This window comes from Zalophus californianus, chromosome 16 (assembly GCF_009762305.2).
Source record: "Zalophus californianus isolate mZalCal1 chromosome 16, mZalCal1.pri.v2, whole genome shotgun sequence".
Lineage (NCBI taxonomy): Eukaryota > Metazoa > Chordata > Mammalia > Carnivora > Otariidae > Zalophus > Zalophus californianus.
In genome coordinates, this window is record NC_045610.1 from 55608148 (window position 1) to 55867463 (window position 259316).

The 259316-nt window shown below is 53.9% G+C and overlaps 6 protein-coding genes across 15 annotated transcripts; 5 read left to right on the forward strand and 1 right to left on the reverse strand.

Moving 5' to 3' along the window:
* Positions 1–96844: 96844 nt before the first annotated feature.
* Positions 96845–101982, forward strand: RPL38 (ribosomal protein L38). 2 transcript variants are annotated; one of them, XM_027568366.1, is made up of 5 exons: positions 96845–96900; positions 97115–97153; positions 97312–97372; positions 100453–100575; positions 101908–101982. In XM_027568366.1, the coding sequence occupies exons 2-5, from the start codon at positions 97151–97153 to the stop codon at positions 101931–101933; spliced, it is 213 nt and encodes a 70-aa protein (XP_027424167.1). In that variant the 5' UTR covers positions 96845–96900; positions 97115–97150; the 3' UTR covers positions 101934–101982. The 2 variants fall into 2 exon arrangements, with proteins under 2 accessions (XP_027424167.1, XP_027424166.1); XM_027568365.1 differs by having other exon boundaries at positions 96858–96960.
* A 5000-nt stretch (positions 101983–106982) lies between these two features.
* Positions 106983–144698, forward strand: TTYH2 (tweety family member 2). Of its 2 annotated transcripts, XM_027568203.2 has the most exons (14): positions 106983–107171; positions 115011–115183; positions 119979–120090; positions 125120–125340; positions 129354–129449; positions 130002–130074; positions 134446–134515; positions 134777–134832; positions 135110–135202; positions 135435–135527; positions 137108–137250; positions 137930–138115; positions 138557–138635; positions 143032–144698. In XM_027568203.2, exons 1-14 carry the CDS (start codon positions 107043–107045, stop codon positions 143110–143112), a joined length of 1605 nt encoding a protein of 534 aa, XP_027424004.1. In that variant the 5' UTR covers positions 106983–107042; the 3' UTR covers positions 143113–144698. The 2 variants fall into 2 exon arrangements, with proteins under 2 accessions (XP_027424004.1, XP_027424005.1); XM_027568204.2 differs by lacking the exons at positions 106983–107171; positions 115011–115183; positions 119979–120090 and adding an exon at positions 124110–124224.
* A 5041-nt stretch (positions 144699–149739) lies between these two features.
* Positions 149740–183549, forward strand: DNAI2 (dynein axonemal intermediate chain 2). Of its 3 annotated transcripts, none has more exons than XM_027626281.1 (13): positions 149740–149834; positions 162295–162488; positions 163953–164114; positions 165101–165222; positions 167970–168112; positions 169105–169218; positions 173024–173163; positions 174222–174344; positions 176581–176804; positions 179596–179731; positions 180229–180375; positions 181177–181404; positions 182499–183549. In XM_027626281.1, exons 2-13 carry the CDS (start codon positions 162306–162308, stop codon positions 182583–182585), a joined length of 1809 nt encoding a protein of 602 aa, XP_027482082.1. In that variant the 5' UTR covers positions 149740–149834; positions 162295–162305; the 3' UTR covers positions 182586–183549. The 3 variants fall into 3 exon arrangements, with proteins under 3 accessions (XP_027482082.1, XP_027482084.1, XP_027482083.1); XM_027626282.2 differs by lacking the exon at positions 149740–149834 and adding an exon at positions 161891–161953; XM_027626283.1 differs by lacking the exon at positions 174222–174344.
* Positions 183550–189519: 5970 nt separating this feature from the next.
* Positions 189520–216654, forward strand: KIF19 (kinesin family member 19). Of its 6 annotated transcripts, none has more exons than XM_027568422.1 (20): positions 189520–189904; positions 191772–191852; positions 202698–202808; positions 203456–203543; positions 203872–204008; positions 205033–205158; positions 205558–205752; positions 207093–207239; positions 208981–209103; positions 210587–210752; positions 211394–211568; positions 211685–211883; positions 212500–212770; positions 212864–212985; positions 213348–213481; positions 213740–213845; positions 214039–214135; positions 214685–215082; positions 215277–215436; positions 215715–216654. In XM_027568422.1, the coding sequence occupies exons 1-20, from the start codon at positions 189866–189868 to the stop codon at positions 215801–215803; spliced, it is 2964 nt and encodes a 987-aa protein (XP_027424223.1). In that variant the 5' UTR covers positions 189520–189865; the 3' UTR covers positions 215804–216654. The 6 variants fall into 6 exon arrangements, with proteins under 6 accessions (XP_027424223.1, XP_027424221.1, XP_027424220.1 ...); XM_027568420.2 differs by having other exon boundaries at positions 207099–207239; positions 215673–216650; XM_027568419.2 differs by having other exon boundaries at positions 215673–216648.
* Positions 216655–216781: 127 nt separating this feature from the next.
* Positions 216782–221708, reverse strand: BTBD17 (BTB domain containing 17). The gene is made up of 3 exons (XM_027568425.1): positions 221502–221708; positions 219766–220042; positions 216782–218201 (listed from the first exon to the last, which is right to left on the reverse strand). Exons 1-3 carry the CDS (start codon positions 221584–221586, stop codon positions 217127–217129), a joined length of 1437 nt encoding a protein of 478 aa, XP_027424226.1. The 5' UTR covers positions 221587–221708; the 3' UTR covers positions 216782–217126.
* A 4612-nt stretch (positions 221709–226320) lies between these two features.
* GPR142 (G protein-coupled receptor 142) lies at positions 226321–230017 on the forward strand. The gene is made up of 3 exons (XM_027568426.2): positions 226321–226458; positions 227516–227674; positions 228322–230017. The coding sequence occupies exons 1-3, from the start codon at positions 226434–226436 to the stop codon at positions 229191–229193; spliced, it is 1056 nt and encodes a 351-aa protein (XP_027424227.1). The 5' UTR covers positions 226321–226433; the 3' UTR covers positions 229194–230017.
* Positions 230018–259316: the final 29299 nt, after the last annotated feature.

The window sequence follows — 259316 nt, forward strand, 5'->3', positions numbered from 1 at the left end:
GGTGGCCAGTTCAGTGATGGGAGAAGGGACAGGGGGAGAGCCAGATCAGAGGTCAGACAGGGAAAGGTGTCTGATGGTCAACAGTGGTAAGAACTCAGGTCAGGTGAGCAGACATCATAGAAAGATCCAGACCTAGAAAACAGGGACACTAGCTAAGGCAAGGTTCTTCAGCATGGCACCACTGATATTTGGGGTTTCTTTGTTGTGGAGGCTATTCTGTGCACTGCAAGATGTTTCATAATATCACTGGCCTCTACCTCTAGATGCCAGTAGCATCTCCCAATCATAACAAACAAAAATGTCTCCAGACTTTGTCAGATGTTTGCTGGGAGGGGAGAAAAATCATCCCAGTTGGAAACCACTGAGCTCATTTTAAAAAATAAATCAGCAACTAAACATAACAAAGATTTATTGCTTACTCCTTCCGAGGTGGAATGGGCTCTACTCCTTGCGGGTCTTAGGCTCCTTCTAACTCATGGCCCTCTGACCCCCAGGCTTCAGGTTCCCCGCACTGGATCATTCTCATCCAGCTGCATAATGAGCTAAGGGACAGTGTCTCCATTATTCAAGAGATTTTAGGGGCCGGCCCTGGAAGCGTCTGACACCACTTCTACCCATAGACTACTGGCCCTCCCAAGCAGCAAAGAGCAAATGGGGCCCAGCTGGTGCACCAGGGAGGAGACCCCAGATATGGGCAAACAACAGCTCACCGGGGCCACATCAGGTCCTGGTCCAAGCTCTGACTCGGCCCCAGATGGCTCATGCAGCCTGGGCCCGCGTCTCCTCCACCAGGCCTGTTTTCTCCTCTTCAAAAACTTTTACCACAAACAAAATATGGTTTGTCCACATGATGGAATATTTTTCCACCATAAATAAGAAGGAAGCATTGATGTACACTACAGCATGGAGGAACCTCAAAAACCTGCTAAGTGCAAGAAGTCAGACACAAGCGGTCATACAGTGCGTGGTTCCATTTATATGAAATGTCCAGAATACACAAATCCACAGACAGAAAGCAGATGAGAGGCTGGGGGGAGGGAGGGGGCAGGAGGTGAAACGGGGTGACTGCTAATGGTTATGGGGTTTCCTTCTGGGATGCTGAAAAATGTTTGGGAGCCAGATAGAGGTACTGACTGTCCAACATGGGGAATGAACTAGATGCCATTGGATGGTACCCTTTGAAATGACTACTTTTAACTTTTGAGAATTTTACCTCGATTTAAAAAAAAAAAAATCCCCTACAAACTCTAACCTTCAGCAGTTGATAAAGATCTAGGGAGGATAGGAACCAGGCAAGGGTGCCCAAAAGTAGGAAAATGAGTTCTGTCCTTTCTGAAAACATACTCCAGATAAATTTGTTTTGGAAAGGCCCTGATTCCTACTTTGCCTGTCGAGTGAGTGCAATGTTAGTGAGCTTTGTAAACTAGAAATCTCTATATAAATGTATGAACACATTGTTACTGAGGCACTCTATCTGATCTCCTTGGTATTCTCCTGGATGCAGCTGGGACAGGACTGGACACAGAGTGAGTGAGCTGGATAAATGTGTATACATTAAGGGCGAGCCAGTTCAGTGGTTCTAAACACAGTGGTCCAGAGCAGCCATTATTATTTAGGATGATGTAAATTAATAATGAACCTGCTATTCCCTGGTTCTTGGGTTCTCAGCACTGCAAAACATACCTTACAGGCACCTAATCAGTCAATCCTCTCAGCAACCTTATAAGATAGTAGGATCAGAACTGTTTTGCAGATGAGAAATGAAAAACTGAAAAGTTAAATCATTTGCTGTGTTAGTTATCTTTGCTGGGTAACAATTCATCCCCAAACCTAGCCGCTTAAAACACACAGTTATTATTTCATAGTTTCTGAGAGTCAGGAGTCCATGCCTGGCTCATCTGGGTCCTTCATCTTAGGGCTGCAATCAAGGTGTTGGTCAGAGCTGTGGTCTCATCTGAAGGCTTGAGTGGGGAAGGGTCCAAGTCCAAGCTCACGTGGTTGTTGGCAGGATTCAGTTCCTTGAGGGTTGTTGGACTGAGGGTCTCGGTTGCTAGCTGGCTATTGATGGGAGGTCAGTTCCTTGCCACAAGAGCCTCTCCAACATGCCAGTTTGCTGGATCAACGCATGTCAGCCAGAAAGTGATGGAATCTGCTAACAACAGAGATTGCAATCTTATAAAGCCCAATCACAGAAGTGACATTCCATCACCTTTGCTGTATTCTATTGGTTAGAAGCCTATGCTCAAGAGGTTATAGGGGTGAGGATTATACAAGCACATGATTATTAGGAAGTAGGGATCATGGTGTGTGTGTGTTGGGGAGGGGGACACTTGCCAAAGGTCCACAGGTAGTAGAACTGAGCCACGTATGCCCTGGGTTTTTTGAACAAGTTCATGTTCTTACCTGGACTGCATGTTTTCCATGATCTTCAAGGGTGGGCAGGAGGTGGGAGGAAGCAAGGAGTGAGACAGACAGACAGACAGAGATCTTTTTACAGAAAAAAGGCTTGTGCTGAGCTCTTTTTGGCCAGGCCTCACTGATGAGGCTGGTCCTACAGGATGCAGCCCAGAACTAGGACTGCCCCCGATATTAATGGCGTCCTCATTAGAGCCGTGTGCAGTGCTGCATTTTAATTGCCTGGCAGAGCCCTGAGCACCTGAAGAGAAGGCTTTCCACATCCTTCTCATCATGACTATTAATAGGCTGGGAACATTCGGGGCTCCTAAAGCACTGTGTTGGCAGCCCCTCTCAACACTGGCAGTTCAGGTCTTCTTTATACCGGCCCCACAGTTCTGCTCTGACCAAAGGCAGCACCCGATCTGTCCCTGAGGCTAGTGCCCAACACTTTGATCTTCTGAGCACCTGGGAGGTGGGGGTGAAGGTGTCAACCATCAGATATGCTTAAGGAAGAACTTCATTTTACCCTTATATTCCTGGAAGCAAGCACAGTGCCTGGAAGGTGGATTGAAATGAATTAACGGGTCATCTGTGCAGATGCAGTGTGACACCTGTGAAGGCAGGTGTGAGCAACGAAACCCAATCTCCAGTCACTTCCTCACTTCTTGTTTCCCTTCAATTCTTGAGTGAATATTGAAGGACTATTGACCTTCTTGTGCTCCAGAGATGTCACTGTACAAAATATGACCCTCTCAATAAGCCCCCAGCTCAGTGGCAGAACTGCTGTGCCTCTGTGTACCTCCAGCCCTGGCAGCCAGGAGAGAAGTGAGTGTCTGTGCCCTTTCTCTCCCGGTCCTTTCTCTTGCAATTGCCAGTCCTTAACACATAAAAGCCTTTGTGCCACCCACTTCCAGCCATAAAGTGGGGTCATTGCTCTTCAACCTCACTTCTAAATAAAACTCTTAGGTGAGCCTGGGGTCCGCTGCATTCCCTCTCCATTCTGAGGGATGGTTACATTGCTGGGTCCACAGTGAGTTCTCTGACTTCTTTCTCACTAACACAGAGATGAAAACAAATTTAATATGAGGCAGGGGATCCCCTACTACACTTGTATTGGTGACTGTCACCCGCTATGGACCTGCAAAAGCACCCAGTAACAACTTGTATAAATAGGCAACAGGACAGTTGATGCCAAATGAGTGATCTAGAAGCTTCCCCTTTACTTTCACAGTCTCCCTAGGTTAGACTGCCTGGTAAATATAATATTCTCATTTGCAAGATTGGATTAAATCTTGGAGGACATGTTATCCAAAGGCCATGGAGATCTCTTGACTCTTACAACAGGAACGGGTGCTGGCCACGAGAGCCTTGACCTCAGTGCTAGGAGCAGCCCCACCCACTCTTTGCCCTCCCTACCCCATCACATGCCTCCCTTTCCTTCCTTCTCTCCCCAGCTGCCTCCTCCTGCCTCCTTAGGCCAGGCTTTCCTGTGCTGGGAGCAAAAGCTTTATTGAATTTTTGCAAGTACTTTACATGGCGTCTGATTTACAATTCATAACCCGGATTATACTGCAAGTTCTGCCTTCCGGGGTCGGTGTAATTTAGATCTCGGAAATATTTGCCATGCTTTCAATTCCCCTGACATCTGAGGGATTGGAAATGGATTCCACCCTGGAGCTTTACAATTTGGAAGGGGAGATGGAAGGGGAAAAGGATGAAGCCAGCACACAAAACTGGGTGGTGGGGGGGAGTAGCAAAGAGTGAATACTGAGGGATGGGGAAAAGAGAAAGTTGAACATGAAAAGGAGGGGATGATAATATGCATGAGAAAGAGGGAACAGGGAAGGTGTGACCATCTCCTGAACACATTGCCTCCTTATGACACCACTCTGACCAGGGACATGGGGCACAGATGTCAAGTGTCAGTGGATACAAATACAAATACAAATTGGCGGCATGGAAAAGTCCACGGCTAAGACACAAAACTGTCCATCTTCTGGTCTGCTTCTGCCCCTGCCTTGCTGGAAGAGGGGCAAACCCCCCAACCACTTTATTTTTAACAGTTTTATTGAGATATGATTCACATATCATATAATCCACCCATTTAAAGTGTACAACTCAATGACTCTTAGTTTATACACAGGGTTGTGTAGTCACCACCGCAATCAGTTCTAGAGTATTTTCGTTACCCCAAAAAGAAGCCCTGTACCCCTTAGCCACCACCCAAGGAATTAGTTTTGTGGGGCTGCTGTAACACTCAGTGGTTTAAAACAACAGAAATTTATTCTCTCACAGTTATGGAAGCCAGAGTCTGAAATCAAGGTGCTGGCATGGCCACGTTCCATACGAAAGTTCTAGAGGAGGATCTTTCCTTGACCCTTCCACCTTCTAGAGGCTCCAGGTGTTCCTTGGTTTGTGGCCCCATCCCTCCGGTCTGGGCCCCCATCTTCACGTGATCTCCACTATGTGTCTGGGTTTCAGATCTCCCTCTGCCTTTCTCTTATAAGGACACATGTCACTGGATTTAGGGCTCACCCTAAATCTAGGACGAGCTCATCTTGAGATCCTTAATTACATCTGCAAAGACCCCTTCTTCCTAATAAGGTCACATTCACAGGTTCTGGGGTTAGAACATGGACATATCTTTTAAGAGCCACCATTCAGGGGCACCTGGGTGGCTCAGTTGGTTAAGTATCTGACTTTTGATTTTGGCTCAGGTCATGATCTCAGCATCGTGAGATCAAGCCCCAAGTTGGGCTCCATGCTGGGCCTGCTTAAGATTCTCTCTCTCCCTCTCCCTCTGTCCCTCCCCCCATTCCCTCTCTCTCTCTCTGTAAAACAAAACAAACAAACTAAAGAACAAAAAAAGAGCCACCATTCAACCCACTATATTCCCCCAGTGCCCCCATCTCTCCCAGCCCTGGAAACCACTAATCTACTTTCTATCTCTATGGATTTGCCTATTCTGAACATTTCATATAAATGGAATCATACAATATGTGGCCCTTTATGATAGGCTTCTTTCACTTGGTATGTTTTCGAAGTACATCCATATTCTGGTATATATCAGTACTTCATCTCTTTTAATTGTCAAATAATATTCTATCGTATGGATATACCACATCTTATTCATCCATTCATCCACTGATGGACATATGGGTTGTTCCTATGTTTTGGTTATTCTGAATAATGCTGTTATGAAAATTCATGTCCAACATCTAACTACTTTTGTTATCGGCAAAACTGAGAATCTCACATCTGCCTCCCCAAAATCCCATGGCCATGGTGATTGTGGTAGGCAGCTTCTAAAATGGCTCCCAGTGATCCCCATCTCTTGGTATTCATGACCTGTGTAAACCCCTTACCTTGAATGTGGGCTGCACTCAGTGGCCTGTGTCTAAGGAATGGAAAATGGCAAAGATGTCATTTACAAGATTAGGCTACAAAACTCTGACTTCCATCTTGCTCTCACTTTCTGCTTGCTCACTTTCTCATTGTAACAAGGCAAGCCACCAATTGAGAGTTGTCCTATGTAGAGGTCCACATGACAAAGAACTGAGGGAGGCGTCCAGCCAAGATACAGTGAAAGACTGAGTTCTGCCAACAACCATGAGTGAGCTTGGAAGTGAATCCTTCCCCAGCTAAGACTTCAGATGAGACCACAGCCCCAGCCAACAGCTTGACTGCAGCCTTGTGAGAGTTCTGAGCCTAAGGCCCAGCTAAGCTGCACCAGGAATCCTGACCCAGAGGCTGTGAGATAATAATATATGTGTGTTATTTGTTTCTACCCACTAAGTTTTAGGGTAATGTGTTACATAGCAAGAGACAATCAATACAGTGAAGACAGAAGAGAAGATAAGTTTGGGAGACTCTGGGCCTCTGAGATGACAGTGGGCCAGGGATGAGTTTATTGGGAATGAGTTCTTGAACCAGAGGAGCTGGTGTTTGGAGGATTGTGGCCGTGGATATCCCAGTCCCAATCCCATAAAATGAATTTGATCTTCTTCTGGATAAAGAAGTGCTGAGCTAACCAGAGTGGAAAACTCAGTTATAATATACCATCCTCCTCCTCCTTCTGAAGCTCCATAGTTCTGAAGGCATGGAAATAGAGAAGGAGCAGTAGATAGCTCCAGACTGGCTCAGAAGCACCACACAGAGTTGGGTCAAGGAACCAGAGTCTGGGCTTCTAGGACACTGCTCTTTCTAATGCACTAAATTTCCCAAAGGCCAGGGAAAAGATATCACCTAACCCAGTAAGTATCACCAAGGGGGCTAAGGGTGAATACGCGAGGACAAGAAAATATCAAGGTCTACTGAAGGCATCAAACTGTGGAAGATTATATTCCAAAAATGGCTACAACAATATCTCCCTCCTACATAGTCTTCTCATGATGTGACTTTGCCTTTCCCCCATCCAGATGAAATGTCCCTTTCCCTTGAACCTAAGCAGACCTTAGTGACTCCCTCAATCAGTACGGTATGGCAGGAGTGACCCTATGTGACTTCCAAAGCTAGGTAAAAAAAAAGGCAACAGACCTTCCTCTTGGTTACCTGTCTCTTGGGATGCTTACTCTTGGAAACCAGCTGCAAAGCTGTGAGGAAGCCCAGGCCACATGGAGAGGTCATGCATAGGTGTCCTAGTAGGCAGCTCCAGCTGAGATCTCAACCAAAAGCCCAGCATCACCCACCCACCAGACATGAGAGTGAGGAGGTCTTCAAGATGACTCCGGCCACCTTCTGACAGAAACTGCATGGAAGAAACTGAGTGATAACTGACGGGCTAACCCCCAAACCATAAGAGATAGCAAGAATAAATAATTATTGCTTAAATCACTAAGTTTGAGGAGGTTTGTAACACACCTCTGGATAACCTGAACAAGACAAAAATGCTATAATCATGAAGATGATCCCTAGACACAAAGATAGATGATAGACAGACATCCAATGGGCATTTATGGTGCCAGACACTAGACCAAGTGATTTGCTAACATTTCTCATCACAATCTTATGAAGTTGGTATTCTTTTTCTTTTAATTAATTAATTTATTTATTTGAGAGAGAAAGAGCACAAGCAGGGAGAAGGGCAAAGTGAGAGGGACAAGCAGACTCCCCACTCAGAGCCCAATGCTGGGTTCAATCCCAGGACCCTGAGATCATGACCTGAACTCAAGTCAGACACTTAAGTGACTGAGACTCCCAGGTGCCCCTGAAGTTGGTGTTCTTATCCTCATTTATAGATACAGAAACTTGGGTTCGGAGAGTTTCAACAATTTGCCTGAGGTCACATAGCTAGTATGGAGCAGGTTCTCCTGACCCCAAGCCCATGCCCAGGGCAAGGCAGGGAGCACAGGTGAGGTAAGGAGGGCAGGGAAGTTGAGGATGAAAAGTGCTTAGAAACTCAAGCGGACCTTAACCACTCACTGAACCAGCCTGACCTTTTCTCTGAATGCCTCACTCTGAGATTTTTGTCTGGAGCACACATTGCCCCTTATTCTCCTCCTGGGGACTGGAGGAGAACCTACTTCTTGACCTAAAACTGAAGAACCTAAGAGAGAAGGCTGCCAAGGATCCTGTTGTGCCATCTTCTGTCCTGGAAAAAAGATGGCCAAAATAGGAAAAGCTATTTGCTGTTGTTGTGATGGTGGTGTTGGCGGTGGTTAAAATTCATAGACTTTTTTTGTAGGAAAAAGAGGCCACTGGCCAGAATCATGTCAAGCCCTCTTTTCGAAAGCCAAGTCCAACAAAAGGAGATGGGTGTGGCACGTAACATGTGTAGAACACAGCTGGTTATAGAAGTCCCTCCCAAACTCATCCAAGCAGCCATGAAACCTAGAGTCACTGACACTTGTCTTCTGTCCTCTGTGGGTATTCTAAACCTGGTTCTTGGGGCTCCGGGGCCATTTCTGATCCTAACTGAATACCCCAAGGCAGAAGGAAAGTCTTTGTAAGTTTAATGCAAGATCCCCAAGGCTCAGCCCAGTGCCTGGCTTATGTTAGGCCCTTGATACACATTTATGAATAAGCAAACCTTCAGCAAACCACAGTCTTACTGGAGACCACGGATATCTGTGGCTGGATTCCCAAGACCTCACTGGAGCTCTCAGGGAGGCATGGTTGAGGAAGGGAATTGGGCAGCAGTGGCCTCCCCTAAGACAGAGATGGCCTCATGGTCCTTCTAACCACAGAAGAAATTGTGTCACAATCACATTATTCAAAGGCAGAGGGAGGCTGATTACTGACTAGGCCTTTTGTGTGACCTGGAAGAAGATGTGTTTCGGGACAACGTATCACCATAAAAAGGAGCAGCTCGTGTTTCTGGTGGTTTGCGATGCGCCATTTTAAAACTTTACATGAATTTACTTATGTGGTCCTCACGACAACCCCATGATGTATGTAACACCATCATCACCGTCATTTTTGGAGGCACACTGAAGCTGCAGAGGGCATCATCAGCTGTCTGCGGTTCCACGGCTGGTTACTGAGGGGTAGAGCTGGGACCAGTCCCCATATGGTCTAGTTCTAACCTCGCTCCCCGAGTTGTGGCATTCACCACCACCACCCCCAGTCCCCTGCAGCAGGTGGACCGTCAGGTTCCTGGCCAGAAGCCGGGGGTACACCCAAAGCACTGATGGAGGAGAGTCAAATGAAAGGACCATTGACAAAGGTGGAGCAAGGCCCAGGGAATGGGGGTGTGGGGGACACCCAGGACCCAGCAAGGGAAGGAAGCCATTGCACACGCAGGGCTAAGGACACAAGGGGAGAACATGGAGGCAGAGGTGACCACGGACAGCCACTGCCAAGCCACTCCCTGGCAGGAAGAACCAGGGAGCCAAAGTCCTACCTGCTCTGGCCCGCCCTTGGAGCTCCTGGTGGTGCCACACTCTAGCAAGCCAGAGGCCGGCCTCCTAGGCCAGGCACAGAGCAGTGGGGAAAAAAGGTGGGGAGCGGTCTGGAGGGCAAACAGAAAGAAGGTTTCTGGCACCAGCGAGCTTAAGTTGAACCAGGTTCGGCCACTTGCCCAAGGTCACAAGCCCGGAAGGCACAGGCAGCCCAGCCAGATTGACTTGACTCCAGAATTCTTTCCACGGCTGCCTGTGTGGCCTGAGTCACAGCGAGGAAGGTTTCGGTGTGTGCACATCGGTGTAAATGATCATCAACAAGGCTGCCAGCAGCCTCTGCAGTGTTTTTATAATGGGCTTTTAATTCGCTCCCCCATCACCCCGCTGAGCTGTTTGTCTAATTCTTGTTAGGCTGCTGCTGAAAAGAAGAAACAGGAGGCAACCCCTCTGGTCTGCTTACCTCTGGGGGGCCATTGGCACTCTCTGGGCCAAACCTCTTCCTCAGGTACCCCAGCAGCTCTGCAAATGCCGCCAAGCTCCCTGCAATTGGAGAGGAGAGACAGCACCAAATCACCTGCGGATCGGGCAAGAGAGCCAGTCACAGCCTTGACACGTGGCCCACAGGCCTGGGAGGTGGTTGTCTCCCCTGAGCAGGGCTTTGGAGTCCACTAGAACCTGATTCCCCATCAGTCCCCTGGCCAGAGGCACCACTGCTGTCCCCTGATTATCAGGCCAAAAGCCTAAATGTTCACTCCCGAGTCCTGTGTCCCTCACCTCCCCCACCCAATCTTCAGCAAGTCCTGGAGACGCCAACCCATCCTCCCCAAGGAACCAGTCTCATCTCAGGACACGCCAGGGAGTTCTTCTCTTCCTCTGACTATTTATAAGTGGAATTCCCTTTACACAATGGAAGTGCTTCTGCAAATTTGTGCTTAAACTGCATTTTTGTAAGTTGAATCCCAGCACGCCATTGGCTCACTGAAGCTCTTTCTGAGATTCCCTCCCCAGTGAATCCATTTTAACCCTAGCTCGACCACTAGAAAAGAGTCTGGACTTTCCCAAAAGGCATTTTGTACCAATCCACTCATGTTTATGATGTGGGCTGTCCTGTGGGGTTTCTTTAACCAGTGTTCTATGTGTTGAGTGCCTGGGAGCAATTCCCAGGGGTACCCCCTGGGAGGCTTCCCTTTGGTGCTGATAAGGAAAATGTCCTGGCTACTCTTGGTTCCATTCCCCACCTACCCCTCCTGCCACTCCACTAAAGCCGTTCCTTCTCCTCCCCTCTGTTCTGCACCTCGGAAGGGCCACCTCTACAGGCTGATCAACTGGGCCCTCTTGTCCCTGGCTTCTAGGAGCGTTTGGCCCAATTGAAGTCACTGGCACAAGGCTGAAGGCAGGAGGAGAGAGAGAGAGGATAGGGTGTTTATTCTACCCCTGCTCCTGTTCTGGAGCACCACCCCTTCTCCATGAATCCAGGCTCTGCAGGCTGCCGTAAAAACACTCCTCTCCTTCACCCCCTTGGACCTCCAGGTGGTAAAGCCTCCCCACCGGGGCTGGTCCCCGGATCCTACATCTTCAGGTTGGCTTCCTTAGCTCTGCTCATACGTACGGACGGACAGCCTCTTCATTAGACTGTCTTGTCTAGAACCCCTAGCTGGTGCCATCTCTTTCCTGCTGAGACCCTGCCTGGTATGATGACAGTCACGGTGATGATGTTGCCACGCTCCAAAAGTCAAAACCTGACTCCCAGCTCCCACCCAGGGCCCCTGGTACCTCATTTTTAGCCCATGGGTGGGTGGGGAAGAAAACCAATGCCTCCCTGGTAAAGCAGAGACACCAATGTAAGTGGTCAGTTTGGGCATTAGTGACATTTTGGGCCAGATCATTCTTTGCCGTTGGGGGAGAGGGGCTGCCCTGTATGTTATAGGAAGTTTAGCAGCATACGTGACCTCCACCCACTAAAGGCCAGTAGCATCTTCTTCCATTGTGACAATCAAAAACATCTCCAGACATTGCCAAATGTCCCCTGCGGGGAGGGAGTGCAAAATCATCCCAATTAAGAACAACTGCCCTCCAGGAGGATGAAGCAGAGGGCGAACTGGGCTGGTTTGCTTCTTAGGAGAAGGGGAAGGATGGAGCAGGCAGCTCAGGATGCCCTGGAGGTTCTTCTGAGAACTCAAGAAAGAGATCTTCATCAAGGTTGCACGGCGGCTCCCGAACTTGCCCCTCCAGCCCGGACAACCGGCCGGAGTCCAGGCTCTGTGAACCCCACTCCTCGAATGCAGCCCTGATGCCTGAGCAGAAGGACCTGAAATGACCAGCCGCTCTTGTGCCCCTTCCCGGCTGTCCCCCACACTCCCCTCCTTCCCTCCCCTTAACCGCCTTGAAATGATTTTGGGAGGGAGTTGGCAGCAGGGGAGTACAGCTGCCGCTAAGTTATCCAAACGATTTATCTTAAGATTCATGCAGAATTCATTGTGTGGGGACCAGGGTGGGTTGCGCTTTAATATTCATGCAGATTTGGAAGAAATGTTAATCATGGGTTTGGGTAATTTGCACTTCTGCTTAATTCTCCTCCCGCCAGGCGTTGGCCGGCCCCCTAGCCCTCTCCTCTTCTCCAGCCCCCTGGGCTTCCTCCAGCCCAGCGGCAGCTGGGGCTGGGCTCAGAGGCAGGATGGGGGGTGACCACTGTCTCCCCTGTGGAGCCAGCCCGCAGCCCCTCCAAGCAGCAGGGGTAGGTTGGGTGGGCAGAGCTGGGGAAGAGCTGCAAGAGCTTCTGGGCCATCTTGACGGGAAATAGATAACCTGCTATAGCAGCCAGATATGTGCAAATTAGCATTGATTATTCTCAAATTAACAGCTTGGGCATTTCAAACCTAAAACAAGGCCTCGGCTCTGCTCTGATCTCCTCCCTCCCTCCCTCCCTCCCTCCCTCCCTCCCTCCCTCCCTCCTGCTCCCCTCTCCCTGTAGCTTCCCCTGCCCCACAGTGTCTGCTCTCTAGGGGACCCCCACCCCACCCCACCCCCGCACAGGTAAGAGGCAGGCTCCCGGGGAAGGGGCCCCAGGGGTCTCCACCCAGATCTCAACATTGTACTCTTGCCCCTTACTTTCCTCCACCCGTGGAGAAGAGACCCTTCTGGAAAATGTCCATGGTTCTGACTGTTCCCATCCTAGTCTGAGCCCTGCATATATGGGGAAGTGGGCTTTAGGAATTAAGGCCAAGCCACATGAGAGGGTCTCTGCCATCTCTCACACCTTCCCAGATGAGGTAGACAGCTTTAGAGGATCACAGGGGCACTACTGGGGGATCAGAGGGTCTGAGGATCCTCTAGAAGAACATCTAGAAAAGCCCTGAATCCCCCAGCAGAGGGTCCAGGAATCATCAGGGAGCTGTTGTCTGGGCTCTTCCTCTCCCTTTTACAGATAGGAAAAGAAAAGTCCAGAGAAAGATAGCACCTAGCCCAAGCTCACACAGCTTGCTGTGGACAGAAGGGAAGTTTGAGTCCAAGTTTGCCTGAGGCCCCACCAGATGGCTGTAGCATCAGGCTCCAAGCAGTAAGCAGATGCCACTCCGAGGGTCTAAAGGGGAACCATGTACATAGGGACTTGGTTACACGGGTGACGGACAACTGAGAACCCAGATAGGGGATGGTGAGGGGACTCGGGACCAGCACAGCACACAGCTGCTGACACCCCAGGTGGGACCAACAGGAGAAGTGGGGTCCCTCGTGCGAGCTGGTGGTGGGCCTACCTCAAAAGAACAGGACAACAAGCAAACACAGCAGTGCTGGAGAGTGGGAGAAGAAATACCCCCCATCTCCTCCTTCCTGCCCTCAGCTCTCCCTGCCGGGGCCTCACTGGCGGCCTGAGTCTGGGCAGGCTGCTCTCACAAAAACCCCGGAGACTGGGGACTTAAACCACAGACATCTCATTCTCACAGAACTGGAAGCTGGACACCAAGATCAAGGTGTCTGGTGGAGGCCCACGTCCTGGTTCCTAGACGGCCGTCTCCTCTCTGTCCTCACCTGGTGGAACCGGTGAGGGGCAATCTGGGGTCTCTGTAAGGGCACGAATCCCATTCATGAAGGCCATACCCTCATGGCCTGATCACCTCCTGAAGGCCCCATCCCCAAATACCATCACACTGGGGGTTAGTTTTCAACATAGGAATCTGGGGGAACACAAACACTGAGCCTATAGCATTGGCTAAAACCAGCCAGGAGCCGGCTGTCATGATCAGCCCCATGTGACGCTAAGCCGAGCGGGAGGAGCATGAAGATGGACCTGGGAGCAGCAAACAGGTAAAGGACCAGTAAAAGGGCTTTCACCCCAGACACTGCCCCTCCCTCCCTTTGGCCTCAGTGGGGGCTGGCGGGGCGCCAGAGAGGAAGGTGCAGGAGGGCATCGGAGGACTGTCCCAGGCACCAGAGACAATGAAGACAGCAGAGCTGGGTTTGACAGAAGGAAGACCCAGCAGCTGGTGTCACCTGTCACTGGCTGTCAGCTTCCCCTACCACCACACAGCTGCCTCTGTCTGCGCCCAGAATAATAATCAGGGAGCTGCGGACGCCAGAGGACAAGGGCCCAGAGACATGGCAGTGGTCCCAAAGACCATCCTCTCACCGTACCTCTCCCTTGTCTGTTAAGCCTGAGAGTCCCAAACCCCTGACACCCACCACCCTTACAACACACACTCACGCTCATGCTCACACACACATTCACACACCGGGGTGTCCCAGAATTCTGGTGCCCGGGTGCCAAGCTGCCTCAGAATGCCAGCTAAAGCACAGAGTGAACAATATGCCCATTTGGGGAGCATCTTAGAGCCACCCCAGCCTCCCCCATGTCTAGCGGAGGAGGCCTTAGAGCACCAAGCAAGCACAGACCTTCTTTCCAAACAGAGTCCCTTGAAAGCAAGGTACAAGGCAAGGATGGCTTCACCTGTCCCAGGTAAAGCATATAAACTGTGACGCTCCCTAAGTCATCTGGAATAGATGTCTCGAGGAGCCCCTCAGCACAGGGCCTGGTACATGGTGGGCATTTAGGAAAACATTCTTGTCTGCCTAACGTGCTCCTCCATCTAAGGGCTCTTTTGGGGAACCCATGATGTGCTACATGTGATTCTGGGGGACTTCGCACATGGTAGCCCGAGTGACCCCTCCTCCTGGTTACAGGTGTGATCATGTGACATCACACGTGTGATAACGGGGTTGAGCTGTGGTTGACCCCTCTGTGGTCAGAGTGATTGGTTCAGAGATGGTCACATCGTTCAAGCTAGCCAATCACAGTCTTGCTTGAGACAAGTCTATTGATTCTGTTAGAGTGGATCCAGTCAAGACTCCCCCTCACCACACAAAAGCCCCTCCCTGGGGCCAGAGGAAGAAGCCCAGGACGCCAGGCCTGGGGGAGAGCATGCTTCAGAGGTGAAAAATGATGAAAAAGTGGGGTGCTATATTTGAAGGTGGGTCTTACCCTGGCCATTCAGGACAACCTCCTGCAAAGCAGACCTCACTGTCTCCATTCCACCCCCTGGAGGCCAGGACACAGCCCTGACACCCAGTTCAAGCCCTCTGCTGCCCTCACCCCATAGCCACCTTCCTGAAGAATATGCAAGCAGGAGAGGGCCATGCACGGACCCCCGGATGCTGGACTATCACATGCTGGGAAGAGAATCCTAGCCAACAGGCCAGCAGGTCCAAGCTAGAGGGAATCTCTGGAATGTTCTCTAAGTGGCCCAGGTTACAGACAAAGAAACTAAGGCCCAGCTGGGGAATTGAGTCAAGCAAGCCTCCCAGGGGAATCAGCAGTGGAGTCCAGCTATCCCGGCTCCTAAGCCAGTATCTCTCCTCCACATCTCCCTCCTCCCCATGCCTTCTTGGATGGTGCTCTAGGACTCTTGGCAAGGCCTGGCTCACTGGTAGCTGCAGAGCAAGGTAGTGGGTGTCAGGGGCCAGTGGCTTCTCCACCCATCCCACCGCCACCTTTCTGCCCAGGGCTATGAGGTTCCGAGCCCAAGTAATCTATCCCCTGAGCTTCCGAAGGCCATGAAGCTGCTCAATCTCCATCCCCAAGAGTGCGGACTAACGCGGATTTGGGTTAAGCAGGCAGGAAGAGAGCAGAGGAGCTAAGGCAAGTTCAAGGGGGATTGGCTGGGGAGACAGAGAACACTGTGTGTCAAAGCTGGCTTCGGGCTCATACATAAACCCCTTCCTCTCCTCGGAGGGAAAACATACAAGCTGCCTTCAACCACGGCTTTAAATGGAACGTGTCCAGGCTTGTCAATGTTCTCTTCCCAGATGGCCCCTCGATTCCATCATCTCTGAGCTGGCAGCAAAGGGGCTTGAACTGGGAGCTTGCCTGGAAATGAGAAGGCTGGCCCTCGCAATTGCTCTGAGAGAGATGGTGTAGTTCGGAGGACAGGTGGGAGACACCGGCTTAGCTTCTGGGGTCAGACTGCCTCAGACTGTGGCTCTGCCACTTGCGGGCTGGGTGAGCCTGAGCCGAGCACTTTGTGTCTCTGAGCTCCAACTTCTTCACCTGTAAAATGGCAAAATAGCATTACCTTCTGCATTCTTTTTCTGTCGCTGCTGTAACAAATTATCACAAATGCAGTGGCTTAAAACAGCACAAATTTATGGACATACACTTCCACGGGTTAGAAGTCCAACATGGATCTCACTGGGCTAAAATCAAAATGGCAGCAGGGCTGTGTTCCTCCTGGAGGCTCTAAGGAAGAAGGCTTTTCCTCGTTTTTTCAGCCTCTGGAGGCCATGCTCGTCCCTTGGCTCGGGGTCCTTTTCCTCCATCTTCAAAGCCAATGACATAGAATATGTCTGATCATTCCTTTGCTATCACATCTCCTTCTCCAACCACCCTCTTCCACTTTGAAGGACCGTTGTGATGACCCTGGGCCCGCCCAAGTAATCCGGGATAAGCTCCCCATCTCAAAATCCTTAACTTCATTGTATCTGCAAAGTCCCTTAAGCCATGGAGGGTGACATCTTCACAGGTTCCAGGGATTGGGGTGTGGGCATCCTTGTGGGATGGCCTTATCTTGCGATATCTTAAAAGGGCAGCTCTGTCCACCTGGTGACTAGCCGGGCTCATCCCCGAGCTGGTGGTGTCCAGGCTCGTATGACAAGCCGCCTGCCGGTTCTCCCTGTGCCTCTGGCACAACACTCCAGATGCTGCTGGGCGTTTTACTTCTGCCCAGACTGTTGCCTCTTCCGGCCGTGATACAGATGTTTGCACAGATGTTCACACGCCATCATGCATGTGTGCACATACATGATCTGCTGCTCGGGCTCAGTGAAATGCGCGCATGCACACATGCACATGGGCATATCCACACCTCCACCAGACCCCTGCTCATCCACCCGTGAGCAGCTCTTCCTGTCCCTGAGCAGCCCCAGCTGCCTCCATGCCCCGGGGTGACAGTCAGGTGGTCAGGGGACACCCACAGCTTACTCTCCACAGCCACCCACTACAGTCCGGTCCTGAGGGTCACCACCTCCCCGCTTCCTGCTCCCAGAGCGCCGGCCGCATTGATTGGCCTTGCAGCTCAGCAGCCGGAGATGTGCCCCAGCTGGAGGAAAGCACTTGTAATTTATGGAGTGTCTGATTTTTAATCAGTTTTTTGTTCCTCTGCTGTAATTGTCCTAATTAGATATACATATTTTGATGAAGGTTTTTTGAAAATAAAAATTGTAATCGAATCTTGCTTGACATTCTTTACACCCACTCGCTCTGATCCAAACTTCCACTGCAGTGGGATCTAGAAATGATGCATACAGTTTAGGTATCGGCACACCCCTCCTCTGGGCCACCGCAGGCTGGAAGAGGGCAGGGCAGTTTCCTTTGGCCCCGGGGGCCTTCAAGTGCCCCATCAGGGTGGGCGAGCCTTCCCCCTGTGGTCTCCGCAGTGGGACTTCCAAGGCCTCCCTGGAACTGGGGACGGCCCAGGAGCCTCAGGCACCCGTGTGCCCTCTCTCTGCCTGCACTTCTGCTCCCTGGGGCCACTCCACCCCCATAAAGTGAGGCCACCCCACTAGCCTCCAGGTCAAAGACAGACTCCTGCCATCCCCCATTCCTACGAATAATCACAGTTCCTGCCGCTCATGTATCTACCGTGTGCCGGGCACCGTGCTCTATATGCACTACCCCAATCCGCATGACAGCCCTCGGAGGAGATTGTACAGAGGAAGAAATCAAGACTTGGGGAAGGTAGTTCGCTTGTTCAAGGTCACACGGCAGTAAGAGAAAGTGTTGCCATCCTGAGTTCTCCATCTTAGCCAAATCACTGAAAGGCCACAGCGGCCTTCCGCGGGGCTGCGGCTCTTGGGGGCCTCTTCTGGGTGGGGGACCCACACCGCTCATCTCGCTTCTGCACCCCAGCACCTGGAGCGGCATGCACTCCCAGACCACGTGTACTCTCCCCGGAGCCCGTCTTCCTGAGTCTCCCTAGGACCTGGAGCCCGGGGCCAGGTGGGTCACGAAGATGTCAGCTCTCACACTGGCTGGGAGGCTGTGGGCATGGACTGACTCCTGGGGCACTAGACCCCAGAGAGCGCCCCTCCACGGCAAAACAACCAGATGGGAGGATTCAAGCTAGACACTGTGCTGGCTCTTTAGCTGTTGCCCCTCAGCTCCAAACCCATGGGTCAGTCGGCGCTGTGAAGCGCTGGGCTGGGACCCCATTTCTGCTTTGTGGGGGGTGGCGCCCAGCTAGCTGCCACTGGCAGGGGGCACTTGAGGGACCTTCAGACAGGAGGGAGAGGCTCTGTTTTTTCCTCTTTGCTCCTTGTTCCTCTCAAGGTCACCCTGGCAGTGGAGCTGGCTGGGGTCGCTGGCAGGTTCCAGTTTGCATGCAGTCCTCTCTCTCTGCACCTCCTGAGCCAGCCGCTGGTGTGTGTCCTCTCCGGGATCCAGCACTAACCAGCCAGCGCCTGTCCCCACCCCGCAGAGCTCAGAGTCCCGGCTCCAGGGGGGCTCGCCTCCAAGCTCCTACATTCTAATGACCCCAACCTCTTGCCTCGTACCCCCAGCACGAAGGGTGGTGCCTGCTCCCTGTAGCTGCTCCCCCAGCCAGCTCTCGGTGTCACGGAGACACTGTGTTCTCCCCCGTATTCGCTTTACCCGTCCTTCCAGTAAAATGTCTCTGCTAAAGTGATGGGTGTGGTTTCTGATTTTTGACTACGCCACAACCCACGTGGTGTCCAACTTTAAACTGGGAAATGCACCATTCCAGACCCAGCCACAGCACCCCCCCCCCACCGCCATGCCCAGTTCTTATGGAGCTTAGTAGGGTAATCAGAGTAATTAATGTTAGCAGTTGGCTCCAAAATCTTAGTGGTTTAACACAAATAAAGGCGTTATTTTACAGTCACACAGAATTAAATGTGGATGTTGCTAATCAATTAGCACTTTTGAGAGACTCTCCTCCAGGGGGTGACTTGGGGACCTAGGTCCCTTCCATCTTGAGGCTCAGCTGTCCCCAGGACATCCTGGAGGCCCTCTGTTGGATTCTTTGCATCCAGCTAACAGAGGAAACAAGAAAGCATGGAAATCTTACACACAATGCTTCACCAGCCACCTTGGCCCAGAAGTGACAGGCAGCATTTCCATTCATATTCCATTGGTGAGAGCAAGCCGTGTGGTATCACGTAGATGCAAGAGGGCCTGGGAAGCATGGTGCCTGGCCAGACAGCTATTTTCTAGGAAGGGTTCTACACCCTGGTGGCACATATTTTTATTGGTCAGCTAGCCATTTCTGCCACCCCAAGTCACGGTGTTGAGTTTATGCTATGATATCAGAAACATGCTAGACATAGACCCTGCTTTTGAGGGACACAAACTAGAGAAAGTAGACAGACACAAAGCAATGAAACGTGACAAGACAAGGTTCATGCTAGTGAAACAAGGAGAGACCAGTCTGAAATAGATGGGACCCACCGATGTCTGCAGGATGAATCAAGGTTTGTGAGTGATTGGACTAGCCATTTGTGGTTGCCCCGATATCCCTTCCTATTTTCATCTCAGTAGGTGATCATAACAAGGTCCTTAAAAGATCCTGTTATTTCTAGAAGAATGCTGCCTCCATCCGAAAGTTGCAGTAGACCTTTCTTTTCCTAAGAAAACCCTAGGAGGCTTTCCTGCAGGTCGGCTGTGGTGGACGTGTGGCCAGCAAACCCTTTCCTGAGAACTCTCTCTCCCTCACCTGGTGTCCTGAGCCTTCTCCAGCACAGAGCAGGGATAGGGTCACAATCCAATCATCATAGCCCATCTCTGGCCAACAGTGATCACTGAAAGGGGATCCAAGTCGGACCAATAAAAGTCCTTCCCTAGAATTAATTTAAAGATACTGGCAGGGTTGTGAGGGGGAGCAGAATACCTTTTCCCTCTGAGGCTGGTGAGCTGCGAGAATATGAATTTGGACTACTTGTGGCCACGTTCATCAACACAGAAAGATCCTTTCCGAGAATGAAGCCAAGCAGAAGATGAGAGGCAGAAGGACTGAGAGCTTTGAGTCCTCAATCTCATTCCCAAAGACCAGGCTTCTGCTGTCCCAGAATCCCTTGCAGCTCCTGGACCAATACATCCCCTGTTTACATTGGCTGGTTTTGCTGGGTTTCTATGTCTTGCAAACAGATGAGTCCTGCGGAATACACCGGCTTCACCCCCATCCCATCCCACTTACACACCTCTATTTTCCTACAGAAAAAATGGCTTGTTGACAGAATTGGCTGTGCAGCTCTTCCTAAAAGTTATTTCCGAGACTAATCCCAGACTTACTGATCCAGAATCTCAGGGGATGGGCCCAGGAATCTGCTGGAGGTTCCGATGCACACACAGTGTGGACTCTGCAGCATGGGACCACCGTGTCCCCTTGGCTGGTTCCTGGGGTCAAGCCCCGCTGGAGAATTTTGCTCTCACTGGGTATGAGACTCCAGGAGGAGCATGGAGGGCATGAAAACCAGGTTGGCGAGGGCTCTGAAGCTGTTCCCCCTTTGATGTGCTTCTCAGAGATCAGGGTGTTTGACCAGAGACAGAAAGAATCCACGAGGGACATGCTAACTGTCTTCCATGGTGTGAAAGCTGTCATGTGGAAGAAGAACAGATTGACTTTGCAGTGCTCCAGAGGGCAGGCCTTCAACCAAGGGCATCTTGGTGCCAGATTTTAGCTAAACAAAGGAAAGAACTTTCCAGCAATTAGAGCAGTGGAAGGGCCGCCCCAGAAGGTAGTGCGCTGCCCATCTCGGCAGCAAGCATGCATCAGTAACTTACCATATGTCATTTGCTGTGGCCAAGCTTCTTAAGTTGGGCAGAAGGTTGGATGAGCTGTCCTCTCCTTGCCAGGACTGTATAATTCGAGAATGTGGTCTGGGGACAGAAGAGGCCATGTGTACGGGAGGGGCTGAGTGGCCAGAAGGGGAGAGATGAGCACACAGTTGCTGGGGAGACTGGTGTGAGAAACCAAACTCATGATGGACCAGAGAGGGGCTGCCGAGTAACCAGTTCATTCCCCAGTGTGGGCTCTCACCAAAGGCAGGGGATTTTCTACTTTATGTACCGTGGTTTTATTTTACTATATTGCCATGACCGTGAATTACTTTTATAAAGGGAAAAAAAATTGCAGATTGTTCCGTGTTGAAAAAGTAATAAAAATAGTAAACTGGCTGACACGTACTAGGCACAAACGTAAGGAGTGAGAAGAGGAGGGTGCTGTGGATGAAGGGGGCTTTCACACTAGGAAAAGCAGAGTCCAGAGGTCCAGAATGCCACACTCCTGTTTCCCTCTCGGCCCTGCCCCCTTGACCCTAAATGCCAGAGTGACCAAGATAACCTGAGTCATGTCTTCACCCAGGGCTTCTCAAGCGCAGTCATGCCTGGTCATCTAGAAACTCCTCTCTGCATATGCTACTTTTTTTCTGTAGCAGGGAGAAAGGCAAGGGCCGTGTGCCATATCAGCAAGTAGCATAGGAAAGGGGAGAGGAGCAGAGATGCTGGAAAAACAGACATTTGACTCTAATCAGAAGGAGGAGAGAAGGACAATACGGGGGAATGTATAACGCAGCCCCAGCTGCTCGAGAGCATGCAGACCCGTGGGAGGGCTGGGACATGGCCTGCGAAGGCCAGTACATCACTCAGAACTCTCTAACCTGCGAGTGACGGAGACGAAACTCGGCTAGCTCTCACTCTAGGCAAGGGGGTTTTATCAGCTCTTGCGGCTGGGAGGCTTCTGGGATGGCTCACGGAATGAGAGGAGAGACGGCGGGAGCCAGGACTTCGGGACCCATATGCTGGCCCTGTCTGCACCTTTATCTTCATCTCCGCCCGGCTTGTCTCCTCGCCCACCCTCCACCCCCGCCGGTTTGCACGTTTGCTCATCTTGGTCGCAGACAGGCTGCTTCTCACACGGTGGTGAGGAGGGCCACGAGACACCCCACATTCGCAGCTCCCCACTACAGCATCTGAGCAACAGACGGACTGACTCCAAGGAAGGATGTTGGCCCTGCTCTCCCGCCTCATGTGGCAGAGGGGATGGGGTCCTGTGACTGGTCAGCGTGAGTGGGGCTCAGCGGGATTCTTGATGCTGGAGCAGGAGGTCTCAAGATCCAGCCCCCATCCACACAGGTACACACACTGACACCTATCTCACACGCTCTCACACACAGCCACGCGCGTGCACACACACACACTCACCCACACTCACACCCTTCTATCCACAGTCCTTTCAAAGGCCCAGATCATAGTCATCAAACCGCCTGCAGCACCAGCCTTTCTGGAAGCACCCCAGGTTCCATGGGGGCAGGTGGGGGGGGGACAGGGGAGCCATCTGAATGGAGACTCCTCCTGGGAAGGTCTCAGAGCGGTCACTCCAGTCTCCTGCAGACTGGATCACCTTATCCTGACCCTCCCCTATGTCCAAGCTCTGGAGAGAATTTCCATTCCCAGGGAAGGAAAGAAGAGGAGAGAGAAACCACACCAGCGGTCAGGAGCAGCATCTGGTGGCGAGCAAGAGCAGGCTGGTGTCTGTGTCACACTGGCGGCCTCCAGATCCCGGGGCTGCTGCATGAGGCCACCTCCTTTTCTAAATCATCTCTCCGGGAAGCCCCATGCAAACCCTGGTCCTCAGCCCCAGCCCCGCGGGACACCCTCCTCTGCCCCTTATTCCCTGGCTGGGTTCGAGGTCACTGCCTGCCCAGCGAGACCCAGATCCTCCAGGGCACAGACTGCGTGCGGTGGATGTTGCAGCCCAGGACCGCCTCGGTGGCAGCACATCGGGATCTCGGGACGACGCGCTTGGATTGCACTGTAGAGGCCAATTATGGGAACTGTTCCCTCTTCTCCCCCACCCCGGGAACATGTCAGCTCTTGGTTTCCACCCAAAACATCCACTCCTCCCAGAGGCCACCCCTTTTCTGTTAGTTGATATTTATGGGTAATAAGCTAAGCACATCAAAACCCGAGGTGCAATGCCTCTTAAAATAAATACTCTCTCCTACAAGTCAATCCATCCAGGCAGCCGGGGCTCTGCTGGCAAGTGCCAGCAGGGCTGTGGGTGGGGGAGGGAGGGGTGCCCACGGCTTCCCAGGACACTGAGGGATGGGGGCAGGGGTGGGAGAGCCAACAGAATTGGAAATGGAGCGCAGCGCTTCTCGGGCTCCAACCGCAGCCTCGGCCGAAGCAGGTCATTTGGAAGGCTGGCTCTGGAGCGGCAGAGATGACTGAGCAGTGCAGATGCTTCTCCATCCAAGTGGGCAGGGGGACGAGTCAAGGTCACTGGAAATCAGCAAAGCCTCCTGCTGGGATGGTGCTGGGAGATGGGAGGAGCCTTGCCGCACAGGGGCCCCCAGGACATAGTCTAGGGCTATCCTGGCTACCCCAGCCAGGGCTCATTAGGTCATCAGGCCCAGCCCCCTGTCTCTTAGCGGACCACCTCACTAAACCCATCCTCCACGTCTCCAGAGGATGCCCCATGCTGCATCAGCTTCCCATCCTTGGAGCATCTGCTACCTGGACACACACCGCATTGGCTGCCTCCCGTTCGGGCTGGGACAGCTGGGGGCCAGGATCTGGGTCTTCGTCTCTTTTCCGAAGACAAGGTTCTTGGCTGAGCCAGTAGCGTGAGAGTCCCCGTCTCAGTCACAGGCTGCCCTGGGGATCCCCTCTGCTTCTTCAGAACACCCGAAGGCAGGAAGGCCAAGGTTCCTCAGTTTCCTTTATTCTAGCCAGGTAGCAGCTCGAATGTGTTGAGCTGGTAAGACCTCCTCTGCCCGCAAGCTTCAAGCTGCTAAGATGGTCTGGAAGCCACTCCTCTCCTCCCCCAGAGAGTGGACTCATCTGCGCAGGAAAGGACTAACCAGATTCCAGCCTGTCTGGGAATAGGTGTTCAGTGAGAAGTGTGGAGCTCATGAATGAGTGAATAAACACACAGTCCTTAAGGAGAACGCTCTTCTTGCTCATCTCCTTTATTTTCCTCTTTCTCTCCCCACCTAAAGGTTAGATCTCCTCTCTTTGGCCCACCCGCTCAGGTGCTGCATTCTACCTGTTCATTAAACTCCTCTCTCCAGAGCAGGCCCTCGCTGCTCTGGAGAACGTGCTCCAGAACTCCATCTTCCTTTCCACAAATCCAGTCTGGGGAGTAGCTGAGATGAAGATTGGTGGAAAGGCCTGCTAATCTTCCTCTACCTCTCCCGGAGCTCCCCACCAGCACCCCAAACTAGACAGAAGAGAGCCTCTGGCCCGCCTTGTAATCTCCCACTGTCATCTATGGGGGCCCCAGGACTGCCCCCCATCCAGGACCCCAGACCCCTGCACTGAGGGTCTCCACCCCCACCTCCACCAACCTCGCTGAAGCTAAGACCTGGCTGCAGTGGGAGGCATGATAGAAGAGGAAAGACCCTTCCCCAAATTGTCACACAGCCCCAGCCCCAGGTACAGTGTTGAACCTGGAGAACTTTGCCCTTGGCCCCTCTCGGCCAAACCTCCCTTGCAGGGGAGGTGAGAGGAACACGAGAAGAAGGGACCCTCCTCTCCCCAAAAGCCCCATGCTGAATTTGGTGTTCCAGAACTGCCTCCCATTCTCCAGACCTCTCTCCCTGCTACTGCCCGCCCTCCCACTTGGAAACCTGCTCCAGGTTCACCCTGGAAAGGAGCCGATGAGTAAGTCACACTTACTACCAATAACCTGATACTTGCCCCCCAGAAGAGGGGGCAGATGCTTTCAATCCTGGAAAGGTCAACGGCTTCCAATGCCATGCCAAGTTTGGCTGGTCCTGGCGGCTGGAGGGCTGTAGAGACAAGCCACCTCTGGGCTCAGTGAGAACGAGTGCTCTGATTGATTAGTGATGTCTGCCACGGACCTGGCAATGGGAGAGTGATACCAGGTTGGCTCGGGATTTGACACTGCAAAGAACTTTAGCTGAATTTCAGAAGCATGGAAAGTGGGCCCTTGTGGGTGCTGCTCTAATTATACCCATAGAGTAAACAAAGCCTGGCTTGGACAATTCTGGCTGCTTCTGCTACTTCTCCCACTCTCCATCCAGTCGGCTCAACTGAAATGAGAGAAGGATGCATTGCAGTAGCCTACAGGAGCATGCCCGAAAGATGGACAACCCTGGGCCAGGCGAAGCTGAGTTCTCTCTGGGCCGGAAAAGTGGGCATGGGTGAGCGGCCATGGAGGAAAGAAGCATGACTGTTCCAGTCTCCTTCAAGGTGAACCAGGAACCACGGTTCTCAGATGTGGCCATGCCCTGCAATCACAGGGGAGCTTTTAAAAAACATAGATGCCTCAGCCCCATCCCCCAGAGATGCTGGCTTAATTGGCCTAGGTCACCGCCTGGGTTTAGGGATGTTTTAAAAGCTCCCCAGGAGATTTAATACACAGTCAAGATCGAGGCCACTGCGCTGAAAAGAACCTGGGCCACTGCTTCTCAGACTGCAATACGCATCCAGATCACCTGGGGTTTGTTAAAATGCAAACCTCGATTACACCTGGGGTGGGGCCCAAGCGGCAGCATCTCTAAGAAGCTCTCAGGTGATGCTGAAGATGCTGGTCCCAGGACCACACTTTGAGTAGCAAGGATTTAGGCCAGTGGTTCCCAAAGTGCGGTCCCCGGGACCGCAGCATCAATATCACCTGGGAATTTGTTAGAGAGGCAACTTCTGGGTCCTATCCCAGACCTCCTGAATCAGAAACTCTGGGAGTGGGGCCCGGGACAGGCTTGAGTATAGGAACCAGTGATCACTGATAAGGGCCAGTCCCCTGCCTCCAGGACATACCTATCCCCTGGTCTGCAGGATTCCTGCAGAAGAGCCTGCTGGGACACAGCTCCCCTCCTGGTCCAGCCAGGTTAGTGTCTGGGGGTGAGCACAATCGTGGAGGAATTAATGAGTCTATATGTCAACTTCTGGCAGGGAATAAATGCACACAGTAAATGCACAAATGTCTAGTTTTCAGACCCCAAGGGAGAAGGGGGCACGGCGGGGGGGCGGCACGTGAAACACACCAGAAAAGCAGAAATGAGTTTCAATTCCAAACTAAAAGTACACATATTTATCATTATCTAGAAGGAGATTGGGAGAAGGCCATTAGCAAGTATTTTCTGGCTGGTGCTGTTTTCAATAGCATGAGCAGTGAGCCAGAAGGGTTGCTGTCCTACATTTGCTCTTGCTGCAATGAGTCTGCTGCACAGAAGGCCCTGCTCCACTTCCTTCCACCAGAAATGATCTCCCGTTATCTGGCAACCAGTGGGGAGGGCATCGGGGCTCAGGAGGTGCCAGCTTCCTGGGGGCAAGGGCCATCACCACTTCCCAAGAGAATAACAAAAACCAGCAGTGCCATCCAAGATAGACATCCCCAGGGGCTGGGGTCTTGGGGGTGGGGTGGGGATACATTCCTGGTATTTTTCCTGAGAAGCCCAGCATCCTGGATGTACCCAGTCAGCTCTAGGGGCTTGGGCTTGGCAGGGAGAAGAAGGGGTCTCCAGGGTAATTGGCAGTGGCTGCCCCTGCCTATCCCCTTCCTGGGATGCAGGGAGGCTTTGCAGAAGAATCTGGGCAAGTTGCTTTGGACCCCGGGTGGCCAGGAACATCTGAATCTGAACTGACCTTAGAAAGCAGGGGAAGGACCCAGAGAGGAGGTGGCCAGTTTTATGTGCAAAAGAGTAAGTCTGAGATGTCACAGGGCAGCACCGAGAGAGGAGAGGAAGGGAAGAGGGGCTGATTCTGCCTCCAAAGGAGCCCAAACAGAGCCGTGATCCGGGGACAGTCCATTTGGGGAGAGAAAGTGTGTGTATTTCCCTACAGACTCTAAGTGGGATGCCAGTGACTGAAGTCTCCCATCCCTGGGCCCACCAAGCTGAAGGTCAGAAGTAATCCCTTGTGTCCCCACCAGAGAATAAAGTAGTGGGTTTTGAGTAGGAACCTTTGGTCAGACAGACATGGGTTCAAATCAGACTCCCCCGTTCATCAGCTGTGTGCTTTTGGACAGGTCACATCACCACTCTGTGCCCCATCAGTTTCTTACCCATAAAGTGGCAGAAACAACTACCTTCCACACGGGGTTTTAAAGCACTTAGTGGGGTGCCTGGCGTAGATCGGGCACCTAATAAATGAGGCTCAACTATGTGCAAGTCCCCCTTGATCCAACAGCCGCTCCCTCTCAGCCCCATCTCCATGCTTCCAGTAGGAGGGGCCTCCTCCTTCCTTTAGGAGTCAGTGTGGAGGGAGTTTGGGGGGGCCGGAAGGCAAGGGGAGAGGAGACCCAGGCTAGGAGGAAGGAGAAGGGGCAGAGCAGAGAGAGATGGTAGCAAGCATCAGGCCCCGGAAAGGCTGGGCACAGCCCCCCAAGGTCACGCCACCAGACGTGAGGCTCAGCCCACTGCCGGCCACCACCCTTCCTTCCCTCGTTCCTTGCAAGAGTGTAAATGACACACTGGGTGGTGGGCCAACAGAGAAGGGCAGCCCTGGCTATGTTCCTGCAGATCTGTGGGGCAGGGGGGCCATCTGCTGTGAGAGAGCGCCGGGCCTGCTATGGGGGGCTCTGGGGCCGCAATAAGAATGAGAGAGGGGCCCTGCTCTTGTGTGCATCTTGTGGAGCTGCCGTAGATGGGCACGTCCCATCTTTATTGGGACCAGGAACATCCCAGCTACTGGAGCTGCCGTGACCCGGAACGACCCCCATCCCAGCCTCCACGACGCAGACTGTACATCTCCTGCACTCACACGGCCTCTGACAGACTGGCTGCTCCTGGGCCACCCTGGGGTTTCTGCCTTCCCATTGCATCGTTCGTCCATAAACCCCATTATATGAAATAGCCCAAGTGAGCCTCTGGGCCTGACCACCTCAAGAACCTCTCATGGGCTGCAGGTCAGTTCCTTAAAACGCCATGATGAAGACAAAATGAAAACCAGTCAACAAAGACTGAAGAGTCGAAGGCAACAAGTGAACTCAGCAAATGGACCATTTGGCTTCCTGGCGGGGTGAATGGGATTTGGAGGAGTCGGGCTGCCCTGCCCCTCAGGTCCCTCCTGAGCCCCAGTTTGGCTCTGGGATGCCCCAGACAAAGCTGGGAGCTGGCAAGCCTTACCCAGCAGCCTCACAGGGGCCAGGGGTGTCCGGGCACACCCCCACAGCCCACTGGTTCCCAGTAGGGCCTTAACACTGGCTTCCCAGCAACCTCTTCATTCCAGCCATAGACCGCACCCCACACTCAGGCCACTGAGGAAGCTCAGGGGAGACCCCGGGGGAGTGTAGGGGGGCGGGGGGGGGCTTCGCAGAGTGGAGAGGGGAAGGAAGGGGCTCAGGAGCAGCCCATGGCTACTGACTGTTTCCCCTCCCCCCCACACACGCCTCTGCCCAGTCAAGCAACTGCCCGTGACCGTCACCAACTCTGCCTGCCCACCTGGGCGGGGTGACAGTCATTGTTCTGTGGGTTATGTTGGTTTTCTAAAATAGCACTTTGGGGGGCACCTGGGTGGCTCAGTCAGTGGGCGTCTGCCTTCGGCTCAGGTCATGATCCCAGGGTCCTGGGATCGAGCCCCGCATCAGGCTCCCTGCTCAGCGGGGAGCCTGCTTCTCCCTCTCCCTCTGCCGCTCCCCCTGCTTGTGCTCTCTCTGTCAAATAAATAAATTAAAGCACAAATAAAAAATAAAACAGCACTTTGGTACGTACTACTGTTCTTCACTGTTAGTCCTGAGGATCCCCTACTCCAGCCAGCTAGTGTTCCTCATAATTGGTAAATTATTAGACACCAATAATTCACTTTCCTGAGCTCCAACTTCAAGGGGCGGGAGGGTGCAGAGGTCTAGAAATGTACCAGAAGACTCCATCCACCCCCAACCTACGTGGCCGGGTTCCTGCTCCTACCTCGCCGTTGGACCTGCTTTTACCAGGGGTGGAGGGCGCTGCCTTGCTGCCAAGTATAATGGAAACTTTGCCGCCCCTCAGACCTTGTTCAGCGTCTCTTAAGAAGGGTGGATGCTGTCAGATCTCTCGATATTCTCTCTGTGATGGTTAATTTCATGTGTCAACTTGACCGCGCTAAGGGATGCCCAGACAGCTGGGGAAGCATTACTTCTGGGTGTGTCCATCAGGGTGTTTCTGGAAGAGACTGAGGGTTTGATTCAGCAGACTGGGTGAAGAGATCTGCCCTCATCCGCGTGGGCAGGCACCATCCGGTCCGTGGAGGATCCGAATGGAACGAAAGGGGGAGAGGGAGAGGTGAGTTCCTTCTCTCTTCTGGAGTGGGGACGTCCATCTTCTCCTGCCCTTGGCCACTGGAGCTCCTGGTTCCAGGCCTTTGGTCCAGGACTGAACCACACCTCCATCTGGAGACCCAGCTGGCAGGTGGCAGACTGTGGGACCCATCTTCCTTCATCATAGAAACCAATTCCCATCAGTCTCCTCATAGAGATATACGAATATCCCCTTGGTTCCGTTCCTCTGGAGAACCCTAATCCATCCTTCTTTGCTGTTTCTTGTCACGCCATGTACTCCTGTTTTTCAACCCCTGGCTGCTCCTTCCTAGTTACCTTTAAAAAAAGTTGTTTCTCAAGGTATCATTTAAATATCAGAAAAGCCTCCAGATGACTTGCTTGGCCTAGACCCTTCACCTGAGCTCCAGGATGATGTCTCTAGTTCTGCTCATCCAACTGGCTTCTCTTCTACATCCCCTACCTGAGTGATGACACCACCGCCCCCCAGTGCCCAAGCCAGGCATCGCCAAGCCATGGCTTGCCGCGCTTAACAGGCCTGAAATCCAAGCCCAGGGCTCCTGCTACAGGGGCCTAAGGCCACCACCATCACTCCCAGCTTCCTGCATGCCTCCACTGGTCTTCTATCCTGCGCTCCTGGCCACCCACCCTGACCCCCAAGGGACCACTAATGGCAGCTAAGACACACATCTGATCTGATTAAAATCCTTCAGTGGCCCCCACAGACCTGGAATAACGCCAGTCCCCTTGTTGGGGCTTCACAAGGCTCTGCACCCACGTGCTTTGCTGACGTCCCTCGGGACCTTTATTTTTTTTTTTAAGATTTTATTTATTTATTTGACAGAGAGAGACACAGCAAGAGAGGGAACACAAGCAGGGGGAGTGGGAGAGGGAGAAGCAGGCTTCCCGCGGAGCAGGGAGCCCCATGCGGGGCTCGATCCCAGGACCCTGGGATCATGACCTGAGCCGAAGGCAGACGCTTAACGACTGGACCCAGGCGCCCCCTTGGGGCCTTTAAATGCAATGGTGACAGGTGGTCCCAGCCTCATCCCGACCCTTGGTGAGAAAAGGAAAGGCTCAGGGAGGATTCAGGGGGGCCACGGGTTCCCCTGTCTGCTTCATATTGTCCCAACTGGTCAGTCTCTTTCCGAACTGAATGAACTAACTGCAGATTTGGGCACTGACGGCGCCAAGCTTCAGAGACAAACAGCCTCTGGGACCAACCCCTCCCTGCACTTCCCTTACTGCATCTGGACGTTGAGACAAATAGGCAGCTTACCTTCTCATTTTGTCGGTTGTCTTGAGAGAGACAAAGGGAGAGAGAGAGACAGCCACTGGCTTTGCATCTCCAATGGGTTAAAAAAAAAAAAAAAAGGCAATTCCATCTATTTACAAAATAGGATTACAGTTTTGCAGAATCCTGCTGGGGCCTGGGGGAAACTTTGAAAACACATTCATTTTGTTTCATCCTTATCAGAGCTGCCTGCTCTCCCTTCCCCCACACTGGCCACCTGGGAGTGAGCAGCAGATCTTTCCCCATCCCTTGGGAGGTGCTGCTGACCGTCCCTTCCGGGACTTCTGGCCAGGGGGCCCATCTCCTTGGTCCTGAAAGTGCCCCTCTGGAGAGACAGAAGCATCAGCCTTCCCAGGAGGGCAGGCCTGCCCCGAGACCTTAGCAGTGCGCCCAACCTTATAACCTGTGAAGAATCCATCGCCCTCCCAGACCCTGTTTGCACAAGAAAGGGAAACAAGCCAAAGCAAAGCAAGGACAAGGGACTCGAGCTGTTGTGAATGGTGTTTGGGCTCCCCGAATGACAAACGTGTTGGGCAAATTGCAGCCTTACTGTGTGGAACAACTAATCTTGATGCAAAGCCTCTCCTCCCTGCACCAGAGGGGGGAGAAACCACAGTAAACAGGAGCAGGGAGGAAACCTAATGCACTTTGTTCATTGAATGAGAGAATCTCGATCCGCGTCTGTCCTTTCCTGTCTTCTATTAACTTTGCCGATTTCCCACCTCCCGGTCCCTCCAGTGAGGGGCTGGCTCGGCGTGCATTGGGTGGGGTCGGGGTTTGGAAGGTGAGCGGGAGGAGGCAGACAGCCCCTCGGGCTCGGCCGTGACCCCTTAACTCTGTTTATGGTGGGGAGGGGGGTGTGCCAGGTCCAAGTGGGCCAAAAGATCCCACAGCTTTGTGAGAGGCTTTAGGAAGCATCTGTTTCCACCACCTGATTTTACACATTAGGAAAATGCATTTCAGGGAGATTGAGGTCTCGACCAAGGTCGGCAGCTTATGGGACGGCAGAGCCAGCCTATAAAGGAGCTAAATGATTAGGGAGGCCGGGTCCCCCGCACAGGTCCCGGGCAGGCGCCCCCCCCCTCCCCCGGACCACAAGGAAGTCGCTCCTGCAGCTCCTTAGATTTTGTTGCCTGAGGTTGAGTGAAGAGCTTTCTGAGGGATAATGGCTCGTAACTCAGGCGCTAAAGTAATGGAAGCGAGAAGGAAGATCACCTCCTAGCTCTAAATCTCTGGGGGACGGCTGGTGGTGGAAGGGGAGAGAAGTAATAGGGGCCTCCGATGTCCCTGAAACAAATCCACAGGAAAGTACTTCAGAACTAACCACCTTTTCAAGGGGGGAGGGGCTGCCCTTCAGATGGTAAATCTCTCTATTACCAAGGACGTTTCCTTTACTGCCAATCTGCAGGCTCATCCAGCCTACAGCCCGGCCCCCCAGCGCTGGGCTTCTCCCTGGCTTCGGAGCCCAGCCAGTCCCGCCCTGTCGGTGGGGGGGCAGTGGCGAGACCAGAAGGAAGGGGGTCCCAGGCACTGTGGAGGGGAGCCGGGAGGGCCTGAGGACCCCAACCCAAGCCACCTCCTACCTAGGGAAGTCACCAATCCCTAGAGTTGCCATATTTAGCAAATAAAAATACAGAATGTCAGGGCGCATGGGTGGCTCAGTACATTGAGCATCTGCCTTCGGCTCAGGTTATGATCCTGGGGTCCTGGAATCAAGTCCCACATCGGGGGGCTGGGAGGGGAGCCCCTGCTCAGCTAGGAGCCTGTTTCTCCCTCTCCCTCTGCCCCTCCCCTGCTTGTGCTCTCTCCCTCTCACTCTCTCTCTCTCAAATAAATGAATGAAATCTTTAAAAAAAGAAAAATACAGAATGCCCAGGTAAGTTTGAAAAATAGCTCTAACTGCGTAACTTTGGTCATGTTTAGGGGGAAAACCTGGATATAGGACATTTAGGGGGTTCTGACGGGGTGAATATGGGTCATAGGATAAAATCATCATTAACACAGAACACGTCATGTATGCACGGGACGCCTAGCCATGCGCCCAGTCCCTTAGTCCCAAGCAGGCATGTGGGAAAGTGTCCTGACCCAACACGGAGGTCTGTCCACGTCTTCCAGGCTGAGCTCCATCTCAGTGTCAATCTGCAAGTCTCAGTGTTTCCTCAGTCTCCCGAAGTCCCTGGGATGGGACGCCCCGAAAAAAAGGTTCTCAAGACTGAGCTGAGGACGCCTGGGTGGCTCAGTTGGTTAAGCGACTGCCTTTGGCTCAGGTCATGATCCTGGGGTCCCGGGATCGAGGCCCACATCGGGCTCCCCGCTCAGCGGGGAGTCTGCTTCTCCCTCTGACCCTCTTCCCTCTCGTGCTCTCTGTCTCTCATTCTCTCTCTCTCAAATAAATAAATAAAACCTTAAAAAAAAAAAAAAAGACTGAGCTGATAACTTCATCCCAGGAGGGCTTCCTGGTGGAAGCAGGCTTTGAGGAATGGGGAAGAGGGCAGATTTACAGAACACCCCATAGTTTCAGCATCTCCTACATTTGAAAGTTTGGGGACATTCTCAAATAATTCAACAACTAGCATTGGAATTAAAGTAATAACTCGTTTATTAAACAGGGCACAGGGCGTGGGGGTCCAGGCCCTGGGGCAGCCTGCTGTGCAAACTAAGGCAAATCTTTTTGAAGATTTCTGAAGCTTTCTGATCTTTCTGAAACTCGACTTCCTTATTTGTTTTTTTTTTTTTTTTTTTTTTTTTTTTTTTTTTTAAAGATTTTATTTATTTATTTGAGAGAGAGAATGAGAGATAGAAAGCACGAGAGGGAAGAGGGTCAGAGGGAGAAGCAGACTCCCCGCTGAGCAGGGAGCCCGATGTGGGACTCGATCCCAGGACTCCAGGATCATGACCTGAGCCGAAGGCAGTCGCTTAACCAACTGAGCCACCCAGGCGCCCTCGACTTCCTTATTTGTGAAATAGGGGCTGGAAACGGGCGTGCGCAGGCCACTGGTTATTTTGTTCCATCGCCTGGGATAATGGAAATCCAAACACGTTTAAATCGTAAACTACTACTCACTGAAATATCAGCCATCAATAACATGGGGCATGTGTGGCATCGAGCACCACGCTCGACATTTTCTGCACTTTAGCCCCATGTCTGTGGATTAACCTCACCTTCACAAGCCTGTGGGCAAATCTATTAGTTCACCAGTTGGAACTGAAGCTCAGAGGTCCAACAACTGCCCAGCCCCGCAGCTGGTAAACAAAGATGCCCTGATTCCAAACCCAGTGCTCATTCGTTCCTTGTTGCAATAACTATTTGGGGGAGTGCTCACTGTGTTTGAGCAGAGTGTGGAGCCTCAGGGATGAAGCCCAAAACCTCGTTTACAAAGCATTTCCTAGGTGTCAGGTGCTGGACACGGCGTAGGAGCTAATATCCTTCCCATTTTACCAACAAGAAAACCGGGGCTCAGAGAGGTTAAATGGTAAGCCCAGGGTCACACAGATAATCCATGGTGTAGATGGTGGAGGCTGGATTTGAACCCAGGGCATCCAACCCCATTACACTATACAAACAAAAAGCTGCCATTATCATTATTATCTTGTTACCATCAGAAGCTTCACCTGAACTCTAGTGATCAACGTCTAATAAAAGACTATGTCAGCCCTTGGAGTCCAGTTTGTGAAGTTTAAAAGAAGAGAATTGCAGGGTGCAGACTCCAGAAACTTCGGTGCGGGAAGGATCTAACGATTTCCTTGCAGGAGGAGATGAGGAGTGCAAATCTGAGGCTTCGGCTCAAAGACAGAGAGGGAGAGAAACGAGGCTTCACATCACACTCTGCAACATTTCCACGACAGCAGGGCTGCGTCTCATCTCCCCAGATCCCCTCAGAGGAATTAGTTCTCAGTTAGAGCGAACGAGCAGCCATTTATCAGCCGGACCCGCGGTGCTCTGGGCTCAGAGCTCCCGGAGTCGAGGAGAGGAGGACAGCAGCCCATGGTGTCCCGGCTCCCACCCACCCAGAACACTCCCGCCCCGCTGTGGCTTCACCGGGGGAAGGAAAAATGCCTCAGAAAGCCTGTGCATTAAGAAGCGTATAATTATGCATAATAAAAAGACGCCGGCCCTTGTGTATATAAACACAGCTTTGACTGAGTACCCTTTCCCAAACAGCCATTCTGGCTCACAACAGCAACAATCAAGCATCCTAAACATATGGTTGCCCCCCAGGCCTCCAGGCGGCTCTGGCCTGGGGTGGGGGTGGGAGGAGCCAGGGCTGGGGCGGGGGAGGGAGGGAGGAGCAGAAGGTGGCTGTTTGTTTGGGGAAGGGGGCTGCACCGAGAGCCGAGAGCCGGTGGGCCAGGGGTAAGGACACTTGCAACCAGGACAAGATCTGGGACAAGAATCAAAGCCCCCACCCTATGATGGGCTGTCATTCTCCCAGCCCCTCCTCCCTATCTGTCAACTACCTCCCAGGACAGCAGGGTGCAGGGCGCTCTCCAGAGAGAGGGAGGGGGCAGCCGCTGAGCAACCGGGGCCTGTCCATCAGGATTGTTTTCTGATTTTGATTTTGGGGGTTTTGCCCCCTTTCAAGCCATGCTGATTTGAGCACTTGTCACCTGTAGAGCACTGTAGGAGGCACACAGGCAGATAAGCTGTCTGGTCAGTCAGTCCAGCAGGCAGGGAGGCCCCCACCTTGCTCAAGCCCCCAGGGGTCCAGCCCTCCCCCGCCCCCCTCTCGCCCAGGGAAATAGTCCCTGTGCTACCAGCTGCTCCTGCTCGGAGCGGTGCCCCCTGAGCTGGTGCTCTGCAACTCCACCAACTCAGTCTGTACAGTGTTCTCACATGCACACACACACACACCCAGCCCCTGCTGACCCCACACTGCACCCAGGGAGGGCCTGCTCTCCTGAGCAGCAGGCTCTGTTCCTGCCCTTCCCCACGGTCACTCCCACCTCCCCAGGCAACCTGCCACTTTCCCACTCTGCAGGGAGCTGGTCCGGATGGAGAGACTGGGGAGCCCCTGGAGCTGGTCTCCTGCTCTGTCCTCACCGGCCGGCCATCTCTCGCAGGCCCATGGCCCCGTGCGCTCTGTCCGCCATAGGTGGGGGCGGCAGTGAAGGTGAAGCGGGTGCCAGATGAACACGGCGTTCCATCCCCCCACTTGCAGCAGATGCTGGGTCCTCTCTCGCCACATCCCGGACTGGCCGTAGGTGTTGGCCTCAGTCTGAGTCCCCTTGGAGGCAGAGTCGGGGATGAGGACTCCCGTGCACCCAGGAAGCAGGAGTGAGGGGCCAGGGAGAGTGGGGCAGGAAGGGAGAGGGGTAATGAAGCATGCGTCCTTGGGCTTGCTAACCCCACGGACACCGGGGTCCCTGTGCCTTACAACTGCCCTGCGGAAGGACCACGGACTAAAGCCTTCAGCCCACCTACTCCTTCCCCACTGTGGGAGGTTGGGCATTAACCCTCCTGTACCCCCAGCTGCACCTGTCAGGACACTCCTCCTACTGTGGAGAAAGCCTGGGCAGAGACTGGGAGGGACCGCAGAGCACAAATCGAGGATGAATGAATGAATGAACGAATGAATGAGTAGTCTTAAGAAGGTTCCAGAGCATAGGCCCAGGGCCGGGAAGAGCCACCGGCTCTCTGCCCGAGCATAACCTCTCTGGGAGTCTCAGCTTTGCCTCTGAAAGGGGGCCACACCAGGCCCCAGCAGAAGGCCCACACATGCCTGATGGCACAAGAGGATGATGGCCATGGCCACAGTGAGACGTGACAGGCAAAGGGGCACCAGAGCACTGCCTCTGTGAGCCAGGGACAGTGAAGCTGGCGTGTGGCTCGGCCTAGGAGAGCAGAGCAAAGGGCTCAGGCAGGGGAGCAACTCTCCCCGTGGGTGCCATGCTAAGGAGTTAGGACTTGGCCAGGGAAGGTGATGCCATGTCCCCGCCTGTCCCCCACCCCACTCCCCAGTGCAGACACATCCTGAGCAGTGACAATGGGACAGAGAATCACGGCCCTGGGAGTCAGCAAGGATTTCTAAGGAAAGGGTCCATCAGCGCTTGTTTCAGGAAACCCAGAGTTGAGCAGAGAGTGGCTGAGCCCGGTGTCGTGGGGGACAGTGCATCTCCACTAGGGAGGCACGTACCCCTGAGGCACGGGGCTCATTGGGCATTTTTCCTTCTGGCATTGACTGGGAGGGCACTGCATCAAGGGGGCAGGAGCGAAACACCCTGCAAGGCACAAGGCAGCCCCCCAACGAGAAAGAGCGTGTTCCACCCAAATGCTGCAGCGTCCAGGTGGAGAAGGTAGCCGCCCAGGTGCGTGAGCCCAAGGGGCGAAAGAACGTACCCAAATCTTTCGAAGAAAGGGGGCGGCCACATCCACAAAGTTTCTGGTTTGCCTGCCCAGCTGGCTGGATGTTTAGGGACATGACGGGGACACCAGGTTAGGGGGCCCGGAGAGGAGGGGAGGCCAGGGATGGAGGGAAACAGTCTTGCTGTTTCACTGTCCCGGGGACCACGCGTGGTGGGGCTGGCCAGCGTGAACACCGCCGGGCTGGGCCGGGTCTCTGCAGATGCAGAAAGGGAAAACCGGCCAAGAGAACCCATTGCTCCTCACGGGTCCCTCTGCAGCACAGCCACCACCTGCCCTGTGGCTCGGTGGCTCCTGAAGGGCAGGCAGGTGGGCGGCACCGAACCAGGGCCTGGGAGAGAAGGGGGGCACCCCCTCGCAATTCTGACTTCCCTCTTCCACTCCCCACCGCAAAGCTGCCTTCATGTAACCCGCAGCCAGAGGGGGACTGGAGATGCTAATTTCATTTCATTAGATCCCAGCGGCCTTGGATTACAGCAGGCAGAGGGGAGGAAACAGAGCCGATGTGTTTTAAAAACCGCAGTTTTGCGCTGTTTTTAATTTAAAGCTGCAGGTAGAAGATGCCGCCTTGGAGTCGCTAATGATCGTCGTGAATTATTTGGGTTGATTTATACACCCCTCCAACTTTAACGAGGGAGAGAGGAGAGCCGGGTCCCCCCTGGAGCTACGAACCTACAGCTGGAATATGAGACTGCAGAGACTCAGGGGGGCATTTTTCTCCGAATTGTGTTTCCTCGGGGTGGGGCACCTCGGGAATCCCCTCCCGCACCCCCCCACCACCGTCACTGGGCATTTATAAACAGGGCACAGACTTGAGAGACCATTCCCACCACGCCCTCCCCTCCCTGAGCCTTGTCACTCCTACAGTCACCAGCTAGGTAATAGTAGCCCTTAGTATATTTGGGTCTGAATCGTTTAGCGCATCGCGGCCAGGCGCGTTATCTGTGCCAACTCTGAGGCTCACGTCTCCACCGAAAATCAGTGTGACTTTCTCCGTGCCTCTAGAAGTTCCATGAAGCCCTGAGAGGTTGGAGAGCATGTTCAAGGTCACCCAGCTGAGAAGTGGTAAGACAAGCCTCAAGCTTACTCCGGGAAAGGCAGAACCTTCTGGTTTGACTCAGGATTGTACCTGCAGGGCTGCAAGAAATGAATGAGCAAATGCACCTACTTATCTGCTGACAGAGTCGGTGTCCCTCCCCTTTACCTCCCAAAGTCCACTGGGCTCCAAATTATTAGCCAGAAAGGCCAGGACCAAAGGCAGAGAGGAAACATGAAACCCTCCTTCCAGAGCCCCTGTATCTGATCAGTGGAGGCGCCGAGGGTCCCACAATTTGCCCCAGCACCCCAGGCATGGATTTGTCTGCCAAGAAAACAGAGTTTGGGGGTGTGAACAAGTATTCGAAAAGAGCCTCCATTTATCTTGATTCACTGCTCATCCCCATCAGGGGAAATGTCTCCCAATCTTCTGGTGCCCCCTTTCTTTCTCCTTCCCTTCAAAATAAAATTAGAGGCAGCCGGCAAGAGCTTCGAGCCCCTTCCAAATTTCCGTTCCTCATCTGTCATGTCAGGACCACAGCTTCTCGGCTGCAGCCCAGGAGTGAGGTTCTCTCAGCTGGGAGCAGCAGGTGGTGGGCAGGGGCTGGGAAGGAACCCTGTTCAGGAACCGTGGGGGAGGGAGGCAGCCCCTCCATCACCGGGAGGTCAGGATAGTCACATTAGCGATTCAGCGCAGCTGGGAGGCTCTGAACCGGGCTGGGCCAAGACAATCAGGAGAAATAGAGGCCCCAGGAAGCCTTGTCACTTTCCCATCAAAGGAGAGGCAATCAGTGTAGATGCAAAATACTGCCAGTTTCCATTGCGGGCATATCCCTGGGCTCCTCAAACTGGAAAGAACATGGGCTATGAGGCCGAGGTCCTGCGTTCAAATCCCAGCCTGCCACTGAGTAGTGGGTGGCCTCATGTCGGTTATTGAGTTTCCTTCGAATGCCGTTTGCCTGTTGGAAAGCGGGCCCCGCAGGAAGGGGATGGCACCCGGCAGCCGAACAGCAAAGTTGCGCGAAGGCACCAGGAGTGGCCCTTTGTGGATCCGGCACAAAATGAAGTTGCAGGCTCCTAGTTCAAAAGGTATTAAGAATTCCAAGATGGGGGGGGATTAAATCCCTGGTGTGGGGGAGGGAGGGGTTCTGTGAAGGGTGACTGCACAGGACACCTGTCAGTGAAGCTGGCCCTGGAAGGGACCTGTTACATAGACTGAGACAAGTTTGCAGACACCCCAGGGGCAGCGAAACTGCTGGAGCTGCAGCAGGTGTGAGCAGCCTGGGGGCAGCCAGAGACGGCGGTGCCCGCTGTAGAGAAAGCCTTGGAACAGGAACCTTTGACGGAGGACCCAGCTGTGACCTGGGAGGGGGAGTAGGCGTCGCCCGGGACCCCCCCCCTTCCAGTCCTTCCAGCTGCTGCTCTCGGCAGCCCCCAGCCAGCAGCGTGAGTCAGGAGAGCCTAGTGGATGCCGTCTGCATAGATGTGGCTCCCAGGCTCAGAGCAGTGGAGAAAGGAGGAGCATGAACCTGGGGGTTGATCCTCCCTCCCTCCGCGTTGGTAGGAGGACTTAGTGAATTTATGTGTAGGAAAGCATCTAGCACAGAGGAGGCCCTTGAAGGGGTTATTCACTTCCGTCTGGGGTATGGATTACTTTCTCGTGTCCTTGTTCTTCTTTGTTTTTTGTTTTTTTAGATGTGAATGTACCTTTATTTAATTTTTTAAGATTTTATTTATTTATTTGACAGAGACAGAGACAGCGAGAGCAGGAACACAAGCAGGGGGAGTGGGAGAGAGGGAAGCAGGCTTCCTGCCGAGCAGGGAGCCCGATGTGGGGCTCGATCCCAGGACCCTGTGATCGTGACCTGAGCCGAAGGCAGACGCTTAAAGACAGAGCCACTCGGCGCCCCACGTATCCTTGTTCTTGATGCTACGCCTGACTTCCTCTCTCCACTGTACATTCCTTGAGAGGGGGGAGCCCACCCACTTGGGGGCATCTTTATGCTCCCAGCGGCATCTGCCAGCCCGGGGGACAGTGGGCGCTCAGCAGTTCCGGGTGTGGAAAGAATCTGGCTGCACATCTGGGGGCTGCTTCTGGTGAGCCAGGACGGGAGCGGGAGCAAGGTACCGAGCAGGCCTCCCAGGCTCTGGGCCCCCAGGCCAGGCCAGGCTAGCAAGAGCTTACAGCCCTCAGGACACAGCCGCCAGACACACGGAGGTGATCAAAGGGCCTGGGAGCAAAGCAGTAGAATTAGAGGCCCGGAGCTGAAGAGGCCTGGGCAGAGGCGGAGGCTGGGTGGAAATCAGGACACCACAGGAACCAGGCACCAGCCACAACGTGGAGGCTTCTGCTGTCTCTCCCCACCTGCCGCCTCTCCAGGAAAGCCGCCTGGAGGAGAGCAGATGCTCTCAGCTCTAGGTCAGTGCGCAGTCACACCCACCAAGGCAACAGCAAAGTGCCATCCTGCCCCAGAAGAGCATCCTCCAGTGCAGAGAGCTTTCTGGGCCTCCGGGTGGAGCCAGCTGCAGGCTGCGTGCTGGGGCAGCCAGCCACTGTCCCTTTCAAGGAAGAAAGAGACCCTGCCTAGTCAGAGCTGCAGGCCAAGGGCAGAACTCCCCGAACACAGGTCACACCACCTGGTATGGCCCAGGAATGCTCCTCCAAAACCGGGGCCAGCATTGGAAAGCCCATAGTCCTCTCTGCTGATGGGTCAAGGTCACAGTCTTGGGAACGTGGCTCCAGAATGCCCTGTGTGCACTGCCTAGCCCTCCCTCAGGGCCGCTCCCTGGCTTGGGAAAGCTTCACCCCTCCATCTCGCCCAATCCTGCTTCTCCACAGTCATGGTCTGGTTCCCCAAGAAGCAGGTCCTCGGAGAAGATTGTGAGCAGTACTGGGGACCTGGCAGGAAAGCAGGGAGATGATCCAGAGAAGGGAGGGCAGCCAGGAAAGGACTGTTAATAAACTGGCGACCAAAGAGGGTGACTGGGCTTGACCCCAAGGGGACACTCTAAGAAACAATACAAAACACACAATCTAGAATGATCCACCCCCCCCCACACACACACACACTCCGTAAAAGGTAAGCGTCCTTGATTAAGGGCTCCGGGAGAACACTGATCCAGGCTCTTTCTGGCTGAACATGAGCGTAACGGGGCCTTCCGAGGCAAGGAGTGACCCTGCCCCCCCCCCCGCCAGGCTCTGAGAGGCCAAAGCTGGCAAGTGTATGTTACCCCGAAGGGGGTTCCATCAGAACACTCACCGCGTCTGCTTCTCCTTCCAAGGTCCCTCGTGCGTTTGTACTTTCCAAAAGCATTTATTGAGTACCTACAGTTTATGCCACGCTCAGAAGCAGATACAGAGAAAACAGAGTTATTTTGTAACCTAATGAGGGACGAGGCATAAAACAGTCATCACAGCACAATATGGCACGGCAAAGGCCAGGCCAGCGTCTGACGCAGCACGGAAGGGGAAAAGTTGGAAAAGCTTCCTCAGAAGGAATAATCTGCTCTGGGTGGCTTTTGATATCATCTCTATATTGACTCCCAAATGTATATCCCAGCCTGAACGGCTTCCCTGAATTCCAGATTTGTAGCCCCAACTGCCTACTTGACATTTCCACTTGGACGTTTAATACAGATCGGTACTGATGACCTACAAATGACTTCAAAACTTGGCAGCTTAAAACATCCAACGCTTAAGATCCCACACGGCTTCTGAGGTTCAAGAGTCCAGGAGAGGCTTAGCTGGGTGGCTGTGCCTCAGGGCCCTTCATGAGGCTGCAGTCCACCTGTTGGCTGGAGGATCGACCTCCACATTCTCTCACATGGCTGCTGGCTGGAGGCTTCACAAACTAATCTCCACAGTGGCACAGGATCACTTCCGCCATATTGTATTGGTCACTCAGAGCAACCATGGCACGGTGCGGGAGGGGACCAGACAAGCTTGGGTACAAAAATGGGGACACTGGGGTCATCGTGGAGGCTGTTGACCACAGGATCTCAAACTGAACTTGCCCCAAATGGAACTTCTGAAACCTCTCCCTTCACACACAACCCTTCTTCCACCATCTTACATAATAGTAAATGGCGAACCCATCTCTCCATTTGGCTCAGGCCAAACCCTTGGAGACATCTTTGGCTCCACTCCTGCCACCCCACTCATGTCCCATCCTTCAGCAGATCCTGGTAGCTGTACCTTCAAAATACACCAAGAGTCCGACCACTGTTCACCACTTCCATCACTACTATCCGGGCTGAAGTCACTGGGGTTAGCACCTTGTACCTGGATTATTGCAGTGGCCTCCTAAGGGGCCCCCTTAGAGTAAAAAGTACCCCCACAAGAGTAAAAAGTCCTGGGAGGGATCCACAGGCCTACACGATCTGACCATCCGAGTCCCACAGTCTATTATTGCCCTGCACACACTCCATCCAGCTGCATTGGCTGCTCCTCACACGCTCCAGACACACCACTGCCACAGGGCCTTTGCACCTATTGTTCCCTCTGCCTGGGGACCCACATGGCTGATTCTCTCATTTCTTTCAAGTCTTTTTGCAATGCCACCTGTGTGGTGAGGTCTTCCCTGGTGCCTGACACCTCCTGTTCCCTTCTAGGCTTCTTTTTTCTCTACCACCATTTGCTTTTTTTTTTTTTTTTTTGCTCATTGTCACCCTTGCTAGAACATAATCTCCAAGAGGGTAAGGATACTTGTTCATTTTCTCACTGTTCTAGTTACAGCATCTAGACTTGTGGCTGACACCTGTCAGGTGCTAAAAGATGTTTGTTGAATGACTAGAAGGAAAAAACATGACGGGCATGTTTCAGTCATTGATTGCTACGTAACAAACCACCCCAAACTGAGAGGCTTAAAACAACAATCATTTCTTGGGCTCCCGAATCTGCACTTTGGGCACGTGGCTTAAAAGTGGGCTGACTTGACAGCCGGGGCTGGAACCACCTGAAAGCTCGCTCCCTGAGCTCTGGCGGCTGTCACGGCTGCAGTCTGCAACCTGAGCAGTGGGCCTGAATGCCACACTGGCCTTTCCATACGGCTCTTGCTTCCTCACAACATGGCGACTGAGGTCTCAGAGTGACCGTCCCAGGAGGCAGGAAGTGGAAGCCGCCTGCTTCTCAAGGACCAGGCCCAGAAACAGATGTAGCATATTTCTACGGTCATCTGTAAGCCAACTAGTGACAGAGCCCAGATGCAAAGGCGAGGAGATATAGACCCCACATTTGGTGGGAGAAGCAGCATAAAAATTTCAGGGCCATGTTTTCAGACTTCCAACAGGAAGGGAAAGGAAGGTAACACGGCCAGGTACCTACTTTGTGCCAGGCTCAGGGCAGGATGTTTCCACTTGTCAGCATGTGGGGAGGAGGTTGCCCCCACGGGACGCCACCTGGGGGCAGCATAAAAGTGGTCACCTGTGTGGGTGCTGGCCTCAGTGATCTAGCTTTTCCATTCTAAGATTCAAGGAATCTAAAGCAATATTCCACAGAGAAGGGAGAATCTCAGGCCAGGGAATTTTGAGTCTTTTCCAAGAGGGCTTAGTTACAAAAGAGCCAAAATGATTTGCCTTTAAGGCAGTGCTTTGTCGCCAGCCCAAAGAAAGGGCTGGACCAGAGTTTCTCAACCAGGCACTGTTGACGTTTTGGGTCATGTCTTCCTTTGTTTGGAGGCCATCCTGTGCATTCACTGTAGGACATTTACAGCATCCCTGGCCTTGGCTCTCTAGATGCAAGTAGCAAGCCTTCTTCCTCCCCAGCTGTGATAACCAAATGTCTCCAGACATTACCAGTCTTCCCCTTGGAGACAAAATTGCCCCCAAGGATTGGATTAGAGGGATGTTTAAAGCAGCCTTATTTGCAATATTGTCTCAGTTCCAGATCAGATGTTTTCTCCTCCAGCTCAGTTATAACTCCCAGTCCTTTTCATCTTCTGGACCCTGTGAACATGAATATGACCCTGCAGCTCCTTATGCTCTGATTATTGGAAAACTTTGAAGCAAACCCAGTTCAACGTCGAGCCCACCAGGGCATGCCTTTTTGGTCTATTTCTGCTCCATCCTGCATCCTTTCTTCTTTCCTTCAAACTTTTTAATTACGTTGGTCTTCTTATATTTTATGCATTCGCGTTGTCTGCTTTAAATCTTTTCTGGTAGCAGGGAGGACACAATGAGCAAAATAAACAAGTACTCTCCAGGTAAATATCCAAAGAGATGATATCACAGAGAAAGCAGACACTTGCTCGGAGGGAGACAGGACAACCAGTATTAAGCAATGCAGAACCCAGCCGGTCCGAGCTACTCTCGGGGCAAGACGGAATGCGGAAAGCAGAGTGGGGGGTCACCCAGGCTGGACTTCAGGACAGACAAATTAGAGACAAAAGCTGGGATGGCCAAAACCTCTCTGGTAGGAGAACCATGTTACGTCTGCTTTCTGCTCACAGGGAGGTTTTATTGATGATGTTGGCCAATGACCAGCCCCAACTTGCTATGTGAATGAATTATCTTGCTATTCTATGTGAATGAATTACCTCAAAAGTGGATCCTCCAACCCCATCCAGTCTCCCAAATGGACGCTCATGGAGCAAAAACAGGCTGTCCCCCATCTCCCCACCAAGTCCCACCCAAAGTGCAGGGTCAGGAGAGAAATAAATGCTATTTTTTTTTTCTTGATGTAGTGTTCCGTGATTCACTGTTTGTGCATAACACCCAGTGCTCCACGCAGAATGTGCCCTCTTTAATACCCATCACCAGGCTAACCCATCCGCCCACCCTCCTCCCCTCTAGAACCCTCAGTTTGTTTTTCAGAGTCCATCGTCTCTCATGGTTCGTCTCCCCCTCTGACTTACTCCCCTTCATTCTTCCCCTCCTGCTATCTTCTTCTTTTTCTTTTTTCTTAACATATGTTGCATTACTTGTTTCAGATGTACAGATCTGTGATTCAACAGTCTTGCACAATTCACAGCGCTCACCGTAGCACATACCCTCCCCAGTGTCTATCACCCAGCCACCCCATCCCTCCCACCCCCAACCACTCCAGTAACACTCAGTTTGTTCCTGAGATTAAGAATTCCTCATATCAGTGAGGTCATATGATACATGTCTTTCTCTGATTGACTTATTTCACTAAGCATAACACCCTCCAGTTCCATCCATGTCGTTGCAAATGGCAAGATCCCATTCCTTTTGATGGCTGCATAATATTCCATTGTGTATATATACCACATCTTCTTTATCCATTCATCTGTCGATGGACATCTTGGCTCTTTCCACAGTTTGGCTATTGTGGACATTGCTGCTATAAACATGGGGGTGCACGTACCCCTTTGGATCCCTACATTTGTATCTTTGGGGTAAATACCCAGTAGTGCAATTGCTGGATCGTATGGTAGCTCTATTTTCAACTGTTTGAGGAACGTCCATACTGTTTTCCAGAGCAGCTGCACCAGGTTTAAATGCTATTTTGAGACCTGAAATCTTAGAGTGGTTTGTTACACAACCATAGGAAAGTAGAGAGCTTGGTCGTGTCACTTAACCATTCCAAGGCTATTTCCTTATCTGGGTGATGAGTCTTGAGGGGACCACTGATTGAGTGCCTGGCATGGAGAAGGGACCCCACTGTCATCAGTACTATTAGGGTTACTGCAAAGGAAGGCAGGTGCAAAGCCAAGACACAGCCCTGCCTTCAGTACAGCTGGTGGGTGAACCAGATAGAAGCCATGGACCATACACTTATTCACTCAGAGCCGCCTTCGGGGGCGCCTACAGTGTGCCTGGAGAAGGACTGGAAGGAGCGCAGAACTGCAGGCAGTGCAGAGGAGGGGGCGTCTCCAGCGCCTGGTGCTGGCCCTCTTTTCTCTCCTGTCTTCTTTCTTTCCAGGGCTCTTACCTCTGCCACCCTTGTCTTTATACGATCTCTGCCTGTCCCCAGGCAAAGTCTCTTTTCTGCGTCCCCGCCTGTGCATCCAACATTGCCACCTGGGTGCTTCAAAGACCCTGACCTCAGTCCGTCCAAGTCCAGGCTTATGCCCCACCCACCCACCACCATCAACTTGACCTTCTGCTCTCCCTGGCTAGCAAGTGGCTCTATCTAGGATCATGAGTCATAAACTGGCCACCTTGACTCCTCCTCCATCCCCACATCCCAAATGTCACTGAGCCACTGATGGCTTTGCTTACTAAATACCATTCAAACCGGTCCACTACTCTCCATCCTCACTAACATCCCCCTGCCATCATCCCCTAATGGCCTTCCCACCACCCGCCTTGTTCCCTCCGCACCTATTGTCCGCACAAGAGCGAGTTTTCAAAATGCAAATCAAATCATGTTGCCTCTCTACTTAAAACTTTCTGCTGTTTCCTTGTGTTCTTAAGAAAAAGAACCATACCCTGACACCACCTATAACAGCCCCTGCAAGGTCTCGCCACTGCCCAACCCGCCCGTTCCACCTCAGTGCACTCCCACCCCCTGCCCTGCTTGCTGTGATTCAGCCACACTGGCTTCTTTCAGTTTCCCAAATGCTCCATGCTCCCTCCTACCACAGGGCCTTTGCACCTGTTGTTCCTCAGCCTGAGATGCTCTCTCACTCACCTGCCTCCAACACCCACTTTTAAGAAGATTTCTCTGCTCTCCCTGACCAGACCAACCCCTCTCTAACCAACCCTACTGGTACCAAGTGGTATCTCTCCTTCATGGGACTAGCCTTTACCTAATTTTGCATTCCTTTGTGCAATATTTAATGGATATCTTCCTTCTGCACTAGACTTCAAGCTCTTAAAGATTGTGACTAGTTTTTGTTACCATTATGACCCAAGAGGCTAGGCCAGTGCTCTGGCAAATAGAAAGCACTTGGCAAATATTTGCTGAAAGGACAACAGAATGGAGAAGAGAGTGGTGTGAGGTAAAGTAGTTAATGGTCACCTGAAAAGTTGGGCGGCATTTCATGTAGTAGGTGGGACTTGAGCTGACCTTGAAACATGAATAGATTGTGTATTGATGGAGACATCTGGAAGGGTGTTCTGGGTGTGTGGAACAGAATAAATGGGGTGTGTGTATGTGTGTTGGGATGAAGGGTGAGGCTAGTGGAGGTATAGGTTGGGGAAATGGGACACCAGGTCGGCTGGTGGGTAGATTACTGAGGGTGTGGAAGCAGACTGAGGTTGTATGTAGAAAGAACAGGAGATTTCAGAGCAGAGTGGTGATTCTTCCAGATGGGCGATCAGCAGGAAGGTAGGAAGTCAAGTATCCTAGCAGGGGGAAGGGGCGGGCAGGGATGGCTGGAAGGCCAGTTAGGAGGCTGGTCAGTGCTCAGGCGTGAGCTGCTGAGGCCCTGGGTGAGGACGGCAGTGAGCATGGAGAGGCCAAGGTGGATAAGAAAGCGTTAAGAAGAAAGCCATCCACCAGCCTGGTGACCACTCTCTGCAGGGGACCTCAACACAGGAAGGGTCCTCCTCCACCTCAGAGTGTAAGAAGGAGCCAGACTCTCAGACGGAGGGCGGGGCAGTAGTGCAAAAGGCACCAGGGTGATTTCCAGACTCTCTGTCCCCGAAGGTTCTGTGCTGTGCTCTGTGTTCCCCCCGTTAGCAAGCAGATCGATACCAGCCATCTGGACTGGTGCAAGGGACAGAGGACACGGTTCATGGTCTGCATGGAACACATTGAAAAGCCAGCAGAGCAGGGCTGCCTGGGTGACTTACTGGTTATTAATAACATAAATATGTAAATGTGAGAGGCCATATTGATCCTGACATGTGAGCCATCCATCATGAAGGCGAGGAACGGGGTGGTATAAACATCAAATACTAAGTCTGCAGCCTAAGACTTATCAGTAGAGATGGGCTAAGGCTCGGACGGGCCTGGAAGCAATTTTACTGATGAGAACAATTCCCAGCAGCCCCACCCAGTGTGGAACATTGTGTGGGGAAGGAGGAATGGAGGTTCCCCCAGAAGGAAAGGAGATGGACCTGTGCAGGGATTCTAGAGAAAAATCCTCCCCTTTTCCCCTTTTCCGTGGGCAGGAAGAACAATCATCAGAAATGCCCCAATCTCTTACTCAGGGGTCTACCAGCTTGGAAAAGCACCCACCCACGTGTGAAGAGAGTGCCCATCTCCACTTATCCAGAGACAGCAGACCTTAGAGGTGAGGCATGGGGCCAACATGGGGTCAAATCCTGCCCCCGCCCCATTCACTAGCTTTGCAAACTTCACGGGTTTAACTGCGGTAAGCCTCAGTTTACTCATCTGTAAAATGGGAATGTTGATACCAACCTGCAAGGTTGTCGTAGAGATTAAATGGGACAATGCCTATAAAGGAGATGTCCATGGTGGTTGGTGTTACCCCAGCAGAGTGGCCAGGGACTCTCAGCTGCATCAGACCCTCCCCACTTAGGGACATATCACGGAATAGCTTAGTCCCAGGTGGCCCAACGCCACCCCAGAAGGTGTGTCCAGCTTCACAAAGATGGTTCTGGTATTGAGGAGGGAGCAGCCTGACCCTGGCCACACCGCTCACTCCCCAGCTCAGTTCATGGACGCACAGGGCACGGGACTGGGGAAATGGGCTATTCTTCCATGGTCTCTGCCTTTGGGAATTTCAAGCCAGAGATGGGGAAGATGAATGAGCACCTAACAAGTGCCATGGAAGAGGGACTCAGTGCCCTGGGGACTTTAAGGACAGCAAGGTCACGTCCAGCTGAAGGAGAGTCCCGAAGGGCTTCCTGGAAATGAGCCGAGGGTGGGCAGCCGGAAGGGGAAGTGGGTATGAGCTTGCCAGCCTGGGCCCCGTGCAAAACAGCAGCTCCGTGGCTGTGAGTGAGCACCTTGCCTCCACCGTGGGGAGCCAGACCCCTGCTAGAGGACGGTGACCCCCCAAGAAAGGCCCAGCCTGGAACCCACATCCACCTCTGTCCACAGAGCACTTGCTGCGAGTGTGCAAATCCCTGGGCGGGGAGCCGGTCCCCAGATCAGGCCCTTTGGGGGACACTCAGCATGTGCAGAAAAGGGTTAGCTCTCAGGGCCGGGATCGGGGTGAGGGCCAGAGAAATGAGTTACATAAGTGCAGGCTCCAATCACATCTTTATTTAAATTTTGATATTTTGTTGGTCATCGATTTGGGGGGGCATTAATTTTGGCTCTTTAAAAAATATGACAGTAAAGTAGTATTTATTGTGATTACTGTTTTTGGCACACACTCACCTTTTGTGCCCAGGCGATGCCTCCCCCGCCTCACCCTCATCCCTGCCCTGCCAGTGGCCACATTTTCCCAGATCAGCTTTGCTCCTCACCCTCTGGCATCCATTCCGTTTCTACCTGGCTCCAACTTGCCACAGCTGCCTGCCCAGTTTTCTGTCTTGGGTTTCAGGGCTCCAAGACCCTCTGGATCATTAAGAGCCGTCGTATCTCGTGATGTAGGAAGTGCGGGTGGGTGGGCATCGCTGAGAGAGAAGGCCTCTGCCAGGCCCTGTCTGGCCCCAATGCCAGCCCCAGGCTGACCTCATTCCCATCCAGCATCACCTCCGTCTCACCAGACCGGCCGGGGGCAGCATTCGTCCCATTTGACAGGTGGGGGACCCAGGGCCCAGAGAGGTTATGGAACGTACCCGAGGTCACACAGCTGGTCGATCAGTGGTCAACCTGGGATGTGACTGCAGTTCGAAGACTGAAGGAAAGTGCTTTTCCACCAGAACCCAAAGTGTCATCCCTGAAAGCCACATTCCATGAGCCTCACGGTCAGCAAAGTTTACTCTGCTGGAAGGCAAGGAGACTAGGCCATCAGCAAGTTCAAGGCTTATGCGAGTGCTGCATTTAGAAAACAAAAATTATTTTGTTTAATTTAGCCTTTTCCGAAATTATTCGCTCTAAAATTCTTTTTTCATGGAGCACTTCCCTGGGTCGGTGTGCTGCCTCATGCTCTCCAGGAAACCCTGACCCGTGTTTAGCCTGAGAGTTTCAGAGCAGGTTCAGATGAATCCTGCCAGGATCTGTGCCTGAGCCTTCACCTCCACGCTTCACCTCTGTTCCCAGCTCAGTCTACCCAGCAGACAACGGGGAAGGAAAAGGCGGGAGGGACTTCAGGAGAAGCCAAGGGTGGGCTTTCAAGTTTTGCATTCAATTTTTCGATGTTGTTTGGCCATCTCATAGTGGGCATGAATACTTGGGTGAGGAGGGAGGGAGGGAAGCAGAGAGGCAAAAGGGGCAGAGAGAGGGAAGGCTTCCAGCACCGGCTGCCCACCCTCTTGAGCTAACGCTAACCGGCCAAGGCCAGTGTCAGGAAGAAAGGGAGATCCTACAGGCAGATGCCTCCGCTCCCGCCTTCTCCCACCTTGACCCACAGCCTGGCCGGCCCAGCCCCGGGGCCACAGCCCCCAGCACACACTACCTCCCACCGGAGGTACAGGCTAATTAAAAGCCCTTCCCTGACAGAGGCTGTGCCCCGGCCCTGTGCCTCCATCACACCGACTTCCACAAGCAACAATCTCCCCTCTCTTCCCAGAAGGAGGAGGGGGCACATCAGGGTCCTGGGAGCCCCGGCCCCCACCCCAGGCCCAGGTACCATTAGTATTCAGCATCTTCATGGCAACGGGCCCTCTTCATGCCGGTTTGATTTTATTATTATGCCAACACACTTGCTTAATTCTCTGCTGTCTTTCTTCCGCACTGTTGATTTACACTGTTAGTGTTTTAATTATACAATTCAGCACTCCTTAAAACATGAAAAACTGCTCAACTTTTCAAGCAATTAAATGGCAGCAGAGTATATCAGCAGATCTCAGATGAGATAAGTAAATCAAGCAATTAAAAAACTCATTTGGTGAAAATGCAGCAAGCCACCCAAAACGGGTGAGGTTTCCGGGGGCCTCCTGACAAGAACTTCCAAAAGAGGCCCCTCCTCCATCTCACCTTGCTTTTCAGGGCCTCCGACCCGCTCCTGCTCACCTGCCACCTCCCCTCTGCTCCGGGGACCCCCACCTGCCAAGGAGCCTGAGCTGAATGCGGCTCAGTGCCAAGAGCCAGGACTGGGGCAGCCGAAGACGGGGTTCTGACCTGACTCTGGGGCAGCTCGTAAACTTGGCGGTGTCGTCCCCCTCTGGGCCTTAGTTTCCCATCTTCAAATGGGGGCTGCATCGCTGATGTGGTGTTCTGTCTTTGTTTTTATTTTGGTAAAATACACATAACATAAAACTTACCATCTTAAGCATTTTTAAGTGTACAGGTGGGTGATATTAGGCATCTTGTTACCGTGCAGCCATGGCCCCCACCTCCAGAACTCTTTCCATCTTGCAGAACTGGAACTCCATGCCCATTAAACAGGAACTCCCCATTGCCAGCTTCCTGCATCACTAGGTTTTGAACTGGCCTCTAAGACCTAGGGGTGCATCCCAACCTCTGGAGGCTGCCTGGGAAGGGAGCAGGTCAAGGACAAGATGAGTAAGCCGGGCTCTGTTCTAATGTAAGTAGGCAGCCAGCTCTATTTTCATCCATTTACTCTACTGGGTTTCTGGGTTAGGTTTCATTGGCGTAAAAGACTGCAGGTGATTTTGTGAAGTCTGGAGACAATTGACCTCGAAGGTCTTCTGGGTTGGAAGGAACCCGACTAAGGGGCTTGAGATTCTTTAAAAGGAAGCTCTATCCACTGGCAAGGAAGATCGGAGACCTGCTTCTCGGAGTCCAGAGCAGACCAGAACAAGTCCCCCAGAATGGGCTGGCCACACCCGGGTCTTCATCTATTCCTTTCCCCACTCGCACTTGGCTTCGGGACTTCAGGCTCCGTGGGACCTGTACAACCCCCGACCGTCCGCTGCACTTGGAGAGTGAGGGTGGGGCGAGGCAGGAGCAGGGACAGGAGGTGCACAGCCCACTCATCCATCACCCTGGAGCCGGAAAGGCCGAGGGGCCCTGGGAGGCTGCCTGCTGGCCAGGTTGTCTGGGAGGACATTGGCCAGGGCGAGAAGGGTGGGGAGGTGGGGTGTGCCCTGGGACTGGTACTGGAGGAGATGGAGAGGTGGGGAGGCTGCCTCAGTCAGCAGCATCTGGTGTAAGGCAGAGCCGCCCTGGGTGGACATGCTTTCCCCATCCCTCATCCTCCACTGACAGGATTATAAATGCCCGGTGGCAGTGCCCAGAATCTCAACCATGTTGGTCTCCACAGGAAGAGACAAAGCCAGCGACCCAAGCATTTGGCTCTGCAGCCGGGGTTCAGGACTCCTACAAGAGACACGCACGCCCCAGAGAAGAGCCTAGATCCAGCCCTCCCCCAGATTGTCCCTGTGAAGAGGAAGATAGATGAGACATCCTGATTTCTCTCCTTCGGCGAAAGAGCTTTGCCACCACTCTCTTTTCAACTTGGGTCACTTCCCTTTCACAACACCCAAGGGGCCAGCCAATCAAGCTCAGCAAACAGTGCCCTTCGGACGTGGTGATTTGCTGCCGGTGTCTCTCCCTGCCGGGTCTTTTCCAGGAGAACGAGATCCCCTGGGCACTGAGTCAGGCCTTGCTGCGTAAGGTGGGAAGTAGGCACGGGGCATGACCAGACGCAGATGAGGGGGGACAGGTGCACACAGAGGTCCGGCTTTTCTGACCCCTCGCAGCCCCTCTGGCCCCAACCACATCCAAGCCCTGAGCCACACCTGGGCTCACTGCCCAGTGCTGTCCCAGGCCACATCTTTCCTCATCTTCTCTCACAGCCACTCAGTGGGTCCACAAAATGTCCCCAGCCTGGGCCCACACTCTCCTCAAGGTTATTCCCCCTGAATTGTTTCTGTTCCAACAGTATCTACCGGTTGTTCTTGGTAATTCCAGAACCTCCATTAATCATTCTTAAGCTCTTTGAATGCACTATTTTCTCTAAGAACGGAAATTCCTTCACAACTCTGCACCATCCCGCCATCTCCAATTGCCCGCTCTCATCAGTCATTAACATAAAGCATCAGCCTATCTATGACTTCTAGCCACCTTGATTAATCTGGCTTCCCCGTTTTCTCCCAGTGAGCCCTGACTGAGGAGTGACCAGGTTTGGAGGGGAGGTGTGGGGGAGGGTTAAAATATTAGGGCACAGAGTCCTGAGGTTATTAAAACCAATTCTTGGGCACCTGGGTGGCTCAGTCGTTAAGCGTCTGCCTTCGGCTCAGGTCATGATCCCGGGGTCCTGGGATCGAGCCCCGCATCGGGCTCCCTGCTCGGCGGGAAGCCTGCTTCTCCCTCTCCCCCTCCCCCTGCTTGTGTTCCTGCTCTCACTGTCTCTCTCTCTCTCTTTCTGTCAAATAAATAAATAAAATCTTAAAAAAAAAACTAAACTATTTAAAAAAAATAAAATAAAAAAAAAAATAAAACCAATTCTTTCTTTTTGCAGACAAGGAAACTGAGGCCCGAAGAGACAAAGTAGCATCCCTCCCCCTCCTTCTCCTCCCCCTCCTCAAGTGTGTTTCCCACAAACTAGTTGCCAGAGATGCTCTGCAAAGAAGAAAAAGTGGGAGGAGGCAAGAGAGTTCATAGAGCCCAGAGGATCAAATAAATTCTGGAAAACCTAAATATTATGTCATCCTCTTGGATATTCATGATATGTGGTGGCATAATAAATGCTTTTGAGAAGTCTCACGGTAAAGAAATCTAACTTTGTTTAATCCTAAACTCCTTTAAACACCATCGATCTACCTATGAATATATATAAATTCAAATATAGTTATCTACGGCTGTGTAAAAAAAGTATCCCCCAAACTAAGTAGCCTAAAACAACAAACATGTATTATCTCACATAACAATGTAAGCATCAGGAATCTGTGGATGGCTTAGATGGGTGGTTCTAGCTGAATCTGGTAGGGCCTCTGGGAGCTGACTGGGTCATGAGGGTGGAGTCCTCATGAAGGGAATTAGTGCCCTTATGAAAGTCACCAGAGAGCTCCCTTCCCCCAACTGCCCTGTGAGGACACAAGGGGAAAATGGCTGTCTGTGACCCAGGAAGCATGTGCCACCAGACACCAAATCTGCCGGTGCCTTCATGGTGGATTTCCTAGCCTCCAGAACTACAAGAAATAAATTTCAGTTGTTCATAAGATACCCAGGCTGTGATATTTGGTTTTAACAGCCCAAACGGACCAAGACAACCCTCTTGTATAATTTACATGAAACTCTAGAAAAGGCAAAATGATGTGATAGAAAGCAAATCACTAGTGGTCATAGAAGTGGGAAGATAATTGACTAAAAGAGACACAGGGAACTTTTGAGGGGGTGATGGGAATGTTTTATATTTTGGATGTGGTGGTAGTCACATGGGTAATTACATCAGTCAAAACTCAGTAAACCGTACACTTAAAATTGGTGAATTACATTTTGTACAATTTATTCTTCAATAAACTCACTTTTAAAATCTGTGGGATGCCACTAAAACAGTGCTTATAGGGAGATTTATTCCTTTAAATGCCTTTATTAGAAGAAGAAAGGTTTAAAATCAAATATCTAAGATTCTACTTTAGGAAGCTAGAAAAAGAAAAGGAAATTAAAACCAAAGTAAGCAGAAGGAAGGAAATAAAAAAAATGAAATATATAATGCAGTAGCAGGAATCCATGAAATAGAAAACATTTAACAAGGTTCAAAATTTACTTCTTCTAAAAGATTGATACAATTGATATTCCCCTACCAAAGTTGATCAAGGAAAAAAGAGAAAACACAATTTACCAATATAATGAGTGAAAGAGAGGACATCTCTACATAACCTACAAACACTCAAACAGTAATCATAAGCAACATTATGAAAAATATGTATCGTTATATGAAAATGACCAAGTCTTTGAAAAACACAAATTATCAAAATTAACTCAAGAAATAGAAATGAAAATAGTTATATACCTCTTTAAAAGATGAAAATCCTACTTAAAAAAAAAATCTTCCGACAAAGAAAACTCTAGGCCCAGATGACTTCACTGGTAAAGGTACCAAACACATAAAAAAGAAATAATACCAGGGCGCCTGGGTGGTTCAGTCAGTTAAGCACCTGCCTTTGGCTCTGGTCATGATCCCAGGGTCCTGGGATAGAGCCCCGCATTGGGCTCTCTGCTCAGCAAGGGAGGCTGTTTCTCCCTCTCCCTCTGCCTGCTGCCGCCCCTGCTTGTGTTCTCTCTCTGTGTGTCAAATAAATAAATAAAAATCTTTAAAAAAAAAAAAAAGAAAGAAACAAAGAATACCAATCTTACTTAAAATTCTAGAATATAGAAAATAAGGCAACATACTTTAACTCTTCTTTTTTTAATTTTCTTTACTTTTTATTGTTATGTTAATCACCATACATTACATCATTAGTTTTTGATGTACTGTTCCATGATTCATTGTTTGTGCATAACACCCAGTGCTCCACGCAGAACGTGTCCTCTTTAATACCCATCACCAGGCTAACCCATCCCCCCAATCTAGAACCCTCAGTTTGTTTTTCAGAGTCCATCATCTATCATGGTTCATCTCCCCCTCCGATTTCCCCCCCTTCATTCTTCCCCTACTGCTATCTCCTTCTTTTTTTTCTCTTGACATATATTGCATTATTTGTTTCAGAGGTACAGATCTGTGATTCAACAGTCTTGCACAATTCACAGTGCTCACCATAGCATATACCCTCCCCAATGTCTATCACCCAGCCACCCCATCCCTCCCACCCCCAACTGCTCCAGCAACCCTCAGTTTGTTTCCTGAGATTAAGAATTCCTCATATCAGTAAGGTCCTATGATACATGTCTTTCTCTGACTGACTTACGTTGCTCATCATAACACCCTCCAGTTCCATCCACATCATTGCAAATGGCAAGATCTCATTCCTTTTGATGGCTGCATAATATTCCATTGTATATATATACCACTTCTTCTTTATCCATTCATCTGTCGATGGACATCTTGGCTCTTTCCACAGTTTGGCTATTGTGGACATTGCTGCTATAAACATGGGGGTGCACATACCCCTTCGGATCCCTACATTTGTATCTTTGGGGTAAATACCCAGTAGTGCAATTGCTGGATCGTAGGGTAGCTCTATTTTCAACTTTTTGAGGAACCTCCATACTGTTTTCCAGAGTGGTTGCACCAGCTTGCATTCCCACCAACAGTGTAGGAGGGTTCCCCATTCTCCACATCCCTGCCAACATCTGTCATTTCCTGGCTTATTAATTTTAGCCATTCTGACGGGTGTGAGGTGGAATCTCATTGAGGTTTTGATTCGGATTTCCCTGATGCCGAGCGATGTTGAGCACTTTTTCATGTTTCTGTTGGCCATTTGGATGTCTTCTTTGGAAAAATGTCTGTTCATGGCTTCTGCCCATTTCTCGATTGGATTATTTGTTCTTTGGGTGTTGAGTTTGATAAGTTCTTTACAGATTTTGGATACTAGCCTGTTATCTGATATGTCATTTGCAAATATTTTCTCCCATTCTGTTGGTTGTCTTTTGGTTTTGTGGACTGTTTCTTTTACTGTGCAAAAGCTTTTTATCTTGATGAAATCCCAATAGTTCATTTTTGCCCTGGCTTCCCTTGCCTTTGGCGATGTTTCTAGGAAGAAGTTGCTGCGGCTGAGGTCGAAGAGGTTACTGCCTGTGTTCTCCTTTAGGATTTTGATGGACTCCTCTCTCACGTTTAGGTCTTTCAACCATTTGGAGTCTATTTTTGTGTGCGGTGTGTGTAAGGAAATGGTCCAGTTTCCTTCTTCTGAATGTGGCTGTCCAATTTTCCCAACACCATTTGTTGAAGAGACTGTCTTTTTTCCATTGGACATTCTTTCCTTCTTTGTCAAAGATAAATTGACCATAGAGTTGTGGGTCCATTTCTGGGCTCTCTATGCGGTTCCATTGATCTATGTGTCTGTTTTTGTGCCAGTACCATACTGTCTTGATGATGACAGCTTTGTAATAGAGCTGGAAGTCCGGAACTGTGATGCCGCCAGCTTTGCTTTTCTTTTTCAACATTCCTCTGGCTATTCGGGGTCTCTTCTGGGTCCATACAAATTTTAGGATTATTTGCTCCATTTCTTTGAAAAAGGTGGATGGTATTTTGATGGGGATTGCATTGAATGTGTAGATTGCTCTAGGTAGCATTGACATCTTCACAATGTTGGTTCTCCCAATCCATGAGCATGGAACGTTTTTCCATTTCTTTGTGTCTTCCTCAATTTCTTTCCTGAGTATTTTATAGTTTTCTGAGTACAGATCCTTTGCCTCTTTGGTTAAATGTATTCCTAGGTATCTTATGGTTTTGGGTGCAATTGTGAATGGGATCGACTCCTTGATTTGTCTCTCTTCTGTCTTGTTGTTGGTGTATAGGAATGCCACTGATTTCTGTGCATTGATTTTATAGCCTGCTACTTGACTTAATTCCTGTATGAGTTCTAGCAGTTTTGGGGTGGAGTCTTTTGGGTTTTCCACATAAAGTATCATATCATCTGCAGAGAGTGAGAGTTTGACTTCCTCTTGGCCGATTTGGATGCCTTTGATTTCTTTTTGTTGTCTGATTGCTGTGGCTAGGACTTCTAATACTATGTTGAATAGCAGTGGTGAGAGTGGACATCCCTGCCGCGTTCCTGACCTTAGGGGAAAAGCTCTCAGTTTTCCCCATTGAGAATGATATTCGCTGTAGGTTTTTCGTAGATGGCTTTTATGATATTGAGGTATGTACCCTCTATCCCTATACTCTGAAGATTTTGATCAAGAAAGGATGCTGTACTTTGTCAAATGCTTTTTCTGCATCTATTGAGAGGATCATATGATTCTTGTTCTTTCTTTCGTTAATGTATTGTATCACGTTGATTGATTTGCAGATGTTGAACCAGGCTTGCAGCCCAGGGATAAGTCCCACTTGGTCGTGGTGAATAATCCTTTTAATCTACTGTTGGATCCTATTGGCTAGTATTTTGGTGAGAATTTTTGCATCCATGTTCATCAAGGATATTGGTCTGTAATTCTCCTTTTTGATGGGGTCTTTGTCTGGTTTTGGGATCAAGGTAATGGTGGCCTCATAAAATGAATTTGGAAGTTTTCCTTCCATTTCTATTTTTTGGAACAGTTTCAGGAGAATAGGTATTAATTCTTCTTGAAATGTCTGATAGAATTCCCCTAGGAAGTCATATGGCCCTGGGCTTTTGTTTCTTGGGAGATTTTTGATGACTGTTTCAATTTCCTTAGTGGTTATAGGTCTGTTCAGGTTTTCTATTTCTTCCTGGTTCAGTTTTGGTAGTTGATACATCTCTAGGAATGCACCCATTTCTTCCAGGTTATCTAATTTGCTGGCATAGAGTGGCTCATAATATGTTCTTAGAATTGTTTGTATTTCTTTGGTGTTGGTTGTGATCTCTCCTCTTTCATTCATGACTTTGTTGATTTGGGTCATTTCTCTTTTCTTTTTGATCAGTCTGGCCAGGGGTTTATCGATCTTGTTAATTCTTTCAAAGAACCAGCTCCTAGTTTCGTTGATCTGTTCTACTGTTCTTTTGGTTTCTATTTCATTGATTTCTGCCCTGATCTTTATTATATCTCTTCTCCTGCTGGGTTTAGGCTTTATTTGCTGTTCTTTCTCCAGCTCCTTTAGGTGTAGGGTTAGGTTATTTGAGACCTTTCTTGTTTCTTAAGAAAGGCTTGTATTGCTATATACTTTCCTCTCAGGACTGCCTTTGCTGTATCCCAAACATTTTGGACAGTTGTGTTTTCATTTTCATTGGTTTCCATGAATTTTTTAAATTCCTCTTTAATTTCCTGGTTGACCCATTCATTCTTCAGTAGGATGCTCTTTAGCCTCCATGTATTTGAGTTCTTTCCAAATTTCCTCTTGTGATTGAGTTCTAGTTCCAAAGCACTGTGGTCTGAAAATATGCAGGGAATGATCCCAATCTTTTGGTACCGTTTGAGACCTGATTTGTGACCTAGGATGTGATCTATTCTGGAGAATGTTCCATGGGCACTAGAGAAGAATGTGTATTCCGTTGCTTTGGGATGGAATGTTCTGAATATGTCTGTGAAGTCCATTTGGTCCAGTGTGTCATTTAAAGTCTTTATTTCCTTGTTGATCTTTTGCTTAGATGATCTGTCCATTTCAGTGAGGGGGGTGTTAAAGTCCCCCACTATTATTGTATTGTTGTCAATGTGTTTCTTTGCTTTTGTTATTAATTGCCTTATATAACTGGCTGCTTCCATGTTAGGGGCATAGATATTTACAATTGTTAGATCTTCTTGTTGGAGAGACCCTTTAAGTAGGATATAGTGTCCTTCCTCATCTCTTATTACTGTCTTTGGTTTAAAATCTAATTTGTCTGATATAAGGATTGCCACCCCAGCTTTCTTTTGGTGTCCATTAGCATGGTAAATGGTTTTCCACACCCTCACTTTCAATCTGGGGTTGTCTTGGGGTCTAAAATGAGTCTCTTGCAGACAGCATATTGATGGGTCTTGTTTTTTAATCCAATCTGATAGCCTGTGTCTTTTGATTGGGGCATTGAGCCCATTTACATTCAGGGTAACTATTGAAAGGTATGAATTAGTGCCATTGTATTGCCTGTAAGGTGACTGTTACTGTATATTGTCTGTGCTCCTTTCTGATCTATGCTGTTTTTAGGCTCTCTCTTTGCTTAGAGGACCCCTTTCAATATTTCTTGGAGGGCTGGTTTCGTGTTTGCAAATTCCTTTAGTTTTTGTTTGTCCTGGAAGCTTTTTATCTCTCCTTCTATTTTCAAAGACAGCCTAGCTGGATATAGTATTCTTGGCTGCATATTTTTCTCGTTTAGTGTTCTGAATATATCATGCCAGTCCTTTCTGGCCTGCCAGGTCTCTGTGGATAGGTCTGTTGCCAATCTAATGGTTCTACCACTATAGGTTACATATCTCTTCTCTTGAGCTGCTTTCAGGATTTTCTCTTTGTCTCTGAGACTCGTAAGTTTTACTATTAGATGTCGGGTGTTGACCTATTTTTAATGATTTTGAGAGGGGTTCTCTGTGCCTCCTGGATTTTGATGCCTGTTTCCTTCCCCACATTAGGGAAGTTCTCTGTTATAATTTGCTCCAATATACCTTCTGCCCCTCTCTCTCTTTCTTCTTCTTCTGGGATCCCAATTATTCTAATGTTGTTTCGTCTTATCGTATCGCTTATCTCTCGAATTCTGCCCTTGTGTTCCAGTAGTTTTTTCTCTCTCTTTTTCTCAGCCTCTTTATTTTCCATCATTTGGTCTTCTATATCACTGATTCTCTCTTCTGCCTCATTTATCCTAGCAGTTAGTGCCCCCATTTTTTATTGCACGTCATTAATAGCCTTTTTGATTTCGACTTGGTTAGATTTTAGTTCTTTTATTTCTCCAGAAAGGGTTTCTCTAATAACTTCCACGCTTTTTTCAAGCCCAGCTAGTATCTTTAAAGTCATGATTCTGAACTCTAGGTCCGACATAGTACTAATGTCAGTATTGAGTAGGTCCCTGGCAGACGGTACTACCTCTTGTTCTTTTTGCTGAGGTGATTTTTTTCGTCTTGTCATTTTGTCCAGAGGAGAATAGATGAATGAGACAACAGAATGCTAACAGGTTAACAACGTCTCCAGCAAATATACTCTATACAAATCAGAAAAGACCTGAAACCAGGGGACAAGAAAGGGAAAGAAAGAAGAGGAAAAAAAGGGAAAAGAAAAAGATAAAAACAAACAAAAACAGAACAAAACAAAAAAACAGAATATGATCAAATATGATTAGGCTGGTGCATAGATCAGTGCCACACACTAGATTTTGGTGTATTTTGGTCTGTTAGAAGAAAGTCCTCCCAAAATTTTAAAGAAAGAAAACCTTACATATGTACAAAAATAAGGGTTGATACGATGAAGGGATGGAATTAGACTGTAAAGATGAAAATTATAAAAAATTTTATAAAAGGAATTGATAAGATAAGAAGTCGTTTGAAAAAAGAAAGAAGAGGATTTGAAAAGAAAAAGGGAGAGAGAATGTGATCAGGCAGGAGACTAGAACAAAGCCATACACTAGTGATTTAGGGTATATTTTGATCTGTTAGAAGAAACTGTATCTCAAAATTTTAAAGAGGGAACAACTTATATATATATATATGCCAAAAATAATGTTAACTACTATGAAGGGATAGAATATGACTCTAAAAATGAAAAATAAAAATGTTTTTTTTTAAAAAGAGATTGATAAGATGTTGGTTGAAAAGGGGAAAAAGAAATATTAAAAAAAAAGACAGTTAAAAAAATTAACTTTGAAAGACTAAAGAATCATGGTAAAAAAGCCATAGATTCTATGTGTTCCCCTAGCGCTGGAGTTCTGCCGTTCTCATTGATCGGTAAACTTGGTCTTGGCTGGCTGTTCTTGATGATCTTCTGGGGGAGGGGCCTGTTGCCGTGGTTCCAGAATGTCTTTGCCGGAGGCGGAATTGGCCCGCCCTTGCTGGTCAGGGCTAAGCAATCTGCTCGGGTTTGCTCTCAGGAGCTTTAGTTTCCTGCAAACTCTCTGTACGGCTTTGGAGGACGAGAGTGAAAATGGTGGCCTCCCAATCTCCACCCCGGAGGACCCGAGAACTCGGGACCCCACTCCTCAGTGCACCCCCAGAGAAAAGCAGTCAATCACTCCCGTCTCCCCGAACTCCGGCCGCACTCTGTGCTCACCCGGCCTGTGACCAAGCGTTTCTATCTCTGGCACCTGACTCGGTGTGAAGTCTCCAAACCCAGCAGATCCCTGCGGTGTGCTCCCGCGCCACTCCTCCCAGGGGAGGAAGGGGAGTCTCCCCGGATCTGCTGCTTGTTGGGTCCCTGCTGGAGGAGCGGTGGCCCAACTGTGTCGCCGATCACAGTTTATGGCAACCCCAAGCTGAAAGCCCGTGCCTTGGCTCCGTCTCTGCAGCTGGCTTCCCCGCTCCGATACCCGAGAGCTTTGCCGCACTCAGGCACCCGCCGGTCTTTCTGTGACTCTGAGTGTCCTGAGGCCACACTGTCCTGTGAGGATTCCACCCCCCGCTTAGCCACTGGAGCGACGTCCCTCAGCGGAGCCGACTTCTAAAAGTTCCGATTTTGTGCTCCGCGGCTCTATCACTTGCCAGAAGTGGCCGATGGAGGCCCCCTCCCCCGCCGTCTATCCTCCCGAATATCGCCTCGGATTCACTTCTCCGCCATGTCCTACCTTCCAGAAAGTGGTCGCTTTTCTGTTCAGAGTATTGTTACTCTTCTTATCTTCGATCTCCTGTTGAGTTCGTAGGTGTTCAGAATGGCTTGATCCCTATTCAGCTGAATTCCTGAGACCAGACAAAATCTAGGTCTCCTACTCCTCCACCATCTTGCTCCACCCCTACCCCTTTAACTCTTATGAAATAAGCATAACCTTGTACCCCAAACCCATAAAAGACAATATGAGAAGGGAAATTACAGATCAATATACCTTATGAACATAGTTTAAAAAATTAAAGCCTATTAATAAATGTTAGCAAATTAGGGGTGCCTGGGTGGCTCAGTCAGTTGAGCGTCTGCCTTCAGCTCAGGTCATGATCTCAGGGTCCTGGTATCAAGCCCCGCATCGGGCTCCCTGCTCTGTGGGGAGCCTACTTCTCCCTCTCCCTCTGCCACTCCCCCTCCTTGTGCTCTCTTGCCCTCTCTCTTTCAAACACATAAATAAATAAATTTTTTTAAAAAGTTAGCAAATTAAATACAGCAATATATAAAAATGTATAACACATTTTATGTATATAAATGTACAAACTCAACCAAATTTAATTTATCCTGGGAATGCAGGATTGGTTCAACATTTCAGTATCAAGCACTGTAATTCAGTATATTAATAATCAAAGAAGAGAATGCACAAGATCTCAAAAGATTTAGAAATCTAACACCCACTCCTGACATAGAACCCTCAGCAAACTAAGAACTGAGGATAAATACTTCAATCAGATAAAAGGCATGTACAACAAAGCTACTCCTACAATGATACTTAATGGTAAAATACTGAATACTTTCCTCCTAAGGTAGGGGGAAACACAAAGATTTCTGCTCTCAGCACTTTGACTTAACATTGTACTGGAAATCCTAGCCAGAGCAATATGGCAAGAAAAATAAATAAATAAAGTATGTACTTCTTAGAAAAGAAGAAAACTCTTTTTCACACTTGAGATAATTGTTTACATTTTTAAAAACTAAAGAATCTACTAAAAAAAATACTAGAACTAAAAAATTAATTTAGCAAAATTGCAGAAAACAAACCAATATACCAAAAATTTGGTTTTTCTACATACATCTAATAACCATTGGAAAATGAAATAACAAACCCCATTAACAATGACATCCAAATATGTAAAATACTTAGGAATAAATCTAGCAAAGGTTTGCAAGACTTTTATATTGAAAACTACAAAACTCTGCTAAAAAAAATTTAAAAGACCTAAATAAATGGAGTAATATACTATATTCGTGGATTGAGGACTCTGTATTTTAAGATGTAACTTCTCCTCAAATTGATCTATAGATTCAAGAGAATCCCTATCAAAATCCCAGCAGGCTTTTCTGTAGAAAATGACAAGGTAAGTCTAAAATTTATATGAAAATGCAATGGAGTTAGACTACCCAAAAAAATTTTTTTAAAGGGATAAAGTTGGAAGACTCACATTACCTGATTTTAAGACTTGCTATAAAGCTACAAGACATTATGTTATTGGTATAGGGGCAGACAAATAAATCAATGAACTAGAATAAAGAGTCCAGGAATAGACTCACACATACATAGTCAATTGATTTTTGAAAGACACCAAGGTAATTCAATAGGAAAAAAATTTTTTCAACAAATATGCTGGAATAACTGGGCATCTATATAGAAAAAAAAAAAAAACTTGACCCCCTACCTCACACCATACACAAAATTATTTGAGCAGGTTTATTGAAACATGAAAGTTAAAGTACAGATCTTAGGGGAAAAAAATCTCCTGTGAACTTAAGATAGGCAAAGATTTCTTAGAAAAGACACAAAAAGCACTAACTTTTTTTAAATGATCAAATTAACTTTAACAAAATCAAAAAAATACTGCTCATCAAAAGACACCATTAAGAAAATGGAAAAACAGTCATCACAAAAAAAAAAACTGTAACTACATGTGGTGATGGATGTTAACTAAACTTATTGTGGTAATCATTTCACAATACATTTATCAAATCATTATGCCATACACCTAAAACTAATATAATGTTATATGTCAGTTATATCTCAATTTAAAAAAGAAAATGAAAAGCCTAATCATTCCTCTCCCTCTGCCCCTCCCCCACTCACACACTTGCTTGCTCTCTCTAAAAATAAATAAATAAATCTTTAAAAGAAAAGAATTGCAAAATAAGCATAGAAGATTATCAATATCATGAGTCATCAGAAAAATGCAAATTAAGACCACAATGAGATGTTACTACACATTCACTAGGATGACTAAAATCAAAAGGACAATAACCAGTGTTGACAAGAACGTGGAGCAACTGAGACTCTGACACACTGGTGGTGGAGTTTTATAATGCCGTCCGATCACTTAAGAAAACTGTCAAGCATTTACCTATCCAATGGGCCATCATTCCGGCATTTACCCAGGACAAATGATGACATACGTCCACAAAAATACTTGTACCAGAAAATGCATAGCAGCATTGTAGTGGCCACAAAGAGGAAACAACCCAAATGTCCGTTAACAAGAGATGAATCAACAAAGCACAGTGTATTCGTGGAGTACTACTCAGCAGTATAAAGGATCAAACTACTGAAACCTGCAAAGTATGCATGAGTCTCACAGGTAACATGCTGACGAAGAGAAGACAGTTGCAAAGGAGTACTTAGAGTAAGATCCCATTTATATGAAGTTCAAGAACAGGCAAAACTAATCAGTGATGATAGAAGTCAGAGCTGTGATCACCTCTGGAGGGGGTAAGATTAACTGAAACGGGAATTTTTATATTCTGATTGGAAAGGCGTTCAGATACACCAGTGTTTTCATTGGTCAAAACTCCTCAAACTGTACACTTAAGATGTGTGCATTTCCCCTTTATGTAAATTTTACCTTTAACATTTCTTTTTAAAAAAATCACAAGTTAAAGAACAAATGGAAAATCATAATCTCTGCCTGGCCTGCCTGACCCTACATGATCAGGCCATAACTAGACACAGGCCCTGTTTTGCATAACTCACTCCTTTACTCACCTTGCTTTCATCCAACCAGCCTTCCTTTCTTCTGGTTTCACACACACACAGAGCTCCTACCCCCTTAGGGCCTTTGCATTTGTGTAGCCCCCCAATCCCAGAATTCTGCCCCAGACCTTTGCATGACTGTGTTCATAAGAGAGGTACCATCAGTCAGATTCCTGACAGAAAAGAGATGGCACAGTCAAACTGGGTAATTGGAAGCCAGTTCAATAAGAGGACCATTTCCAAACCTAAGGGTGTAGGAAGACCGCCAGGTATAATGCAGTGCTTGGCGTTAGTGCCACCCCTGGGCCTGACGTGGGGGGCAAGGAGATGGAACCCTTTCCAGGACATGTTGATCTGCCAGGGTAAGAGCCAGGGAATAAACCCAGATTTACCCCCCTCCCTTCCTCATCCTTGCAGGTGCTCCCCACGGAAGAACTCAGCCCCCTGGACAAGGAGGGGAGAGAGAATTTGGGGGAGCAAACAGAGACCATCCAGCACGGACACTGTTCCTGGCTTCTGACCTGAACAGCTTTCTGTCCATTCCCTGTTTATTTTCTCCATAGAACATTCCGCTGTCTGAACTCCTTATTTACTTAATTGGTTACTTGGTTGTTGCCAAACTCCCCTCCCTGAGTGTAAGCTCCAGAAGCGCAAGGACTGTGTCATATTTATTACTGTCTCCCCAGAGCCTAGAACAGAGTTTCCCATTTAAAACCGATGTGGAGCACTCCCACAAATTCTTGAGAGAAAACCAGTGGGCAGGTACGCCGCGCCCACCAGGCTGGGATACTCTTGTAGGCTCCCACATTCTCTCCCTCATTTTTTTGGAAACTAACAGACTTTCTTTATTTTGAAACAGTTTGCAGAAAAATTGATCAGAATGTGCAAAAAGTTCCCAAATACCCTCTCCATCCACCGCCATCAATATTATGTATTGTAACATATACATAATTGTAACAAGTACTTGTTACAATTGATGAACCGATACTGATACATTATTATTAACTAATGTCCACACTTTACATTGAGGTTGACGCTTTATGACAAATGTACAATGACATGTACAGAATCGTTTCACTGTCCTAAAATCCTCTATGCCTCACCCTTTCATCCTTCTCTGTCTCCCCCAAGCCCTTGGCAACCACTGATTTTTTTACTGTCTTCATCTTCTTGCCTTCTGCAGAATGTCATAGAGTTAGAATCCTGCAACATCTCCAGTGTTTTTAATCTCTGTGACCAGGCACCACACCTGGCCCACAAGTATTCTCCAAATACACAAATGAATGGATGATATTCTCCAAATACACAAATGAATGGATGAAAGGACTCAGGGATGCCTGCATTCTCCGGGGTGCTCCGAGTGCGTCAGGAAGGAGTGAGCCCAGGCTCCGTCCCTCTTTGGGGTGAGAAGCCTTCATTCGCATTTCCTTTTGCCCCGACCCTCCCCCAGCCTCACTCTTATTCCCCATCTCCTTTAAATTATACAGAAATTTCCTCGTATGAAAGCTAATTTAGGCGCCATAACAGAGACTATATTTAATGTAAATGGAAGAAGTAGAAGCAGAAGGATTTATGGTAATAATAACCTGCTTGTAATAACACAGAGTGGGTCATCTGCTTAAGATACAGTGGATTAAAGAGAAGGAAATTTACGTCCCCAAAGAACGTGGTGTCACCAGAAAACTGCAGTAGCTCCAAGTCTTGGATGATCTTATTAAATCCCATAGATCTTATTATGCTTTCCAATTGGAGAGGGCTACTTCTTGCCCTCGTTCATGAGAACGGCCGGAGCGAGGCCTGAGTGGAGCTGGGGGCCGGAGGGTAGAGGGCAGTTCCCAGAAAGGCCTGGAGCCAGCGCCTATTGGGCAGAAGCTCCTGTCCGCGAAGAACCCACATGGGACCACATGCTGCTGAGCACAGCACAGTGCTGGGGGTGAAGGGGGACCCCTGGCACAAGGAGAACGGGAGAGCAGAGGAGCGTGCAAGAAGCAAGAAGCTGTCATTTGTGAGGATGGCTCTGACGTCATAGATCCAACCCTGTTGGGGCATGGGTGACCGGGAGGCCATCAGCAATCTTCCAGAAAGCAAATACAACAAATGCCTCACCCCAGAGTGTTTATCCATAGCAGGAGCCTGGCTGATGCCGAGCAAACCCAGGCTTGCTTCATTCATTCCCGGCACTGGGATTCTCAGTCCAGATTCATTCCCCTTTGGACACTGGACCAGCATCGGAGCTGCCCTAGCCAGGAGGCCAAGTTCAGAGCCTGACTGTCTTCCCGGCAACAGTAAGACCAGGAGAAGGCCTTCCTTGCTTCATGAGGGCCCTGGTCCCCAGGAGAGATGCCAGTCCCCCACCCCTTACCTTCTCGCCACACTGGAGAAGCAGGAGAGAATGCAGATCCCCATCTGCTGTTAGCTTGAGTTGTGCAGTTGGTTGCCCCTGCCTCAGCCCCCTCCCTCTTCCTTCCCTCCTCCCCCCGCCACCTCCTTTCTGTGTTAATGGTTTGTTAGGAAATGGGTAATCTGGCGAGGATCATTAATGCAGTGAACAGAGATATTGCACAAAAGGATTACCGCAGCTTCCCTAGTGCACTGCGGCTTTTTTAATGTGTTTGCATGAAATCACCCCATTATGAGGATGTCTCATGGGGGACGATGGGGGGAAGGGGCACCACTCCTGAGAATGAAGGCAAAGCCATGTATGCTGAGGGGAAGGGAGGCTTCCAAGAGGCCCCAAGAACCCAGTCTGAGACCCCTTAAATGACCGTGTGGGCTTTCTGAGGTCTCACACCAAGATGGATGCTATGACATCCCAGACAAGAGACCAGTCATCTTCCTGCGGGGAAAGGACCTGGACCTGAATGGACCTGACTCTGGACCTTCCTTTCCCAGGGGCCTGAGTGAGGATGGTGGGGGCCTGAGGTATCATTTGCCCATATAAACAGAGGACGGGCCACCCCCAGAGCTCCCACGGCAAGCCCCAACTCACCGGCTCCTGCCCACATCTCCCCTTCCCGAGTCCTCCCCTGACGGTTTATTTAATCTGCAGCCCACCCCCCTGCCTCCCTGTCTTCCCTCCTCCCTTGGCTTCTGCTCTTTCTCTTCTTCATTGGCTCTCATGACCTCCTAAGGGACCACAAAAGTTACTCACTTATGACTGTCACGTTCAGCTCCCCAGGAGAAGGCTCCCCATGAGGGCAGCCACTCTTACCTGCTTTGTCCATTGCCATATCTCAAAGGACTACAATTGTTTCTGGAACACAGGAGAAGTTCGATAAATGCTTCTTGAGTGAAGGCATAAATTGGTCCCCTAAGAAAAGAAGTGGGCTGTTGTCCCACCTCATTCGCTCCCATTCTGCATGCTCTCCCAGATATCCCTGGGGCTTCTGTCCAGGTGTGGCGTGACCCAGACCTAAACCACATCTCTGGCCTAAACAGCATTAAGGTCCCTCCTAAACCTGATGAGACACCTTGAGACAAACCCAGAGTTTGCTCAAATTCAAAATTCTGCTGCCAGGGCACCTGGCTGGCTCAACGGGCAGAGCGTGTGACTCTTGATCTTGGGGTCGTGAGTTCCAGCCCCATGCTGGGCAGAGAGATTACTTTAAAAAACGAAACTCTGCTGTCTTCCCTGCCTCACGTTCTGGGGTGGTGCCCCGGCCCACCCCCGACACACCCCCGTGAGAGCCTCACCATCTGTTGGGCACACATTCCTCAGTGACCAGGACGTAATTTGTACTGACCAGGTACTTTCCCTGTCACTTCCCAGCCAGAGGTCCCCACTTTCTCCAAGGAGAATGACCAAAAGGACTGGTTTGCCAGGACCGAGGGGGTTCCAGGATGGGGGTCTTTCCATGCCAAAACCAGGAAAAGCCCAGGCAAACCAGGTTGGTCACCCTATTTCTAAGAAAGCTAAAATGGGGTTCATGAGATACCTTTCCCAAAACAGCTGGAGGCCATCCCAAAGGCCAGGTCACCTATTGCTACATAAGGGATCACCTCCCAGGGGAAGAAGCTGGATCTACATATGACTTATCACTGAAGCCCTACCTACTCCTCTGGGTCTTCCCCATCCCAGTCACGCGCACCACCTTCAACCAATCGCTCAGGCATTAGTCCTGGAAGTAAAGCATCCTGACTCCTCCTTTTCTCTCATTGCTCCCCGCATTCATGCCCTGCTTGTCCCATGCACTTCCTGTGTCTCTCATCTCCTCCCTCCTCCCTGGCCGTCCTGAGCAGCCACCCTATTAGCCCCTAGGCTAGGTGAAGCAAGGGTGACAGGTTGGGTCAGCCCACCCCAGCCCAGGTACCGATGCAGAAGATTGCTACAGGTTAAATTGTGTCCCCCAAAAGATACACTGAAGTCCTAACCCCCAGTATCTGTGAAAGTGACTTTACTTGGAAATAGGGTCTTTGCCGATGTAACCAAGTTAAGATGAAGTCATTAAGGTGGGTCCTAATCCAATATGGCATCGTTCCCTATGCGAGAGGGAAATTCGGATACAAACATACGCACAGGTATAAAATGGTCAGGTAGTGACTGGAGTTATCACTCCAATCCACAAGTCAAAGAAGGCCAAGGAAATCGGGGGGAAACTGGAAAAGAGAGGAGGCAAGAAAGGACCCCTCCCGCAGGTTTAGAGGGAGCGTGGTCAACTTGACGTCAGACTCCCACTCAGCCCCCAGAACCATGAGACAATGCATCTTTGCTGTTTCAAGCCCCCAGTTTGTAGTTTTTGTTCCAGCAGTCCTAGGAAACTAATGCGCTGGGCAAAGGAACAGATCAGACTGAGAAACCACAAGGAGAGTTGAAGCCAAAAGAGAAAGTGGGAGCAAGGAAAGCCATCCTGGCTCAGGGTTCCCCACTGGACCACGACCGTGTGTTCCCACGCTTGTCCAGGCCAGAGTGCGCCTTTCCTCCAGAGCCCTGCCTATCCAATGTCAAGTGGCCAGGCTATGGGCCACCCCCTGACCCTCCTAAGCCCAGGTCCAGAGGCTCTGCTCACCATCAACCTAAATTAGAAGAGCCAGATAAGGTCACTCTGCACCTTTTCATCTCCTGCTTGCTGCATTGCCCCCTGGGAGTATCCCAGCCCAGACTGAGAACTGACCCGGACCTCAAAAACCGTAGCTCCTCTCTATTTTCGTGTACCCCCTAGTGACCCTACGAAAGGTAGGCGTCTTAGCCTGGGTTCCCCCAAAAGCAGAGCCTGAAATGAGGACTTGTGTGCAGGTGTTTTCTTTGGGAGATGGCCCCAAGGAGCAGGAAAGAAAGAGATGAGACAGGGACAGACAAAAGCAATACAAACAAGGCAGGCTATTGACATCACCAGGCCTCACCTCCTCTGGGAGGTCCTAAATATAGTACAGACTGTCCCCTGGGGTTGTGCCCCAGATAGCCCTAGGGGCAGGAGCTTTTCCCCACTGCCCCAGCATGTCCCCTGGCCTCCCCAGCAGGAAACAAGAGGCTATAGAGCTCCGCTGGGCCTGGCATCCTCCACAGCAGAGCAGCCCTGGGGTAGAAATGAGGATCTGTGCCCTTGCTTGAGGCACCACACTGTGAACCAGAGGAAGCCTGCGGGGACTGTCTCCTGGCTGGCCTGGATCAGAGGTGGGGCAGGTGGATGTGGGTTCAGGTACCAGACCGCCTGCTCAGTAGATGAATCATCCTACAGACCTTTGAGGAATGACTCATCACTTCTACCCAGGTGGAAAGTTTGTCTCGGTAAAGAAAGAGAGAGGGTGGTACAAGAGAGCTTCTTTATCTTGTTTCCCTATGTTACAAGCCCAAAGAAACCTCCAGTGGCCCATGGGCCCACACAGGTACAGAGCAGGGGAGCAATCCATCAGGAGACTGAGTTGAACTTCAGGGGCCCCTGGAGCAGGGAACTCAGCAACAGGGTAGCTGGACAGGAGAGGTTGTGTGAAGCCGAAAGCCCTGCTTGCCTGCACATGTCTGTCTTTCTGAGCCCAGAAGCCTGTCTGTCCCCAGCCTGGGAATAGGCACTGGGCTCCAAAACTGCTTCGAAAAATCTGCTGTTTGGAGCTGGAATGCTAGGAGCACATCTTCCCATCAAAATAACACTATGCAAGGATCCATGGACAGGTCAGTGCGTCACAGGGTCCCAGAGGAAAGCCCAGTGGGGACTACAACTGGAGGAACCAGGCAGCAAGGTCAGGGGTTCTCCCCTCCCACCCCCTCAACCATGGGCAGTAGAACCAGGCAGTTTCCAAGCTCCAAATTTCAGATCGTGTGTCCTAGAGCTGGAGCAAGCGGTCCAGAGAACAGGGGCAAGATGAAGCTGGCAGAGATTGAGCCTCCCCTGAGTTTAGCAATAACCCAGAGCTGCGGGCACGGGGGAGAGAAAGGGAAAGGTGACATTGTGACCTCTTTCTGGCTGTGTCCAAGGCTGATGCAGGCAGCCCCTGCCCCAGGGCTAATAATCACCACATAGCCTCCAGCTCCTTGGGGCTACTTCTGACCCCCAGGCCTCCTGGAGTCTTCGCCTTGCTTGCTGACCTTGGCTCCTGAGAGTTCCTTCTTCAAGGTCCTTGTGCTCCACTGGGATTCAGTCTCCACCCACCTTGCCTCCCCAAGCCCCCAGCACAGCCTCCACTTTCCAGATGGGCAAACTGAGGTCCAGAATTATCCAGCAAGTTGGCAGAGTGATCTAGACCAGGACATAGAGCCGGAAACCCCTAGCCAGCCTACCTGTTCACCAAAAAGGGGAAAGGGGACCCCATCATGGGGTAGTAAAGGCTACTCAGCCTCTGTCTCGGGACAGAGTCTCAGGAAGACTGGAGCACATCTTTGGGGAAATTACAGGTATCACTTTATTTTCCAGGGGAAAAATAACCATGGAAAGCGTCTGCAATTACAGCTCATCACTGCTGGCGGTGTGACCTGCAATCTAAGTACCTGGTAATCAGGAGACCGGAGACAATGAGATTTTGGCTTTATTTAGCACCTTTCCACTCCCTCCCTCAGGCCTTCCTGTGTGATGTGACAGAAGGAACTGGGTTTCTCAAACACTCAATGCAGGCTTCCCCCCACCCCCACCCCCGTCTCTCTATACAAAGATCAGACCACTGACCCTTGGCAGTGTTCGGAAATTTCAAATTCTTTTCCTTTTCCAGCGGTCAGGCTGAGTGTCACTGAGCCACCTGGCCCCTCTCCACCCACTGCCATCCATCACTCATAGAGAAAGGGGCAGGTAACAGAGCAATGGTCGCGCCAGGCCAGGCTTGTCCTCATAGAGATGCTGTTCTAGGCCGGGAGACAGACTGCAAACAAGCCAACGTATGAACACAGGAATCGCAGCATGTCAAAAGAACGTGAAGAAACGCAGGGGTGAGGAGCCAAAGAGCAACACCGCAGGGACCTTTAGGTGGCATCGAAGGCACCTCCAAAAAGGTGACATGTAACTGACACAAGAAGGATGGAAAAGAGCCATTTGCAATGGAGCATAATGGAGCAACAGGTGCAGAAGGCAAATTAAAAATAAGTGAACAGACAAGAGCAACAACCATCCGTGTGCACCCCCAGGTCCGCTGCAGCACTATTCACGAGAGCAAAGATGTGGAAACAACCTAAGTGACCATCAGTGGATGAATGGGTAAAGAAGGTGTGGTCTACATGCACACTGGAATACTACTCAGCCATGAAAAAGAGCGAAGCCCTGCCATCTGCAAACATCACTGTGGCATCATCACATGCCTGCAAACACAACAGCGCCAGGCAGCCAATGCCCCATAGTGGGGTCTAAGCCCGGCTCCAGGCAGCCTCTTAAAGCTTCCAGGATCACGAAACCCCAGCCTCCCCTCTTTGTGCTGTCAGCCCTAGAAGTGATGGCATCTCTTTGCAGTGACTATGTCCTTGCCACTTCAATGTTCTTTCTCTTTTCAATCTTCTGATGCATGGGTAGCCAATTCTCCATATTAAATTCTCTCTGCTAAAATAACTGACGTAGTTTGTTTCCCTGACTGGACCTTGACTGATACAAGCAGACAACAGTAACTTTTTATGATAAGCCTCCTATACAATTGGGTTTTTTTGTTTTTTTACCTCTAAACAGGTACTACTTCTTGTTAACCTCTTATAACTCTGTGATATAAGTGTTATGAGAGTGTCGCTTCCATGTAGCAGGAAAACCTTGTTTACCCGGGATGGGTCACAGAAGACTTCCCAGGGGAAGTGACACCTGCTAAATTTGAATAATTAATTGGACCTTTGTAACCTTGGTGAGGGGCTAGGGCATTTCTCTGAGGACTATGGAGATTGCTCAGGAGTTTTCAACAGAGGAGGGGTACAATCATATTTGCTGGCAGCAGACACCCCCAATGTCATTGTGCTGACCTTGAGCGCACTGAGCCTTCACTCTCAGCCAAGTCACATCTGCCCCAGATGTTTGCCCAAATTCCAAACCTCCTTGTTGCCCCAGGTACCTCCTCAAAACATATCAGTGCTGTGTCTCTTCCTCTCAGGAAACTTGTTAGGGCCCTAGTTAGTGGGATAAACTAATTCACAGTGAAGTGTTAGCAAACAAAAATGGTTTCTCTCTCCTCAGGGTACTTTCATTTTAATGGAGACTCAGTTGACAAATATTTACTGACTGGTCTATTACATGCAAGAAACTATGTAAAACTCCTGGGGGTGGTGGGGGGGTGATGGTTTGACCTAAATAAATCAGTATCTAATAATAGAACTTTAGGCTCATAGGGAACATATTGTAGGCAGCAGATAACCTTCTAAACTCTGGTTAAACCACATAAGCATCTGTCGGGTCTGCCCCAAGATGTCTCAGTCACTTCCAATGGAGATGATATTCACCACCTAAGTGGTGTTGAGTCACCGCTGTTGTACTGGGGACTCAGGAGCCAATCTCTGCCTTGTGTTCTAGGATCCTGAAGTCTGCCCCCATGCACTGAGGAGTCCACCTCCCGTTCTTGGCCACCCTCTGCCTGCTCCTGGATCCCTCAGTCTTCAGGACTTCCACCAGGCACACTTAGCAAGGGCCTTCTGGGCACCTGGCACCGTGCCAGGTCTGAAGGACATGGGGGGGCATGGAAGGATGGACCCCCAAGATAAATGAGACCCAGCCTGCTTTTAATTCAGTGTGGGGTGGAGTCTCCCTTGGAAAGTGGAGCCTTCTCAAACTGGCTGGCACTCTTCTCCTTCCTGCTGCCTCCCTAGCCAGTTACACCTCCTCCTGGTCTTCCCACTCCATGGTCAGGCCGCCTCCCTCAGCCCTCCCCAGCTTGGCTCACCAGTACCACGCCTCCCCTCTGGCACCTTCCCACTCACTCACTGCTCCCTTCCTAGACGCCCCTGCGGAGGAAGGTGCTGAAGGAAGAGGCTGAACCTAGAGTCCTTTGACTCGCTGTGTGTTATCCAGAGAAACCCTTACTTATGTCTTGGCTGTGTTCCCTGAACTCACCGTGCCCATCTCTAAAATGGGCATGACTCAGACCCTCATCCCCTAAGACAGTCTAGAACTTCCCTCTCCAGCATCCCTGCTCCAGACTCCCACCCTCCATCCATTAAGAAACACTGCCATCTAGTGGTTCTGTGGGGGACCTGCAATACAGAGGCACCCTCCCAGTAGAGGGACTATAGAAGTATCTAGAAACAGGGAGACCCCCCCCCATCCCACGCTCCCCTCTGAAATTTCCCTCCCCATCTCCCTGAAGTGCCCCCAAGATCCCCGGATAGCGTGGGAGTCAAGAACCACTGTTGAAAAGGCCGTGTGTAAAAAAAAGGCAAAGAAAAGGCCATGTGTGCCTTAAAAGATGGCCCGGAAGCATCCTGCGGGGCAAGGAGAGAGAGACCTTGGATGGAACACGTCCTGGTTAATCCACAAAGTGAATCATAGGAGCTGAGTACAGGCCAGATTCGAGGAGCGGCGCAGGGGCCCCACCCCCTACTGCCGTCTCAGGGAGGACCACGGACGGCAAGACGGATGGAAGCAGCTTTCTGCCAATCACTCATCCGCCAGCCCCTCCATCATGTGGACCACAGATGTTTATTCAGCAGTCCCAGGTGCCCAGAGCACCGGGCAGCTGACAGTGTGTGTGTGTGTGTGTGTGTGTGTGTGTGTGTGTGTGTGTGCGCGCGCGCTTGCGCACGCAGCGGGGCAGGTATGCTTGGGAAGAAGACGCACGCAGTGTGAGTAACTGGTCAACATAAGCAGGTGAGCCACACAATAATCTAAACTCATTTATTCAACAAATGCTTCCCGAGAACCTGCTGTGTGCCAAGCATAGTCACCTCCTGAGCTGCAGAGGGCTCCCACCCCACCACCTGCTAGCTACCTAAGCCTCCCCCCATCCTCTAACTGACCTACTTTACATAAACACAAGACAACCTCACCATTGTCTTTCATCTCTGCATCCCCAGTACCTAGCACACAGGAGGTGGCTAATAAGTGCTTATTGAAACCATGAATCCAGTACAGCCCCCTGCCCAAAGCAGGAATCCCATCTGATAACGTCACAGAAGGCTGCTTACCCAGCCTTCTTGAACACTGCCACCCATGGCTACTGATTATTTCATATACTGTTCGGCCACCAGGGCAAGGGACAGAAATGCAACTCAAATGGATAGAAATGCAACTCACTGGAGCAGAGAAGTGGGGGTCAGTGGCCCCCAGAGCTGTGTAGGGAAATAAACAGTGGAGCTGGGGGGGGCAGGCTGGATTCTGGGAGGATGGTATCAGGTTTTTCCCCATTTCTCTCAATCTCTCAGTCTTTCTTAACCCCAACAATCACATGCCCATCTCCAGTTTCTGCTGCTTTTTGTCACTGGCCTTGCCCTGTAATGCCCCACGATGGAGAGAGATGGCCACGGGCCTCTCCAGGTGGACATGATCCTAACTCAGGGTCCCAGAGGGCTCTCTCTCCCTCTCCCATTGAAGATACCCTGAGGAATATGTCAGGGGTGACTCTGAGGGACCCGGCTCAGATCCCCAGCCCTGGGATCCATTCCCATGACCTGGGAGACAGGTTCAATCGTCCAGGGGTCACACATCTGCTCATGTGGCCAGGCAGATGAGGAAGGACACTAGCAGTGACTGCCCACCAGAATCCTGGGCGATGGGGGAATGGGACAGGTGATCCCCCAAATGAAGGCGGGTGAGTTACCAGGAAGAGGCAGGCAGATGCTATGGAGATACGGTGAATAGAATAGCATCCTCTGTCCAGGAACAAGAATGTCCCATCCTCTTCAAGGTCCTTCTAGGCAGACTAGGAATCAGGTTGACATGAGACAGGTTAACAGGAGAAAATCAAATTTAATAGCATACGTGCGGGGAATCCACACAGACACGGAAATTCCTAAGACAGTCAGGTGCAATGAGGTGCATATGTCATCCTGAACTAAGGAGGAGGGGGTAGGGGTCTGGGACTTCAAGCGGAAGGAATGCACTTCGCAGGAAGATGAAAACCAGGAAATGTTTGCAGCGCCACTCAGAAACAATGGGACAGAGAGGACTTTGATCGACCAGGCTTTGCTAGCTTCCTCCCTGCCTAGCCCCCCTGTTCCCATCCTAACGAGGTTATGCATGGTGACAGCTCTGTTCCTGGAGCAGGTCCTCTACTCGAGTTCTTTTTAGGCAGTTGGAGGGTGGGGAGTGGGGGGAGGTAAAGAGCTTTTCCTGAATCTGCTGGATTTTGATTGCTTTTTAACTCAAGATAGTCTTCATGCCAAAATGGCCCATCTTGGGGGGGGTTGCCCTTGCTCCTACACCCCTAAAAAGTCATGTCCACCTGGAACCCCACAGTGTGACCTTATTTGGAAACAGGGGCCCAGCTCACTTCCCAAAGCCACGCCCACTGACTGTGACTGGATGCAGGACCGCAGGTCAGGTGACCCCTTCCTCCACTGTGTGTCCTGGGCATGCACACGTATGACGCAGCAGAGGCTGAATGGTCCTAGGGGTTTTCTAGTTTAGTGCCGCCCCCAAACACCACCACAATGAGTAAACTGAGGCCCATAGAGGCTAAACAGACTGCCCATGTTCAGATTGCTGAAGAAAGAGAAGAACCCTTGATAAATGATCTATTTCTTTATTTTTATCTGATTAATTAGGAAAAACTGGAGTGTTTGCTAATTGTTGCTGAGAACACTGGAATTGTCAGAAAGCTAAGCGCTTCTCAGTAGCAGGCAAAGCACTGGGGACACAGCTGCCTGCTCTCTGGCCTAAAATTATGACAGGGCCAGCAGGACCTAAATGCCCTAGTGGGTCATCACCCTCCGCGTTTAATTGTTTGGAAGTCAGAGAGGGCAGTCACCTTCTGGTCCCTTCTTCTCCAGCCGAAATTTCCATTCCTCGAAACATTTCTTTCCTTGGTAAGGTTTCCCGACCCTCCACATGCTGGTTGGCAATCTATCTCCCTGGATCTGGCCTCCCTCCCTCCAGCCAGTGGGCCAGGCTCTGCCCCAGTGGGGAGGTTGGAGGGGTGCGGGCCACGGACAGGACAGGCATGGGGAGGGGTGTACTGTGTCTTCCCCATCTGCTCCCCCTCTCCACCGGCTGCAGGAGCAGAGGTGCATTGCTCAGGAGCTCGGTCTCAGCCCTCCCCCATGCCACGCGGGACCCCAGCCTCCCAGCCCCGCCCAGACAGCAATTCAGAACCACTGGCCAGCAGCCCCTTCTCCAAACCAGGCTGTTCTGCCTCCTGATTCAGGACCTCCGATCTGCTCCCTGTCCCCAGTTCCCGGGGCTGTGAGGTGCTGACTCCTTTCCCACCCCAGAAGCTGAGAAGAGGGGAGCCCCGTGGTGCTGTCCTCTCTCCCTGCTCACAGACTTGGGACCCTTCCTGGGAAATGCTTTGAAGCCTCTTCAAAGCCAGTGGCATTGCGTACCGTCACCAAGTGGCAGAAAAGCCCTGCCCCCCTGGGCCACCTCCAGTTAGCAAGCCCCAAGGGCAAACGGCAGCGCCCTGGCTCACTGCACACTAACCCCTCAGATGACAAAGCAGGGCCCGGACCCAGCGATCGGGTCAGTCCCTCGGGGACAAAGCGAGAGCTGAGAGGCCAGGGTTTCAGGAAAGCACATCCATGGGCCCTTCCTCTGTGGCCAAGCTGCCCCTCTCCACCCCCTCCAGCCATCATCCCTCCGGAGGTGGGATGCTGGGAGGTTCTTCCAAATAACAAGCAGCTTCAAAAAGAACTGCTCGGGAGCTTGGGGCCAGAAAACTAGGCGGCGGATCTGAGTTATTAAGCACCGGGGTGACCAAGTGCTGCCTGAGCTTGGCACCAAGGAATACAACCGTGCTCTGTGGCCCGGCTGCTCTCTTCCGTGCTTCCGGCTCCGCCGCTGAGCCCCTCTGCGGGTGGCCTCTAGTTCTGGCAGCCTGGAGAAGGGGCACAGCTCATTGATCCCGCCACAGCCCAGCGACTGTCTCTAGCGCTGGCTCCTCACCCGGCCCCTCCCCTTGCCTCCGCCTCATTCCCCCAGATCCTTAGTTAGGAAGATGCAAATACTCCTTGTCTATTAGCGAGATAATTCCAACAGTTGCCCGCAGGGCGAGGGTCCCAAGCCTCCTCCCGCCCACTCCCCAACCCCAGACAGTGAAGTCCAATGCGTGACTATGTTGGGGGCGGTACCCAAGACAGCAAGGCGCCTGGAACCATCGCTAGCCCACCTGCCCCCTTAAGAACCTGAGCCCCCTCCCCACCCTCCGGCCTTGGCTTCAGACCATGGGGCTGAATTTCATCAACAAGAAATTTGAAGCCATTAAAATACAATAAAAGAGAAATTAAATGTAATCGCTCTGTAAATTATAACTAATTGAAACATCAATTGTAATTTTTATGATCTGCATTCAGAGTGAGTGATGCTATGGAGCCGGGGAAGGAAAGTTAAATGATGGTGGGATGTCCTGAAATGCCCCCCACCCCCAGCCTCCACCCCTCTCCTCCTGCTGGCTTCCTTCCCTTCTCTTCCAGACCCTGCCCTAACACACTCCTCCAGAAGGTTCCCCGATATAGCTGCTACTCATGCCCTCAGAGGCCTCAGCTTGCTCTTGTTTGGAATACTTTCTATGTAGGGCCCCAACCGACCCCCATGTTTCCCTGAAAACCCAGAAAGGACTGGGTCTCCTCTGTCCTTCCTGGTGCCCCATATTTGGACCAAGACCCCAGGTCCCAGCCAGCACACGCCCAGTAACCAGATCCCAAGCACGGCAGTTAGAAGAAAGTACCTGGAAGCCAGAGATCCTCCCAGAACTTCCTTTGTGCCAGCCACACAACAGCAGACTCATGAGTCTGGAGACACTGTAGGGTCATCTGGTCCATCCCCCTGCCTCCCTCCCCGCTGGGTCCTGGTGTTGTTCAGCACCGGCACCAGCTTCCCTCCCATAGGTCTACCCACGAGGGGCTGTGGCAGGGAAAACGTGGGTGACCCTCCACGGGCGTGGGCACCCCACCACACACATTTAGGTGGCTCTTCCTGCCTGTCCCCCTCTGCAGACTTGTCCCTCCCCCCATTGGCTCCCAGTTGTCTGCTCTGTGTGCAGGCACAGGACGGCACACGGTGCAGGGGTGTGGTGAGCAGCCCTGCATGCAAGGCTCGACCACAGGGTAGCTATGGGATGCGCACAAGCCACATAGCTTCCCTCGAAAACTGGGTTTTCTCCGGGGACCCTAGAAACAGTGACACCCACCGAGAGGCTTGGGGTAGCTATGACAGCATTTGTAATGTCCTTAGCACAGAGCCGAGCCCGGAGTGGGCGCCCACAACTCCAGCAATCCTCATTGTGATTGCTGTCATTATTCACCCTGGGTCCAGACTGATTCCGTCCTGCTCACATGCTGAGCAGACAGTAGCCCTGACTGTGGGTCCTGCCCACACCTTCTTGCGCCTGCAAGCTCCTCTGGATTTTGCAGAGCCAATGGAGCCCCCTCGGGGCAGGGAAACAAGCCCCTGGTCTCTGCTTCCGTGAGCAGCCTTCTGCATGATGGAAGGAACCAGGTCTCTGGGGTGGCCAACTCCCAGCTGAAGAGGCAGGAGAGACAAGGCCAGGAAGGCTAGTCCACTCCCACCCTCCCCAGAAAAAGCCTTTTCCTGTAGAGTTTTGTTTTGAGGTGTTTCGGGGGAGGTGTGGAGGACAGACTTCCAGAGTTGCCAGGACACCCTTGGGCCCCATTGCTGATGAGCTGACCGATGCCCAGAACCACCCATCGCAAAGCAGAGTAGACACTGGCTGATGACCCGAATGCTGAGCTCACCGCTGGAAGGCAGGGACTGGGCCCCCATTACTCCCACTGGGCTCAATCCAGGTCTCTCCTCCCCTGGGCTGGAGCTCGGTTTCCTCATCTGAAGGTGAATTAGGTCAGTGCCTCTCAGTCACTGGTAACGCAGGACCAGCTTTTCAGTCGCCAACCAGTGGGAGAGCAATACCTTAAAAGAAAATTTTTAAAGATTTTACTTATTTATTTGAGAGGGAGTCAGAGTGAGAGAACACAAGCAGGGGGAGCGGCAGAGGGAGAGGGAGAAGCAGCTCCTCACTGAGCAGAGAGCCCTAAAAAAATTTTTTTTAAGATATAATTCACCTACCGTGAAGTTTACTCCTTTAAGGTGTGCATTTCAGGGGTCTGTAGTATATTCGCGAGGGTGTGTGACCCTCCCCACTACCTAATTCCAGAACATTTTCATCGCCCCGAAAGAAACCCCGCCATCATTAGCAGCCACTCCCCCACCCCCAGCACCCACTAACCTGCTTTCTGTCTCTAGACATTTGCCAATTCTGAACGTTTCACCAAACTGGAATCCTACACCTTTGGAGTCTGACTTCTCTCACGTAGCAAAGGATGCTCAAGCTTCAGCCGTGTTGTGGCAGGAGTTAGTGCTCTCTTCCTTTGTGGGGCTGGAGAATATTCTGGGGTATGCAGAGACCACATTTTGTTCATCTGTTCCTCAGCTGATGGACATTTTAGGTTGTTTCCCTTTTTTGGCCATTGTGAATGATGCTGCAATGAACATTCGTGTACAATGTATATTTTCGATTCCCTGGGGCACATATAAACCTAGAACTGCCGGATTGTATGGTAGCTTTAAGCAAAGGGGTCATATGTTTAACGTTTTTAGGAACTGCCAAACTATTTTCCAGAGTGGCTGTACCATTCCTACTCTGTACAAATCATATAAAAATGAGTTGCTAGAAAAATAAAATTTATTTATTTTTTCTTAAGATTTTATTTATTTGAGAGAGAGAGAATGAGAGACAGAGAGCATGAGAGGGAGGAGGGTCAGAGGGAGAAGCAGACTCCCCGCTGAGCAGGGAGCCCGATGCGGGACTCGATCCCGGGACTCCAGGATCATGACCTGAGCCGAAGGCAGTCGCTTAACAAACTGAGCCACCCAGGCGCCCCTAGAAAAATAAAATTTAAATAACTCACAAAAAGAAGCCTAATTGTTGTTACTGTTAAGTCAACATGTATAAAATTACCTTGTCGAGGGCTATGGAAATTTCTGGATGCTTCCTCTCAATGTCTGCCCTTCCTTGGTGGAGGACAGGCGAGGAGCAGCTCTGGGACTGGCCACACCCTCCATCACGGCTTCTCCAGCCTTGTCTCGTGTCTGTGCCATCCCCAGGTGTCTTCGTGGGCCCCTCCCTGTGGACCCTAAGATCTAACCAGGACACTGTTTAGAGTGAAAGCGACAGCCACTAGTTCTTATTCCGGCACCCTAGACATAAACCGGAACTGTCTGGGCAAATGAGGACGTGCAGTCCCTCCATCAAGGAACTGAACTTCAGCCGCAGGGAGGGTCTGTGGAAAGGACGAGACAAGAAAACAGAGGACACTGGAGAGGACTAGAGCGACGGGTCCCCTCACTCGGGTCCCAGCTGCTCCTCTGGAGGCCCTCGGCCCAGGTCATGGTCATCCTCCTCCAAACCCCTGCCACGGCCACTTTCTCTGAGTGTGGACTACGTCCCGCCTCCCGAGCAGCGTCACCGAGCCCTACCTCCTGGGCAGATACCCTCCTCCCTGCACAGTTCCAACTGTCACGGCCAAGTCTTGGAGTCATGGAGAGCCCAAGGGAAGCCCATGACTCCAAAGGGACCCCCTGCGGCCCCTCCCTTCCGACGGGGTCTGTGGGGGGATCACGTCCTTGAGCATCTCTCAGAACTGAATATTTCCTCCTTGGGCCCCCGCACCCACGCGAGGGAGCGCTCCCTGAGTGCTGGCCACGTGCCTGAAGGGAAGGAGCCCTGATGCCCCTACGGCGGCCAGTTAGATGTCCTAGAAACCAGAGATGCTCAGGCTTCTCAGGGGCCACAGGGGGTCAGTCAGTCAGCCTGGGAGTTCTCTTGTCCTACTGAAAACTGGAGAAAAGGGCAATGAAAAGCAAAAACGTGAAGGCAGGGGCTCCCCGCATTCCCGGGTTACCGGAGTGGCAGGATGTCCCTGGGGCTGAGATTTGTGGCTCCTGGTTAAATGCCGGGGTTTAATGGGCTTGCTAGGGAAAAATATTTTTAGTGAGCAGGAAATGTCTCCCTGATGCCTGCAGTGGTAATTACCTCAGTGAGACAGTCACTCCTTAACACACTCCTAACCAGCAGGTGGGGGATGGGCTCTGGATGGAGGCACCAGGTCAGGGGGCCGAGGGCTCCCCCACACAGGGACCAAGCAAGGATGACAGTGGCCTGGGGAACCAGGGCGTAGGGCAGCCAGGGTGGGGGGTGTGCTTAAGTGTGTGAATGCTTCCAGTTAGATTATTCAGTCGTTCAACAAACTTTAACTAACCTGCTAATAATAATACAGGTCAAGCCCTTGGGTGCCAGGCACTCTGCTAAGTAAACACTTTATAGGCATTATTTAATTTATCACGGAAAAAATATTTTAAAACCATATGCGGCAAATATCATTATTATTATCACCCCCTTACACAAAAGGAAGAGCCGTCTCAGAGGGATTGAATGTTCCAGATGAAAGATATAGAGGGCATAGAAATAAGTGAGACACAGTCTCTCCCTGGGTGAGGTTAAAATCAAGGTCAGGGTGGGCCAGAATGAACAGAAACCAGATCTTTTTAATCCTTTTATTGAATTATTAAATACACACATACTCTGCATAAGACACGCAGAGCATGGCATATTTTTGCCCAGTGGACAGCTCTGCAAACCAGCCCCCACCGCCCAGGAGCCCAGGAGCCCCCTCTTGACCTTTCCCATCACTACCTTCCCCAAAGGTAACCATTGTCTTGATCTTTGTCATCGTGAGTTAGTATTTCCTGAACAGTTAGATTTTGCAGGGGATGCTAAACGGTGGGGAAACCATACGCATGCGTATTCTGGAGGGATGGGGCACACGGCCCCCGGCATGAAGACTCCGGAGGAGGTGATGTCGGAACCAAGTCTTGAGAATGGGGTGTGTGTGACCATCCAACTTTATTGGCCCCAAATCTCCCACCTCTGGCCGCTGATGTCCTTTCTCGAAAGAGATGAGTTCAAGCAGGATTCTGGTCAGCGCAGGGTTCCTCGACCCCCACACTACCTACTGACACTTGGGGCCAGATCACTCTTGGTGATGGGAGCCATCCCAAGTCCTGCTAGGTTCTTCGCAGCATCCCCGGGTCTACCCACTAGATGCAAGCAGAAACCCTCTTCCCAAGTTTGGGATCCCCAGAAATGTCTGCGGTCACTGCCCACTGCTCTTGGAGGAGGGGGACAGAGCTGGCCACCCCTCGTTGAGAACCCATGGATGAGCTAGGGAGAACTGTCCAGTGGCCAACAAGAGCTGGGAATAAGGGACCTAGTGTACACTCCCAGGAGGACTGTGCCTGGATGCAGGGAGATAAACAAGCTTAGCTTAGCTCAGGGGGTCCCAGCACTGGCCTGCATCTCCCAGCAACCACAGGGCGCTTGGGAACTCACAGGGGGTCAGCCCCAGAAGCAAATGTCCCTGAGCTAAAGGCAGGATTTACTCCCTGCTCCAGGGAGATAAGAGGAAGACCACCACTCAGAGGAGCCTTCCCGCTGCTGGGATCGGATTTCAATTACAATGATTAGCACCGTTTATTTATTTCGAGTCCACACACAATCTACTGTGCATACAATCTACTCTGCTTTATGGTGAGTTTAAAGAAATCAAGGAGGGGTGTGGGGGGGGATGGGAGGCAATTCAGCGCAAATTGAACAAGTCCTTCTGTAATTACGAGATTGGAGAATATCCACTGAGGGGATCAATAACAGGAAATCTAAGTGCCACTGTTTGCCGAGATTACAGTTTGTGAATCGCTCCTTCTTGGATTTTAATTTTCTCTCTCGTTGTCATGTCGCCATGAGCAGTGATTCCAGCCTAGCTTGAGAGAGGCAGGCCATGGGGCTGGAGCAAAGCAGGGTCCAGCCAGGCGTTTCTGACCCTCTATGAATTTTTTATGGCTGTGTAACAAATTGCTACAAACTTAGTAGCTTAGAACAACACACGTGTATTATCTCATGGTTTCCGTGGGTCAGGAGTCTGGTCATGGTTTAGCTGGGGCCTCTGCTCAGGGTCTCACAGGCTGCGCTCAAGGTGTTGGCTGGGACTGGGGTTTCCTCTGAGGCTGAGTCCTCTTTCGGACACATGTAGTTCTTGGCAAAATTCATTTCCTTAACAGCTGTGGAACGCTGACAGCTTGCTTCCTCAAAGCCAGCTGGAGAGAGAGCCTCCGATTTTCAGACTGGCTCTTAAGGAGCTCCCCTGATTAGGTCAGGCCCACCCAAGATATTCTCCATTTTAATAAACTTAAAGTTAGCTGTTTAGAGACCTTAATTACATCCACAAAATGCCTTCACCTTTGCCATATTCTATGGGTTAGCAGCAAGCCATAGGTCCCAGCCACACTCCAGGGAAGAGGATTATACAATAGTGTGGGTCAGTGGAGTCCTTTTGGAATTCTGCCTTGCACATCTACCATCAGAGCTTGCTCTCCAAGCTTTACAGATTCCCAGAACCAGGCCATGGAAAGATGTCTCACCCTGAGCTAGCCTCACATCTACAGGCTTCCCCTGTCCCAGCCTGAGGGACTGCCCCCCAAACAACCCAACTGCCAGCCGTGACTGACTGAGAGTCTTCCCCCATGGGAGAGAAAGTGGAGAAAACACCCAGCAATCTGACACAGTGTGACTCCCTGTCCAGTGCTCTTTGCTGCAGACCAGAGCTACACTCACTCTCTGGTCCTCTCTATATCCCAAACCCCAGAAAGGATTCCTGGATGCTTGACCCAGCAGCCTTGGCCAGCTACCTTCCTTCTTCCCAGGATGCTGAGCACAGGACAAGATGCAAGCAGGTCCTCCAGGATGGAGGAGGGGGGGAGCCCAGGATTTGAAAGCCCAGTCACCATTCTAACAATTGCCACACCATACTACTCATGAGCCTCCGTCCCTCTTCAAGACCTAGCTTAGATGTCACCCCGGGTTAATTTCAGGCAGCCTGCTCAATGCTAGCTTTCACAGTTTGCATTGTGCTGGTTTGCTCTTATTTTTATGTTTGAATCTCTTTCACAGTGGTACGTATATTACTTAGGATTAGATTCAGCTGATCATTGAAACCTAAAAATAACGGGAAAAAGAGTTAGAGGTTAATTTCTCTCTCCCATTGCAATCTGGATGTTAGCAGGCCAGGACTGGTCTAGAAGGTCTGTTCGGCACAGTCCTCAAAAGACTTACCCTTCTTCTGACATGTTGCTCCAAGCTGGCTGGCTTCCAAGTCCAAAAAGGCTGCTCCAGCTCCAGCCATCACCCCCATAGTTCGACGAACAGGAAGGAGGAACAGAAGGAGAAGGGCAGGAGAAGGGCATCCTCCCTCCCTTTATGCCATTTCTCCTTATGCCCCATTGGCTACAACATAGTCACATGGGCACAGGTAACTGCAAAGAATGCTGGAATATGTAGTTTTTATTCTGGATAGCCCTATATGATGGAAGAATGGGGGAGTGGATGTGGGGATTTCTGGAAATCTCTGTTCTAATTTCCCTATCTGTCTTGTGTGTGCAACCTAAGGGATGGGACATTTCTTTTGCATCCAAATCCTTACCCACCCCTTCAATAGCCTGGCCACAATTCTATATCCATTGATTGATTCATCAAACACTTTATTCATGCATTCTTTCCCTTGCTCCACCTCCATCTACTCATTTATTCACTGGTCCATCCATTCATTCATTTCTCAAGAAACTCTCTCACGGCTTGCACAGTGCTGGGCATGTGGTCAGTATTCAGGATGTGGAGAGGATAACACATACCCTGCACTCAAGTTGCTTACAAACCGGTAGGGAAAACAGCCAAGGAAATGTAGCATTTTAGCATCTTGATGTAGGTGCTATGAGAATGTGCAAAGGTTGCCATGCAGACACCATGGGCCCTAACCCCAACCCACGTGGGATGGCATGCAAGGTGTCCAGGGGGGAGGTGACCTCTCATCTGAGTCTTGGAAAAACAGGGAGCCAAAGGAGCATAAAGGACATTCCAGAGTGTAGCCTAGAACAAAGCTGTCCCCTGTCCGAGGTGCTGATCCACCGGCCCAGCCAGGAGCCGGGTCTGGAGGTGAGGTCAAGCCAGTCCTTGCTTCCCACCTCTCCCCCAGCCTGGGCCAGCACTACAAGTGGGCAGGTGGGATGGCAGAGGGGTGGCACTTAGCTACACGCTAATTTTCGGAACGACCTTCCCGTCTCCCCTCTCTGTCTCGCCTGTCAGTCTGTGACCATTAAATCTCTCATTAGCAAATGAGATTTGGATGGTCTCATTAAGATGAGGGATGGCCCCCAAAGTGCAGCTGGCTGGGGGTGAGTTAGAGCTCCTCTTCTCCCTCTTTATCAGAACATAACACACCTCACATTCTGTGCACCCCTTCCCAGGCCTCCTACCAGGCTCAGACCACCACTTGGGGGCTGTTCAGGGGACCAGTTTAAAGAAAGGTCAGGTCAGACAACAATAAACAGCATCCAGCTGCTTATTCCCACATACCCACAGTCACCCAATCAGAGCCTGGGCTTCTGTCACCTCATATGGAAGCTCAAACTCCTGAATGGGACATTCCAAACCCTTCCCGGTCACGTCTGTCCTCCACCCCTTCCTCCCCTCCCATCCTCCCACATGTCCCCCCCCCCAAATTTGGGCAATGGCACCTGACCTGACGTATGTTACACCAGCTCGTGAAAGCTGCTTGCTGCTCATTCAAAAGTCCACGACACACAGACAGCTTGAAATCGGCCATGGTGAGAGTATTTACACCATAGGAATTGGCACATGGTACAAATGAAGAATATTTTTTATCAGAAAGCCAGATTTTAAACATCTGCTAGCACACCCCTGTCAGAAGGTCTGGGCATGTCTTGAGTCTCTCCCCATCTTTGTATGCCCTGTTCCTTCTGTTGGGTTCTCCTTCCACTCCCTAAAAAGCCTTCTGTCTCTCTTCTCTGCCTGCTGAGATCCTAGTCACTTGCAGAAGCCCTCCAGGCAGGCGCCCAGTCCCAGTCTTCTGTGTTCCTGTGGTACAGGAATCACAGGCCCCAACCAGGACTTCTACCTTAAGGATCATTCCATATCCAAAAGTGGGAACCAATTCAAACCAGCTGCAGGAAAATGTAGAAATGTGGGGAGGGGACCTCACAGGACCTGGAATAGAAATTTCCATGGCTTCCCCCCAAAGAAGAGCCTTTTGCCTGCTCATTTGCACAAAATCCCAGACCAATCCACCACACACTAGAGCTTCTAGGTTTCAGTTCCAAACCCAGGATTGTCTCCGGGTTAGTCCGATTATCTGAGGCCACGGGGTGCAGTCACATAGTCATGGGGAGCAGGGCATAGCCACCCCCACCTCCTCAGCAGGAGCTGCGGGACTGGTTCTGAGAAGGGCAAAGGGCAGAAAAGCCATCTCCCAGGCTGGAGGGCAAAAAACGTGTCTGTGCATCTCTAGAACCCCAGTCCCTGTGCTGATGGGGACCTCAATAAATATTTGCAGATTACATTTGGAATGTCCCATGTGTCTCAGTTTTGGCCCTTCTTCAGCAACCTGTGACCCACATGGTCCGTGAAGAGAGAGGCAAAAGGCTCTCCACAAGGGAACCCTCCATGCCCAAGCAATGAGGCATCCTTTGGTCCTCGAATGACTAGCTGTGTGACCTTGGGCGAGTAGCTTAACCTCTCTGTGCTTTGGAGGCCTCATCAGTAAAATGGGGATTGGAATCTTGCCTCACAGAGGGTTGTTGCAAGGATGACAGGAGATGATCTTCCTGGACCTGACACGTAGTAGGTAGTCAACCCAGTGGTAGCTTTTGTTGCCTGGTCCACCTGAAGCCACAGTGAGAGTGTCTTTCCAGTCAGCCACACACACCCAGGCTCTTCCAGGCCCCTGTTCTTGGAAGGCTAAATCCAAGTGTTGGGCCACGTTGACCACGCACTGCGGGCACTCGGACCCTCTCCTGGGAGGTCTGGGCTGAAGACGGCGGCCGCTGTAATTAACAAGCCAACTGCACCTGTCCTGCTCCATTAATAGATCAGCCTGTCGCGCAAGGGCCCAGAGGGAAATTCTGAACAGGAAGGTAGGAAAGAAGTAGACAGGAGCCGGAACATGACCAGCCAGCATCCAACCTGCCCTCCACCTCTGCCCCACCTTCTATCACCTCCCACCCCTCAGCCCCTGAGCCCGCCTCTTTCCAGAAACCGCGGGCTACATCTAAGGGGAGGAATGGCAGAGCGAAGGAGCAACCATGTCCCCTCTGCAGGTGCTTGGAGAGCAGTGGGGTTGGGAAGGAGAGAGGAAGCAGTCACCACAGAATATGGACAGCAGCCCCTGTGGAGAGCCCCCTTCCCAGAGACTCAGTCAGACAGCAGGTAGGTCGAGGCCCCTTCTGCCTCTATCCTTCCTTCTCCAAAGATGCTGGGATCCAGGAACAGGGAATGGTGTGGTTGCCGGGAACCTCAGGGGAGAAGGCAGTAGCAGAGTTTTCTCACTATGGGGACCCCTGCCAGTTGGCTCCTCCTTGCTCACAAGCTGACGGGCCACTTCCCCGAACCCTTGAAATCAAGTCTGGCTTTGTATAGACTGGTTTTCCCTGCTCACACAGCCCAGAGAAGGATCCAGGAAGGACACGGGAATAGTGACCCAGTTCCCACCCTAACCATGGGGCTGCTGGCCTCCATGGGTGAAATCCTGGCGTCTCCTTCCCCTGACTCTGGCTTCCTCTGGGGGACTCTCGCCCTCGCTAAGAGCGCACGTGCTCCGAGGCAGGCACCACGCACACATGCACGTGGTGCCTCAGACACAGGCAGCCCACAGACCCCTGGAGCCCCTGCTTCCAGCTGCGCTGCAGCCTTGAGTGCTGTCTCTAATCTCCTCACCTTGGGAGGCATTGCAGTACTCTGGTAATTGCTTTTGGAAACACGGTCACCAGTTTAATTGGTAGCACTTGTCCTGGGTGATGTAACGCCATGAAGCTTCGGGCCCGTTTCTATGGAAGCGCAGGCGGCTGAGTGGCTGTGCGTGCAGGGGGCTCACCTGTGCGCAGGATGCACACACGCGGGCTCACCTGTGCGTGGGATGCACGCACGCGGGCTCACCTGTGTGCGGGATGAGCAGCAGCCAGAGCATGTCTGCACCTGTTGACGGGCACATTAACCTGGAGATCTGGAGATCTGACCTGGGTTTGGGGGATCAGGGAATGTGGGGACTGTTTGGGTGATGGACAGGATCGGAGAGAGCCTTCTGAGCCCTGGGGGCCATCTCTGCCTTGGGACCATGAAAAAGACGGATGGTGACAAGGCCACATCGGGTCATAAGGCCACCCCAGGATGCAGGTTGACCCTCTCCGGGGAGGAGTCCTGGATGGGGTATCTTCCACTGTCTCCGAGTCAACACCTCCACCCTGCTCCATGCCCCAAGGGAGACCACCATGACCCTGTTGGGTTCAGCCAATGGGGTGCCCTGGCAGGAGACTGGAGAGAGAGAGGGAAGGAGGACCAGGGGGAGGACAGACAGTGAGCTCAAGAGATTCATTCTCCAGCTCTCCCTGAGCCGTTGCTGCAGGCTGAGCTCGTCCTTTGGCTGAAGCTTCACTGAAGGTCTGAGCCCATCAGTCATGCAGCCCCTCCCTCCACAGAGCCCCATCTCTGATAAGGTGACACCCCCTCCTGTCCATCTCCCGCCTGGTTTCATGCACCTGCCCATACCTTCAAAACCAGTTCCTTTATTAAAATTATCCTCCAATCACCCAGTTCAGCTGCACCTGTTTCCCGTCAGGACCTGGAAGGATGCAAAGGGTGGGGGTACAGGGTGGGAAGTGGCTCTCTCCTGGAACCGGCAACCTTCTGCTTCCCGTGCCCCCTGTGGGGCTGGCTCTGGGTTTCCTTTCGGTCAGCCCTCCCTGAGCAGGTGGGTCTTGGGGGGGGGGTGGCTGGGGAGCAGGGGTGGGTGGGGACAGACAGGGGTGGCAGGCACCTCGCCCAACAGCTCATGGCCTTCCAGGAGTCTCCAGAGCAGCTGGTCTGCTAGAAGGACTTGTGGACATCCTCAGGATCCCCCCACAAGCTTCCCAACCAAGGGCTGGAAGGAGGGGCTGAAGCAGCCCCCAGGCCACTGATGAGCGGAGGGCAGACAGCAACCATCTCTGGGGCTGAGGGGAAAGCAGGCCCCACGGGGCAGGACACAGACGGCGAGAGCCAGAGAACCAGAGAGGAGCAGGCAGACAGACAGACAGGGACAGAGAGGGGAGGTTGGTACCGGCTAGGGGTGCTGAGGGGGAGGCCAGAGCTTCATGGGAAGAAGCAGTTAGGGAGCAAAGCGCTGCCCCCTGTCTCTGTGCAGCTCCTGCAATCCACAGGCCCGCCCCCGACTCAAAAGACCCCCCTACCTCCCCTACCCCAAGGATGAGGGTATCATCCATATCACTCTGCCTCCCCCACCCCCCTCCCCCCTTCCCCGGCTCCTTTAACACCGCTAATACAAGAGGCCTGCCCACACTCCCCTCCCTCTCTGGGACCCCCACCTGGCAGAGGGGACCCCAGACCCAGGCCACCACAAGGTAAGGGTCTCCTGTCACTCACACCCGGGACGCTCCCCGGGCCTCAGGATTTATGGACTTTAATTTTCCCAGATCCTCAGTTGCGTCCCTTCCTTCCCTCTGGTCTGTCAGGGTGTTTATTTCCCACCCCTTCAGCCCCTCTCCCCCTCCCCTGGTTTTTAATTTGGAGCATCCGTCTGGAGCATCCTGAGATGGGGACGTCTGCAGTGGGAATGCATTGAACCACTGGCAGCTCTATTGATTTTCTCTCTCCTGCTGCGTTATGCAAGATACATACAAGCCGATAGGCTGGCCCCTGTCCCTTACTTTGAAGGGACTGTGCCCTTTCTCTTTCTTCCTCTAACGTCCCCTCACCCTGGCACACGTTGATATATAGGAGGGGTGCTTGTCCTTTACGCTCAAGATGGATTCCCCTCCGCCCGAGATTATTTTCCTCACTGGAGGACAGCGTCTAATCTATACTTTTTACGGTAGCAGATTGAACACCGTGGAAGCAGCTCGCGGACTGCGAGGGGCCAGTGGAAGGGAGCAGGGGAGGTGAGGAGGTGTCATCGGTCGGGGCCCCCGCTGGAGAAGCCCAGGCGGGGTGCCCTCCCTCTGCCAGCCTCACCCAGCTCTGGGGAGGGAGGACGCCTGCCTCTCTTCCCCAGGTTGTGGCTCTGCAAACTCACTGGCCACTCCTGCCCGGGACTCACATTCAATTAACAGTTACAGAGCCAGCTTCTGGGTGAAGCACTTTCTCTTCCTCGCATCTTCTGGTTTCTCAGAAGCAGGGCAACCGCAGACAGTTGGGCAGGCTACGCACAACTGGAACAGTGGCCCAGCAGGCTTGGAAGGAGAGAATAATACCCCTCCTCAACAGAGACTGAGGCTCAATGTCTCCCAGCCAGACATAGGATCTGAGCCTGAGACTGCCTGTCTCCAGAAACATTTTTTTTTTTTTCTTAAGTAGGCTCCAGGCCCAGTGTGGAGCCCAACACCGGGCTGGAACTCACGACCCTGAGATCAAAACCTGAGCTGATATCAAGAGTTGGACGCTTAACCGACTGAGCCACCCAGGCACCCTGAAACAGTTTTCTTCCTATCCTCTATCCCAATGCCTCCTCCAGGAAGACTTCTTGGATTGATGCACCCCAGTCTGATTGCTTCTTCCTTCCAGCCCCCCTGGAACACATCTGTCTTGAGGGTTTGCACATTCCTACAGGCTTCTCAGAGGGTGCTGGGTAGGTACTTTCCCCCATGGATCAGCATCATGGTTACTTCCTCCCAGAGGATTTCCCCAGGCCCGCCCCATCCCCAGCCCGGATCAGTCCCCCACGGCTCTCACCTGGTCCCACCTACTGCACGCACAGCCCTGACTTACCACTGCCCGCCCCCCGCCAGGCTGGTAGTTCCTTGAGATGGGGACAGAGATAGACAGGATCTGGGTTCTGTGCTGTCCCGTGTGCCCAGGGCCTGGCACAAAGCTGGAGCTCCACAAAGTTGTGCTGAAAGGATGTTGACTGGAAAGGACCCAGCACAGTGCCTGGCTGACAGTGGCCTTGCTAAAAATGGTTGGAATCCATGCAATCAATGAGCTCTCTGGGCAGGGGGCCATTTGCCCCTTAAGGGGTGTGTGTGGGGCGGCGCCTTTTCTCCGACCCCACCAACCCCCCTACAGCGGGCCTCCAACCCACCGAAGAGGAGAATTAGGTTCCCAAGCTTCTGAGCATCTGGCCCACGGGGCTGCCCTGTGTTCCCAGTGACCACCTGCCCACACCCCACCCTGCCAGCCGGCCAGAGCCCCAAGCAGAAGCAGCAGCGGGGGAGACCGATCCTTGGAGCAGCCCAGACAGAGGGCTGGCCTCAAAAGTGAGAAATGACGGCGGGGTGCAAAGACAGTGGCCTGTGCCCAGAAGTCACCTGGCCACAGGCATAGACGGACCAGAAGCCCATTAGAATAAAGAATATTCTCCTGGGCTTGTCCTTCTCAGCCAGCCACCCTCAACAAGAAGCGAGGGGACATTTGGCTATGTCTGGAGATGTGATTGTTCGTCAGGATTGTGGGGGTCTGGCAGCTGGTGGGTGGGGGCCAGGGACTGCTAACCATCCTAAAACATTCAGAGTTGCCCCCAAAGGTCGGTAGTGCCCAGTTTGAGAAACCCCTGTTCCAGTCTGACCGGTCACGCTTTGTGGCTTTTAGGTCAGGGGGGCCCTGAGGTTGTCTCTGCAGAGGGTGTCTGGAAGAGGGGAGTCCCCCACATTAATTTAGTCTCGCCATCCTGGATCCCCCAAAAAAGCACCAGCCCCAATGCCTACCCTGGGTTCCTTCCCTCCCTCCCCAGCCTTTAACCAGGTAACAGCATTCAGCCAGAGGGACTGCAGACTGTGCCCCTGCTGAAAACCCACAGGGTTTAATACAACTCTCCCACCCACCCCGCCCCCCGCGCGCCAGGTGGCTTGAAGGCCAGTCCTGCCAGCTGCCAAAGTCACGGGGCTCTTGGGGGCCTCTTGGAGATTATTAAATGAGATAGTAGGTATGAAAGCACCCCATCAGGTATGAAATACCATGCAAATATTACTTGTCACTTATATAAGCCCTCGCAGCCTGGGGTTTCAGAAGGCAGAAAGCAAGGGCCTGCGCCTTTACTTTCCATTGCCAGTCAGGGCCTTGGCGCCCCCTTCTGGCCACTCTTGGACACTACACCCAGGGCAAGTAGATGCTTCCAGGCCTCCTGGAGCAAGTCCGGATAGCAGGCAAGGCCTTTAGCTTTTTCATTTATCCCATGGAGGCTTCGAAGCAGCCCCATGAGGAAAGAGAGAGGTAGTATAACCCCACACACATCGCGTTAGAACAAGTAAGTGAAGGAGGCAAGACTGGAACCAGCCAGGGGCCATTGCGCCCTGATGCCTACAGTGGGCAAGCCCAGGGAGCCAGGCAGACCCACAGGGCAGCTTGGGGTGCTACTCCTCTACCCCTGCCCCCCATTCTCATGCAGACCATGAGCTCCCCCACCAGAGCCCCCACAAGGACCACCGTGGAGCTTGCTCACCATCTTACCACTTGGTACCACCCTGGGTTCTCTGGATGTGTGTTGGATGGAACACCAAACCCTGCCAGCCTTTCACTGCTGACATGCTGACTTCCGCTCCAAGTGGGTCCGGCTCACCGATTTCTTCCAGGTCTGAAAGGACCAGGAGCCCAAGGTGTGCTTCTGGAATGGGAGGATGTCTGGCTCCCCAAGGGTGCAGGTGAGACTGGAATGAGACCACCAGAGGGCTTGACCCTCCCCCTTCCATGCCCTCTCCAGCCTCTTCTCCCCACCCCCACCCACAGATCCTACTTGCCACAATGGTCTATTCCCAGAAACCATGTTATTATGCTGGACCATGGAAGCCTGGCTCTCAAGTCTGGGGGCCTTCATCTCCTACAGGGTCCACCCCGAGCCCCTTTTAGAGTTTCCTGTGTTGTGTGTGTATCAGCACCATCCGGGAAGCTTCTCTCAAGTGCAGCATCCAGCCTCCCCTCAGAGATGCAGGCTTCGGCCACACCACCATATCTGGGGCTCATCTGCCCATGAAGCATAGCGGACGTCCCTCTGGGTTCCTTGCTTCACCTTTCAGGGGCTGCCGTTTATTCTACTATTTGTGCCCCTTGGGGAGTTGGAGAGAATTTTTCGTACTTGAGCAGATTTGCCTTTGTGTTTTGTTACTACACATCTAGTTCCCTTATTATACAACTTAAAAGGGTGAACATCTGTCTCTCTGGGATTGCTGCCAAAAGGGAGGTGCAGCCCCTCCCCTGTCCTCTGTCCCTGTCCCGTAGGTCTTGTAGTGGGGAGAAGCACCAGGTATTCACTCCACAAATATTTTGTGGACCTATTATGTGCTTTGTCCTAATTAATTCCTCCATCCCTTCCTTCATCCATCCTTCCCTCTCTCCATTCCTTCGTCCATCCATCCATCCATCCATCCACCCTTCATTTAATGAGTAATCTCAGATGGGGCATCCAGTTTGAGAACCCTATAATGTCAGCAGGGAGTACCTATGATAGATAGATAGAGAGAGAGAGAGAGATATACTGAATTTCAGGAGTTACCAAAAGAATGTTGAGCCCCATTCTTGTCTTCAAAGAAAAGTTAGCACAAATGTCTGAAAAGTGTCACACTGTCACACAGTTTATCACCAGGAGGTGTGTGCGGGTAACTGCCGCACCAGTGAGAGGGGTCAGAGGTGAAGGGGGAGATGGAAGCTGGGCGGGACCTAGTATCAGAGGGGACAACACAGGCAGGCACCTGCAGCCAGGAAGTGTCAGTCGGTTAGGCTGAAGGGGTGGATGCTTGTGGCTGAGCAGTGGGGACCAAAGACCAGAACGTCATCAGCCTGGGACGGAGGAGGGCTGGCAACGTCAGGCTGAGGAACTTGGCGATGTTTTTCTCAGGTCAGAGCTGAGGGTCCCATGAGTCCCAGACCAGACCCCAACCTTCAGACCTTCAGACTCCTACCAATTAACATTTCCTACTGTTAATACACAGATCCAGCTGTAGTTAGCACACACAGTTTGGCTTCTTTTAAAAGGCTCCCTACACAGTTGGAGCACTTTGGGATCTCCCTGGGGCAAGGACTGTGGGTTTATCCCTCCCTGAATCCCCAGGACTCCCAGGAAGATGCTCAAGCTGGGCTCCTCTAAGGGAAGGAAGGAAGGATGGATGGGGGGAGTGAGTTCAAAGTAAAGTTCACAGTGAAGCACTCTATCTCTTCAGGTGGGCTGTTCTGTAATAATAAACACATGGCAATTACATTCTGTTGTGCAGTTATTAAATCTGGGGAAACAAATATAATAAAATGTAGACATTTGTAGAGAGATTGAAAATAGAATAAAAGTGGAAGATAAAAATAAAATCGATAACCTCAGGTTTCCCGGAGCCTGCCTGAAAAGAGGCTGTGTGAGAGTAAATGCCTGTGGAGGAAGCAACGTCAGGCGCGGGATGCAGCTGGGAGGAACCAAAGGGGCAAAGGAATCGCTCCCTCCCCAGGGCTGCCAGCCTGCCTGTGGTGAACAGCCTCCTAAAGCAGTGGCCAGGAGCCTGGGCTTCAGATCTGCCGGCCCTCATGGGGTCAAGTCCTGGCTTCCCCTCTCCCGGAAAGGACAAGCCTTCATTCTCCCCCACGGGTAAAACTGGGGTAACAACAAGAACCAGCTCTCCCAGGTGCGCCAAAGATCAGAGGTCCCAGGGGAAAAGTGCTTAGCACAGGGGATGCCCCATACAAGTGCTCCATAAATGTCAGCTATCGAAAGTACTAATTTACCCGTATGTGCACCAGTTCTTAAAGGAATTGGGAGAGGCGAGTGGAAAAGCTCCATTAAGTGGAAAAGAGGGCCTTGCTCAGGACAAATTAGATGTCCGCGGAAAAGATGACCAGAAGAAAACGTGAGAAACCTCTACAAAGAGGTTCTAGAGTGTACATAGAAGGATCCCTTTATTTAAATGGGAAAATCCCTGCTTAGATGCTCAATGCACACATCTAAAGAAAGTAGAAGCTAATAAGTGTTCGGTCTTTAGTTTCTTGCTTTTGGGTTTTGTTTTGTTTTTTTTTTTAAGATTTTATATTTTTATTTGACAGAGAGAAACAGCGAGAGAGGGAACACAAGCAGGGGGAGCGGGAGAGGGAGAAGCAGGCTCCCCGCTGAGCAAAGGGCCCGATGAGGGGCTCGATGCGGGGCTCGATCCCAGGACTCGATCCCAGGACTCGATCCCAGGACTCTGGGATCGTGACCTGAGCCGAAGGCAGATGCCCAACGACTGAGCCACCCACGCGCCCTAAGTATTCGGTCTTTAAACTGGATCTGAGATAAAGCCTAGCAAAGCCAAGGTGGGGGTTGGGGGTGGAGAAGGGAAAGAGAGTGGAGGGAGGAGGAAGGCCGCCTATTTTATTCCTGATATACACCATTAATCTAGGCCAGGAGGGGGCAGAGGTGCTGCAATGGGAAGGACGAACGCCTATATTATTCTTGACCCTTTGCAGACACCGTACCCAGTTTCCTCCGAGGGAGGGTTTTAACTGCCCGGAAACGGAAGTCTCGCTCTTTTCCGTCCTCTTTTCTTGCTGCTCGCTGTGAGTGTTTCGGGCTCTGAACGGGGCCCTGAGGGGTAATCCGGGGTGATCCACGATTGGGTGAGATCTGGGGACCCTGAGTGTGGACCGAGGGTGCGGGAGAGGAGGATGGAGTGCGACGGAGGGGGCATTTCGGGGGGAGGGTGGGGAGGAGAAGCGGGGATCCTCGCCAATCCCCGCGCCCCGCTGACGCCAACATCGGTCTTCTCCGCAGGTGCCGGCCGCGCGCTCCCGTGCGCCCCCCGTAGCCATGGTGAGTATGGCCCCTGCTGGGGCCCCCTCGGGGGCGGGGGCAGGAGCGCCTTTGCTGGAGTCCCGAGTCCCCGGTCCCCGTGAGGGGTTGGTGGCGGTGGTCAAGTCATGGCCGGAACAAGTGTGTCAGTGCGGCGCACGAACCTGTTTGTGTTTCAGCCTCGCAAAATCGAGGAAATCAAGGACTTTTTGCTCACGGCCAGGCGAAAGGACGCCAAATGTAAGTGGTCGCTCTGAACTGCAAGAGTGAGGACGGTCGTGCGCGCGTGGAGCGGTCCTCTGCCCTGGGCCCTGCCCTGGATCCTACCCCGATCGCGCCCTAGACCTTCCCTTGGTTTCTACCCTGGATCCTATCCTGGTTCCTCTCTAGACCTTCCTTCCCCTGGATCCCCCCTAGACCTTCCCCAGGTCCCTCCCTAGACCTTCCCCTGGTCCGTAGGCTGGACGGTCCCCTGGAGCGTGGGTCCCTGGGGTGTCAGACCGAGGGAGGCTGTTGAAGCAGATGCCTGGCTGCCCGGGAGCAGGGATTTATCCTATTTCCCAGAAGGAAGACTTTGTTGGGCAGTGTGTTCCCTTCGTTGGCTAATTGTGAGCATTTTAAAAACCATCCTTAGTTCAGAAGAGGTGTGCGTTCTGAGCAGAGTCCTTACCGCGTGGAAGTCTGGAAATGCACATCTCAGAACCCTGACCTTGGTGCCCCGGGTCGGGTTCTGGGCCCACTGCTGCCTGAGCCCAGGCCCCGGACAGTGGGCTGTAGGAAGTAGTCTGACTTGTCACGTGTGGGAGTTAGTTTCCTGCGCGCATAAATAAGGAAAAGGGAACGGTGCATCAGAAGCCTACAACAGCAAGCTTTCAGTGGGTTCACCCAATGGTACTAGCCCCTGGTGCCCAGTGTTCTCACTGGTGCACCGCATGTGGGAGGGAGTCGGGCTGGTACCCCTTTGTTAGAGTTGAGGGAGGTGTGGGGGCTTGTGCTTCCTACATGGTAGATGGGGGGGGGTAGCCCAGAGTCCTCATTTTTCTGCCTCATCAGATAGCGCTTAAAGCTTCCTTTCCCCTCCGAAATGTGTTCTCAAGAGAACATCAGATCATTTGCGAAAAGTAAGCCGTGTTCTGCTGACGGATTGAGGTGGCCAAGGCTCTAAGGCTCTAAGGCTCTGTCAGTGGAAGGCTGAAATGGTGGTGGGAGCTCGGGGAGAGCGTTTTATTGGGTTCACAGGGGAAGGGAGGGTCCTGTTTGTCTGGGACTGTGTGAAATGGTGGCCATCTGTGGGAACAGGGAGGAGTGTGCTCTGTCCAGTGCTTCTGGGGACTGTTGGTACACTGTCGAGCTGTAAAGAGAGGTCATTGTGATCATCATTCAGGCCAGGGAATTTGAGTCACTGTCTGGTTCAAATCCTAGCTCTGTGAGGAGGTAAGCCATCCTCAACAAATTAAACACGACACTATCTTTTCCCTCCGTTGAAGGGGGATTGGTAATAGCATCTGTCCCATGGGATTGGTGCAAGGCTCCTTAGTACCATGAAGAAGTGGCACCCAGTCCATCAGATTCGTTTGCATTGGAATTCAGGATCCTGATTTTAGACTGTGTGGTCCCCTGGACACAGAATGTTCAGTTCTTGTTGAGTAAACTTTTAAAAAATACTTTTAATTAGAAATAGGCGTAACAAAACCTCATTTTAAGTGTACAGTTTGCTGGCACTGGGGACCTTCCCACAGCATTTTCTGAACTCATGATCTTGTAAAACTAAAACTATACCCAAGAAACACTAACCTACCATTCTCCCTCCAATCCCTGGCTTCCACCGTTCTGCTTACTTTATTGATTTGACTGCTCTAGAAACCTCCTGTAAATGAAATCAGCAGTGTTTGTCCCTGTGGGACTGGCTCGCTTCATTTAGCACAGTGTCTTCTGGGTTCATCCATGTGGTAGCATTTGTCAGAATTTCCTTTTAAGGCTGAATAATCCATCGTGTGGATCTGCCACTGTGCATCCAGCAGTGGGCATTGGGTGGTATCTCCCTTTTGGCTACTTCAAATCCTGTTGCCCTGAACACTGGTGTGCAGATATCTCTCGTTTCTGCTCTCAGTTCTTTGGGTTTATGTCCTTAGGTGGAAGGACTGCACAGGATGACAGCGTTGAATAAACAGTTTTTTCTTTAAGAGGGTCTTAGGATTGTCCCATGTAATTTATAGGCACACGGCAGCTGCTAGGCGATGCAGCATACTCAGCTTTAAGAGGAATGTGAAGATAGCAAAATAGGTTGGTTTGAACGAAGACCCAGTTTGCTGGATTTATTAAAACATAAGCTAAGGCAGCCATTGCCTTGGGCAGGCTCAAGTGCTGCGTCCCGTGACGTGCCTCGTTTCTTTAGAGTTACTGGCAGAGAGGGAGTTGGGGGTTGTCAGTCCAAGTGAATCTCGGCGCCGCTTCTGTGGGGCTGAGGGCCTGTGTGTCCAGCCATCTGGTCAGGCTCGGGCTGAGCCACTAGAACCCATGTGCAGCCACCTGACTCGGGATGGGCACTTGAGTGCATTTATAATAATGAATTCTTGGGAGTGTCTGACCTGTTTTTAAAGTTCGAATGAGGAGTTTTGATGGATACATAAAATGTTCTCCATGGAAATGCACGGACGCTTGTCCCCCCCGCCAACAAAACTTCAGACCTTGCACTGCTGAGCTTGAGTCACACTTGGGGCTCTGTTGTCTGAGCTGTGGTCCTGAGATAGAATTGGGCAGTAGGAAAGAGCCCGGAAAATGGGTTTCATAAATTTAAGGAAAAGCTTTAGCACATAACTCTGGGGCAGGTGGCTGGCAGACCCTGAAGAAAGTAGTTACCATTGTCCCGGGGTTGGCGGGGGGAGGGGGGGTGGGGGGGGCAGAGAACTGATTCCCAGAAGTAGAGAGGTGGAACGTTCTTGATCCTAGCAGATGATACATCTCCTTATTTGATGAGCTACATTTATCCCTTTAAAAAATAAGATGGTTACAGAATGTTCTCGGATGTGTTCCACGTATCAGATTATCTGTTTTTATGTGTAAACCAGTTTAGATTAATAAGCCCTAGGCTCTGACGTATTAATATAAGGGAAATGTAGGTTTCTGACACTGTTAATATTGAAGTGTAGAGGGCTTCTGGTTTTCTGTTTCTGCAGAGGGGATGGTACAGGGAGGCGAGCACAGCCCTGACCGTGGTTGCAGCCAAAAGTGCCACTTTTCTACATAAATATAAAGCAGATGAACTGCGTGACATCTCTTCTGTGATACAATTTAATTCCTAATTCTGGTCTCTTTGGAAGCCGTCAAGATCAAGAAAAATAAGGATAATGTGAAGTTTAAAGTTCGGTGCAGCAGATACCTTTACACCTTGGTCATCACAGACAAGGAGAAGGCAGAGAAGCTGAAGCAGTCCTTGCCCCCAGGTGAGCGAGCCTGGGGTCCTGGGGGGCTGACCCGAAATGTGGAAGGCACTTGTGTTGCCATCTCTTTTCTTGAGTTGTTCCCAGATTTAGGAAAGTCCCATTTTGTGGCTTGTCAAAGTATCTGCTCTTGCTGTTGGTGGTGCAAGGAATGAATAGTTGTGATCCTCAGAGTTCCATCCCATTCCAGAAATAGTTTCCCTGGCCAGAGAACAGTTTGTTTCGCTCCCATCCATGCTTTTCTAACACAGAATAGTAACAGCGAACATTTAACTCTGTGGGTAACTCTTTCTTCTCCCTGCAACCCTACAAGGTGGGTGCTGGTACCCATCCCCATTTTTGCAGGTCAGAAAACTAAATAGGCCATGAGTATAGGTGAGACTTAGGGCCCATCCTGGGGAGAGAGGGGGGACCAAAAGCTGAGGCGGGGCAGAGATGGCCCGGAATGCAGAGTGGTCTCAAAGGCTGCCCCTTCATACCGGAAACTTCACCAATGCAGCTTGACAAGAACTTCTTGAGACCTCTTCATGAAGGCTGAGAGAGGGAATGCTTTCTGATTTTGTTTGGTTTTGGTTTTGTTTTTTAATTATCAAACGCTGAGGGTTTTTTTTTTTTTTTAAGTTTTTTTTTTTAAAAGATTTATTTTAAGAGCGCATGTGTGGGGTTGGCGGGGGGGTACAGCGGGCAGGGGGAGAGAGTCCTAAGCAGACTCCGCTGAGCTTGGAGCCCCACGTGGGATTCAGTTTCACAGCCCTGAGATCACAACCTGAGCAGAAACCCAAGAGTTGACTGTACCACCCAGGCGCCCCTAACACTGACTTAATTTTTTTTTTATCTTTATTTCTTTGGATTTAGAGCAAGGGCATGCAAGAGGGGCAGAGGGAGAGAGAGAATCTTTTTTTTTTCTATTTTAATTTTTTATTGTTATGTTAATCACCATATATTATATAATTTGTTTTGGTGTAGTGTTCCATGATTCTTTTGTTTCTTCATAACACCCAGTGCTCCATGCAGAATGTGCCCTCTTTAATACCCATCACCAGGCTAACCCATCCCCCCACCCTCCTCCCCTCCAGAAACCTCAGTTTGTTTTTCAGAGTCCATCATCTGGGAGAGAGAGAATCTTAAGCAGGTTCCACGCTCAGTACAGAGCCTATCATGGGGCTCAATCTCACAACCCTGATTAACTTAATATTTTAAGCAAAACCACCATGGTATGCTTAATTTCTGAGTTTGTTAACTCTCTTTAGCTTAAGTACAAATCCAGATAGGCAAGAGTAACTCTAAATAAAAATGTATGTTCTGGGTGACTCACTTTTGTATCTTTTCCTCTAGGTTTGGCAGTGAAGGAGCTGAAGTGAACCTGGCCCACTGATTTGAACTGTATTAAAGTTTTAAAAATTCGTAAAATGTCCTTTGTCTTTGAGGGTGGGAAGGGAAATACTACTTGGTCGTGCCTTCTGGTGGGAACAGGATGGGGGTCCTGGTTGCTACTTACTTGCATCCCTGATCTTTGGCTGTGATCTCAATGGACAAATAAAACCATCCTTTGTTTAGCCTAAGTTTGGAAAATGAATAGATGGAAACACACAGAAGAGGCAGATATTTGTGGAAGTAAGCCAGTATGCCCTCATGGGATTTAAAAGTCATTTAGGTAAAGTGAGCTTCCTGATAATGAAAATGGTAGTTACAAGGTGGAGTTGATTAGCTTCTAGGAAATAGCAACAGGCTGAGCTATCCCATCCAAACAGAGCACTGCTTTCAGATCCACCATGGGGAAGTATTCCTTGATGCAGGAGTAGACAGGAGGCTTTTTATTCAGACTAAGTGCTAGGAAACTTTGTTTCCTAAGTGCCGCTCAAGGTAAAGTGGAGCTTCAGAATATGTAGGGTGTGATGAGATTATTGCTAAGAGCAGATGAGTGTTAGCCCTGCTAACAGTGTAACCCACTGCTCGAAAGGGCCCAAATTCCAGCATGAGTGCAGCAGCTCAGGTCCCAGCCAGCCCCGACTCCTTGGGGGTTAAATGCAGGTTCTACCACTTGCCAGCTGGCATGATCTTGAGAAATTACCTCACTGTTGAGCACCATGCACTGGTACCAGCCCCAGGGAAGAACGGCAAACCTCTGCCTATTGAGTCACCATGGGAGAATCAGGCAGGGATGGGACAGTGCTTACAGAGAAAAGACCGTGAGATCAGCTTTAATGGCGGGTGATGGCCAGCAGGTGTCACCCTGTGCAACGGCAAGGCAATCAGCCTCGTGGATCCCCTCCCCTCCCCTCCCTTCTGAGGACAGATAATGGGGTCGGGTAAGTGTCTATGATGCAGAGAAAGCTGCCTCTACAACATGACAGGAGTTGTGTTGGACTCCTGTGTGCAAGGCCAGTTCTTAGGAGGCTGAGTGGGGTCCTCCAGACTGCCTTTCCCGACATGGCCTGAGTTTACATTTGGTTACGGCACATAACCCATAACCATATTGATGCTTCAGTGGTCTGTTGTAAGGGTGAATGAGCTAAGAGGAAAGGTTTGGTCGCTTTTCTGGCACTTAGCAATTTTGAGGTGAATGGGGGTCATGTCAGGACAGACCACGAGGTGGCGACATACTACAAGTGAGCGGTCTCCAGTGTGGGTCTAGAAATGCTTCACTTGATAAAATCCACTCCCCAGGAGCCTACTGCCTGAATTTAGTTGCATTTTTTCCTATAGAAATTCTAAGGCTGTAAGGGAGTTTGAATCCAGTCATGAGAGGCATGGGTTTCCTCCAGGAGGGGTCCACGGCCTCAGTGACCAACCCAGGATGGAGCACCTTCAGGGGCTTCCAGTCTTCCCCATTCTCTGGGTGTTCAAGATTCCCAGGAAGAGGGAGGGCTTGCCACTTGGGCTCCCTTTGTCCCAGCACATTGTGCAGAGACAGGCCCCAGCTCCTAGGAGACAAACCCTGCAGGCGTTTGTCTGGCCTCCGTGCCTGGAGAAGGCACCCTTTCCCGCCACGGTTCTCAGCCCCAGCTTGTGCCTTGGAGCCGTTTGGGGTGCTTGTTCAAAATTCTCCATGGTGGCCAAGGCTGATGGCAGAGATAATGATTAAGTTGGTTGGAGGCCTAGGTATGTGTTAAGCCCTCAGGTGGCCAGGTACAACCACTGCTTTGCTGAGGTCCACTTGTCGGCTTGGGTGAGCCCATTCCTGCTGCACACCGGCTGAGTGGTGAGGCGTGGGCCACAGTTGCTGGTTTGGAATGGGCAATTGGGCTGTTCTCACTTCAACTCCCATTAAGAGTCCCCAGGCAGGGAGACCTGGGTGGCTCAGTCGTTAAGCGTCTGCCTTCGGCTCAGGTCATGATCCCAGGGTCCTGGGATTGAGCCCCACATCAGGCTCCTGTCTCAGCGGGGAGTCGGCTTCTCCCTCTCCCACTTCCCCTGCTTGTGTTCCCTCTCTTGCTATGTCTCTCTCTCTTAAATAAATAAAATCTTAAAAAAAAAAAAAAAAAGTGTCCCCAGGCAATCTCCTGTTCCTGTTCTGCTTTGCTCCGTGGGCTCGCCTGGCTTAGGTCAGCAGCCCTTTGGGGAAGAAGCTAGAAGGATCACTGTCTAGCTGGGTGCAGACCGGCAGAGCAGGTTTGGGTGTTCATTGCTGCACGCAGATGGCTGCTACGCTGGCCCTGAGGGTGAGCTTTGGTATTCGTCTTCAAGCCTGTCTGCAGGCCTGCTCCCTGCCCCACCCCCTCCCTCTCGGGCTGGCAGGACCCCCCCGGTAACAGGTTCAGGGGCAGTCCCCAGGGTGAGACACGCCCCTTCCCTGGAGGCAGACCCTCCCGCTTGGGATCTCTGGTATCTTGCCCTCCCTTCTCCCCTGAAGCACTTAGAATCACTGTTGTGACTCTAATCTTCTAGAGGAATGCCAAATCCCCGAACTTCCGGCGTTCAGGAGGCAGGATCAGCAGCTGGAGCCTCCTGTGCTGTCAACAGGGAGGAAGAGGGAGAGGGGACCGTGCATGTGGCACCCAGCAGGGCCTATCATGGAGGTGCCAGGCTGCATCCTCATGCCAGTTGTCAGAGCCCGCCTGCCGAGGGCCCCAGGACATTGCTTCAAAGGTACATTTTCCTCAACAGGCAGCAGGGCCCACCTCAAAGACCAAAATCCTTACCAGGCCCTGTGTGAAATGGCCCTTGCCTATTTCCTCCCCTCCTTTTTTTTTTTTTTTTTTTAAATAAAGGTATTTATTTTAAAGTAAGGCTGATTGAGGCGCCCCTGGATGGCTCAGTCCGTTGAGCATCTGACTCTTGGTTTCAGCTCAGGTCATGATGACAGGGTTGTGAGATCAAGCCCCACATTGGGGGGGGGGGCGTGCTCAGCAGGGAGTCTGCTTGAGTCTCTCTCACTCCCTCTCCCTCTGCCCCTCCCCCCTTTCTCTCTATAAAATAAAATCTTTTAGAAAAATATAAAATAAGGCTTATTGAGGCAAAACTTACAGTGAAATTCATCCTTCTTGGTGTATAATTCTCTGAATTTTGACAAACACTTATACTTTTATAAATACCCCTGCAACCAAAGTTTCATCACCTGGAGAAGTTCCCTCTTACACCGCCCCACCCCGGGGACCGGTCAGCCTCTGCTCTCCCTGCCTGCAGTCTGACAGTCTCTCCCTGCCACCCCCACCCCCTGTGCTGTACCTATTTGATTCTCTTCTACACCCTTAACACCCCCACCCGGATCGCGGTCCCCGGTCTCATCATGTACTGTCCCTCTGCTCAGATCCCTCGCCCAGGACACCCCGAGTAGCTCGCCCCCACCCTCCTACCAACACCAGACTCTTGAAAGCACTGAACAGGGTTTGCAACTCATCACTGGGGTAAAAGCTTCCTCTCCTCCCTAAACTCTAGACCCCATGCAGACAGGAACGCGGGTGTTTTATTGGTCACTGTATTCCCTAGAAGGGAGAAGGTGCTCTGCCAAAGTTTGTTGAATTAATGAAAACCCCTATGAGAAAAGAAGCACTCTCTGGCCTTCTGCACACCCTCAGTGCCTCAGCTTTGGGCATGCCCAGATGAGATGGCCCCAGTCAGGGGCCCAGGGAACTGGAACTCCCTCTCCTGGCCCCTGGACCTCTGATAGTGGTCATAGTAGGGACGTCTGTGGTCCACGCCCCTCTGGCAAACACGCTTTCAGGGCACCGCACCCAGCTCCCCAAGTCAGAAACTCAGGAGTTTCTCTGGAGTCCCCTTTCTCACCCATGTCTCTTCCCCACTTCGTGACCACCCCCAGACTGTGTCCAATTCCAGCCAGATCCATCAGGACCCCTAACTCCTCCACTCTCACGTAAACCTCAGGCGGTACTTTACCTTGACCTTGTCCTTGTTTCAAGCCTCACCTCTACTTGCCAGCCCCAACCTGTCCTCCCGTCACATCATGCTGTTTGCAGTTCCCAAAACCAGGCTTTTATGCCTGGGGCTTCTGTGAGTGCTCAGCATACTCAGGGCCAGGTGTCCACAAGGCTTTATCAGATCAATGACTGCACCTGAGCGCATCCTGGTCCACTGACCCTGCTCTGCTTTTGCTTTTCTCCAAAGCCCCTTTGAAGACAGCAGTTTGCCTCTTTCTGTGTGTACTGCTATTACCAGCTGCCCCCGCCAAGCGCCATGCCCCTGCTCTGTTCAGTGCCTGGCAGATTGTAGGTGTTCAGTAAATGTGTGCTGTGGACGGTCTTGTGTCTCCCCGAGAGGTCCAGCCTTTCCTGGCGCTCCCAGTACTCTCCTACCCTCCCCTCTGGTCGCTCGAGGGTCCCTTCCTCCAGGAGGCCTGCCCGGTGCCGCCTGCCAGGCAGAATCAAACTGCTTTTCTCAGTCCCCAGGGCTTCCCAAGCAGCGTCCGTTAGTTGTTTGGGCAGATAGGCTGGGCGCTCGCGGGACAGAACCATGTCTTACTGCTCTGAGTACACGTGGTTTACACGGTGGGTGCTCAATAAATGAGAATGAATTTAGAACTAGGGACCCAGGGGCAGACTGTTGCTCCCTGCCGTCCCCACACTGTGAACTGACTACTCCCTGGCAGCCCTAGGAATGGCCGTCTCGCATCTGGCGCCAGGACTGCCCTGCTCGCAGCACGCATTGACAATCTACATCCTGATTTGATAATAACTAACGAGAAGCCCGGGGACCTAGAGACGGCTGTGAAGAAACAGGGGCGTTTGGGGGGCAGTTTTCACTTCTTCCATCTCCTGCGCCCGCGGGGCCAAGACAGAATCCCGAGCAGGAAAAGCCTGCGGGTTCCCCAGCACGACCCTCTGCAGCCCGAGGGCGCGCCCAGGGCCGGTGGTCCAGCCCGGGAGGGGCGGGGCGGGGCGGGGCGGGGCCTGCGCCGGGGCGGGGCGGGGCGGGGCGGGGCGCGCGTCCCAGGCCGGGTGGCAGCGGCGGCGGCGGCGGCGGCAGGAGCGGCGGCCGCAGCAGACAGCAGGCGGGCGCGCTCGGGCCGAGCCATGCCGGCCGCGCGCGTGGAGTACGTCGCGCCCTGGTGGGTGGCGTGGCTGCACAGCGTCCCGCACCTGGGCTTGCGCCTGCAGCCGGTGGACAGCACATTCAACCCCCGCGATGAGAGTTACCGGGAGGTGAGTCCGCGCCGCCCGGACCCGGGCCACGGCCGGCGCCCCAAGTCCCCGCACCACCCCGTCCGCCTCCCGGCCCGCCCGCCGCGGTCCGCACGCCTCCCCGGCCCGCCTCCCACCCTTGCCCCGCAGCCTCCTCACCCCTCTCCCTTTCTCCCCCGGGACTCTTGGCTACGGCGCTCCCGTCTGGGAACCTCGTGGGCCGGGAAAGCTGGAAAGATGGGAGTTCTGCCAGCGGTGGGGAACGGGGGGGAGGGGCGCGGAGGCTGCGTGCGGGGCGTGGGGGCCCGAGCGCCGGGGGAGGGGGGCATTTGCGCCCGTACCCGGGTAATTCCTTCGCGCGAGCTGTGGGGATGCCAAGGACGCCTCGGGCTTTTCTTCCGTCTGCGGTTCCAAGACGGGCGCTCTCTTTCCGGGTTTATGTGGCCTGGGAGAAGTTTGAGCAGAAACTGACTCGTCTCCAGAGTTCGACTCCGCAGCCCCCCTCCTCCCCAGCCCCTGCTTGCAGGTCGGGAGCCGCTGGGCACCTCTGCCTGGCCCCCTCCTGGACCGCTGCAGGGCCGGAGAAGGCGGCTGCGTGGGGGCGGGGGTGACTTCCCTCCCGTGCACCCAAAGCCCACAGCCACATATGGAGGTCTGGGGGAAGGGACGTGTCCCCAGTCAGCCCCATCTCACACCAGCTCCAGCCTCCTGCGCCGTACGTACACTCCAAGGCCCTGAATTTCTGGGGTCTTGGCTTCTTGGCCGGCCACTCCCCTCATCCTTGCACTTCTGCCCTTTCCTCGCTCCGCCGGCCCTTCCCTCTGCGGGTTCTGTACTCCCCCTGGAGGAGGGGCTCCCCAGACCTCCCCGCCGGGGCAGAACTAAAGGTTCTCCCAGCCTTCTGAAATCTGGCCAAGCCTGCTCCAGCCCCTGTGGCCCAGCTGAGTCAGTTCACTGTTGGGTCAAAGATTCAGGCTGAAAAGCCCAGGACGGGGACCATTTGTTGAGAGTTCTGGGCCCATGTTGAGACTTTGACCCCTGGTGGCTTCTGCCTGCAGAGTGTCAGGTTCTCTGGCCTGGGCCTGATCGGCCCGTGTGGGGCAGGTCAGGGCAGAGCAGGGCCTCTGCTGAGTCTCGGGAGACGGAGGGGGAGGCTGAGCCGCTGAGGGGGCCGCTGAGCTGGGAGTCAGCTATTTGCCTTCCCTGACCAGCCCTTGCTCCTGCAGGGCCTGAGGGATCCTGATCCGGCAGGGTGTGCAGTGCACTGGGGACAGGGAGTCTAATAATAGCCCCTAGTGTCCCTGTCGCCCTCAGACTCCAGGCACAAGGTGCCTGCCCTTCCAGAAAGCGGAGAGAATCAGGACCCCTTCCTGCTGTCCTGCTGCGAGGCACTTGGGTGGGTTAGCCCCGCTCCCTCCTAATCTGTGTCTGCCCCTCCCTCTCCCAGAGCTCTGCCCGTGGAAGTCAGCGTTCCCGGAGAATGCGGCTGCCTGGGGATAGCTCCAGGGAATCTTCCGCTCCCAATGAATGCATGAAAAGAGGCGGATATGATTTCTGAGACAGCTGTGTCGGGGTGTGTGTGTGTGCGCGCGCGCGCGCGCGTGCATGTGCCCGTGTTTGTTGGTGTGTCCCTAACCCTGCGCCCCAGATCCTGGGAGGGGGGGAGATCTCCAGCCTTAATTTTCTTCTCTCCACAAGAGGAAATCTAAACTGGCTGGGTCAGGAAGACCTCCAGATGGGCGAGAGGGTGGTGGTAGGGCACTCCCCCACCCCAGTGGCCCCAGAGACAGCACCTGTCCCGCCAGCAGCTGTGGCTTGGGGGGCCTGAACCTCCCCCACCCACTCAGTCCCCTGGAGAGGTGGCAGCTGAGCCAGAGGGACCCACTCACAGTCCCTGCCCCTCTTCTCTCGGGATGTAGCCCCTGGCACACTGTGCAGGGCATCAAATGACTCCAGAACGCATTCCCTTCCCGTGGGCCACTGCTCCTGGGCAGCCCGACCGTGGCTCTGGGTGTTAGTTAAAGTGGCTCCTGTTTGGGTGAGTCCCCCTGTGGTCTGACCATGGGTCCCTCCTGGAAGCTCCCTTCCTCCCAGCTGGCAGGCCAGTTAACACCATGGATGGGGCACCTTCTGCTGTCAATCATCTGAGTACTTAGCAAACTTGATTGAGGCCAAATGCTATGCCAGACGAGGGGTCACATGATAACCAAGGCTGCCAGGGCCTTGGCTCCAGGCTACAGCAGCTGAGTAGGTGGGGCTGGGGCTCTGCCCTCCAGCTGTCTTGAGTTGGAATCCCCGTTTTATCACTTACTGTGTGTCATGGCAGGTGTCCATACCTCTCTGAGCCCCACTTCCCTCATCTGCAAGTATTAAACGAGACATTCCATGCAATGTGCTTGGTACCTAAAGAGCTTTTGCAGTAGAACCAGTGATACAAACCATTAGACAGGCTGGCCTTCGGGTTCAGTAATGTGTCCAAAGACAGTACTCCTCGGGCCATAGAGAGGGAAGAGATTTTCTTCTACAGACCCTGATCAGAGAAGAACTAACTCATGCCCAAAGTGTCCAAATGAACAGTAACGGCTTGTGGGGAAGTGTGTGTGCGTGTGCACCAAAGACTCAGTGGGGATGGAAAGAGGCAGGTGCAGGCCCCGAGGAAAATTCAGGAGGGACGAGCTATGCAGGGATCTGGAAGAAAAAAGGGGTCTCAAAGAGTGGAAATGACAGACGAGCAGCTCACCTAGTGACCTGGAATATCCTGAGGAAGTTCAGCTCCCAGAACGTTCCTGAGGAAGCAGGGTTCCCACTCACTTTCTGGACTCTTGGGGAGCAGTGGAAGCCCACCGATGGTTGACCCTTTCACCACCACCACCCCTCCCCTGCCAGTGGACTTGACCCTGCACCCTAGCTCTAGGCTGTGTGTGTGCAGAGGGGAAGCAGCCAAGACCTCTCAGTCTGAGTCTCTCACCTTTGATGGGTGATGGGTAGAGATGGAGAAACCCCCCACCCCCATCAAGGAGAGAAGGAAAGGACCCGATAAGTTAAGGGGTCTAGAGCGTGTGGCCGGTGAGTGGCATGTCATAAATTGCCACAAGCCCTGCTTGGGGAGGAGCCCCCAGCTGGACAGGTGTCCACTGGGCGGAGTTGGGGACACAGAAAGGACCCCTGGCCCTGCATCCAGCTGTGACTCTTTCCCAGAACAAGCCACTGGTGTTCCCTCCTCCAGCTATGGGCACCACCCGGCTCCCCGCCATTGCAGGGAGGCCAGGTGCTGATGAACGAATGTACTGGAAATGTCTTAGTAGCTCCAAACGCCGTGCAGATGTTAGCAGCTGCCTCCGTCCAAGTGCAGGAGCCACACGGTGCTTCCTGTTCCCCGGGTCCTTCCATACACCAGCCATTCTTTTGGGACACGCATGATGAGATAGACAAGATGCTTTTAACTTTTTACATTCAGAAGTGTATTTTCACATGTTAACTCTGGGTGGTTCAGCTCCTAGGCTCCCCAGAGAGTCCCGAGTGTGTGTCCTCAGGCCAGGGGAGGGGACAGGATGGGGCCAGCCCCAGAACCACAGGGCTCCCCCCCACCCCGTTCCTTGGGGGCAGGTCTCAGGAGGAAAGGCCAGGCTGGGAGCCCAGCCGAGGAGCCCAAGTTGGATGAGGAAGCCCCATTCATGCAGGCTGCACACTGAGTCATGGTCATCAGACAATCACGCTGCGCCCCCCTCCCCTACTGGGGTGCCGTGGCAGGGTTAACCCTTCCCTCCCAAGTTGCTCCAGTTGCCCTCCCTGGGGCCTCACCCCGAGGCTGGCCCACTCTCTAGCTACCTCCTGACCCCTTGGGGTGAGGGGGGTCTCCGGCTGCTGCCCCCTCCCGTGCCTAGTGCAGAAGCCCCTCATGGTCAGCGTCCCCAGTGTGCAAATCGGTCAGTCCCGCCCCAGCTTATGTCCTGGTTTCTTGCCCTGGGTTTCTCCTTACAAAGTGGCAAACCAGAACTAATTGAAGTCACTGTGCTGAGGACAGAGGCTGGAGCCCCAGCTCTGATGTGGAGCTGTGGGCACGGTGGTGGCTCGGTGTTGGGCAGGGCGGGGAGGGGGTGGCTGCTGGGCGCTGTGGGCGTGCGGCTGACATGGGCAACTACTTTCCAGGCTCTGTCCGAGCAGGGGACTTGTGAGCAGAGCTCCCAGCAACTTCTGAAAGGGAGGTTGGATCTCCCCAACCCCCACCTGCCACGCACATGGGGACTTGCAGTGTTAATTAGGGACAGGAAAATAATTGCCTATTAGAGGTTGGCAGGTGACATGGGGCGGGGGGCGGTTCTGCTGGTTGAGCTACTGCTCCCTCCTCCCTCCAGCACATCCTTCCTCCTCCCCTCCGCTCCCCAACTTCCTCCTTTCCTTCCCTGCTCCCCCCCTCCCCCACCAGGCCTGCCCCATCCTTGTCACCCAGCACCCGAGGGCAGAGACCTGAGGTGAACTGCTAACCAAAGGGCCCCTGCATTTGGGTTTCGCAGGCCTGGCCTCTCTCAGGCGGGACGTGCACCTCCTTGAGGCCAGCTGCCCAGCTGGGGAGGCTGTGCCCTCGGGACTGGGCTCACGGGGGGCCGAGTGGGCTCTGAGAGTGTGAAGTAGGGGAGTCACTACACAGACGGAGGGTGGCGACTGGCCGTGGTTTGGGGGGACTGAGACGGCACCAACCCATGTCTAGACCACTCTTGGCGGTCCTTCCTTGCCAGGTGGGGACACGTGCTAGAGTCGCGGCTTTTCCTGTTTGGAGAAAGCCTGGGACTGTCCAGACCAGTTGGAAGTCAAGGGTAGCTGGGAGGAGGTCTGGATGTGAACCACTCTAGTGTATACAAAAGGTCTGTCTGGCTTTTTGTTGCTTTTTTTTTTTTTTTCATTAGGAACAACTTACAGGGAAGTGCACTCTTTTTTTTTTTTTTAAGATTTTATTTATTCGAGAGAGAGAATGAGTGGGATGGAGGGGCAGAGGGAGAGGGAGAAGCAGACTCCCTCCTGAGCATTGAGCCCGATGCGGGGCTCCACCCCAGGACCCTGGGATCACGACCTGAGCCGAAGGCAGACGCTTAACCCACTGAGCCACCCAGGCGCCCCAGAAAGTGCACAGTTTTAAGTGTGCACCTGAATACGTGCATGAGAGAGGCCATCCTGACAGAGTATTCCTGACCCCCCAGGAACCCCTCCCACTCCTTCTCAGTCTGTCCCCTCGCAGAGGTGTTTCCTGTGCCCACCTGTCACTGTAGGTGCACTTCTCTGACGGCGCTACATGTCTGCCATTTGGCGTGGCTTTCTTCCCGTGGCTGCGTGGTATTCCAGCTTCTGACCACAGAACGTTGTATGTACCTGTTCTATTGTTGGTGGTCACTCGTCTTGTCTCTGCTCTGTGGCTGTTACCAGTGTATTGAGCTGCTGAGGACATTCGTTTGCATGTCCTGGGGCGGGGACACGGGCCTCCTTTCTGTAAGGTAAATGACCAGGCGGGCCTTACTGGCTCATGGGGTAGGTGCGTCATGCAGTGGTTGGCAGATTGGTCAGGGCAACCCAGGGTTTTAGCAGAGGGGCCTCGAGGGCCTGCATGAGGGTGGCCAAGACACAGCATGGCATGTCAGTCCCCTCCTCAGTCAGAGGAGGCCCTGGAGAGTGGCGCTCTGCTAAAGGAGTCTTTGAAGAAAAGCTTAAGCTGCTGGAAAAGGTTTGGGAAAGCCTGTGGACGCTCATTATCGCCCCCCAGACTTGTGGGATACCGATTTCCTGCGATCATCACTAGACACCCTTCTGATTCGCTAGGGCCCAGAACGAGGCTTGAGACCCTGCATTTCTCTTTTTTTTTTTTTTTTTTAAAGATTTTATTTATTTGACAGAGAGAGACACAGCGAGAGAGGGAACACAAGCAGGGGGAGTGGGAGAGGGAGAAGCAGGCTTCCCGCCGAGCAGAGAGCCCAATGCGGGGCTCGATCCCAGGACCCTGGGATCATGACCTGAGCCGAAGGCAGATGCTTAACGACTGAGCCACCCAGGCGCCCTGAGACCCTGCATTTCTAACAAGAGTCTGCATTCTAAGAGATGTCCATATTGTGCCGGGTTGGTAAACTTCACTTTGAGTAGCGAGCCCCTAACACCCGTCCTCCCTGGCCTGGGGCTCCAGGGCCCTCCGGTGAGAGAGCAAGGGCTGAGGGCGGGAAGGTAGCAGCTCCTTTCCACCCTCTGAGCAGAGTGGGGGTGCCTAGTGGTCCAGGCCAAGAGCACCAGCCCGGCCAGGCCATGAGGCCATCGGGGACACTTCAGCTGGGCTGATGTGTTCGGGTCACTAGGGCATCCATGCTGCTGGAGGTGGGAGACAAGTGGGGAGCGAGTTCCTACAGTACCTGCGACGTGTTTGTCCCAGGTGGTGGTGAAGCCACACCGTGGCACCTCCACCATCCCCACTCCCAAATGAGCCATCTCCTGACCTCTTCTGGTCTATCCCCACCAATTTGGCCATCTGTCCATGAGGCTCAGAAGCCTGCAGGTCCAGGCGACCAGAGGAGCAGGTTGAATCAAGGGTGCAAAGGCCAACTCGAGCCCTCACAGACCTGGTGAGACAGGGCAGACCCAGCAGGTGCCTCACCACTGTGAGGCTCCCCACCCCACCTCCCCTTCCCCCGAAAATGGCCCTGGCCTGAGGACTGCAGAGCCCCCCAGCCTCTGTTTGTCAGTGTTGTCTCCTCTGTGTGCGCATGGTCCGTCACAGTCTCTCCCTTAGACCGGGAGGTCCCGGCATCTACCTGACTCTGCTGGTCGCCACCACCAGCACTAGGGTTCCCTGAAACCGGCTCCCACCCCAACAGCCCAGACTAGAGTGCTGGGGGCTCTGGACCGGGAACTACCAAGGGGACATGTGGGGAGCAGGGTGAGGCTGGCTGTCAGCTCAGGAGCCTGACTGACGGCCAGGTCCAGCCCTGGCTGGCGGCCACCGATCCTAGTGCCATCTGGTGTCCATCTGGCTGAATCGAGAGACTGGAGGGCAAGGAGGGGGTTGCCTCTGGGCCTCCTAACAGACAGCAGCTCGCTTTGCAGGGCCCCGAGGTGCTCGGCTGACCTGAGACGGCACCTTCTGCCCCCGTCAGAATTTGAGACTGGGGGACGGCTCTCCCTTTCTGGCTGCAGTGAAAGGGACCCCACGGTGCATGTTCTGACCCCCCCCGCCCCCGCCGCTCCTGCCCCTCCAGCACAGAGCTGGCTTCTTGTGTCTCTGGAGGGACCCCAGCATCTAGAACAAGGCTCGGAGGAAGCGGGTGCACCAGGCATCCCTTCCTGGCCCTGTCCCAGGTTCCTCTCAGCTTCCAAAACATCCTGCCCAAAGCCGGTGTCCTCCAGGAGGCCACGGCCTTCGGATCCTCGTGGATGTCCCTCCCCTTGTCTGTCCCCTAGCCACGCAGCTCATCACCCATAGCCCCCACTGCCGGCTGGCGGTTCCTGCCTTGTCTCTTGAACGGCTCAGAGTAGCTCATCAGGCAGGGCCTGGTCCGTAACTTCATGCAGGCGTGTAAGCCACCAACCGGGGCACAGCCTGAAGCTGCTCCTTCTCCCTCGCCTCTGCTGCCCACACTGCATCCACTGTTCTCCTGCCCCTGCCCGCCCTGCCCACGTCGAAGCACCTTCTGCCCCGGCGCCCCCGCCCAGCCTGAGCGCCGGGCCCTGTGCGTGTGGGGTTGGGGCCTCAACCATGGGAGGAGGGAGGAAGGCGGAAGAGGGATGGAGGCCCCCCACAGCCCCAGTGGGAGCTCAGGACCCCAGGACAGGGGGCTTCTCGATCCCCTCCACGGGACCAAGTGCTGACACTGGGCCTTTCCTCTTCAGTCACTGCTGTTCCTGGGGCTGGTGGCCGCCATCTGCCTGGGCCTGAACCTCGTTGTCCTCACGGCTTACATGGTCTGCGTGTGCTGCTGCCGGCAGGGCGAGGCTGTGCAGACCAAGCAGCGCAACTCCTGCTGCGTCACCTGGACGGCGGTGGTGGCCGGGCTCGTCTGCTGGTGAGTGTCCCTCTGCACTGGGCTCAGGGGGTGGCTCCGGGGGTTCTCCGGTGCCCACAGGGGGGAAAGTCAGCTTGTGGGGGCCTGACTGTCTGGGCCTTCCTGGCGGTTAGCCCCTGGCCCATGACACCCCTTCCTCTCCCTCTACCACCAGCCCTCCCCCCCGCCCCCACCCAACCCCAAGTGCTTCCTCTGCTGTGTGGCCACATTCTTCTGACCAAGCTCCGGGTACCATCGTGGCAGAGGCTTTCCCAGGGCAAAAGCTGTCCCTTTCCTTGCCCAGCAACAGGGGTCAGATGCACGGGGTGGTGACGGGGGTCTAGCCAGTGCCTCTGCCCTGGTGCAGTCCTGTTCAGCCTGGCGGGGGCATGCCTGGCAGCCCCGGACAGCATTCCTGGACAGAGGGGGCATCTGCTGTTTGCATCGTGGGGCCTTCCCAGCTGCTCTGCGAGGTCAGAGGAAATTTGACTGCGGTCTACATCAATTCCATTCTTCTCAAGAGATCCATAGCTCTTAGTGCCATCCGCTGGGCCTTCTGTGCTTAGGACGGCGAATGAGGGTTCCCACCCCCGTGCAAGAGCCCACATTGCCCGGGCGGTACCCACACGCTTGCTGGCTCTGGTTTTGGGAGGTGGTTGTATTGTTCTTGTTCTCATGTCTACGGAGGTTTTTCCAAAAGCCTCGGATCCAGCCTGAGATGCTCCTGGGGGTGGTCACTCTCGAAGGGTAGAGACCCTCCTTGCTAAGTGTCCCGTTGCATCCAAGATCCCACAGCGGGACTCGGCCCTCTGTCTGGGCAGCAGGATGAGAGGCAGGCGGGGCACAGCGGTGCTGGGAGTGAGGATGCCTGGGCTGTTAGCCTCACTTCGCTCCTGTGGTTTCTTCTCTGTTACAGCATGCTCACATCCCGTCCTGCCTGCAGCGTCAGGGTCACCTAAGCCAAGATAGGAAGGAGCCAGAAGCAGGGTCGCAGTGATGCCAAAGCGCTGAGCACTAGGGCTGCGGGGGGGCGGGGGGGGGGGTGTCATGCCGCTGGGTCCTAAATCATAAACAGAAAGGAGAGAGTTCTAGCCCAAGTCAGGAGCTCAAAGACGAGTCTGACTCCCAGCAGAGAGGACCTCCCACGAAGTAGCTGGAATAACAGCCTCCTGCTGGGGGTGGGCAGGGAGAGATGGGAGACAGTGAAGAAACCAGTAGTGCTTTCTACACAGCAAGCCCTCTCTGCATGAACTCAGATTTCTTCAAAAAATGCTGCAAATGACAGAAGGGTACTTGGGAGCAGTAAGAATGACTTTGAAGGGTCAGTTCCAGTAAGTAATAATTACCGGCCGTTTCAGGAAAACTCAAAACAGAAGGAACGCATGTGGCATGATTCATTCTCTAAAACTCTGCCGGCTATTTGTGCCAGGCAAGCGAGAGCCCGCGGTAAGAAGCACAGGCACTGATTCTGCCTTCTTGTGGCTTTTGGAGAGTTGGAGAATCACACATTTGTTAGATTTGAGTAATTACAAACTAAAGAGTAAGTTTGGAGGAAAGGAACAAGCGTAAAGTCGATGGCCTACTGGAGTCGGGCATTCCTGGGTGATGGGCACCGAGATCCATAGGGTGACCAGGCAAAGGCGGGGGCAGGGTAGGAGAGATACTTCAGGCAGAAGAAAGAGGAGTGTGTGCAAAGGCCCTGTGGCAAGAGGGAGCATGGGACATTTTAAGGACCTGAAAGAAGCCAGTGTGGCTGGAGCAGAGAGGGGGTAAGGGGCTAGGGTAGGGGTGCTACAAGGGGTCTTGGGGATCAGCCGTAAGTGGAATGGTTGTCAGTCACCTTCGCTGGAGTTGTGCTCAGATCAGCATGAGCTGACGGGGAGAGTCAGGGAAGGGGAGTAGAAAAGGCCGAAGTAGAGGGAGACCAGGTGAGATTGGGGGGATTGGGAGGGCGTGTTAGCTCTGATAGTAAGGATCCCAGAGAAGAGGGGAGATTCAGTCCATAGAAGAAAGTCCCAACAGCAGGTTCCCCAAACGGCCAAAGGTACAGGAGGAGAGCTCCTTTTGCCCTTCTATTTGGGAGACAGAATTTTATACCTGGGAAAGATATTCTATCTTATGCCTCAAACAGAATGGTCTGTGTGGCCCAGGTGGGACCGATGACACCTGGAGGGAGCTAGGAGGCCCGCATTAAACAGCCGGGGCGACTTCTGGTCTTGGAAGACCAGGTGCCCTCCTGGGCCAGCTCCGATAAATCCAGACTAGGGGAAGGCGGAAAGTGAGAATACCTCCAGTCTCAAAAACAGGGCAAGGGTTGGGAAGGCTTTGGCTTGATGCTGAATCCTCAGAAAACACTAGATCATGACACAGAGAACTAGAGGAGAAGGTTATAAACACAAGGAGCAAACAAGAGGTATTTTTCAGAGCATAATAAAAATTTTTAAAAAATAATAAAGTCACTAAATAGAAAATCATAGAACTACAGTTCATCTCACGTACGAGCATCTCAGCTGGACATGAGGTCCCCATGGGTGCTGTGGAGAAACACCAAATGGACAGTGGTGCACTTAAGTGGATTCAGAGCCAGTTGAACATTCTGGTTGAATGCACAGAATACGTAGTGGGACACCAGAACGTAGCCAGTGCGTGTGCATGTCTGTGTTATACACAAGAAGCACGGAAGAACCTTGTTTTAAAATAAATGCACATGCTCAGAGCACGCGGCTACAGTGGCGCGGAGGAGGGGTGCTTACCTACTCTGATAACAGGCACCCTGGGTGACTCTGTCCTGCGCTCCACGAACCACTTCTCGAGAAACACTGAGCTCGGGGCCCAAGCCCACTGTGGGAGAAGATTTCTCTAAAATCTCCTGGGGGTTCCATCCTAGAGCCTTCCTCGTGAACAAAAAAAGAAAACATGCAAGTGTGTGTGCACGTGTGCATTCATCTCTCCCCCCCTCCGAAGTTAGTGTTCTGGGTGAAGAGTCAGGAGGCGGCTTAGTGAGCCTCCAGATGCATGTCCCCTCCCGCCCCCCGGCCCCGGTGGCGCGCGTCAGATGAAATACAGCAGATGATGTAGGCGAGATTCGAGATGATTTGTCCAGGCTGGAATGTTGGATGAAAACCAACCCGATGCAGTTTCACAGGGATAGATTTAAAAGTTCTGCTTTTGCTTAAAACAAAACAAAAATGAGTGCAGCGCTACAGGAAGGAGGACAGGCTGGGCTTGGCAGCAGTTCCTGTGAGGAGACCCAGGGGTGTTGTAGACCATGGGGTCAGCAGGGCGGAGAGGGGGTGCCAGGGCTTAGCCCCCAGTGCTCAGAGCTGGATGGACACCTGGCCATGGGGGCCTCACCCAGAGTGACAGTGACCGATTGGAGGAAGGTTTGAACCTCGTGGACAGCGATGACAGGGACCGCGGTCTGAAGGGCACACGTGTGACTTGGAGAGCAGGAGGGAAGGGGGACAGGGAGCCACATTCTGTCGTCTGAGGGGCATCCCGCAGAATTTGAGGCTTCTTTTGGGATGCCCCCAAAGACAGTCAAGAACCAGGAGGTAGGCTTCAGCTCCTTGGAGGAAAGAACTTTCTACCAGTATGGCAGGCCAACCTCATGGGTGGTGTGGGGAAGCAGGGGGAAAGGGTAGAGAATGGAGGGGGAGTCCCCAGCTCCTGGAGGTTTCAGGAGAGACCTCGGTGGTCCCCGCGCCTCCCATTGACAGTCACCTGGGGAGCTGGTGAAGGTACAGGTCCCAGACCTACTGCAGCAGAATCCCAAAGGCCCCGCCAGCGGTCTCCCCCCCCCCCCCCCTTCGGAGGTGCTGGACTAGAAAACAGGAGTATTATTCCCAGCCCAAAAGAAATGTGCTGTGGAGCTAGTCACCCAGGCCAGGGACAAGGTGGCCATGAACCTTCACCCCTACCCCCTGGGTCACCTGCCAGAGCTCCCTCCCCTCCCATACCCCCAGGACAGAGCTCCTTAGTCAAAAACTCACTTTTCCATGGATGTTTATGGCAGCTTTATGCATAATCACCAAAACTTGGAAGCAACCAAGATGCCCTTCAGTAGACGAATGGGTAAATAAACTGTGGTCCATCCAGACAGTGGAATATTATTCAGCGCTAAAAAGAAATGAGCTATTTGGCCAGGAAAAGATATGGAGGAACCTCAAATGCGTATTACTCAGTGAAACACACCAGTCTGAAAAGGCTCCATACTATGATTCCAACCATCTGACATTCTGGGAAAGGCAAAACTCTGGAGGCAGTGGAAAGATCAGGGGTTGTGGGAGAGGGAGGGATGGAAAGGTGGAGCACAGATTTTTAGAGCAGCAAAACTACTCTAGGATACTCTAACGGTGGATGGGTGCCACACATTTGCCCAAACCCACAGAATGTACCGGCCCAGGAGTCATCCTTAGGGTGAACCACAGACTCTGGGTGATAATGACGTGTCCGTGAAGGTGTATCAAGGTACCAAATGTACCGGTGTGGTGAGGAATGGTGGGAACGGAGGTGGCTGTTAGGGCGGCAGGGAGTGTATGGGAAATCTCTATACCTCTGCTCAACTTTGCTGTGAATCTAAAACTGCTCTAGGGGTGCCTGGGTGGCTCAGTCAGTTAAGCATCCGACCCTTCATCTCAGCTCAGGTCTTGATCTCAGGGCTTTAAGTTCAAGCCCTGCATTGGGCATGCTGAGCATGCAGCCTACTTAAAATAAAAAATAAAATAAAACTGCTCTAAAATATACTGTATTTAGAACAACAACGAGCAACTTTCTCTTCTGCGTGTCACTTCTAACTTTGGGGTCTTGCCTGTAGTGCTGCAGTGGGCGTTGGTTTCTATGGAAACAGTGAGACAAACGACGGGGTGTACCAGCTGATCTACTCCTTGGACAACGCGAACCACACCTTCTCCGGGATAGACGAACTGGTAAGGCGCACGGGCAGCAGTGGGCCGGGCCGGCACAGCCCGTGAGGTCAGTGTGCTCAGAACAAGGGCCCCAGTCACCTCCCAACCAGCTTGGCCCCGGGGTGGGGTGGGGGAGTGGACTGCCCTTGAGGTTGCAATTGGTCCTGCCGGGAGTAAACAGGCGATTTCTTTCTTTCTTTTTTTTTTTTTTAAAGATTTTATTTATTTATTTGAGAGGGAGAGAATGAGAGACAGAGAGCACAAGAGGGAAGAGGGTCAGAGGGAGAAGCAGACTCCCTGCCGAGCAGGGAGCCCGATGTGGGACCCGATCCCGGGACTCCAGGATCATGACCTGAGCTGAAGGCAGTCGCTTAACCAACTGAGCCACCCAGGCGCCCCTAAACAGGCGATTTCTGCTCTTCAGGCAGGGAGGGGTGGTGAGGACAGGGCTGAGGACCAAAGGGGAAAGTCGGACTGGGTCCTGGGGGGACCTGGGAGCGGCCATGGAATCCAGCTGTGTGGACTTGGGGAGGGCCGAGCACTTCCCCATTTGTCCCAGGGGAGCCTGAATGTGGAAAATCAGCCCCAGGGTGCGTTCTGTTCACGTCACGGCTACATATGGAGTATCGTGGGGTCCAGACAACGTCAAGGTGCAAAAGTCTTCAAAACCAAGTGAAACACCCTGAGGGGTGGTACGGCGAGGTGTCGTCCGGGCTCTGGCTCCCGGCTGGGGGCTCAGGGCGGCGGATTGTGCCGGCTGGCCAGAGGGACCAAGTGGTGGGGATTGGGGTTTTCTCAAACACTGACCTTGGCCCCCCCAGCTGCTTGTCACCTTCGCCATCAGCAGCAGGTGTTTTTGGCCTGTTTCCAGGTAGACCCTGTGCCTACAGGAGCTGGGCTCCAATGGAAAAGGCAAAGGGCAGTTTTCAGGGAAGCCGGTCCTTGGACATCCACACTGTTTCCCGTTCCTTCTGGACCAGTTCCCCAGCCAGGGGGAGGGGGAGGGGGGGCCTCAGCAAATGGCCAGTTTGTGTCATTGGGCAGCCTCAAGCACAGAATCCAGCCCCAGCCAGAGCATTTGGACATTGCCCTGGTACTTGCTAGAAGAGGATTCTGGAAGACAATTTGACCTCATTGCCCCCTCCTTCTCCCTAAGCTCCTCTAAGGCTTTAATCCGTCAGCAGTCCTGGAGTGGGGGTGGGGGGCACACCGTAAAGAGATAGTCCTGCTGCTCCTCAGCACCCAGCAAGGCTGCCGATGGGGCTCTGGCCTCAGAGAGAGAGCCCTTCTGGGGAGCGGAAGGTCACAGGCCAGACCGGGGCCCACCTGTCCTGCAGCACTTGTCTGCTGGTACCCATCGCTGGGACACTGAGTCATGCAGACACTGGGCGGAGGCAGCTCTGCGGGGCGACGTGGGGGCGGCTGGGATGGGGGGCTGAGGGCAGCCTTGAGCCTGAATACAGCCTGACCAGCCCTGGAGGCATGGGGGGACATACCCTCTGGGCGCCCCGCCCCACCTCTGCCCTCCGGGAAGGGGCTCTGACCTCTAGGCTCTGCCTCCCGCTCTCCCTCCATCTACCAGCACCAGACCCCCTAGAGGAGGAACCCAGCTCTGAAAGGAGAGAGTCCCCTGCCTGGGGAACCCCCAGAGCCATGACCTGCACTGCTTACCTGGTGACCACCATAAGGAATGGCGCTTGTCTCCCCGAAGGACTAAGGAGAGAGAGAACCCCAGAGCCATCCTCATGGAAAGTTTGAGTTCTTTGTGTCCTATCCCAGGAGATGAGAATGTACAGAGAAACAGCTAGAACAAGCCCCTAGGCTGGCCCATCCGCCGCAAGGGCTGAGTGCTCCAGGCCAGGTCTGGACATTCCAAAGCAAGCCCCACGTCTCCAAACTCTCCCATGTTCCCAAAGGGAAGGGTTCTATGTTTCCCTAGATGTCAGCCCCCTCATTATCTCTGCACCATTTCTGAAAGTCAGGAGTCCCAGGGTTTTGTGATGGTCCAGCCAGCTAGGAGCTGCCTCCCTCCTGGCAATCACCATGGCCTGCCTCCTCTGGGTGAGCCAGGCATTTTCCCCCCACAGAGAGGCAGGGCTCTGGGCCCTTGCTGGGACCTGTGAGGCCAGTTTGGGCCTCGGGGTGGGCACCCAACACTCTGGGTCCCAAGGGCTGCAAGGGAGGCAGCAGATTTTGGAGGGCTCCCCAGATCCCAGGGGTGAAGGCCAAACACCAGAGAAACGATGCTCGATGAGATAATGTCGGTGAGAGTGCCTGGTAATCTACAAAGTCCCCCCAAGTGGGGGTGACTCTGACATTGTGTAGGCCCTTACCAGAATTACTATCATTATATGTGTTCCTATAATCGCCCTGAAGGAGACAGGAGGCTTGGGCTGCTGGGGCGTGGGGAGGGCAGGACCCGGCAGACAGGTCAGAGTCAGGTGGGCCCTTCAGGGTTCCCCATCCTGGACCAGAAACCCCACCACCTGCCGCCTTGCACCCTGAGGGCCCCGGTGGGTGGGGGCCGCCGCTCCAGGCTCAGGCACGCCTGGCAGCGTTCTGGATCAGCTGCACACTTTGATTTGGGGGGTCAGAAAGGGTCATTTGGGAGTGCCAAGTGGGTCCTTTGTCTGGTCCACTGTCCCCCATCCACCTCCCTCCCATCCGTGAAGAGGGCCTGGGCTCTGGGGAGTGACTCACTCAGGGGACCAGGCATACCTCTAACCCCTCAGGGTCTTGGTTTAAGATAAGGGCCTCAGGAGGTTGGCTAACTCAGATCTGAGCTACACGTTCCAGTGGCCAGCGTGGCTCCTCTGGGCTCTCCCGGGAGAGCCAGCGGTAAGCCTGTGGGCAGCCCTTGGGTGAGGAATCTGGGGCACCGGGACGTTGCGTTCCCATCGCAGGGTTGGAAGCTAATGTGCTCTGGAGCAAGAACCCGAACCCAGGTGTTCTGGTCTTCGCCCTTCCCTTCAGGATCTGAGATGGGGGCCCTCCCCAAACCGGCAGAGCCTCCATTACCCCTTTGTCCCCTGGTATGGCTGCCCTTCTAGAAAACCTCAGTAAGTGAAGAAGCTTCCTCCACACCTGGAGGTTTTCAAACTTGAGTGTGTATCCGAACCCCTGGAATGCCTGATAAACACAGATCGCTGGGCCCTCCCCAGAGTTTCTGGTTCTGTGGGTCTGGGACAGGACCGCACTTGAAGGACCACTCTTCCATCCTGTGGGGACAAGAGCTTCCACACCTGCTTGCTCGCCCCACTCCCACCCCAGCCTGAGTCGCTGAGCTGTCCCTCTTGTGCACAGAGCCCTTCCCCAGGGGGAGAACTCTCCCCCATCTCCGGGGCCGCCCTGTCTCTTGGGGGCTCCGTGTAACCCTCTGAGGAACGGCGGTGGAGTGGGGAACAGGGTACTATAAGTAGATCAATGTTGTGGTTTTAGTGTGTGTGTGTTTGTTCCCTTGGGGAGGACCTCAGGAGGGAAAAAGGGCCTGGCAGAGGTTTATTGGCTTTCATTTTTTTTCAAGGAGAGATTTAAGAAATGAAGAAGTTAAAATTGTAGAGCTAGGGAAGGAGAAGTCGTCTTGCAGAAAAAGTTTACAGATCACTGTTAGCAGCCCTTTGCTCTAAAGTTCATCGTATATAATACAGGAATATAAAAAGATCCTGATCTCAGCACTTAGGAACAGTGCCTTTTGGAGCAATGGTCATAAAGCACTTATACACTGATCTTATTGAACTGAAAGGAGAGTTGATTGGGGTGATCGAGGACCTGCTTTTATATCTTTTTTTCTTCCGCGTGAAGCTAGAAGCGGCCCAACCTAGAGTATTTCTTAGTCCTTACCCAGCTTGGAAGAACCGAGAACAAGCCGGAAAATGGAACAAGCTGCTGACATTGAAAAAACAAAGCAAAACGGAACAAAGAGAACCATTCTCTTTTCTGGAACTGGGCACCCGCCGAGGAGTACAGATGTGAAAAGCCACAAAGTTGCCCTCGAGTCTCCCTAACGCACCAGCATTGGTCACAGGGAGTGTCGTCTCATCGGCCTCTCACCAGGCTGTCCGTGGGAAGCTCCTGCCCTTCAGTGGCATTTTATCTTCCTTCCAGACCCAGGGGACGATGAGCGCACACTCCTCCGCCTTCCAGCCGGTGGTACTGGTCAGTTTGGCGCGACAGTTTCGACAACAGAGCCTTTCCTCCCCTTGCTGCCGACACATGGGCTCCAAGCAGGCTTGGAGGGGCGAGCTTGGGGTTCCCAGGCCGCGTCCCGGGGTCCGGCGGGGACCCTGCGTCTGGGCTGTTTGGAAGCACCTTCCCAGGACCAGGCCCTCCTGGGGCTCCCTGTTGGAAAGCCAAGGACAGTCACTGCCTGCTTCCTTCCCTCTGTACCCTTGGAAAGAAAGTTGCTTCCTTCCTTCTGGAGTGCCCAGCTCCAGGCCCTTGCGGCCCAGCCAAGGGTGGGAGCCCATCCATCCACCTGGCAGGACGGCCGTGCAGAGGGGGGGGGCGGCGTGAGCCCCCAGAGCAGGCGCTGATTTCCTCCTGCCACACGTCCAGGCTCTTCGGAGGCAGGATCGGTCCTTCTGTGTCATTTCAAAGTGTCATTGTTCAGGCTTCACGCAGGCTCCGGATGCCGGGAGCTGTTGCTAGGTCCACAACAGAGCCTTTCTCCTGGGAGGCGTTGAGAAATCCCATTGTGGGAACAGAAGGTCAGGCAGCAACAGAGGAACTTCGCCGTTAAACATTCTATCCCTCCGTCTGAAAAAGAATTTCTAATCCAAGGTGTTTCAGGTTTTAAGGAATCTTCAAGGAAGCAAAAACAGATTCTCCTGTTTGTTTCCCCATCTGGGAGCCTGGGTCCTGGTTAAGACCAGATGGGGCCTGTGTCCTCCCCGCCCCCCCCCCCCCGCCTCCCCCGGATGCCGGGGGACATCAGGGCCTCTGTCCTCCTGCAGCTTGCAGGCCTTCCCCTCCAGAGTTAGAGATAGGGTATGTACCACCCTGGCTTCCTCCCCCCATGGAGGCCAGATTCACAACCCCGGCCCCTCCACAGGTATCTGGAACCACCCAGAAGATGAAGGTGGACCTCGAGCAACACCTGGCCCGGCTCAGTGAGATCTTTGCCGCCCGGGGTGATTATATCCAGACGCTGAAGTTCGTGCAGCAGATGGCAGGCAATGTCATTGTCCAGCTCTCAGGGCTGCCGGTGTGGAGGGAGGTCACCACAGAGCTGACCGAGCTGGCTGACCAGACTGGCTACGTGGAGTACTATAGGTGAGGGGCCAGAGGGTGGCCAGCGGGTCTGTCCCAGCCTGTGTCTTAGGGCCCAGGCAGGGCCTAAATGAGCCATTCCTGAGACAGAGGAGTCTGTGTGCTGAACGGTGGGCATGTAGAACTGTGTCCCTGTGCAGGCAGGCCCCAGAGACCCAGAAAGGGGCAAAGGAGCGGTGACGTGCCAAGACCCCAGTTGGAGAGGCTAAAGCTGGCCTCCAGGGACCCCTCCGTGACCAGCATCCGCCATGGCTGGTGCTGGGGCAGATGCTAGTGGTATACAGGGTTGGGGGGGCAGGATTCCCTCCCCTGCAGACTCAGCCACAGGGGTGCAGGGGGTCAGGGGGACGGTGGCCTATTTGCCTGCATGGAGCATCCCCTGATGGCAACTTTGTAGCAAACCCAGAGGTGCCCCAGCTTCACTTAGGTAGAAGCCTAAGGGACGGGAGGCTGAGGGGCACCACCCCATCTTTGCCATACTCAGAAATGCAAACTCACACCTCCATAACCTCTGGGAGTCTGTGTACATCTTCCCTGCCTCCCCATTCCCCAGACCCCATCCCAGGTGAAGGCGCTGGACACAGGTAAGCTGACCAGGGACCGGCTGCCTCCTTCCATGTGCAGGATCTGGTGAGGGTCATTCTGGGGCGAGCCAAGGAAGGAGGCAGCAATCTGGGCTTTCGGGGCCTCCTGGCCAAAGGGGGACTTACCCTCCTGGAGTGCGGGTCTCTCTGCCGCCAGGGCCCAGCGCCTTGCACGGAGGGAGGGGGGCCTGGGGAGGAAAGGATAAATGAGTCCTGAAGAACAAGTATCAGCTCTTTGGACCCACCCCCTCCCCCAAATGCATGGTTCCCCTTCAAGCCATTAGCAAAGATCAGAGCCTTTACCAGCCCTGTTGCACAATTTACTCTGGTTTTCTGGATTCATTTCTCCTCTATGAGAAAACCCCACCCCAGGCTGACTAATAAGGACACAAAGGAAATGCTTCTGGTGGGACCCCAACTTGTCCAGGGCTCTCCCTTCCTCTCGGGGAGGATAAAGTTGGACCTTGGCAAGGGAAGCACATGAAGTCAGTCCCCAGCTCTGGCTGGCGCTCCCACCCCTCGGCTCTGCAGCCCATCCAGCCCCTGCATGCCCAGGATGTCACGGATCCAGCTTCCCACCAGATTTTTTTTTTGCTCACGTTCAAAACTGCCTTTCTGCCTGGTAACAGAAACTCCCGACTCTGAGGACGGGCTGTGACTCGTGACCTAAAACAGTGGCATCTGATTAGTCCTGTGATCTGACGGCCGTTCATTGTCTGAGCACTTGGAACCTTGGTCCGGGGGGTCGGGGGCAGGTGGAAAGTGGGTGTCCATGTTGACCCTGCCTTTCTCTGTGAGTGGACCTGGAGCGGGACCGTGTATACTTAAGGACCTCACGTGGGCATTAGACACCAACAAAAATGAAATAAGTCAGAATTTACGTATCAAAGGGGACTTATTTTAGGGTGATTTCATTAAAAATGGGAGGAAGGGTGGTGACAAAGCCTAACTGCTGTTTTAGTGTGGGTGACCAAGGGGTGCCCTCTGACCCCCCCATCCCCAGCTCCCTTGTTCAGGCTGAGGCAGAAAAGGCCTAGTCCGAGGACCTTAGCGCCCCTTGGCCCCTGAAAACCAGTGGTGTTCCGTGCCTTCCTCCATCTGCTGTCCCCTGGGCTGTCCTGGAACAGAGAGAGGCCTCATTCCTCAAGCTAACCAGCCTTAGGGGCTCCTCTGAACAGACTCCCCATCTTTGCCTTCCAGATGATTCTAGAACAGAGCCATTTAGCTAAGCTCGTATTTTTTAGCGCTTTTATACAAGGCCCGGCTAACTATTGGAGGCAATAAAAAAACCAAGCCTCTGCGAGAGGCTCACAAGGGGTGTGACCAAGGCACCCGCGGAGGCCGGATCCAGGAGAGCTTTGGGAGTAAGGGCCTGCACAGCTCCTGCTGGAGCCAAGTTCTTGGCTAGAAACACATCCTGGGTCATCACTGGGCTCTTGTGGGAAAACACATCCGCCTCGCAGAGCTGTTTCCAGGAACTCCTTACAACACGAGGTATGGAGGCAGAGAAAACGCATTGAAACACGATCATGGGGAGTGAGTTAGAGGCAATCCTAACCTGATTTCCTGCTGGTGTGCACAGCAGGGAGAGAGGTAATAAGAGATCTTTAGGTTTGAAACATGAAACCAGGATTTTGAGAGGTGCCTGGTGGCTGGCCGTGTCTCCTGCGGGAAGACTCGGACGGGCAGAGTCCAGAATTCCTGGGCCAAGCTGTCCTCCCACCGGCCTCTGTCTGTTCTCCAATCAGCAGAATGGGGTCCTAGCACCAGACGTTCCCGAGAATCCCTTCCTGCCCTGGCTCCGATTTAGGAAAACTGGCTCCTTGGTGGACGGGGGGCGGTTCTTGATTAGCCCCCTTTCTTGGCACTCAGCCTCCACTCACAAAGGTGGGAAGAACCTCGTTTGGCTGCCAGGTGGCCTCAGCGTGCCCCCACCCTCTGGGAGCCTCGTACTTCCTTCCAGCACCTCCCTGCTCCCACCCACACTCCAAACTCCTTCTCACCCTCATGATGCTATTAGTGAAGCATTGCCTGCCAAAGAGGAGGGGTCCATGAGCTGATCTGGCTCTTGCATCTAGAGAAATCATAATGATCCAAAGACTGCCCTCTTCAGGGGCTTGGAGCAGTCCTTTCTGTCGCCCCCCCCCCCCCGCCCGCCTCCTGTGTCCCCCAGTCCCGCACCGCAGGGCTGCTAGCCAGTGGCTGCTATAGGTGAGGCTGGTGCTCAGTTGTAAGGCCCCTCCTTGGGATCCCGTGTGGAAGGGAAAGGAACTCCCGGGGCTTTGCTTGGGATCAGATCAATGCCTTTGGACTTCAGGCACTCTGGATTCCTCGGCCCCTGCTCCGGAGAAGCAGGAAAGCGGGGACTTTGAGATGCCTCAGCAGCATGCCTTATTAACCTTGGCACTTCGTGAACATTTAACTTTTCACCCAGCCCTGAGAAGGTTCCAGCAGTAAAGGTTTGGAAACTGAGGCCCAAAGGAGGGAGGCAGCTTGTCAGGATCTGCCAGTTAGTATGTGACTCTGCCTTTTCCCATCAGCGTGGCCTGGGGGTGGGGGTGGGGGGGCAGAAAGGCCTGAGGAGTGAGGGGTGGCCTGGGGCTCCCTCGCCCCACCTGAGCTCCCTGGTGGTCTGGGAATGAGCCCCCCGCATCCAGGCACCCTGTGCCTGGCAGAAATGTTGCTGAGAGGAACCTACGTATCCTAAGCGGTGGGTGCCAGGCAGCTGGGAGGGCGAGCCGGGAAGGCCGGGCTGAGCCTTCATCACAGAAATGGGCGTCTTAGGGGCTTTCTTAGATCTGTGGACATAAATGTCAGGCCTGATCTGATGCCGGTAAGCATTTTCGAAGCAGCAGGACCAGGGTCCAAAGAGGTGCCTGTGGGAGGCTGCAGAGAGACCACGTAGACCTGCCCTGTCCAGCGTGTGGCCACTAGCCACACATGGCACTGGAATTTAAATGAATCAAAAGCAGCTAGAATGAGACACAAGTCTCCTCCATGGCACAAACCGTATCTCCATTCTTCGGAGCCACGCATGGGCAGGGCAGATGCAGTGGACTGTGCAGAGATCTAGAACATGCCGGGGCCGGGCAGATGCAGTGGGCTGTGCAGAGATCTAGAACGGCAGGAAATTCTAGCCGGCAGTGCTGGTTTAGACCCTGGGCCTGGGCAAGGGCGAGCATGACCCCTTTGTTCAGGCAGAATCGGGGGTGCAGCCCTGGGAGCCCCTGAAGAGCCCATCCGCCGTGCACACCGGTCCTTCCTGTCCGGGGCAGGGCGCAGCCTCATCTACTCCGCTCAGCTGCTGGCTCGGGGCAGCTCATCACAACAAAGGGTTAAGCGGGCCTGGGGGCTGCTGTGCAGGCTTCCCTGCTGGGCACCCAGTGGGGTGACGCCTCCCCCTCCCCTGACCGTCTCTCCCTGTCCACCCAGATGGCTTTCCTACCTCCTGCTCTTCATCCTGGACCTGGTCATCTGCCTTGTCGCCTGCCTGGGACTGGCCAGGCGCTCCAGGTGTCTCTTGGTCTCGTGAGTATCCCTGCCTGCAGGCCAGATAGCCGGGCAAGCGTGTGGCGTGACAGTGTCACTGTCAGAGAGATGGGGGCCCTGGCCAGCCTCGGAGAGTGTGGTGGGGGCAGCGGCCTGAAGCCACCATCTGACCCCTCCTCAGCCCCCAGCCGAGGGAGACGGCAGCCGCTGACTTACCATCTGGACACCTAGCAAGGATGGGGCCTGCCTCCGTGTGTCCTCACCATCCCCGGGCCTGACTGCTGAGCAGCTGAAGGAATGTGGCCAAGCACTAGAGCCTCCGGGGTCTCTAATCAACATCTCCTCATAGCCTGTGGCCTCATGGCTGTGTCTCTTCGGCCCAGGGACCTACGCTGCAGGCGCTGGGCTCCATAGCTCTCGCCCAGCAATCAGCAGGCTGTTATTAGGGGCCACTGCAAGAGTCTCGGGCCACAGGGGGGACAGGCTGGTGGCTCGGAGGAAGGGCACTGGAGGCTGGTGGGGTGACAGCCCTCACAGGGCTGCCCCCTGCCAGCCCGCACCTGGATCCCACGGGCCATGCCTCTCTCCTAGGATGCTGTGCTGTGGGGTGCTGGGCCTGTTCCTCAGCTGGACGTCTCTGGCTGCTGACAGCGCTGCAGCAGTGGTGAGTTGGGGGTGGGCATGGGGGGTGGTCTGACCAGGACCGTCTGTCCGGTGGCACATTGATGTGTCCTGTCCAGAGCCCCCAAGGCAGGGCCAGCTTCTGGTCTCTGTCCCTAACCTAGAATCTCAGAACTGAGAGGGCTTGGACCATCCACACCAGCCCCTTTGCCCTTCCTATGGGGACAGAGGCCCAGAGAAAGGAAGAGGCTTACCCAAGATCATGAGGTATTTAGGGGCAAAGCCAAGATAAGACGACTGATCCCTTTCCCACCCCATTGGCCCATTCCCAGCCACTGCCTGTAAGCCCAAGCTTGGATGGCCAGGTGAGATCTCTGGGTGTGAAGAACTAGCTGGGTCTGATGCGGATGGGTGGGGTCTAAACTTCAGGCCGGAGAAGCCTTGGGCTTCCAAAGCGCCCTCTTTGGCCAGCTTCCCTGGACATTGGAATGTGGAATGTGGTGTTTAGCTTGCCTTCCGTCCCATTGCCTTGGACTCACACACACGGCCTGAAACACAAGGGTGTATGTTTCTGGATGTGGTGCCCCAGAATGTTTTTAAAACACACACACACACACACACACACACACACACACACACACACACACAAGGCGGCGGGAGCTCCCTATGTAGGTATGTTTGGTCGTCAATAGACCTAACACTCAGGCGAAGCGCTGCACAGGTCATTCATTCAGCTGACTGGCTCTGTGGCTCTCAGCCACGCCAGGTGTCCAAGGATGCAGAAACCAGGAGGACATGAAGTTCGCTCTTGACATAGTCTCAGGCTGCAGAAGAAATGCTTGTAGGCAGCTCACTGTGACCCTGTGTGAATGGATACCAGAGAGGAGCATGCTGCATGTGTGTGAGTGAGTGTGTGTGTGTGTGTGTGTGTGTGTGTGTGTAAGGGGGAGGTCAAGATTTACCAGGAGATTTCAGGGAACCCCTGCCTAATTCAGGGGCCACAAAGTAAGCCCATGGCCTGCATCTGTGCTGCCTTAGCTACCTGGGTATAAAAGAACGAACAAGGACTCTACCTGAAGCCCTCTCCCCAAACTCACACCTTGCCCAGGGACTTGGGGGCTGGCTAGTCACTCTGGCCCAGGGCAGTCTGCCTCCATGGTGCCCACAGAATGAACGGACCCTAGTGCTGCTTGGCTCACAGCAGGTTTTGGTAGAGCTTGTCCGAGAGGGAGACGGGGTGGGTGTCTCCTGTTCCTTCCGCCCACCGCACGGTGTCCACTTGGGGCACGAGGGAGAATTAGCCAGGCATGAGCCTTTGTCCCAAGGGCTGAGGCCCCTCCAGATGCAGGGAAGGGCAGGTTAGGAGGGCCCAGGTCATGCTGCAAAGCATCCTGATGTCATCAGGAGCTGAGCGGGTACATAGTCCCAAGGGAGCGGCTGCTGGCCAGAGTTACATGCACAGCTGCCTGGCCAACAGCCTCTCCTCTGGGGACGAGTGTAAGCACAGGGAAGCCTGCACAAGGCAAGCTTTCCAGGGGGGCTCTCCTGCACCTTGCGCAGCCTCTGCCTTCTGGAAGCAGGGGAGGCTTCCAGCTTGCTGCCTTGAGCTGCCCTTTGGGAGCCGGCTCCCTCCCAGGGGGGGCTTCTCCCTCTCCCCTGGCTTCAGTGTTCAGGGAGACCGGGGGCGAGTTAATCTCCCAGCTGGGCGCCCTGGGCTGCCAGTGCTGGCAAGGAAGGCCATTTCCCTAATTGTTGAGTCAGGGCTGTGTGAGAGAGGGCTGTGAGGGAGCTGAATGCGCCTTTGAGGGGGCCACGGACCAGGCTGCATTTTAATGGGAAGCGGGGTGAGGACGAGCAAGCGGGGCGGGAAGCAGGCCGGCACAGGCCATTGTGGGAGCTTTTGTATGGTCCTGCTGCCCCTGCCCTGGGAGGCCTGCTGTCTTTCAGCCTCTGTGGGGCCCCAAGGACAGATGCGGAGCCCCTCCCTCCCCATCCCTTCCCTGTCCCTGAGAGAGGACCTCCTCGAGGAAGGAGCTCTGCTCCGAGTGGGAGTTTAGGGAGCTGAGCTCTGGGCTTTGGCCACCCCAGCCGTGCTGCCTACCCGCTTGACCGCCCTGAGAGGGTGAGGGGCTGAGGGCAGAGAGGAGAGAAAGCACCAGAAAAGAAAGAAGGGGGCCATGGAGGCTGGGGATGGGGGGGGGGTCATCCAGACACCCTGGGGCAACTGAGCAGAGTACGCCCTGCAAATCCAGCCCCCAAGGGGGAGGCCGGGCCCACCTCACTGAGTCCGGGTGGGGAGTAGAAGGGTGGCCTCTGGAACCTCCTGCCTGGTCCATGTCCCCCCACCTTGCCCCTTCCCAACGGGGGGCCCCTGGAAACGTTCTGAAGCTCTCCAGACCTCAGTTTCCTCGAGTGTGAGATGGGGAGAAGTGTAGCGCTTGCCGCAGAGGACTGTTAATGGATCCCGTGGGGCGGGTAACTCCCAGGAGGCATATAGGAAATGTCCAATGAGCAGTAACCTCATTGGTTTGCCATGTGTTTATGTCGTTGTGTGAGGGCCACAGGGGTACGCCTTCGGACAGTCACCTGCTCCCTGGAGCCGCCTCAGCTGGGCTGGACACTGGGCTTCTCTGCCTGCGCTCACTGCCCCCCGCCTCTTCCCCCATGCCCACCCCCACTGTGTGAGTAATGGACACCGGGGCCATTATATTGTCTACACGGACAGGGAGAGAAAGTTGGATCCTCACTGAAGGGGCTGAAGGGCAGACCTGGCCTGAGTGGGGTGGGAGGCCACATCCCCGGGGGAGCCTCTCTGACAGGGGCCTCCTGTCCCTCTTTGGATCCCAAACTTTTTGGGACCCAGGCCAAGATGGTGGCCTCCCTCTTTATTTTTCCCAAGGCCTCCCATCCCCCCACTCAGATCTGGCTCCTCCCTTTTCACCACTCCAGCGACAGGAGTAGGGCTGCTGGTCCTGTGGCTCTGATTTATGGTAATGAATCAGTCTGAGTGATGTATGTTAGTGATGTGCATATAGAGCAATTCTCCCAGGGTCCTGAGCTTGTGGTTGTGTGTGTGCATGTGTATGTGCACGCATGTGTATACAAACGTGGCTCTGGGAGCTCCGGGCCTAGAGGGGCATCTTATTCCCCAACCCCCCTATACACACATGTTCTAGACCATAAGTACCATGATACAGCTCACACCTGTATCTCATGCCTAGAATGGCACATGGCATCCAGTAGGTGCTAAATAAATACTGATCGACTCAGAATGAATGCATGCAGCTCCAGCGTGGAGCCTGAGGCCGCCACTCCTGAAAGCGGACAGGGCACCAGCAGTGCAGAGCCCTGGGGAGGGGCCCCCTAGGAATGAGTCGGAGCACCAGACTTTCCCCTGACTCTTCTGAAAGATGGGAGGCCTCCTTTACCCGGTGGCCCCACTGTACCCCCAGGCTGAACCTGAGAAGGGCCTGGCTCAGAGGATGGGTCCTTGCTGCCACCAGTCCCAGGGCTGGCTTCTGCTCCCACACAGCCCATAGGCCCTTAGCTGTCACCTCTCCAGGCCATGCTGTGGGGTCCAGGCCCCTCCGCTCCTCAGTGGCAGAGCCTGGAGCCTGTGTCCCCTAACTGCCAGCCCCCCATCTCATCCGGAACAGGACCCGTACCCACAGGCTCAGAGATGGATTCAATGCCAACATAATTCTTTCGTTGTTGGTGGTGGGTTTTTTTTTTTAATATTTTATTTATTCATTTGTCAGAGAGCGAGAGCCCAAGCAAGGGGAGTGGGAGAGGAGGAAGCAGGCTCCCCACTGAGCAGGGAGCCCGATGCGGGGCTCGATCCCAGGACCCTAGGATCATGACCTGAGCCGAAGGCAGATGCTTAACTGACTGAGCCACCCAGGGACCCCTAACATAATTCTTTAGGAAGAGAGTCTGGGGGATGCTTCATAGATCAGCACCTCAAAAGCACGTGCGGCTTGATAACAGGAAGGCCAAAAATACAACCGAGATGAACGAAGGCCGTGGTGCAGTAACTCCCCGACATGCATGGTGCGGGTGCTCGGGCCCCTGAGGTTGGTCCCAGAAGCAGCATTCAGAAATAGAGTAAAGAGCCAACGCTGCGGAGAGCCTGCCCTCCGCCAGTCACCCTTCTGGGTGTTTTACGTAGGTTAATTCACAAGGTAGGTAGCATTTTTCTCTCCATGCTATAAATGAGGCAACTGAGACACAGAAAGAGTAAGTCACTTGTGCAAAGTGACAGAGCTAGGAGAGCTAGGAAGGGGCAGGGCCAAGATTTGTGCCCAGGGAGGACTGAGCGGAGGGGTCTAAGCAGCTGGGCCTGAGGGTACCGGCTCCACCCAGGGCCCTGGTGTTAGAACTTTCTTCCACCCCTCCCCATCTCTCCCTGGCTCAGGGCACCAGTGACTTCTGCTCAGCTCCCGACACCTTCATCCTGAACATCACAGAGGGCCAGATCCGCACAGGTAATGAACCCTCGGGGCCTCTGCTGTCGGAGCCACTCCGGATACTCAGACCAGGCCCATGGCCGGCCGGACCTTTCAGCCCTGTCGTCACCTAACCCCTCCCCACCCCCAGCCCCCCACACTTTTGGTCCAGCTGGACCTCCGGGCCATTTGTTAGAAGTGCCCTCCTTGGGGAGTTTGGGGACTGACCAGGCCACTGAGGACGGTGAGGGCCTGGTCACTGGTCAGCTCTCGCCTGATGCCGATGTCTTTGCCTTGCAGAGGTGACCCGTTACTACCTATACTGCAGTCAGAGCAGAAGCAGCCCCTTCCAGCAGGTATGCCCACCCTGCCCACAGCCCCCTCTGTCAGCTCGCCCCCTCTGGACCCGAAGCCCCTGCACCTGTAGGTGGCTGGCTGGGTGCTTTTCCCTTCATTGTGAGGCCCACGCTGCTAGTCCGGGGACCCCACTTGGAGTAGCAGGAAGCAAGAAGACTGTGCAGCTCTCAGAAAGCCTGAGGGATGCTGGGCAGGGTGGGAATCGGGCGGGGCTGCAGGGGGAGCGGCTCCCGGGAAGCGGAGCCTCAGGGCAGGGCTGTGGTCTCTCCTGGCCAGGCACTGACCGTCTTCCAGCGCTCGCTCACCACCATGCAGATCCAGGTGGCCGGCCTGCTGCAGTTCGCCATGCCCCTCTTCCCCACGGCCGAGGTAAGGCGCTGCCTCCCACAGCATCTGTGCTGGAAGAGGGGATGGCCCATCTGGACCCGGACAACCCTCTCCCTGCCCTCATCTCGCCCCTCCTGAGCCCCCGGGGCTTCGCAGAACCGGGCTGTGGGGCGCGCTCCCGGGCCTCTGCACACGCTGCTGCCTGTGGTTTTAGCTACAACAAGCCCACTGCTCACTGTCTGCCTCTCTGCGTGTTTGCCTCTTCCTGCTTCAGAAGGACCTGCTCGGAATCCAGCTCCTGCTGAACTCATCAGAGTCCAGCCTCCACCAGCTGACGGCCATGCTGGATTGCCGAGGGCTGCATAAGGTGCCGGGGTGGGCCTGGCTGGCAAGCAGGACGGGGCGGGGGGGAGGCGGGTACCCCCGCAGGCCACATTTTCCCAGAGAGCAGCCAGTAGGGTCGAGGAAAGTGATTATCGGGGCTCCCGGCAGGCCCCAGAATGGCGTAGAAGCCAAACAACAACAGGAAGGCAGAAGGGTATCTGGCTTCTTGATTCTCCCAAGTAGCTAAGACAGGGAGAGTCAGTGAAAGGTTCCAGGGGATGGGGGTAGGAGGATTGGATCGGTTAGCTCTAGAACGTTGGGGGATCCTGACCTACATGAGAAAGGCTATTCTCCAGTGTCCAGACTCCCAGCCATCTGGTCAACCCATCCATCTCCCTGGCTGCAAGTGGACATCCCCTGCTCATTGCCAGGGTCACCTTTCCAAGAACTTGGAATACCAGACAGCCTCAAATGCAGGGAACATTCTGGGAGTATGTGCGCCCCCCCGTCCCCCCAAGCAGTAAGCCAGTGAGTGTGGACACTTCTCATGTCCCATACGGATCTAGCATGAAGGGTCATATGATGATCCCGGCTGCCATTTGTTGAGAACAAGTGCTCACCCTTGTCCTGTGCAGTTTGTATCCATCATATCATTAGTTGTCACAGTTATTATCGTGAAATACATGTTATTTCATGGGCAATTTTATAGGTAAGGAAACTGTGCATGTGTGGATGGATAGACGATAGATGATAGACATTTATATATGTATATATCTATAGATCTAGAAAGTAGTTCACTGAAGTTTCCAGAGCCCTCAAGTCAAGGGCTTGGCTTTGGACCCTGGCAGTCTGACTTCAGAGCAGCCGAGAACATGTACTCTCTCTCCCTCCCGCACCACCCACATCCAATCCCTCAGCAAATCCTAGCATCTAGACTCTCAAATGTATCCTGAATCCATCCACTTCTCTCTCCTTCCCCACTTTCGCCATGATCCAAGCACCACCCTGCTCCCCTAGGTGACAGCCGTGGCCTCCTGACTGCCCCCTCCTTCTCTCTCGCCCCCTTAACCTCCCATGACCTTTCATTCACAGCAACCACAGTGATCTTTGTAGAAGTGAGTTGGGTCACATCCCTTCCATCACATCTCACCACCTTCTGATCAAATGCAACCTCCTCACGTGCCTGCAAGGCCTAGCATGACCTGATACCACTCCATCCTGTCTCCTGCTGGCCTTTTTTCTCTCCTGAACATGCCCTGCTTGTCCCCTTCCTTCATCTGCCCAAGGCACAATTCACTCCTTCTTGCCATGCTGGTCTTAGATTAAATGTCCCCTGTCTCCTGGCCCCCCAACCCTGCAGCTGTGTCTGTCTCGCTCAGAGCTGACCCTCGCGTGCCTAGCACGCAGTAGGTGGTCAGCACCTGCTTATGGAGTGAACCCAAGAAGCCCCTTCTGTTGGGCCCCAGAGTGTGGACCCCTAACAGGCTGTACAAAGTGCCAGGGACGGGGAAAGGTAGGCGATCCCAGGCCCAGGCTCAGGAAGACGGGCTGACTGAGACCCACTCAGACCCCAGGCTGTGCCCCGACCTGCCTTCCAGCTACGTGTCCCTCTTCCTCCTGCAGGACTACCTGGACGCCCTTGCTGGTATCTGCTATGATGGCATCGAGGGCTTGCTGTACCTCGGCCTCTTCTCCCTCCTGGCTGCCCTGGCCTTCTCCACCATGATCTGCGCTGGGCCAAGGGCCTGGAAGCACTTTACTACCAGGTGGGCTGCCCGGGGGCTTCCTGGGGGAGCATGCAGGAACCTCTGCTCTGAGACTGAGCCTGGAGCTGATAATCCGGGAGAAACGATGGCAGCAGGGGGCCCGGGCATTCAGCCCCAACAGGCTGGCTGGATTGCTGCAGAAGCATCCCTGAGAGTCCAGACAGACTCCCAAAAGGAGGTTCCCAGGGGTCGGGGCAGGAGCGTTGCTGAGGATGGTGACAGTGTCATACTGCAAACTGGCATCCCTTGCTTGTCCTCTCTTCCTCTGTAGGACTTTGAGGTATGAGATAATGAGGGCTCTGGGTGCTGGAGGGGCACCCCCAGAATACCAAGAAGGATAGACAATAACACTGTTAGCGGGACACCTACACTCTCATTGAGGAGGTAGAGATGAGATGGTATTTCAGTGCCTATGGATAGATCCGACAAAAGGAAGCAGAGCAGGGAGGGTCCGTGTGACGGGGTCAGCATGGTGGGCTGCCTGGAGGAGGTGAGCATGAGTTGGGAACTGGTGGAGTGATCTGTGTGAGGCAGGGCAGAGGACCGTGTTTTACAGGAACCTGAAGGGGACACGTGGCCAGAGAAGAGTCCTGGGAGCAAAGACTGGGAAACAGGCCAGGATTGCGCGGCCTCCAAGCCTCGGCCCTCACAGCCGGCTGTGTCCTGTGTGTTGTTCTAGGGACAGAGACTATGATGACATCGACAGTGACGACCCTTTCAACCCCCAGGCCCGACGCATCGCTGCCCACAACCCGCCCCGGGGGCAGCTCCGCAGCTTCTGCAGCTACAGCAGCGGCCTGGGCAGCCAAACCAGCCTGCAGCCCCCGGCTCAGACCATCTCCAATGCCCCGGTCTCGGAGTACATGTACGGCGGGGGCTCCCCGGGCCTCCCCCCAACCTGCCCCCGCACAAGGCGGCCGGGGCAGCGCCGCCCCACCTAGCCCTCGGGGAGCTAGATTTGAGGACAGCCCCTTTGGGTCCGGGGGGCCGGGATGGGAGGAAGACACCAAAGGCCAGCAGCGGCCCCCCCAGCACAGCCACAGACCCTCCGAGCAGATCGCAGGGCCCAGGAGCTGCATTTCTCCAGGCCACGCTGCTCCTGGCGCCTGGCGCCCCAACCGCTGCCTCTCCCCTGGGCCTCCCCGAGCGCTCTTTCCCTGATATTCCTGCTCAGCTCCCTCCCGTGGTCCGTTCGCATCCCCCTGCTCGCACATGCACACCCACGGGCCCCTCCGGTAGAAACCCGGGTACCCCCGCCCCCACCCCCACGCTTCCCCCTCCTGAGCTCTCCCCTCTGCCCCCGCAGGAACCAGGCCATGCTCTTCGGCGGGAACCCACGCTACGAGAACGTGCCCCTCATCGGAAGAGGCTCCCCTCCTCCCACGGTAACCTGGGCTCTCCGGGCAAAATCACAGCTGTGGCCCTTGTAGAGGAATGATTAGAAAGATAAGACCTCCTGCCGATCCAGTGAATCCCCTCCACAAAGGTAGAAAAAAATGATACGGTCCTATTACTGGACCAGCCTGCCACGCGTGTCACAGGCAGTCCGCTAAAGGCATTGCGGAGACCGAAAGCTCACCCCAGGGCTCGCCTGTCCCCAAGGAAGACTCAGCACCTTTGTCACACCAGGCCATCCTAAGTCCGGGCTAATTAGGGTGTCCCCAATTGCCACAGCGATGGGGGCAGTGCTCCTTGATGCCTCCCTTCCAAAGAGATGCCTCCCAGACCCTTACAAGAACATTCCTGGATTGTAAAGCTGGCAGAGCCCGATTTCGCCTTTAAAAAGGTTTATATACATCTCAAAGGGACCGAGGAATTGTTTACAGTGATGAGTTTGCTAAAGGAAATAATCTTAGAAGGGAGAGCATCCCTTTTTGCTCCAGGGAAGTTGTTCGGTTTTCACTGGTGTTAACCCCTTCTCCCTGGGCTTCGCACTGGAGCCTCAGTGGTGGCTGGGAGACGAGCCTTCCTCAAACCCGCTCAGCTCTTGCCATCGCTAGGAACGTGCCCACGCCCGCCTCCAGCCAGGGAACCGAGACGCTGTGTCAGGGCAGGAGCCGGTGGCGTGAGGAGGTCGCGTTGGAGAGAAAAGGCTCTGTCCTCTCCCAGAGGACATTGCTGCAAGTAGAGACAGTAAACTGTGGAGTTCAAGGACACAGCCTCCTGTGCCAAATGACTGGGTTCACACCCAGCTCATGGCTTATGACCTCTGTGACCTTGGACAAGCACTTCACATCTGTGTGCCTCGGTTTTCCCACCTGTGGAATGGGGGTGGTGACAGCACACACCTCATGATGATGGCGAGCGTTGGAATCTCGGTCACTGTAAATGTGGGGGGGGCGCAGGTGCTCTAAGAGGGAGCTGCTTATTTTACCCCCTTCTTCCACCTGCCTTCTCCACAAGCTACACTATTTATATGAAATGGACATGGGGGGGGGTGAAAAACAAGGTCAGAAGTCTGCGATGGGGATGGGTACGCAGCAGAGTTCTGGAGCCAAGCATCTGTCGGGGAGGGCGCCCCTGCTTCCCCCTGGCTGGAAAAAGCGTTTGAATTCAGGGCTTTGGAAGGGGCCATCCTGCTGCTGAACTAGAAGCACTGGGGACTCCAGGACACGGGGTCGGTGACACATGCCTGGGCCCTGAGAACCAGGCAGGCACATCCAGTGAGTCAGCCCCAAACACAGATGGTGCTCCTGGGGAAAGGCGGAGACCTAGCCCCCGTCTTCAGCAAGGGCGCAACCTGCCGGGGCAGGGGCGGGGGCTGGGGGGGGTGCTCAAGAAAGTGGCTCCTGTAATAAGTGCTTTGGGACCTGGAGGGGGGAACTGTCCCTGCTGCGCTGTGGGGTCAGAGGAGGTCCTGTGCAGCAGGTGGCACTTGAGCCACACCTTTGAGTGAGGTTCTTACTCAAGGGTACTTTTGCCCCCAGATGACACTTAGCCTGTCTGTAGGCATTTTTGGTTGTCACAACTGGGGGGCAGGTGCTACGGGCATCTAGTGGGCGGGGGCCAGGAACGCTGCTCAGCATCTTACCGCACACAGGACAGCCCGACCACAAAGAATGATCCAGCCCCAAATGTCCACAGCGCCATGGTTGACAAGTCCCCCATCTTTCCTGCCATGACCCCACCTTGCTCTTTCCACCCAGAGCGCCTCACCTGCTATCCTTTTACGCACAGTCCTAGACCCAGGCCTAGCCCTCGCTTCCTGGGGTCCTCAGGAAGGGACAGAGGGCTGGTCAGAGCCAATATTCCGAGTAGGCACCTCTTAAATCCCAACCCAGCTTTCTCTACCCAGAAGCCTCCTGGGCCCCTTTTCCTCCCCCCAGCTGCTATAGACCCAGGAATGCAGATTGATTTTAATAATAATCTGAGCAAAACGTAATGAGGGGGAAATCTGCTGCTGTGAATGAAGAATGACTCTGTGCACTGTGATGCCAAATAAAAATGGTCTGGGGATTACCTTCTGTTTTGAAAGACCCAGGCCACTTTCCTTGCCATTAGCAGAGATCATCAAGAGCTGACTTTGTTTGAGAGGCTCAAGGACAGAGGTCACTTTCCCCCTGGAGTTAAGACCTGTCCAGGGACTCTCACTGCTTTGGCCAAGTTGGCTGCCCTGCCCCACCCAGCTCTACCTGCCCCAGGGCGGACCCCCCCCCCAACCTCCTGCCTTGCAAGGGGCCAGAAGAGGCATTGGCAGGTGGCTGCTTACCAAGGAACCCCCAGCATGAGGCCCCGATAGACAGCACGGCTGGCCGCTCCCCATCCTCCCCCTGCACCTGCTCTGTACTGGGTGAAGGCAAGTGTGACGTTTGGATGGATCGCTCCCTCTGCCAGCCCCATCTCTGGAACAGACGGGGATTTCACCATGGGGGGTGATAGCACGCAAGGCAGTCGGAATGGATGGCCTGTCCCATTGGCTGGAAACATGCCTTCGCCCAGCTCTACCTTCGAGGAATCCCTGTGCCCTCTCAGGCACCATGTCCTAGACTTGACGGACAAAAATGACCCAGACAATTGTTAAAAATACCAATACCAGGACTTCACTACAGACCCCTGAAGTGGACGATCCCAGGAAGGCGCCTGGGAAGTTCAGTGTATCGAGCAGACAGGGGATCCTCCTTCATCAAGGAAGTTTGGGAAATAGTGCTTCAAGGAGATGCTCACACGCGGGTGTGCATCAGAATCGCCTGGAGGACTTGTTGGAACACAGACGCCTGCTACCCCTCCCCCATCTTTCTGACTGGGTGGGGGATTTGCATTTCTAACGTGTTCACAGTAAAGCTGAGGCTGCTGGTCTGGGAAGCCCCGCGGAGAACCTCGGGTCTGACGCAGGCTTCCTCACCCTCCACACTATTGTTGGGCCAGGTCATTCTGGAAGAGGGGGCTCTCCTGGGCACCGTGGGATGTTTAGCTGTATCCCTGGCCTCTACCCCCTTGGTACTGGTAACTCTCCCCTCCCTACCCCCCAGTTGTGATAACCAAAAATGCCTTCAGACATTGCCAAATGTCCCTGGGGGACAAAATCACCTCTGGTTAAGAACTGCTGGGTTAGAGTTTAGCACCCACCTCCACCCCGAAGCTCCCACCAGCTGGGAGCACATGTTCCCCCTCTGGTGTGAACGGCCCGGACCTGAACCCCTGGGGCCGGGAGATACTGAACGCTGCCATTCCAAGTCAGCAGACCGGCAGCATCTGGAGCCCGTTTGAAATGTAGAAGCAGGGGCACCTGGGTGGCTCAGATGGTTAAGCATCTGCCTTTGGCTCAGGTCATGATCCCAGGGTCCTGGGATCGAGCCCGGCATCGGGCTCCCTGCTCGGTGTGGAGCCTGCTTCTCCCTCCCTCTACTGCTTGTGCTCTCTCGCTCTCTGTCAAATAAATTAAAATCTTCTTTAAAAAAAAAAAAAAGGAAAAGAAAGAAACGCAGAAGCAGGTCCTGGAATATGAAGAGTGGTAATGTGGGGAGTCCCGTCTTCCTGCTTCAGAGTAGCAACTAGTTAACGTCTGTTGAGAATTTACTTTGCGTCAGCTCACTGCTTCTCCGACTTGGTTGCATTTGGAAGAGCTTTAAAAAAAATTGCTGGTGGCCCCTTAAGATGCTGAATTTTATGTGATGTGGATTTTACCTCAGTGAAAAAAATACTGGTGGGTATGGCCCGGGCGTCAGGATTCTTTTTTTTTTTTTTTTTAGACTCCCAGGTGTTTGTAATGTGCAGCCAAGTTTGTAATGTCACAACCGCCGTGTGAGGGGTCTTGCCTGTCTGATAGTATTCAACCCATTCTCCCACTGTAACTGCTGACGGCTCTTGGGTCCCTTTCAAGGATGGGGGAACTGAGGCTCGCAGAGATTGGAGAGCCTTAGCCAAGGTCATGGGTTGAGTAAGATGCATAACTGGGATTTGAACATGGATCTCTGAATCTAGGGGCCTGTGCTGTCAACCTACCCACTAGGCGGGCTCCCCAGTGCCTTGGTGTGCCCTGCTGCTGTCCCTGGTGGCAGTGGTGTGCCCTGGGGTGGACATAGCAGCCGTGGCAGGGGGAGGGTGACTGGTCTGTGTGTGCGTCTTGCATTTGAGGCTGGGAGCCAGGCGTCCTGATGGCCCCAGGACTGGGGGCATCGCCAACAACGAAGGCTGCCCAAGCACTCTAGTGTCCCCACAATGCCTGTGACAAAGACTGGCCCCGCTCATACTCCCCAAGAAGCTCCCACACCTTTGCGAGCACAGCGTCTGGTTTAACTGTACCGTGTGACCCTGTTCTGACTGTACTCCTCTCTCCCACAGTATTCTCCCAGCATGAGGGCCACCTACCTGTCCGTGGCGGATGAGCACCCGAGACACTACGGGAATGAGTTTCCAGCCTAACACACTTTCTGCAGAGGTTCCTGCCTCCTTGATCCGTTTTGGTTTTTAATGAACACTGGCACAAGCTGTGTTTCTTTAATAGAAACCAAAGGCGCCTGGAGGCTGGGTGCAGGGCTACGGGATTGGCAGGCTGCTGTGTCTGCAGCGGAGCATCCGCGATTCAGGGAGAATCCGCCAGAGCTCGGCTGAGATTCCTGACCCAAGGCCCAGGCAGCCAAGACCCATGACTCGGAACAGCCTCTCCCTCTTCTGCTCTCCTGTCCACACCGGCAGTGCCCCTGGGTGCTCGGCCATGTTGAAGGTGTTGGAGAGCCGTGCAGGGGGTGGCCCCAGGGCTGGGGGGCAGGCCCCAGCTGCATCCCCGGCAGGCTTTCCACAGGGAGACCCGGCGGAAATGTGGGTGACAGCCACCATGGTCCACCCGCCTTCTGCCACTCTCCACGGCCTCTCCTCCATCCCAGAATCGATGCTGTGAGTTGGTTCACTACAGATAGGGACAGTCTCAGGTATTAATAGACACTTTGAAAGCAACACTAACTCTTCCCCCCCCCCCCCCCGCCAAGTGTTTTAAATATTTTGATTATCCAAAGAATTGAAACTCAGAGCACATTCAGTTTTTACAAGAGATTTGGGGCTCATGCCTTCCCCCTGGGTTGTATCCCATTCTTCTGCAGATTTTGCTGGCATCAGCCAGTTCTTTGAGGATCTGGAGGAAGAGAGGATTTTTAAACAAAGAACCGGTCAGTGAGACCTGTGGTCCCGAGTTGCTGCTTGATGGGGATGTGGGTTCATCCCATTCAAGGAGGGAGGCCCTTTAAGACAGAAAAGAAGCTAAGAGGGACAACTGAACACACTCCCCTGGTCTGGGTACTGCCCAGGTGAACTGTCCCTCCCTTTTGTCTGCAAGCAAGTTTGTCTTAAAGGTTTTAGCAAAGGGGGGGGGTCATGTCTTGACCTGAGAGAGGCCTCTTCCCTCATCCCCCCAACCCTGTACCCGTCCCCTTGTCCTGGGCCCCTGAGCTGCACGTGCTCAGTGAGCAGGAGCTTGTTGGCCAGGAGGAAATAGTGACCCACCATCCTGCCTGCTGAGGATCCAGGGTTCGGGTCTCTGGTGCTTCTTATCTCCTGTCAACTCAGAATGCACAACACTGATGCCCCCCCGCAACCTTGCACACCCAAAGCCAGGGACACGGGGTGACCTGGCTGGGAACAAGGGCTCCATTTCCGTTTTCGAAGAGCTCCTTTCCCATCAGAACGCTGACAGCAGAGTGACTCTCGGCGCCCAGCCAAGCCTCTTTGACAGAACAGGGCCCCACGGCAGCCCGGACTCTTGCCCCACCTGCGTTAATCTAGAAGTACCATGTATCCATGTACCATAAACGTGTGTGTATGGCCACGTCGCATGCAGATAGGAACCCCGCGATGCCAAGATGTTGCTTCTTAACATTTCATTGTTGGCAACCCTAGAGTTGTTTTTAATGCATGTAAACTAAACTAGAATCCTTTGGGTGGTCCCTGAAGGAGCCAGGTGGGCTCTGCTTGATATATGTGCGCCCTTGCCTGGGGAGAAATAAACCACTTGTACTAAAACGTGCGCTCTGTCTAACTTCCTCCACGGCGGCCATAACGAGGGTCCCGCAAGCTCCCTGCCAGCTGGGCCATGGGCCGGAGGGCTTCCCCACAAATCTCAGTGATTTCAGGGCAAGGACTAAAAGACGGGCCATGTCCCCCTGCTGATGGCTCCCCCAGCTTTGCACTCTGTACCTAAACTCTGTCTCCATGGGGTGCCTCTCTGGGCAGGGGCACCTGAGATGTTCTGCACCCTGCAGGGCAGACTCCCAACTTGGTGCCTGTGGCTTTGCACCCTGTTAATTCTGTGCGGCAGCCTAGGCTCCCAGAATTGACTGCGTTTCGAGGAACTTCCTGAAGGGAGCAGCTTGTGCATCCTTTGGGAGCACTTGAGGCGTGATACAGAGGGCTCTGTACAGTAGAACATGCCAGACTTGGAACTGCTCATCCCTCAAAGCTGAGCATCAGAACTAGGGCATTTCTGAAATAGGAGTGCTCCCCCCCCCGCCGCCATCTAGCAGCACAAGTACCTTTCTCCCTCGTCTTAGGAGACCGAGAGCAGTGGGAAAAAGGCTTGGAGCAATGGAGAAACCAATCTGATTTTTCTTTAAGATTTATTTATTTTAGAGGGGAGAAGGGGCAGAGGGAGAAGGAGAAAGAGAATCTCAGGCAGACTCCCGCTGAGCACAGAGCCTGACGTGGGGCTCGATCTAACGACCGGAGCCAAAATCAACAGCCAGATGCTCAACTGACTGAGCCACCCAGGCGCCTCCCCCCACCCCACCCCCGACCCCCGCCAAATCTGATTTTTTTTTAAAGGTAACTGTACTTCAGTACTCAAATGAGATTCACTTTGAGGCATTCATCATCTCTGGGATCTGCAGAGAAGACCTGAGCTGCAGGTGGGCCCCTCATGAAGTAGGAAGGAAGCTACGTGAGAGCACACACAAGCTCAAGGGCCATTTGGGTCCCCACATGTGTCACCCCGCGACCTGCATTCCTGTCTTGGGTCACCAATCTCTCACCCAAGGAAAGGAGTGGGGTGAATAGGCCTCTCTGCCAAGCATGTAGTCGCCTGCCAGCCTTACCATTTCTAGACATCTCCAAACAGCCCCGACCCCAGATCCAGGAACCCACTCCCAGAGGGAAAATAATGAACTCCATCAGGCCCCCTCTGTAAGCAGCAGAGCTTCTGCCGGGAACAGGGGCATGTGTTCGAGGCTGTCACTCAGGGCCACCTTAGCCATGGGGGGCAGCAGCAGAGTGGTCCCTGCTCCAAAGCTGACTCATCTCCTGTGGTCCTAAACTACGCTGTGTGGTGCGTTTTCCCTCTTCCAAAGCTTCAAGGTCTCATATTTCAGAGCTGCAGGGGCAATATCGCTCGCTGCCTCTTGGCTCTAAACTGCTGATGTAGCAACACTCAAGGCGCCTTGTGTGCCCACTGACAGGTATACCCAGATCTGGAGCATTTACCTTCCTTTCTTCTCCCTTTCAAATTTCTATTTTCCCCCTTCAAAAATACACTGATCGCTTGGCACAGGGGCCAACAAACTACCACCACCGGTGAGCCTCGTCTGACCCGCTGCCTTGTATAGCTGGTGAGTATGGCTTTTATATTTTTTAATGTTTTTTTAAATAAAATATTTGCAACGGATTTTGACAGTAGAGAACACTAACTCTGAACTTCAGTTAAAATGTTGTCCTCCCTTCAAAGAATTCCATTCTTCTCATTAATAGACCAGTACGACAGAAAAATTAGACTCAATATAGTAGTTTGAATTTTGTTAATCAAAAATGTGTGGGAATTGTTTTCTCCCTTATCATGTAAATATCTACAAAATGTCTTTGATTTTCTTCTTAAACCTGCAGCCTAAAAGGATGTGGAGAAACTGGAACCCTTTACGCTATCGGTGGGAATGCAAAATGGGGCAGCTGCTGGAGAAAAAGGTATGGTGGCTCTTCAAAAAATTAAAACTCAAGAAATTCTATTAAGTCAATAGAATTATCATAGAATCCAGCAATTTTTTAAAGATTTTAATTATTGGGGTGCCTGGGTGGCTCAGTCGTTGGGCGTCTGCCTTCGGCTCAGGTCATGATCCCAGGGTCCTGGGATCGAGCCCCACATCGGGCTCCCTGCTCCACGGGAAGCCTGCTTCTCCCTCTCCCGCTCCCCTACTTGTGTTCCTTCTCTGGCTGTGTCTCTCTCTCTGTCAAATAAATAAATAAAATCTTAAAAAAAAAAGATTTTAATTATTTATTTATTTGAGAGAGAGAGAGAGCACAATCAGGGGGAGTGGCAGAGGGAGAGGGAGAAGCAGACCCCCTGCTGAGCAGGGAGCCCGCTGTGGGACTTGATCCCAGGACCCTGGGATCATGACCCGAGCCGAAGGCCGATGCTTAACGACTTAGCCACCCAGGCACCCCAGAATCCAGCAATTCTACTCCCAAAAGAATCAAAAGCATTCTAGAAGAGATGTTTGTACGTCCATGTTCCCAGCACCATTACTCACAATTGTAAAAAGTGGAAGCAACCCTAGTGTCCATCAGTAGATGAGTGGATAAACAAAATGCCATCCATACAGACAACGGAATATTTTTTGGTCTTAAAAAGGAAGAAAATTCTGACACAGGCTACCAGATGGATGGACCTTGAAGACATTATGCTAAGTGAAATACACCAGTCACAAAAAGGCAATGTGTGATTCCCCTTGTATGAGGTACTAAGACTAGTCAAAATCATAGAGGCAGAAAGTAGGATTGTGGGTGCTGGGAGCTGGGGGAGGGGGAAATGAGGAGTTATTGTTTAATGAGTACAGAGTTTCAGTTATGCAAGATGGAAAAGTTCTGGAGATGGATGGTGGTGATGACGGCACAACAGTGTGAATATACTTCATGCCACTGAACTAACGCTCTTAAATATGATTACAGCGATCCATTTTGTGTTATGTGTATTTTACTGCAATAGGAAAAAATTGGAAAAAGAATAGTAGGGGGTGGACAGCAGTGCAATGGATTGTGGACTGGCCTGGGGGCGGGGGGAGGCCAGGGCCGGGGGCTGCTCTCAGCAAAGAATCTCAGTAGCCAGTTCCCCTGTGATTGGGCAGAAATCAGAGAGACACTGAAAATTGTTTTTATCCAGATGCCTGGGCATACGCCTAATTATATGACCTCATGCTGGCTTCCCAGGGCGGCTGAGATGGGCCTGCCCAGGGGTGATGGCTGTTTTGCCAGAGAACAGAGCTGCCCAAGGCCATTGCAAGCATGCAGGCCTTCTGAGTGCAGGTGGGGGTGGGGAACCTGTAATAAATCATAGCAATAATATGAGAAAGGTAACTGGAGGATGCCTTCAACTTTTCCCATTTCCCTGTTCTTCCCTACCCACTGACCCACTTCCCCACCCAGGGAATAATGTGTGTGTGGAGGGTCTTAGCTTTCCAGGGCTCGGGGGAGGGGGAGGAGGACGTCTATGTTTCCAGTCGCAACCACCCAATGCTGCACTGTGGAGCCGATCTGTTTCTTCTGGATGCTTTGTCTGGGTCTGATCCGCCTCTGACCGCACAGAGTCAGTTCAGTGGGGCTTTCAGACCCTCCTGCACCCAGCCCCCATCACCGCCCTCAGCACCCACCCCAAGAGAGCCCTTTGCTTGGAGGCACAGGTGGCAACAGGAGCCAAGGGGTGGGGGGTTGGTGGCAGCCATCTTTGGGGCTTGTTAGTATGGTTGGGCAAAGCGCCATCTTGGGAATTTTGTTGCACCTGCCCAGCTAAAGGCAGATGGGTAGTGGTGAAGACACATTTATGGAGAAGTTGGGGAACCAGAGTGGGGGAAGATTTGCTTTTTTTCCTGTAATTTCACAGCTCCAAAAACCCACAGGAAGCAATCCAGGTGCCTTAGCCTGCCTCTCGGCACACCCCCACAAACTGGCCCCAACTGACATTTGCAAATTCCTCTCTCATTTTCTTCCCCAGAGAGGCTGTCAGCTCCCTCCACCATGATCCTCCTCCCTAGAATGTCTTTTTCCATTGCAACCACCCCTCCCTCCCACACACCGTGCCCTCCCCCCATTCTGGAATGCTCTCCCCACTCCTTCCCCTGCAACTCGTCACTATTTTTCAGGACCAGTTCCGACCCCAAAAAATGGGATTTTTTGGCTGACACGTCTCCTGTCTACCCCAGTCCAGATCTCCAGCGCCCATCCCTGAACTTGGTTAGCCTGCTTCTCTGTGGTGGGGAGTACGGGGCTGGCTTATGTTTGGGTGCAGACTCCGCTATCAGCAGCGGCCCGGGCGCTCTGCCTTGTTGTCTCAGTCGGGCCTCCCAATTTTGTCACTGTACCCCCACTTTGTAGATGAACAAGGTTGAGTCTTAGAAAAGGGAAGTAATTCTCCCGAAGTCATATGATTAGTAAATGACCCAGCCGGGATTCAAACCCGTGCGCGCTAGCCCCCAATCCCCTGCTCCCAGTTTATATTATCTTGCTTCACTGCCTTAACCCCCGGAGGAACTTCATTTTATTCATTCATGCATTCAATGAACACTTACTGCATGTTTACAATGTGCCAACCACCAGCCAAGCTGTGGAAACACCCAGCCCCTACTGTCCCGGAGGGTCTGTCCTGGTTGTGTGTGTAGTCAGGCTTGCTTGGTTCTTACGCAGTGTGCGGGGGATAGGGTAGCACAGGGGAGACTGGAGTTTAATTCCCATCGAGTGGGACAAGAAACCCGAAGGAAGGAGCGGTAAGACAACCTGCCAGACCACAGGCAAATAGATAGCAGAGCCGGGCATCCCACCCAGGGCGCAGTTCTGCCGAAGCGCTGACTACAGTAATTTGCATGTTCTCAGGATCTTGCCCAATGCATTTTTGTAGATTTGGACAAGCACCTCGGCAGAGATCCCACAAATGTTTATTATCACCGGTGTTTGACTTACTTGGTTAATTTTTCTCCTAACTCCGGGAGACCCCTACAGGATGCTGCGGGATGGGCGGTCACGTGCTCCGGGGCGCCCTCCGCCCCGCCCCGCGTCCCGGCCCGGCCGGGGTTGCTAGGCAACAGGTAAACTCCGCGGGTCTGAGCCGTTTGAGAAGCGCTGGGGCCGGCGCTGGTGCTCAGGTGCTTCCCTTGCGGCCTGGCGGCGACAGGAAAGGACCGAAGGTAAGAGCGCGGGCCGGGAGGAGTCGAAGGCTGGAGAGGAGAGGAGAGTGAAACGGGGAGCCCCCGAGGGTAGTAATCAGCGATGGCGCAGGAAGCTCCTCGTGGGGGCAGCCTGCGGGGATAGCTCCGCCGGAAGGTGGGTGCCAGATGTCCCCGCCCCATCCGTCCGGGCTGCCCTCGGTACTCTCGAGTCACAGGACCCTGCAGGTTCTGGTCACCTAGCCTCCTACACCCCGTGCTCCCAGTCAGTCTGGTCCTGATCCACCAGTCTCCTGGAGGGGCGGGAGACCTCTGAAGGGCTCTCAGCGGGCTGGCTGGAAAGTACAATCTGGGCTGGAGTGGCGGGAGGTGGGCTTTCTGATAAGGGAGGGAAGGGAATTCATAATTATTGATCACTGACTAGGCGGCAGTTCTCAGTGCATGGCTTTATTTACTCCTTACCCGAGGGGCACATTCTTATGCCCATTGGGTACCATGCTCAAGGTCACACATTTAGTTTCACCTTCCTGCAACACGTTCAAAGTTGTAGTGGGTAGAGCAGGTAAACACCAACGCGGCACCCTTCAGTCCTGGGGACCTCCTCCCAACCTCTGCCTGGCCTCATCCTCCACTTGCTTGGAGCTCACCCCAGGTTGACCCCAGTGTGCCTTGCGTTGCCCTGGTAGGATGCCCTGGTAGGGGGCCGGGTGGATCCTTAGGGAGATCTGCCTCGTTTGAAAGCAAATGAGTCCCTTAGGACCCCACATTCTAGAAGGTGCATAAGAAAGAGGGAAGGAAGCTCTCCACCTGCATTCCCCTGCCCGGCCAGGTGTCACACAGAGGCGCAAAGACTGGGGGCTCCCAGGCACCACGAGGACAAGGAAAATGTTCTCATTTTTATGTTAGGTGGAGTCCAGCACGGAGGGAAAGCAGCCGCCCCCCTCTTGCCTCCCTACTAAGTGCCCAAACTGAGCTCCCCAGCCCCACCCCTCCCTCAGTCCCACCCCAAGCTTGGAAAACACACTTTCTCTTAAGTCAGGGAAGTTCTTGCCAGGAATCACTTTGCTCGTGGTCATTGCCCACATTTTTATCATTGGTGAAGCTTCCAATCCGACTGTCCTGGGACATAGGAGACAGTTGTCGTTTTGATGTTCGGACCCACACATCTCCAGCCCTGTGCATTCTTGTATTTGAAACTCCCAGCAGAGTGCTGCCTGCCCCTGGGTCTCTAGGTTCCCACGGGTGGGGGCCCCCTCCCCAAACTCCCAAAGGGCAGCCATACCGCCCCCACCCCCCTCGGGAGCCCCCTTTACAGACAGACAGCAGGGCCCGGGGAAGCCCAGCCAGTGGTGCTTGTCTCACAAGCGGGGAAAGACCTCCTGAGACCCCCACGCTGACCCTGCTATTCATCTTTGGGTCCTGCCAGCTTGTGAGAAAGAGCCCGCTCTGGGTCCCTGAATGAGCTGTCTTCCCGTCACCGGGCCAGCCTTTAAATGTCCCCTCTGTCTGCCTCTAGATAGAAAACAATGCCTCTGTTCTCGCTCCTGGCTTGGCCTTGGAAGGCACCAAGAAGGAAAGCAAAGCTGTTTAAAATATGATCTGGGCTAAAGAGGCTATTTTTGTGCCCCTGGAGTTTCCTCATGCTCTTAAACCTCCTTGTGTCTCCAGAGAGCTGGCGTTTTCAGCAATTCTCTTTTCACAGAGGGAGAGCCAGACGGCCCGTGACTCTGGGGACCCCGGAGCCGCCCTGTGGCTCCTCAACACTTGCCCATGTAGAATGAACACATTAGGGCCACCTCCTACAAGTCGTGTTTCTCTTCCTACCCTCTGCTGTCCAGGTCGTCGCTTCTACCTGTCCTGGTACAGGAGAGGTTGCAAACCATGAGAAAGAGCTGGAAAATCCTGTTTTCTGCAAGTCTGATTCAGGTCCAGCCGTTCTGGGGCTGGGAGTGGGTTGGGTGGTGCTGTCTCGGAGGAACAATGGATGTGGATGTGAAGGGACCTAGAGGGACCTTAACCCTCCCACCCTCACCCCCTCGCCCCTGCCTCAGCTGCTCCAAGGCCAAGGCCACCCCAGGCATGTGCTCCTGGGTTGTCACACAGCTCATGGCCCTATATCGCAGGGACCAGCAGCCAGGACCCACTGGTCAGGTTCCTTGCAGCCTTGGAGGTGAGGGGGGGCAGATTAGACATGTCTCTGGTCTTAATATTCATCTGGAGAAATTGTGAAAAAACAAATTGCCAGGCCCCGCCCCAGACACAGGTTCAGCATTTGTGAGAGGGGGCATGGGAATCTCCATATTGTAAACGAACATCCCAGGTTTGAGACATGCTGGCTGAGAGATGAAGAACCCTCACTTTAAGTCGGTGGTTCTCAAGCCTGGCTGCACGCTGGAGTTACCTAGGGAGTTTGAAGCATCCCATGGAGAGACTCTGATTTCATTCGTCTGCAGCTTAACCTGAGCATTGTGATTTTATAAAGCACTCCAGGAGTTTCTAAACCTATAGCCAACGTTAAGAATCACTGCTTTTGGGGGCGCCTGGGTGGCTCAGTCATTAAGCAACTGCCTTGGGCTTGGGTCATGGCCCCAGGGTCCTGGGATCGAGCCCCACATCAGGCTCCCTGCTCAGTGGGAAGCCTGCTTCTCCCTCTCCCACTCCCCCTGCTTGTGTTCCCTCTCTCACTGTGTCTTTCTCTGTCAAATAAATAAAATCTTAAAAAAAAAAAAAAAAAAGAATCACTGCTTTAGAGCCAGACAGCTCTGGGCCCTGGCTCCGCCTCAACTTAAGAACTGCGACCTTTGACAAGGTGTTAAGTTCTCTGGGCATTGGTTTCTTCGTATGCAAAATGAGAATTGTATCTGGGGGGGCCGTGAGGGGCAAGCAGTGAGGGTACCTGCAAACTGCCGTTCACAGCACCCGGGACCCACAGGTATCAATATATTCCGGATGCAAGTCCTTTTTTCTTTAAACTTTTTATTGTTATGTTAATCACCATACATTACATCATTAATTTGTGATGTAGTGTTCCATGATTCATTGTTTGTGCATAACACCCAGTGCTCCACACAGAACTTGCCCTCCTTAATACCCATCACCAGGCTAACCCATCCCCCCACCCCCCTCCCCTCTAGAACCCTCAGTCCGTTTTCCAGAGTCCATCTTCTCTCATGGTTCGTCTCACCCTCCGATTTACTCCCCTTCATTCTTCCCTTCCTGCTATCTTCTTCTTTTTTTTTTCTTAACATATGTTGCATTATTTGTTTCAGAGGTACAGATCCGTGATTCATCAGTCTTGTACAATTCACAGTGCTCACCATAGCACATACCCTCCCCAGTGTCTATCACCCAGCCACCCCCTCCCTCCCAACCCCCACCACTCCAGCAACCCTCAGTTTGTTTCCTGAGATTAAGAATTCCTCATATCAGTGAGGTCCTATGATACATGTCTTTCTCTGATTGACTTATTTCACTCAGCATAACACCCTCCAGTTCCATCCACATCGTTGCAAATGGCAAGATCTCATTCCTTTTGATGGCCGCATAATATTCCATTGTGTATATATACCACCTCTTCTTTATCCATTCATCTCTCGATGGACCTCTTGGCTCTTTCCACAGTTTAGCTATTGTGGACATTGCTGCTTTAAACATTGGGGTGCACGTACTCCTTCGGATCCCTACATTTGTATCTTTGGGGTAAATACCCAGTAGTGCAATTGCTGGATCGTATGGTAGCTCTATTTTCAACTATTTGAGGAACCTCCATACTGTTTTCCAGAGTGGCTGCACCAGCTTGCATTCCCACCAACAGTGTAGGAGGGTTCCCCTTTCTCCACATCCCCGCCAACCTCTGTCGTTTCCTGACTTGTTAATTTTAGCCATTCTGACGGGTGTGAGGTGGTATCTCATTGAGGTTTTGATTTGGATTTCCCTGATGCCGAGCGATGTTGAGCACTTTTTCATGTGTCTGTTGGCCATTTGGATGTCTTCTTTGGAAAAATGTCTGTTCATGTCTTCTGCCCATTTCTCGATTGGATTATTTGTTCTTTGGGTGTTGAGTTTGATAAGTTCTTTATAGATTTTGGATACTAGCCCTTTATCTGATAGGTCATTTGCAAATATTTTCTCCCATTCTGTCGGTTGTCTTTTGGTTTTGTGGACTGTTTCTTTTGCTGTGCAAAAGCTTTTTATCTTGATGAAATCCCAATCAGTCATTTTTGCCCTGGCTTCCCTTGCCTTTGGCGATGTTTCTAGGAAGAAGTTGCTGCAGCTGAGGTCGAAGAGGTTGCTGCCTGTGTTCTCCTTTAGGATTTTGATGGACTCCTGTCTCACGTTTAGGTCTTTCAACCATTTGGAGTCTATTTTTGTGTGTGGTGTAAGGAAATGGTCCAGTTTCATTCTTCTGCATGTGGCTGTCCAATTTTCCCAACACCATTTGTTGAAGAGACTGTCTTTTTTCCATTGGACATTCTTTCCTGCTTTGTCGAAGATGAGTTGACCATAGAGTTGAGGGTCCATTTCTGGGCTCTCGATTCTGTTCCACTGATCTATGTGTCTGTTTTTCTGCCAGTACCATACTGTCTTGATGATGACAGCTTTGTAATAGAGCTGGAAGTCCGGAATTGTGATGCCGCCAGCTTGGCTTTTCTTTTTCAAGATTCCTCTGGCTATTCGGGGTCTCTTCTGGTTCCACACAAATTTTAGGATTATTTGTTCCATTTCTTTGAAAAAGGGGGATGGTATTTTGATGGGGATTGCATTGAGTGTGTAGATTGCTCTAGGTAGCACTGACATCTTCACAATGTTTGTTCTTCCAATCCATGAGCATGGAACGTTTTTCCATTTCTTTGTGTCTTCTTCAGTTTCTTTCATGAGTATTTTATAGTTTTCTGAGTACAGATCCTTTGCCTCTTTGGTTAAATGTATTCCTAGGTATCTTATGGTTTTGGGTGCAGTTGTAAATGGGATCGACTCCTTGATTTGTCTCTCTTCTGGCTTGTTGTTGGTGTATAGGAATGCCACTGATTTCTGTGCATTGATTTTATATCCTGCTACTTGACTGAATTCCTATATGAGTTCTAGCAGTTTTGGGGTGGAGTCTTTTGGGTTTTCCACATAAAGTATCATATCATCTGCAAAGAGTGAGAGTTTGACTTCCTCTTGGCCAATTTGGATGCCTTTGATTTCTTTTTGTTCTCTGATTGCTGTGGCTAGGACTTCTAATACTATGTTGAATAGCAGTGGTGAGAGTGGACATCCCTGCAGCGTTCTTGACCTTAGGGGAAAAGCTCTCAGCTTTTCCCCATTGAGAATGATATTGGCTGTAGGTTTATCATAGATGGCTTTTACGATAATGAGGTATGTACCCTCTATCCCTCTACTCTGAAGAGTTTTGATCAAGAAAGGATGCTGTACTTTGTCAAATGCTTTTTCTGCATCTATTGAGAGGATCATATGATTCTTGTTCTTTCTTTTGTTAATGTATTGTATCACGTTGATTGATTTGCGGATGTTGAACCTGCCTTGCAGCCCAAGGATAAATCCCACTTGGTCATGGTGAATAATCCTTTTAATCTACTGTTGGATCCTATTGGCTAGTATTTTGGTGAGAATTTTGGCATCCATGTTCATCAAGGATATTGGTCTGTAATTCTCCTTTTTGATGGGGTCTTTGTCTGGTTTTGGGATCAAGGTAATGCTGGCCTCATAAAATGAGTTTGGAAGTTTTCCTTCCATTTCTATTTTTTGGAACAGTTTCAGGGGAATAGATATGAATTCTTCTTGAAATGTCTGATAGAATTCCCCTGGGAAGCCATCTGGCCCTGGGCTTTTGTTTGTTGGGAGATTTTTGATGACTGCTTCAATTTCCTTAGTGGTTATAGGTCTGTTCAGGTTTTCTATTTCTTCCTGGTTCAATTTTGGTAGTTGATACATCTCTAGGAATGCACCCATTTCTTCTAGGTTATCTAATTTGCTGGCATAGAGTTGCTCATAATATGTTCTTAGAATTGTTTGTATTTCTTTGGTGTTGGTTGTGATCTCTCCTCTTTCATTCATGATTTTGTTGATTTGGGTCATTTCTCTTTTCTTTTTGATAAGTCTGGCCAGGGGTTTATCAATCTTGTTAATTCTTTCAAAGAACCAGCTCCTAGTTTCGTTGATCTGTTCTACTGTTCTTTTGGTTTCTAGTTCATTGATTTCTGCTCTGATCTTGATTATTCCTCTTCTCCTGCTGGGTTTAGGCTTTCTTTGCTGTTCTTTCTCCAGCTCCTTTAGATGTAGGGTTAGGTTGTGTATTTGAGACCTTTCTTGTTTCTTGAGAAAGGCTTGTATTGCTATATACTTTCCTCTCAGGACTGCCTTTGCTGCATCCCAAAGATTTTGAACAGTTGCGTTTTCATTTCCATTGGTTTCCATGAATTTTTTTAATTCTTCTTTAATTTCCTGGTTGAACCACTCATTCTTCAGTAGGATGCTCTTTAGCCTCCATGTATTTGAGTTCTTTCCGACTTTCCTCTTGTGATTGAGTTCTAGTTTCAAAGCATTGTGGTCTGAAAATATGCAGGGAATAATCCCAGTCTTTTGGTACCAGTTGAGACCTGATTTGTGACCTAGGATGTGATCAATTCTGGAGAATGTTCCATGGGCACTAGAGAAGAATGTGTACTCTGTTACTTTGGGATGGAATGTTCTGAATATGTCTGTAAAGTCCATTTGGTCCCGTGTTTCATTTAAAGTCGTTATTTCCTTGTCGATCTTTTGCTTAGATGATCTGTCCATTTCAGTCAGGGGGGGTGTTAAAGTCCCCCACTATTATTGTATTGTTGTCAATGTGTTTCTTTGCTTTTGTTATTAAATGGCTTATATAATTGGCTGCTCCCAGGTTAGGGGCATAGATATTTACAATTGTTAGATCTTGTTGGATAGACCCTTTAAGTAGGATATAGTGTCCTTCTTCATCTCTTATTACAGTCTTTGGTTTAAAGTCTAATTTGTCTGATATAAGGATTGCCACCCCAGCTTTCTTTTGGTGTCCATTAGCATGGTAAATGGTTTTCCACCCCCTCACTTTCAATCTGGGGTTGTCTTGGGGTCTAAAATGAGTCTCTTGCAGACAGCATATGGATGGGTCTTGTTTTTTAATCCAATCTGATAGCCTGTGTCTTTTGATTGGGGCATTGAGCCCATTTACATTCAGGGTAACTATTGAAAGGTATGAATTTAGTGCCATTGTGTTGCCTGTAAGGTGACTGTTACTGTGTATTGTCTGTGCTCCTTTCTGATCTATGCTGCTTTTAGGCTCTCTTTTTGCTTAGAGGACCTCTTTCAATATTTCTTGTAGGGCTGGTTTCGTGTTTGCAAATTCCCTTAGTTTTTGTTTGTCCTGGAAGCTTTTTATCTCTCCTTCTATTTTCAATGATAGCCTAGCTGGATATAGTATTCTTGGCTGCATATTTTTCTCATTTAGTGCTCTGAAGATCTCATGCCAGTCCTTTCTGGCCTGCCAGGTCTCTGTGGATAGGTCTGTTGCCAATCTAATGTTTCTACCATTGTAGGTTACATATCTCTTCTCCCGAGCTGCTTTCAGGATTTTCTCTTTGTCTCTGAGACTCGTAAGTTTTACTATTAGATGTCGGGGTGTTAACCTATTTTTATTGATTTTGAGAGGGGTTCTCTGTGCCTCCTGGATTTTGATGCCTGTTTCCTTCCCCACATTAGGGAAGTTCTCTGCTATTATTTGCTCCAATATACCTTCTGCCCCTCTCTCTCTTTCTTCTTCTTCTGGGATCCCAAATTATTCTAATGTTGTTTCGTCTTATCGTATCGCTTATCTCTCGAATTCTGCCCTCGTGATCCTGTAGTTGTTTCTCTCTCTTTTTCTCAGCCTCTTTATTTTCCATCATTTGGTCTTCTATATCGCTGATTCTCTCTTCTGCCTCATTTATCCTAGCAGTTAGGGCCCCCATTTTTGATTGCACCTCATTAATGGCCTTTTTGATTTTGACTTGGTTAGATTTTAGTTTTATTTCTCCAGAAAGGGTTTCTCTAATAACTTCCACACTTTTTTCAAGCCCAGCTAGTATCTTTAAAGACATGATTCTGAATTCTAGGTCCGACATCGTACTAATGTCAGTATTGAGTAGGTCCCTGGCAGATGGTACTACCTCTTGTTCTTTTTGCTGAGGTGATTTTTTTCATCTTGTCATTTTGTCCAGAGGAGAACAGATGAATGAGAGAACAGAATGCTAACAGGTTAACAATGTCTCCAGCAAATATACTCTATACAAATCAGAAAAGACCTGAAACCAGGGGACAAGAAAGGGAAAGAAAGAAGAGAAAAAAAAAAAGGAAAAAGAAAAAGATAAAAACAAACAAAAACAGAACAAAACAAAACAAAAAAAAACCAGAATATGATCAAATATGATCAGGCTAGTGCATAGATCAGTGCCACACACTAGATTTTGGGTGTATTTTGGTCTGTTAGAAGAAAGTGCCTGCTAAAATTTTAAAGGAAGAAAGACTTATATATGTACAAAATAAGGGATGATACAATGAAGGGATGGCAGATGACTGTAAAGATGAAAATTATAAAAGATTTTATAGAAGGAATTGATAAGATAAGTTGTTTTTAAAAAGAACGAAGAAGATTTAAAAAGAAAAAGAAAAAAAAAAAAAGAAAAAAAAAGGGAGAGAATGTGATCAGGCAGGAGACTAGAACAAAGCCATACACTAGTGATTTAGGGTATATTTTGATCTGTTAAAAGAAATTGTATCTCAAAATTTTAAAGAGAGAACAACTTATATATATATATATGCCAAAAATAAGGGTAACTACTATGAAGGGATAAAAATATGACTCTAAAAATGAAAAATAAAAAATGTTTTTTTAAAAAAGGGATTGATAAGATGTTGTTTGAAAAAGGGAAAAAGAAAAATTAAAAAAAAACAGCTAAAAAAATTAACTTTGAAAAACTAATGAATTATGGTAAAAAAAAGCCCTGAATTCTATGTGCAGTATTCCCCTAGCGCTGGAGTTCTCCCGTTCTCCTTGATCGGTAAACTTGTTCTTGGCTTACTGGCTGTTCGTGCTGATCTTCTGGGGGAGGGGCCTGTTGCTATGGTTCCCAAATGTCTTTGCCGGAGGCTGAATTGCCCCGCCCTTGTGTGTCCGGGCTAAGCAAGCTGCTCCGGTTTGCTCTCAGGAGCTTTTGTTCCCTGCAAGCTCTCGGTACAGCTTTGGAGGACCAGGGTGAAAATGGTGGCCTCCCAATCTCCTCCCGGAGGAGTCGAGAACTCGGGGCCCCGCTCCTCAGTGCGCCCCCAGAGAAAAGCAGTCACTCCCGTCTCCCCGGTCTCCGGCCGCACTCCGTGCTCACCCGGCCTGTGACCGAGCGTTTCTATCTCTGGCACCCGACCCCGTGTGGAGTCTCCAAACCCAGCAGATCCCTGCGGTGTGTTCCCACGCCGCTCCTCCCCGGGGAGGAAGGGGAGTCTCCCTGGCTCTGCTGCTTGTTGGGTCCCTGCTGGAGGAGCAGTGGCCCGACTGGGCCGCGGAGCACAGTTTATGGCAACCCGGAGCTGAGAGCCCGCGCCTCGGCTCCGTCTCTGCAGCCGGCTTCCCCGCTCCGATACCTGGGAGCTCTGTCGCACTCAGGCACCCCCGGTCTTTCTGTGACCCCGAGGGTCCTGAGACCACACTGTCCCGTGAGGGTTCCACCCCCCGCTTAGCCACTGGAGCGAAGTCCCTCAGCTGAGCCGGCTTCTAAAAGGTCCGATTTTGTGCTCCGCGGATCTATCACTTGCCGGATGCGGCCGACGGAGGCCCCCTCCCCCGCCGTCTATCCTCCCGAATATCGCCTTGGATTCACTTCTCCGCACATCCTACCTTCCAGAAAGTGGTCGCTTTTCTGTTCAGAGTGTTGTTACTCTTCTTATCTTTGATCTCCTGTTGAGTTCGTAGGTGTTCAGAATGGTTTGATCCCTATTCAGCTGAATTCCTGAGACCAGAGGAAATCCAGGTCTCCTACTCCTCCGCCATCTTGCTCCGCCCCCCCAACACCCTCCAGCTCTATCCACGTCGTTGCAAATGGCAAGATCTCATTCCTTTTGATGGCTGCATAATATTCCATTGTGTGTGTATACCACATCTTCTTTACCGGATGCAAGTCCTTTATCAGATACGATTTACAGATATTTTCTCCAAGTCTGTGGCTTTTCATTTTCTTAATATTTTGTTTTTTGGGTTTGTGTTTTTTTTTTTTTTTTTTTTAGAGAGAGAGAGCATGTGTATGTGAGGTGGGAGTGGGAGGTGCAAAGACAGAATTTTAAGCAGGCTCCACGCCCAGTGTGCAGACCAACACGGGACTTAATCTCACGACCCAGAGAGCAAGACCTGAGCCAAGACCAAGAGTCGGAGGCTTAACCAACTGAGCTCCAATGTTATCTTTTGAGGTGCAGAGTTTTTAATGTGAATGAAGTCCAATTTATTATTGTGTTTGCTTTTATGGACCATACTTCTGATGCCATATTTAAAGAATCTGGTCTATCAGGGTCCCGAAGATTTCCCTCTGTGTTCTTCCCCCTTAGTTTTATAGTTTTAGCTCTTACGTTAATGCCTTCAATCCATTTTGCATTAATTTGTGTGTGTGTGTGTGTGAGGTAGGGGGTCCAATGTCATTCTGTCCCATGTGAACACCCAGTTGGCCCAGCACCATTTGTTGAAGAGACCATCATTTCTCCGTTGAGCTGCCTTAGTACCTTTTACAAAAATCAGTTGGCCATAAATATAAGGGTTTATTTCTGAACTCTCGATGCCTTTCCATTCATACGTATGCCCATCCTTATGCCAGTACCACGCCTTCTTGATTATTCAGCTTTAAGTAAATGTTTGCTGAATGAGTAAGTGAAAGAATGGAAACTATATACAAGGCACGAAGGCTGGCATTCACAAAATCTATAAATTCCTAGAAAAGTCTGTGTAATTAGATTTCTTTAAAAAAAAAAAAAAAAACAGACTCATGTTGAGTGCCCCGGAGGGCATTCTTGGGCAAAAACTCCAGTACAACGTTGCTTGGTAAAATGAGGGACTCCCCTAGCATCTCTGTTGTATTTTTCATCTGTTTCCTAAGTTTGGACATTTGTCTGTGGGTTTTACTGAAAGCAGGACACATGTCCTCCAAGTACCTTCCCACAAGGTCCCCATTCAGTTCGAAGTTAGCAACACCTGCTCACAGGCAAAAACCTAAACTCTGGGTGATCAAAGACCGTCTGTTGTAAATCCGATCATGGCAAGGCTCTTGTCCAGCTGCCCTCCCCATGGCTCCCACCCATTCATCCAAGGGCTCTGTGCAGGCCCAGGAGCCTCATAGACCCACAGTCTGAGCCCTGGGGAACTTGCCTTCAAAGACACGCTTTCTGAGAGTTAGGTGTGGCCACAAAGGGTGACTGTGCTCACCTCCACGGTACAGTATTATAGACAGACCTCATCAGCTGGCCAGCCATGGAAGTCACCAAGGAGCTCTCAGACCCCACAGAGTCTCCTGGTGTGACAGGGGTCAGTGAAGAGAAGACCCATCTGTGGGAACTGCCCAGTGTGTTTCTAAGACTTCCAGTTAGCATCCGTGTGGCAGAACCTTGCATTCCAGCAGTACTGCAGCCTGAGTGCGTCAGGTGTTGGAGTGACTGAGTGGTCTAGCCACGGTCAACCAGCTGGGAAGTGGCAGGACCAGACCTTGAAATCAGCGCCCAGCCCAGCCTGCTTTCCGATTCCCCACTGTGCCCTTTGTGACCAGTCTTTCAAAGGCTCAACTATTCTGCCTGTTGGGAAGTGGGCTGGCTCCCTCCCCTTCTCCGAGGACTCCCAGCCCTGTTGAGGTTGGAGTGATGTAGAGGGAAGAGGCCCCAGTGGGGCCCCCGGGCGTGGCGGAAGGTAGAGTCCAGTAACCTAGAACTCTGGGAAGGGAACTGTGGACAATCAGGTGGTTGGGTGGGAGTTTCCAGAGAGACCTGGGGCTCTCAAATCTGTGTGCTGTATGACCAGGTCCAGTGTGTGGCAGGGGATTTAGTCCAACATAATCACCTCAATATTTCTTCCTTCCCCCCAATAACCATATTAGCTCAATAAACACTATCATTTGGTGAGTAAGAGCCGTGGAGTCAGGCAGAGTGGCTGGACCCCTTATTAGCCATGTGGTCCTGGGCAGGGGACTCAGAGCAACTCTAAGTATGAGATTCCTCCAAAGTAGAATGGTGATGTTATTGTCCACCTCAGAGGGCAAATGCAAGAACGGAACCAGATAATGCACGTAGTCATTACTCAATAAATGATTTTTTAAATGCAGGTGTGGCTTCTGAACAAATCCCCTAGGTCCCCTCCCCTCAACCAGACTGGGAATCTGGAGCCACCCCTGGTGAGGCCCATGCGGACGGGCCTCCAGGCGGGGCCCCTTACTGCACACCCTCCCTCTGTCCCCCGCAGCTGCCGGGACCATGGAGATCGTGTACGTGTACGTCAAGAAGCGAAGTGAGTTCGGGAAGCAATGCAACTTCTCCGACCGCCAGGCGGAGCTGAATATCGACATCCCGCCCAACCCCGAGCTGGCTGAGCAGTTTGTGGAGCGGAACCCCGTGGACACGGGCATCCAGTGCTCCACTAGCATGTCAGAACACGAGGTGGGGCCCTGCCCTGGGGCACTGGGCCGGTGGAGGTGTAGTTGGGCAGGGGGCCAGCCAGGGTGGTAAGGAGGACAGGGTGACTCCATCTGGGTGACCAGTGGCCAGTTAGAGTGGCCCAGTGCAGATGTTGGAAGTATGAGGGCAGAATGGCCCCATGACCCACCATGGTGCCCAGGGACAGGAAAAGACCCCGAACCAGCCATTCCCCAGGCCAGGTGAATGTGACTCAGGATGTTCTTTCTCCCCTGGGCTCTGGTCTTACCCCCTAAGACTCTTACTAGAGTCGTCTGAGGCATGTGGTGCAGTTGGGAGAGGTAAACTGAGGGAGTGGGGATTCGGATCTACAGGCACCTGTCCCGCTTCTGAAAAGGAAAGCGTGCCACAGAAAGTCCTGGTCAAAGGGGCCTCCATGATAGGAGAGCGGAGCTTCATGTTGCAGTTCAAGCTCCCTGCCTGTCTAAAGCGGGTGGGTGAGCCGCCTCGATTATGCCAGGCGCCGCTGAGAGAAAACTAGTTTGAAGGAGAGAAGCCACTTGGTCATGTCCCAAATCAACCCAGTGAAAATCACAATTGTTTGGCCAAAAACACTTCGTGGGTGGTTCCACTAACTCACGGTTCAAACGCACTGAGTTCGTTGCTCTCCCAGACCTGATTGCTGTCACAGGGACCCGGGTGATGCTGTCCACGGAGTAGCCAACTAAACAGGATGGCCTTAGGGTCTCCACCCCGTGAAGACTTGTTGCTTTTGTGAGCCCTGGCTTAGAGAGGAAAGAAAGGGAGTGACTGCTTACTGGGTTTGGGGTCTCCATGTGGGGTGCTGAGAAAGTTCTAGAACGAGATGGCGGCAATGGTGGTACAACATCGGGGAGGTCCTTAATGCCACAGAATCGTACACTTTTAAATGGTTAAAATAGTAAATTTTATATGTATTTTACCACAATTTTTAAAATGGGGGTGGGAATAGAAAGGAGGCAAAGTGACAAGTTTAAGGGATAAACTACATCTGTATCTACCATCCTCCCTGCCACAGAGAAGGGGCAGAGCCATCCCCACGTTTACATCATTTCCACGTTTCAATACCCATGACGTTGTTAATGGTAAAGCAGAGCAGGCTCATTTGCTTCTTTTTCTTTGGGACCGCACAGAACAGATGGGTGGACTCCTCTGGTTATTAGGGTTTAGATAGAGTCAAAACTAGATTTCCCATGGCCAGCGGCATCGGCCACAAAGCGGCTAGCCCTGTAGGGCAGCACTTCCGTAGCTACCAGTGACCATCTGAGGACCAGAATGTTCCTTGCTGGAACCTGACAGAATTATGGCTTTGGCCAGAAGCACCTCATCGGTTCTTCCCTGTGTGTTCGGGGCCCCGGAGGGGCAGGGGGCCCGCGATCCTGGTTGGCAGAAATGGCCTCATGTTTACACCTGGGGCAGGCATGTTCTCACCCACGGCTCTTTGTTCAGGCCAACACGGAGCGGTTTGAGATGGAGACCCGGGGGATTAACCATGTTGAGGGCGGCTGGCCCAAGGATGTGAATCCCCTGGAACTGGAGCAGACGATCCGGTTCCGGAAGAAGGTGGAGAAGGACGAGAACTACATCAACGCCATCATGCAGCTCGGCTCGGTGAGGCTTCGTTCAGCCCCAGCCATCCTTCGGGCTCCCCGCCTGCACGTGAAGCCCTGGGTGTGCCTGGCCCTGTGCTCGGCTCCTGTGGCTACTCGGGCAAGAGCACTGACTACCTTCAGGAACCTTCTATCTGGGAGCCGGCAAACCCAGTCCATAACAGCAGACCAAAGGGGAAGACGGGAGGGTACAAGTGCTAGGCAGGCTTTAGGAGGACTCTGACAAGTGCTCCCCTTGAGCAAAGAGGACCCCAAAGAACCCTCCCAGCAACCACCTGCCAATAGGGATCATTCATTCATTCAGCACATTTGGACTGAGCTGCTAGCCTCTGCCAGGCACAGCAGAGATTGCAAAAATTCACATACATCCCGCCCCAAAGAGTTTATAATCCACTGGAGGTCAAAGACAAATACAGAGATAGCTCCCTATAAAGTAGAAAGACATGCTGTAAGATGAGGGATGACTTGCTATTTTGCTCCATAAAGAGGGAGACTTGATTTCCTGTTGAAGGGATCAGGGAAGGCTTCCTGGAAAAGGAAGCCCTTGAGCTTGGGCTTTTCCTTGTTGGACATCTGGAAAAATGGGGAGGGCCCTCTGGGTGGCAGAACCAGAAGATGGGTGCTATATATGGAGTGATTACTGGTTCTGTTTGACTGGAGCGGTGTTTCTTCACCTTTTTTTTTTTCATTGTTGTCCCTCAATGAGCCTTTTTAGACATTTTTCCCTAATTGCCTCCCCATGACATATATATATATATATATATGTATATATATATGTATGTATGTGCTTTATACATAAAAAGTAATATTATTTTACCCCTCAAAATCAATTTTCATCCCCTTGGAGGTGAAGGTGCCCCCATGGAGAATGCATGGGCTGGAAGGATGGGAGAGACCACTGGATATGTCTTGTCCCTCCCAGACTCCATCTCAGTCCTGGTCAGGCTACAGGGACCTCCCTAAGAACTCCTGATGTGTCCTCCTCAGATCATGGAGCACTGCATCAAGCAGAATAATGCCATTGACATCTACCAGGAGTATTTTGATGATGAGGATGTGGTGGAGGTGACAGAGGAGGCCCCTTCAGCTAAAACCATCAATGTTTTCAGGTACCTCTCCAGCTAGGCAGTTGTCTGGCCGATCTCTGTCACCCCTGTGGGTGGGTGCTTCCAAAGGTCACTCCTGGCCGATCACCCCATGCCGTGGGTACAATGCCCTCTGTGCTCCGAACTTGGTAAGGAGCAGAGCAATAGAACACCCGGCAGCCAACTGGTCCTTACCTTGGGGGTGGTCTGGTTGATGGAAGAGGAGGACAGACTCGAGGGAAAGACTAAGGGAATTTGTGAAGCTGTGTGAAAGCTAGGTCGATTCATGCAGGGCAGAATGAGTACAAAGTATGGGCATCCGTGACCCAGCAGCACTGTGGGCAAACGGGACCCTCTTCCCACACTCACGGGAGTGTACCTGGCAATAACCTCCAGGACAGCAGTTTGACAATAGGACTTTCTCCCATAGATACATGTGTATGTGGAATCACTGTGTGTGTAGACATTCACTACAGCAGGGCATGGGCTAGCCAAAGACCGGAAGCAAGATAAATCCATCGGGAGGGCACTGCTTCTAGCAATTCTGGTAGGCCCACACAGTGGAATACCACGCAGCCATCAGAATGAAGGAGGAGACAGCCCCTTCTGGGACAAGATTTACTTTGTGAAACCAAACCACAATAAACAAGTGTAGAACAATATGTAGGATAGCACTATTTTTTGTCTAAAAATAATATATATATGTACCTATGATTTTGGAAGTGGTTAGCCTCAAATGCCAACTCTGGGGGAGTCACTGTGCTACCATGACCCACTGAGGGTCCTGGGAAGTACTTGACCCCCGTCCCAGCACAACTAGGAAGGACCCTTTTGTGATCCAGGGCTGAGTCGCAGTGCGCAGAGCAGGACCAAGGGCTTCGAGGAGAAGGGACCAGGTTGGGGTGGGGGGGCTGCCCTCCCTGCTGAGGTCTGATCTTCCGTAGGGATACCTTAGCAGGATGATGGGTTAGACATCATCCTGTCTAACCTCTACGTTTGACAGATGAGGGGACTGACCCCAGGGAGGGGATGGTGCTCAGGACCCAGAGTGGGTGGGCGACCCAACCAAGGATGGGACTCTGGTCTTCTGGATCCCAGCCTGCACTCTTCTCACTCTAACAGTGCTCCCAGGGGAGTGAAGTGGAAGAATCAGGGGGTGAGAAAGTTACGTGGCTTCCCACTTTCCTGCATTCCTTCTGATTACTTCAAGGACAAAGTCTCAGTTTGGGCCTTTTCTACTTCTTGCTCATTCCCCTTCCTTTCCTCTTTTTTTTTTAAATTAAGAGTTTATTTTTCATAGCAGTTTGAGGCCCACAGAGAAACTGATTAGAAAGTACAGAGAGTTCCCACACGCCCCCTCCACCCCACACCCCCACAGCTTCCCCACCATCAACACCCTGGCCCAGGGTGGGGCCTTTGTCATACGGTCGTGAGCCTGCCTTCTGATACCGCACCATAACCTGGGAGGCTTACAGACAACAGAAGTTTCTGTCTCACAATTCTGGAGGCCGGAAGTCCCAGCTCAGGGTGGCTGGGTTCTGCGTCCAGTGAAGACCCACTTCCTGGTTCGCAGGCAGCCATTTTCTCACTGTGAACTCACATAGCCGAAGGGGTGAGGGAGCTCTCCAGAGCCCTCTATCAGGCGCTAATCCCGTTCTGAATGGCTCAGAACCGAATCGCCTCCCACAGCCACCCCCTAATACCATCACATTGGAGATGAGATTTCAGCGTATGAATCTGGGGGACACAACAGTCAGCCTCTAGCACTCCCAAATCCATAATTTACACTGGGGCTCACTCCCTGTGTTGTACACTCCGTGGGTTTTGACAAATGTATCCTACAGAATAGTTTCACTGCCCTCAAAGTCCCATGCTCCTTTTCATCCCTCCCTACCCCCAAGCCCTCGGCCAACGCTTGGTCTCTTTACTGTCTCCCTGCTTTTGCCTTTTCCAGAATGTCACATAGTTGGATTCATACAGTATGTGGCCTTTTACAGACCGGTTTCCTTCACTTAATGATGTGCATTGCATTTCCACCCTGTCTTTCCATGGCTCGATAGCTCCTTTCTTTTTAAAGCTGAATAATATTCCCATGTCTGGATGGACCCCAGCTTATTTATCCATTCACCTGCTGAAGGATGTCTTGGTTGGTTCCAAGTCTGGGCGATTATGAACAAAGCTGCTGGAAACATTCATGGGCAATATTTTGTGTGGACAAGAGTTTGCAATTCTTTTGGGCAAATGCCAAGGAGCAGGATTTCTGGAATTCTCCGCTTTCCCTTTTATTTCAGTAGCAATGGGAAATCAGGCCTCAGGCTCAAAACTTTCAGCAAATGAAAATATCAGACTGGAATTTAATACTTTTTATTTCCATGGGTTTAGTGTTTATCATTGCCTTCTGTTTATGGCTGGCGAGAGTGGATTTTTGATTAAGGGAGTCCTCTAAACTTTGTTCTTAAAATAAATTTCTCTGTGGGGTATCTGGGTGGCTCAGTTGGTTGAGCGTCCAACTTTTGGTTTTGGCTCAGGTCGTGATCTCAGGGTCTCAAGATCAAGCCCTGTGTTGGGCTCTGCACTGAGCCTGGAGTCTGCTTAAGATTCTCTCTCTCTCTCCCTCTCCCCTGTCCCCTGCTCTCTCTCTCTCTCTCTCTCTCTCTAAAAAGAAAGAAAAAAAGTTTTCATAAAAAAATAATTGAGCAAATAAGGGGTGAAGAGGTGTGGGGAGCCTTCCACTCCATTCCAGTCTTCTACCCTCTTGCTCTCCGGTAAAGGGATCCCCAGGAGATCAAGCGGTCAGCCACGCACCTCTCCTGGCACCCTGATGGCAACAGGAAGTTGGCGGTGGCATATTCTTGCTTGGATTTTCAACGGGCGCCTGAGGGCATGAGCCACGAATCGTACATCTGGGACCTGGGTGAGGAGCAGAGCGGTCCGGGTGGCCGGGAAAGCTGAGGGGGCAGGGGAGAGGCTTGCAGAGCACAGGAGTGGAAGGTAGAAGCCACAGGCGGGGGGACTTTCACAGGGCTGGTCCCTCATAGGGAGGGACCAGGGACCCCAGGAAGCCGCTCATCCCTTCCCTGTCTGGGTTCAGGCACAGCCAAACGGGAGCCATATCAGAAGCAAGAAATTCCCTTCACTTCCAGATCCTTGATCAGGGCATTCAAGACCAGACCCCACCAAATCCCAGTTCAGACAGACTCACCGCTCTCCCACCTTCCCTGGCATCTGTCCTTCCCCCATGGCCTGGAGGCACAGTGTGTCCACTTGGGAGCACAGACCCTTATTGACAGAAGCACTCACTCTAAGAGCGCGAGCCTGGCAGGGGCCGGCGATGGGGGTCTGTGTGCTGTCAGATGTCCCTTCACTGTCACCAGTGTGAAAATAAACGTTAGCCATTACGAGGAGGTGTATGTGCCAAGCTCAGAACTGAGCACATGATGCTCTTGAGCAGCCCAACAAATGCTTACAGCAACCCTGGGGGGTGGACTCCATCATTAGCCCCCCTGTACAGACAAAGAAACTGGCTTGGGGAAGTCAGGGAGAGTTGGCTTTATGTAAAAACCTTGTGGTCTAACCTGGTTTCCTACCAAACCCGAAAAACGGACACACACACACACACACACACACACACACACACACACACACACACACACACACACACACACCCCTTCCTGATTACCAGAAATAAAACCACTAGAAGAGCCCCTAGGGTAAAGAGTGCCAGATTCTGGTCACCAGGGCCTAGAGGTTGCAGCCTGGAGAAAGACAGGAGGGACTTCCAGGCTTCCCCCCAGCCCCCGACCCCAGCCACTTCCCACCTCCTACCTCTAGAAGGGTTAAACTGTTTGACCCTGTCCTTTGCTTTCTAGACCGAGTGGGACGATTTTTTGTTTGTTTGTTTTATAGAAAACCCCAACAGGCCTGAAATTGTCCTGAAGCCATCTTCTTCTCTTGTCACCTTGGAGTACAACCCCAAAGATTCCCACGTGCTTCTGGGAGGCTGCTACAACGGGCAGCTGGGTAAGGAGGGGGGCCTGGGGCTTCAGCGGGAGCCAGCCCAGCCCCTGTCGCTGTCCACCAGGCCCACATGCCTGCCCGGGCCTCCCGCGGGGCACAAAGGAAGGTGGGGACTTCCCACAGCGGATGAACTCCAGACATCCGGGCAAGTTGGATTTTGCTGATAGCTCAGCTGTGTCTCCAGTTCTAATAGTTCAAGTCAGTCTGAAACCAGTTCAGAATAAAAAGTTTTAAGAAAATTAGAGGTCAAGTATAAAGTCAAGGAGCATTTACTGCCCTCCTGCCTCCAGCTGGGATAGAGTAGCTGGGGGCAAAAGGGTAATGAAACCCGCGAGGAGCTCCGTCTCAGGAGAGGCAGGTGGAGACTCCTGCACAGAGATGAATGTGAGTGATTCCCGCCATGCACAGTGAGGGGGGACGTGTTCCCTCGTCCTTTGATGATCAGGAGCCTTTGGTACTAATTCTTTAAGTGTTTAGTAGAATTCACCAGGGAGGCCATCTGGTCCTTCCCTATTGGAAGTTAAAAATTGCTAATGCAACCTCTTTTTTTTAAAAAATTATTTATTTATTTATTTAGAGAGCACGAGCTGGGTTAGGGGCAGAGGGAGAGGGAGAGAGAGAATCTCAAGCAGACTCTGCACTGAGCACAGGGCCAACCCAGGGCTCGACCTCTCGACCCTGAGATCATGACCCGAGCCGAAATCAAGAGTCAGAGGCTCAGTCGGCTGAGCCACCCAAGTGCCCCTCTAATGCAACCTCTTTATTTGTTCTAGATTGCTTCATGCTTTCTATGTCTTCTTGAGTCAGTTTTGGTAGTTCCGTTCCCCTCTCTTTCTGTTTCTCAGACAGATCATCTCGATGACCTACCTCCAGCTCAGGGGGTCTTCTGCCTGCTCAAGTATGTTGTTGAGCCCCTGCACTGAATTTTCATTTCGGTGAACATATTTTTCAACTCCAGAATTTCTATTTTGTTCTTCCTTTTAAAAAGAATTCCTGTCTCTTGGGGCACCTGCGTGGCTCAGTCAGTGAAGTGTCCAACTCTTGATTTCAGCTCAGGTCATGATCTCAGGGTCGTGGGATCGAGCCCCACATTAGGCTTCATGCCGAGCGTGGAGTCTTCTTGGATTCTCTCTCTCCCTCTGCCCCTCCCCTTCTCATGCTCTCTCTCTCTCTGATAATAATAATAATGATAATTCCTGTCTCCTTATTGATATTTTTTATTTAACAAGATATCACTCTCATACTTTACTTCTTTAGATATGGTTTCCTGTAGTTCTTTGAACATCTTTAAAATCAGTGATGTAAAGTCTTTGTCCAGTAAGGCCAACAGCTGGGCTTCCTTGGGGTCAGTCTCTGTTTATTGCCTTTTTGCCTGTTTATAGGCCATATTTTCTCATTTCTTTGTGTATCTTGTAACTTTTTTTGTTGGAAATTGCTCTCTTTACATAATATAAAGTGACAGCTTTGGAAATCAGACACTTATACTTGCACAGGGTTTGTTTTCATTGCTATTTGTTGGAGTGGTTCATTTCTTCACTGAATTTCCTGAACCAATTCTGTGAAGTCTGTACTCTATCGTGTGTGGCTGCCACAGTCTCTGCCTGGTTCGCTTAGTGGCTGGACAGCGATTTCCTTAAGCACCTGCAGCCAACCAGTCTTTCCTGACAACTCATGGGTGCCTGTTTGAGCATGCCTGTGACACTCAGCCAGGCAGCTGTCAGCCCCACCTGAGCCTCGGCACAGAGCCTCAGGGTCAGCCAGAGGCAGGGGCTTAGGACCTCCTCTATTCTTTCCTGAGCTTGTGCACGGCTCTGGGCAAGCACACAGCCCCACCCAGGCAGGTGGAATATGTCAGAGATTTTCAAAGCCCCGATGGATGTCTTGTTCTCCAGGTTTGCCTTTTAAGCGTTGTGGTTAGTTTGCTATTTGCCCACCTGTTACCCACCACTTCAGGAAGATGCAGTTAATCAGTTGCCTGTAATTATCATCATTTTCAAGAGTTGCCTCCATAATAAGACTTTTTTTTTCACTCGGCAAGCTCCAAGTCAGGTCGAATACAGACAACTTGCAGGGGAACCATCAAACAGGTCAGATAGTCACCATTCTTTGGACAAGAGACTCTGAATGAGCTCCAGCCACATTACCCCTCCTGTGGCTGCCAGGCTGCAGGTTTTCACCAGGAAGACAAAATGTTACTTTTTTTTTTTTTTTTTGTTCTTTGAGGCTGCCATGGGACTCGGAGAGTGTGGGGTCTTAACTAAGGCAAGTTAAAAAAGCCACAAAACTCACTGTCCTTACTAACATTCAGCTTTCTCCTGAACACTCTCTGGATGACGGCAAGCTTTTGGCTAATTTGTTCTGAAAAAGTTGACTGACGATTGTTGCTGGTTTTCTCATTGCTTTTATGGAGGAGATTTTCAGAGGTCCTTAGTCTGCTGATTTTGCTGATGGAACACCTAGAAAACTGGTTTTTGCATCCCTGGGGAGCCTGGAAGGAAGCTGCCCACAGGGGCCCTGCCCGCCCTCACCTCCGGCCCCCAAGCAGCAGACACTCAGCCTCCATGGCTGCACCCCAGGCCTGACTTGACCTTGGGCCTGAAAAGGGCCCCCTACCCTCCTACCTTCACATGTTCTCATCCTTCCCCTTCTTCCTCCCAGAGTAGGAGCCGGATGGCAGGGAAACTTCTTAGACACTCTTCTGAGGCCTCTGACCCCCTCTCTCAGACCTGCCGCCTCCTCCCCGGGAACAGACACGGGTTCCCACAAGTCTCCTGCCAAATTACCTGGTGCCAGGACTCTAGAAGATGAGCGGAGCCACTGTGCATAATTTATTCAGGAGCCTTGCCTTCCTCATTATTCATAACCCCTTTCAGGGCTTTTCACACCGGATGAGAGCAGCTCTGGGGCTCGGCTGCTGGGGGAGCCCCCCTCCCGAGCGCTGCTCTGCCCAGGCGGAGCAAGCTTAGCTAAGAAAGCCCATATCTGGGCCAGGCCAGCCCAGGGGCAAATGCTTTGGACTTCGATTCCCGAAATCAAAACACGGATCATGTTTTTTGTTGCTTTCCTAGAAATAGCTCTGTGTAAGAGAGTGGGTCCTTGCTGCACACTTGTGGCAAAGTGAGAGCGAAATCTGTCAAGACAGGAACTAGAGAAGCTTTCTTTTGAGGCTTTCTTGGTAAAGCAGCAGAGCTGAAGCCCCAGTAATGGGTGTAAGTAAAGGGTCTGTGAGCTGCATTCCCATCTCCCACCGGGGACAGCCAAGGTGCAGGGGATAAAAGGGAAGTTTATGTAGCAGGAGAGATTTGCCTCAGTGTTCTTACTTTCAGGAGCCTTTCTCTGGGGTGGAGACATTCTTCTCTCTGACTGGCCCACCACCCCCATCCTAGGCTCATCCTCAGTCCGTGCTCCTTCTCACTCCTTCCAGGAAGCTTGCCCTGACCACCCCCACGTGTCCCTCACCAGAGCAGTCCCAGCACGAGCTCTGCTTGCCCGTCCCCCTTCCTGCCTCTCAGGGACAGGGACGGTCTTACTCCCAGAGGCTTTCCGAGGGTCTAGTGTGGTGCTCAACACATGGTAGAGGCTCAACAGAAATGAGTGAAGCTTGCACTCTGGGAGTCTTCCCACAGAGATTGTGTGGGAACTTCAGGGGTCAGTAGGAAACTCAGGCAGGTTGGGACCGAGCCCTGATTCTAAAAAACCACACACCTGCTAAACCTAGAGAAGCAACATCCCTCCGTCGCCTGCTCCCTGCACCAAGGAAGGGAGCCTGGGCTTCCGTTCACCTTTCCCTTATTTTCCCCCCTGCTAGCCTGTTGGGACACCCGCAAGGGCAGTCTGGTGGCGGAGCTGTCCACCATTGAGTTCAGCCATCGAGACCCTGTGTATGGTTCCATCTGGCTGCAATCGAAGACAGGCACTGAGTGCTTCTCGGCATCCACAGATGGGCAGGTACCGGCCAGCCACTGTGGAGGGCAGGGTTGTGGGGAGCAGTGACACTTCCCTGGTTCCCCTTCAGAATCCCCGGGGGGAACGTTTCCTTTTTGCATTTTATTTTAAAATTGAAGAGTAGGTAATACGTGCACATGGAACAAAATCCAAAAGGTACACAAAGGCAGACAGGGAAACACCTTCCTCCCACATCTGCCCACAAGCCTCCCAGCCCCACTCCCCATAGGTGCCCACCTGCATCAGCTTCTTACGGCTGCCTTCAGGGATAGTCTCCATATACAGGAGCAAATACATCTGTCTTCTTCACTCCCTCTCTGCACACCTTACACATAGGTAAATATCTGCACTTGATATTTTTCATTTAGTATATCCTGAAGATGGTTTCATATTTCATAAAACACTGCCCTGTGCCTGTCAAGAACTGCATTAGGGGGGCGCGTGGGTGGCTCAGTCGGTTAAGCGTCCAACTCTTGATCTTAGTTCAGGTCTTGATCTCAGGGTCATGAGTTTGAGCCCTGCGTGGGGCTCCACACTGGGCATGGAGCCTACTTAAAAAAAAAAAAACTGCATTGGGTAAGCCATAATTTACTTAAATGGATTTCAATATGTTGTCATTCTAAGAATAATGTTGCAAGCAGTGTATTTGTATATAGGTTTTTGCACACGTGTGGAGGCACACCTGTAGCATACAGTGGGATTTCTGGATCAAAGCATATGGGGCATATACAACATTGCTCTATATTGCCATATTGTGGGGAGGCTTTAAGAGTTCAGATTCCAGAGCCCACATTTGGCGATTTTGATGCAGTAGGTCTGAAGTGAGGCCCCAGCATCTGGATTTTATGAAGCTTGCCCATAACCCTAGTGATCAGCCAGGTTTGAGACTGTGGCCAGCACAGTGGTTCTCCAAAGTGTGTTTGTCGTGCAGGTCACTGGGCACCTCTAACAACCCACCCCTTTCCAGTGATTGGCCCCAGGAAGGTGGTGGGGGTAGGGAAGGCAAAAGCCAGGAGAATCGAAAGACCTCTGGTCTCACAGTTGCCCCGTCCTGCCATCAGGTCATGTGGTGGGATATCCGAAAGATGAGCGAACCCACCGAGGTGGTGATCCTGGACATTACCAGAAAGGAGCAGTTGGAGAGCGCCTTGGGGGCCATCTCCCTGGAGTTCGAGTCTACTTTGGTGAGTGTCCCCGGCTCTCCCTTCGCCGGCTTTCCATCGCTGGGGCAGCCAGAGCCGAGGGCAGGGCAGGCCAGGACTACAGTGTGCACCAGGCAGCTCCAGGGAGGGCCAGCCCCACTGCGGTCCTCCTGGCCGTCTGTGGTCTTTCCAAGGACTCTCCAGCAGGGGGCAGCAGAGCCGCTTGCGGAAAGAAGCCTCGCCATCTCCTTCCCACAGTCACTGCTTGGCTAGTGGCTGCGCTGAGCAGAAGGCAAGCTTTTGCAGAGGACGGGATTCCAGAAAGGCCCCATTCTGTGGGCAGAGCCCTGCTCAGGACCAACATGGAGAGGCCAGGCTCTGTCCCTGCCTCGTGTGGGTCGCTTCACTTTCTGAAGGGCAGGAAGAGATGTTGGAGAAGAAAATGAGGTCAGAGGAGGCTCCTTGGAAAACCCAGAGCATAAGCACAATCACAGCATTTAGTAACGGGAAGGAACAGTAAAGAAATATCGAAGCTGAGCAGTAATGTGAATGTGCCAGAGGACGGAAGCTTCTAGAAGCAGCAAATGAAGACAACCCCCCCCACCCCCCGAAAGCAAGAAAACAACTTTCCCAGATGACTCTTGCCTTGGGCTGGTTCCTGGTTTATGTCTCGCTGAAGCCCAGGCCTGGCTTCTCTCCCATCCAACCCCCACCCCGCCCCCGGGGATTATCCCTCGTTTGCTTTCAGGTCATGTGACATCATTCCCGGGCCCTTGGGAGGTGGAGGTGCCCTGGCCTCACCCCTGCGCTGGGAGTCCTCACTGAAGGCTGGGGAACCAATGCTGGTGACGTGAGGTAGAAGACAAGTTAACTGACCCTCGGCCCTGGGCGTGGTAGTCAGGGTGGAGAGGACGCAGAGAAGCATTCTGTCCTGAAATCAGAGATGACTAGGGCAGGTGCTGGAGGTGGTGACCATGCCGCCACTAGTCCCCGGGTCTCCCACACCCGTGACTGAGCGCAGGCTGTGCGCCAGACACTAGTAACCGTCTTGCGTGATGAGCTCGCGTAATCACACACGACCGTCTTGTGAGGTGATGTTATTATCCCTACTTCCCAGATAAACACATGAATCTTAGTGTGGTAAGTCGTGTTCTCTAGAACACGGGGCGACCGGGGCTCACACCCAGGACTCTGACTCCAGGCCCAGGCTCGCCAGGCCAACCCCACCAAGGAGTCTGAGGCTGGAGGAGGCTGGAGGCATGGCGGGCCCTCCGGATCTGGGTATTTCTGCCTGTTACTAGCTTGCAGGAGCCCTGCAGTTTATTTCATTACTCACCCACTCTTCTGGACCTTTCAAGCTGTGTGTCTTCACTTTCCTTTGACCCCCAACCTGGAGTCCAGTTGTTTCTTTTTTTTTTTTTTAAGATTTTATGTATTTATTTATTTATTTGAGAGAGAGAGAGAGTGCGCGCATGTGCACGTGAGTGGAGGAAGAAGCAAAGGGAGAGGGAGAGAGAGAATCTCAAGCAGACTCCCCGCTGAGCGTGGAGCCCCATGCAGGGCTCGATCTCATGACCCTGAGATCATGACCTGAGCCGAAATCAAGAGTCGGACACTTAACTGACTGAGCCCCCTGGGCACCCCTGTGCTTCTTTTGTAAAGCCATGGATTTCTTTCCTTTCTAAAGCCAAATGATATTCCGCTGTATGTACAGAGGACATTTTGTGCATCCCTCCAATGTCACTGGGGTTGGGACACTTGAGTTGCTTTTACCTCTTCGCTGCTGTGAATAAAGGTGCCATGAACAGGGGTGTACAGCACGGCCCAGTTTTGCGGAGAGTGGCTGGAGGCTGGGTGAGGGGCTTTCTAGACTCATGCTTTACACTATTCTTTCAGTCATGCACTTTATCTGTAAACAGATATTCAGGATCTTTATGGCTAAATGTCTAGTGGACACAATGGTGCTACATGAAGAGGTGTTCATCATGAGGCTGCTGCTGAGTCTCTCCAGGGACTAGAAGAGTCAAGAAGGCTTCATTAAGATGGGGCCCTTGAGCAGGTTCTAGAGGCGGGTGGGGTCTGATGAAGACAGGAAGGGCGGGGCAGCTCCTTGGGAAGGGCTGGGGAACAGCCTGACCGGAGGCTTAAACCAAAGGCCCTCCCAGCACCTTCTGGACCCCTCTGCCCTGGCCCCAGAAAGCTGCTCGCCGTGACAGTGAAGCCCTGAGCTGATGGCGCTTTCATGGCACCTTCCACTCCTGTGTCACCCCCTCCACAGCCAACCAAGTTCATGGTGGGCACCGAGCAGGGCATTGTCATCTCTTGCAACCGCAAGGCCAAGACATCAGCCGAGAAGATCGTGTGCACCTTCCCAGGCCACCATGGGCCCATCTATGCCCTGCAGAGAAATCCGTTCTACCCGAAGAACTTCCTGACCGTCGGTGACTGGACTGCCCGCATCTGGTCCGAGGACAGCCGGGAGTCGTCCATCATGTGGACCAAGTAAGAGGGAGGGTGGGAGGGACAGAGGGGACCAGCCCGGGAGTGCCCTGAGCCTCCATGTGTCCACCCATAAAATGGAGAGAACACCCCTCCACACCCACCTGAGCCTGTGCTAGGAGCCGCCTAATCCAGCCACTTCACGAAGGAATGTGCTTCAAACAGCCTGGGCTGGTAAGAATAACAGGCTTGAGTTAATTTTCATGACCTTGGGACAACCCTACAAGGAGGTAGCATTGCGCCTCTTGTCCCTCATTGTGTGTGTCAGGGGACAGGGCCACGAGGAAGCAAAGCCACTTGCTCCTGCTCCCTCAGCTGGTAAGGAGCTGAGGTGGGGTTTGCACCCAGGAAGCTTGGATTAAGAACCCGGGCACCTCAGCAGGACGGCTTGGCGGGTCTCCTCTCCTGTGAGGGTGGACATGTAGGAGCACAGAGGGACAGAGCTGTGAGCTCTGTCGCTGGATCAGAGAAGCTTGTGGACTCACCCAGTCTGCCCAGAGGAGAGCCCAAGGGGGTGCCATGAGACAGACCCTCAGCGTGGTCCCACTGCCCCTGGGTGAGCCAGGGAGAGCCACATCCATAGATATGTCGCAATGCAGGCAGAGCCAAGAGACCAGAGCAGAGGCATGAGGTGGGGGGACAGGTGCCCCCTCAGTCTTCATGTGTGTGGATCTGGGGTTCCTTTCCAGCTCACGCAGTCACAGGTCCTGCAGTCTTGGAGCCACTATGGACCCGAACGGGCATCTTCTCTTCCAGTGGTTCCCAAATCTGGGTGCATCAGGATCTCCTGGGAGGAGTTGTTTGTTTTTTGTTTTTGTTTTTTGTTTTTTAATCCAGACTCCAGGGCTGCTGTATTAGATCTTGCATTTAACCCAGGAATGGGCATGTTAAGGATTTCCCCGGGGGCTTTATGATTCAGCCTGTCTTTACTTTTGGAGCAGAAATCTGGTCCAATCTCCCTATTCTACAGGGTGGAGAGGGAGGCCCAGAGGGTAGCGCTTTGTTCCAGGTCCCATGGTGACTTAGAGAGCTCCACACCACCTACCCACGTTCTGACTCTTTTGTCATATATATATATATATATATGTATATATATATTCAACCATTTTATCGAGGTGTCATTGACAGGGAAAAGGCTGTACATACTTAATGCACACAGCTCTATGAGTTTGGGGATAAGTTACACCTGTGAAACCATGACCACCATCAAAGCTATAAACATACCCATCACCTCTCCCCTACCCCCTTTATTATAATTATTCTTGGGGGAGGGGTTAAGAACACTTAACATGAGATCTACCCTCTCAGCAAATTTTACTCTTTGGTACAGTTTTGTTAGCTAGAGCCCCTACTAGATTGTACTAGGTCTCCAGAATTTATTTATCTTGCATAAATGAAAGTGTGAGGAGCTGTCCCCTTGTGTGTGTGGTTTTGTTTTTCTTTTTTTAAATCTCACTGTGCTTTTGATTTGCATTTCCCTGGTAATGAGAGATGGTGAGCACCTTTTCATGAACCCATTGGTCATCTGTATGTCTTCTTTGGAGAATTATCTTTTCAAGCCCATTGCCCATTTTTTAATTGGGTTATTTGGGTTTTTTCCTATTAAGTTTTTTGGTATGAGTTCCTCATATATTTGGGGTATTAACCCTGTATCGCATATATGATTTGCAAATATTTTCTCCCATTCCATAAGTTGCTTTGTCATTTTTTTGGCTTTCCTGTGCAGAAGCTCTTTACGTTGATAATGCCCCACTTGCTAATTTTTGCTTTTGTTGCTTGTGCTTCTGAAGTTATATCCAAGAAATGGCTGCCAAAGCCAATGTCAAGGAGCTTTTCCCCTCTATTTCTTTCTAGGAATTTTATGATTTCATGTCTTATGTTTAAGTCTTTAACTCATTTTGAGTTGATATTTTCATATGGTGGAAGATAAGGGTCTGATTTCATTCCTCACGGCAGAAATCTTCGAAAATCTAGATCCCACCAAGTAGGAAGTATAGCACTCTTCCAATGTCAATACTAGGAAGGTTTCTGGGCACACTTCCTCTGACTCCTTTTAGTGAGTCCCATGGCTGGAGGACTGGGCCCAGATCCAGCGACATGGACCTGTTCCCTGGAGCCTGCTGTGGGAAAACACCAGGGGCCAGCCCCTCAGAAGGACCAGAGCCTTTCTTTTTTTTTTTTTAAGATGTATTTATTTATTTATTTATTTATTTGAGAGAGCGTGCAAGCCGGGGGAGGGGCAGAGGGAGCGGGAGACAAGCAGACTCCCTGCTGAACGCAGGGTCCAACATGGGGCTCGATCCCAGTATCCTGAGATCATAACCTGAGCCGAAATCAAGAGTTGGATGCTTAACCAACTGAGCCACCCAGGCCCCCAGGACCCAGAGCATTTAAAATGCAGACCGTGGGGCGCCTGGTGGCTCAGTCGGTGAAGCGTCTGCCTTCGGCTCGGGTCGTGATCCCAGGGTCCTGGGATCAAGCCCCACGTTGGGGTCTCTGCTCCGCGGGAAGCCTGCTTCTCCCTCTCCCACTCCCCCTGCTTGTGTTCCCTCTCTCACTGTGTCTCTCTCTGTCAAATAAATAAGTAAAAAATAATAATAAAATAAAATGCAGACCGTGAACTGCTGGTAAGCAAGTTGGCATGGCTAAAAGTCAGACACAAGAAAGAACTTCCTGCCCAGCAATGAGATGCTGGAGTCCAGCGGGCCTGGATGAGCAGAGCCGTGGCTCAGCGGCTTCTCTGTCCTTCCCAACCACAGTGGTCCTTGACCAGTGACCCCGCGGTGCCCCACAGGTACCACATGGCTTACCTCACCGACGGCGCCTGGAGCCCAGCGAGGCCGGCGGTTTTCTTCACCACCAAAATGGATGGGACCCTGGACATCTGGGACTTTGTGTTCAAGCAATGTGACCCTGCCCTCAGCCTGAAGGTCATATATATCCCCCTCCCCACGCATCCTGGCCCTCAGGGTCTGGTGGCCCAGCAGAATCACCTGGGGGGAATTTAGAAAGAAAAGAGAAGCAGAAAGCCTGGTCTCTCCTCCCGCCAGACCTACTCCTTCAGCAGCCCTGGCGTGGGTTTCTGGCAGCTGACCCTTCCAGCCTAAGCTAATGTCATATTTGCATGGCTGGAGCCTAGCCCTGCTGGCTTGGGCCATGCAAGGGCATGGAGTTTGGGACACAGCAGGATGGCCGGGGGGCTGGACTGAGGGGGTGGAGGGTGGGGGATGGATTGAGGGGGTGGAAGATGAACGAAGGGGGCAAAGGGTGTCGACAGCCAATCTCAGAGTGTGACCTTCATTTTATGGGTCAGGGGAGTCACTGAGGGTGTTTGAACACAGAGCTTGGCGAAGCGCCCCCCTCCCTGGGGGCCAGATCATCAACAAGTCTCTCCTTCCCAACCGGGTCTGCCCGGCCCCTCCAACAGGTGTGTGATGAGGCCCTGTTCTGCCTCCGGGTGCAGGACAACGGGTGTTTCATCGCCTGCGGTTCTCAGCTGGGGACCACCACGCTGCTGGAGGTCTCCAATGGGCTGTGCACGCTCCAGAGGAACGAGAAGAACACAGCTTCTTCGGTAAGTGCCCGGGGCTGCCCGGCCCGGGGCAGAAGCACGCTAGCCAGAGAAAAACGTCAGGCCCTCCCTCTCGCCTCCTGGGAAATGCATGGACTTTTGGGGAGGTGGCATGGTGTCCCCCAAATGAGCAGGTAAGTGGGGTCAGGAGTGTCTGAACCCACCTTGGCTTACCCACGCGGTGGTGCAGCTGTCTTGGGTGAGGTGTCACCCCCCGGGGCTTGTCGCGGTCAAAGTGGTTTGATAGGTCAGTTTGTCTGGCTTCACAGATGACATCTCTTTGCAGCAGACCCTGTCAAATAAAGGCTCAGAGATGCCATTAGAGAAGACAGAGGGAAGGCAGGGATCCTGGGGAAGGGGGCTGGGAGGCTGAGATCCGTCCCTACACCCCCCCCGCCCCGCCCCCCCCGGCGGACCCCGGCTGCATCTCCCCAGCACCGTGGGCACACTGGGGAACTGAAGGCCTGGCGCTGAGGCCCTGGGCCAGCCCCCTGGCTCTGCTGGGACTGTGGGCCAGCCCCCGAGCAGGTGCACCCCTGGGCCCAGGGCCCCACGGTGCGCAGCCGTACAGACGTTCTTCAGGCTGTCGTCTATGTTCTGGGAACCCCTCGGAACTAGGTGACTTGGCAGCTCCGCTCCTGCCTCCTGACCTCGATGTCCAGCCCTCCTTTCTTGCCGTTAGCACTGAGAACAGACCCCTCTGGGGCTGCACTGAGCAAGGAGACATCAGCTCGGCCCCATGCTGGGAGCCGGCCGCCGGCCCCCGCCCTCCTCCCACAGCCTCCCTGTCCCCGTGTGCCCCAGATATTTGAGCGGGAGACCCGGCGGGAGAAGATTCTGGAGGCCAGGCACCGGGAGATGCGGCTGAAGGAGAAGGGCAAGGTGGAGGGCAAGGACGATGACCAGAGGGAGGAGGAGACCACCCTCAACCTTGAGGAGCTGGTCAGCAAGGCCGAGGAGGAGTTCTTCGACATCATCTTCTCGGAGCTGAGGAAGAAGGAGGTGGAAGCCATGAAGATGAAGCCGAAGCCTGTAGGGCCCCAAGCAGGGGGCACCGGGTGGGGAGGGGGAGTCGGGGGGCGGGGAAGCCCCAGGCCTGGGTTCTTCCTGCTCGCTGCCCTCCTGGGTGACCTCGGGCAAGTGGCCTCAGCAGGTGGACCTTAACTTGTCCACCCAGCAAGTGGGAGGAGTGACTCCCTTCCTCCTGAGGAGCCTTAAGTCTCCAGGGGGACTGCCCCGCTTTCGAGAATTGGGTGGCGGGCTCCTGGGTGCCGACGGAGCGGACGGGCTGGTGGGAGACAGGCCAGCCCATGGAGGGGGTAAACTTGTCCCATCTCATGAGCTCTCCCCGCTCCGTCTCCCTCCACTGGGGCTGGGGCCCGGCTGTGACGTCTGCCGCTTCTTTTGCATTCAGAAGCGCTTGCATATGAGAGGCTTTGTTCTCACACTGTCCGTGTGGCAAGGCGGGGGCACAGACCTCCCTCCACTTACGGCCAAGGCGAGACTGGAGTCCCAGCTTTCGGACCCTCCCAGCCTCCAGAAGGCAGTGCTGACAATGGCCACTTTCTGTGGCGCAATGCACCTGGCAGACAGCGGGCTTGGTGCTGGGGGTCCTGAAAGGTGCTCCTCCTGCTGCTCGAACACCGCACTTGGAGAAGCTGGGCCTCAGAAGGCAGTGCGGTGCACAGAACAACCTCGCTTCTGCCTGCCTTTCTCTTAAGTTTTCTGCAGCTGGCCCGAAATTCTGGGTTCGGGGCTGAGAAAGCAGTGTGTGGTCCTTACGCCCATGATTTCTGATCCGGGTCCTACAGACCTGCAAGGAATCAGGTCCCCTGTGAGGGGACCAAAGAGACTCAGGAGGAGCTAGCCCAAGGTCACCCGGGAAGCAAAGCGACAGAAGTAGGACTGGTACCCGAGTCTGTCAGATGCCCTAGGCCACGCCCGCCATCCGCACCCGCTGGCTCTGAGCACCCACTAGATCCTCGAGGCCACGGAGCTGGTAGCAGTCTCCTGAGTACCTGGCAACCCAGGCCCCCACCAGCGGGCTGCTTTGGCCTCAGGGGATTAACTTCCCAGGGTGCAGGGGAGGCCTGCCCCCCGTCAATGATTCTGCACTGTTTCTGCAGAAACATCAGGATCTGGAGACAGACGAGGAAGTGGAAGGAGAAGACCCAGGGGAGGAGGAAGGTGACCATGCTGAGACTCCGACCTAGAAGGGTCAGGTCGGCCTTGCCCCCAGACCCACTTACTCTGCGCCTCTGTTTCCCACCTCCTGGTACAGCGCTGGCTTCCCAAGTGGGCGCTGAGCTCCTCCCTTAAAGTGTCAGCAGAGGTAGGGCGGGGCGAGCAGAGGGTCCCCGACCCGACCCGATGCCCCACAAAGGGCTGGCCCCCACTGACTCACTGAGCCCAGTCCCAAGGGATCCACTGGAGGGAGGGAAGGGGCAGGGCTCATGCCCCCGCTGGGAACCCCTCCTCTCAGCCAGCCGAGCACACCCCACCATTCAGCTGGCCCTGTGTGTTCCCCTGGGTTCAGCTTCCCCAGGGCTCTTCGGGCAATCATTTCCCTGCAAAGCCTGCAGAGCCTCCAACCGGACTTGCCTCAGCCATGGCGGGGCCTCAGAAAGACCGGTGCGTGGGGAGAGGGGCTTCTCCTTCTCCCATCCTGACCCTCCCCTCCAGTCCGTCGACTTCTAAAATGTCTCTGGGCAAACCCCCACCCTGACCCCCAGGCACGTTTACCTCTGAGAGGAGATGCACAGACAAGGTTGATTATTCTTGTACGCCTGCAAGCTTTCTGCTCTCTTAATTCTTACAAAATTAAATTAATAATAATGGTGCTAACACTGAGTGTTTATGGTACATCCTATGCCGAGAGCTTTCTGTGTTATCTAATTCTTTGTGCAGAATCCCTGGAAGGTTTGGTCTCCGATCGTCCCTACTCTCCAGAGGAACAGTCGGATTCCGGGAGAAGTGTGGGGACTGGCCTGGGTCACAGAGCTAGCTCAGGGCAGAGCGGGGACAGGAGTCTAGACAGCTCCGTCTCCGCCCAGCACAGCGGGCACCTGCAGGGCCCGTGGGGACACCAGGAACTGTGGTGCAGCAGAGCACTCTGCGACCATTACCAGAGACGTCTGTAGCCAGGAGGGCACCCCAGAGCCAGCTTTGCACCCGAAGTCCCCCAACCACCATTCATTCTGTGGGTGTCGGATGGTGCTAACAGCGACCCAAAGTGCCCTTTAAAAAATTGCCTGTGTTAAGAATCTTACTGGGGAGGGACGCAGGGCCAGCCACCCTTTGTGACCAAAGGAAAAACAAACATTAAGTTGCCACTGTGGCCAGACCCTGATAGAATAATCCTCGTGGGACATATTTATTGAATGCCTGATCTTCGCAACAGCCCCAGAAGGAGCGCTGTCCCCATCTTCAGTGCCCAAGTCACCGATGCACCAGGTGAGGCACAGAGAGAGGGAGCGATGCCTGAGTCCCAGGAAGAGGAGTGGTCCGGCCGGGTTTCTGCCCCCTGCCCAGCATTGCCATCCGAGCAGAGGGCGCCCACATGCCTCGTGTCTCGCTCTGTACCGTCTCCTGTGACAGGTGCCTCACTGTGTGAGGACACGGGAAGCCCGGAGAGCAGTGGTTTCAACTGGGGGTGATCTTGCCCCCGACAGGACATTTGGCAATGTCTGGGCACGTTTCGGACTGACGTAAGTGGTGGAGGGGTGCGCCTGGCTTCCGGTGGGTAGACAGAGGCCAGGGATGTTTTCCAACATCCTACTGTGCACAGGACAGGCCTCACTGCAGAGAATGATCCGGCCCAAATATCAATAGTGCTGAGTTTGAGAAACCCTAACTTAGAGAAAAAAAAATTTATCCAAATGAAATGTCCGGGGAGAAAGTCACAACTCCCTGTCACATCAGCCCAGGCACACTGCCGACCCCTTGATGAGTGGCTGGGACAATGAGCTCCAAGGGAGAACATTCTTTTATGTAATAGGATTTGGGCCTTTGGCATGTGCTTGTAAAGGTGGACCACCTCCTGGGGCCTAAACACACCTTAGCTGTGGGTACAGAGAGCACCCCGAGGCAGCGATGGTATTTGGGGGGTGGGCATGGCTGAGGACAGGACAGCCACCAACATCACTGGGCAGAGGGCAGTGGGAACTTTGTGGAGGTGATGCCCAGCCCTGCCCGTCCTCACGGCCATGAACTTCACCTCCTCATAAACCAGCCTCACCCAGAACCCATTGCTTAGTCTCTTGCAAGGGGAGCAACACGAAACCACGAAGCATCACTGGACAACCAGAGGCTGCTGGAAAAACCCACCTCCATGGGCACGGAATGCAAAACATCGATGACGGGCCCGGGTGCAGGAAGTGAGGAAGGGCGGCCAGACCCCGGGGTCCACAGCACAGTGAAGTCCCTCCCGTCAGTGCACACCTGTGCTCCTTCTCTGGGTCCTGTTCTGCTCAGCTGATGTGATTGATAGATATGCCGCTTAGCTGATGATGCTCTGGCCTGCAGCTGTGACAGCCAAGCAGGCTACAGGGGACGTCACTGTCCCACATTCACTTCTGGCTACCATGGGGTATGATGGACCCCCTCACCCTTCATTAGAGGCCCCTGGGGTGACATTGATTGTCAGGCGAGGCAAAGGTGACTACTGGTCACCCCCAGGGTCAGACCAGCACCCCCTTTGGCTCTTCCCTGGCTCTCAGAACCAGAGGCCCAGGAGCTGGCACCTCCATGTGCTAAGGGCCTACGTGATGGAAACAACACGGTGGACAGAGGCAGGGCTCTGTGGAGCTTCACCAGCAGGCGCAAAGGGCTGGGCTCCGAGGTCTGCACCCAGCACCGTGCTGGGTACCAACCACAGAGTGGCGAGCAAGCCGACGCCGACTCTGCTCTCCGGGAGCCTGTATGTCCACGGGAGAGACAAGAGCAGACAGATACACAGGGAAATATAGAAACACGGTTGCACAGAGTGACATCTTCCGGGAAGTACAGGGTGCTCTGAGGGGGATGAGAGCAGGAAGGGCTTCTTAAGAGGAAAATCCTCAGTGGATGCCTTGTTTCCCAGGGGCCCTTTCATTTCCCCTCCCGAGCTAGAAGTAGCCACGGCCCTTCACAAGCAGGGGCGGACTTCGGTCCCTTGGGCCCCAGAAGGTCACAGGGCTTTAGAAAGCGCTCAGGGCTCATCGAAACCAGTGGATTCCAGCTGCGGGAGGGTTTGGAGGGAGGAGGAGAATGTCACAGATCTCTGATTGAAAATACCGTTGCTTCAAGAGACAGTCAACAAAACCAAAAGACAACCGACAGAATGGGAGAAGATATTTGCAAATGACATATCAAATAAAGGGCTAGTGTCCAAAATCTATAAAGAACTTATCAAACTCAACACCCAAAGAACAAATAATCCAATCAAAAAATGGGCAGAAGACATGAACAGACATTTTTCCAAAGAAGACATCCAAATGGCCAACAGACACATGAAAAAGTGCTCAACATCGCTTGGCATCAGGGAAATCCAAATCAAAACCTCCATGAGATACCACCTCACACCCATCAGAATGGCTAAAATTAACAAGTCAGGAAACGACAGAGGTTGGCGGGGATGTGGAGAAAGGGGAACCCTCCTACACTGTTGGTGGGAATGCAAGCTGGTGCAGCCACTCTGGAAACCAGTATGGAGGTTCCTCAAACAGTTAAAAATAGAGCTACCATACGATCCAGCAATTGCACTACTGGGTATTTACCCCAAAGATACAAATGTAGGGAACCGAAGGGGTATGTGCACCCCAATGTTTAGAGCAGCAATGTCCACAATAGCCAAACTGTGGAAAGAGCCAAGATGTCCATCGAGAGATGAATGGATAAAGAAGAGGTGGTATATATACCCAAAGGAGTATTATGCAGCCGTCAAAAGGAATGAGATCATGCCATTTGCAACGACGTGGATGGAACTGGAGGGTGTTATGCTGAGTGAAATAAGTCAATCAGAGAAAGACATGTATCATATGACCTCACTGATATGAGGAATTCTTAATCTCAGGAAACAAACTGAGGGTTGCTGGAGTGGTGGGGGGTGGGAGGGATGGGGTGGCTGGGTGATAGACACTGGGGAGGGTTTGTGCTACGGTGGGCGCTGTGAATTGTGCAAAACTGTTGAATCACAGATCTGTACCTCTGAAACACATAATGCAATATATGTTAAGAAAAAAAAAGAAGAAGATAGCAGGAGGGGAAGAATGAAGGGGAGTAAGTCGGAGGGGGAGACGAACCATGAGAGACGATGGACTCTGAAAAACAAACTGAGGGTTCTAGAGGGGAGGGGGGTGGGGGGATGGGTTAGCCTGGTGATGGGTATTAAAGAGGGCACGTTCTGTGTGGAGCACTGGGTGTTATGCACAAACAGTGAATCACGGAACACTACATCAAAAACCAATGATGTAGTGTATGGTGATTAACATAACAATAAAAATTTAAAGAAAATACCGTTGCTTCGTGGAAATAATGGCCATGGATGACATCACCATTCAAGAGAGCAGCAATGGCCCCCTCAGAGGGGAGCTTTTGCCCACTGGAAGCTTCAGGTATATGAATGAAGATCTCAAGAGCTCAGAAAAGCCAGAAAAGGGGGAAAGGACGTATAAGATGAGTTTTGAAGAAGCCATTTGTCTGTGCTGCCAGCCAGACAAGTAAGTGAAGGACAGACCTCTGGCACAGACAGATGAGAACAAAGCCAGGGACGATTGAAGGGAGCAGCCCATCCAGAAGGCTGTCCAAGATTGAGCACGGCCAGAACAGGGGTGGGACGAGCGGACGGGCCAAAGACGAGTCAGGGAAGGGCCAGGACTCCAGGCGAAGGGGCATGCTCCGTGTGGAAGGCCTTGGGGAGCCATGGTGGGATCTCAAGTGAGGTAATGACGCCAATCTATCTTTTAGAACAATGATGGTGGATTGGAAGGTAGAGAGACCATGCAGGCTGCTATGGCCATCCAGAGGGGACACTGGGAGGCCCCAGCCTGTGGGCAGTGGCAGAGGGGATGCAGAGGAGGGACGAAGCAATGGGAGTGGATAAGTGATCAGGTTAGGGCAATACCTAGTGTGTGGAGGGTACGTACTGAGCTCTCACCAAGAGCCTGGCCTCTGTCCTCGTGGAGATTCCTCTGATGGGTCTTTAAGGGCATAAGCCGGAGTTTAGTGGAGGAGAAGAGGGGTCGGATGTGGAGGACAAACAGAAATTTGACAGAGTTGGAAAGGGTGCACTGGGCAGAGGGACCCCTGTGTGCAAAGTAGGACCCAGCACCAACGTGTGTTTGGGAACAAACAAGCAGTCAGTGCAGGTGGGAACCTGCATGTGTGGAGCGGATCAGGGAGACGAGGCTGGGAGCAGGAGGGAGGAGGTGTGGAGAGAGAGGTAGTTGTATTTGCTTATGCATCAGAGATGCACCTCCTCAAAGTGGGTAAGACGGCGGGCAGGGGGCGCAGCAGGGGACCGTGTGCTGCTCAGGTGAGGAGAGGTAAAAGCAGGAGCCAGGGGTGTGGACGGAGAGGAGAAACACCTGCAGAAGCGGAGCCCCCAGGATCTGAATAGAGACGATGAGGGGAAAGGGGGCGTGCATGGTGGCTTAGCGGAAACACAGAAGGCAAGCGGAGGACTCAGTTTGAGAACAGAGAAAACATTGTGACGAGTCTCTAAGTAAGATGGGCTGTGGCCTCCTGCTCAGAAGCTTCTCCTATTTTTATACCTCCATGAGCCATCCTGGGTGGGGTTCATGCACGTGAAGGAACAGAAAAGAAAGAAAAAAGAGCTATAGGCCAAATGACTGGCGGTCTCCTGTGGCTGATCCAAATAGATTAGATTCAGGGTCTGGTACGCAAGCCAGGAGGGTGGTTTCTATCCACAGAAAGCATCTTCAGACTTAACCTGATTCTCGCTGCAGCATGCCCATCTGCAAGCCAGCCAGCCTTGGTGTGCAGCCTCGAGGGCAGCCTGGGCTAGAAAACAGGACAAAACCTTAGGGGACCGCCCCCCCCCCCCCCCGGCCCGGACGCAGAAGTGTTTGGTTTCCACCAAGCTTCACTTGGTTTATCTATGTATCCAAACCAAGGCCATGGGTGGCTTCCTGCCACTGTTTATTAATAACCACACCTAACACTAGCTCCTCAGGGGCAGCCGGGGAAGCCAGTCCCAGGCTGGCATCATGCTCTGCCCCTGGATGTGTGCCAGGCTGTCTGAGCTAGCCCTGGGGGAATGAACGGCTGGCTCTTCTTTACCCAGCTCCTTCCATGGGAAGAGATCCCCCGTGTGCTTCCCTCTCGAAGTCCTTGCAGGGGGCCTACCTGGCTCAGCTCCCCCCCCCCCCCCCGCCCCGTCCGCCCCCACCGGCGGGTGCAGGAGAAGATAAGGAGGACAGACTGTCAGGACCAGGAGGTGCTCCACCACCACCATGGGGAAACCAAGGCCCAGAGCAGGGACCGGAAACACTGGCTCTTGGTGGTTCAGCAAGTTGGATGCACCCTCGAGCTCTGAGCCCTGTTTTCCTAGGGCCTCCTGAGGCCAGGAATCCATCCACTGTGCTCCTCCAGTGTGTAACTGCTGTCAGGCTCCCCAGCAGTATAGACCGCTGCGTTCAACCTGCACTTTCCGGCACGGGGCTGTGGCTCTTTCAGCAAGCAGGGAGCCAGCAGGGCACACAGACCCAACCGTCTTGACCTAATTCTGGTTTACCTATAAGGCCTTGTTTGCTAGTGGGGTACACTGAGGCGGGCTCTAATGTGAAACACCCCAAGTCCTATAGAGGTGCTCCCCTGCACCACTCCGGGGGACAGCCTGGGCAGAGACAACTCTGTACCCCTCTGCCATCGGACAGTGGCTGGAGACATGGCGCCAGAGACCCCAGCCACAGCCACGATGCACGCTGTGCCCTTGGAAACACCAGGCAGCCCGTCGCTGCCCGCAGACGCCCAGACACCGGCAGGCACGCAGACAGGCAGCAGGTGCGCGCGGCCGGAGGGACTGGGAGCGCGGCTGCCCGCGGGCCGCGAAGCCGGCCGGGCGCCCCCTGGAGGGTAGTGGGAGAGGGGCCCTGGGCGCGAGGGGGCGGGGGGCGGCGCGCGGGGAGGCGCCCAGAAACTCCCAAACGGACGCGGCGGCGCCGGGCGGACGCAGGGCCGCGCCAAGGGCCGGAGGGACGCACAGGCGGGCAGTCGCCCGGAAAGCGGCGCAGCCTCGGGCGCCTCCCCGGCGAAGGCGGCCGACTCTCGCCCGCAGCGCGGGAGGGGCGGGGGCGCAGAGGCAGGAGGCGCCGTCGGGGACCTCCCCTTGCCCCGCCCCCCGGTCTGCGCCCTTGGCCGCCCGCGCGTTGTTGGTTTCGGGTTGTCAGGCAGCGGCGGCGGCGCAGGGAAGCTGCGAGGGACCCGGCGGCGGTGGGGGTGCGGCTCGGCCATGCCCGCTGTCGCGGCCTGAGCCCCTCCACCCGCCGCAAGCATGAAGGACAGTGGGGACTCCAAGGACCAACAGCTCATGGTGAGACCCCGACAACCTCCTCCTCGCCCCCCATTCATAGCCCCGGAAACCCAGCCTCTGGCTTGGCCGCGGTCACAGCTGCCTTGTCCCCTCAACCCCACTAAGAGGACACTGAGGGTCAGGGATGGGACTGTCAGAGCAACTTTCCACAAGTCCTGGATGTCAAGAAGGAAGGTCTCGTGGCCATCCTGCTGAGGCCTAAAGTCAGCCTAGCTTCAACCTCACTCCCGCCTTGCACCTTCCCACCAGGGGATCCTACCCGCCCCACCATCCCCAAAGCTTGTGCAGATGGGGCTCTGGGGCGGGACTGCTCTCTGATCTAGAAAAGCCAGGGGGCAGGGCAGGCTTGACTTACCTGCCCAGAGAAGGAAAGTGGGAGTCTCCCCGTGAGCTACCCTGGAGCTGTAGGGTCAGGAGGTTAAAGGGATTGGGAATCACAGGTGGGCAGACAGGAGCCCCGGGAGCCAGAGTTGCTGGCATGGGGTTCAGAGTGGCTGGTTACTGGGTTGCAACACAGATGCTGTCCAATATTTCAGACGAGTGTTGGAAGCAACCAAGATGCACCCCCTCCCTGAGCCCTGTGGGCTGGGACAAACGAAGTGGTGTGAGTGGGGGGTCTCCGGGGCAAGTAGAGACTGAAGACAGACCCCTGGGGGCGTCTGGGTGGCTCACTCAGTTTAAGCGTCTGACTCTTGATCTCAGCTCGGGTCTTGATCTCAGGGTCATGAGATCAAGCCCCACGCTGGGCTCCATGCTGGGTGTGGAGCCTACTTAAAAAAAAAAAAAAAAAAAAGACCGCTGATTATCAGTAGTGCCATGTCAAAGCACTAAGGGGGAGGCTCAGTGGCCCCAAAGCCACTGCCCCTTCTACCCCTCTCCCCATCCCCTAACTCCTGAGGCCTGGGAAGGGAGGGCTTCGTCACCAGCAGGTGGATCATTATGGAATGGGAGGATAATGGCACCCCCAGGCTGAGCTTGTGGCTCCAAGGAGGAGCTTGACCGCAGCCCCAGGAAAACCTCAGGCTCTGGAATATTCTCTTTGGCAGTTTAGAATGTGTCTCTTGAAAATGGCTACTTTGGCCTGAGTGGTGTGCCCCCAGGACAGGGATGGAGGGTCCTCCCTCTCCCACCCGTGGGGTTGGGCCGAGGAGGCCGGCAAAGATGATCTGACAGACAGCAGAGGTCCCTCGGAGAGTGATGTTCTCACTCAGCATGAGGGTCCATCAGCGATACCCACACATTCAGCAGGCGTTTCCCCTTGGTCAGCAGAAGAACTGCACCCCCTTGTTGTCTGCGGGAGCCCCATGCACAGGATGAAGACCCATCAGCTCCTACTGGCTGGAGAATTGAGAGAGAAGGGAGCGCCCCATGGTGCTGTGCTGGGTAGGAATGTGGTCAGGGGTTGTTAGGACGTCAAGGTGAAGCTCCGGGGGTCCGGCCCCATCCTGCTGTCAGCCAGGCCTGCAACTTCAGCTGTGGTGCTTCATTCACAGATGCACACACAGGCTACTCCAGTGCCAAGGCTCCAAGTTCAAAGCCCTGGGGAGCTGCAGGTGCTTAATTTGGGCGTGTGACTGGTACAGGCTGGAGGAGCAGACCGCTCTTTCCCCTGGGGCTCTTTCGGAGCCCCGGGCTCCCCAGGGCAGTTCATAGACTCCAAGGTAGCCTGCATGCCGTGGACCTGCTCCCCTCCACCCAGGCGGTGGCCTTGAACCACTGAGTTTTCCTTAAGACCAAGGAGTCCTGGGATGGCCACACGGGAGAACCCAGGGGGCTTGCCCAGGGGAATCCTGGGGTCCTCTCATCCTTCTGTCTGTCCAGCCCGGTCCTCTCCTTCTAATCTCAGGGGTCTGGCCTTCCCTCGTAGGTGGCACTCCGGGTCCGGCCCATCAGCGTGGCAGAGCTGGAGGAAGGAGCCACCCTCATCGCCCATAAAGTGGATGAGCAGGTACCAGGGCTGTGGCCAGGAGCCGCAGGGCAGGGCAGAGATGCTCACACGTGGCAGGTCAGGCACCTGCTCACTGGGTGGGGCCGGAAGGCTCCCTGTGGCTTGCAGCATCACCCTTCCTCCATCCACCAAACTCTTGGTTATGTCATTGATGACATTGTCAAGGAAGCCAGGGTTCTTCTTCCAAGAAGCCTTCCCAGATTGATCCAAGGAGAGCTGAAAGCTTCCCTCGTGGGGCTGGGCCCTGAGCTCCCCAGTCCAGCCGTAAAATTGTCACATAACTTCCGTGTGCCTGTGACATGACATCCCCCGCTCGGCAGGTCCGCTACAGGTGGGGCGTGTCTGCTGCTCACAGAGCACATATCTACATGGTCTAGAGCTAGAGCCTACTTCCGGTTCATGTTTTGCAAAGGCTGTTCATGTTTTGTAAAGTCTTGGGGTATCTGGTTGCTCTCTTGGTCCTCATGTCACTGTGATGAGGTGGGCAGGGCGAGTCCCACCCCCCATCTGCACAGGAGGCAAATATTTACCAAGTAGCCACAACACACTGGGGCAGCACTCAGAGCTGGAAACCACAGTGAGCAGAAAAGACCCTGCCCTCGCTCCAGTACCTTCCGGTCCCGCACAGGGAGACAAAGCGCTAATCAGAGAATTAGCCCCAACAAGGGCTGCAGAGAATTAACCCCAACAAGGGCTGCAGAGAAATGCGTGGCGCTGTGAGGGGGGCTTGAGCCAGCACAGAGGTCAGGGAGGGCTCCCTTAGGAGATGGTGCTTGACCTAAAACAAGAGAAGAGGAGGGTACTTCGGAGGTGCGTGAAGGGGAGACACTTCACCCGGAGGGACCAGCAGGTGCAAAGGCAAAGGGTAACAGAAAAGGCCTGTGTGGCTCCAGCAGGAACTAGAGGGCGGAGAGGCCTGAGGTGAGGCGGGGGACGTGGCAGGGGCCCGACCGCACACTCTTAGACCATGGCCAGGATGTCTGGGTGGGCAGGTGAGGACGCAGGTGCTGGGGTGGGGGTGGGCACAGTGGTGGGGATGGCTCGGTGGCTGCCGCTGCTCGCTTCTCCTGAGTGTCAGGGCTCATCAAGATGGCAAGATACGCTGGCAAGTCCGAGAAGTCCAGTGGCATTGCCCCATTCAGAGAAGGGCACATGTGGGCACCTGCTTGGCCCGGGCCTGGGGCCGGTGGGCTGGACTCAGGAAGCCCAAGGGCCATGAGAAGTGACCTGGAGGCAGACCGTCCAGCCCGCAGTGCCTACCTGCCTCTGGGCTCCCCTAGGGACAGGTGCCCCTTCCAGCCTCTCCTCAGCTCCGGTGGGCCCAGCAGAGCCCGGTGGCACCAGCCTCCTGATTTCTCTCTCTCTCTCTCTCTCTTTTTTTTTTTTAAGATTTTTTTATTTGAGAGAGAGAGAGAGAGAGAGAGAGAGGAGAAGGAGAGGGACAAGCAGACTCCGCGCCCGATGCGGGGCTCAATCTCAGGACCCTGAGATCATGACCTGAGCCGAACCAAGAGTCGGACGCTTAACCGACTGAGCCGCCCAGGCGCCCCGCCTCTGTTCATTCTTGGGAAAGGGTAGCCTTCCTCAGAGATCTCGGAGATAGCAGGGGATGATGGGGAGGACCCTATGTGTCTGGGCAGGCCAGGCGGGAGTAGGGTGAATACACCTGACAGTCACGCAGGGTGGGTTCTGCTGTTGCCAACTGTGGCCTTGGACAGGTTGCTTCTTGGAGCCTCAGCTGCCTCATCTGTAAGTGGGGACGGCCACCATAATGCCCTCTCGAGAGGGTCTCGGCGGGTTAATGTATGCTCAGTGCTTCCCCAGTGCCCAGCACACAGTAGGAGTTTAATAGCTGTGAGTGGACATCATCAACTAGCGACTGAAAGCTCCCCAGAGCTGCTGGGTTGGCCAACGAGAGGGGCCAGCCCGATGAGCCTGAAACCCCCTTCCCGGCAAGGACCACTCCCTGTTTATCCAGCTTGTCCCCAAGAATATCAGGTCCTCAGGGCTGGGACAATGATGGCTCTCTTTCTCGGTGGCTCCTGGCTCCCGGCCGGCGTGGGGGCCGAGAGATATTAACTGATGTTGATGGAAACGCTCTGGTCCAGGGTAGAGCCCACTGTGTGCCCACACGCGCCAAACACTGGCTCCTTTCTGTCCCTGCAAGTGGAGAGGGAGGGTCGGCCTGATCTGGCCAAGCTGTGTCTCTGAGAAGGTTCTGGGCTGGGCAGTCTGAACAGGGCTGCTCCTTTGTCAGCTGAGAGATGCAGGGAGGGTCGTCCGAGCAGCGTGGGCTCAGGGCTGTCAGCACAGACTCTGGGGCCTGCAGGGAAAGCTCTGGGCTTGTGGCTTTGGGCGCCTTCTGTCCCCACTGCATCCAAAGATGGCTTGCCTGGCCTGCATTTTTGGAATAGCTGCAGCAATTGGCAGGCTGGGAACCTCCTAAAACCCTGCCATCCCTCAGCTGAAAGAGAAGGCCCTCGCAAGTAGGAGGTGAGACACAGGAGTCCAAGAAACAGAACGGACAGCCCACTTCCCTTGCCTCCCACTCTGACCTGTCTCCCACCCCCAGACCTCTGTCCTTCCCCAGCGACCTGAGGGAGGTTCGGGGATGCAGGCTCAGTCAGCTTCATTGATGGGCCAGCTGGTGGGTTATAGCCCTGCTCCTTCCCCTGAGGTCTGGAGCCTGGAGGGCCTGCGGGGTGACTTTGGGAGCATCCCCAGGACACCATGGCCATGGAAGTCTCTTCCTAGCGGAGATGCAGGAGGGTCCAAGCAGCTTCACAGTGCCCTGCGTCCTCTGAAGCAGACGTGTGCTTGGAATGAAGAGTTGCCCTGTACCCACCTCTTTCCCTTGCTCCCATCATGGCCCGTGTGGCCCAGTGCCACAGAGGGGCTCCCCACCCAGCTTCTTCTGGCCTGGGGCTCTGGGCTCTGCTTCTCCTCTGTGTTGGGTGGGTTACTTTTCCCCTGCTGGTGCTGTTGCGGGCCTGGGGGTGAGAGAAGCCGCTGCATGGTCAAGCCTCTGCAAGCCCAGAGGTCACTGTTGAGGGCGCAGCCTCCTGGTGGTCAGCGGGGAGGCGGATGCCGCCACAGCCCACCCAGTGGGTTCTGAGCTGGGAGAGGTAGACTGAGGACTCAGTCACCCACTGGCTTGGGCCACTGGAAGGGTCCTAGGACAGCCTCCCCTAGAGCTAGGCATTGTTCTGGAGACGCGCAAGTTTGTACCGACAGGACTCTGCAGAGGTGGACACTCCCACAGGCAAAGTGCACTCCGCGGGTAGGAGGCCGCTGTGCCTGGGTTCTGAGGAAGCGGGAGTGAGGGTGTAAATTTGTAAAGGGGTTGGTCTGGGTGCCTTGGCAGGCTTGTGGTCTGAAGGCCCCCTTTCAATCCAGGACCAAAATCATAAGACCTTCGGAGGTTTTTGGAGGCTAATGTATGCCCAGTGCTTCCAAGTGCCTGGCATCCAGTAGGGGTTTAATAGATGTTAGTTTACGTAAGGACTGAAATACAGGATGGTTTCGAGCCTAGCGGTGAGTGACACTCGGCCCACCTCCCCCCTTCCCGCCTCCTGTGTCAGCTCTCAGCCCAGTGGGTCCCGAATGGTCGCCTCCCCACCGATGTGTCCCAGGAAGACTGCTGCGAGCACCTGAGGTGGGGCTGGCCCCTGACAGCAGAGCCCTCCAGGATGCCATCAGTGACCGCAAAGGGAGGGCAGGTGCAGGCCGAGAGGCTGCTGGGGCCCCGAAGTTCCTGGACAGAAGCAGCTCTACCTCCTCCCCTCTATTCCCCGCCCCCAACCAAGCCTCCAGCCTGCTGAGCCTCCTCCCAGCTTTCCAGGCTGTTTACCTACCTGATTTAAGTCACCTGACAATATGTGTAATCCCATAATTGGCCTTTATCGGCTGCAAGTCCCACTGTCACCCCTGGGTTCCTGGGGTCCTGTCTGAGGAGCCACGTCCAGGCCCTCGGGCCCTGGCCGGCCTCCAGCCTCTTTGTCCTCATCAGAAGACAGGGTATTAAGAACCTGCCCCTCTGCACCACCCCCCACCCCCGCCAAAGGGCTGTTGAGAGGCTTACAGGAGATGGTGTGAGGGAGAGCCCCAGCCACACACCCAGCTCCCATGAAAGAGTAAGCCTAGGGTGACAGGGGCCGAGGGTCAGACACGAGTGCTGCGGGGGGGCAGCCCGCCTCCAGCCCACTTCCCTACACACCCACCCTCCAGATGCTTCTCAGCCCGCCCATTGCCCCGAAGAGCTGAGCCCGGTGGGTGGGGAGTCACTGGGAAGGCATCCGAGAGTTCTCCGCTGGGGCCGTGCGCTGCCCCCCACAGCCCTCTCCCCAGCCCTCTCCCCAGCCCCTCCCCGCCCTGGCCAACCACTCATCTGCTTTCTGTCTCTATGGATCCGCCTATTCTGGATACTTCATATAAATGGAATCTTGTACTCCGTGGTCCTTTGCATCTGGCTTCTGTCACTGAGCATCATGCTTTCAAGGGTGGTCCCCACTTCTCGGCTGTTGTGAATAAGGCTGCCAGGATGTAAGGATCCTCACACTTTGTGACTGGGTGGGTGCGAGGCAGGTGCTAGTTCAAACGGCAGATATATGCGGCCTCACTTCCCCCAGAGATGCTGATTCAACCAATCTGGGTGGTGCCTGGGAGTGCCTCCTACACCCTCCCTGGGGGTCTCCGATGAGGGTGTTTGCAGAGCCGTGAGGGATGCAGCCCTATCTACATCCTCGAGGTCATGCCTCCCCTCCTCCTGGGCCCCAGGGCCCTCGGAGTCCTGTAGGCAGGTGGGGGCCTGGCCAGGTGTGGCTCTGTGCTAAGCAGCCCGCTGGGCCTCGGTGGGTGTATGAGCTCAGCGGGCTTCTCTCTGGTCCTTTCTGGCTAGCCTGAAGGGGCCACCCTTCTTGGGATCAAAGACTCCATTCTTGAGCACTAGCAGGACCGTATATTTACAACTAGAAATATGACCAGCAACAAATTCTTCTTAAAGAAAAAGCAAACAAAAATCCAGAAGCAGCCTCACAGGGTGATACCCACCTGGAGTCAGGCTTTCGTTTGGCTCTGCCTTGTTTACACTCTGAGAATAAAGGGGCTGCATGCAGGTTCCCTGGTCAGGAGATGGAGTCCCTGAGACTGGGGCCTTCCCAGATTCTGATTCTCTGCTGGGGATCCTGAGCAGGCTGGATGTGTTGGTATGATTTCTTCTTTCAAGGCGATGGCCCCGTTGGCCCTCCCTGGCTTCCAACTGGGAAGAACTTGGGCCCAGAGAGGCGATGCCGTTTCCTCAAGGTCGCACAGCAGTGTTGACACGAAACCCAATTTAGGGCACCCCTTCCCTTGAAGATCTTCACTGCCAGTCTTGGAGGCTCAAAGAGGAAGGATCTAGGTTGGAGGTTTTCAATTGGGGGCAATTTTGTCCTCCAGGGGGCATCTGGGAACGCCACAGCTGGGAGGGAGTTGTGTTGTTACTGGCATGTGTTACTTGCGGGGTGCAGGACAGGTCCCCTAACAGTGTTCCAGCCCAGAGGGTCAATAGTGCCAAGACTGAGCAACCCTGGCCTACGTCTCACCCTTTGGAAGCCAGGAAGGAGCCAGTTAAAACTGCTAAGCGGATCAGGGCTCCAGCAGCTTCAGTGGTGTGTAGCAGGAAGAACTGTTAGGCTTTGTTCGGGGTATTTCTCACCTGGGAGATGCTGGGGAGGAGCCCGGTTCTTCACGGGCACAGAGTTTACAGACACTGTCCCCCTAGCCTGAGGCCCCCTCCTTCCCTACGGATCTCAGGTGTCCGGGCTCAAAGTCTGGAACGATGGAAAGGTCAAAATCTGCACTGAATGAAGAGCAGGTCTGAGAGGGAGGCAGTGGGGGGCCTCTGCTGAGTCAGGAGGCCTGGCCCTGCGGGGGCAGAGCCCACCTTCCCTGCTCCTGGCCCTGCCTCCTGCCCTCTCGCCAGAGTGGGGAGGCCCCTGTGTATACGGTGCAATCCACGTCCCCACTGAAGCCTCCTAGGGGCAGGTGGCCAGGGTGCCATGGGCGGGAACATGTATGACCTGGGGATTGTGAAAGAGAGGGCCCCCATGCTGAGCCCACCACCTCGGGGGGCTGAGGGAGGGGCTGAGGCTACCCACCTTTACAAGCGCCACCCTCCTCTCCTCCCCGCAGCAGGTGAGCCTGCTGCGGGTGGTGTAGGGTTTGCAAGCCTGAAGTAAGGAAGTACCACAGACATCGATTCTTCCACCATCCTGGAGGCCAGAAATCTGGAGGGTTGGCTCCTTCTGAGGGTCCTGAGGGAAGGGTCCATCCAGGCCTCTCTCCTCGGCTTGCAGATGGCTCTCTGGTCCCTGTGGCTCTTAAGGTCCTCTTCCTTCGATGTGTGTCTCTGTCCAAACTTCGCCTTTCCAGAAGGATACCGGTCATACCGGATTTAGGGCCACCCTACTCCCATGTGACCTCATCTTAAGTAGGTACCTCTGCAATGACCCTGCTCCCAAACAAAGTCACGTTCTGAGGTTCTGGGGGGGGAGGAGCTAGGACTTCAACGTTTGAATTTGGGGAGGACACAGTCCAGCCCATACCAAGTGGGCATTGGCCCGGCCAGGCTGCTTTTGGTCCGCTCATTCACTTGGGAGGCAGGGGTGGGCGGCCTGGTGGTCGGGAGCTTGGATTCTGGGACCACACAGCTCCCAGGCGAGCCAGCTCTGTGCTTGGCTGCGCAACTTTGGGACATTACCAATATGAGTCCTCATTACGACGGAGGGATCCTAAGAGTTTCTGGGAAAATGTGTGCAAAGCATTTAGCACCACGCCTGGTACGCACAGACCTCCCCCAAAGGCAGCTTTATGCAGCCAACATTGCTCGGGCAGAGGCTGGGCGCCGGCCAGGATAACATTTAGGGGGTGCGTTGGAGGCTGCGCAGGGGCCGGGGACAGCATGTGCTCACAGAGGGGGCCCAGACGGCTCACCTCTATGGCCATCTTGGGCCCGTGCTCTGGAGATCCGGGGAGCGAGGACAGGTGTGGAGGTCCCTGAGCTCTCCTCCCAACCCTGCATTTCTCACAGGAACTGCCCTCCCGCTGGGGATTCTGAGCGGAGAACCGCTGCCCACAGCCTGCCTCTCACCCCATGGCCTTGCTCACGTTTTTCTCTAGAATGCTCCCCTCATCTCACATCTCTCTGCCAATTCCTGCTGATCCTCTAAGAATCAGTGCTGGCACCACCTCCTGCAGGAAGCCTTCCTGGAGTGGTACCGTGGATCAGTGCCCCTCCCTACGCTCTGACTGCCTCCTGCAGAGTCAGACCTGGGGAAACCACATCTCACTTTCTCTCTCCAGGGGCCTCGCCTACTGCCTGGGACATAGAAGCTTCCCCTGCCCTGCATGCCCTGTGCCACTCTCTAGGGCAGCAACCCAGAGCCCCCCTCCCCACCCCTTCCTGGTTCAGCCTCAGTTCACCTGGCTGAGGGGCACAAGGCCTTCCTTGTATGCCAGAGTGGACAGGGATGGGGGTGATGCTCGGGAGGTGGGGCGTGGGCTGGGGACCCAGGCAGATGGGGAGCCAGACAAAGACCTCTTTAAGAGGGGTCGTGGCAGCTGGCTGACAATGTACTGATTCAGGAGCCCAGATGTCAAAGGAACCAAATGTCCAGGGGGCCATGAACTTGGCAGTGCCCGGAGGTTGTTTGAAGGTGATCAGTGGGTGATGAGCCTCAGTGCGTGCTGCTCACCCTCCCCTGCACCGAAGGCCCCCAGAGGGTGCCCCTCTGGCTGCCGGCCCTGCCCATGTCAGCAGGAGGGCTGGTGCCCGAGGGGTTAGAGCGGGATCGGCTGGTCGGGCTCCTGTTGCCGCCTCCCACTGGGACCCGTGCCAGGGGACTCGTAGGCAGCGTTATCTTCGTTTGGGTCTGAAACTTGATCAGGGCTTATGCTGCTGGCTTTAGGGCCTGAGACGGGAACTGGATCCTGGAGGAGGCTGATGGGGCAGTGGGGCTGAAGCCCTGGGGAGGTGGCTGGGGACAGGTGGGCACCCCAAGTAACAGTTGCAGGCCCAGATACCCAGCACTCAGCTCACCGTGACCACCCAGCCTCTGGCAAGCTGTGAGGGGACCAAGTCAGTGGCCTCATTCTTTCCCTGCACAAAGCCCCTACCCAGCCTGTCTGGAGCTGTCCCCCCTAACTGGCTTACCTGAAACTACCTGGTTGGATGAGACTTCCAGGTGAAACTCCTGGGGCCAGGCCTCCGGGGGACATGGTTGCTTACCCCTCCCCTCCGTCCTCCCTGCTCCATGAGATTCCCCGGAGAGGGCCCCGCTGGGACCCTGGGCATCTTAGACCAGTCTGCATGCAGTGAGCCCAGGCGTGTACCTACTGCACACGTCCAGGCAGTGAAGGAGTGGGGCTTGACTTCAGCACACACCTAAGTGCGGAGAGGAGTCTGCTGGGAGTCCCACACAGTGGCCACCCCCGGGAGTGTACCTCTTAAGTCCTGGTGCTCGAAGGGGGGCACCCCCAGAGGGACCCGCTGTGGGTCTCCCAACCCCACAGAGCTGGGCTGAGATCCAGGCTGGCTTCCTGCTGCCTCTCCGTCAGCCCCCTCTGTCCCTCGCGGTGACTGCCACTCATGCCTTTTCAGGGCTGTCACTGGCCCCAGCTCCCCTGCTGGCCCAGGAGGTGAGTTCAGTCACCCTCTGTGCACCCTGGGACAGCACTAGGACAGCCCGTCCTCCTCAGTGCCTGGGGCTTTGTTAGGACTCAGTTTACCTCCTCGGTCAGCATCTCCTCACAGAGTCGGATTAGGTAGGGCCAGTGCGCACAGTGGGTGCTGGGGCCTCACTTGGCTGGGGGACACCCTCCCACCGCCACACCCCACCCCAGCAGAGGGCGTGCGTGAAAGCAGGTTCACAATGGTGGACAGGGGGCCCAGGAGCCAGACCACCAGGGCTCCCGTCCTGGCTCCACCGTTCCTTAGCTATGTGACTTTGGGCCTCGATGTCCCCATCTGAGGGTAATGAGTTTGTGGGAAAGGGCTCAGTGAAGATGAGCTATCGTTATTACGTACCGGGAGGAGGGGCTGGGTGTGAAGGCGCCCACTCCCTCGTCTTTACCACCTGCGCTCCAACTGGGAGTGGAGGGCGCCATGAGGCTGCCACGCTGGCTGCGACCACCGCCCAGCCCTGGAGCACAGCCGAGACTTGTTTTGCCCTCGCTGTCCAGCATGAGCAGCAGGTGCTCCCAAACACAGAGCTGCCTCTCATGGGGCACCCTGATGGGGCGGCCAGGGCGGAGGACAGGGACCCGACCTGGAGGCTCAGCTCCCGAGGGGACTCAGGCAGGCGCAGAGCCCGTGGCATCCTGGTGGCCCGCTCCTCGGTGAGGGTGGGGTGGCCCATCACCTGCATCACCCCCGCTGTCCCTCCTCACTTCCCCTTGAATGCAGACCCTTGAACACTTAGTATATGCCTGGTGCTGTGCCCCCACACACCGTACACATTAGCTCATGGGGTCTTCATAGTCCAGCAGGCAGATAATACTCCTGTCCCATCCGGCCGAGGAGGAAACCCAGGCCCAGGCAGGTAAAAGTGCTCACACAAGTCCGCTCTGCTTAAAAGTAGGATGGGCATGCGGACCTTGACCCGACTTGCTTCTCCTGCCTTGTCTTAAATCCCTCCCGACTCCAGCCCTCCCACGCACCTTTGAATGTCTTCTGCATTTTCATCCAGTCTGGGCACTGTCTCTCCCCACAACTTCCCTAGGCCAAGAACCTCTGGCCAAGACCCCGCCTCCTTCCTCTGCACCTTCCCTCAGTCCGGGACCAGGCTTAGCACACCCAGGACACCTGGGCCAAGGGGCAGAGTGGAGCTGGATGTGGAGCAGGCTTGGAGTTTGTTCTGGAAAATGGGTCCCTTGATCACCTTTGGAGCAGAGGAAGAGCCTGGTGAGGTCCCGTGTGTACCCTCCCAGCCCCACACACGTGCATACAGAGGCACGGGGACCCCCACCCTGCAGGGAGGGGAGGCCAGGATGGCCAACCTGTGCCATCATCCTACCTTCCAACCCTGGGCCCCTCCTTCCACCCCCAGCTCAGGCTCAAGGCTGCCAGGGGCCTTGATAAGTCACCCCAAGCCCCCCTCTCTGACACCGATGGACAGTCCCCAAGCCCAGCCAACTTTCCTCACCCCTGTCACCCCGCAGTCAGTGCTCCACCCCTGGGCCTACCCCCTGGCTGAGGCCAGGGGCTGCAGACTTCGAACCCAGATCCCGGGTTTTGAGTCCCGTTTCCCCCGTTTGCTAGTGTGTGAGCTTGGACAGGTGGCTTCCTTGGCCCTCAATTTCCTCATCCCTCACAGTGGGAATAATTATGGGCCTTACCACCTGGCCTTGGAACCGGGTGGGTTAAGTGAGTCCGTGTGTCTAAAGAGCTTAAAGCAGGTCCTGACACACCATAAATGCGTCACAAATGTAAGCCATTGTTACTGTTCCTCCCTCTTTGGTAGAGGCATGGTGTTGTCCTTAGAGGAAGGGCCCCCCCCCCAGGTCTGGGGCCCACGTGGCCTGGGGCACCGTGGCACTCTCAGCTCCTTTGGGGCATTGTCAGCGGTTAGAGAGGCTTCCCCTTGGGTATCCAGAGCCAAGCACCCAGATCAGACACCCCAGAGCTGATGGGGCAGGGCTGGGCCTGGGGCTCAGGGTCCCGGGGCTGCTCAGCTCCAGAACCTCCAGCAAGACCTACCCCACTGCTTGCCCCGTGTCCTGGGTGAGGAGAGCTGAGGCCAGCGTTGACATCAGTGTGGGCCTGCGGCTCCCTGGTGACTGCCAAACCCCCCTCGGGGACTTTTGCAGATGGTGGTTCTCAGGGACCCGATGGAGGACCCTGACGATGTCCTGCGGGCACACCGTTCCCGGGAGAAGTCCTACCTGTTTGACGTGGCCTTTGACTTCACTGCCACCCAGGTGAGGGAGGGCCTGGGCCCAGGGACATGCAAGAGCCCCTCTCTAACCTTTGCCCCCCTCCCCCCCAGGAGGGAGCCCTCAGGGGACCCTGCCACTGACGCTCAGCCCTCCCTCCACCGTTAGCTCTCCGGCTTTCCCCTCTACCGCGTTCCCGCGCGTGCAAATGTGCACACACCTTCATGGCTTGTGCCCAGCCTCCCACACGGACACGCCCAAGTCAGTGCGCAGACGCCGCCTGACATGGGCACCCGCAAGGCACACCCCCAGGCTGGTCCCCATGGGAGCTGGAGGAGGGCATGTGAAGCCCATCTGGCACAGGGAGGAGTCTCGGGGAAGCTGACACCCTCCCAGGGACCCCTATCTTGCCCATCTGGGGGATGCTCCCAGGAGCAGATGTAATGCGTTCATGGGGCAGGGAGCCAGTCAGGGGGGCAGGCATCTCAGGTGTCCTGAGCTCTTTCTCAGGCTGGTGTCCCCCATGGGGTGAAAGCAGAGACCCCCCACCCCCCGACTTCCTGCCCCTACTCCTCGGGCTGAGAGCCCCAGAAATGGAAACTGCTCATGCTGGGGGCCAGGACGGCCAGTGGGCATGTACCCAAGGCCCTGCGTGTACCCAAGGCCCCTGACGGGTCTGCTCTTCCCGGCAGGAGATGGTGTATCAGGCCACTACCAAGAGCCTCATCGACGGTGTCATCTCAGGCTACAATGCCACTGTCTTCGCTTATGGCCCCACAGGTGAGGGAGGGGCCAAGACCGTGGGACAGGACAGTATGCCCCATTCGTCCCCCTGGAGGAATAAGCCCCCTCACCCTCCATCGGAGAACTACTCTGGCCCCAGCTGAGGCTGGAATCAAGGATGTAGCTGATCCAAACGCCCGCAGGGCCCTCTGGCCCCAGAGGCCCCATCCCCAGCCCAGAATGCCATCCTCCCGGTCCCCTACCTCCTTGGCCATTTAGTGGGTGCCCAGCCTTGAGGACAGACCCAGGTGTGCCAGGAGCCCCTGTCAGCAAAGCTGCGCCTCTGGCCCCCACCCTGCTCACCCACCACCTTGTTCTGCCCCAGGCTGTGGGAAAACCTACACCATGCTGGGCACAGACCATGAGCCTGGCATCTATGTTCGGACCCTCAATGACCTCTTCCGTGCCATTGAGGAGACCAGCAATGACATGGAATATGAGGTGTCCATGTCCTACCTGGAGGTGAGCCCTCCCCTGACCCAGCTCAGGTGAGAGACCCCTAGGACAGCCACACGCATGCTGTTGGTCCCACTCTGCAAAAATCTGAGGTTACACAACCAGGTCAACATCACACAGTAAGTGAGGGGGCAGGGATTCAAACTCGGGGTCCTAGACCTTGAAAGCCAAGCCCTGCCTATTTTGCCACACTTCAAAGTAGCCTTGACCATGAGCAAAGACCTCAGCCACCCTCCCAGACAGCTCAGCACCTAGCTATCATCAAGGGCTCCTTCCTGAAAAGCCGTGTCTGCCCTGCCACGCCGCCTCCAGGCACTCCGTGTGCATGGGTACTGGTGAGACCCGCATGCGTGCACAGGCTTGAACCTGCCAGCCTTCGATACCTGGCCTCAGCCCCCAGCGCCACCCCGTGGGAGTGCTCCCACCGGGCAGCGAGGAGACATCCCAGCGAGGTGGGAGCGTGCAGAGGCCAGAAGAGAGTGGGCTGCACTCCACCTGGCTCCCGGCTGCCCCAGCTCCGTCCGGGAGCTGATAATCTCCCGGGTGACAGCTCAGGAAGGGCAGGGAGGCGTTGCTGCTAGCCACACTGCTCCAGCCAGCATGGTGTTCACTCAACCAGCAAGAGGCTCTTGTGGGGGGTGGTGCAGGGAGAAGTAGCGTAAGGGTTGCCTAGCAACAAGCAGGGCGGGCCATCGGTGAGGTCCCCATCTTCTGCCCAGTGCCCAGCCCGCCAGCAAAGGGGATCCCACTTGGTTCTGAAGCTTTCTGCATCCCAGGTTCTGGCAGCCCAATGTTTCCCTGTGGATGTTGAAGCCCCCTTTACGCCCACCCCGTAGAAAGGAAGGGGTCTTTCTCCTTAACCAGAGTTTCCCGGAGAGGAGCCTGGAGCTCCCAGGCTGGGGCTCAGAATGTGGGAGCTCCTGTCCCCTTTGTGCTCGGGAAGGATGGGGCACCTGGTTCCTGTCTGGACCTCCTGCCCTTAGTCTCCTGTTAACACCGTCCTCTGCCCCTCCCCCACCGGCCCCATCAGATCTACAATGAGATGATCCGGGACCTGCTGAACCCCGCCCTAGGGTACCTAGAGCTGAGGGAGGATTCCAAAGGGGTGATCCAGGTGGCTGGAATCACCGAGGTCTCCACCATCAATGCCAAAGAGGCAAGTCTTGTGCAGCCAGCGGGGTGGTGGAGAGGGCCATTCACCCCTCTGGGGGGCAGGAGGGGACACGGGACTGCAGCTAAGGCAGCGCTGCCCACTCAGCTGGGGCTGGGGCTGTGGCAGACAGTCCTGTGTCTCTCCCTCTCTCTCTCTCTTTGTCCTCTCTCTCTCTCTCTCTCTCTCTCTCACACACACACACACACACAGTCCTGTATCCAAGCAGGAGGCTCTCACCTGCCTCCATGCCCCCTGGCTGCACTAACCCTGGGGGATGAAAGAGGCCACCAGCCTCCAGATGCCCCCCCCCAACCTGGGCCCCTTCCCAACCTCCAAGATGCAGGACGTGGGAGCAACCTGACGGATCCCCCAGAGAGGTGTCCTTCCCACCCACCCACCTAGATCATGCAGCTGCTGATGAAGGGCAACCGGCAGAGGACCCAGGAGCCCACGGCTGCCAACCAGACGTCGTCCCGCTCCCACGCCGTGCTCCAGGTGGCCGTGCGCCAGCGCAGCCGGGTCAAGAACATCCTGCAGGAGGTGCGGCAGGGCCGCCTCTTCATGATTGACCTGGCTGGCTCTGAGCGTGCCTCCCAGGTGAGGTCAGCTCCCCCAGCACCGGGGAGAATGGCTTTGGGGGGCTGGGGAGAGGGCAGGGTTGCTGACCTCCCAGCTTCCCCAGGAGATCAGAGGGGAGGCCATCCTAGGCAGGGTGGGGATGAAGGGGCCGCCTGGGTAAGGGACTGAGGAATGTCACAGAGGAGCATGACGGGAAGGCTATCTGTGGGAAAGGGCATGGGTTTCTCCAGGAAGGAGACTGGCCGCCCTTGAGGAGGGTCAGTGGGTATGAGAGTGAGTAGGCCCAGATGAGGAGCTGGGAGGGGGGAGACAAACGCCCCCCTGACTCAGGAGGCCCTGCCTACCACATCCAGGACAGAGGAAGACCCATCACCATCTGAGAGCATTTGTCCCCTACACTAAGCCCTGCTCGCCTGGCTCTGCGGCCTCTCCCTGACTGGGTAGGCCCAGGTCCCCCTTCTTCAGGCAAACTGGGAGGTTTCACGGTCCCCCAAGGGATGAGGCCAGGTGATGTCACTGCTAGCAAATGCAAGGGACAGGCTGGCGGCCAGGGTGAATTAACAGGGTTTCATGTTAGAACACGTGGGATTGGGTTTAAACAGGGGGGATTCAAGAAGTACACCCCTCTCTCCCAGGAAGGCCTGAGGGCTTCTTGGAGGGACACAGTGGAGCAGCCAGGGAGAGGGGGTGTGCCCCGAGGCCCCAGCTTTGGAGGGCCAGGCAGCTTTGAGCAGAGCCTCCTTGGCCTTGACAGCGTCCCTGCAGGCCCAAGGAACGGAGAGGAACCCAGCACATCACACGCGTACGCTCTTTTCCCTACACACTCTCACACATACACACGTTCTTTCTTCCACACACGCACACACACTCTCTCCCTTATAGTCTCTCTCACACATACACACGTGTCCCTCACACTCTCTCTCTCTCTCACACACACACACACACACACACACACACACACACACACACAGACTTCCCGCTTTCCCCTGAAGCCCGGGGCACCCTCTGGAGCCACATGCCTCAGCTCTTAGCTGAGCCACCAGGGAAGCCTCAACCTCCTTCCGTGTCATTCTTGGCGCCGTGGGGCCAGCCCCTGGGGGAGACAAAGAGCCAGACTCTCAGCCCTCCTCAGAAGCCCTCAGTCCGTCACTGTTTTCAGAGGCCTTCCAGTTCTCTCACCTTCTCGAATGCCCTCCATGACCCTTGGGAAGAGGGCGAAACTAGGCCCTGGGTCACCTGCGCATTTCAGAGCCCTGAGGGAGTGGGAGGGGCTCGCGGCCCAGGACGGCCCAGGGCGGTGGTGGAGCCTGTCCCCTGCCCCGCGAGGCCGCGGTTCTGCCCACTGCCCCCCCTGCCAGACGCAGAACCGTGGGCAGCGCATGAAGGAGGGTGCCCACATCAACCGCTCCCTGCTGGCTCTGGGCAACTGCATCAACGCGCTGAGTGACAAGAGCAGCAACAAGTACATCAACTATCGCGACAGCAAGCTCACCCGGCTCCTGAAGGTACCGCCGCAGCCGGGCCCGGGCGCTGGGCACCCACAGGAGGGCTGCCAGACTTAGCAGATAGAAATACAGGCCACCCAGGCGCGTGGCTCAGTCGGTTCAGCGGCTGCCTTCGGCTCGGGTCATGATCTCTCGGGGTCCTGGGATCGAGCCCCGAGCCGGCTCTCCGCTGAGCGGAGAGCCTGCTTCTCCCTCTCCCTCTGCCCCTCCCTCCCCACTCGTGCTCTCTCTCTCCCTCTCTCTCTCAAATAAATAAATAAAATCTTTAAAAACAAATATAGGCCACCGAGCTACATTTGAATTTCAGATAAACAACAAAATTTGCTCTAGTATAAGTGTGTCCCATACAACATTTGGGACATACTTATACTAAAAAAAAGAAAAAAATCATTCCTTGTTTATCTGACATTCAGATTTAACTGAGTGTCCTGTATTTTACCGGGTGACCCTAACCAAAGAGTGGGCAGCAGGGAGGGAAAGGCGCTGCACCTGACACCCTCCCCGCCCCCCGCCGGGTTGCAGGTCTGAGGGAACTAAGAGCTGCCTGGATTGGGGGTTCTGGTGAACATCAGCCTCATGGCTCACAGTGTCTGCTGTTTGGGGGCCCACCCCTGGCGGGGCCTCACCCGACTAGCTCCTTTCTTCCTGAAGCAACCCTAGGCATCGGGGGAATACTATTTCCATTTGCAGATGAGAAAACTATGCACAAAGAGGTTAAGTAGCCTTTCCAAGGGCCCATGGTAGTAAGTGCTGGAAGACAGAGTCTATGGTCCAGTATAAGTGTGGTGTCACCCGAGCCCACCCCCAGTCTGCTGCCATCAGTGTGCCCGCAAGCTGGGAGGGGGGACGGTGGCATGATTGCTGCCGTTTTTTTAATTTTTTTAAATTTTTTTGTTTTTTAAAGATTTTATTTATTTATTTGACAGAGAGAGACACAGCGAGAGAGGGAACACGAGCAGGGGGAGTGGGAGAGGGAGAAGCAGGCTTCCTGCCGAGCAGGGAGCCCGATGCGGGGCCCGATCCCAGGACCCTGGGATCCTGACCTGAGCCGAAGGCAGACGCTTAACGACTGAGCCCCCCAGGCGCCCCTTGCTGCCGTTTTTAAGAGCAAGGAAACCAAGGATTAGGGAGACGAAGGGCATGCCTGAGATCACCCTGCTGCTAGTAATGGGACCTGGGGCTTTCTTCCTGCCACCCCCAAACCCCACACCCAGGGCTGTTCACATGGAACGAGGGAGGGGCTGGCCACAGGCCACATTCATCTTTCATACAGTGGTCCCCGGCCCCCCATCTCTCACTCCAGCCAAAACAGCAGCGCCATCAGCAGTCAGAAATGGGGGATCTAGAGGGTCACTTGAGAGGCCAGAGGGGATGGGACGGAGGGGGAGCCCACAGGGCACCTTCCCACTCTGGTTTCCAGCCACCATGGCTGCCGCCTTTCCTCGTTCTCTCGTATGAGGGGAGGGAAAGGAGAAGCCAGGAGGCCCTGACCCGGATCAGATACTTGAAATTTTCAAATGGAAATTTGGAAAAGAAACTGCAAGTGCAAAGGAGGAACAGAAGGAGGGGGAATATCTGGACCCAGGGGGGTCCATGTGATGCTCAACCCCAGCACCTGTGAGTGAGTGTGTCTGTGAGTGTGTGTGTGTGACAGAGCGAGCGAGAGAGCACAGACTGGTAGGAGCAGGGTCCCAGGGAGGTGGTCCCCTGCTGACCGCAGCCCACCCTCCCCGCCATCCAGGATTCCCTGGGCGGGAACAGCCGCACCGTGATGATCGCCCACATCAGTCCCGCCAGCAGCGCCTTTGAGGAGTCCCGGAACACCCTGACCTACGCCGGCCGGGCCAAGAACATCAAGACCAGGGTGAGGGCCCTTCCTGGGCCAAGACTGAAGCCCCTGGAGGAATTCCTGCCACCCCACTCCACTCTCTCTGGAGCTGGTCACTGTGGCACTGGCCTCCATCCCCAGACCCATGTCACCCTGTGCCCTTCTCCACACCTTCAACACCTGTGCACCTGCCAGGAAAGCCCACCGCTCCCGAGGGCACCCTCCGCCTTGTTCAAGGTCATGTGCCCCGTGCCCCATCTCCTCCCAGCCCCACTTTTCATTTTCAGATGCCCACTCACTGGTTGACATTTTCAAAGCCCCCAATCTGTCAGGCAGCCGATGTCTGAGCACTTTCATGCATCCCCTCCTTCGCTCCTCCAGCGAGGCCAGACTTCCTACACTCCCATCTCGCCGTTTAGAGAAGTGAGGCTGAAGGAAGTTAAGTGACTTCCCAGCTGGCCAGTGATGGATGGCCCTGAGACTAGAAGTGGCCCTGCCTAGCTTCCGAGCGCACGCTGTCACCCTCGGGCAAAGGCGTTAGAGTCCCCGCGGCCTGCTGTAGGAAGCCTCTCTGGACCCATGTGCACGGAAGGGTGGGAATGGACGCTCGCCAGATGGGACTTACGAACACTCTGGCAACACTGCACTTTGCCAGCCACTGTCCCGGGGGCTTTGTGTGCTATTCCAACCCTCCAGGAACTTAATGGGAGGAGGAGACATGTCCTTGAATATTGATAGTTCAGAATACTATTAACAGCTGGCAAGTGATGCCAACAGTAGGTGCTGAGGCAGCGAGGAAACAGGAAGCGGGGGTGGGCTGGTGGGATCTGGTAGAGCTCTTTGGGGACTGTCAGTGGGACTCTGAAGGATGGGGGGACACTCTAGAAAGGGGGTCGGTAGCAGTAAGCATAGAGGTTTCAAGGGCAGGAAGGAGATGGTATCTGTGATAAGGTTGGGAACAACAGGATGGTTCGTCAACCAAAGCAGAATGTTCCCGGCGGAGCAGTGATCAAATGAAAATTGAGAGGGGTGCCTGGCTGGCTCATTAGGTTAAGCATCTGACTCTCGATTTCAGCTCAGGCCATGATCTCAGGGTTGTGGGATCGAGCCCCGCATTGGGCTCCGCGCTCAGCGTGGAGTCTGCTTGAGATTCTCTCTCCCTCTCCCTCTGCTCCTCCCCTCACTCATGCATTCTCTCCCTATCTCTAAAATAAATAAAATAAAGAAAATCTTGTTTTAAAAAATGAAAATTGAGATAGTGGTGGGCCCAGGTGAAGGAATTAGAGCATTTCTCCAGAGCAGTAGGGAGCCACTGAAGGTTGATGAGCAGAGGAAGCAGCATTTTAGGAGTAGGGGTCTGGCAGAGGCACGGAGTGTGATAGGTTTGGGGGTCGGAAGCCAGGGGGGCCATGACCGTCATCCAAGAAGACTAGGGGCAGAAAGAGAAAGAAGACCCTGCAGGCTGGCCCCAGAATCTGGGGTGACTGTACCTGCCCTGCCCCCGTGCTGCCCCCCACAGGTGAAGCAGAACCTGCTCAATGTCTCCTACCACATCGCCCAGTACACCAGCATCATCGCGGACCTGCGGGGCGAGATCCAGAGGCTCAAGTGCAAGATCGATGAGCAGGGTGGGCGGGGCCAGGCCCAGGGCCGGTTGGAGAGGGGTGACATCCGCCACATCCAAGGTGTGTGCATGGGTCTGTGTTCGTGGGAGCCCATCTCAGGCAGCCCTCCCAGCCTGTCTCAAATTGCTCAGGGGTCAGGTGGTGCTGGGTTCAAATCCAGACTCAGGCTTTTTCTGGGCAGGTGGCCTTGGGTTAATCATTCAACTGCTCTGAGGCTTCTGTTCAAGTGGCAAATAGAACAGTGATCTCTGTTTCAGAGACTTACCATTAATTAAGATTATGTGAAATCACACAAGTGAGAGATATGGGAGCATTTAGCTGTGGGGTGGGGGGGCCCACTCCGGGCTGTGAGGCTGTGCTCAGCATCACTGGAATGGGTACCATTCTCTTGTAGATCTGTGTATTTGCTATGGATGGTTTCCCAACAGATGGCAGTAAAGTGTCTAAGGGGCACCTATGGGCTAGTGGAAACCCAGTTCATACAGAGGAGCTGGAAATCGCCTTTGGACCACAGCCGGAAGACTCAGTGTGGAAGTGGGTGTGGGAGGAGGTAGTAATCTAGGAGGTGTTTTGGGAGGAGGTGGTTGGACAGGAAGTGGTTTGGGAAGAAAGGGATGAGGGAGGGCCCCATGTAGGCCCAGATTTTCCTGGCCTGACCCTCCCTCCTCCACTGACTTCCTCCACCCCCACCCACTGGGCAGCCGAGGTCCAACTGCACAGTGGACAGGGTGAGCAGGCCGAGATGGGGCAGCTGCGGGAGCAGCTTATCAGCGCTTTCCAGGAGCAGATGGACGTTCGGAGACGCCTGCTGGAGCTGGAGAATCATGCCATGGAGGTCCAGATCGACACCTCCCGCCACCTGCTCACCATTGCCGGGTAAGCAGCCCCTGCTCTGGGGCCGTCCAGGTCCCACCCCGGGCTTGGGACAGTAGCCGCACGCTATGGCCACTATGGTCTGACTCCCCTGTCTCCCTGGGGTGGGACCGCGGCAGCTGGGAGCATGAGAAGTCCCGCAGGGCGCTCAAATGGCGGGAAGAGCAGCGGAAGGAATCCTACACCAAGGATGACAGCGAGAAGGACTCGGACACAGGTGATGACCAGCCAGACACCCTGGAGCCCCCAGAGGTGGCCTCAGCCCGGGAGAGCATTGCCGCCCTGGTGGGGGAGCAGAAGAAGCTGCGAAAGCAGAAGGTGCCTGGGGCTGGGGGCAGGGGAATGGTTTTGGAGGCCCAAGCCAGAAGGGCTGGGGGTGGGGTGCAGGAGGACTCAGACCCGGGAGCTCAGGCCTCAGATCCTCTGTGACCTTGCTAAATTCCTTCTTGTGCCTCGCTTACTCATCTATAAAATGGGAGTCGTCGTGGTGCGGTCCTAGTGGGGTTGTAGGGGAGACTAAATCAATGCCTTTTGCATACCAAGGACTCAAAAAATGGTAGTCAGTATTTTAATCAGGGCTTTCCAGATAACGGGATCTTTTCCTTCTGTTCTGGAGCATACCCAAACCAGGGGCTTCGGGGCGCCATGATGAGCTCTGAGGGCATCAGATGGGCTGGGGTGGGGCAGATATCCATGGGGCTGATTCCAGGGGCAGGCTGTGGTCCGGGTGGCAAGAAGGTGGGCACAGAGGGGCCATTTCGGAGCAGCCCCTGGTTGCAAGACCCAAGACACAGCTTCGAGGGTTAGCCTCAGAATGGGGAGCTCGGGGGGGCTGGAGGGGCGCGGACAGGCTCGGCGGAGGGCTTGGCGGTGGGGGTGGGACCAGCCCCCCTCACGCGCCCGCAGCCTGGCGCTGACCCCCAGCCGCCCCCAGCTAGCGCTGGAGCAGCGCTGCCGAGACCTGCGCGCGCGGGGCCGGCGCCTGGAGGAGACGCTGCCGAGGCGCATCGGCTCCGAGGAGCAGCGCGAGGTGCTCAGCCTGCTGTGCCGCGTGCACGAGCTCGAGGTGGAGAACACCGAGATGCAGTCGCACGCGCTGCTCCGGGACGGCGCGCTCCGCCACCGCCGCGAGGCCGTGCGCCGCCTGGAGCAGCACCGCAGCCTCTGCGACCAGATCATCCAAGGCCAGCGGCAGATCATCGACGGTAGGCCCCGCGCGGCCGAGCCACCCAGGGGCCCCCCCTTGACCCGTGGAGGGTCCCAGGGCACGCGCTGAGCCCTGGCCCTGCCCCCTGCAGACTACAACCTGGCCGTCCCGCAGCACCTGGAGGAGCTATATGAAGTGTACCTGCGGGAGCTGGAGGAGGGCAGCCTGGAGCAGGCCACCATCATGGATCGGGTGGCCTCTAGGGCCCTGCAGGTGGGAGCGTGGGCAAGCCTGGGCCTGGGCCTGAGCACCTGTACTGATGGAGGGGCTGATGCCCTAGGCAGTGCCTGCGGGGAGCTGGGGTGGGGATGGGACCAGGCTGGCCGGCACCCCAGGGAGTCAGCCCCCCTTCCTTCTTACCCCACCCGAGGAAGGCGCCTGTCCCAGGGCATTCTTCTCTGGCACTCGTGTATCCCGTGTGAGCCAGAACACAAACCCACTGCTCTCCCCAAACTCCTAAGCCAGGTTACAGCCCTGGCCACCTAGTGTGCCTTTCACCCTGTGCTGTCCCCTGGTCCGGGACAAGTCTTCTGACTGCCCTCCCCTCCCCCCCCCCCGCACCCTTCCCTCCCCAGGACAGCTCCTTGCCCAAAATTACCCCAGGAGGAACCACGCTGACACCGGAGTCTGAGCCGGAGAGTGTGAAGACGCTGAGGTCCGAAGTGCAGCGCCTGCAGAGCAGTGTCCTCCCTCCCCTCAGCACGGAGAGGTGAGGCCAGAGACCACCTCCAGCCAGTCCTGCCAGCCTGAGCCGCCACCTGCTTCACCGTGTCCCAGGGATGCCAACCCAGATGAGGGTTGATTGGGGAAGATGGGGCAGGAATGAGAAAGGGATGAGACGGCACGAGTCTGGAGCCAGGACGCCTGGCTTCTCCCTTCACACAAATAGCTCTCCCCTGGGGTGGGGCTGGGACCTCAGTGGGACCAGCCAGGTCAGTAGCCATCCATCCTCCTCTGCCAACCTCAGTGAAGCCAACCGCGTGTTCAAAGCCAGTCCCCGAGCCTGGCAGGTGAAGAGCTCCTCTGTGCCCACCCCACCCCCCATCCAGATCGGCGGCCTGGTGACCCAGGAGGTGAGCACTGAGCACCGCTCGCCCTGGGTTCCACTGCTGGGGGGGCGAGGGCACAGGGTAGACACCCAGGGGTTGGGAGGGAGCCCTCGCCAAATGGCCCTCACCCCTGAGGCCCCGCTGTCTCTGCTGAGTAAGACCTGGGGTCTAGTGCTGGGTCTAATGCCTTTGTCTTCTCAACCACTTCCCCCCGCAGGCCCCCACTCAGGACAGCCTGGTCAGCCTGAGCAGCCGGATCCACTCTTCCCCCGACAGCAGCGAGAATCTGTCGGAGATCCCCTTGTCCTACAAAGGTGTGCCCCTGCCAGCCCTGTCAGCGTGAGCCCAGCATCATCTAAACTGTTCCGGGTCACCCCGTCCATGCCCTCCTGCACTGCTGAATGCACCCACACCTTTGGCGCTACCCATTCTATAAAGAGACTCCAGTGCCCAGAGAGGATTAACCACCTGCTCAAGGACGCACGGAGAGCTGAGGGCACAATCCGAAGTCAGAATGGGGAACACATGACACTTAAGATCCTGGTCCCCCTTCCCACCCAGTAATAATTCTAAGAGCAAATACAGACGGCATCCCTACCCCCAAGCCCATTTTCTCAGTTAATCCTCATAATAACCCTATGGGGTTAGTTTCTCCATTCCCAATTTACAGAGGGAGGTAAGGCTCAAAAACTTGCCCCAACTTTCTTAAATAGCAGGCAAGTGGGAGGGCTGGAATTGGGACCCAGGCCTTCTGGCTCTGCTCATTTCCTGCCTTGGCAGGAGATGGGGTGTGGGAGGTAAGGGACGGGGAGGAATGTATGGTCTTGACCCCTACGTTGGGTGCTCCTTCTGTCCCTCTACAGAGAGGAAGGAGATCCTGACCGGCACCAAGTGCATCTCAGTGAAGGCTGCTCGGCGGCGCTCGCGGGCTTTGGGCACCGAGGGGCGCCACCTGCTGGCACCTGCCGGGGAGGGCAGCAGCCTGTCTCTGCACTTGCCGACCAAGGCTGACGATTCGCAGCCACTGGGCCCTCTGGCCTGCAAGCGGCCGCCGAGTCCCACGCTGCAGCATGCTGCCAGTGAGGATAACCTGTCTAGCAGCACAGGCGAGGCCCCATCCCAGGCAGTCGGGCATGGGGGCGATGGCGCCGGGCCCTGGATGCGTGGCCAGAAGAAAAGCCCGGGCAAGAAACGGGAAGAGTCACTGGAGGCCAAGAAGAGGAAGCGGCGGTCCCGCTCCTTTGAGGTCACGGGGCAAGGGGTGAGGCAGAAGACAGGGGATGGGGTGTCTGCACTCCTTCATTGTGGATGGGGGTCTGGGGGCTCCTGCACCACCCTCCATGCCTCTGTCCCCCAGGCTGGCATAAGGGGCACACAGGGCTGGCATATGGGACAGATCCCTGTAGCAGATCCCATACAGCTCTGACTCACCTCACTGTTCTCCAACCAACACAGCTCTCCCGCCCCAAGACACACCTCCTGGGGCCCCGTCCCATGGAGAGCATCTCGGACCATAGGGTGCCATTGTGTGGACACCCAGCACCCGGTATCCGGCATCTGGGAAAGGTCATGCTGCCTTTGGCCAAGGTCAAACTCCCTCCAAGCCAGAGCACAGGTCAGTACCAGCAAGGGAGGGAATGGGAAGGGGGGGCCCTTGGCCAGCCCAGGGAGGAGGCATGTTGAGCTCCCTCCACCTAGGGCTACCCACCGCTGGAAACCAGGTCCTCACAGAATATTTGTGGGACTGGCATCTTGGGGTTGTGCCCTTAGGGAGTTCAAGGCCACTGGGTGAACAGAGAGGGAGTGGGAGGAATTCCTAAACCCCTGCTCCCGGCCCTTCCCCTGTTGCAGGGCCTGGGGACTCCTCACCCCTCGCTGTTCCGTCCAACCCAGCTGGTATTTCCCGACGGGCTGCCCGTGGGCCCCGCCTGGCTCACAGCACAAGCACCCATGGCAAAGACATACGCTTCGGGCATACCTGAGGGGCCCTGCCTGGAACAGCCCTCCTGCCCCCAAGACCGGATGGAGTGTAGCAGAAAATGGGAGATGGAGGCTGGGTAGAGGTGGGTCACCTGCGAGCAGGAGCTCAGGATCTCAGAAGGCTGGGGCCCACGAGACCCAGGAATTATGAGGGTGCCTGCCCAACACCTCCATGCTTTCAGTGCCACTGGGGAAGGTAGGTGAACTCAGGAGGCATGGCCAGGATGACAGGACTTCCTGGCCTCCCAGCCCTGGATAGAACCCTGTTGCCAAAACCCTGTAGAGACCCGTGGCTGGACTCGGCCTTGGAGATGGGAGCGGGAAGGAAGCTGTTCATGGGACGGGGCCCCTAGGTCTACATCTGGGGTAAGGGCATCCCGGCTGGTTGGGGAAGGAGCCAACAGTCACTTCACATCCTATGGTTGGGGCAGAGGAGGGAATCTGCTTTTGTTACTTGGTAGTGTAACAATAAAATCCCATTTGGGTCTTGATGGTTATGTTGGACACTAGACCTTGTCTGGAATGTGGGGGTGGCCGAGACTGATTAAGAGGCAAGCCAACGCCTTCCTCTTCCCTCCCCGATTCCCCGTCTCCCTCTGGTTACACTGAAGCAACCTACAAATACCTGGGGGAGAGGGGTTTTTCTCTAGACCGTCCCCAGGAAGGGTGGGCCTGGCAAGGTCTGTTCATGCCCCATCCCACCAGCCTTCGCACCTGCTCCCTCCCACGGGGGGTCAGAGACTTGGGGTGGCTCAGACCATTAAAAAGCCTAATTACCCGAATGGGGGTGGGAAGGTGATACCCTCTGGAAGTCAGGGCTCAGAAATTTCCCAGCTAAGTAAGCCTCTTGGCTTCAAGGTGGGAAAACTCCAGCAACGGGTCCTGGAGTCCCCCCAGTTTTCCCAGGCTGGCCCATTAGGTTGCTCTTACCCGCCCTGTTCCATGTGGGGGTGGGGGAATCCTCGGGAAAAGCTAAGGAAAGATAAGGGACCGCCACACCTGTGGGACCCTCCTGGGGCTGTTTCTACCTGGGAGCTGGGTGGTTCAAGCATCCCCTCGGCTCTCTGAGCATCAGTTTATTCAACCAAGAGCGCGGCCTGCAAGGCAGCGGCGAAATCAGCTCCGGAAACCAGGCACCTGCTCTACCACCCCTCACCTGGCCTCCACCCCAGCTCCGAGGCCACCGGCACCTGGCCACCCAGGGGGCCAGTGTAGGCACCTCCAATCGCCACACACACCCCCCCCTCAGACCCCGGGGGGGCCACCCACCCATGGCAGGCGTCTGTTTCCCACTCCTGAGGCGTCCCTGCCCCGGCCCCGCTTGGCTACTTGGGGGTCCGGATGAGGGTGTGGTAGACCGGCTTGACGATGAGGTGGAGGTGCAGGGCGTTCTCCACCAGGTACTCGGAGTTGCGCCGCTGCAGGTCGGCGTGCGCCAGGAAGTCGCCCGCCTCCTCGCTGCTCTGGTGGAAGCTGTAGGCGTGGCGGACCAGCAGGCGGCCGTGCTGGCGCGCCCCCACCAGCACGGTCTTCTGGAAGCTCACGCCCGCGGCGTCGCCGCCGCTGGTGGCCGGCGTGACCACCAGGCGCGGCCGGCCGTCCTCTGGGCGCGCGGCGGGCAGCGCGGTGCCCGCGGTGTCCGCGTAGACGGGCCGCAGGCTGACAGGCAGCCAGCGCGGCGAGAAGAGCACGTTCCACGTGACCCGGCGGCCCGCGTCGTGGCCGCTCGGGCCCAGCTGCGTCTGGAAGCTGGTGCTGCGGTCGTCCCGGGCCGGGTTGTTGATGACCCACGGGGCGCCCCAGGCGGGCGCGAGGTAGTTGCGGGGCAGGAAGGCGCTGCCGTTGACGTCGAAGAACTTGGCGAAGTGCAGCGGCGAGGCGGCGTGGAACTGGTAGGCCTGCAGCAGCAGGTCGGCCACCGCCTCGCCGTGGCGCGCGAGGGCCGCCGAGCGCGCCTGAAGCTGGAAGAGCTGCGCGGGCGGGATCATGGGGTAGCGGATGGCTCGCAGCGCGCGCTCGGCCACGGCGGGGGGTGGCCGGGTGCGGCCCAGCCACGCCTCGAGCGCGTGGAACAGCTCCAGCTCGTCCTGCAGCACCAGGTCCGAGCGCGGCAGGAGCTGCGCTAGCAGCTCGGGGCTCACAGCGCCCCACTCTGCGCTCGCTGCCACGGCCGACAGGTTCCAGGCCAGGAACTGTAAGCAGCTCTGGCGCAGGGCTTCGTCCCCGGTGCTCACCGCGTAGTGGTACCAGCCCACCGCCGGGCCCGCGCCGCCCGCCAGGTGCGTGCGCATGTAGTCGGCCACGCCGCGCTGCAGGGAGGCCACGCCGTACTTGGTGGCCAGCCTGTGCAGGGGGATGGCCTGGGCCAGCAGCACGGTCAGCTCCCCGCAGTAGAGGTACCTGCGGGAGGGGCGCGCAGAGATGGGGCAGGGGCAGGGCGGGGCCAGCTCTGCCCCCACCCCCCCACACGCACACACCCCAAGGGGCACCCGGCCTTGGGTGGGAGAGCATTGTGGTCAGGGGTGCAAGCGGCGCAGTGGGCCCCGAGGCTTCCTGTCTTAGTCTCAAGGACCGTTTCTTGTGGGGACGGGGAAACAGCATGTAGTTACTGAGCATCTACTAGGCACGGAGGTTTAGGCTATAAGACAAACGAGGCTCCTGCCATTGTGGGCTTTATAACCCTGGGCTCAGATCCATACCGTACTTGCAAGTGTGGGCAAGTCATTTAACTTCACTGAACCTTATGCCAATCATCGGGGAAACGGGGTATCAGGGTCACTGTGACAGCTGGGGGAGAGAGAACTGGACTTGCTAGGAAGCAGGCCATCGAAACAGGTTAATTCCCTCCACCCTCCTCCCCTTCTTGCCAACTCATCTTTCTCACTGGATCTTTTCTATTGTGGGTCTTGCTCACTCACTCCCTGTCCCCATCTGCTCCCATCCCTCGGCTCACCCTTCCTGCCAGGCTCCTACAGGCACACGCTCCATGGGAGTGTGGCAGGAGCTGCCCATAGCTGCACCAACACCCAGGTCTCCCCTTTCCCCGGCATTTTAGCCCCACTATTTGCTTCTGGGAATAAAGATGGGTCTCGGCCTCCCTTATAGTGGGCATGGCCATGTGACTAAATTCTAGCCAATCAGATGTCAGCAGAGGTCCCGGGTGGGGTTGTGGGAAGGCTGCTTTGATAGATCTGACGCCTGGGGAGAAGACCCCGTGCCCTTCTGTGTTAACGCTCTTCCTACTGCCTGGTATTCTGCAGCCATCTTGTCTACGCCGTTGAAACAGGGGCGCCTGGGTGGCTCAGTCAGTTAAGCGTCTGCTTTCAGCTCAGGTCACGATCCCAGGGTCCGGGGATGGAGCCCATGTCCGGCTCCCAGGGAGCCTGCTTCTCTCTCTGCCCCTCCCTCTGGCTCTGCTCTCTCTTTCAAATAAATATATAAAAATCTTTAATAAACAAACAAACTGTGAAAACCGGGTTCCTCTCTCCGACGATAGTGTGAATGGTGCTCCAGCCGGTGGGCTGGGAGCAGGGGACAGGAGAGAGAGCTGCCTTACCACCCCCCCGCCCCCGCGCCGCCCCCGGCCCGGCGGCTCAGAAACCTGGCCAGACACTAAAGCCACAGGGAGGCTTTAAAATAAAAAAAATAATAATAAAATAAAAAATCACTGCTGGGCCCAACCCCAGACCCGAAGCGGACGATCCAGAGAGGGGTTCGGGAATCTGCAAGTTTTGCAAAGCCCTCAAGACCAGGCCTGGAAACAGAGCTTGCAGGCAAGGGCAGGGAGTCACGCGACAGGGCAGTGGGAGAAGGGATGAATATAAGGCGGTGGCACGGTCATCCTGATGACCTGCGGGAGGGGATGGACACAATGTCCTCTGAGGCGCCAGCGCTTCTGGGAGCCGGTGAGCCGAGGAGCCAGGGCCTGGGAAAGGGAGGGAGGCGCCCCCTAATCCTTGCCCACCTGATGAACTTGTCGAAGACGGCAGCACAGTCCCGGGGCTCCTGAAGCGCCACCTCGCTCTGGTTCCTCAGCAGCTCCCGGAACAGCTCACTGTGCAGGCCGAGCAGCAGGCGGTGCGTGTGGAAGACGCGGACCTCGTCGGTACCCACCGCCTGCACCCGCAGAACCACGTCGCTGGCGTTGCCCTGCCTTAGCAGCTCCTGCAAGCGCTGGAGCAGCGTCTGGGAGTGGTTGATGGGGGTGCCCGTGGCCTCGCTGCCCACATCGGCTCTCTGAGCTGCGGCAGGAGGGAACGCGGCACGACTGAGAAGGCCCCCCGGGCCCAGGGAAGGTGCCAGCCAGGGGTGCAGAGGGACCAGCTGGAGACGCGTGCGCTTGGGTGGGGGCAGAGGCCGCGTGCATTCCTGTGTGTGCCCGTGGAGCACGCAGATGCATGCTTGTGTGTGTGTGTGCGCGCGTGCGTGCATGCACAAGCACTTCCCGGGTGGGGAAGCTTGTCAGCCTGACCCTGAGCAGCCCCCCCGAGAGGATGCTCTTGCAAGGGGCCTAGATTCCTGGCGAGGAGAGATCATGAACCAGTGTGGGACAGAATGCCCCAGAACCGGTGTCCATGACGCCAGAGAGCCAGGCAAGGGTTGAGGCACCCCACCCCTCTCACCTCCTGAGACAAGCACCAACCAGCTCCTTTGATGGGCGTTAAGTGCACAAATAAGCACTCTAGTTTGCGACTGCGATGAATAAGGGAAGTGAGAGGGTAGCGCTACTGGAGGGACAGAAATCAGGGATGGCTTCCTGAGGAAGTGACGAGAAGGAGCCAGCCAGAGGACGGGCGCCAGCCCTGCACAGGCCCTTAAAAAGGTTGGGCTGGCAGCGATGGGAGCAGCGAGAGGGTCAGGGAGGGCCAGAGCCCTGACTGGGAGGGGTGAGGCCCAGCGTGAGAGGAGGGCTGCGGGCAGGAGAAGCTGTCTCCTGGCCCAGCTGCCCTCCTGGGTCCTGACCTCTGAGACTTAAGTCCACTGGCAGCAGGTGGCTGGTGGGGGACCAGGGAAAACACAGAGGGCGAGCTGGTGTTGGAAGGGGACTCTCAGGGCACCTGTGTGTCGAGCCTGCCAGGCTGGCCACCCTGGGCCCTTCTCTTGTGTTTCCAGGGAATGCTGTGAGGGTCAGATGGGGACACGCACTCTGTTACAGAAAACTCAGGGACCGAAAAGGCTGCCAACAGCTTCCCCAAACAGAGAACAGTGTGAGGAGCCTCGGAGGGAGACAAGGTGGGTGTCTGACAGCAAACCATGAGCACCTGCCCCGACACACGCACACGCACACGCACACGCGCACACGAACGCACAGGCCCATGTGGACTCCCAGAGAGAAGGCTCACATGAGAGCAGAGCATCTGTGTATATAAGAGACAGGGAGACTGAGGGAGAAGGGGAGGGTGAGAGGTGGGTGGGCAGTTAATTTCCCAGCCCTCCCCTCCCGAAGCTGTCACTTGACAGCATTCCACCCGGCTGCCAGGGTGCCTGGGCCCACCTGTCTGGGACAATGCACAATGGACGGTAGAAAGGTCTTCTTGTCTGTAAGAGCCCCGCCTGCCTCCCCAGCCCTTATTCCCCCAGGCAGGCGGCCCTCCTCCGTGGAGCTGGACACCGCCCCCTCCCGGCCTCGTGCGGCTAGGGCCGAAAGGTCCTGCCTCTCTTCCCTGCCCTCCACCCCCACCCCACCCACTGCCCGCTCACCTGCTCGAGAGGCCAGCCCCACCAAGGTCAGGATGGCCCAGAAGCTGGCCCAGGACCCAGGCTTGGCAGAGCCCAAGCGAAGCATCTTTGTGCCCCGCCCCTGAGCTCCCCGGAGGGACAGTGAAGCCCAGACCACTGTGCTCACATCCCTCCTCCTTATATACGATTCAGCACAAGGGGATGGCACCCCCCCTTCCCGGCCAGCTTCCCTCCCCCCACCCAGCCTCTGCTGAGGATTGGTGGAAACTGGCCCCAGCTGTTGCCCAGGCAACCACTTAAGCCAGAGAGCGGCAGCCTGGGGCTATTGTGCTGCCTGCAGGCCCCCGAGGGGGACAGATCCGGCACCCTCCCCCACGTCTTCCACCACCCAGCAGAGCTAGTCGTTTCTCTCCTGGGAGATTTTAGGCTCTCCACAGGGCAGGCCAGGGGCTCCAGGACCTCTGGCAGCTGCTGGCCCGGAGGGTCCCCAGTCCCCATCCCCAGCCCCCGGCCCAGTGTCCGTCCTGGCACAGAGCGCTCTTGGCAGCATCTTGGCTAAAGTGCCATGGTGAGCGGGCTACAAAGGAAGGGTCTGGAAGAGGGGAGAGGAGGAGCGGCTCAGGCCCCCATCCCTCCCCTTCTTCCATTTTGGGGTGGGCTAGCTCTTCAGAGAGCCGGGCAAGGGTCTCGAATAGGGGCCCACTGGACAACTGGTATCATTTCCTCTTCCTTGTCGAACATGTTCCTGGCCTGCTCTGGGGAGGGTGATGGGCCTTTAGGGAGGTCCCCTGGGGACTGTGACCATCATCCCCCAGGATCAATGTGAACCAAGATGGCAGGGCTGGGCCCGGAGCAGTTACACACTGCGTCGTGCCCCTCTGCGTGGGAGGCCCTCTGCCCAGAGCAGGGCTGGCCCCCTTGCAAGAGGTTGGCCCTCAGCAGACAGCCCACCCCCTCCTTCCCAACCAGCACAAATCCGGGCTCGGGGACTGGAGATGCTGAGGTGGTCACCTGTCTGCCCTGTCACTTCCTTTAACTCACCTTCCTGAGTGCCTCAGGTCTCTAGACTTACCTCTTGGAAGGCTTCTTTTACTAGCTTGCTTTTTTTTTTTTAAGGATTTTATTTATTTATTTGACAGAGAGAGACACAGCGAGAGAGGGAACACAAGCAGGGGGAGTGGGAGAGGGAGAAGCAGGCTTCCTGCGGAGCAGGGAGCTTGATGCGGGGCTCGATCCCAGGACCCTGGGATCATGACCTGAGCCAAAGGCAGACGCCTAAAGACTGAGCCACCCAGGTGCCCCCTTTTACCAGCTTCTAACTTCCAAATGTAGTGTTTCCCTTCCCAGAGTTCCAAGGAATCACACAGCAGACCCAGCATCCCGCCCCAACGGTAGGAGAAATTGAGGCAGAGAGCTAGGTCACAGTCTCAGTTGGGTCAGTGCAGAGGAGGGCTTTTCTAAATCCAAAGGAATAGAGAGAGGAGGGTGGGGTCTAGAGCCCAAGGGGAGTGGGTAGGTCCATGTGTTCTGTTGAGGCCTCACCTTTTTGCGGAGCAAGTGGGGCCTGGCCCAGGTCTTCCTGGGACAGACTCTGCTTTAAGCTCGATGAACGACGGACTGAGAGATCCAGCTCTGTTTCCCCCGAGGCTGGGTCCTTGACTGGGGATGGAGCCTGCCCTCCCTTGCTCTCTGGGTCCCAGGCACGAGCTCCATGCATTGATTTCTGCTGCTCCGGGCTGGCACAGACACACCAACAGCTCCACCCCCTCTCCAGAGCTGCAGAGAGAGCAAGAATTGGGTCTGGCACCTGCCTCGTCCGGGTTGGCAGAGATGGAGCAATCCAGCGCAGCGGAAACCCCTCCCGGGTGCCCTGACCTTCACGCCTGGCTCCCCTCATCCAGATCCACCATCCCTTGGCTGCCTGCCTGCCCTTCCCATGGACTGTACCACCTCCCCGGCCCAGACCAGCAAGACAGAGCTTCAGTGTGATGGGGTCCCACGCCTCCGAGAGCACCCGGTTCCATGTGCAATGCTTTTCAGGAGGACCGTTATCTGATGATGAAGAGACGTTGGTAAGAGAACCCACTTACTCAGAAACCCGGCTTTCCGTAAGCTCTTTTCTTAACTCCAGCCTCCTTGGGGCTGCATCTGCTTTTCTAGAAGGTAGAGTCCATCTGTGTTGGAATCTCCCGTGCTCTACGCAGAAGCCAGGACACCAGTATTTTCTAAGCACGCTGGGTGATTGTCATGTACGCACAAGCTAAGATTTACCCTCCGGAGTAAGATGGATGCCATTCCGAGTGTGCAGGGATCGAGAGGCCCCAGATGACCAAGAAGACTCGGAAGGGTCACCTCTGGCCCCCCATCTCTGAGAGGCCCCACCTCCTACAATTGCTAACTTCGTTGTCCCTGAACCTCCTCTAACGATTTAGAAGCTGACTTTCCAGAAATAGGCATTCTCTTTTCTCAGTTTCTTAGTCTGAGAGTTGTTGGGAGTGCGTGCCTGCATGCGTGTGTGTGTGTGTGTGTGCGCGCGTGTGCATGCACATACGTGCATGAGTGTCGTGTGCCAGAGTCTTGGAGCAGGAGAGAGAAAGGAGAGCATTTGCCCTGCACAGCCATTGAGATAGAGGATCTGACACACTCCATTTTATTTTGCCCTGTGGATCTGGAAGCTCCATCATTCCTTGAGAGCAAGTCTGATGAGCTCACAAGCTAGAACAATTCCCAGAGAGGAGTGCTACTTCCTGCCTGAGACAAAGAGTGTTTATCGCCTAAGTGACTTGTCTGAGCTCTCACGGCAGCCAGGATTCAAATGCCACTTTTTTGCTTGACTTTCTTCCCATGACCCTACACTGGGTCCCTACATGGGAAGCTATTTCAGACAGATATGATCCCCGTTGGGCAAGGAATCTCTAGTGCTGTAAAAGCCACTGAAAATTCTTGCAAGCTTGGGGCAGGATGGTTTTCTTATCTGCAGAATGGGGGATGAGACGCTGGATGGGGGTAATACCCACCCCAGAGCGGTGGGTCCCCAGACCCAGCCCTACCTAGAGTGTGGACTCCCTTAGATCTATAACATCTCCCTTCCTGAGCTAGGGTGCCTTCAGACACTTAGATGGGGGAATAGGGGATCCTGAGTTTAGGTTCCAGACCAGTGTACTCAGGGGGGGGCACACTAATAATAAACAAGAAGGAATCTTTCCCTGAAGGAAGTCACAGGCTACTGGAAGCTTCCGGGAAGCCAGGCTGCGCCGTCATAGAGGCAGATCCACTCTCCTGCCCCAGCCCCCGCTACCGTGATATCCACCCCCCACTGCAATGCCCCTCCCTATCTGAGTGTTCTGTCTGACCCACATCCCCTTCCTCCCTAAAGCCTGAGCTCACAGTGGCCTTTTCCTGCCTGTGCACCTGTTCTTCGGGGGAAGGTTGTGTGAGGGGGTGACAAGTGAACGGCTCTGGGGTTCAAATTCCCATGCCACAGGGTGGTGGCTCTGTGGCCCTAGCCTGGTTGCTGAACTTCTCTGAGCTTCCGTCCCCTCTTGTGTGAAATGGAGGTGACCAGAGTTAGCTTGTGGGGCTGCCTTGAGGGTGACAAGTGTAGGAACAAGAGTAAGAGCTCAGGAAATGTTGCCGGAGCCCGTCACACCTGCTTGGTCTTTTCAACTTGACTGTAAGCAGCTCCTCGTCCCCATAGCCTCATGGTGCAGGGAGGTGGTGGCCTGGGGAATTATCTGTGCTTCTTGCATTCTCTGGGGCTGGGGTCCTGGAATACGGCCTGGGGATCCGAGTGGGTCGTGCCTTTTCTGGTCCTGCTGTACCACCCAGAGGACCTGGCCAAAGCCCGTGGACTCTCTGGAGGCCTGCATGGTCAGAATATGGCCACCAGGGGGCAGCAAGTCTTCTGTGATAGCCCAGGTGGGTGTGAAGGTGGGAGTGGGGCTGAGGGTCCAGGTAGCCCCAGCCCCGGATGTGGGATCTATCTTAGGGAGCCCAGGAGCCAGCTCTGCTACGTGCCCAGAGATGGGCATGGGAAGTGATTCCAGGCTGGACCTCGGCTCTCCTCCGGAGTCAGACGACATGTTGGTCCCTGGTGCCCACTGTGGGCCGCACTGGTCACGTCCCCAAGGGGGTGGGCACAGAGTCCAGTCTCTCCAGAGTGCCCACTGCACCTGCTGCTGTTTATCTGCCAGTGACTAATACTCCTGGGGGGATGGTCCATTTCACCAAGGCTAGGGAAACAACAGTTCGTGGGGCCACGGGGTCTTGGATTCCCAGAGCTGCTGGTGGCCTGATCAGGCTTGTGCCAGGGGTCACTGCCACCACTGCGCACAGCTGCCTGCCTTCCACACCCACAGCCCCCCGGGGAGCCTCCTCCTCGTCCCACTGCCTGCCGCCGCCACCCCCCCCCCCCTTCAAACCTGGCCCATGCGGTCTCCCTCTAGATGTGAACCCTACCCATGGCGGCCTCATCCCTGCCCCGCACTGGTTCCCCCCTACGCCCCTTATGCCCTCCTGTCTGAGGCCACAGATGGGATCCTTCTGCCTTGTCCGGAAGTCCTCACTCTCAGGACGTAGATGCCCTGGCTGAGCCCAGGCCAGTCCCCAGAGTGCCCTGGAGCACAACGCAGCCTCTCCAGAGCCCCAGTCCAGGCCCCTCCTCCAGGCCTCCCTCTCAGCCTGACCCCTGCCTGTGCAGGCTCGGGGGATCCTGGTTTGCTCCAGGCAGCATCCACTGTGGAGACTCATTCCCCTGAGCCTCGGCCCCACCCTTTCCTTCCTCCTCCTCCCTCCTCCCACCACCCCACCTCTCTGCACTGACCGGCTCAGTCTCAGTGCTGCGGGAAGAAGTGTAGGGGCAAACCGCCCCTTGGAGAGCTGGCGATGCTGGGGGGGAGCTGCGGGGACTCCCAGGAAAGCCACGAGGTGACCTAGGACTCGGGACCCAGGAGCATGACGCTTGAGGGGCGGGAGGCAGGTAAAGTATCCAGACGAGGTGGGAGGGGAGAGGACAGTGGCAGGCAGGTGAGGGACAGGCGAGGGATCTAGAAGCTTGAAGCTGATCACCAGTGAGAGGTGGGCGGGGAAACTAGGCTTAGCTGGGGTGGGGGAGGGGGGCGACGTGGGGGGGGGGGAGGGCAGGGATGACTGGGGGGTGGGGCTTCAGCAGGAAATCAAAAACTGGACCGTGAAACCTAAAGATCTAAAGTGTGGGCTGAGGGGCGCCTGGGTGGCTCAGTCGCTAAGTGTCTGCCTTCAGCTCAGGTCATGGTCCCAGGGTCCGCTCCCTGAGCCTGCTTCTCCCTCTCCCGTCCCCGCTCCCCACTTGTGTTCCCTCTCTCGCTGTGTCTCTCTCTGTCAAATAAATAAATAAAATCTTTAAAAAAAAAAAATGAAGTGCGGGCTGAGAGGAGCAAGGACCAGAGTATGTGGTCACCTTACTTCTCTGGACTCAGTTTCTCCATCTGAAAACCAGGGCCATCCCAGCTCCAGTACGGCTAACCTTAGAAAGAGGGCTGCTCTTTAGGGAAGAAGAGCAGGAAACCTAGTAGTGTCACCCCTTAGAGATGGGGCGGCTGTTGAGTAGAGCCGAGGGGCTGCTGTGAAGCACCGGGGGGTGAGAATCATCCAGGCTGCTCGCTAAAAACACAGCTGCCCAAGCCCCACTCCGGACCCCGGCTCAGACTGCTTGCAGCGAGGCCCAGGAATCTGCATGCTCGAATGGGCGCGCCCCCCCCCCCCGCCCCCGACTATGCCATCCAGCCTGTTTCAGGGCCCTGCCTTCCAGGCAGAAGATGCACCTCGAGCAATGCAATGGAGAAATAGTGTCCATGGCAGCAAGAAATGCCTCAGAGGACTTCTTCCCTTTAATGGGGGAGTCAGGGGTGGGGTGGGGTGGACCTGGCGATAGGGATTGCCATTTGCTGGGCCCGACCAGGGGATGTGCAGAGAATAGGAAGGAATAATGATCTCGGGGGCAGGGGCAGGCTGGAGAGAGACCTAAAGCCCTAACCCGACCCTTCCGTCCTCCCCAGCTGGCCCGCCACGAGCGACCCTGCTGCCCACAGCCAATGGCAGTGGGCCAAGCCAGGAGTTGGAAGGCCATTGGCCAGAAATCCCAGAGCGGTCCCCGTGTGTGGCTGGTGTCATCCCTGTCATCTACTACAGCATCCTGCTGGGCCTGGGGCTGCCTGGTGAGTGGGAAGCTGGGGCCTGGGAGTTGGGGGTGGGCGGAAATGGGGGTCCTCCTTCGATGGATGCCCATCCTCTGTGCTGACCCCTGAGACCCAGAATCTTAGACTCCAGGACACTCTTTGACTTTATAGGGTGATCTGGGTCATTGGGGAGCAAAGCACTGTGGCAAGTAAAAGGGAGGGGCCAGGATTTGGGGTGCTCATGGCTAAAGCCAAGGTTTCACCAAAAGGGACAGCCCCCTCCACCCCCCTGGCAGTGGGCACTGTGCTAGGCTAAGTTCATGTAGGACTGCCTTCAGCTCGGTTGAAATCTTCCCCTACGGTCCACTGCTTCCGAGAGCTGCAGAGCTAGGGGACAGGTCGGGGAGTGGAGGCAGGAAAGGACAGATGGTCTCAGCCTCGGGGAATTACCCACCCCTGCCCGTGTGTAGGGCCTTGCCCCCGGGTGAATTCAATGGCCTGTGGTGGATGGATGGACAGGGCAGGGCTGACCTGGTCAGTCTCCCTGATAAAGTGAGCTTTCAGAAGGGTCTGGAAAGAGGAAAAGAGAAGCCAGGGAGAGGAGAGGGACGAAGATAACACCTTGGAAACGGAGTCTAAGCAGCCCTTCTAATGCCTCTGCCCTCTGTGACCTCTGTCGCCCTCAGTCAACCTCCTGACCACAGTGGCCTTGACCCGGCTGGCCACCAGGACCAGGAAGCCCTCCTACTATTACCTTCTGGCTCTCACGGCCTCGGATATCGTCACCCAGGTGGTCATCGTGTTCGTGGGTTTCCTCCTCCAGGGGGCCGTGCTGGCCCGGCAGGTGCCCCAGGCTGTGGTGCGCTCGGCTAACATCCTGGAGTTTGCCGCCAACCATGCCTCAGTCTGGATTGCTGTCCTGCTCACGGTGGACCGCTACAGCGCCCTGTGCCACCCGCTGCGTCACCGGGCCGCCTCGTCCCCAGGCCGGACCCGCCGGGCCATCGCCACCGTCCTCGGTGCCGCCCTGCTGACGGGCATCCCCTTCTACTGGTGGCTGGACGTGTGGAGGGACGCGGACCCCCCCAGCATGCTGGACGAAGTCCTCAAGTGGGCTCACTGCCTCACGGTCTATTTTATCCCCTGTGGCGTCTTCCTGGTCACCAACTCGGCCATCGTCTGCCGGCTGCGGAGGAAGAGCCAGAGTGGTCTGCGGCCCCGGGTGGGCAAGAGTATAGCCATCCTCCTGGGGGTCACCACCCTCTTCGCCCTCCTTTGGGCGCCCCGGATCTTTGTCATGCTCTACCACCTGTACGTGGCCCCTGTCCACCGCGACTGGAGGGTCCACCTGGCCTTGGACGTGGCCAACATGGCCGCCATGCTCAACACGGCAGTCAACTTTGGCCTCTACTGCTTTGTCAGCAAGACTTTCCGGGCCACCATCCGAGAGGTCGTCCACGATGCCCACCTGCCCTGCACGCTGGGGTCACGGCCAGAGGGCCCGGTGGTGGACCCTGCACTAAAGCCTCCAGGACTTCCCAAAGGGGCAGAACGGTAGAGGCAGGGCCCAGCCAGGGTGCTTGGGGGCGGCTCGGGGCCAAATTTACAGCTGCCTTTGTGGTATGCCCACAAAACTTTATCAACACCCTACTTCACCATCTGAGGGTGGGGCGGGGAAGGCTCCTTCCTGTGGGGGCGGCTCCCCAGGTGCGGGGTCGTCTAATTTATCCAACTCTCACATTAGCTCCACCAGCAGTTCCCACCTCCTGGCCCAAGGAGAGGGCCCTGCCAGGCACAGGCTAATAAAGTCAGCTGCTCCGGGCATTCCTCTGTGGGGGACATTTCACCTGGCACATTATGAAGGCTGGCTTAACGTGGGTTGGATGAATGAACGAAAGGCAAGATGGATGGGTGGATGGATGAATGGCTGGATGGATGGGTGGATGGATGGACCGAGGGATAGTAATGAACTCCAGCCACCACCCTGCCCCCACTCCCCCAGAGCCTACCTCTCACTCCCTGAGTCATCACTTCTCTGGCTTCCAGTGGCAAGTCCAGGATGAAAGGAAGCCATTGGTAGGATCCCAGCTATATTCAAGGCTGGGGGAAGCCACGAGTAAGGGGAGGGGGGCTTCTTGGGAAAAGGGGTGATCTTAAAGCAGATTAGGTGTCCCAGCCCTGGGGAGACACCACCCCTTGAGTCTCAAGCATCCTGCTTCCATTCCAGTTAACTCCCTGCCCTGAGGCCAGAACAGGTTCAGGGACCCAGAATAGCCCTAGGGTTTTCATTGTTGCTGCTGAGGAGACAGCTAGTGCCTCTCAGCCCCAGAGTGGGGGGATGGGAAAGGAGGACTCAGCCCACTCCACTTGGGGGAGGGCCTCTTTCTCCACCACGGGGAGAAAGGCCCAGCAGATCAGGTCCCCACGGCTCTGCCCGGCCCCTCCCAGCCTCTCCTGGGCCCCTCTCTACGTCAGGGTGCCAGCCCAGAGAGGCAGCTGGGAGAGATTAGCAGATGGACCTCCCACCTGCTCTGGGCTTTGGGTAAACACATTAGCCACTGCTTTCTGCTTCCCAGTCAGTCAGGCTGAGCTGACCTTACCCCCTGAATGGGAGGTCCAGGCCGGGGCCCCCCAGCACCCAACCCCTGAGTGGGATGGCCTACCAGAAAGAGCCAGAAATGCACGGGGCACACCGTCAGTGCAAAATAAATGCTCGGCTTTCCTCTTCTCCCCAGAACCAGGGTGTCCAGGAGGGGACTTTCAGCCATACCCAAAAGGGGAAAAGGCAGGCCCTCCATCCTTTATCCGTAATTCTAAACTTTATCCATAATTCTAAAGAGCTCTGAAAACCAAAACATTTGTCCCAGGTTTGCCACGGTCACATTTAGTGGCAAAACCTGACCTGACCTGAGGCAGGACAAGGGAGTGTGGACACAGTGGTTCCCTGCCGACTCTCTGCGGGTGTGGCTGCTGGAACCGAGATCGAGTGCACGGGACAGGCCACACGTGACCCTTCTCTGTTCTGAGAAGTTCTGAATTCTGGGACACATGTGGTCCCAAGTTCAGAGAGAGGAAGGGGGACCCCCAGGCACCACCACTGCTGGTGGTGCAGGGTCCAGGCTGACCCTGAGTGCGCTGGAGGCGTAGAGCGTCCCCCCACGTGCACACGGATGCCCCCGTGGGCAGGAGTGGATGCGCCAGGGCTTCCTTCCTTGCTTAAGGAGGAGTGCATGCAAGGGCAGGTATTCCGGGGAAGAGCAGGCCCTATAGGTTGGGACAGTGCTTCCCAGCCCACTGGAGGGGCCAAGTGTGCCCTACAGAGGGAGGCACTGGGAAGAAAGTTGCCTTTCTGATGCAGAACCAAATGGAACACCATGGAGGAGCGACCTTCTTCCCACTCTAAGAAACCTCTGAGAGCCCTCCAGTATCAGAAAAGAGCATTGTTGTGGAAGGCGGTACCTGGCCAGTGGGCTGTCCTCGAGAAGACCCATTCACTCACCAGTTCCTGAGCACTGGCAAAACGAGGAACTTCCAGAAACAGGTGGGGGGGCTCTGTGGAGGCAGGTAGGGCTTTGCACAGGTAGGGGTGTGGAGCCACCAGAACCAGGGTGTTAATATGAGTGTGACCTCACGCGGACCCACAGGCTGGGGCGACATCAGTTTTTCCAAACAACCCTGTGTCCTGAGTATAGTCACCATTTTACAGACCGGGGACGTGGGAGCCCAGAGAGGTGACATGCTGAGCACATAGCCTTCTGCTGGTGAGGAGCGAGTCTGCCAGGTCCTGCTCTGGATCCTGCTCCTCCGAGTGCCTCTTAGGTGCTCTCAGGGGCAGCAGATTGGAGGAAGGGCAGCTTCGGGGATGCTTTGTGTCACAGCTTTTTGGTGCTGGACTTACTAGATTTGGAAACCACGATCATAGTTTCCCAATAAGAGGGATTGAGCAACAGTTCATATTTTTTTATTATTATGTTATGTTAATCACCATACATTATTACATCATTAGTTTCTGATGTAGTGTTCCATGGAGCAACAGTTCATTTTAAAAGTCTTTGTAACCTTTAACAAAATGAAGAGCTCATCGCTTTGATAAGCAGATCACTGACATGCAAAGTATTATTAAAACTGCTCCTGCAGCTGCCTTCATGCATTTTTATTATTAACTCTCAACGGCTTCGGGAAGGAGGACAAGACTGTGGTGGCGTGGCTCACCCTTCTCTCCTTGGCCAACCCATCTGCAGAGTCCACTACCGATGGTCTCAGTTCCACACTGAGCATATTTTTTAGTTCAGAAAAGTTTTCCTTATGTTCCGACTCCTGATTGGGATGCTGGCCCCCCTTTTCCCTTGTGCTCAGGCAGGAGAGCAAATGTGCTGTTGGTCAGGCTTCCCGGGTCCCCTCTGTCAAGTCCACCGTCCCCAGAGCGTCTCCAGTCAGGGCTCAGAGGCTTGCCGGGCTTTCCAGCATTGCCCGCGCTTCCCTGCTCGCTGCAGCCACGTCCTGCGTTCTCCCACGTGGGGGTCAGCACTCGGGGCTTCCAGAGCATGCTCACCGCCTCCCACCCCCCACCCGGCCCTGGTGCCGCCTCTGCTGGTTTACTTTTAGCTCGGTCCAGCTTTCCCCTTGAGGGGCTCCACCGCTCTTTCCCCTTTTTCTTTTTGTCCACAAAAAGGGACACACGGGTTGGGTGAAAGGGGCCCATGGCCGTCCCTGTCCTGCTAGGGTGGGGAGTGGGAGCGGGCAAGATGGGGACAAGGAGAAAGGCTTCTAGGAGGACCTGCTGTTTTCAGCAGCCACGCTGGGGAGGGGTACATCCCCCACCCACCCTGAGCATGACTTACTGATTTAAACATTGAGTCCTTTGGTCAGCCGGATGATAGATGTGATGGCAGGGACAACGGGACCGTCTTTGACACGGGAGTCCTGGGGCTCTTGGCCTTCCCCACGCCCACTTCCTTTGTCAACCGTGAAGCTTGAGCTCCCCAGAGGGTCTTGGGGCCCACCCCCTCCTTTTGCCTGTCGCTATGGGCTCAGACAGCAGGGGGCGCTGCGGGACTGGCAGCACAGAAACCGACCGGCAGGGCTTTAAGCCAGATTTGTAGAAAGAGCCAAGATAGTGCAAAGAAAGTGTGCCTGCCCTGGGGCCCCCCGGGCAGCCTGGGGAGTGGCTGGGTGGGAGGGATCAGCCGTTCTCCCTGTCATTCTCCTCCACCCCGAAGCCAGGCCAGCTGCCACGTTGGGGCTGGCGAGCCCAGAGGGCCCACCAGTCACTGCAGTTTTCCCAGATCATTCTGGTGGTTGGAATGGTTTCCTGTGCGTGGCACTGTGTAAAGGGCCCTTTCATTGGCCTCCTCCCTCCACCCATGGCAGGGTCCAGCCGGCCCCTCCCCCACTGGCCTCCCAGTCGGGGGAACTGCCTTCCCCACGGTGGGGAGCTTGCTCCACGATCAGTGCCTCTGGGGTCCCCGCTCACCCCACCCTAGTCCAGCTCCACTGGCCCCAACCCCTGGCCAGAGGGTCCTGGCCATGACAGCCACTTGGGCATCCAAGGGAGTTTGAGCCTTGGCAGCGGCCCCACATGACAAGGATGGAGGGAAAGGGGCCGGGGAGGTGTGGAAGGAGGGAGACTGCCAAACCCCGCAGTGAGTCATAAGCAGAGGTGGGACCCAGGGTGGTTCCATCCCTGCCGGGAACCTTCCCTGGAGCCCGCTGAGTTCCTCCTTCTGGTCACAAAGCAAGAGGGAGAGTCTTTTGCCCGCCCCACCCCTGCCAGCCCTACTGACCTCACCAGCCTGCAGCCCCCCCATTCCTCGCTAGGATGGCCTGGGGGGCCTCTGGGAGCATGGGTAGCGGGCCTAGGCTGGGGCTGCCATGCTGGGGCGCTCCCCCACCGTTTAGGGAAGAAGGGAAGGTGGAGGCTGATCCAGGGCCAGCCAGCCATGAGACTCCCACCTTCTCCTGTTGGAGGCTCCTCCCAGGCCTCCACACCTCTGTCCAAGTAGCCAGGAAAGGGGGGAGCCCCCCACCTCCTGCCTGGAAGAAGGTAGGCCGCCTGACTGGCACTCCCTCACCTTCTCTGTAAAAGGAGAGCTGAGTGGGTTAGAGCCTGACTTAGGCCCAGGCCACCATGAGATTTGAGCAAGGGAGCCCCTACTGGGCAGGAGTGTTGCTGGGGGCCAGGGGCATGAGGGCACAGCTGGTCTCCTACCCACAGGTTCCCCCCGCCCCACCGCCCCAGAGGCCGGACCCCAAGACCCCATCCCTCTGGCCTGCTGTGAGGGGCTGCTCCACCTGCCCTCCAGCTCAGACTGGGCAGAGGCTCCTTGGGCAACCCCCCCCCTTGGCTGCCCTCTGGTGGCTGCTGGAGGTGAAAGAGTTAACTGGTCTGTGGTGTTTCCTTCCCGGACTTGCCTAGATGTATATTTAGCAGGCCGACCTAGAGCTAGGAATGCCAAGATGCCCTGGCACGGCAGCCCCTGATTCGCCACAGCACCCCTCGGAGGCTGGGGGGAGGGCAGCGCAGTGGGGGGAGGGGGGTGGGTGCCATGGGGGTGGGACGAGAGGGTCCACTGGACGACGGGGCCAGGGATGTGCGCGTCGGCTTGGAAGGAAGGCTGTGGTCTCACGGGGCGCCCAGGCCCAGGCGGGGAGGAGGGGAGGGTGTTGCTCTCTTTCTGTGGGAGAAGGACCCGGCTGACCCAGTCTCCCAGGGACGTGGGAGGATTGCTGGAGAACAGGTCAGGGATCAGAGGGCTTCCCGGTGAGGGGTGAAGGGTCAGGGCTGCTGGGAGAGCTCCTTCGACCACCTGCTGAAATGGCCCCGGGGCCTGGAGAAGTGGGAACTGAGTATCTGCCCCAGGGTATATCCTGGTTTGGGTGCCCCTCCCCACTCCCACCCCCACCTCACCCCCACCCCGCCCCGGCTGGCTGGGGGTGGCCAGAGGCAAGATGGCTGGTGAGCGCCTTGCTGGGTGGTGCACTGTCACTCTGGGACGCGCAAACATGGCGGGGCTGGGGCAGAAGAGTGGTTCTAAGGGTTCCCTCCCAGTGGGGCCTCCCCTGCCAGCGGAGGATGGGCTCTCACTTTGCCCGAGTGAGCAGCAGGCCCTGCCCGAAAAGATCCAGGGATTGCCTGCCACCAAGACATGCCAGTTGTTACTGGTTTTAGTCTGTTTTGGTTCTCCTGACCAGGGGGTAGGACCCTTCTAGAATTTTCTGTGTCACAAACTCTCAGGGAGGCAACGAGCCAAACCCCTTCCCCAGAGTGCCCTCTCTACAAACAATGAAGACAGCTGACCCTTCTCTGACACCAATGCACTGCATGACCTTGGGAAAGTCATTTCCAACCTCAGGGTGTGGAGGTTGGACTGGGTGGGGCCTGTGGTCACGTCCACGGGCAAGCTCCTCAGCCCCAGATGTGGCACCTTGTAGAAAAGGTAGCATTTTCTCAGCCTTTCCCACGTCCCAGGCACCGGGCTGAGTGTTTTGTATGCACCATCTCATAGAATCCTTACACTAACACCACCAGGCAGGAATTACTATGTCCATTTTACAGATGGACATACTGAGAGTCAAAGAGGTTAAGTAATTTGCCCAAAGAACACACAACTGGGTGGGGAGAGGCAGGGCTCGGATCCAGGCCTATTTATCTCTGGGCTCTGTACATCTAACCATTGTGCAAGGCTTGAGGAGATGCTGGAGTTGGCCAGAGAGCCCAGATCCAGAAGGGGTGTGCAAGGGGAAGTCTCATGCCCAAGTACACGCGAGCACATGCCCCTTTATTCAAACTCTTGGAGTCAGGTGAAAACAGTGAATAGTTTGTAAAGTAGGTGTGAAGTTGGAAAGATGGGCTGGTCCCAGTGTGAAAGACCTCTCTGTGTGGCAGGCTGAGCTTCTGAAGGTTCTTAGGATTGTGTTCTAGAAAGATCCCACTGGCGGCACTATGGAGAATGGATCAAGGTGGGAAACTGGAGACCCTCGAGACCGGTGGCTAGTCCAGGCGAGAGAGGGTGAGGCCAGGATGGAGGGGCCCAGATGCTCCTGCAGGGTCTGCTGACTTTGGAGGAGACCTGGGGACAGAAGGAGGAAATGCTCTCCCCACCATGGCCCCTGGAGCTCTGCTGGGGAGAGAGCTGTTTCCACCACTACCTGAACTGACCTACTGACCATGCTGTGCCTGTGGGAACTTAGCCCAGGTCCAGGCATTCAGAAATGTTCCTCCAGCTGCTGGACATGTACCCAGAGGGAGTCTGAAGGCAAGGGGCTAGTTGGGGATGGGCCCAGGAAGCCACCTGCCCCGGGGGGCCTTGGTAGCCGTGCCTCATTCCCCGCATCTCCTACTTGCTCATTTTGCCACCGATGGCACTTCTAGTGCCAAGGACACTGGGGACTGTCCTTATGGTGCTTACGTGGCTGCACGTGCGAACGGGCTTGGGAGGAGGCTGCCCCAAATACCACCCCCATCGGTGCTCAGAACAGCAGCCTGGAGCAAGTTCAGACCGTGAGGTCAAGAGGCTCGAGCTGCTTCCCTTCTCGGCACACCTACCTCTGGTCCTCGCCGGGAGCCTTCCTACCTGCAATCTTTCCACCTTACATTTCTAGAAGTCCTGGGCTCTTAACCAACTCCCATGTCCCCTAACTTCTTTGACTCCAGTATAGGAATAAATGAGAGCCGCCCACAGGAGAACCAGCAAAGGCTAGTGCTTCGGAGCTTGCTACGAGGAGTCAGCCCCATCACCCGTGTTTGACAGGGACTCAGGGGGACGGGGAGTAGGAAAGCTTATAGCGGAACAAATGGAAGAGCTCAGTTGCGCCCTGACAGGAGCCTAGGGACCAGGGCCAGCCAGCTGCAGGGGGGTGGCTAACTAGGCAAGGGGCATCCTACATGATTGAGTGGTTGGGTGCAGATTTGGTTTTTCTCTGGTTGGTCCTAAGCAGGGACAAGAATTAGGGAAGCTGTCACTCATTAATCATGTCCGGGCCACTTGGGGCCGATTGTTACAGGGTTATTGTTTGGCTACTGGGGGACCAGTTGCTAGAGATAGTGGTCTGATGCCCTGCATGTCTGACTCACAGCGAGCAGGCCAGCTTCCTGGGCTGCTTCCTACAAACCATGATTGGATTCCTGAGCTGGTTGCTGCAGGATTGTGGGTCACAGTTCTATTTTTATAGATGGTCTGGCCATTGTCCATCTGTAGATTCAGTCTGTCACCAACAACCTGTATGTATCAGCCCAGTTTTTCAGGCAAGTACACCAGAAATTGGAAAGGTTAGATGACAGCTCGGTTTGCAGAGCCAGTAAGTTCCGGAACTTGGACAAGAGGTTTTGTGCACAACCTTTTCCTTCCTGTCTTCTGCAGGCAAGCTTCCTGCCACCTTGTCTCCGGCTCCAACCCTGATACCTTGCACACGCTCTCCATAAATATTTATTAAATGAGTGAATACTCATTTTTATGATGTCTGTGAGGAGATCAGCTAGAAATGCAAAAACTGAGATTGGGGGTGTCCTGGCTGATGAGGCACCTGCACTTAGAACTGCTGAGTTCCAGGCTCTCTCCCCTCTGATATCTTGCGAGCATCGTGCACTCCGGAGCTGAAAGTTGAAACCGCAGTCTGAGACCTGTGGGTTCCTGCCAGTTGGGCCGGAAGGGAACTGGCCTCCAGGATGCAAGAGCAGTCTGCCGGCGGGTCTGTCCTCCCCACCACCCATTCCGCTGTTAATAATCAAAGTATTGGGGATTCTGGTCCATCTCACTGATTGGCAGGAGCAGCCAATGGTGGAGGAGGCTATTTCCTCCCAGAAGCTGGCCTGGGAGTGAGGCCAGGTAGGGGGACAGGAACCTCAGGCCCTCTGGATGGCAGAATTCTAAGGTGACCCCATGATCTCCATCCCTGTCCTCAAGAGTTACTCCTTGATTATTGTAGAGGCCACTTTTAGGCAACAGGCTTGAGCCCTGGAAAGTTGAACAGGACAAAAGGGCCCACGGTGACCACCGAGCTGATGCAAACAGGCTCATTAAAGCCATAGGCCCTAACTGACCCATGGGCTACTTACAACCAGGCACAGTTCCTAAGTTACCAAAAAAGGGAAAATTCCATCTGCGCCCATACTCCCTCACTCCACCCTGTAACTATAGCCCCTCACCACCGCCTCGTGGCAGACAGTCTCTCTTTTGCTGTCTTGCCCTCTGTGCCCTTGCTGCGTATTCAATAAACTTCTCTTTTGTTCTGCCCTGGGGGATTCTTTCACCACCCATGCCACTGACCCCCACCTCATTGGGACGCCCCACAATTATTTTAAGTAGTACAGTGAAAGGGATTTTCCATATAGGGAAAACCACATGGCAGGGGAAGGGCAGTGGTCTGAGAGGTCAGGTGACCTGGAGGGTGGTGGTCAGACATCCTGGGAGGTCAGGAGACTGGTGTGTATCCTGTACTGGCCCCAGAGCCCCGGTCCTCTGCAAGCCCCAGTTTCTATATCCGCAAAGTGAGTTGCTGGCCCAAGTAATCTAACCCTACCTATTGTGATCTGGATTCTTCTGAGCCCAAGAGAGACCAGGATTAAGGCTGACTCCCCTGGGTTATGCTGGTGGGGTGGGTCGAAGTGGCTCCTTGGTCCCTTGGAAAGAAGCAGAAGAAATCACTTCTGAATGTGGCCACTGTGTCTGTGGGCCCCCTCCCCTACTCCAGCCTCAGGTCCTCTCTCGCCTCGAGTAGATGGGCCACACCTATGAAGGAAAGAGATTTTGGGTGAGCAACAGGTGTGGTTGTTGATTTTTCCAAGTGCTTGGTTCTGCCTTTTGAGATCTGTGCGCGCGCGCGCGCACACACACACACACACACACACACACACACACACACACACACACACGAGGGGTGTGGTCACAACCTGACAGAGACTTCTCAGTCCCAGAGCCTGGAGACCATGCAGTCAATAGACCTGCCAACTTCACACGGGCTGTGCATCGGGAGGCTGAGCCCGGGCCAGGGGCGGGGACTGACCCCTCGCTGCCCCCCACCACGGCCCTGACACCCCAACTCTGGCTCACTCGCTGCGGGAGGAGGCAGCGGGCAGAGGCCCTCCACACAGTCTGCAGACATTTCAGGGGCTCTGCATCCAGCCTTTGCCTTCTCTCTCCTTTCTTTCTTTCTGAAGGGTGTCCAACAGAGGGCTTGGTCCCTGAAAAGCTAAGGAAAGAGGCAGGCGTCGTGTGGGCTGGGCAGGAGGAGAGAGAGAAAACAAGCAGAGGTTTGAAGATGCAAAGGGGAAGGAGTCTGGGAGAAAAGGGAGAAACATCCCATGCAGAAGCCACAGGGGACCAGAGGAGACAAGAGGAGAAAATGTGAAGAGAGACGGGGCTTGAAGACAAACGGGGCTTGAAGACAAAAGTCTCCTTCGGCACAGCTGCCAGGCGCCAGAGCAGACCGGGCATCATTCTGACAGACTCCATTGTGGAGTGTTGGTGCTCATGGGGAAGAGGGGCCTGGTCCACCTGCCTGTCCCCTCTCCAGAGGGTCCCCTGACCTCCCTCTTCCAGGCTCAGGTTCGAGTCTCCTCCCTTGTAGCCAGAGCCTTCTTTCTGGGGACAGTCCTGACCCTGTCACTGCACAAAGCCCTCCAGTGGCTTCCCAGTGCCCCAGGATGACCTCCGGACTCCATCGGCCAGCCCTCTGGTCTTGGCTCCTAGCCTCTCACCCCTTCCTCTCCCCACCCCACCACCACCCAGGGGCCCCGGCCAAGCAGTCGGCCTGCTCCAGTTGACTGTGGAATTCCCAGCAGCTACCCAGTATGGGACACAAAGGCGTCACAATCCATGCTTCTGTGAATGCGCGCAGGGTGCGTGAACGATAACCATCTGGCCAATCGGATACTTTCAGCTTTGAAGTTCCGCATAGGGCAAACATCACATCCGGGCACACCAGTGAGCATCCTGGGGAGCTAATCCTGTCCAGCGGGCTGTGCAGTTGATCCCGGCCCCATGGAATCGGGAGGACTCCCAGGGCCCTCTACCACCCACACCCCTGGTTGCCTGCAGAGAACCCCGCCGTGCTTCCTGCTGCCTTCCATGGGGCTCCAGGAGAAAGGAAAGGCTGCAAGGCCTGGCAGCTGGCCTTACACGGAGATTTGGGTTAAGCCATTGGACTGGACTACCAAAAAGAGGGGCTTTCGTCAAGTCCTCCAGGCCCCAGCACTTGCCAACAAGAGGGGAGACCAGGGTCCAGTCAGGTGGGGCCAAGACACCAGCTCCTAGGTGAGAAGGAAAGGGGGCCGCACAAAGGGTCTTTCTTCCCCATGGCCCCAGGAGACAGGCCTCCAGCTAAGAAAATATTTTTAGTGGTTTTTGCTGCAGACCCCTACATTCCTGAATAGCTGGAAAGGAGCAGGCCTTTGCTACAAGGAAAAGGCATCAAAAGGACCTAGACATGTGTCACAGAAAGTGCTGGGAACATGTTAAGGGCAGAGCCTCAGGGAAGCTGGGAGCCAACCGACAGGCCAGAGGCAGGACAAGGAGGTGAGGTGGCGGCGCCAGGCTGGGAGGCAGCAGCAAGAGGCCCAGGGGGGCAGGGCCTCCCCATTCCAATCCCCCCCTGCCCTCCCCAGTGGCAGGCCATCTGTGGGGGACAAACCGGGAGCTTCTCCAGGCCAGACACCATCTGGGTGGCCAGGAAGTGGGCCAGGGAATGCCAGGGAGCTGCCAAGTCCTGAAGTCACTGTGCCCAGGCCTGCCCTTCCCTGAGGGGGCGTGAGTGAGGGTTGAGGCAAGAGGGTGGGAGGCTGGAGAACTGCGGGGCTCTCTTCAGGGCATGAGACCTGAGTGCGGGGGGCAGGGGTGTGGGGGAGGCAAGTCAGGGCCATTAGCTGCGAGCTCCCTGATAACAGGGCCTACCTTTATTTCTCTCAGTGCAGAGTGCTCTGTGTAGCATTGAGCTTCTCCTTAGGAGGGCCCAGTCTCCATGAGGCTTTGAGGAAAAGGAACTGGCAGGGGCGTTGCGGGGGGGGGGGGGTGGACAGTCCTCTGTTCTTAGACCTCCCTTGTATAGGTTAAGGGCCGTGGCCAAGGCTGTCGGTCAACCTGCCATGGCTGGGTGGAACCAGGTGGGACAGCTTTTTGACCAGAAGACAAAGTCTCTTAAGCTCCAAAGGATACCACTCCAGGTCCCAGATGCAAAGCCTCAGGTCCTGTGGAAGGCAGAATTCTAAGCTGTCCCCATGACCTCCTTCCCTGGGTTTTGCTCCCATGGTTATATCACATTATGTGGCAAAAAGGGATTTGCAGTGGAATTAAGGTTACTAATCAGTTGACCTTCAAATAGGACAGCTATCTGGGTGGGCCTGACTTCATCACATGAACCCTTTAAAAGCAAAGTCTCCTGTGGCAAAGGAAAAGTCAGGATTCCAAGCATGGGAGGGATTCGATGCACCATCACTGGTTTTGAAGATGGGGGCTCTGCATGGAAGGGATTTCAGAACCACCTCTAGGAACTGAGAAAGACACCCCCCCCCCAGCCAAGAGCCAGCAAGACAATGGGGACCTGAGTCCTGCAACCCCAGGAAACTGGTTCTGCTCACAGTCTAAATGACCCTGGGAGCAGATTATTCCCCAGAGCCTCCAGTGAGAGCTCAACTTGGCCAATACCTTGATTTTGGCTTTGAGACCCAGTCGAGCCCACCCCAGACTTCTGACCTACAAAACTATGAGCTAATAAATGGGTGTTGTTAAGCCTCTAAGTTTGTGGTGATTTGTTACTAAGCAATAGAGAGCCAATACAGCGGCCGGCACAGTGACGGCTCCAAGTTGTATACGCTGACCCCAGGTGAGAAGGCAAGGGCAGCATTCTGATTTCACCCCAAATGCTGGGGTTCAGCCTCATCCTGCACTCTGGCTGTGCCCCTCCTCCACACACAGGCATCCAAATCTTTGTCCATGTAGCCTCTGCCAGAGGCCCTAATTCCAATCGGTGGACTAGGAAGTTTGGACACAAACTATTTATAGATAGAACAATTGCAGGGGAATAGCACAACTTCTTAGGCCTAAGCATCCAGGTTTCTTAGAAGTTTGCTTCTCTGCTAACTCTCTCCTGTATTTCCACCCCATTCTGATGCTGTTGGATCTTCTAGTCCTTGGCAAAAGCAAAATCTCTTCTAGCATGTTATTGAAGCAGGATTCCCTAATTTAAGACCCAGGCTATCCTTCTAGATGGTTCCTTAAATAAGTTCCAGAATGAATTGCTCTCTCTCAGTCGCATGACCTAACTGCATTGATTTCATCCCCTGGCAGAGACGGTTAGAGGCCACTGAAATCCCTGCTCCCCTTGTAGTTGTCATTAAAGGGCAGAAACTACATTTCCCAGCTGCTCTTGCAACTAGGTGTGGTCACATGAGTCATTACCACCAATAGGATGTGAGCGGAAGAGCTGTGTGTCACTTCTGAGCCAAGGCCACAAGAATCAGGTGTGCCTCTGCCATACTTCCCTTCCTCCTCTGTCCGCTGGATGTAGATGCCAGTGAGCCCCTGGGGAATGCAGAGCACCCAGATGGAAAGAGCCTGGGTTCCTGGATCACTACATGGAGGAAAGTCACTGGCCTATCTAGAGTACCTGCCTTGAGGGGCATCTGGGTGCCCCAGTCGATTAAGTGTCTGCCTTCTGCTCACGTCATGATTTGGAGTCCTGGGATCGAGTCCTGCGTTGGGCTCCCTGCGCAGCGGGGAGTCTGCTTCTCCCTCTCCCTCTGCCCCTCCCCCCCCACTCGCACGCTCTCTCTCTGTCTCTCTCTCAAATAAATAAATAAAATCTTAAAAAAAAAGAATACCTGCCTTGGTGTGTTATATGAGTAAGAAATATATTTTAAGGTATTTGCGTCATTATACCATTATACATAATTTGAACCTATATATATAACTTGAATGATTATTAGGTATTTTGGGGTCGGTTACTGATTCTTAGTCTACACTTCACAAAGCACATACATCCCTCTGCTTGGCCCTCCACCCGAATCAAGAAGCACAAGGTGCTGACTAACCTGAATGAAAGCCTCTAAATATCTCGGTATTTCACTTTCCTTGGCTGGTGCCCACCCCTGCCTTAGTTCGCAGTCGGCTTGCTCCGAGCCTGGCTAACTCAGCTGGCCTGGGCCACCATCCATCTGCTGTCAGCGAGGGCCTGGCTCACAGAAAAATGCACATTTATTCCCCCAAACATAGGGTTCTTATTTTTCAGCAAAGGAGGTGCAGCAATATATTTGGAGAAGCAAAGCTGCTGTTGAGCACATGGCTGCTGGTTACTTTGGGATGCCGCCAGGGAGCACACGTCCTCAGTCCTCAGGCTCTGAGCAAGAGCCTCTAGTGGTTGGGGAAGAGGGAGAGGGAGCTACTGGAGAGGGGAGGTGACAATTCTCTCAGAAAGCAATTAAGCATTTCTTGGCGCCCTTGGGGACAATCTCAACTTTTGTACATTTGCCCTGGGGAGGCTGGGGAGGGAGTGGGGATGGGGAGGAGAGCACCAGTAGCTACAGTTCTTGAAAGCTCTGCTTTGTGCAGTGGTTCAGACTCGGAGAAGCTCACTGCAGGAAAGCAGCCGACCCCCCTCCCCCGGCCCCCCTCCCCACCCCCTGCCCAGGGATGCTCCCTCCCGCACCAGCAGCTGGTGTACAGAGCAGCTCCAGGGGGAGCTGGGAATGGACCAGGAGTGGGGTCCAAGATACAAGGGGGCCCCCTTTCTGGTCCACTGCTGAAGAGCAGCTCTGGATTGTCAGCCCCAGCAGAGCAGACAGGCCGGGCTGTGGAGAGGTGTGCGGCTTAGGATGGACCCTGGGCTCTACTGCAGTTCACAGATGCCACAGTCCAGCTCTCCTGTGGGCTTGGAGAACCTGGAGGTCATAGACTCTCACAGCAGCCCGTGCTTCGCGGGGCTCCAGGATGACTCTGCCTCAGCAATTCCCAGTGCAAATTTGCATTTTGTTTGAGTCTGGAAATAATGGTGGCAGACGCCCCATGGCCCAGGAAACTTGCTTTGCTCCTGTTGGCATCTTCTGTCCAGGAGCAAGACGCAACCAGATGCATAGGGTGGCACTGAGGTTAAGTTACAACAAGTTGACCTGGGCTGCCCCACAGACACCGAGCCACCTCCAAGAGATGGTCAGGGAGGGTCCCGGGCCTCTCCAAGCCCCTTGCTGGTCACGTGAATGGCCTGAATCCCCCATGAGCACCAAGAGGGTGTCTCTATTTCAGACTCTGGGCAGGGATCAGCACGAGCCCTGACGTGGTGGTGAACTGAGCGGCCAGGGCTAGGTGCGTCTCATGCAAGATGCCTTTGGAGATTTCCGGTGAGAATCTCTTCCCAATTTTCCTGACCCCTCACTGGCTCACCACACGCCCTGCCCGGAGCCTTTTCCAACAACTAAATCCTCCCTCCCCTGCACCCGGCCTGACTCTTCTCACTCTGTCACTTACAGCTTAGGACTTCGTTCCTTCCAAATGTCCCCTCTCCAGATCTAGCTGAGACCTTTCCATGCCTAGTTAGTGAACACACTTGCCCCGATCCCCACCTGCACACCCCATCTCTGCCAGGGGGACCAGGGAGCCCAGATTTGACAGGCGCAACGATCCAGCGTGCACGGGGGCTGGATGCCCACAGAGGATTCCAGAGACCAAGGTCTTCCCAGGACTGGCAGCTCGGATGGCTCCCGGGGCAGAAATAACCCGAGCCTGCTGCCCTTTCCTTCTTGAGTGACTCAGCAAGAAGCTGGGGGACAAGGGGGGTGGGGGGAGGGGTTAGCCTGGTGATGGGTATTAAAGAGGGCACCTATTGAATGGACCACTGGGTGTTATACGCAAACAATGAATCACGGAACACTACATCAAAAACTAATGATGGAATGTATGGTGATTAACATAACATAAAATTAAATTAAAAAAAAAAAGAAGCTGGGGGACAGAAATACAAACCTAGTCCTGGATCTTGCAGAGGGGGTAGCGGGCAAGGCAACAGCCTTTGGCTGTGTGTGGAAAGGAACCAGTCCAGGGCCGGGCACTAAAAAGATGCTCAACCTCACTTCAAATAAAAGAATCAAATGAAAACAACGCCCAAGCCCCATTTTCTACTGAGTAGATTGGCAAAGATCAAAGGTTCGACAATGCACTGAGCTGGCAAGGTTGGAGAAAGGCACTCTTGGGCTTTGCCAGCAGGACTGTAGATGCACACATCCTCCACGGAGGGCAATTTGGCAGAATCTACTGAGTGCACAAATTCTGTGACCCAGCAATTCTGCTTCCCGAAATGTAACGCCCAGCAGTGCACATTTGTGGAATGACCTACGGCCATTGTTTATAAGAATGACAAGGGATCGGAGATGCCCTCCATAGGTGACGGAATCCACACTTATGGTATGCCCAGGAGATGGAACACAGCAGCCAGGACAAGGAACAGGAGCCACTGATGCTTGGATCTAGAGACAGGTCCCAGTTACGCTGTAAAGTGGGAAAACTAAAGAAGAGCAAAGCAAGAGCAGAACAGGCTGCAGACCTGGCTAGTTTCCAGTCTTAGTGAATGAATGCATGAACGAATGAATGAATGGGCATGCTCCCATTTGGGTAAAAATCATAAGAGAAAAATGGTGCATGTGCTCATCTGGTTGTGTGTCCTGAACAACAGCTCTGGATGGATACCCAAGAAACGGCTTCCGTTGGTTCCATGGGAGCAAGCATTTTCATGTTATACCTTTTTTGTAACTTTAAATGGCTACATGACCTATTGAAAGTGCGGGTTTGCAGGTGTTAGAGGGAGTCTCCTTCAGGCAAGCGCAAGTGTTGGTCAAGGGGAAGGTAGCTCCGCATACAAGAAAGGCAGACACAGAGGTGGCAGCCCCACAGAAGAGGGGTCAGGGGAACATGGAATTTGTGTAAAGAGAAAGCTGACCTTTCTTCTGGACGGACAGAACCATGGACTGAGGAACTCACCACAGTGTGCAGACTCCAGTCCTTCTGCCGGCCGGGAAGGCCAGGGGCACGGCGCTGGTGAAGCCCTGTGCCTGGCACCTCACGGGTGGGGTCATCCTTTAAAAGACAGCAGTATTAAAAATAAAAATAAAAATAAAAACTAAATAAAGAAGTTTTTTTTTTTAATTTTATGTATTTTTTTGACAGAGAGAGACACAGCGAGAGAGGGAACACAAGCAGGGGGAGTGGGAGAGGGAGAAGCAGGTTCCCCACCGAGCAGGGAGCCCGATGCGGGGCTCGATCCCAGGACCCTGGGATCATAACCTGAGCCGAAGACAGACGCTCGACCTACTGAGCCACCCAGGTGTCCCTAAAGGAAGAAGATATTGACAAGAAGAGCCCATTTGCCTCTTAATTCAGTCTCCCCTTCTTTGCTCTTGCTTTATTTTTAAAATTAACATAGAATAAAACTGACTTTTATCTGCTTTTGGTGTTTAGATTTGCGTCACCGCCCACCATAATCAGGGCAGGGCATTTTGACCTCCCCAACGCCCCCTTCAAGCTTCCCCTTGGGGGACCGCCCTCTCTCCCCACTCCTGGCCCCTGCCTGGAGACCCCCGACGCACCCTCCGTCCCTGGAGGTTGTCTTTTTGAGAATAGGTCATAGAAATGGAATACACTATGGCGCGTGTAACCTTTTCACTTTTTTTTTTTTCACTCGGAATAATGCCTTTGGGATCCCCCCCCCACTGCATGTGCCAATAGCTCGCTCCCTTTATAGCTGAGTCGTATCGTATCGTCCGGGGTGCCACACTTCGTTCATCCATTCATGTGTGGAAGGACATTCGGGCTGTTTCCAGCGTTAAGTGATTATGAATAGAATGCCGCAAACATTTGTGCACAGGCTCTTACGTGAACAAAAGTTCTCCTTTCCGCAGGACAGTGGGCCTCAACCGGAGGCCATTTTGCCCCCGAGGGGACATCTGGCAATGTCTGGAGACATTTTTGGTTGTCGTGTGCTTGGCATCTAGTGGTTACAGGTCAGGGACGCTGCTAAACATCCTGCGGTGCCCAGGCCGGCCTCATAATACAGAATGATCTGGCTCCCCATGTCACTAGCGCTGTGGCTGACAAAACTTGCCCTGGGGGTAAATGTACAGACATTGAGATTGCTGGGTCGCCGGGAGTGTTCACGTTTAACTTCATAAGAAATTGCCGAACTGTTTTCCAGAGTGACTTTCCCATTTTGCATTCCCACCAGCAACATACGAGAGCTCTAGGTGGGTCACATCTCTCTGCCAGTGCTTGATATCGTCAGTGTTTAAAATTTTAGCCATTACGATAGGTGTATCTCGTTACGCTTCATACTTGCATTTGCCTGATGGCTAGTGATGCGGAACATCTTTTCTCATGCTTATCTGTTATCTGTGTGTCCTCTTTGCTGAAGTGTCTGTTCAAGGCTTTTGCCCCCATGGACCTGGGGTGCACCATCCTCCCAGCACTTGGAGGCACTAGCCCAGAAGCTTGTCAAATCTTGTTGTTCTTTTATATAACTCAATCTCCAGCACTGCTTCCAATCCGTGGAAGGGGCCGAGAGCTCTTAGGTTCTAATGACCTGCCCTTCCTTATATCCAGCCCCATCCAGAGGCTATGAAGGGAGCCCACACTAAGACTCTTCTTTAGCATAAACTCAGGTGTGAGCCAAAGGGCTTGTCATAAAACCAAAAGCTGGGCACCTGGGTGGCTCAGTAGGTTGGGCGTCTGCCTTTGGCTCAGGTCGCGATCCCGGAGTCCAGAGGTGGAGCCCACATCCGGCTCCTTGCTCAGCGGGGAGTCAGCTTCTCCCTCTGCCCCTCATCCCACTCATGTGCCCTCTCACTGTCTTGGTCTCTCTCTCAAATAAGTAAAATCTGAAAAATAAATACATAAATACATAAATACATAAATAAAATAACAAAAGCCCCTCCTCTTACTTAGGAAAGGACAGGGCTTTAGGAGCTCTGTGCCTGAAACAGAGGACGAAGACCAAATACATTTCTTTTTTTTTTAAATATATATATATATATTTAAAGATTTTATTTATTTGAGAGACTGAGCAAGAAAGAGAGAGAGCACAAGTCGGAGGAGAGGCAAGAGAAGCAGACTCCCCCGCTGAGTAGGGAGCCTCACGCAGGGCTCCAATCCCAGGACCCTGAGCCAAAGGCAAACGCTTAACCGATGGAGCCTCCCAGGTGCCCCCAAACATATTTCTTATTATACCACAGTTATAGACTTACAATGATGCCCCAACTTTCTTTGTCCTAGCTAGGACTTTCACACTCAGATCAGACTTTGTGTCGGTTCTAAGGGAGGGGAGAAATGCTGATTTTTTAGAAAACTCAAAAACAGCCATTCCCTTGCTTCCTCGGAGAACAGGTTGTGTTTTGCCTGAGGAATATGACGAATGCAAATTTGCTTTCTTTTACTCACTATGGAGTTGCTAAGTGTTTATAAATGGATTCACAGACAGATGAATGCTCTCCACTTGCTCCTAAGACCAAGTTGTGTTTACTCTGACAGTGAAACGGTTGTAACACTTCTGACTTACCCTGTAAGATATTACTTATCCTTGTGAAACATGTTTTTCATTAGGTCAAAAAACTTGCCAGAAAGTGCATACATAATTTCTTCTAAAATGGAGTGGGAGTTCATCTTGTCTTGTTCTGTGATGGTTGGGTCTGAATACTCTCCTTCCAGATCTCTGGATTCTCAGACAAGCGAGGCTGTGAGTCTCCACCAAAGCTGAGAGCAGGGTAGAAAGTGGGTTTCCTGGGTGCCTGGGTGGCTCTCAGTTGGTTAAGCGACTGCCTTCAGCTCAGGTCATGATCCCAGGGTCCTGGGATCGAGCCCCGCATCGGGCTCTCCCTGCTTCTCCCTCTCCCTCTGCTTGTACTCTCTCTCTCTCTGTCAAATAAATAAACAGAGAGAGACACAGCGAGAGAGGGAACACAAGCAGGGGTCGTGGGAGAGGAAGAAGCAGGCTCCCTGCTGAGCAGGGAGCCCAATGCGGGGCTCGATCCCAGGACCCTAGGATCATGACCTGGGCCGAAGGCAGGTGCTTAATGACTGAGCCACCCAGGCGCCCCTAAATAAATAAAATCTTTAAAAAAAAAGTGGGTTTCCTGGTTGCACTGATCTGACCAGAGCCGGGAGGTGGGACACCCGCTCCCCACTGGCCTCCTTCCTGGGACTGGAGACCTCACTGTCCCTCCGCCCCTCTGCTCCCAGGGTCTCTGGCCTTGCCATGGCCCCATTTTGCTGCCTGTAAACTGGCAACTTCACTATCTGACCTGCTCATCTCATGGAATTGTTTCCAGAGACAAACAATCAAGCACAGAGAATGTCTGGAAAGCTATTATCCAAACTGGCTTCTCTAGGGAATGGAATGGGGTTAAGTGGAGAAGGGGTTGCGGAGCATCAGGGTGTCTTTCAAGTTCAAACAACTCTGATCTTGTTTCAAAATTTTTAAAAGTATGAATTCCTTTTGTGATTAAAAAAAAGTTTGTAAACGTTCACAGTGATTAAATATATCAACGTAATGATGTGGTCTTCGGAATTTTCCAGCCCTGCTAAGCAGCTGGCTAGCTACTCTTCAACACCTGTGTGTGGGTCGCTGGGCCCGGCGTGGCCACTTTCCCTCTGAGGGTGTCATTGAGATTGGCCAGGATGGGGATCTGGGTTCCGGGGCAGGTGGCCGAAAGAGAAGGCGTGGCTCCACGTTGGCTGTGAGTTGGCTCCTCCCTCCTTCCTCTGAACCCCAGGTATGGGACATATGTTCCTCCCTGGGTGTCTGGCCAGACCAGCCTGCAGGCAGGAGCCGTGGTGCCAGAGGGAGGGATGCTGCAGGACAGAATGGAGTCAGCACAGAGCACATTAAAAAAAATCAATTGCTGGGGCAACGGCCCACCAGAATGGGGGCGGGGGGCTGGGTGCTGAGGCCATCCTCCCAAGGAGCCAGCTTGCAGCTGGGGTTCTGGGCATGCTGATGGCTCAGCAGGCACTGAGGCCAGCGTGGGCCAACTGTATTCACTGGCCAAGGGCACAGCCAGGGGCTGGCACACCTTCACCGGACAGCAAGGAGGAATGGGGCCGTGTGCATTTGTACTTGTTTATTTGTGTTTGAAGCTCCTCGCTGGTGGGTGTGGGTGCCGACTTCCCCAGGTGCCTAGAACCCACCCAGGATAAGCCCTCCCTTGCTCACAGCCCCTCCCAGATCTGGGAAAGTGGCTGGGGGCATAATCCTTGGGGAACCCAGGATATCCCAGGAAGAAGGGACCCCGTAAAGAGACCACCATTGTTTCTTTTTTTTTTTAAGATTTTATTTATTTATTTGAGAGAGAGAGAATGAGAGACAGAGAGCACGAGAGGGAAGAGGGTCAGAGGGAGAAGCAGACTCCCCGCTGAGCAGGAAACCCAATGCGGGACTCGATCCCGGGACTCCAGGATCATAACTGAGCCGAAGGCAGTCGCTTAACCAACTGAGCCACCCAGGCGCACCCCCCTTTTTTTTTTTTAAGATTTTAAGAGACCACCATTGTTTCTAAGAGGAGCAGTCTCCACTGACTGTCACTCTGCCCATAACAGGAGGACAGGTCCCCAGGATGTCTCCCTGGAAGGGGGAGAGAGGGAGAGGAAGGAATGGTGGGGAGCCCAGATCCTTCCAGCAAGCTGCATAAACCAGGTCACTTTAACAGCTAAGCTCAAGTTACAGAGGCTCTCAGCCCCTCTGCCTGGGACACGGGGACGCAAGGGGACAGAAGCGAGCAATGGTTCTCTCCTTGAGGCTGTAGCTGCTCAGTAGCCAATGGTGTGACTTGGGGTGGGGGTGAAGAATGACCTGGGTCTTGAGTCAGCACTGCCTCAGACCCCGACCCGATCTTGTCCCTAACAAGCCCACCTGTTAACTTGGGAGAGACAACAACACATCCCCTCCAACAGAACAGAACTGTTACTCAGAAAAGAGGACGCTCTTCCCTCCTCTATCAGCCCAAACAGAAGCCCAGACAGAAACCATCTCATAGAGAGAGCAGCCTGAGGACTTCCCTAATTCAGGGGTCGGCAGGTTTCTGTAAAAGGCCAGATGGCAAAGATTTTCTACTTTGGGGCCAGGGTCTCCATCAAAACTACTCAGTTCTGCCATCACAGCATGAAAGGAAACAGATTTGTCAACAAATGGGCATGGCTGCACTCCAATAAAGCTTTATTTATAAAAACAGGCAGCGGGCCAGATTTGGCCTGGTGGAATGTCATTTGCCCTTAGCCGACCCCTGCTGTAATTCACCAGACCCCTGCTAGGGCTGGTCTGAGCAGCCTTTAGGATTAGCCATCTTTTCCTAAACTCCTCTGGACCTGCAGTGGGTCTCAGTTTCCCTGAGAGCCTGGCTGTCCACCACTGCACAGGGGAGGAGAGTTTGTGTGGAGGGAGGGAAGCAGATGTTGGCTGAACCGACCCCCACCCCCAGCCCCGTGTATCACTTCACCTTTGCCCAATTTTTTAATCACACCTGAACAGAGATCTCCCCAGTGAGCTAGCTGTGATTCCATAAATCACCAAGGTAGGCCGCTTACGGAGATAACAGGGAATGAATGATCCTTCTCCCGGGGTATGTGAGTCTAGGGAACCTGCTGGAAGCCAAGGGAGGGGCCACAGGGGGCCCCTCCATGGGGGCCCAGGACCCAGGAGATGTGTTTATTCTTATACACAGCGCCTCGGGGCTCAGGGTCAGGCTACAGTGGGAAAAACAGGGTTTCTGCTCAAAGCTTCGGCCACTTACTCACCCGATGACCTTGGGCAAGTTACTTAATCTCTCTAAACTTCGGTTTCCTTGTTTTATAAAATAGAGATAAAAATAGTACCTGGTTCCTGGAGCCCTGGGGTTTAGCTCAGATAACACATGGAAAGCCCTGAACACAACACTTAACGTGTTTGGGCAGGGCCAGGCCCACAGCTGTGACTGCCGGGTGACTCACTAGCACCTTCCAGGGCCCCGGCCTGTGTCCGGAACCGCTAAGTTAAACCTGATTCCTACTCGGTACAACCCTATGAGGTGGCTCTTAGTAGCCCCATGTTATGGGTAAGGAAACTGCGGCTCCGAGGAGAGCTCCCTTGCCCCAGGGCACACAGAGGTAGCCTCAGTCACAAGGGGGGATGGTGAAAGCTCAGATCCAAGAAGAGAAGGGTGGGAGTGGGCCAGGAAGCTTGGGAACCCCCTCACGTGTGTTGGAATCACTGGGTTTCCACTTTCTAGAGGAAGGGGGCAGTGACCTCGGAGTCACCATCTCCGTGGAGGGCCTGTCTCTCGTGCACCCGCCTGCCTCGGCCGGGAGAGCCGAGCGTCCTGGCCTGAATGGTGTCTCGCAAAAATTCATGGTCCCCGAGGGCCTCAGAATGTGATCTTATTTGGAAATAGGGTCTTGGCAGATATAATTAAGGTCAGAGATGAGATCGTGCTTCATCGAAGGGCATGGGAGCGCCCCTGTAAGGACCAGAAGAGGAGACTCGGGGACTTAGCAAGGAGGCCACATGAGATGGAAGCAGAGACCGGAGTGATGTGTCCACAAGCCACGGGTTGCCCACAGCCACCGGAAGCGGGGACAGGGGCATGGAATGGGCTCTCCCTCAGAAGGATCTGACCCTGCCCACACCTTGATCTTGGACTTCCGGCCTCCTGACCTGGGAGAGAATCTGTTTCTGTTATTTGAAGCCACCCAGTGTGTGGTGGTTGGTTAAGCCTCAGGAAATGAACACATCCCCGGGCGAGAATTTGCGGGTGGTTCCCCATGACCCTGAGGTCCCCGAGGACACTAGTAGGATGGCACAAGGGGAAGGGAGAAGTCAGCTGGTGGCCCGCCCTTGGCTTGGAGGGCCTGGGAGTGTGCTAGAAGTTTCAGGTGAGTGGCTGCCCCCAGCCGGGGAGACGGGCCGGGTCAGAAAACAAGCAGGAGGGGCAGGGGCAAGGCTGGCAGAACAAGGCTCCTTCTCCCGCCCCCCCCCCCCCCGTCCCCCCTCACCATCAAGAACCGCAGACAGACGGCTCTGGTGACAAGGTCTCCGCTAACGAGATACAGCTGCACGGCAGGGGCCATGAGACAAGGGTTTGGTTGGCTCCTCGTGCCACTTCAAACTGCCCTTCCGCCCCCTCTTCAGGGCCTGCACAGCGGTCCAGCCGGCGATCCCAAACCGCCCCTGTGAAACCATCCAACTGCTGGGTCAGAGCTGTGTCAGGATGTGGGAGGGAGGCCAGGCTGGATGCTGGCCACATCTGGGCCTCGTATCACAGCCTTGACCTTGGTGCCCAGGGCCTGTGCTGGCCCACATTCCCATGGCCCGGGGCAAGCCAGCAGCACCTGGGGGCTGGGGGGAGGGGACGAAGACTGCCCATTGGCTTTTCAGTTGAAGGGCTTTCTGTGTCCCCACGCTCCAGCCAAAGCCAGGCCCTCTGTGCTGTCACAGCAAGAGCCCATCTAAGCTGGGCAGCTCAGGAGCCTGAGGAACGGGGACTGCCCCTGGGTCTGGGTAGCTTGCCTCTAGGGTAGCAGGCATCCGTTCCTGCCCTCCGTGGACGAGCACCCCATCGAGAGGTAGAGTCCGTTCCTCCCCACCTTGCATCCAGGCTGCCTTATAACTGCTCTGACCAGAGGAATATGGCAGAAGAGTTGCTGAGCCAGATCTGTATTCGGCTCTTGAGAGGACTGGCATTCCTACCTGCTCTTGAAATCACGAGTGGCCACTTGAGAGGTGGGGGCCATACTGCTGGAGAGAGAGGCCACACGGAGGAGCCCTGAGCTGCCATCTGGGACTCCAGCCCTGTCGGGCCCCAGCTGCTGTGTGAGAGAAGACCACCTCCACCACCGGGGGGACAACCGGCCAGTTGAACCCTGTGGACCCACAAAACCATGCGAGATAAAAATAAATTGTTTAAAGCCATTACATTTAGGGATGGCTTGCCGACACAGCCCTTAAGGGTGGGAATACTCAGAAAGATTCATCCCTTCATCCCCGTCCCCAGGCTTATTCACATGTAACTCAGGGGCAGCAAGAACTCTCAAGCTCCAAAGTCCGCAGTCCCTCATTGACGATCTGCCCCCACAGTCTCCCCGGTCATGGGCCCTGGTCATGGGGCCGACTTGCCAGGGGGTGCCACTCTTTCTGGGGTTGGTAGGAAATCTTTACATGGAAAATCAGTGAATATCTGTAAAGCTGCTGGGATGCTTGTGGCACTCTGGGGAACTCAAAGAGACATCCAGTGCCTTTTACGTGAAGAGCATTACATTGCATAGCCAGCACTCCAACCTACTGAACCTCATTTCACCCATGAAAACCATGAAAGTAGCAAGCAGGGAGTATTCCTTTTGTTCTAGAACAGGAAACCACCAAAGACGAAACACACAAGAGTGGCAGAGCCTGGGCTGCAAGCCACGTCCCCTGGCTGCCCATCCACAGGTTCGCCTTGCACTGCATCCCTGTCGTGCCCAAACCATCCTGGAGAGCAGCGGTGGCCTCCGTCAGGCAGGGGACAGGGACCTGGGGAAGAGAAACCGGCTGCGGACGGTAAGCCCGGGTCGTTGTTATGGCCCCCCAGCCACCTTCCTGGGGGCGGGTGTGGCTCTTGGCTCTAAGAACTCGGCAGTGACTCACCTGGCCAGGCCTTAGCATCTGCATCTGGAAAGGGAGATGCACTCCAGCAGAGAGCTGGTGTGAAACGAGGTGGGCTTTTGCGACCACCTCCAAGGACGGAGCACCGTGGAGGTGACCCTCAGTGATGCCAGAAGCCGGATCACAAAATGCAAGCTCTCCGCCTTGCTCTCCACGAAGCTGTCAGACCTCCAGAGGCTGCCGGGCAGTGAGGAAGCCCAGACCAGCCCGCCTAAGGTGGCCACATGGACAGACCTTGAGGCTGCAGGAAGGAAGATGCCTGTTGAGGCCCCGGCTGCCTGAGCTCCACGCTGTTCTAGCTCCATCCACTGTCCAAGGCAGAAGTGCCCAGCCAAGCCCTTCCTGGATTCCTAACCCAAAGAAACCATGACAGGTAAGAAAATGACTCTTGCTGTTTGAAGTCCTCAATGCTGGGACATTTTGTTGCACGGCAATAGATAACTAGAGTAGAGTTGGTTGGGGGCTGGTGGGTTGGATGGTGTCTCCCCCTTTCCCCTAAGAAAACCCCTCAGAATATGACCCTATTTGGAATAAGGGCTTGCAGGTGTCATTGAGATAAGGATCCTGAGATGAGATCCTGAGATGATGTTGGATTACGGGGAGCCCTACACCCAGGATGAGTGTCCTTATAAGAGGTGAGAAAGAAGACACAGAGAAACAGAGGAAAAGGCCACATGAAGTCAGAGGCAGAGATGGAGGGACGTGGCCACAAGCCGAGGGACGCCTGGAGCCACCTGAAGCTGGAGGAGGCAAGGAAGGATTTTCCCCCTCGAGACTTCAGAGGGAGCGCGACCCTGCTGACACCTTGATTTTGAACTTCTACCCTCCTGAGCTATGAGAAAGTTCATTTCGGTCGTCTGTAGCCACCAAGTTTGTGGTAGTTGGTTAGGGTAGCCCCAGGAGACTGATAACGGGGGCTAGACAGGCAGTTTGGGATATGCTGCTTTCATGACCCTAACTGTATTTTATGGTTCTTAAGTCAGATGCAGAACTGAGAAACTGAAGTGCTCTGCGGTGGGGGTGGGGGGGGCAAGAAGAACAGGAATTTTCTGATCAGGACTCCTGGAGGCCGCTCAGCGCCCATGTGCCACAGCTCAAGTGAGGCCAGAGCAGACAACAGGATGGAGGCAGGGGGCCGAGGAGCAGCTTGCTAGGGACCCACCCCGGTTCCTCCGGTTCACATAAAACAAACCCAAACCAAAGTTAAGAATGACTTGTCGGGTCTCCAGGTTTTGGTCCAAGTTCAAGTTACCTCCCTGCCATCCTCAGAATTCCACTTTTTGGTTGAGTATGCCCCAACATCTTTCCCCCAAAATCTTGTGTGGATTTGGGACTAAATCACCAGCCAGCCGGAGTTGCCATACGATGTTCCACAAAAGCAGGGACACGGCAGTGGCAGCAGGTCTTGAAAAGGGGAACACAAGCTTCAGGCAGGCAGTATCAGTGAAAGAAGGCTCAGTAGGAGAGGCAGGAGGGAATGGTGGGGGAGTGGGGCAAACCGAGTGCTCCAGCTGATGGTCGTTGTGTAGGAACGTGGGCCCAGAGCTGCCACATCTTCCAGTTTTCTAAGAGAACCTGGAAATTCAGATTTTCATGTAAAATCTGATTTTTAAATTGTAGCAATCCATTCCAACTTAAAACACAGGTGAATAAAACAGAACATTTCTATAGGCCAAATTGGAGCTTTGTGGTTGTGGCTGGTTGTGACATCTGCATTCATGACCATCTATTCGAGCCTGGCACTGAGCCAAAATCCTATCTCTGCTGAAATCCTGGACAACCTTCCACCCTGATTCCAGCTAGCATGCAGTCCCTCCCCCCTTGTCCTTGTTCCCATGGCACCTCGAGTACTTCCATACCTGCTATCACGCTGTATCTCAGCCACTGGTTGACATGACTCTTGCTGATTAGATCAGAACTGCTTGGGGGCAGGGACTGTGATTCAGTTGCCTTTGCACCATGTGCCTGGCACATTGGGAATATTCAGTAAGTAGTCATTGGAATGCACCTGAAAATTCAGAGGCTCTGGTAGGAAGAGGTGAGGAAACTTGCTGGAGATCACCTAGCCTCACTGGAGGCAAAGCTGGGTGCCCGGCTGGGCTGAGGAGCCAGTGAGCGCCAGGAATAAGGGGCTGAGTGGTGTTTCTTTGGGAGGGTGCCAGGACTCCACGAAGAAACAACTTTTAGAGAAACAGGGAGGGAGACATGGGCCGCGGAGATGCTTGGGGCAGTCAGGTGAAAAAGTCGTGGAGCAGAATCAGCTCCACGGGAGAATGGAGGGTCCAAGGAAGAATCTGATAGAGACGAACTCGGTGGCTAGAATCCAGAATACACTGGGAAGTATGAGGAAGTTCCAGTGAGAGACAGCAGCCTGGGCTTGGGGGAAATGGCCAAGACATTAGGACTTTCAAAGTGACCTAACGGCTGCCACCCCCGTGGCAATGGCCTCCAGCAGGCTGGCCAATCAAACCATCAGCTCCCATCAGCAATCTCTACCAGCTGTGCTGCAATTAAAGACAATACATCGGACACCTGGGTGGCTCGGTCTGTTGCGTGTCTGGCTCTTGATTTTGGCTCAGGTCACAATCTCAGGGTCGTGAGATCGAGCCCCGCATGGGGCTCCCTGTTCAGCGGGGCGTCTGCTTAGGATTCTCTCTCTCCCTCTGCCTCTGCCCCTCCCCCTGCTTGCACTCTCTCAATAAATTAATAAAACCTTAAAAAAAAAATAAAGACAATACAGACTCACAGGTCTATGGGGTTTTACACACCACACAGCGTGTGTTGTGGGAGGAGTTGTGTCTTCTTACCCACTTGAAGAGATATGTTGAAGTTCCAATCCCCGGACCTGTGAATGTGACCTTCTTTGGAAGTAGGGTCTTTGTAGATGTAATCAAGTTAAGATAAGGTCACACTGGAGTAGGGTGGACCCTAAATCCTGTATGACTACTATCCTTATAAGGAGGCCATGTAAAGACCCACACTGGGAGAGGCCACGTGACAACAAAGCAGAGATTGGAATGAAGAAGTTGTGAGCCCGAAATGCCAAGGATTACCAGCAACCACCAGGAACTGGAAGATTCTTCCCTGGAGACTTCAGAGGGAACATGGCCCTGCAGACACCTTGACTGGGGGCCTCTTGCCTCCAGACCAGTGAGAGGATATATTTCTCTTGTTTAAATCTACCCAGTCTGTGGTACAAAAGCCCTAGCAAACTTCTATCGCATGTTTACTTCTATTCTCTGACTTGATCCTCCCAACCACCCTGTTAGCTGCTGTTACTGTCTGTGACAGCCAGGCTCCAAGATGGCCCCACTGGCCCCACCTCCTGATATTTACTTCTCTGTAGTTCCCTTCCACACTGAAGAGGGCAGACTTGTGTAACCAATCGGATATTGTGGAAAAGACGTGCGTGCCTTCCGTGGCTAAATTTCAGTTTCTGCTCTGCCTTCTCTTAGAATAATTGCACTGGGTAAAGCCTACAACCATGTCCCGAGGCCATATAAACAGCCTGTGGAGAGAGGTCTACATGGAAAGGAACTAAGACGTCCAGCCAACAAACAGCTCCACGTAAGGGCGCCATCTTAGAAATGGACCCTGCAGTCCAGTCCACCCTCCTGATGAGTGCAGCCCTGGCCAACACCGTGACTGAAGCCTCATGAGAGACTCTGAGCCAGACACTCCCAGTTAATCCGCTCCTTGATTCCTGACCCACAGAAACTGTGTGTGTCGAGATAGATGTCTGTTGCTCTATGCCATTAAATTTCATGGTAATTTGTGACACAGCACTAGATAGCCAATACATTTTTTCCTATCCCAACAGAGACACTGTGTATGAATTAAGAGGCCAAGGTCTGGAGTCAACTATCTTAGACTAGCTCTTGGCCTTAAACAGGAAAGTTCAGCCTCTCTGAGCTTCCTCATTTATAAGCAGGTAGAGTCATTATAATTCATATTATAGAATGTTGGAGAATCAAAGAGAAGTAAGGAGTTAATACATAACTTATAACAGTCCCTTGCACGTAGTAAATGTTATTGTTATTATATGGGTGAGAAACAGCCCAAGAGAGGTGAACAGATGTCTCCATGGCTACACAGCCGTACTCAGGAGTTAGGCTGAGTCCTGAACTGAGTCTCTTAATTCCCTGGGCAGTGCTCATGCTTTAACTGAGGGACTGAATGTGCACCCTGGATGAGTCTACAACTTCTCCCATTTCCTCCCCTGCAGCAGGCTGTTTCAGCCATGAAGCACTGTCCCTAGCTGGCCATGCACGTTGTGCTGGGGACAGGGGGAGCCAGTCAGGTCAGACTGTGGGTCTGGCCCCGGCCCTGGGAGAACCCCTGAGTCCCTGCAGGAGAGAAGCTGGAAAGGCATGCGAGACCAGGCAGCAGCGGGCAGGCACCCTCTGAGGGGGCTTTTCTGGACCACACTTCATTGACAGAACGGGTCCTAGGACAGCCCGGGGTTAGGAAATGGCCCAGAGAGCAGGACAACGGTCTTGAAATGCAGTAAGGTATTAGAGCAAAAGGGTTGTTGGGAATCAGTCTCTGCGGCTCAGGCTGCTTTCATTTGAACGGATCAAAGTGACCTTGGACAAGCAAAGGCCCAGGTGCTACCAGCCCCCATGGGACAAGTACCCACTCCTCTTTTTCCTCTAAGTCTGTGGCTCACCTCCCACATCTGATAGCAGGAAACAGTCGGCGGTGAATAAGGCAATGGGAAAAAGGGGCAGAAATTTAAAAAAGGCAGCGGCATTTGAAATGTACCTTTGAATGAGCAAGATCACCTATGGAAATTGGATGCGAAGAACCTCCAGGTGTGCTTGTAGCTAATGACCAGGTGTGCAGCTCTTTGGAAGACATCAAAGAAGCTTACTGGATGTGGTTTTTCCTAAATTGTCACCGAAGAGTGGCAGAGTATGTCTCCTCAAAATATGCCTCTTTGGCATAAGGATTATTTTGAGCCGATTATTTTGAGAAACAGCGGACTCCCGGAGAAGCTCTGGAAACTGTCAGTTACCCTTTTGTAAGGGAAAATCTACATTTATAAAGG

Excerpts from the sequence above, each read along its gene's own strand:
- RPL38 (XM_027568366.1), top strand. Across the intron at positions 97,373-100,452 it reads CAGGCGAAAGGACGCCAAAT|CCGTCAAGATCAAGAAAAAT; the intron begins GTAAGTGGTCGC and ends TCTCTTTGGAAG. Across the intron at positions 100,576-101,907 it reads GAAGCAGTCCTTGCCCCCAG|GTTTGGCAGTGAAGGAGCTG; the intron begins GTGAGCGAGCCT and ends CTTTTCCTCTAG.
- TTYH2 (XM_027568203.2), top strand. The coding sequence starts at position 107,043 with ATGCCGGCCGCGCGCGTGGAGTACGTCGCGCCCTGGTGGGTGGCGTGG. Across the intron at positions 120,091-125,119 it reads TCTCCGGGATAGACGAACTG|GTATCTGGAACCACCCAGAA; the intron begins GTAAGGCGCACG and ends GCCCCTCCACAG. Across the intron at positions 129,450-130,001 it reads TCCAGGTGTCTCTTGGTCTC|GATGCTGTGCTGTGGGGTGC; the intron begins GTGAGTATCCCT and ends CCTCTCTCCTAG.
- DNAI2 (XM_027626281.1), top strand. The coding sequence starts at position 162,306 with ATGGAGATCGTGTACGTGTACGTCAAGAAGCGAAGTGAGTTCGGGAAG. Across the intron at positions 162,489-163,952 it reads CTAGCATGTCAGAACACGAG|GCCAACACGGAGCGGTTTGA; the intron begins GTGGGGCCCTGC and ends CTCTTTGTTCAG. Across the intron at positions 174,345-176,580 it reads TGGAGTTCGAGTCTACTTTG|CCAACCAAGTTCATGGTGGG; the intron begins GTGAGTGTCCCC and ends CCCCCTCCACAG.
- KIF19 (XM_027568419.2), top strand. The coding sequence starts at position 189,866 with ATGAAGGACAGTGGGGACTCCAAGGACCAACAGCTCATG. Across the intron at positions 210,753-211,393 it reads TGACATCCGCCACATCCAAG|CCGAGGTCCAACTGCACAGT; the intron begins GTGTGTGCATGG and ends CCCACTGGGCAG. Across the intron at positions 214,136-214,684 it reads GATCCCCTTGTCCTACAAAG|AGAGGAAGGAGATCCTGACC; the intron begins GTGTGCCCCTGC and ends GTCCCTCTACAG.
- BTBD17 (XM_027568425.1), bottom strand. The coding sequence starts at position 221,586 with ATGCTTCGCTTGGGCTCTGCCAAGCCTGGGTCCTGGGCCAGCTTCTGG. Across the intron at positions 220,043-221,501 it reads GGGGCTGGCCTCTCGAGCAG|CTCAGAGAGCCGATGTGGGC; the intron begins GTGAGCGGGCAG and ends CTCCTGCCGCAG. Across the intron at positions 218,202-219,765 it reads GTCTTCGACAAGTTCATCAG|GTACCTCTACTGCGGGGAGC; the intron begins GTGGGCAAGGAT and ends CCCCTCCCGCAG.
- GPR142 (XM_027568426.2), top strand. The coding sequence starts at position 226,434 with ATGACGCTTGAGGGGCGGGAGGCAG. Across the intron at positions 226,459-227,515 it reads GCTTGAGGGGCGGGAGGCAG|CTGGCCCGCCACGAGCGACC; the intron begins GTAAAGTATCCA and ends CGTCCTCCCCAG. Across the intron at positions 227,675-228,321 it reads GCTGGGCCTGGGGCTGCCTG|TCAACCTCCTGACCACAGTG; the intron begins GTGAGTGGGAAG and ends TGTCGCCCTCAG.